Source organism: Engystomops pustulosus, chromosome 3 (assembly GCF_040894005.1).
Source record: "Engystomops pustulosus chromosome 3, aEngPut4.maternal, whole genome shotgun sequence".
NCBI lineage: Eukaryota > Metazoa > Chordata > Amphibia > Anura > Leptodactylidae > Engystomops > Engystomops pustulosus.
In genome coordinates, this window is record NC_092413.1 from 27,583,972 (window position 1) to 27,872,329 (window position 288,358).

The 288,358-nt window shown below is 43.4% G+C and overlaps 4 protein-coding genes across 7 annotated transcripts; 2 read left to right on the forward strand and 2 right to left on the reverse strand.

Annotated features, from left to right (window-relative positions):
• Positions 1-71,463: 71,463 nt before the first annotated feature.
• ASB3 (ankyrin repeat and SOCS box containing 3) lies at positions 71,464-158,666 on the reverse strand. 2 transcript variants are annotated; one of them, XM_072140355.1, is made up of 10 exons: positions 158,393-158,666; positions 154,511-154,712; positions 151,725-151,883; positions 126,149-126,261; positions 125,719-125,854; positions 108,953-109,130; positions 108,117-108,314; positions 100,143-100,388; positions 82,704-82,837; positions 71,464-71,915 (listed from the first exon to the last, which is right to left on the reverse strand). In XM_072140355.1, the coding sequence occupies exons 1-10, from the start codon at positions 158,462-158,464 to the stop codon at positions 71,698-71,700; spliced, it is 1,656 nt and encodes a 551-aa protein (XP_071996456.1). In that variant the 5' UTR covers positions 158,465-158,666; the 3' UTR covers positions 71,464-71,697. The 2 variants fall into 2 exon arrangements, with proteins under 2 accessions (XP_071996456.1, XP_071996457.1); XM_072140356.1 differs by having other exon boundaries at positions 158,334-158,478.
• Positions 158,667-158,687: 21 nt separating this feature from the next.
• On the forward strand, positions 158,688-168,817 carry CHAC2 (ChaC glutathione specific gamma-glutamylcyclotransferase 2). 2 transcript variants are annotated; one of them, XM_072140359.1, is made up of 3 exons: positions 158,688-158,945; positions 164,757-164,792; positions 168,402-168,817. In XM_072140359.1, exons 1-3 carry the CDS (start codon positions 158,697-158,699, stop codon positions 168,783-168,785), a joined length of 669 nt encoding a protein of 222 aa, XP_071996460.1. In that variant the 5' UTR covers positions 158,688-158,696; the 3' UTR covers positions 168,786-168,817. The 2 variants fall into 2 exon arrangements, with proteins under 2 accessions (XP_071996460.1, XP_071996461.1); XM_072140360.1 differs by lacking the exon at positions 164,757-164,792.
• A 5,171-nt stretch (positions 168,818-173,988) lies between these two features.
• On the reverse strand, positions 173,989-184,180 carry CCT4 (chaperonin containing TCP1 subunit 4). Its single transcript, XM_072140357.1, has 14 exons — positions 183,883-184,180; positions 181,902-181,954; positions 181,718-181,807; positions 180,840-180,948; positions 179,922-180,064; positions 178,992-179,113; positions 178,557-178,689; positions 178,288-178,427; positions 177,402-177,498; positions 177,201-177,311; positions 176,990-177,120; positions 175,240-175,474; positions 175,031-175,144; positions 173,989-174,114 (listed from the first exon to the last, which is right to left on the reverse strand). The coding sequence occupies exons 1-14, from the start codon at positions 184,025-184,027 to the stop codon at positions 174,100-174,102; spliced, it is 1,638 nt and encodes a 545-aa protein (XP_071996458.1). The 5' UTR covers positions 184,028-184,180; the 3' UTR covers positions 173,989-174,099.
• Positions 184,181-184,217: 37 nt separating this feature from the next.
• On the forward strand, positions 184,218-241,451 carry COMMD1 (copper metabolism domain containing 1). Of its 2 annotated transcripts, none has more exons than XM_072140362.1 (3): positions 184,218-184,339; positions 200,792-201,073; positions 241,266-241,451. In XM_072140362.1, the coding sequence occupies exons 2-3, from the start codon at positions 200,810-200,812 to the stop codon at positions 241,371-241,373; spliced, it is 372 nt and encodes a 123-aa protein (XP_071996463.1). In that variant the 5' UTR covers positions 184,218-184,339; positions 200,792-200,809; the 3' UTR covers positions 241,374-241,451. The 2 variants fall into 2 exon arrangements, with proteins under 2 accessions (XP_071996463.1, XP_071996462.1); XM_072140361.1 differs by lacking the exon at positions 184,218-184,339 and adding an exon at positions 186,863-187,133.
• Positions 241,452-288,358: the final 46,907 nt, after the last annotated feature.

The following is a 288,358-nucleotide window of genomic DNA, read 5'->3' on the forward strand; positions in this document are numbered from 1 at the left end:
ACTAGGGACATAGTAGCTATAGAGACGTCTAGGTACATTGTTGATACCCTTTCCTGACCTAGGATTCTCGGCTACAGCGAACCTACTGCCTCCACTACCTGTACCAACTCCTGCTACTTGAAGACAGGAGAGATCTACCCCTTTTTAAGTACTGTACTGGTTTATTGAGGCTCACTGCATACTGGCTTTGCCGCCTATGGATGTGACCAAATGGTCATGTCACCTGTTTCTCAACTGTTTTAATTTTGTACTTACTAAAATGTATAATTTATATGGCCTGTTTTCACCCTTTTGGTATGTGATTTTGACTGGTGAAATTTCTATGTCTTTATTTACAGGGAACTGGCACTGACTTCCTTACTATACCAGTCACGTATCTTTTTGGTTCTTAAAGAAAATCTACAACAAGGATCATGGATTGTAAAGCAAGCACACTTACATGCTGGTGTGTGCCCCTCTGAGCGAATCTGCTCTTCTTTTAGCTTCTAATTTCCTCGTTTTCACAATAAAAGGCTTTAAAAATTATGCAAATAAAAAACCATTTGCATAATAATAATTTTTAAGGCTTTTTTTCTGTAAAAACTAGGAAATAAGAAGCTAAAAGAAGACTGGATGATGCCAGAGGGGGCACACACCAGCATGTTAGTGTGCTTGGTTTAGATTAAGAGATGAGTGGACCCAAGGTTCCAGTTTGAGTTCAGGGTATGGGTTCGGCCGGGTAACCCTTACGTATTGCCAAATCTGCTAGTTGTTATTGGCATCTATTTGCTGGATTGGCAGGAAAACAGAAACCGGACCATAACCCCGAAAAGTCAGAAAGCTTGACTAAAAGGCAGTCGCGGGACCCCATGCAAATAAGCCCCATTGGTGGTAGAGACCCTTTTTTTAGACGGTGCAGAAAACTCCAATCCAAAAGCTCCTATTCAGAGGATCTAGTCCACGTATCAGACTTCAACTTGCATCCAAAAAGTTTGTGTTTTTAATTTTTGATTTTTTTTTCTGTTTTAATGAAATACAGTTATATCAATTTAATTTTTGAAACATTTTTTATCTTTATATGGTTAGACTATTGAATTAAAATAAATGAAATTCTATCAGAGAGATTTTTCCCAAGTGTATAACTCTCATGATTTTTATACAAAAACGATGCACATGTCTCGAAAGGTTTCTATGACTCCCTGCTCATATAAATTTCATACAAGTAGTGCCAAGACTATAATCATAAAGCTGAGCTGCACCTCCTGGGCACCGGCACCATGTATGTAACCCCTAGGGACATAGAGCCGACCTCCTGGGGTCATCGTATAACATAGGACGAGATGCTAAGTTTTAGATAAGAGATGATACCAGTGAGCCGTAGCACAGTCATTGTATATGACATAGATCATTACAGTGGCTTTTATATTCCAGCTATGCAGTTACAGAGCAGCTGTTCCTTCATCATTAGACCCTTCACATATCTTTCTAAGCACCTGATCTCAGGAGGTTATTTCGCAGATTGCTCACAACTATTGTGGGAGTAAAATCTCAGTGCAGTGATAACTTGGATTTATGTGCCAAGCAACAATGAAACTGCTTTATAGGCATGATAGGAGAAAGAGTATAATGAGGCCTAGGCTGGGTCTACATGGCTGGCATACAGAAGACAGTATGAAGTAATACTAACATGTAGATTACAATCATAATTAATTATCCGATGGCCTACGTGTGCTTTCTCAGGTCACAAACCACAGACCCATGGTCAGTTGCTTTTGGCCAAAGTGTCATCGACCTGTGAGGTTCAATGTCCAAGCCACAAACCTCAAAAACTCAAGCAGGAATAGGTCCAGCATTAAAATTTGCAGCTCAGGCAGTTGGCTTACATAGTGGACCTTAGAAACCAGAACATTGGGGCAGATTTACTTACCCGGTCCATTCACGATCCGGGGCGCGTAGTCTGATGTGGATTCTGGTCCTGACCGGATTCACTAAGGTCGTGCGCCCAATATCCACCAGGTGTCACTGCTGCGCCGAGGTCCGAGGTCACCATCTTCTTCCTGGTGCATGTAAGTGCTTGTCAAGCGACACAATGGGGCAAATTTACTTACCCGGTCCATTCGCGTTCCAGCGGCGGCTTCTCCGCTCTGGATTCGGGTCCGGACGGGATTTAATAAGGTAGTTCTTCCGCCGTCCACCAGGTGGCGCTGCTGCGCTGAAAGTAAACTCATCGCGCCGGAATGCACCGAGCTGGACCAGGTGAAGGTAAGCGGTCCTTATGCGACACATTTTCGGTTTTTAAATGCGGCGGTTTTTCCGAATACGTCGGGTTTTCGTTCGGCCACGCCCCCCGATTTCCGTCGCGCGCATGCCAGCGCCGATGCGCCACAATCCGATCGCGTGCGCCAAAATCCCGGGGCAATTTAAGTACAAGCGGCGCAAAACGGAAATATTCGGGTAACACGTCGGGAAAACGCGAATCGGGCCCTTAATAAATGACCCCCAATTTTTTAAAAAAATTCAGTGGTTTTTCCGAATCCGTCGGGTTTTCCGATGGCCACGCCCCCCTGATTTCCGTTGCATGCAAGCCGATCAGGTGCGCCAAAATCCCAGCGGAATTCAGCACAAAACGGAAAATTTCAGGAAACCCAACGAAAGTGCCGCCTCGGAGCCCTTAGTAAATGAGCCCCATTGTGTAAAAACCCATTGATATACCTGTGACCCGATCCAAAGCAACATTCGCTCCAGCACTGCTGCGCCTGAAGCATTTACCTCAGAGGCGTGTGGCGCAGCAAGTATTTCCAGCCCGCCAAATCCTCACTGGCGGGAACTCCAGAGTCGTCACTAGGCTCCGCCCCCTGCGCGTGTGGCGCGAAGTACCGTGGAGGAGGAGCTGGAGCGTGTGCGGCCGGCAACGAAGAGGGTTAATCGGCCATCTTGGATTTCGGCGCAGGCCGCGCCTGAAGCCTGCCAGCAGCATGCGCCTCATTCGGAGTTCCAGCACATGTGTCCTGCGACTGGAGAACACCGCTGAGCATCACCGAGCCCCTGCTGCCTGCCGGACATCGGGAACGCAGTCCTTCATGCACCGGAGCTGTCCTGTCACCGCGGCTGATCCTGAGTGAGTACCGCTGGGGAAGTTAAAGGGGGCTAGAGATTGTTTCCGACGCTAGGTTATTGGCTCACCTCCCAGGGAATAGTGACTGTGTCTTAAAGTGCCCACGTCTCATTCTAGCCATCGCCCATAGCAACGGACAGTGTGTAACCCTACAGACTTCCCTCAGCTAGGCCAGTCATGTCCGCCCAGGACGAAGATATGAGACTGGAGCAGGTCCCGTCCCCTGGTCCCTCCTCAGGGTACCGGAGCATGTTAAGCCCTCCAGAGAGTCCTTTCAGCCCTGCTACAGCTAGTGTCCCTGGGACCCCCACCATGATGCCTCTGACTATGCCCTACTATCTGGGGGCCCCCTGGTTACCCCACTATGAGGGAGAATCACACACTCTCCCTGAATTCAGAGACAAATTGTTAGCCACCTTCGCCCTGTACCCGTTCACAGAGAAACAGAAAGTGGGCATCCTAACCGGGCAGTTGAAAGGACCCGCTCTCCGGGAAGTCAAGTCTTGGCCCCGAGAACAGCGTCAGAATGTGGTCCAAATTCTTGATAGGCTGCGCAACACCTTTGACAAGTGTACTGCCTCAGAGTTGAAGCAGCAATTCTTTGGGAAAAGACAGAAGCCCCAAGAGTCCCTCCGAGACTTTGCCCTCTTCTTACAGGAGACATGGAAGGCCATAACCCATCTTGAGCCCAAAGGCGCTGAAACCTCTGACCAAACCCTGAGGGAACAATTCATTAATGGACTTGTTGATAGAAATCAAAGGTGTCAACTAAAGATTATCTCTTCTCAACATGCCCAGGCCTCCTTTCTTGAGTTTAAGGAAATTGCCATTGACATATTAGGGGACCGACCGCCTACTGGACCGCAGAAAGAGCCTGAATCCGTGGAAATGGAGGAATCTGCTCTAGCGTGCCATCCAACGCAGTCGACATCACCTACTCCTGCGGCTACGGAAGTTGCTGGCTTAGCAGGACAGGTTCCTAAATCTGGCGGACACCCTGCATAAAATTCTCGATCGGTTGACCCAGTTGGAAGTGACTGTCTCCGCTATGAGGAAGAAACCTTCAGAGAACTCTGTACGGTCAACTACCCCTCGTGACTCCCTGGCCAAACAGCGCCCAAGAGAAGCGAAGTCGTTAAGCACCTGGAGTCCGAAAAAAAAAACCCAGCGGTTCAGCTACTGCCATAAATATGGGCATGAAGAGGATGGATGTCGTCAGTTAAACGACAAACCCTTGGAGCTAAGGGACGACCTCCAAGGGAAGAACCTGTAAGTCCCCGAGATGCCAACTGGATGCCCAGGTTCGTGGGGACTCGCCCCATGGTTCATGTAACCATCAACGGAGTTACCCTACCGGCCTTAATTGATACCGGCTCTCAATGCCGAGGAGGAGCATCCTTAGTCCAGCCTCCCAAGGCTTACTTGAACATTATTGCTACGAACGGAAAACCCGTACCCATCCGCGGCTACTGGGAGCCCACGTTAACCATTGGAGACACTGAGTTAACCAGACAGGGCGTAGTGGTGACACGAGTGCCTGAAAATGGTAACTTCTCTCTGGTACTGGGTACCAATGTCCTCCGCAACTGCTACCCTGAAGTGCTGAAGGCTCTCCACAACTCCCTGCCAACAGTGCCCAACGGTTCCCGGAAGGTAATTCAGGAGACTATGCAGGTTCTAGCGGCGCAACAGAAGTTTGCTGGCCCTAATGGAGAAATCTGCAGAGCCCGGATCAAGGATCCCCAACCTGTCCGCCATCAACCTGGGACTGAGACGTTAGTATGGTGTCGAGCCTGCATGGGCGTCCAAGGTCAAGACTACCAGGCGATAGTAGAACCTCTACCAGCTGATGAAGACCTGCCCATTCTAGCCTCCAGGAGCCTAGTCACTGTATCCCGAGGACAAGTACCCATTCAACTACTAAATGTGGGAGACTCCCCAGTGGATCTGAGAAAGTACCAGGCCGTAGCCACTCTTCAGCGTCCATCCTGAAGACTTGGTGGAAACCTCTCTGTCTGCCTCCCAACAGTTGGAACTGAAGCAAAGTGCTGAAGGTGAGCCTGCCGAGCAATCCTGGTGGCTTGAGCTCAATATTGGAGACAACGATTTTACTCCTGCAGACCAAGTACAAGGTGTCCTGGATGTCGTTATGAAGCACCACCAGGCCTTCAGCAAACACCCACTGGATTTTGGGCAGACTACCCTGATCCAACATACCATCCCTACTGGCTCTGATCCCCCTATCAAGGAGCGATACCGGCCCATACCTCCAGCCCGCTGCCAAGAGGTGAAAAAGCTGGTACAAGAGATGAAGACAGCCAACGTTATCCGGGAGAGTCACAGCCCATGGGCTGCCCCGCTGGTCCTTGTGAAAAAGAAGGATGGAACCCTTAGATTCTGTGTTGACTTTAGGAAGATCAACAATATCACCCACAAGGATGCCTATCCTCTGCCTCGAATCGAGGAATCCCTCGTAGCCCTAGGGTCAGCTGCCTACTTCTCTACCCTGGACCTGACCAGTGGCTACTGGCAAGTGGCCATGGCGCCGGAAGACGGCTTTCACCACCCCAATGGGCCTGTTCGAGTTCAACAACATGCCGTTCGCGCTATGCAATGCCCCAGGCACAGTTCAACGGCTGATGGAGAGATGTTTGGGTCATCGCAACTTCGAGACCGTCCTGCTATATTTGGACGACATCATCATCTACTCCAAGACTTATGAAGACCACCTCCACCATCTGGCTGAAGTCTTCCAAATCCTGACCCAACATGGGTTGAAGGTCAAGCCATCCAAGTGCCACCTGCTACAACCTAGCGTCAAGTACCTGGGACATGTGGTGAGCGCATATGGAATTGAGCCAGATCCAGAGAAGATTGCAGCTGTTCACGACTGGCCTACCCATTCAACCATACGGGATATCAAAAGCTTCCTGGGATTTGCCAGTTATTACAGGCGTTTTATCCCGAAGTTTGCCCAGCTGGCGGCTCCCATGCAAGAACTCCTAAGGGGCCTGCCAAAATAGAGTCAACGTTCCCGAGTATCCATTGAGTGGACAGCCGAACGAGAAGCTGCCTTCCAGATGCTCAAGCAACGGTTGACTGAGCCTCCGGTGTTGGGATATCCAGACTACAATCTGCCTTTCACCCTATACACCGATGTCAGCAAGCAAGGCCTAGGGGCTGTACTATCCCAGCTCCAAAACGGCACTGAAAGGGTCATAGCCTACGCCAGCCATTCCCTCCGAGAACCGGAGCAAAAGGACCAGAACTACAGTTCCTTCAAGTTGGAGTTTCTGGCGTTAGTCTGGGCTGTGACCGAAAAGTTCAAGGACTACCTGGCTGCATCCTTCTTCACTGTCTTCACAGACAATAATCCCTTGGCACATCTGAACACCGCTCGTCTTGGAGCACTGGAACAACGGTGGGCCTCCAGACTTGCCAACTTCAACTTTATCATCAAGTACCGGGCTGGTAAGACCAATGACAACGCCGACGCTCTGTCCCGTCTCCCTGACCAGTGGGAGGGACCCTCCACGGATGCTCAGTGGGAAGATGTGGAGATGCCAGCGTTCTATGCCCGGTTTGTGCGTCAAGATGCCCAGAGAGTTTACTCCTTACCACCAGAGGCAGCGCCAGCTACTCCTCAAGAAGAGTCAGAGCCCCCTGCGGAAAAGGACCTCTGGATAAGTCTTCAGGCTGATAGCCGCGCCATAGGAGAAGTAATGGACTATCTCTCTAGTGGGCGAGTGCCTGAAAGAATCCGCCGGAGAAGAGCTGATGGAGAATTGTCTCAATTGTGGCGTCAGAGAAAGACTCTGAACATGCACCAGGGTCTGCTAAAGAGAAGAACTCTGGACCCTATCACTTATGACCGGCTGTAGCAGATTGTGATTCCCAGGAGGGACGCCAAGATAGTACTGGATATGTACCATGACCAGTCCGGACAATTTGGCACTCAGAAGACTGAAGCCACCCTCCGAAGGTGCTTCTACTGGGTCAACATAAAGCACGACATCGAAGCCTGGTGTCGGGAATGCCCAGCCTGCGCCATCGCTCGAGGAGAGCGACACAATCAAAGGACCCCTCTACATCCCATTGTGAGCCAACGGCCCTTAGAGATCCTGGCATTGGATCATGTGAAGTTGGAGCCCAGCAGATCCGGTCACAGTTATGCTCTCACGTAACCAACAAAAGAACAAAAGAGAGGATACGTATGATGGACTAAGGTAATATCAAAAAAACTTTATTAATACATAAACACAGTAACAACAAAACCACATAATAAAAACACTTAAAAAGTGCACCATGCAAGGTGTACTTGACCTCCCAGGACCAGTGTGTCCCAAGCCGACCAAGTCAAAACGACAAATGTGTGATGCAGGACAATGAGGGGAGTACTAAATACAGCTGAATAACATCAAATTGCAACAGGCAATATGTGCATACATAAAGTGACCGGTGCAAAAAATAAATCAACCCAACAGTCCTGTATATAGTAGCCTAAATGCCTGAAGTATACGGTACCTAATGTGGATCCATATGGTAAGGTGAGAGAGGCAGAAAGGCAAGGTCGGAGTGGGGAGGAGGAGAGAGGAGCGAACCCCATGCGCATCGTCACCTGCTCCGGTGACTTCCTCGGGGGTGTGTGGCTCAATACCGTCGTGGTCCTGTTTATATGGGGTCCCCCCGCCCATAGGAACAATCCCCGCCCCCACACAAAAAAAACCCTATTACCTGCTAATTTGGCAGCTGCAGATGGCATGTGGTGGAATGGATCACGCATATGCGGAAGTGATCTAGACCAGTCAGCTGCAGGAAGTGATCCAGATCATGTGACCAGTCAGCTGCAGGAAGTGATCTAGATCATGTGACCAGTCAGCTGCAGGAAGTGATCTAGATCATGTGACCAGTCACATGATCGGAGTTTACTCAGATGAAAACAAAGACGGATAAATGCGCCTGCGCTGAGAAATGGTGTAACTTGCATCGCCGATTCAAGATAAGTATATGATACAGTGAAGCAAGGATCATGTTTTTGCCACAAAGGACCAAGATGTGTGTGAGATTGTAATAATAGAGTACTTGACCAATCACATAGTAAGCGTTTGTTCAAATGAACACAAATACGAATAATACCACCTATATTGCAGATTCTAAATATGTATAAAGAATAATGGTGTAATAACAGAGAACAGAGAAAGTCAGAGTCCTAAAATACGGAAAGTACACTCTTTTTTACGGAAAGAATCGAAAGCGATCACCAGACACCGGTCACGTGATCGGGGTCTACTCAGATGAGAACAAGGACGGGTAAATGCGCCTGCGCTGAGAAATGATATCACCTGCATCGCCGATTCTAGGTGAGTATACAGTGAAACAAGGAAGGTCCTGGGAGGTCAAGTACACCTTGCATGGTGCACTTTTTAAGTGTTTTTATTATGTGGTTTTGTTGTTACTGTGTTTATGTATTAATAAAGTTTTTTTGATATTACCTTAGTCCATCATACGTATCCTCTCTTTTGTTCTTTTGTTGGTTACATGCTCTCCTAGGATACGTGGACTTATTTGTTATCTGTATACATTGGTAGTGCCTGTCCTATTCTTTGTTTAGTTATGCTCTCACGATCATCGACCACTATACCAAGTCTTGCAGGAGCTGTGCACTCTATATGGCTGCAAAAAGCTGAGGACCACAGCCTATCATCCCCAAGGCAACGGGCTTTGCGAAAAGATGAATCAGACTCTAATCAACATGCTGAGGACTCTGACCCCTGCAAAGAGGGCTGACTGGCCAAAACTGTTGCCCAAATTAGTGTACCTGTACAACAATACCACCCATTGCTCCACAGGATACACCCCGTATTATCTGATGTTCGGGAGACACTGCCATCTCCCTGTTAATATGACCTGGGACATGGAGTCCCCTGATTCCCAGTCTTTGTTCCCCCAGACTGACTGGGTTCACGAACACCAGAGGTGCCTGGCGGATGCCAGAGAAGTGGTGGATCTGCGGTTGGAAGAGGCCCGAGAGAAACAAAAAAGGGACTTCGATCGTAATGCCTGTGCTGAGCCTCTTGCCCCAGGAGATCGAGTGTGGCTGCGCAACAACCATCCCACTAGTAAGCTAGATGGGCGTTGGGAGCGTGAGCCATACCTAGTTAGGGACAGTCTCTCCCCTGAAGTCTACGAGATTTCAAGAGGAGACCGTCCACTACTCCGGGCACATAGGAACCGGCTGAAGAGATCTATTCGTCCTTTTGCCCCTATGTCCACACCTCTCACCTCGACCCCCAACTTACAGACCTCCTTGTGTTCACCTACCACCAGTTTCTTAGAACTTGTGACTGTGCCTCAACTCTGTTTTGTTGCTTCCACTCCAGTAAGAGGTACCCCGGAGAGTCCATCATCCCCACCGCAGTCTCCAATACTGCTGCCTGTGGAGGATGATCCAGCTCCAGAGTCTGCAGCCCCTGAGGCATCAGAGGCAGCTGAGACTCTGACTCCAGCGCCTGACTCAGAGGAGGACGATGAGGAGGTTGTTATCTTCTCCCAGCCGGAACTTCGGAGGTCTCAAAGGGAGACAAAAGGTAAAGCTCCTGCGTACCTGCAGGAGTATCAACTGGTGTCACACAGAAGGAGGAGGCAGGTACGCTTTTCTGACACCGAAGTACTTACCACCGAAGAAGATACTGATTAACCCCTGATGGGCTGAAAGCCTTACCAGGTACTGTGTATCTTGTAAATATTATTTCTGTTATCCCACTTGGGCTGAGCGCCCCTATCCCTATAGAGCCAGAGACTTTCCTGAGACTCTCACCCTTATTTATCTCAGTCAAGAGACTCTCCTTGAACTGCCTACTGTCATGTGCTATGGTAGCACCCCTTCCTCTGCCACCGCAGAGATTCCTACAAAGGACTCTGTCCCTCTACACATAGAGGAGACCTTTTGCATCTTTTATTGCACTTTTCCCCAAATCAAGGGCTGTACCCAGAAGATGGACTTTGTTATTAAAGACCTTTTGTGAGACTTTTGCCACATACTCCAAGGAAAAGTTGCTACCTCATTGACTTATTCTATTTCACTTAATGCCTTCCTTTTTAGATACGGACATTCTGCATGCACTACTATGCCTTTTCCTTTTTAGGTAAAGAGACATTTTATCCTGCTACCCTGAGTAGCCTACCTCAGTAACGTTTGTAACGTTCAAGATGTGTACCCATTGGGCTCCTAAGCCAATGTGAGTTTACAAAATGTTTGCACACTGTCAATATATGCCAGTAGTTTGCACTAACCTTTTATAGGCTTTTCAGATTGTAGTGTGGCTGTGTCGGACCGTCCAATATGTAAACCCTGACCGCTATCTTATGCCTCAAACCGAAGTTTGTAAGTGGGGGTAGTCCGTAAACTGCGGGTCCTAAGGGGACCGGGGGTGTTACAGAGATAGCACCTGGATGCCACTCATACAAGGGTAAGAATGTCAGTCGGCACGTACTTATACATTTGTATAATGTCTCATTGTGTCACATATGCCAATGTAATGCATATACACACACTATATATTTGTCGCTAGGGAAGAAGTGTTTATATAACAAATATACAGGCCCTGGTGCAAGGAGTGGATTACAGTACATGACACCACACCTTTCCTACTGTACAGTTTGGTTTAATGGCGTTAGCGACCAACTGTCATACTTTTACATGTCCTTGTCTTAGTCCGACACCAACCCAGGTGCCTGTCTCCAGGACCATGGGCGGTTTGTCCCTACAGATCCTGTAGCCTGCACTTCCCAGAAGTGCCCCTATCTACCTCTGCACCCCAATCAGTCTGTAGTCGAGCCGAGGGCGGCTCTTTCAATTGCCCCGGGGGTATGCAACACCCTCGCCGATGCAAGGCAGAGGAGTGGTTGCGAATACGTCCCACCATGTAGCTTGAAGCCTGTGTAGGGTCTGATCAGCCCCACAGCATGTCACTACATAACAATAGATAACACAGATGAGTATTGCAGTGGTAGATCCTGCCTGGTAAGGCAGGAGTTAATTGTTTCCTGTGATGTAATATGTGTCAGCCAATCACATGTGTTGCACTCTGTTTCTGTGAGCTGAGATGTAATTGGAGGAGTAGCCACCACCTGACCAGTGGGAGTAACAAAACCCCTGGTCAAGAAACTTCTAGAGTAGTTCCAGTCAGACCAAGGAGTCTGACACAGCTAAGGAAGTCAGTGCAGCTAGCACACCAGACGGGAGTGTAGTGAGTTAGACAGAGAGAGGAAAGGGATATCATCCTACCTTAAAGGGTGATACCTGAAGCACTCCAGGACAAGCTGAAGCATCCTTCTAGGACACAGCTATCTCCCAGCCTGCCCTTGCATCCAGGCCGATGATCTACATCCTGTGGCTCCCTCCAACTGCATCTCAGCAATCCACCATTCTGTTAAGGCACGTTGCTTCGGTTCCTGTCGGTTCCAATAAAGAACTGTAAGTTGTTCTTTGTTCAACGTCTGCCTCCGTCTGGTCCCTGCTACTACGGCTGTCACCATCACGGGCACCCTGTCCACCACACAGAGACTCATACTCCAGACACCAAAGGGTTGCCCCAGGGAGAACCGCTATAGCAGCCTCTCCCTCATCATTTCTTGCCAACACCACCCTGCTGGAGACCTGCAAGGCTGTAGGACAGCCCTCCGGTTCCCCATACGAAGCACCGTGACACTAGCGTGCCTAGGCCGCAACCGCCAACCACTCAGGTACTGCGGGCCCCGGCTGACTCCAGGCCCTGAGAAAAGGCTAGGCCCCAGTGGGGGATGTTGCACATGTAGCCTTGGATAGAGGTAAAATTTGAAGATATATGCATCCATTTATAGCAGGCTTTTCCATAAGTCAAGAAACATTAAGGGACACTTACTCATAGATCCAGACACCGTGAAGCTAAAAGAAGACTGGATGATGCCAGAGGGGGCACACACCAGCATGTTAGTGTGCTTGGTTTAGATTAAGAGATGAGGGGACCCAAGGTTCCAGTTTGAGTTCAGGGTATGGGTTCGGCCGGGTGACCCTTACGTATTGCCAATAATGCCTGATCCAGAATGTCCGCCGGAATGCACATCTGCCACGATTCATGAAGATCGTGCGCCCGATTTCCTGCATGTGTCGCTTCCCTGATCAGGTCCGCCGGAGTTCACCTTCTTCTTCCTGGTGCATGTAAGTGCATGGCTTGCAACACAAAATTTAATTGAAACTTTGAGGGACAATTACTCATAGATCCAGGCAACGTGACTGTGGTAATCTTCTCATATTTGTCATCCATGGTCTGTTTCTTTATTAACCGATTTCCTGATGCACGCCGTAATAGTACGGCGCACGTCAGGTGCAGGTACATGGAGAGGGGTCCCGCAATCGTATTATCCTGCCGATTGCCACCGGCAAAGCTGTGGCAGCCTCAAAAAGATGCCAGGTATTGTGGCTCCCCATTGTGGCTGTCTTATTTTAACCCATGCATTACAATGTGCTAATTGCACATTGTAATGAATGAGGAGGAAAATCCCCATATAATGTTAAAGTTAAAGTAACCTAGGGTCTGAAAAATAGAAAAAAAACAAAAAAAAAACCTAAAAATTCAAAAACAGTAAAAATCATAAACACATTGAGGCACATTTACTAAGGGTTCGAATCGCGTTTTTCTGGCGGATTTTCAAAATTTTACCGTTTTGCGCCGAATTGCCCCAGGTTTTTGGCGCACACGATTTCTTTCGCATTAGTGCTGGCTTGCATGCGACAAAAAACGTGGGGCGCTGCCTTCGGAAAACCCGACGGATTCAGAAAAACCGCAGAATTTTTTTAAAAAAGTGTTGCTTGAAACGCACTTACATGCACCAGGAAGAGGATGGTAAACTCCGGCGGACCTCGGCGGACCTTGGAGCAGCAGCGACACCTAGTGGATATCGGGTGCATGACCTTAGTGAATATCGGCAAGCTCCGAGTCCTCGTCGGAGAACGGGCCGATGGATCGCGACAGGACCGGGTAAGTAAATCTGCCCCATTAGGTATTGCCACATTTTGCATTTGGGCACCATAGAGCTTTTTAGGTTTCACCATTAAGCCTCCATGCACTTGCACTTAGATTTGCATCAAGAATTACCGTAGCCTTCTAGAGGTTCATAAAAGTTCATCTTTTTACAGCTTGTTTTTTTTGAGGAGCAATCAGATTAAATTTATTGAAAATGAATGAATTCTTCTTGACCTCATGACGGATCCTATTAAAACATGGCAGACCTGATGAGGGCCGATGCAAACTTTTGCTATAGCAATCAATAAAGATGACTACATACAATGTTCCATCCGTTCAATGTATTCCTACAGAAAAGTGCAGCTACAACACTTTGCTAATATGGAATTTATACGTAGATATTGTCCTCTAGGTTTTAGCAACACAAAGCTAAGTTCTGAAAACAGACTTTGCTGCCCATTCATCATTGTCACCGGCTGCCGGGTTTACCCCGACCAAGACACCCTTTATAAATAGATACAAAAAATACAAATACACTCAGAGCACAGGAGAGAGCAAAACCTGAAACGTCCATATACTGAACAAATAGGAAGTAGAACAGAAATGGTTCACAGTATACAAATTAAAAAGTAATTTCGGAGACTTAAGAAGAAAGATTCCAGGTCATCTGCAAAAAGTTTGTATGTTCTCTCCGTGTTTGCGTAGGTTTCCTCCAGGTCCTCCGGTTTCCTCCCACACTCCAAAACATACCGGTAGGTTGATTAGATTGTGAGCCCCTTTGGGGACAGGGACTGATTTAGCCAACTCTGTGCAGCGCTGCATAATCTGTGTGCGCTATATAAATAAAGAATTATTATTATTACTATTATTATTATTATTAAAGAAGCCTTTAAAATGAAAAAGAAAGAGCAACTTTGCAAAAATGTTTTCATTAGAAATATTCTGGCATTTTATGCCTACAGCTCTAATATAGATATGTTCCCATGGTAACAGACTGCAAACAAATCATGTGTAGTCAGATCCTGAAGTCAGGATATTTGGTTGTTTGCAGAATCAGTCTTTAGGCCTGGATACTGTTTGCATACACACAATAGTAGAAACATTATTATTAGAGATGAGCGAGCACTAAAATGCTCAAGTGCTCGTTATTCTATATTCAATCATTTTATTGAAGTAAAAGAACTTTAAGTTACAAGTCGGGGGTAAATAACAATCACATACAAGTTACTGTCATCATACATATTAGATACAATTACAAATATATATGCGTCCCTCCTTAGTTTTTATCAGTTCAATATTGGAGGTGGCCAGCTGTTAAGATCGTTGGCTTTAGCCTGGTCATATGTTGTGGGTCAACTGTGTTCTTTTGCAAGTCCTGCTTTCCCGGTTTCACTCTGATGTCATAAGGTTAGTATGTTTATGGGAGTACTCTGCCATTGATTTTCCAAATCAAGGGGTGTTCTCCATGGAAGTTTATCTTGGCATTGACTTATGGTCGGGATGATTTACTCTAGAACCCGGAATATGTGACCTCATTTATGGAGCCATGTGGTGAGACAATATAGAGGTACTCAGACAGTCACAAACAAACTATCCACACTGGGGAAGGGGGTTTTGGGTTATAAGTGCTCGTTATTCTAGACAAACTTTTGGTGATGCTCGAGTGCTCTTCTCGAATAACATTTTTCAATGTGTCATTTTATTGAGAAATAATGTCTTCTGATAAGTTAGCAGATGTACAGAAACATCTGCAATGTGTTCTTCACTGAATAACACATTGCAGATGTTTGCATACATCTGCTAACTTCAGAAGACAATTTTCATTGACTCGAGCTGGCGAAATACTCGTCCGAGCAAAGAGCCGTTTCGAGTACGCTAATAATCGAACGAGCATTGAGCTCAGACGAGTATACTCGCTCATCTCTAATTATTATTGAAATAACATATTGAACACAAAAATATTAAAAAAATATATTAGTAAAAATAGTGGGGCACATTTACTAAGAACAGTGCAGTGTGTACTAAGAGCAGTTTGCCTTGGTAGTGTGCAGGGGACGCCAGATTCAGAATTTCTGGCATCCGTTCACCATGAATCTGTCTCTCCCTGCACTGCTCCGACAGAGTACGCCACTTTTTTTGGTGCACCTTAAACTTGGGGTGTGCAACAGGTTTCTGTTTGACTTTGCATGTTAAATGTGGCGCAAGGTCCGACTGAGCACCAAAACGTCCCCTTCGGTGCAGAAATTTGTTTTGCATGACGTCTAGTGCAACCGCATCCCAAAACCTCTGCGTGCAACGCAAATGTGACGCAGACACTTCTTAAATAACTGCACAAGCAGTTTGCACCTAAAAGAATGTGCCGTGCACCTGTGTAACATCACATGAACAAGCATATAACCAGATGTGCACCTGTGTGACATCACATGAACAAGCATATAACCAGATGTGCACCTGTGTGACATCACATGAACAGGCATATAACGAGCCGTGCACCTGTGTAAGATCTCATAAACAAGCATATAACCAGATGTGCACCTGTGTAACATCACATGACCAGGGATATAACGAGCCGTGCACCTGTGTAACATCTCATGAACAAACATATAATGAGCTGTGCAATTTTGTGACATCACATGACCAGGGATATAACGAGCCTTGGAACCTGAGAAATTGATACTGAAAGTATATTGGAAAATTTAATTCAAAAAATCTAATTTCATGGTGAAAGTGGAAAACCCCTTTAAATTGAGTCACCAAAGACATTTTTTTCTTTATTGTAAGTGAAGCTTCACATAGGGATGAATCACCCCAAAAATCTACATTAAAAATGCCAGTTTGGTTATTTCGGAGGTACTAATGTGATTTTATGTCAGCTCTTGAAGAATATCATGACTCATAAATCAACAAGTATGAGTTTGAGACAGAGCAAAACCTAAATATTTAACGTCCATTAATATTGATGCAGAACAGTTCAGCTGAGTAATAAATACAAAGACAACAATCAATAAGAAGTAAACAAAGCTAAATCATTTCTGACGTCCCAACACAATATGACAGAAGCTGACAAAATGCTGTTTTGAGAAAATATGTATAAATTTTAAGCGGGTGAAAATCAATGGCAGAAACTTAAAGAATGCAGAAAAAAACAAATTATTAGGGAGGAGGTGCAGTTGCATTGTTTAAAATGTAAAAGAAGCAAAAATCGGCTCATTTGTCCAATCCAGTGAAAGATAACCAATCAAAAGTTTGTCACTGGAACTTACCAAGACAAAGCTAATTTGTTGCAAAACTTTTTGGGTTGTAAAGGGTAGTTGAGAAAATGACAGCTCTATTATACTGATGGATGTATAGGCTGCATTCAGATGACCATATGGGGGACGTATGTAGGGCCACAAGTTTGCGTCCGTGCATATGTCCCCCATAGACGGCAATGGACACAAGGAGTGATACGGTGCCACACACCATGCTCCATGCACAGGGAAAAGATAGGACATGCCCGTAGTACGCCATGCATTTCTGTGGAGAGGTGAGGGGTCACCCCTCCTCCTCTCCATGGCGCCACACGTATGCCCGCCTGGCTACGGCCTGGCAGGCATACGTTCGTGTAAGTGCAGCCATTAGCTGCCGATTGTGGACCTGCAGTGTCTTCCAAATGGTGTGTAGTGATGAGCGGACCTGAACCCCAATGCGTTTGGGCTCACCCGAAGAAGCTGGTTGATTAGTTGCTGAAACACTAATCAGCTTTTCACACCAAATACCAATTTGCCATTTTTAGGAGCACAAGGCACAGTTTTTCTTGTATAGGATGGCGCTGCGTCGTTCATTACAACAACTTCATATCTCTATAAGTCTCTAAGAAGGTTGGCTGCATAGGTCCCCGGTCCCTCCGAGTCACTCCCTGCAGGATGGGTTCATGGGAGAACACAGACGGCTCAGCCAGTACGGGGAGCGGGGGCACAGGCTGCGGATTCTGTCACTTTAAGACACCTTAGGTTAGGGTGACACCTTAGGGCAGTGGTGGCGAACCTATGGCACGGGTGCCAGAGGTGGCACTCAGAGCCCTCTATATGGGCACCTTTGCCATCACCCCAGGGTAGAGTTTACTAGACAGGACTCAAGGCCTCTTGCAGTCCCAGGCAGCCCAGGACCCTAGAAGGAAGCTACAATGATAATCCAAACTTCTTCTCCTTCTTTATACTGTATTGGTGTCTTCAGGTGCCTATACAATTTAAACCCGTGGAAGAGCAGGGAGTAATAAGTTTTAAACTATTAAAAACTGATTTTACTAAACTTGGGAAACCCTTTGAGGGTCTCATAGTAACTAAAACAAAATAGAGGTGAAATAAAGAATGAGCTATTTTTGTCAGTAATATGTACAGTTACACCTAAATTTGACAAAAATTCACAAAACATAAAAGGAGAAAACCCAATTTGTCCTGCAACGGGCGCACAGCACGGTGCAGAAATGGAAGGAGGGTCATGCAGCTGACAGTTTTACCCTACAGGATTTTGTGTTTTTTAGTTTCTTCAACGGTGCACTTTTGTGAGCTATAAAATATTTGGTTTTCCTTATGTCACAATGTGAAGGCTTATTTTTTATCGTATGATATGCATTTTCCAGTGATACTATTTTGGGGTGGCTATGCCCTATTGATGAAAATGTATTCACTTTTTATTGTGGGTTGGAGCAGAAATTCTGTAATTGACTTTTTAAATTTTGTTCATCGTATAGCCTAAATCAGTGATTTTCAACCAGTGTGCCGTGGCACACTAATGTGCCGCGACACATGGTCGGGTGTGCCGCGGGGAAAGTTCCCCAAACTATGGTGCCCCCTGTGTTTTGTTTCCGGGCAATGCGCAGCGATGCGCAGTCACGGCTTCTTACAATGTAGGAGATGTGTACAATAACACATGCGCAAGCTTTGATCCTCGCGCGACAAAATGACGTCACCAAGGTCGGCGCATCATCCTGAGAGCGGAGAGACTCTCGTATTTGCCCGCCGCCAAGGTAATGCCCACCAATAATGCTGACTATATGAGCTTTTGCTGAGTATATGAACTGTTGGCAGAATACTCAGCATATGAGCTGGTACTTGTAGTACTCCAGCAGTATACTGCATATAACAATGAGAAATACTATAGTCATGAGGCTGGAGTACTACAAGTACCAGCTCATATGCTGACTATATGAGCTGGCACTTGTACTCTGGCCTCATGGCCATAGTACTTCTCATTGTACCCCTTTATTTTGCAGTATATGAGCCACATAATAATCAGCACCATATACTAAAACCAGGGAGAAACTGAGAACTGTTGAGGAAGAGCTTTGTGTGTGTCTTTCCACCATTCCTGCCAGGATATCCCTTTTGTGTTTATCGAAACAGGACCAGGTTTCACACTGAGTGAGTAAAATAAATTTAGAATCTATATTATTAACTATATGTATAATATGACTGTTTTAGTGTCATTTTGTGCTATTTTGGTTGGTGGTGTGCCCCAGGATTTTCTAAGTATAAAAAGTGTGCCACGGCTTAAAAAAGGTTGAAAATCACTGGCCTAAGTAACATGTTATCCTTATTCTACTGACCAGTATCATTACCCAAATACCATATTTAGATATTGTTTGTTATGCTTTACTAAATCTATAGAATGTGGGGGAAAAAAATCTATAGTTTTTGCTTTACCCTCTTCCAGCTCACTCTGCGGGTGTTACATAGGGATTGTCCGTTACAATTGACATCTTGTGTTTCCTGATGCCGGTTTCTGCTTGTGTTTCCCAATGAACCAGCTTTGTACAAGTTGATGGGTATCTGTAATTTTTTTTTATAAATGTATTTTTTATTAAAATTTTTGATTTATCTTTCACAAAAGGAAAAAGGCAATGTGATAGAATAGACAGCATCTTTAGCAGACACTAGATAGGACACCGGATCATACAATTAGCTTACAAAGTATGCAATACATTCTCTCACTGTAGCATATAAAGAGATGAAGAAACAAATTACCAAACAGCCCTACAGAGGGCCACAGGAGGCAAGCATGTACTTCCCAGTTTTCAATTCTGGAATTTCAATCTGGATATTGTAGGCTTACTTACTTTGGTGGTCCCAAACTTCCGGTGCCTCCAAAGCAGAGAAAGTCCATTGATGTAGCCGACAAGTGAGTATTTTTTATTTTAGAATTTAGGTTTCTGTTCTATACATTCCAATGCTATCAGATGTAAAACATGTCCCAAAAAAAATTCTTGGCCTAGAATGTGTTAAACTATAAAAAAACATAGAGATTGACTTTCAATATTGTCAAAAATATATTCCGAAACTTACTCAAGTCATTATATGAGGAGCAATGATCTTTCAGCTAAGATTTAGATCTTCTCTCATTTCCGGCACATCTCATTTATACAGATCTACTTTATGTTAGACTTAAGCATATTCCAAGGCTGTAAAATAGAAAATCAAAATACAGCGAGAAGCAGCGGCGCAGCAATGTCTACAAATACTATCATCATGAAAATGCTTTTGTAGATGCCAATGTTTTACGTGATATACCAGAAAATAGATCGGCTTTGAAATACAGAAGAGAGAATGACTCATACAAAGTGGCAATGTTCATAAAGCTCATGTGATTGATTCCTGCAAGGAAATATTCTGTATATTCCACACTCACAACAACTTTTCATGTGAACAACCTTCTTGACCAGAGATCTCTCCGGCCACACAACAACATTAATAACTTACAAGTTAAACACAAAGAAATACACTATTCCCAGAAAATGAATATGAAAACCAACAAGCCCGAGATTTATCACATCATTACTAAAACATAACATAAGCCCAGAAGATCTGATCAGCACATTTGTACACAGTTATATTGTTCTTGCTCTCTGTCTAGGGGGTCTTTTCAATTATTCTAGAAGCAAATAGAAAATCTATTATTTTAGTTTTGGCCTTAAAGGGGCTCTCTTACCATGGCAATCTCATTAAATTCAAACATTTCAGGAGATTACTTTAGGTCAAGCCTTAAAAGCTCCTGGTAATCAGCTGTATCTATCTGTATTTCTTTTATCTTGTTTTATTATATACTAGAGAACATTCAGAAGTCATGAGATAACAGTCATATTGGGGCCCTGATGTCTGAGGGGTCAAGAGGCTTCTAAGTTTGATACCAATATTAAAATAGCACAAGGTCCTGTGTGTAAAGGATCATCAAATGGGAGTCAACCTGGTCCCAAATCACCTTAATAAACACTTTCTTGTCACACCATATATGGTAAACAAGAAAGGTAGGTTATCCAAGATGTTATCCAGGATTACAGTAGTTGTTAGTAGTGATGAGTGGACACAAATGGTTTTGTACCAAATTTTCCTGGTTCGAGTCCACCAGCAAAGTCGCCAGCAATTGTGTGCTGCACTTTTGGGGATGACCAATTCAAATGCCACCGGAGACTTTGCCAAGTGGTATTTAAACAGTTAACACAGGGGAATGACTAGAAGTGCCAGGAAACCATAGCAGACTTCTAAATGGGGCCCCCCTTACCACTTTGCATATACATTTATACACTCATGAGCACACATGTAGAACACATAACAGACACATAACAGACATATACACACATACAGTATATACATTCAGCATATACATCACATACAGTATGTTTTATACATACTATGCTGCACAATGTGTATAATGGTGCACATCCTCCATTCTTTAGTGTGTCAGGTCGGATGACACTGCGGGCCTCATAGTAGCTGCAAAGGCTGCTACCACTGTAGTTACGCCCCTGAGTGCATGGTGGTGGAATGGTTTTGGTCCGTATTCGATACTAGGCCCAAACAGGACTTTTAATTCTTGGCTGTAGGTTATAGGGACAATTGAAGGACATTGATGCCTGGTTACACTGGACCATCCATGTTGTGAACAGGAAGCAATGTGCAACTTGTCTAATGATATTCATGGTTTCGGCTACGTTTATTCACACGAACGTATGGGGGACGTATATATGGCCGACGTATATACTGTGTATATATGTCCCCCATACACTTCAATGGCCTCACGGCGCCGTACGGAAACGGTATGGTGCTGCACATGTGCGGCACTGTACCGTTCCATAGCCCGTTGATAGATAGGACATGTCCTATCTTTCTACGTAATACGGCACCGTGCGCCGTGTATTCCTATGGAGAGGGGCGGGGGTGAGCAGCGCTCTCCCCCTGCTCCTCTCCCCGGCGCCAATACTACGGTACGGCGGGCATACATCATGTGCATGTAGCCTTAGGATCCAGGGAAGACATCCTGTACGTTGGTGAAACAAAGCGCTGGCCCATAACTCCCACCACCGCACATATGTAGCTAGACAACTACGGTAACTGGGTCGTAGAAGGCAACAATACACTTCATGCCTCTACCCAGTGTCTAATTATTTCCCATTTTCTCATATTTCAATGAATGTAATATTTATATATACTGCAGAGGCGCCATTTTTCATTCAGCTCAGGTTTGCCATTACTATCTCGGAGAATACAGCCTTGATCCATGTGCTTAACATCAACCTTATCCTTAGTTAAAATTTGCTGCCAGTAAAATGACTATAAATATTTTAAAATAAATTAAGAGTCAACACATAAATAATTAACCCAATAAATATTCTCATTCACAATATACAATCCACCTTTATGGGTTATACACTGAGTTATGGCAAAGAGTCGGGTCATTAATTTGAGATGAAGAAAGAAGGAAAGAAAGATGGGAAACACGATGAGTTATAAGGCAAACAAATATTATTCTGTAAAATAAAGCCCATACTGATGTCAATGAGACGTAAAGTGCAGTAAATCGTTAACTGTTATTATTATTCACCTCTTCTCTGCCCTTTTGTTCTACTTAGAATATTCAACGCTGTCAACATGCATAAAAATGTCCTGTAAAATGTGTATCTTTGTATTACAATAAGTGTTATTAGTGTTATTATTGTTAGGGCTGGATTCTTAGTTTGGCCATTGATGGCTAATAAGTGATCAGTATATAAATTAAATGTTGTATGTCACCACTAAACACAGTTCTGTGCAAAAGTTTTAGGCAAGCGTGGAAAAAAACCCACAAATTTTTAATCAATTAAAGTGCAATGTGAATAAATGAAAGATAAGCCGACCTGATTTTATCTTATTTATTATTAATTCTATGAAGGTAGATCTGGTGGCAGGTTCCTCTAATAAATGCCATTCAACCCTTTTTAGGGCTAATCTTTCAGTGCCCAGGGTGGGTAATGCATTGGTCACAGTCTCCCACAGTAATGTAATGCCCAGAAGCCTCCCCTCACTAATAAGATGCCCTGCAGCCTCCCCTCACTAATAAAATGCCCAGCAGACTCCCTTCATTAATGAAATGCCCAGCAGCCTCCCCTCACTAATGAAATACCTAACAGCCTTCCCTCATTAATGAAATGCCCAGCAGTCTTACCTCAATGATAAAATGCCCAGCAGCCTCCACTCACTAATAAAATGTTATGAAGCCTCCCCTCACTAATGATATATCCACCAGTCTCCCCTCACAAATGAAATGCCCAGCAGCCTCCCCTCACTAATAAAATGCCCAGCAGCCTTTCCTCACTAAAAAATGCACCATGCAGCCTCCATCACAAATGAAATATCCATGTAGCAAACCCCCACTAATAAAAAGACCCATACAGCCCCTCAATTAAAAAAAAAAAAAAAACTTCTATACTCGCCCTCCGGCGCTACACAACGTCATCAGTGTGTGGGTGGGTTAGAGTTCATAGACCCGACCCATGCTGAACAGGAGGATGTGAAGCCTGTGGAATCAGGCCGTATCTTAGCTCGATCCCCTGGACAGCACACAGTGCAGTGGATGGGCGCCTATACATTATATAAAATTATATAACTGACGTTCTGTCTGCTGCGTCTGGACTGTAAGAGCATATAAGTTTATTTTTTTCCATTTACATGAGTATAAGCCGAGTGTACTGAAAAATTTGGCTTAAGATGAGTATATAAAGTAAATCAGATCAATATTTGGTGTGATCCTTTGCCTTCAAAACAAAATCCATTTTTTCTAAGGACATTTGTACAACAGCAGGTAGGTTGTTCCAAACATCTTTGATAACTGTTTAAATTTGTAAGCCGCGTGACATCAAAATAAATTATCCAGACATGTTAAAAATTAGGAAAACATAAAGCAGACATATGGGAAACTAGTAAAACGATGTGTTTGAAAACTAGATAATTTGTCTGAAAACGGTGAATATGTAAAAAAATTCCCTATTTTGTAATATTTTTTTTAGAAATTAATACAAAACTTACCCAAAAAAATTTATCAGTAACTTGAAGTACTACACGTGATGAAAAAACTATCTCAAAATCAGTTTGGTAAAAAGTATGTTCAAAAGTTATAACCATGCAAAGTGGAGCATATCAGATTACTAAAATTGGAGCTGAGCCTTAAGCTATAAACTATCCGTGTCCTAAAGTGGTTATGTAGCTTTCTGTACCAATTTTTATGATTGTTTTAAAAACTTTTTGTATGTCAGTTTTTATAATGGCTTAGCCTGATAAATGTGGCATATACAGCATTAATCTCTACATTTGATTTGAGACTTTGGGGGTTATTATTATTGGGACAATTCTATGTCTATTTTTGGAGCTTTGCTGCCCATCAGATTCATTAAAGTGAGTTTGTCCCTTTAATAAATGGTCTACTTTCTGTCTGGGGTTTTTTTTTTTTTCAAAAAGTCCCCAAAAAGTCTCAAAATGCATAAAATGTCCCAGCAGAGACACCAGCTGGGGACTGGAGTAACTATGAGAGTTTTATGGGACTTTTTGCATGAATCTGGGGTTGCACTAGCAAGTAGTTTACGTCAGATTAATGGAGAGGTGTAAATAGTCCTGTGAGACTTTTTAACAGTAAAAATTTCAACTTTTTGGGGATTTTTGTATGCCAAAAAAACCCAAAAACTCAATGATAAATAACAAATTTTTATTGAAATGTTGCAGGGAAAAAAATTGGTATTTTTTTGCACAACAAATTCTAAATATTTCCTAGTCCAAAACGGGACTGGAGTGAATATAAATCAAAATTTCACTTTATAAATCGGATCACAACATCTTGATTCGCTTGGTACATATGGTTTAGGTACTGTTTAATGCAACCTGGAGTAAGTTGGCTAATGCCCTAAAAAGTTAAATTTTTTTGTTCAAATCAGCAGTTGAGACGATTGTGAGACATTTGAATGCCAGAAAACAGACAAAACTACAATGATAAATTGTTACTTTTCAGAATTTATCAACACCCACCTCTGCATTTACAGGGTACTTATTGTTGTTTATATTTTGAAGTGTCTAAAGGATGTAGCATATAAGGGGCGCTAACAGTACGTAAAGGTCAGAGCATCATTCAACACATGTATGGCCCTTAAGGCCCCTTCCACACTTGCGAGTGTGATGCGCTGAATTCGCACCACTCTCCCAGCGTGTGCTACCTGAATCTCTCGGCCTGAACGCTGCAAACCGGAATGTAACTCATGTCAGTTCAGTTCTGGTTTGCAGTGATCGGGCCGGATGATCCAGGCAGCACACACTGGGAGTGTGGTGCGAGTTCAGCGCATCACACTCGCCAGTGTGGAAGGGGCCTAAGACTAGGTACCAGAAAGTAAAAGGGAAAATGACACATTGGAATACCCCAAGAGATGGGTGAGGGGGCTTATCTTAAATGGTTATGTCCAGAACATGGCAGCCATCTTGAAAGCTGCCATATTGGATCAGGGGAAAGTTCTTGGGAAAGTGGTCATGTGGTCAGGACATCCAGACGTTTCTCACAATTTTTTTCTTGACCTCTAGTTGTTTTGCGATTCACAAACCAAAGGGGAAGTACAAGATTAGGAAAAAGAAGTCTACTTTCCATCCAGCAACAGCGCCACTCTTCTCCATAGGATAAATCAGGTATTGCAGCTCAGTCACATTGTTATAAATATTTCATGAGCAAAAATCATTTAGTAGCTTTCCATTTTTCAAAATATGTTTTGGAGACTGATTTTCCCTTTGGATCATCATCCGTTCTGAACAATGCAATCATTTGTACACATACATATGGTTTCCTATCCAGCACTGACAAGTCGCTGTAAGAAAGCAGTTTTTCAATGATACGATTCTAAAATTTTAATTAAACGAAAGAGCGGATACAAAATTAGCTTGATTATGAAAATGCAATATGGTATAATAAGACAGCAAAAAATGTGCTACATAAAAGAGATACCCCCCTGGCATCAAGGGATCTTGGGGTGTAAAATTCATAAGTGTCTGAACACCATCTGCCAAGATATTAAAAATGCAGTTTCAGACATAAAAGGGAGCATAACAAATTAATGAACATTCTTAGCATGAATATTAGGAAACGTACTACCCAAAAAAAAAAATCAGAAATCACAAGATAGTTTTCATGATGTATAACCAATATTTTAAGTAAACGTCATAAAAAAACTAAAAGCTGATTTCTGAGCCGGCAGATCTTTAAAATTTTATTCTGCTACTTCACTTAACAGTATCAGGCCCCAGTGGTAACAAATATGTAGTAATCGGAGTTCTTACAATTGTAATAATCCCAGTCCTGCAAAACTCAAGGAAACCACTAACCAGATGGCACAATTCACGTACAGCTCCGCTCTTCTTCATTCCTTCGATTACATTCAAGGTACATTGATTCCCTGCATAATATTTAGCAGATGTGAACTCATGTTGGGGGGTAAAATTAAGGCCCTCATAGACGGCAATGGCCGGACGCAGCGAAACGGTGCAGCACCATACCGCTCTGTACACTGAAAATATAGGACTTCTCCTACCTTTCCCCATGTTACAGCCCGTACGCAATGCATATCAATGGAGAGGGGAGGGGTCACCCCTCCCCCTCTCCATCATGGCGGACGTGTGTCCACTCGGCCATAGTAGTGCAGGCCTATGTTCGTCTAAATGCAGCCTTATTGGTACAGTTTCGCCATCCTGGTGTGCTCATTTTTTTTTAATTATTCCCAAAATATGTGTTTTGCCACCTCTTCCCCTGAAAAAAAAAAAAAACACGGAGACTGGAACTTTTCCTGGAAATCTCCTGGTTCAACAGCTACTGGGACAGATCTGTGTAAGTGTATAAATGTACGGATAGTGTATAAATATATCAGTGCATAAACGTGTGTGCATAAGAGTATAAATGTGTATAAATTCTGAGGGAATAGGGGGGGCCCATTTAGAAGTCTGCTATGGGGCCCTGCCTCTCCCAGCCATTCCCCCGCTACAATTCATGGCCTCTGCATAAGACCTTATACTGTGAGGGGTTTGTGGAAGTTTCTGGCCTATCGGCACAGTCGCAACAGAAAAAATTTGACGCCTATAGTTATGTTACTGTGTATAATACTATGGTGTAAATAAAAGCAGAATCAGATGATCCTGGAGGTGGTCATATACTAATGACATAGGCCCGATATAGGTTCAGGATCTATCCTGTTTCCCCTAAAATAAGACATCCCCCGAAAATAAGACCTAGTACAATTTTGTTCAGGCTTAGAAATATAAGGCCTCCCCCCCCCCCCCCCCCACGCCATACATTAGTATTAGGAAATCTTTCAGATGCTGCAGAAGGTTGTGACATGGGGAAGAATTCATGGAAGTAAATCACTGACTGTTGTGCTGCAAATGTGATCCCAGCAGCTACCAGGATAAGAAGGGTCATTTATGGAAAGTGCTTTTACTAAACATGAGAGATTGGGGCCAATGATTCTAATAGAAATGGAGTCACAAGAAATACAGTTTGGAGAGTTATAAGGAAGTTAGAGAAGTTGTTTTTTGTTCAACGATAAATGTAAATTCTTGTTCATGGAAAAATAAGACATCCCCTGAAAATAAGACCTAGTGCCTCTTTAGGAGCAAAAATTAATATAAGACACTGGGGGTCATTTACTAAGGGCCCGATTCGCGTTTTCCCGACGTGTAACCCGAATATTTCCGATATGCGCTGATTCTCCCTGAATTGCCCGGGATTTTGGCGCACACGATCGGATTGTGGCGCATCTGCGCTGGCATGCACGCGACGGAAATGGGGGGGGCGTGGCCGAACGAAAACCCGACGGATTCAGAAAAACCGCCGCATTTAAAACAAAAAATCTGTCGCGGAGCTTGCACTTACCTTCACTCAGCCCGAGCCGGTGAACTCCAGTGCGTTCCGATGCTCTTCAGCGCAGCAGCGACACCTGGTGGACGGCGGAGGAACTACCTTAATAAATCCTGGCCGGACCCGAATCCAGCGCAGAGAACGCGCCGCTGGATCGCGAATGGACCGGGTAAGTAAATCTGCCCCACTGTCTTATTTTCGGGGAAACAGGGTATTTAACGTTAGGAGTCATCTTTACTCAACTTTAAAAATCCCTTTCTAATTGTTCCGTTTAGTACGCATCCTTTTCAGTCTCCTTTCAAGAGCATATTTTGTGCTCTTGTTGAGGTTTATCGAGTGTGGTAATATTCCTGATTCTAGTACAGTTCTCCATCAGGTCCGTCTGATGAGAAAAAGACATAGGTCTCTGGGGCTAATTTACTAAGGGTCCGTGGACCGCACAAACCTCGGATATTCCGACGATTACTGTTTTGCGCCGCAACAAAAAGCTGATTGTGGCACACGTGATTGTATTTTGGCGCAAACTTTCATGTGACAGAAATTGGGGGGTGGGCCGACTGACGATCCGACGGATTTGAACAAAACACTTACATGCACCGGGAAGAAGATGGTGAATTCCAGGAGGGCCTGAGCAGGGATGCGACACATGCAGGAAATTGGACGCACACAATCAGAGTGAATCGCGGCAGCTCCGAATACTCGTCAGACAACGCACCTTGCGGATTGCAACGGGGCAGGTAAGTAAATGTGCCCTTCTTTGTTTAAACTTGAAGAAGGTTTCCAATCAGGTCCACTATGTGTGGCAGATCATAGATTCTTGCATAGTTAATACGGTTGAAAAAAAAACTTATGTCGATCAACTTCAACCAACCCCACTCTCTTTTTCAGTCCGCAAACAGCTGAAACAGTCTTCTCTCCGGTCCGATATAGCTCGTGAAACACTGGTCTCCATTATGGTCCAACATAAACTTCGCCTTTGGGTCTGCCAGGGGTACTGACAAGAGTAAAGTTCCACATCAGGTCCGCCACAAAACATACTTGTTGGATGAGCTTTTAGGCTCCCCTTTAGGTTTGACATAGTGCTCTCTTTCTTGGTTTCTGATTGGTTGTTGAACAGTAAAAGACTGACATCTTTATTAGTAGCGTAAATGTGTTGTTTTATATAGAATGAATGTTTTCTTTATAGGAATGATGCAAATAGGATGTGAGGATATTTGAAAATATATTATAGATGTTTTCTATACTTCTGATGTATGTAAAATTTTAAATGTGGGTTTTTTATTAATTGAACTAAACACTTTTATGTAAGAGGGTATATAACCTCCTCTTTATGACATCAGTACTATGCCCTGGAGGAAGCTGAAATAGGCGAACCTGAATGCAGAGAATATGGAAATAAAATTATTTTAAAGGATAGGGATGGGGTGACCTGCACTATGAGTGAGGATAATCATACACTGGTGTACCGTGCAGCCCTGTCTCCTGCCACCTTACACCTCCTGATGTATCTGCCGGCTGTTCTGTGGTGGTGGCCAAAACTATGTCAAGTCAAATCTAGCAAAGTTTCGCATAAAAACCACCATGAAGAGGCCTTGATGTTCACAGGTTATCTGAAGTGTGCAGTCATGGAGCTGGTACACCCCATGTCGGTCCATTCCACAGCGGGCTGTACGCCCACATAGGAGGTGGAGTAGTCGCAAGAATAAGCAAAATTTCTTGCAGTTCTTCTACGCAGAAGCACTGATAATATATCCATCCTAAGTGTGTATGTTGACTCACATGACTTGAAAACCGCCAGAGAGGTTTAGTGTGAACGACGTTTGAGGAGCCTAGATGTGGAAAAGATGTAACTTTATCCCAAATGTGTTCTCTTGACCCTGCTGTGGTGAGATACAACTACTTGTTCTGCATTTTTCACACACGTAAAGGATTGTTGAGTGACTTTTTTTGTATTTACGTACAAACAACATTTTTAGGATGACTTGGTCAACGGGATCAGTAAACCATACTCTCTATACCACAAGACATCTTCGTCGTCAATTTGGAAGAGAATAGAGACAAAACTGGATCTCGGTCAGGTCAGAAAGTACAACAAACTCTGTTTCATGTAAATATAATTTATCAATGATGTAGAAATTCATTTTTAGTAAAACCAGGGTGGGATCCAGCATTGAGCATACCCAGTGATAGAGCATGGGCAGGCCCAAGTGATAGGGCGCAGAGCCGCTGGGGGGGCCCACATAAGGCTTTACATAAGAAATCCATGGGGGTGAGGTGGGATGTATCTACTGAATCCATAGGAGTTGAGGGAGCTTTATATAGCATAACCATGAGAGGGCTGTATATCAAATAACCATGGGGGGGCTGTATATCAAATAACCATGGGGGGGCTGTATATCAAATAACCATGAGGGGATGTTTGGGATGATAAACTAGGGAATATTTTAGGGAACAGGAGACTGTTTGTAGTTGTCTGAAGTTTTAATGCTGCCACGTGAGTTCACTGCAAAGGGGCCTACTGAGGCTCTGTCACCCAGGGGTCTACTGAAACCTGGAGCCGACCCTAAGTACAACCTTCATCATTTATGATAGCATTGTGGCTATCTCTATTATTATAGTACACAACTTGTGTTTATATATATAATTATAGTAAGCTATTTTGCTACATACAGAGGAACTTTATCCCCTTGCTTTTAATCAGGCAATTCCCTATAGGCCCATCCTTTTAGATTTCTGAGATTTCAATAGTGTTTCCTAGCATGGACGCTTTCCCATTAGAAGATCATCAATCATCCAGTTAAGAATCTTCTCTGCCATTGAAATGTCACTTACAGAATGATGGTTTGGGTGGTTCACGATTATCATTCCATACCATAAGCCGGATACTTGCTGCTTCTTGCATTTATATTGATAGTGGCTGCTTATAGTTATATATAGAGCTACTTGTCCGGGTGTTTTTTTTTGTGTTTTATGTTTTTTTTACTAAAAAAAAATAGGAATAGGTAAATGTGACTAAAAACAGATTAATCAATACAAACTAAATACAAATGCGGCACACCTAAGTGAAGATCTGTTCACTCTGTTTGTCCATTCCATTATTTGTTCAATTACTGCATCTACAGTAGATGCAAAAATGAAAATTTTTAAAGAAAAAAATTAAAAAAAAATAGGTTGATTAAGAGACAAAGTGGAATAGCTAAAAACATACAGCCTCCGATGTGCGAGTTCAGCTTTTGGCCTCTCGTTCATCTCATCTCGCCCATCACGGGCAGCATTACATGATCCACAGGCAACAAGGTTCATTGCTGGGGTCTGTACTTTGGGGATAATGCATCCACAGGACAAGGCGGCTTAGATACAGCAGCTCAGCAACATGTATGGTAAATACAGGGCCGGATTAAGGGTGGTGGGCCACAAACTGGTGGGGGCCCTTCCAACAATGTTTTTGGAAATATATAGCCTGCCAGCCTCCTGAAGTATACAGCCTGCCAGCCTCCTGAAGTATATAGCCTGCCAGACCGTGTAGTATGTAGCCTGCAGCCCCTTGTAGAATACAGCCACCAGCCGCCTGTAGTATTTAGCCGCCAGTCCCCTGTAGATAATAGCCACAAAATAATAAACTTCATACTTACCTCACCTTCCCTTTCATAATCCCACAACGCTGTGGACTTTTCCTCGTTCTTTGTGCAGCTGCCGACCACTGAAGACACAGCTGACATCCTGGGGGAAATCGCCGATGCACTGTTTTGGCAGCAGCATGTAGTGATCAGACGACGACAGTGTGATATTCGCCGCCAGCGTCCCATCACAACCTGCTGCCGCCAAAACAGTACATTGGCTCCCCCAGCGATGGCAGCTGTGTCTCACTGACACAGCTGACATCCTAGACCCCTATGTGCGATGCGGGCGGCCACGGGCTGAGTTGAGTCGCTGACTGTCGGAAACTAGTGGAGGCCCCTTAAAAAGTGAAGGTGGTGGGGGCCCCGAGGCTTGAGCCCCTGGAGCCCCTCCTTTAATCCGGCCCTGAGTAAATACATTCATAATATTTATTAGATAGCAGTTCTATACAGTGGAAATGATTGGGGTCCAGTTGTCTCGGGTGACATGGTGATCCTTTTAGTGGTGGACATGGAGTTAAATTTTCTTCTTCAGTGATGAAATGCAGGTACAAAACAATAAAAACAAAGCATAGGGCTGTTTCTTCTGTTTTCCTGCCTGGCAGAAAAAGGATTTCACACTGAGCACTGGGATAGCTATGTCTCTCTTTCTCCTTGTCTTATCTCCTTATTGTGGTCACTCAGGGAGTCTGACAGAGAATCCTCTTCCAAGCTCTGGTTCCTAACTGCAGGACACTAAGGACTATGACTGTTCTCTTTACATAGGTCCTACTGGGGAGGAGGGGGGTGGATACATTTCAGCACAATGACAAAATAATCTCCTATAGAGTTGCATTGAGTCCCCATAATATACATAGGCAGCAAGTTTCTAAAGAGGTAAACAAGTTTCCAAACAGCATCTGTGAGTCTGTTGGCTTTTGTAGTAAACAAATCTTTTTTGCCCGCCAAAGCAGTTTCTACTATTAGCTTTTCTTTAGTTAGAGATATGCAGTCAGCAATGTTTCTCAATGTTCAATAACCCTTTCTACAGGTCTATATAGACACTGTACTAATAGAATGAACTATAAACACAGAATGTATATTACAAAACACTATAGATTAATATGAAATAAAGTAATGGTAAATGTTTTCCACAAATGTCCAAAGTTCAATGCTCCCCTAGGGCATTACAATAGCTGAAGAGAAGGTAATGACCCCATGTACTTTAAGAAATTATTTTTGTTGTAGAATACTTTCTATCGTATATTACTTACCATAATACAGAAAATCCATTTAGATATTCATAAAATGCTGCAAACTATTGATACAACCAAGATTGGTCCCTTCATCCCAGCAGCTGTGTCGCATTTTGTGCACAGTGTGACACTTTAGAAGACGCAAAGAACAGATCGTGAAGCCTAAAAGGAACCCTGTAGCCAAAAAAGACTAGAACCTTTTGCAAAAAAATTGCATTCTACTGGAAAAAATGTTATGAAAGAACACGATAAAAAAGATTGGTATGACAAGTCGCTCACCCAAGACTTGTATACCACACATTGGGGTACATTTACTAAGCTCCATGCGTCAGTTTTCTGTCTGACTTTGTCTTGAATTGTGTTGCACGTCCTACGTTAAAGGTGCACCCAAAAAAGTTGGCGCACTCTGTCGGAGTAGTGCAGAGGGGAGCCAGATTCATGAAGATTCAGGATTTCTGGCGCACCCTGGACACTACAGTTTGCCCGGTTGTTAGTAGATGTGCCCCAATATTTTTTGGCGTGGGCCTTGCTGTCTACAGTGACTGGTGTAAAATAAATCTAAGGCTCGAATTTCCACTACAGGCAGTCCCCTACTTAAGAACATCCGACTTACAGATGACCCCTAGTTACAAAGAACCTCTGGATGTTGGTAATTTACTGTACTTTAGCCCTAGGCTACAATAATCATCTATAACAGTTATCACATGTGTCTGTAATGAAGCCTGGTTCTTATGACAACCCAACATTTTTTAAATCCAATTGTCACAGAGACCAAAAAAAATTCTGCCTACAGAATTACAATTATGAAATATACAGTTTCGACTTACATACAAATTCAACTTAAGAACAACCCTACAGAACCTATCTTGTACATAACTCGGGGACTGCCTGTATATCTGATATCTACTCACTGCCAACTGGGAAAAATTTTACATAAACTCAACTGACAATAGATAAATAGCCTCTAAATTCCACAGATAACTAATAGTTTCTTCTTCAATTGGAATAATCCATAGAATTTATTTTACAAGGTAAATTATTATCTAGAATTTAATAACCAGTAGATCAAATAAGTCGGCATTTATGAAGTGTGACAAGAGCCCGGGCAATCCACAGCGCCAAGGTTATTGTTATTTTTATATTATTACCACAAATACGGCTGACGTATTCCAGCTAAGCGATGAAGCATGGCTTTATTATATACCTTATAAAGAAAAATATTTGCAAATGGAGAAAATCTAAAGTGAAGAAAATTGATTCCATGCAGCCGACAATCAGACTCCAATTCTGAATAATTTTATGTTTTAAAAAGGTTCTGCTGATTTAAATGTAAAGTCCATTCTTGAAGTCTATTTGTCACTGTGTATAGATGTGACTACACTTATAGTAATTTACATCATACTGAAAAGGTTTATATTTAAAAACCATGACTTGCCATGACAACCGCTTTTTAGACCGCCATGGAACCGGCGCTTGCTTCCCAAGACAAATTGTCCGTGGTGGAAGCCAAGTCATAGCCAGAATTGTAAGGCAAGATCGTGGTCGGGGACAAGCAGCACAGGATCAGAGTCAGGGACATAGCAGCAGGTCAGGACAGGCAGCACGGAATTAGAGTCAACAACGGAATCGGGTTCACAACAGGAAATCCCAGACTAATCACAGGACATCAGAAATAAGCTTTCTTAATGGCTATAAAGCACAAAGATCCGGCGGGGTGTGCAGGGAGTGTTGGCTTATGAAGGATTCTGGGAATGAGCAGTACCAATCAATGGTGCGCAGGCCCTTTAAATTTTTAGGAGGCGGGAACGCGCATGCTCGACCTCCGGAGCGAAGACAGGATCGCGGAGAGGTAAAGAAGATGGCGTGGGGCCCGGACAACGGAGAGTGGCACAAGTGCACCTGCAACCGGGGACGTGGGTCGCAGGAGCACCCATGACATATTTCACATTAGCTGGCTCCCTGCAAGCAGCGTGTGGGGAGTCCCATAGAGAAGGAGGACAGCTGTAGTAGCCTGTGTGCCTGGTAGTGATGTGTGCACATATACAACCATGATTAAGGCCTGATTGGACTAAACACGTTGGTTTGTACCATAGTGACCGGGCGCTTGTATACTGTAATGGATTTTAATTTTTAAGCAAAAGAAAGAAAGAATAGAATTTTAATGTATCTTCCGTGGAAGTGCTGGAGTTCTTGACTGATACTGGAAGGCTTCTCAAGCGTTCTCCAAGTACGGAGGGCATATGGAGTGGTGATCTGGTGTCCATACTGTTTAGATTTTGCTAAAAATCTTATAGTTTTAGATACCCTCTTCTGCCCTTGACCTCCTATATTGCCTCTTTCATTGCTTTACATCATTAAAAATGTTGCAAGCTCACTAACCAGTTACCTTTATTATTCAAAAAATGTACTATGTTATCCATGTAGAAGTTGATTAGGCTGGGTTCACGTCGTTTTTGGAATACACTCAGCGTACACATTGACGTATACTGGCAGACGGAGGCATAGTTGTTGCCTTCATCTGACCAGTATACGACGCATCCGCTAAAAAAGACAGGATGGAAAGACGTAGCTTCATCCTGCAGAGCAACCTCTGCGCTCACTGGAGGCAATAGAAGTCTATGGGGAGCGGGTGCAGCCCCTCTGAGCGGATACGTCACTCAACAGGAGGGAGGATTCCGGTTATGTCACTGCCCACATATATAAGTATAAGCATACTGTGGGATGTGTAATATGTTGCAAGGACACATTGGCAATCCACCCAAGTGTCCTTCCAACGTATGGCAAATACAACGGGGCACGTTTACTTTCCCGTTTCTTGGAGTTCAAAGAAAGTGCATTTTCAGATGATAATGCACTTTGCCGCGACTCACAAAGATTGTGCGCCACGATAAGATTGTGTATGTGTCGCTTCCCTGCTCAGGTCTGCTGGAGTTCACCTTCTTCTTCCCGGTGCATGAATGTGCCAGATTCACGTTTTCCCGACGTGTTACCCGAATATTTGCGATTTGCGCCGATTTTCCCTGTATTGCCTCAGAGTTTTGGCGCACGTGATCGGATTGTGGCGCATCGGCGCTGGCATGCACGTCACGGCAACCAGGAACGTGGCCGAACTAAAACCCGACGGATTCGGAAAAAACGCCGCATTTAAAATAAAAAAAGTGTCGCTGGACTCGCGCTTACCTTCACCAGGTATAGGCTGGTGAACTTCAGTGCATTCCGGCAGGCCTCGGCGGACTTCAGCGCAGCAGCGACACCTGGTGGACATCGTAGGAACTACCTTAGTGAATCCCGCCCGGACCCGAATCCACCGCAGAGAACACACCGCTGGATTGCGAATGGACCGGGTAAGTAAATCTGCCCCATTGTCTTGCAACACGATTTGAATCTTAAATCCCGCACTCAGTCCGAATCAGTTAAATCGTCCGACAGCCCGCCCCCCAATTTCTGTTCCATGAAAGCCAGTGCAGCTGCGCCACAATCCAATTGTGTGCAGCACAATCCCAGTGCAGACCCCTGTTAAATACTTGTCAAAGCTGCAAAAATCCCGAAACTGGCAAACAGTCCAATGAAAGTGCGATCCGCAACCCCCAATGTGTGAGCCCAGCCTTAGGGTAGAGGACACCTAATTTTTAGAAGTTATTTTGCTTCTTAAACATCTTTTTATGTTTTTGGTTAATTATTGTTAAAGATTTAGAAAAAACCTTGAATATGTGAGATAAACCTATCAAGCAACATTCAATGGTGCAGAATGCGCCTTAGGCTACATACAGACGAGAGGAAAATGTGATAGGGAAAAGGGCATAGGAACAAGAAACATGCAAGATGCAATAACTCGATTGTACATGTTATTTTGTTACCTGTCGATGCTTGATGCCAATGATGCTTTGGGGCACATTTACTTATCCAGTTCTGTCGCGATCCCCGATCTGGACGGTCTGACGAAGATGAAGTCCGGCGCAATTCACCAAGATTGTGCGCCCGATATCCTGCATGTGTCGCTTCCCCGCTGAGGTCCGCTGGAGTTCACCATCTACTTCCCGGTGCATGTCAGTGCATTGTCTTTGACACAATTTAAATGTGAAATCCCACTCTCAGTCTGAATCCGTCGGATTGTCCTACGGCCCACCCCCCAATTTGTGTTGGGTTAAAATCCGATCGCGTGCGCTACAATCCCCTTTTAAATGCGGCGCAAAATGGTAATTGTCATAATATATCCAACGTTTATGCGGTCAGCGCACCCTTAGTAAATGAGCCCCATTATGTATGAACCTGCCTAAGTATCCCAATAAAATAGTTTGGAAAATAAAAGAAAACATCCTTTCGTATTGGGTCAGAAGGAGCAGATAATTTTGCAATTAACGCAATATTATACCGTATATACTCGAGTATAAGCCGACCCGAGTATAAGCCGAGGCCCCTAATTTTACCACAAAATACTGGGAAAACCTATTGACTCGAGTATAAGCCGAGGGTGGGAAATGCATTGGTCACAGCCACCCCAGTGTATATAGCCTGCCAGACCCTGCCCCAGTGTATATAGCCAGCCAGCCCCTGCCCCAGTGTATATAGCCTGCCAGACCCTGCCCCAGTGTATATAGCCTGCAAGACCCTGGCCCAGTGTATATAGCCTGCCAGACCCTGCCCCAGTGTATATAGCCTGCCAGACCCTGCCCCAGTGTATATAGCCAGCCAGCCCCTGCCCCAGTGTATATAGCCTGCCAGACCCTGCCCCAGTGTATATAGCCTGCCAGACCCTGCCCCAGTGTATATAGCCTGCCAGACCCTGCCCCAGTGTATATAGCCTGCCAGACCCTGCCCCAGTGTATATAGCCTGCCAGACCCTGCCCCAGTGTATATAGCCTGCCAGACCCTGCCCCAGTGTATATAGCCTGCCAGACCCTGCCCCAGTGTATATAGCCTGCCAGACCCTGCCCCAGTGTATATAGCCTGCCGCCACTGCCGGACAGATCGCACAGAAGATATACAGGGGTTGCCGGAAAGGTGAGTTTAGATATATTTATTTTTTTGACTCGAGTATAAGCCGAGTTTGGGTTTTTCAGCACATTTTTTGTGCTGAAAAACTAGGCTTATACTCGAGTATATAAGGTAATATGCAATTCCAGAATATTAGCAGACGGTTAGCAGACATGTTGGGGGTTAAAGGTCTCTGGTCCATGATGGCCTCAGAGTTGTTGTTTATCTGGGGTTAACAAATTCTCAAAGTAACGTTTCTAACCTTACAATTCGGTAACTGGCTCTTTGCTTCTTATTGTTCTGACGTTTGTTTACCTTTTATTTCTGAAAGCGCCGCGGGCCGAAATTGTTTAGTCTTTATCTTAGATGTATAATTTATGATGTTCAACTGGTTCACGCTAGGTTAAAAGAATAAGTGAAAAGATTGAGATAAAGAAAGACGTTTTCCCTCTCGGTGATGAATGGCTTCCAGTCTATGGCACTTTTTTCAAATTTTTCTTTCTAACAATTGGAACTAGAAAATTGTGTATTTAATAAAGGTGTCTTAGATTCATGACATACATATAAAATAATGACATTGTGGAAATGTACAATATCTGTTAGGATGGAATGCAATGAATTTATAATGAAAAGTATATTCCTGCGTTACACCATATCCATAGGATATTCCATAAATATAGTATAGCTACAGATCACCTGGGGACCCTCACCATTCTGGAAAACCTTTATACATTACCCCTACTCATCTGGGAAAAAATTTTAAAGGAAACCTACCACATGATATGGTAGGTGTAAGCTTCAAAAATGGAGCACCAGCTCAGGGTGAGCTGGTGCCGGAGCATATTTTCGTTACCCTCCTAAACCGCTGTATCGCGGTTTAAACACTTTAGTATCTTTTTATGTTAAGCCGGTTCGCTGCACCGTGGTACGCGCTCGGCACACCATGCGTGCGACCGTGCGCTGAGCGCCTAAATAGGTAATGCGGGAGAGCTGCACGCATGGTCGCACACATGGTGTGCCGAGCGCGTACCACGGTGCGGCAAACCGGCTTAACATATAAAGATACTAAAGTGTTTAAACTGCGATACAGCGGTTCAGGAGAATAACGAAAATATGCTCCGGCACCAGCTCACCCTGAGCTGGTGCTCGGTTTTTGAAGCTTACACCTACCATTTCATGTGGTAGGTTTCCTTTAAGGAGAGGTGGCATCATGTGGGTGGGACCTGCATCTGTGATATAGTACATGTCTATCTATGTTTTTATCGATATATATAATAGTAAACCCCCCATTAAAAGCCTACACCCATTGTTGAATTTATCTTTCGTTATAAGGCTGCTTTCACACAAAAACGTGCCTGGGCGTGCATACAGCCGCAAGCTGGAGGGAGGAGGGAGAAGTGCGGCTGTATGTATGGAGAAAGATAGAACATCTTTCCCCGATACGGTACAGTGAGCAATACGTCCATTGAAAAGTTCAGTATGCGTGAAAGAGGCCTAATGTTTCTAAAAATAAGCCAGTTCAATGCGCACCTGTGCTGGTTTCCATGTGACACAAATAAGGGGGCGTGCCGTCGGACGGTCCGACTGATTAACTTGCAAATTTACTTGCCGTATGTTAAGGATGACACTTTCTTTATTCTTTATATAGTAAAAAACACGAGGAACAGCACAGCTAAGCGTCACAGACCGACGCGTTTCGACACGTCTTTATCAAGGTCAGACCTTGATAAAGACATGATGTGTCGAAACGTGGACTACCATTAAGTTTCAAAATTTTTAATTACCCTACGTGAGTTCACTGCAAAGGGGCCCATTGAGGCTTTGCCCCCAGGGGCCTACTGATACCTACAGCTGCCCCTAACTACATGGATATGATCTCTCCAGAATATTCTTCTTTTTGGTCCCTTGGGGTAGAGTCGCGTGCCTATGGTTGATCTTTCAGGATGCCTAGTCCTAAGAGGCAAAGGTGACACGGAAGGGGGAGGCTGCTGTTATCTCTATTTATTAAGGGATACCTTACAGAATACACAATGGCACTGACATCTCTGATATAGCAGTTAGTAGTAGCTAGAGAAGGATTGCTGAGTGGCTTGGAAGCTCAAATACCCGAAATGTTGCTAATGGCATTAATTAAGAATTTATTAATTATTTATCAGATATGAACATTCATCATGTGCTTTTTTTTGTTTTTAGGTGGGGGGGAGAGCGGAAATGTGCTGAGGGTATAATATATAACATTATATATTGGGGCCTTCACTGATAAAGAGCAAAACCGATATTTTCTGGACTGTGGAAGTGATGAGCTGTAATTCTGTTTGACTAATTGTTAAGTAATGTAGCGCCCAGTTCATCACCTCCAGACACTCATTACATTTGTATACAGTGATTACCATTATTGATTTAAGTGGAACAGTAATGCTCCTTGATTTAAGGGAAGGAGGCCGGTGACTAGTGCGTGCCACTGCTCCCGCTCAATACTCGCCACCTGATTAGTGGCTTTCATCATCTTAATGATTTGGTTTTATTGCCTGTGAGATACACGTATGTAGGACGTGATAATGATATGTTTCCGGACCTAAATGAGCTCTCAACAAATTTAGAAGATACTGAAAGAATGTTGCATGCTAGGAAATAAAAAAAATTCCCTATTGCAAAACGTTTCCTGGGTGTTTTGGACAGACCCTTGTAGCCTGCCTCAGGCGCTGGTCACAGCAGGGAAAGCAAAAAGCTTCAAGAAGGGCATAGATGCCTTTATACATTGAAATAACATTGATGGGTATGTTATATAGAATTGTTTCCCATAAATCCTTTCCTCATCCAATCCCTTCCCTTCCCTGGTTGAACTTAATGGACATGTGTCTTTTTTCAACCATATCAACTACGTAGCTAAGCTAGCTAAGCTGGCCTCTATTCTGGGGTCAAAGTGGAGTAATGGAGAAGTAAGAGTGCTCTTAGGCTACGTTCACACCAGAGGCTTCATTCTGCTAAAAAATAATTGTGTGCAGGGCTAGTCCGGTAAAATATGGAAGACCCAGAGCCCATTAATGGGGTACTTTGAGCAAAGTTGGTGTCCAACTGCGTATTACACTGCGTAGGCTTCTGTTTTAGGAAATGTTCCTCTTTTGTAAATGAACAGAACAACTGAAGGCCCGGGGCTATTGTGAAATGTGTTCTTTACTGTAAAGGGAGTTGTAGACCTGTTAGATATAAATGTTCTAATATACTTAAAATTTCAGATGTGCAATATTCTGCTGCGACGTGATGTCCATAGCGGAGGTTTTACAGTCACCAAGTCACTAGAAAACCGCTTATCAGTTTGATTCTAAAAGGTGTAGCAGGTTTTATAGATCATCAAAATTAGTTTGGCCCACCCAGTCCAGTAACTCGGCACACACACCACATGGTGAACATAAAATTCTGTTTCTGGCCCAATGAGGAGTTGTAGTTCTGGTTCCAGAACAGCTGACAAGTACTGGGCGTTGGATCCAACCAATGTAATATTAATGGCCTATTCTAATCAAATTTCCAGCAAACTCTTTTAAATTGCCTTTGATGCCAATTTATAGCCTTTCAAAATATTAACGCTAAAGGGCCATGGCACTGAAATTTGGACCAGTCACTCAAGGTATATCTACAAGATTGGGGGGGGGGGCATTATTAACAAAAAGCTAGTTGGCAAGGCCCAGAGAGCATTTGAGAGCTAATTTGCATTCAGCTATGCTACCACTATTAACATCGAAAAACTGTAAGCATGTGCTGCTTCTCTTTGTCATCGACCCAGTGGTGTATTTGAAAAAAAAAAATGTAAAATGTATAAGTCAAAATTTCCCAAAAATTATACATGTAACCATGTAAAAGAAAAATACTTATTTCTCCACTTATCAGGCTTCTTTTTCTCTTTAAAGGAAACCTACCAAGAGATATCTACCATTAGAAGTTGACATGAAGGTAGATCTCCTTCTACGGGAGACATCAATGCATGGTCTGAAAACAGACTGAATACACAGACAGAGACAGTGGGCCCTAAGTCGAATCCCTTCCCCAGCTGTCTCTTTCTATTACCGACCCCCCTAGGCAGTGGGTAGATAATTAAAAGGCAATCCCTCCCTGCACCAAAGTGCAAAACACGGAGACAAAGATAAGACAGTACAAGCAGGTAAGAATAGTTGCCAGAGCCAGGTCACAACAAAAAAGGACAAACACAGAACCTCAAGTCTCTACTTATTATCAAGGAAAACTAAGGAGGAGCATGGGAAAACTTAGCAGTCAAGTAAAGGCCAAACTTTGAATGTTTTCCAAACAGTAAACTTTTCACAGCTTTTCAATAGCAAACTTTGAAACTTTCCCAAAAAGTTAGGCAAACTTTAAAGATGACCTGTCATCAGATTTTGTGACATTGACATCATTGCAGACCTCTCAGCCTTCTAACAATAGCAATCTGTACACTATGTATGTGATTACATGAGATCACAGCAGCCTCCATGGAGGATGGAGAGGAATATAAGTCCATGGAGGCTGCTGTGACTTCATGAGGTCAGATACATGCATGGGGTACAGTTTGCTATTGCTAAGAGGCTAAAGGACCTGAGATGATGTCACTCTGGTCACATGACATGAACTGTGACCAGTAAGGAGGAATAAGGCATGAGGAGGATTAGATGGGAGGGGCCAGACGAGCAGGACATGCCCCCTCTGATGCCAGGGAATATAAGGTAAAAGGTTTTATTTATATGGATGTAAGGGAAACAATTTTTAGCTAAAAGAAGGGTGTCAGTCAGCTAATAGAGCTCTATATGAACCTGTCACTGGCTATATATGTGCAAATGTGCTGACAGGTTCCCTTTAAATTTGGAATTTTACCTTTCATTAATACCGGACAAGAAGAAAGCTTTATTTTCAGAAGAAGTGAATGATGTACTAATGTTTCAGTTACACAATGTTACATGAATTCTAATAAGAGACAAAGAGAAAAATGATTCATTTATTAAAGTCTTATGACGAGCGATGGTTTCAGACACGTTTAATTTTACATGATAAGTATCTTGGCATTACTCATCATTCTAATTAGAGAGAGTAAAATGTACAAAGTGCAAATAAATGTCATTTTCCTGGTTCTAGAGCATGGAAATAAGTAGGCCGCATGAGATTGTACCACACGCTCCATGTACACAGAAGTACAGGCCAAACCTTTAACTCATGGGAGAATTTCAGAATCTAAAATTTATGCTAAACAATGAATTTAGATTGGGCCGTAATTATGAAAACAAATTCAGCACATGGCAGCAGGAGGAATGACGGGTGTCACTCAGAACCAGAGAGAACCTGCCGCCTCTCCGGACATATCTGCTGTAGGAAATACTTGTATTCCCCACAAAATTACTACTCTTTTTTATGTTTGAATTAACAACTGGGTGTTACCCGTTAACGGGTATGTTCCTATACAGTTATACACTGACCAATCAGCACTGACATTAAGAAAAAAATTGAGCCGAGCACCGATCTACACTCAATAAACAATATAGATATGTATAGCATAAAACATATTTAATAATACAACAGTAAGTTTAAAAGTGTACCATTACACAAGATATTGTAGTCATATGACACAATGGGGGTCATTTACTAAGGGCCCGATTTGCGGTTTCCCGACGTGTTACCCGAATATTTCCGATTTGCGCCGATTTCCCCTGAATTGCCCTGGGATTTTGCGCACGCGATAGGATTGTGGCGCATCAACACTGGCATGCATGCGACGGAAATCGGGGGGCGTGGCCGAACGAAAACCCGACGGATTCGGAAAAACCGCCGCATTTGAAAAACAAAAAGTGTACTTACCTTCACTAGGAATAGGCCGGTGTACTTGAGTGCATTTCAGCAGACTTCAGTGCAGCAGAGGAACTACCTTAGTGAATCCCGGCCGGACCCGAATCCACCGCAGAGAACGCGCCGCTGGATCGCAAATGGACCGGGTAAGTAAATCTGCCCCAATATATATAATAATATATGTTTCGATCTCAGGCTGGGCTAAAAGGGAGTTGGAGAGGCACTGAAGGGCCCAAGTGCACACTACTACCCAAAGATAAAAAATACAATAAAAAAAAATGATTGACCAATGGAGGTAAGTCCGTGGAGTACGCTAAAAATCCTAGATAGACAGTTGTGGATAGTTGTCCATGTAGTAAATATATATGTGAATCTTATCTGGACCAATGGCAGTCCGTGTGAATCCTGGAGCTGGTGACTGGCAAGCTTCGATTGCGTATAAAGTCAATAGGATATAGTGGTATTACACTTAGGTTTTGTGCAGGTTAGTGCTTTCTATCAAGAAGTAAACAGGAGGTATTGCACTCACGGTTTCACCACACTGGTTTTAGAGGGTTCGTGAAAACAGCCGTCACGGGCGTTAGATGTAGAAACGTTCGTCTTGACTCGGCGTTCTATCGGCCGTTGTGCAGATGCGTGAGGCCGCTGTGCCTGATAGGATCGTATCCTCTGTATTATAGAGAGGAATAACAGAAGAATGGCACAGTACAGTTTTAAAGGAAACCTGTCAGGTTGATTCGGGACACGAAAACACCCAAAGGTCTTTATGGACCTTTGGTTTAGTGTCGCGAATTGCCCTGTATGAGTTTAAAGGGATAATTCCACAAATGGTGGCGAAAACTTCAGATGTGAGGCCAATATGCCTCATCGGACTCATATCTAGGTAAGTATATAAGTTGAAAAAAGTGTAGGCAGCACTCCACAAATCTAAAATTCCAAAGGGTGAAGTTTATTGAAACAGTGGCGACGTTTCGGTGTGTGAAGGTGGTCGACTGAAATGTCGCCACTTTTTATAATAAACTTCACCCTTTGGAATTTTGGATTTTTGGAGTGCTGCCTACACTTTTTTCAACTTTAATACTGAAGGATCCTGCCAGGATCTATGGAGGCTCTGCACCCCCTCCATTGAGGTTTCCCTCCACTATGCGGACTTGGTTTTCTTTTTTATATAGGTAAGTATATATGTAAAGTTTTTTATATTGCCCCTACCCTGAGTGCTAAAACACAAGTCCACCTGGACCTGTAGTTGGTGACAGTCGTGGCACCCTTATGATGTAGGCGCATAGGTGCCCCTATTTTGATTTTGCTCCTTGCTCCCAAGACATCATTGTGTGGTGTGGATTAGTTGGTATGACAGCCCAGAGGCATAATGACATTTTTGTGGCTGTCATAATAGGATCTGAAATATACACTACCAGAGGTAATCAGTCCATCTAAAGTTCAGGGGGTCTAAACATAGGAAAATAAATAAAACAAAACCATAAAAGATAAATTCACTCCCATTGCCCTATGTAAAGCTTGTGAGAAAATGGAAAAACTGGTGACCATTGTAGCCTTTGCCAATTTAGGCCGCCTTGCAGGAGTGTGGAACCTTACAGCCATTGACACTCCACTGGGGGATACTGGGAAATATGCAAATACATTTCCCAGGATGGGATAAGGAAAACATTTCCTTGTAAGGCAGCCCTCTTAACATCAAGTATGACTTTTGAGAAGCCTAATAACATGATGTGGGATTAAAGCCAAACCAGTATATCTATTCCAGAAGGAACAGATTCCCAATCTGCCAAAAGAGGCAATGTTTTCCTTATCCCATCCTGGAAAACGTTTTTGCATATTTTCCAGTTTCCCAGGACATTTCATGGAATATTAAACACTGATAATAGGAAGTAAATTTAGTGCTGCAGATAAAAAGCCTGTGATCTCTACCTGTCCATGACCAATCTACCTTCCAGGACCTTAATATTCTATTTATGAATACTATCATAAGGTCCTGGAGTTAGGATCACATGACCCATTGGGGAACATATACTAAGGGTCCGCGGAGAGCAATTCTGTTGGGTTTCCTGAAAATTTCCTTTTTGCGCCGAATCACACGTGATCGGATTGTGGCGCATCGGCGCTGGCTTGCATGCGACACAAATCAGGGGTCGTGGCCATCGGACAACCAAACTGATTCGGACAAACCACAGAATTTAAAAACAAAATTGTGTTGCAAGATCAAGCACTTACATGCACCAGGAAGAACAAGGTGAACTCCGGCGGACCTCGGTGAGGAAGCAACAAATTCAGGAAATTGGACGCACGATCTTAGTGCATCGTGGCAGACCCGAATCCTCGTCGGACAACGCACAATGGGGATCGAGACAGGATGGGTAAGTAAATGTGCCCCTATATCTCTGGCCATTTAATGAACAGGAATGACTGGGTGATGAGGTAAAAGACATTTCGGAACCAAGGGCTTTGCTGTACATTACAAGGAATCCGTGCAGAACTTCTAATACATGTACATTGGTAAATTACCTAAATCCTACCCTACACACGTTACAAAAAATCATGAAGGCCAACCCCTTTAAGAATACAACAGAACATCCTTGTATGTAATGAAGACTTTCCACAGCCTGAGAAAGAACTAGATGTCAGCACTTCTTCATCTCGGACATCTCATGGTCCGGTAGATCTCACCTTGACAGGTGCTCTGCGGGATATCACATCATGAAGATCCCAGTGGCCTTAACAAAAGCCTCGGTTTTACTATAAAAGTCACAAAATGTTTTTTTGTTTATCCTATTTTGGCAAAATTATACTAAATATAGACCCCCCCCCCCAGTTATGTAGGATAGGTAGCCCCCCCCCCCCTTTATATAGTAAATCTATAACCTATTAATAAAACCTCCTCACATGACATGACTCCATTTCACATGGTTGAAGGTTAATTGAGCTCTAACTCCAGAACAGCCTCAAGAACCGGTTGCGTCTCTCGATTTTTCTCTCTTTTTTCGCCTTCTTATTTTTCCTAATTGCCTGAGCTGAAATGACCCGTACCGTCACATCCACCATCGTGAAAGATGGCAACGCATTGATAATCTACCAAAGCCACTCGCAGACAAACATTTGGACGGTAAATCATTTTTAACACTCCCGACGCCTCGTAAAAGTCACACAGCTGTGTCTGCGGAAGACGCGAACGGATCGGAGAAGGTAAATGTGTGATTTTACAGGATTGTGCCTAAGAAGGTGGAACGTGAGAGTAAATGCTTCCCGCTCAACGAGGACTAAATATCTATTAGAATTAATGGACGGTTATTTACCCTTAACCCCAAAATTCATCCTGGATATTGTGATTAATCTTTTCCGAGGTTTTCTTCGTATGAGTAGGGAAGAACATAGCGTTGCCCTTGAATACACTTATAGAGTGATGAAGAGCTCGGCGGTGACTTCAGACCTTTACTTAGACATTCATCAACTATATTTTACCAGTTAACAACCGGTTCTAAAATATAGTTCAATATTTCAGTGGTAAATATATATAAATTTATCTCGGACCTGAAAGTAAAAACAACAATCTTTTATTTTCGGTGGAATTAATCTGAAAATATAGTTCAGTAGTACCAGGATAAAAGGGAAATAGCACATACAGGGCCCCCCAATTATACTGCAAGGGCCCCCCTTCCACCAAAACATTACATTGATAACTATAAGCATTTATTATTCTTTTACTATGACATCACCTTGGGTGTATCCCTGTACTGTGACATCACTGTGTGCATTATCCCTGTACTGTGTAATCACTGTGTGCATTATCCCTGTACTGTGACATCACTGTGCATATTATCCCTGTACTGTGACATCACTGTGTGTATTATCCCTGTACTGTGACATCACTGTGTGTATTATCTCTGTACTGTGACATCACTGTGTGCATTATCCCTGTGCTGTGACATCACTGTGTGTATTATCCGTGTACTATGACATCACCTTGTGTGTATTATCTATGTACTGTGACATCACTGTGTGTATTATCCGTGTACTATGACATCACCTTGTGTGTATTATCCCTGTACTGTGACATCACTGTGTGCATTATCCCTGTGCTGTGACATCACTGTGTGTATTATCCGTGTACTATGACATCATCACCTTGTGTGTATCCCTGTACTATGTCATCACTGTGTGTATTATCCCTGTACTGTGACATCACTGTGTGTATTATCCCTGTACTGTGACATCACTGTATGTATTAACTCTGGACTGTGACATCACTGTGTGTATTATCCCTGTACTGTGACATCACTGTGTGTATTATTCCTGTACTGTGACATAACTCGGTACATTATTCCTGTACAGTGGCATCACTGTGTGTATTATCCCTGTACTGTGGCATCACTGTGTGTATTATATCTGTACTGTGACAACACTGTGTGTATTATTCCTGTACTGTGACATAACTCGGTACATTATTCCTGTACAGTGACATCACTGTGTATCATCCCTGTGCTGTGACATCACTGTGTGTATTACCCCTGTACTGTGACATCACTGTGTGTATTATCCCTGTACTGTGACATCACTGTGTGTATTACCCCTGTACTGTGACATCACTGTGTGTATTATCCCTGTACTGTGACATCACTGTGTGTATTATTCCTGTACTGTGACATCACTGTGTGTATTATCCCTGTACTGTGACATAACTCGGTACATTATTCCTGTACAGTGGCATCACTGTGTACATTATCCCTGTGACAGGTGGCGAAAATACAAGTCTTTGAATATCCCTTTAAGAGCAGATAATGAGTCTATACCACAAAGCATTTCCCTTTTCTGCCCATATTAAGGAATTCCAGCTACTAATAGAGTAATCACCTGCTTCACCATGTTAATGGGCAAATACATGAGGCCACTTATATGGATATTACATTATGGATAAAAAGTCATAGAAAACAGTTAATCGAAGAACGAGCGAAGAATTTCCATTAAATGTTTTTATTGCATGCAGTCCCGCGCCCCATAATGGGTTAAGTGGAGCCATATATTTCCTTTATGCTGCTCTCATCATAACCAGCAGATAATGAAGACCGCCGCACTATCTTCCAGATATATTACCGCCAGCGCTGCTATTGATTAGGCCGTTTCAGGAGTAATAATTAGCGTCATTCGTAATCATTAAACTTCCATTGACAAATATACAAATGAAATCCAACTTCTACATACACACAATACACACACACAGCTCCACACTACAGCTAATGCATTGTTGTAAAGGTTTCTGACTTCTATGGATTGGCACCAGGGATCCTGCCAGATGTACAACTTACCTGTCCAACCACTGGTGCTTATGAGTAGGGGCTCGGGACCCTCAATTAATAACTTAGGAGAGGGAGCCATGAAACGCTGCGGTCTCGTTGCTTTGGTTCCTTTACCTTTACGACTATGTGTAATTTGCAGGCAATGGGGCACATTTACTTTCCCGGTCCATTCGCGTTTAAGCGGCGGCTTCTCTAACGAGCGTTCGGGTCTTCCGGCGATTCATGAAGGTCCTGCGCCCGGAGTTCATCGTCTTCATCGTGGTGCATGTGAGTATGGCCCGTGCGACCTGTTTTTTTTTCTTAAATGCGGCAGTTTTTCCGAATCCGTCGGGTTACCGTTCGGCCACGCCCCCCCCCCCCCCATTTCCGTCGCGCACATGCCAGCGGCGATGCGCCACAAACCGATCGTGTGCACCAAAATCGCGGGGCAATTCAGGGAAAATCGGCGCAAATCGGAAATATTCGGGAAAACGCGAATTGGCGTCCAGCTGTGCCACGAATCGTAGGAGGGCGTGCAGTCATTCGTCCATAATAACCACTTGCACCCCCCTCCAACCATTGACATGAGTGGTGGTTATGATCTACCCTATTAAACTTTTTTTTAAAGTATCATGTGACCCACCAGCAGCCGCTTTCGGTACTTCCTGTGACATCCCATGTCCTGCAAACTTCCTGCGGGTCAGGGGGAGGTTCACTCAATACTGAATGCAGGTAGGTATTCTGTGCCTCAATGTCCCTCAACCATGGACGCTAAAGGTAGTCCCGAATGTAACTGCCAGCGGGTAACACGACTTGCTGCTCCATCGAGTAGTATGGGAAAGTTTATCAGGTTAAGTTCTATATAGATTACTCTATTAGGGTTCTGTACTAACCCCGGTTAACTTGCATATTCGTGCTCAACCCCTTTAAAGACAAGTGCATATATCCATCTATGATCCTGCATAATATATGTTCTATATGAGTCCAATGTCTGGTACTGAAAGTGGAGAGGAATGTTTTGCTTAAAGCAAACCTGTCACCAGGAATGTAATTTTTAGCTGGTGACAGGTTCCAATAGCCTATGCTACCCTGTATCTAAAAATGCCTTTTTCAGTATTCTGTATACTGCCAATACTTTATACAACTTTATTTCAATACACTGGGCTCCCTGCCAGCATCATGTGGTGAGTCCCGGGGGAAAGGGGCAGCAGCAGCCTGTGTGTTTGTGTCTCAGTCTCCTCATGCATTCTTCCTTTTCTCCACACACATACACCCCTATCTGTTTTCCTGTAATGTGCATTGAGCAGGCAGAGAAGAGGTGGAAGGGATGGGGGATGGTGTGGAGGAGCGGAAATATTTTGATCACTCCCAACCTCTCAGGATTAGTCACTTGCCCCTGGAAAGAAACTGGGTAAAGCTTTATAGAAAAAATGACTTTTTCCGGAACAAAGATAAATTGGATAAAGTTTACCTTTCTGTATGCAGAGCTGTGTCCTTAGTCCCATGGGAGTGGCTAGGGAGGAGGGCCCCCCACCCTTGAAAAACTAAGGGACTTAGATTGTCCCCTCCTTAAGCCATCACTGTTACTACTTATACCAAATTTCTCAATATCCTTAAGACTAAAAAGCAAAACAAAAAAATTTCAGCGATCCCCGGATCTAGCACAGATGGTGCACAGTAATCCGCTTTCATTCGCATTAATAAAAATGTAAAGTGCAATGAAACTGCACAGTATTAAGGCAAAGTTATGTAACCAATGCTATTAAAATCAACAAAATCTAAAGGGTCTCCAACTATATATCAAACAGCTAAAAATAATAATAATAAAAATAGTACAAAATAAACCTTCTCCGGCGGTAATTATTTTTTCATTACTCATTTAATTTTAGAGAAAGTCATGATTTATGTGCAGTGATAGTCACGGCGGAGCAGCATGGGGCCACTAATAAGGGAACGCTTCAGCGTACAGCGCCAATTATGTATATATATAAAGCCACACCAGTGGTCAGGTACAGCGATAATAATGAGCAACGCAAATAAAACACATGTACGGATTTTAATTACGTGCATTGTGCTTAGAACAAGAGGTCTGATTATTAGCCTCATACACAAGGCTGGGACTGGAGCGGAAGAAGAGGCTGAGGAACTCATTACTCTTCTGACCACGGATGAGATTTTTAGGAGACAATATTCATAACATAAAAGAAAAAAATATATAAAAATAATTCCTTTGACACTGATTTGATCACAAATATAATCTAACTTTTAACGATATTGCTAAAAATAATCTAAAAAACTAAATAAGACCTAGCACAATAACATCAGGTCATCAACAACCTATTCTGTATATAGTGAAGTGCTATGAAGGGTAGATCTTTCCAGAAGTTTACATTATGTTCCCATTGGACTGATGCACTAAGGGCTTTCTCCACCGCATATAACATGTAAATTCGTTACTGGAGAGATTGGCACAATTTCGTTGCAGTCAGAGACACTCCCTCTGCTATCGATTGTTCCATACAGGAGCAGGAAGGAAGCACTACAGACATACACAATGCATAGAGTACTTTGGGAAGTCGGTGGTCCTCATATATAAATAAGGAGGAGACCAGGAGAAGATAATCTGTGACATCATCTATGGTCAGTAGTGATGTAATGATGGGTTAGAATTATCTATATAGAGGTCATTGTACAGGGAGGAGGAGGAGAAAAGCTGTGACATCATCTATTGTCAGTAGTGATGTAATGATTGGTCAGTGTTATCTATATAGAGGATATTGTACAGGGAGGGGGAGGAGATAAGCTGTGACATCATCTATTGTCAGTAGTGATGCAATGATGGGTCAGTGTTATCTATATAGAGGTCATTGTACAGGGAGGGGGAGGAGATAAGCTGTGACATCATCTATTGTCAGTAGTGATGCAATGATGGGTCAGTGTTAACTATATAGAGGTCATTGTACAGGGAGGGGGAGGAGATAAGCTGTGACATCATCTATTGTCAGTAGTGATGTAATGATTGGTCAGTGTTATCTATATAGAGGTCATTGTACAGGGAGGGGGAGGAGATAAGCTGTGACATCATCTATTGTCATTAGTGATGTAATGATTGGTCAGTGTTATCTATATATAGGTCATTGTACAGGGAGGGGGAGGAGATAATCTGTGACATCATCTATGGTCAGTAGTGATGCAATGATGGGTCAGTGTTATCTATATAGAGGTCATTGTACAGGGAGGGGGAGGAGATAAGCTGTGACATCATCTATTGTCAGTAGTGATGTAATGATTGGTCAGTGTTATCTATATAGAGGTCATTGTACAGGGAGGGGGAGGAGATAAGCTGTGACATCATGTATTGTCAGTAGTGATGTAATGATGAGTCAGCGTTATCTATATAGAGGTCATTGAACAGGGAGGGGAGGAGATAAGCTGTGACATCATCTATGGTCAGTAGTGATGTAATGATGGGTCAGTGTTATCTATATAGAGGACATTGTACAGGGAGGGGAAGGAGATAAGCTGTGACATCATCTATTGTCAGTAGTGATGTAATGATGGGTCAGTGTTATCTATATAGAGGACATTGTACAGGGACGGGGAGGAGATAAGCTGTGACATCATCTATTGTCAGTAGTGATGTAATGATGGGTCAGTGTTATCTATATAGAGGTCATTGTACAGGGAGGGGGAGGAGATAAGCTGTGACATCATCTTTTGTCAGTAGTGATGTAATGATGGGTCAGTGTTATCTATATAGAGGACATTGTACAGGGACGGGGAGGAGATAAGCTGTGACATCATCTATTGTCAGTAGTGATGTAATGATGGGTCAGTGTTATCTATATAGAGGTCATTGTTCAGGGAGGAGGAGGAGATAAGCTGTGACATCATCTATTGTCAGTAGTGATGTAATGATGGGTCAGTGTTATCTATATAGAGGTCATTGTACAGGGAGGAGGAGGAGATAAGCTGTGACATCATATTTTGTCAGTAGTGATGTAATGATGGGTCAGTGTTATCTATATAGAGTTCATTGTACAGGGAGGGGGAGGAGATAAGCTGTGACATAATCTATTGTCAGTAGTGATGTAATGATGGGTCAGTGTTATCTATATGGAGGTCATTGTACAGGGAGGGGAGGAGAGAAGCTGTGACATCATCTATTGTCAGTAGTGATGTAATGATGGGTCAGTGTTATCTATATAGAGGTCATTGTACAGGGAGGGGGAGGAGATAAGCTGTGACATCATCTATTGTCAGTAGTGATGTAATGATGGGTTAGTGTTATCTATATAGAGGTCATTGTACAGGGAGGGGGAGGAGATAAGCTGTGACATCATCTATTGTCAGTAGTGATGTAATGATGGGTCAGTGTTATCTATATAGAGGTCATTGTACAGGGAGGGGGAGGGGATAAGCTGTGACATCATCTATGTTCAGTAGTGATGTAATGATGGGTCAGTGTTATCTATATGGAGGTCATTGTACAGGGAGGGGAGGAGAGAAGCTGTGACATCATCTATTGTCAGTAGTGATGTAATGATGGGTCAGTGTTATCTATATAGAGGTCATTGTACAGGGAGGGGGAGGAGATAAGCTGTGACATCATCTATTGTCAGTAGTGATGTAATGATGGGTTAGTGTTATCTATATAGAGGTCATTGTACAGGGAGGGGGAGGGGGAGGAGATAAGCTGTGACGTCATCTATGTTCAGTAGTGATGTAATGACTGGTCAGTGTTATCTATATAGAGGTCATTGTACAGGGAGGGGGAGGAGATAAGCTGTGACATCATCTATTGTCAGTAGTGATGCAATGATGGGTCAGTGTTATCTATATAGAGGTCATTGTACAGGGAGGGGGAGGAGATAAGCTGTGACATCATCTATTGTCAGTAGTGATGTAGTGATTGGTCAGCGTTATCTATATAGAGGTCATTGTACAGGGAGGGGGAGGAAATAAGCTGTGACATCATCTATTGTCAGTAGTGATGTAATGATGGGTCAGCGTTATCTATATAGAGGTCATTGTACAGGGAGGGGAGGAGACAAGCTGTGACATCATCTATGGTCAGTAGTGATGTAATGATGGGTCAGTGTTATCTATATAGAGGACATTGTACAGGGAGGGGAAGGAGATAAGCTGTGACATCATCTATTGTCAGTAGTGATGTAATGATGGGTCAGTGTTATCTATATAGAGGACATTGTACAGGGACGGGGAGGAAATAAGCTGTGACATCATCTATTGTCAGTAGTGATGTAATGATGGGTCAGTGTTATCTATATAGAGGTCATTGTACAGGGAGGAGGAGGAGATAAGCTGTGACATCATCTATTGTCAGTAGTGATGTAATAATAGGTCAGTGTTATCTATATAGAGGTCATTGTACAGGGAGGAGGAGGAGATAAGCTGTGACATCATCTATTGTCAGTAGTGATGTAATGATGGGTCAGTGTTATCTATATAGAGGTCATTGTACAGGGAGGGGGAGGAGATAAGCTGTGACATCATCTATGTTCAGTAGTGATGTAATGACTGGTCAGTGTTATCTATATAGAGGTCATTGTACAGGGAGGGGGAGGAGATAAGCTGTGACATCATCTATGTTCAGTAGTGATGTAATGACTGGTCAGTGTTATCTATATAGAGGTCATTGTACAGGGAGGGGAGAGAGAGGGAGAACATCATTAATATGACTGTTCCTGTATACTGGAAGCTTCCATCTCTTCCCTGACATGTGAAATCACTGGTATGTAATAGGGGTGGATACTTTCCCTCTAGTACTGCAGTATATGCATACGACCAACATACATGTATAAGTGACAGATAAAATATATCACTTTCTAAGTGGAGCCATAGAAAATAATTGTCGAATGTAACAAGTGGCAATTTCCATGTGCATTAATTACCTGCTTACGTTCCATGAAATTCCTTTGAAAGCCCATCCTGCATCTACATTAATGCCTCATTACTTCTTCATGACTAATGGTATTGTAATGAACAACAAATTAATTAGGCTTGTGTCCTATATTAAATTGGTACCTTTCTCTTCAATAAAACAAATTAACACTCAATTTCATGGGGAGAATTTTAATTAGTTCTATTTTGGATTTGCATGTTCACCACTGATACAAAATATCATATTTTAAAGAACATGAAGATGTGAAATTATACTTTGGGTAAATATTCAACAATTTTAGGATTTTGCTGGTGTTCACGCCGTAGTTTATTAGAGGATGGTGATGAGATATGGGAATGCTCCAAAACTGCAGGTAGTAATCAGTGACCTGTGTTCTCTGTACAGGTTTAAGAAGGCCATTTACATTCTACTTCAGACCAATGGGAAGCACCTTTTGTCTCCCACTTTTTAACTCCGAGCTTCTTTACTTCCGCTGTTCTAGTGATAAGCGGACCCATTAAAAGTTGGGTTAAGACAAATTTGTTCAGGTACCAAAATGAGACCCCAACCAGTAACTCCGTTAGTAACGATTGCAGGTGCGAACCACTGGAAAAGCCGCCAGGTGTATTTGTATCACAGCAGCTTCGCCTGTGGCTAACATCTCAATTTTAGGAGAGTCAATGCTCACAATGTCGTCACAGATTGAGGGTCCACTCAAACCTACTCTCTTCTACTCCATGGAACGTCTCCCCTCTTTTCTGCTTTATGTATTTCCTCTGCTTCTTGTTATTTCCTCTTCTCTCCTCCAATCCTTATTATGTCTCTCTTTCACTCCACTCAGTTTCTCTTCTCTGCTACTCTATATTTCTCTCCTCTGCTTCTCTTTATTGCCTCACTTCTACTCCATTAATAGTTTCTGCTCTTTTCCTGGTTATGTCTCTCCTCTACAACATTCATTTACTAACAACAGTGAATACTGCACTAAATGCAGTTTGCCTGTGTATAGTACAGGGGGCAACAGATTCAGGGTTTCTGGCACTCGTTCTTCATTAATCTGGCGCGCCCTGCACCGCTGCACCACTTTTTTTTTTGAGAGTATGACACAATTTTTTTTTTTACGACACAATTCTTTTGCACTGTCCGACTGAGCACCGGGATTCCAAATGTGGAACAGGCTCTTCTTAAATACATGTGCTGGCAGTTTGCACTGAAAAGAATGTGCAAAGTCAAACAGAAAACTGCGGCACAGCCCTTAGTAAATGTGTCCCAGTGTCTCTCCCCTACTTCTCTTTATGTATCTCCTCTGTTCTACTTTATTTCTCTCATTCACTCCACTTAATAGCTTTCATCTATTTTTTTTAGCCCCCTTCACTCCTCTTTATGTCTCTCCTCTACTGTATTCAATGGTTCTCATCTTCATGTTTCTCCTCTGCTCCTCTTTATTGTCTCTGCTCAACATCATTTAGTGTCTCTCCTCTACTCCAGTTAATGTGCATCCTCTTCTCCACTCAATTGTTCTCAACTCCACCTCTTAGTGTCTCTGCTCTACTCGGGTTAATGTCTCTCCTCTTCTCCACTCAATAGCTCTCAACTCCACTTTTTTGACTCCCACCTGCTTCTCTTTTTGTCTTTCCTCTACTCTATGGAGGGATGTATCAGTGCAGTTACATCAGTTTTCTGTCTTCAAAGTATCTCACAATTACATGTAACGATTTGCAACAAATTCATGACCAGCCCACTTTTTAATTCAGCCAACTCCACTTTTTACTTCAGGTTTATCCAGATTTGCTAAACATTGGGATTTTCAAGAAGTCATAAATTTGCCTCAATGTCTCTCCTTTATTCCTTTTGTGCTTTCCTCAGTGGCTCTCAATTCCTCTCTTCTCTTTTTTATGTCTCTCCTCCAGCCACCCCACTCCTTTTTATGTCTCTCTCCCACTACATTCAGTGTCTACCCTCTGCTCTATTTACAGTTTGCTTTGTGCAACATGGAAATAAGAAGATTTCAAAAGTCAACCCCTGCCGCGGCAGAGCAACATAGTTTTATTGGTCCAAAATTTCCCGTTCCCCACCTCCAATGCTGGAGGCACATACACTAACTCTAACTGGTAATATAATTGGGGAGGTCATTAAAGTGCTCAGTCTGGAAAAACCCTCCACTGCACTGTGTTTGAATTTGTCAATAACATGGCAAGTTATATATTTCAGTTTGACCCTTATAAATTTAGTAATATCTAATCCACATGACTTTTAATCTTTTAAAGGGTGAGGAAACATTGGTTTTAGTTGCGCAAATTGAATCCATTACAAACACTGGGAACACAATAACACTATTCCTTCTTTATAATGTTCCATGGTGTTCTAGAACGTGTGTAATAATGATATATAAGGCCGGCACATGCCGCACACCCCCGGGAAATTAATAGGGAGTAAGAACCATAAAGCATTTAGCACATAATATATTGGGAATTAATGATAAATGATTTTTTTTTTCTTTGAGAAATAGACTAAAGGAGACACTGACCCTCTTTACTAAGACCTGAAATGAACAAATTCCGCTCTCATTTTTCAAAAGTAACGTGACTATGACATCCAATCTTATGGCGGCAGTGACCCAGTATTGGAGCTCCTCTGTATGCAACCAGCCAGATATACAGCGGTCTCCCTCCATCAGATTTCTATTGTCTCTGATGGGAAGAATAGCGAAATAGCAATTATGGGTTTCCCTTTAATAAAATATAGGTTAGAAATAATATACAATAATCGTTCAACACAAGACGGACCCTTTAATGCAGATTTGCAGGCAATTACCTGATATTCTAAATATTTTTTTCGAGCTGATTAAAAAGTGATTTGTCATCATTTATTAAAAATACATAAATGATTAACATTAAAGTTTGGCTATTCAAATTGCTGCTTTCCTTATGAAGTACCAGTGGACAGCATGAATTGTATAGGTAGCCTATTGACTTAAAGGGTTTGTACGGAGTTTGCATGGTATCCCATCATTTAACAGAACAGTGTTAGGATCAGTGGATCCTCCGGACCACCGCGGGAGATGGAACTAGCCAACACCCGGAACCGGAGCCTAGCGGCACCTGGTATTCACCAGAGCCCGCCGCAAAGCCGGTTGGACTTGCTGCGGCAGGATACCACTAGGTCGTTCCCAGGTGTGACTAGCCCACGGTGGCAGCCGAGGTTGAGGTACCTTAGCGGATGACAGGTCCAGGCACAGGGTCAGGGCAGGCGGCAGAGATGCAACGTCAGGTCCAAGTCCAGGGTCAGCAACAGGAGGTCCAGGCAGGTGGGAACGGGAACACAGGCACACAGCAACACGGAGGAACTCAGGTAACACGGCAACACAGGACTCATGAGCGGGAACACACAGGAATACACAGGAACGCAGGAATACTCGCTTGGAAGCTTTCTCTAAGGCTATGAGGCACAAAGATCCGGCAAGGAACACAGGAAGAGGCAGGATTCTTAAAGGTGAGGTGTTCAGCCAGTGCACCAATTAGCGGTGCGCTGGCCCTTTAAATTTTCGGCAGGAGCCGCGCGCGCGCCCTAGGAGGCGGGGACGCGCGCACGTTAGTCCGGGGAAGCGCAGGAGCCGGGAGAGGTAAGTGAGACCGGGCAGCAGCGGGGGCACATGGAGGAGCACGGATGCGCTCGCGATCCGAGACAGGGATCGCGGGAGCACCCGTGACAAACAGATCACCAACAATCCTGAGAATGGGGGCTCTCACTTTCACTAATTCATGAAGCCACAGGTCGAGCATGTATCCTGTCTGTGGAGCTCCGCTGCCCATCAGATTCATTAAAGTGGATTTGGCCCTTTAATAAATATTCTTATGCTCTATTATATTTTGAGGACACAGATTGCATAAAAAGCACACACACCGGCAGGGGACTATGTGACTTTTTATCGGATCGGATAGTTTACGCGATGAAAAATGGGGGGCGTGGCCGTCGCAAAATCCGACGGATTCGGAAAGATCGTGTGATTTTTTTTAAAAAAGTGTCGCTTAACACACACTTACATGCACCAGTAATAGGAAGGTGAACTCCGGCGGACCTCGGCGTACCTTGGCCCAGCAGCGACACGTGGTGGACATCGGGCGCACGACCTTAGTTAATCGCCGGAAGACCCAAATCCTCGCTGGAGAACGTCCTGCTGGATCGCCACAGGACCGGGTAAGTAAATCTGCCCCATAGATGTGACTTTTTTACACAAAAAAAAGCCCAGCAAATGCTGAATAACCCTCATTGTGTGATAAATATTCACTAGTAATAGTAGATGTTGTAGTAGTCCTTTAGTAATTAAAACTAAAATTATTAGGATTTTACATTTAAATCCTAATTCTCATATTCCAAACATCGGAATAATCACCATTTGCTTCCCACTAAATAGGAATCCAAAATTTAAAAAAAGGCTCAAGATGCCAGAATTTTGTCTGGGAAATAAAATCTTGTACTGTACTTTTCTTAGTAAAAACAAAGGGTTAATTCACTGTCCAAGGGTCATGTAACATATAATTACAGTCTGGTGGAAAATGGAAAGGTGTGTTGTACAGAAAAATCCTTAAAGCGTACATGTAAAGTTACTGACAAAAAATAGTTTTAGCACAGTTGGAGAGAGCCTTTGACAACAATTCCAACGATACCTGTATCATGCTGCTGGCTTCTTCCTATCCTGAGATCCAGCCTGGTATATATATCATTTCTTCTCATAAATCATATTTCGCTATTCCTGAAGTAGGCAGGCACTTTCTGGTTCTGACATTAACTAAGGGCATTCATATGAATCAGGACAGCATGTTTGTAATTTGCCGACCTTAAGCATGTGATGAGTTGAATGCTTATGAAATCACTCAAGGTCCTTTGCCAGAATCAGGACAGCATATTTGTAATTGGCCGACCTGAAGAATGTAATGAGTCACATGATTGTGGCATCACTAAAGGTCCTCTTTTATTGCACTACTTTACTACTGCTCCTCCCAACAAGCCTCCTCTTGTCCTATATGGTTTCCTATGGTTACCAGAAAGCATGGCAAATGGAGAGCAGCCAGGGGGACAAGGTGAAGCCCCTGCTTGCACCCTTACCACCTGCAGATATCTAATTAGAGTAAATTAGAGAATTGCTTATTTTTACTTAGTGCAAAGTTAGTAAAATGTTTTTATACATTACAGTTGTACTTTAAAGGAAACCTACCACTTGTAGTGGCAGGTTTCTGATGGAAATACCGGGCACCAGCTCAGGGTGAGCTGGTGCCGGAGCTCATTTTCGTTAGTGTTTTAAACCGCGGTATCGCGGTTTAAAACACTTTTTAAACTTTATAGCCGGCGCAGGCAGGTACGCGCTCGGCGCTTACCATGCGCGCGGCTCTCATTCACTTCCTATGTAGCCGCGCGCACGGTAAGCGCCGAGCGCGTACCTGCCTGCGCCGGCTATAAAGTTTAAAAAGTGTTTTAAACCGAGATACCGCGGTTTAAAACACTAACGAAAATAAGCTCCGGCACCAGCTCACCCTGAGCTGGTGCCCGATATTTCCATCAGAAACCTGCTACTTCAAGTGGTAGGTTTCCTTTAAATTCATTGTATCAGCCTTTATGATTCCTCAAAGCTGCTAGAGATGCATGTAGGTAAGTGTAACCATAGCTGTTATCAAGGGCATGCATTCTGAGTGACAGAAGACTCAACAATCAAAACCATAAGTGACATATAGTGATGGATTCTTATCATTTCTACATCTTTCGCTAAAAAAAGAAGTTTCTTATTGGTTCATCAGTTTGCATTGGGTTGTAATTTTTTTTATAGCTGGTCCCAAATCCAATAAAACACAAAATGGGCGGCACGGTAGCTCAGTGGTTAGAACAACTGCCTTGCAGCGTTCCTGTCTGGGTTTGAGCCTCATCCAGGTCGACATCTGAAAAGAGCTTGTATGTTCTCTTCGTGTTTGCGTGGGTTTCCTCTGGGTCCTATGGTTTCCTCCCACACTCCAAACCATACTGGTAGGTTGATTAGACTGTGAGCACCATGGGGACAGGGACTGATTTGGCAAACTCTGTGCACCGCTGTGTAATCTGTGTGCGGTATATAAATAAATAAAAAAATATTATATATTAAAAGGCATTTTTTAATCGTGTGATCCAGAGATTCTCCACATGATGTCATCACCTGCCGGCTATACTACAACAGAGAGCAGAAGCAGAGTCACAGTGATGGTGCAGGGAGCTGCCGGCCCTTTGCATTATCACCATAATCAACTCTGATAGAGTGAGGTCCTTGCTCTTCAGATTTGTAGGCTGGGGGCTCTCTTTGTGCTGTCCAAAACTACAATTCCCAACATGCCCACTTTTCTCAGAGCAGTAGTTTTCTAAAAGCTGATACACCAGAGGTTGGAGACCAACATTTATAGGAGGTTGTATATATATTTGTTTTTACCTACTCAAGGTAACAATGTAATCTTGGACAGAAGAACCACTTGTGCCATCTCCTTTGAAGTCACATCCTACCTACCATGGGGCACTTCACATTTCGTTTGAAGCGGCCTCCATCTGTGATTCCTCGGGAGAGGCTTTTGTTTTCCAAATGAAAATGAATCTTAATCTCTTGTTTTCTTACTTGCGATGTTTAATCCTTAAAGTAGCCGGCAGTGTGAGCGCCACATCCATGTTCAGGGCTTATTGCTGTTCCTAGAGAAGAAAAGGAAGATTAACAGCCGTGTTAACAATCGCTGCATTATACACAGCAACATAACAAGTGAACAAAGCCAAGTACTCACCGTAGTGGAAGCACAATCCGAGCCGACAAAAGAAGATCTGACTCCTAGAAATATACATTATGTATGATGGGATTGGAAGACATAAAAAGAAACACAAATTAAACCCTATGTACTTTTATGGGAAGACTATTATTGGACTGTAATTCTGCTTCTATTATATAAGAGGTCAGGATCGCTACTTATAGCTCGCCCCATACTGCATATAGATTTGAGTACACAGACTGCCCATTCCTATAGGACAGTGATGGCAAACCTTTTAGAGGCCGAGTGCCCAAACTACAACAAAGACCCGCTTATTTATCGCAAAGTGCCAACACAAAAATTTAATTTGTGATTTATACTCCCTTCTCTGTCACAGTTTTCATTGATACCAGCACCTGAGGACATCAATAAAGCAGAAAATAGTCCCAGGTACAGCTGTCACTTTAAAATAGCTCTGTGCACAGCAAGTCCTGGGCTGTCTGGGACTGTAGGAAGATACCTGGAGTCCTCTCTGGTGATGGCCTGAGTGCCCACAGAAAGGGCTCCGAGTGCCACCTCTGGCACCAGTGCCATAGGTTAGCCATCACTGCTATAGGAAGTAGCTGTATAGATGTATTAAGGAGCAAATATTAAAAGGGTAATTCAAAAATCCTAAGGATTTAATCGCTTATCCTAAGGATAGGACATCAATATCAATAGTAGTGGTCTCATTCGTGGCACCCCCAGGAATCAGCTATTTAAAGGGAACCTACCACCACGAAACTACCTATAAAGGTAGATCGGGTGGTAGGTGGATCAATAGGACGTGAGGATAGCCCTTTTAAGGGCTAATCCTCACGTCCCCGCAATGTTTTGAAAACTTTTTTTGCCCCAATATTTAAAATTTTACTGGGGCATGGAGTAGCCGCATCTGAGGTTACACGAGGCGGCTACTCCACGCCCCGGTAGCCTCTTTTCTCCTCCTACCAAAAATCTTCGGCGCGCAGCTACGAGGAGCTGCGCGCCCTCGTCCGGCACATCTGCTGTCTGCGCATGTGCAGAACAGCAGGCCCGCGCCTGCGCGTTCACTGCTACGGAGTCTGAGCTGCACAGGCGCGGGCCTGCTGTTCTGCGCATGCGCAGACAGCAGATGTGCCGGACGAGGGCGCGCAGCTCCTCGTAGCTGCGCGCCGAAGATTTTTGGTAGGAGGAGAAAAGAGGCTACTGGGGCGTGGAGTAGCCGCCTCGTGTAACCTCAGATGCGGCTACTCCACGCCCCAGTAGCCGCATAAGAAAATTTTAATATTGGGGCAATAAAAGTTTGCAAATCATTGCGGGGACGTGAGGATTAGCCCTTAAAAGGGCTATCCTCACGTCCTATTGATCCACCTACCACCCGATCTACCTTTATAGGTAGATTTGTGGTGGTAGGTGCCCTTTAATGCAGGTCTGGGATGTTACATTCATCAGTCTCATGGTCACTTTGAAGTTCATTCTAAATGAACTGAGCTGAAATACCAAGCACTGCCACTATAAAATGAATGGCGCTGTGCTTGGTAGACTTTGAAGAAGCAAAAGAGCTCTTCCAAGCTCTTGCCGAGGTGACCGGCCACACCCACCTGTCCCTATTCCCAGTGCTGTATCATGGGGGGAGATCGCAGGTAAGTACACGTTTATTGTTTATCCTACCTGGCTCCCTTAATCCTGTGCTATGTCCCGGGGTGGGGAAGCACCTGTAATCCTAATGGTCACCTGCAGGTGGAGGGAGGAGAGAAATTGGCTGGTTTAAATAGGAGTGAGGAGAGATCCTGTATTAAGCAGATAAGAGATGGGATTGAGCAGATGATCCTCAGGGACTCAGCACAGGATTCTGACAGGGAGCTAGGTAAGATAAACTAAAGCACTGTAAAGAAGTAAAACGACTTAAAGGGAACCTGTCACCAGGGACCTAATTTCCACTAAAGACAGGTTGCAGAAGCCCATCACACCTGCAGTGCAAATATGTCTTTCTGCTTTCACTAAGCATTTGCATTACAATTCATTAAAAAAAATATATTGATGCATTTCAAAAAACAACATGTGACGTGTCTGTGCTGCAGACTCCTCAGCTCTCAGCCCCCACCTTTGTGCTCATGCAATATTTGCACTGCAGGTGTCATGGGCTTTTGCATCCTATCTTTAGCGAAAATGAGGTCCCTGGTGACAAGTTCCCTTTAAGGACTAACCTGAACATTATTTATATTGAGCATTACATGCCCTTTTGGAACTTGTCATCACTGAAAAATGCCCTTCATGATAACAGGTTCCCTTTAACCACAGAGTAAACCATAGAGTGAACATTCACCAAAGTTAAAGGACATCTATCATCATATTTACCTTTGGCAAATGTTCCAAACTTATTTGTTTGTCCTGGGGCCCACCGCTCCGCTGATGTCACGATCTGTGTTCATGGCACCTGGCTACACCCACTGATCGTGACATTAGTAGAGTGATGGGCGGGGCCTTGCGCCATGAACATAGAGGGTGGTGTGCATATATTAGGAGGAGTCAGAGCCGGGAGGCGCTCGGGTAACATACCCCTCCGGCTCATTTGAAAAAAAAAAAAAATCATTTTTAGAATTATGCTGGTGTCCCAGGACTTCATAGAAGTGTGATCATCCCCTGACAGACAAGCAAGAAAGTTTGGGACATCAGTAAACCTGAGGGTAGATGTCCTTTAAACTTAAAACTTTAATATTTGAGCCCAAACAAAATTCCAGACATAACTATGCGATACTGCAGACAAATCCAAATCTATCTAAAATCGTAGATACCGTAGAGTAACAGTATGAGCTGCGTCCTACAGAACTGTACGAAGCAAAGGATAAGAGACTCGGCAGATAAGAGATACAAGATATCAAAATAAAAGCGCGTTCGCTTGTTCAGTACATCTCACGAGATCCTTATTACTAAAGACGCAGCTGTGACCGCGTTGCGACACAACACACTTACAGGCTGCTGCCTGGCGAGACGCACAAAAAAATCCTTTGAACATCAATTGGACGTAACAAAAAATGTCATTAGCTTGTACCTGCCAGGAACATCACCCTGGTAAACATCATTTACTGAATATTATTAAAACAAAATCAATGCAGATGAAACCCGCCGCAGCCTCATTCCCGTCTGACTTTTTATATTCTGATTATTTTTTTGGCTTTTTTATAGGATTTTTTTTTTAAAGACTTTTTTTTGAAAAAAAAAAAAAATAAATAAAATATGGACGGCTTGTCTTGTTTAGTAAAACCCTCTTCTGATCCTGCATTTCCTGGGAGACAAAGCGTATTGTAAAACTGCTCTTGTGTAATTGTAAATTTCGGTTTGAGATGCAAATTACCTTTAGGGCTTTTGCAGATTAGGAACTGAGGACTGCACAAACAAAATAGCAGTGGATACTTATGAGGATCAATAACCATCCCTAGTGAGGTTGCTCAGTGGGAAATCAGACAGAGCAGTCTGTTTACCACTTTATGGGGGGGGAGGGGGGTATCGACAATGTGCATTCGGATTCCGGAATTCTGCATAATTCTATTGTTTCCTATTATTTATGTCGCCTTTGTGCTTTTTGCTTTGTTTTCTATTAACTCGTTTACGAGTTTATTTGGCTGCTTTCCTCGAGGTTCTGAAAACCTGCCACATTTATTCCATCTTATTTGGAGAGGAGTCGGAATTCTGATACGGATGTAAGTCTTGGTCGTTAAAAAGTAACAGTTCTAAACTAAGGAAAACTCTTCCAATCTTCACCGGTGGTGATTTGAGAGAAGCAGACGGAGGCGCGACTCTAAAAATCTTGCCGTAAACGTTATTTCAAACTCTTGCATATTAACCCTGGCAATTATATTTTACTACCTTGTGTTATCTCTGGTTACCAGATGGACCGTCTTTCTACCAAAACCATTCGGCTTCGAGTAAGGTGGTTTTAAACACCTCGTAATGACGGATAATAGACTTTGTCATCCGCACACAAAACCGGTGAATTAAATGTTATGATAATTATTAACCAGTCAGAGGGGCATAAACAGATGCTATTCACGTGTCTCATGTTCCCCGTTGCAATTAACACCTGTTACGGAGGCTTGTTATGAGGTACTGAACTGTATGTTAGCGAAACAGAAGCAGGACAAAAAAAAAAACGAAACAAAAGTAAAAAACCTGAAACTCCGATTTTTTTTTTTACGTTTCGCCAGGAAAAAACGAGAATGTTGTAGTTCATTATGTTTTTAAGAAGTTCTTGTCTTCAGTAACTTCTTTCCTACTCATTCCTTCTGCATGACGTATAACACTTCCAAAAATGTTACCAATATATATATTTTTTGTTTTTATATTATGTGTCTTAAAAGGAAATCTACCTCCAGGATGAAGAATTGTAAACTAAGCACACTTACATGTTGGTGTGTGCCCCCTCTAGCAGTATCTGCTCTTCATTTAGCTTCTTATGCCAATTTTTTAAAGGCTTTTGAATTATGCAAATTAGCCCCAGGGGCTCCGGCCCCCATGGGTGCTAATGGCGCCTAGAGCCCTTCGGGCTCATTTGCATAATTTTTAAACTGATTTTTTTTTTATTAAACACAAAGGCATAGGACACTTGACGAAGAATGGATCCTGTAAGAGGGGGCGCACACTAGTATGTCAATGTGCTTGGTTACCCAGTGGTAGATGTCCTTTAAAAGGGTTGTGCAGGATTAGGGGTTCTATATGTATACATCCCAAATGAGTATAAAAATAAAAAGCACACTGCACTCACCCCTCATGGCGCCATCCATCACTGCTAATACTGTTTTTTATACAGAGGCCCAGTGGTGATGCCACATTGACAGCTTTGCAGTTGCTACAGCAGCAGTTGCAGCCTGTAGCAGGTGCATTTGAGGTCAACCGGACGTCACTGCTGAAACAGATGCCAGGGGTTGTAGGCGGCTAGGTGTTGAACCAGAGAACCACAGAGAGGTGAGTATTTTGAATTTGTCATTTTTATACCCCCAAGGAAAGTGGGGGTGAACCTATGGCACTCTGAGCCATCACCACAGGACAAGCACAACAGCAAGATAGGTTAAGTGACTCAAGACATTGTCCTGCTGTTATGTGTATCCCAGGATGTGGTCATTCAGCATGTTCAGACTTAAAACATCCTGGGCTTCCTGGGACTGCAAGAGGAACGCAGAGATGTGGACAAAGCTAGATTATCAATGTAGCTTCTGCCCCACAATTCTTCTGGTTCAAGTTGACCCCGCCCGGAGGGAAGCTAGAATTAATATTTAAATTTCGACCCTTTTTCCAAAGGTATTGGTGTCCTAAAGACACTGATATGATTGAAAGTTGTAGCAGAGCAGAGAGCAATTAGTTGCTGCTTAAATCGCTGTGTCCCCGCTTTGTTATGAATAGGTTGTTTTTTGGCTGTAGTTTGGGCACTTGGCCTCTAAAAGGTTCACCATCACTGCCCTAGGACCTACTCTATACTCGAGTATTAGCTGTTTTTCAGCACAAAAAATGTGCTGAAAAACCTTAACTTGGCTTACACTCGAGTCAAGGAAAGCAAAACAAAAAGTGCACTCACCTTCCGCAACCCCCCGAGCAGGTCCTCTTCTATCCATCGCGGCCCCAGCATGCGACCCTGTGCGGCTGATGTCATGGTGTCTGCAACGGACCGCGTGGGCACACGGAGCCGATATCGCGGCCGCGACCCAAAATCTCTATGTTTTGTTCCCTGAGCCACTTAGTTATCACCTTTGCTTTATGTCGGTGTGTAACCCTTTCTACAGCTTTCAAATGACATCTCTATGATAACAGGGATTCCAAATTTATACAAGTTTTAATAGATTTGAAAAAAAAAATTAAAACCATTTGTACAAATTTATTATAACTTTCTCATACTTTAATTTTTTCGTACAGAGCTGCCTAAAGGGACAATTTTTCTGACTTTTTGATTAGTGTCCAATTTTCAGGAGGTGCAAAATGGCAAAAAAGTGTTGATTCGGATATTGGGGTCTACTTTCCCATAGATCTGAACATGTTTAGGATTTTTTAATGTTTATTTTAATATTACTTCTAGCTGGGAGGAACTTTTTTTTTTTTCTGTACAGGCGGTCCCCGACTTAAGATCAGCCGACTTACAGACGGACCTCTCTGCCCACTGTGACCTCTGGTTAAGCTTTCTGAATGCTTTACTTTAGTCCCAGACTGCAATGATAAGCAGTTAGGTGTCTGTAATAAAGATTTATTGATAATCTTTGTTCCCATGACAGCACAAAAATTGGAAAATCCAATTGTCAAAGGGTCAAAAAAAAATGTGTCTGGAGCTACAATTATAAAATATACCACTTCCGACTTGCATACAAATTCAACTTAATAACAAACCGAAAGAAACTATCTTATATGTAACCCAGGGACTGCCTGTATTTGTGGACCCCCCAAGGGTATTTTAACCCTAGGGGGTCCGATTGCTCCTCACATATACTGCAATGCTACTGTATTGCACCGGTCACACTGGCACACTGTTACAGATCTTCAGAAATTACAAGTCCTGAAGTCTCATATAGACTACAGGCTGTCATTGCAATGGATCGTCACTCCCTGATGATGTCAAGGCGGTCCCTACGCCTGTGGCCATATAGTAGGTAAATACTACTCATGGCTCAGCCATGAGCCTTCTTCTAACAATCTTAAGGGCAACATTATATACTATTACATCACCTGTTATTAAGGGGTTATTGGTAGCTGATCCGTAACTTCTGCAAGGAATCGGAAGTCACATCATTAGAAAAAATATTGTGGCTGTTTATCAAACCTACACAAATCACAAGCCATGAATAAGGAAGGTATTCCGAAACGCGTAGGCTGAAATCTCCGTTAAAAGTCATCTGTTTAACTCAAGACCAACTATCCTCGAGCTGGACATTTCTCCTATTATTATATACTTTGCTTCTGAACCGAAAACGCTCCATGCTTGGACTTTGTATTCTACGACGGGTGAGTGAGCCGTTTTTAACATTCTATATTTTGAGTACACAAATTACAACAGTTTGACAGAATGGGGCTCATTTACTAAAGGTTCGAACGCCGCACTTTCGTCGGGTTTCCCGAATATTTCCATTTTGCGACGAATTGCCCTGGGATTTTGGCGCACGCAATCGGATTGTGCCGCATCGGCGCCGGCTTTCGTAACAGAAATCAGGGGTCGTGGCCGTCGGACAACTCTACGGATTTGGAAAAACCCCGGAATTTAAAAAACGATTTGTGTCGCAAGATCAAGCACTTACATGCACCGAGAAGAAGAAGGTGAACTCATGTGGACCTCGGCGCAGCAGCGACACCTACTAGATATCAGGCGCATGACCTTAGTGAATCCCGGCAGACCCAAATCAGCGTCGGCCAACGCACCGCGGGATGGCGAATTGACCAGGTAAGTAAATGTGCCCCAATGTGTTAAAACTGTACTAAAAAAACTTGTATAAAAATACCAAAAAAATTTTATTGAAATCTCTATGGAATGGTATGAAGTTATATTGCTGCATTAGGGTTATGGCAGCTCAGAGTCCTCCAATTATCCTAGTAACGCCGGTGGTGATTTGCTGGTTTGGAGGAACATCTCCGCTATTATCTTCGGTGTTTGAACTGTGAACTGGAGGCTGATGTTGTACAAAATACTATTTTAATTTGCCGCAGCGTCGTCTCTACATTACATTATGTAAAACAAATTTTAATTACATTCAGTAAGTGATTTTTCTAATGAAAGCTCTATGGGGCATATTCCCAGATCATTTACACACAATTACATTCACAGTCCAAATGGGATTTCCATATATAGCTCGGCAAGAGAACGTCACCGTTTTCTCCACTGTTTAAAGTGGTCACATGACCCACATTCCTAAATAATCACAAGAGTCCAATAAAGCCAATGTGACCTCACCAAAAGATTCTATAAACCCAAACACAGAATTACGTGGAAATGTATCTTACCGGCACTGGATCCGTGGATTTACTAATGAACCTAAAGAAGAAGAGAGAGAACAACGCTCCAGCCTAAAATCAATGATGCATCCATCATGGTTCTAGGTCCTGTGTCTTGTTGTTTGTCTTAACCTGGTTACTAGTGATAGTCCGTTGGGATTTGACCATCTCCAATTTTGGATTGAAAATCATGGGTCTGGAGATGAGTGGACCCCACATTCATGTTCGGCCTTGTCCCTCTGGCTAATCACAGCCGTGGCTTGTTGCTAGTGGCATCAATTTGCCAGATAGGCTGTTCTTTGGGTCGTTTCATCTCTACCTGTGTCCCAAACTGTGTTCCTTGGTATCTGCCCAGGGTTTCCCAAGAATAAAAGGTCACTTTATCCTATGAAGTGAATGAATTCTACTTGTAAATGCTTAGGCAACAGATGAGCCCAACACTTCTGGAAAAAAATTAGCTAGGGACCTTTTTCCGACCTTGGAAATCTAAGTTCTGTGAAATCTGCCGATTTTATTTTACACGCAGATTCAGAATGCAAATTTTGAAAAACCCAGGAAAGCTTTAGAGAATCGAATCTTGAATGATTTGCTTGTCTCATACATAGAACAGGTCATCACTATCAGATCACTGGTTGTCAACAGCAAATGGCAACTGTTTGAAGACAGTGGGGCTCATTTACTCACCTGTCCTGACGGTGTCCCCGAAAGTGCATTGTCTGACCGGAATGCACTGTGCCGCGATTCACTAAGATCGTGCGCCCGATATCGTGGATGTGTCACTTCCCCGCTCCGGTCCGCCGGAGTTCACCTTCTTGTTCCTGGTGCACGTAAGTGCTTGATCTTGCGTCACAATTTGAAAGTTAAATCCCGCGCTCAGTCTGAATCAGTTGGATCATCCGACGGCACCCCCCCCCCCCCCGATTTCCGCAGCATGAAAGTCAACGCAGCTGCACCAAAAAACGATCGCGTGCGACACAATCCCCAGTTAAATACCTGCCACAGCGGCGCAAGTCCCGAAAACGTCGGAAAACCCGACGAAAGTGCAGCTGCAGTCCCTTAGTAGATAAGCCCCATTGAATTGTTATGGGCTCCATTGTTGTGAAAATAAAGCTAGTGATAGTTAATAGGACTCTAAATGAACCTGGCTCCCTTTTTTTTAGATAAAATATGTTTCCCTCAGATCCCCAGAAATCATAATTTCCCCCTAAATTTTACCTGGTATCCAGGGATATTTATAGCAATTCGAGGGGGGCCAGGTCTCCTTGGACTGAATCCAGCAACTCCTCCCATTCCTTCTCAGCATTCAGAATTAATGTCATGTGACCAGGATGACATCATCCCAGGTCCTTTAGCGTACTCCATGCATATATCTGATCACATGAAATAACAGCAGCCCCAATGGACTTCTACTCCTCTCCATGCTTACATGGAAACTGCAGTGATTTCATGTGATTAGATATATGTATGGGGTATAGTTTGCTAATGTTAGGAGGCTAAAGGACCTGAGGCAATGTCACAATAGTCACATGACATTACTGTTGCATGCTGAAAAAAGCATGGGGAGGAGCTTCTGGATTCAGCCTGAGGAGGCCACGTCCCCCTTGACTCACTATAGATATCCCTGGATTCCAGGTAAAATTATGGGGATACGAATGATTTATGGGTATATGAGGGAAACAATTTTTAGCTAGAAGAAGGGTGTCAGTTAGTTAATAGAACTCTATAGGAACCTATCACTGGCTGTATTTTTGAAAAATGTGGTGACAGGTTTCCCTTTAATAAAACTGATATGCAAAAAGGCCAAGGAGATTATTTCAGGGCTAATACTCGTTTTTTTGGTGTAGAAGGCCTTATAAATTTTCATTATACTTCCTGTATCAATTTATCATGGTGTTCTAGATCTCTGCTTGCTGAAAGCTTCACAACTTTCTTCCCTTGGACAGGAATCTGTCCATGGTCATGTGATGTGCCATAGATGCACGGTTGTTAGTATCACACGGCTCCAAATACTCTCTGTGATACGGTTCGTGCACCTGTGTGACATCGTATGACCGTGGACAGATTTCTATCCACTGGAAATAAACTGTGAAGCTCCCGATAGACTGACAGCAAGCAGAGATCCAGAAATCTGTGAGGAATTGATACAAAAATATATTGGAAAAAACTTAGTAACTCTTCATTACACAAACAATATCAATTATTTGCTGAAAGTGGACAACCCCTTTAAATAAAGCCCTAAACGAGCAAATACATCTGTATGTGAGCAAAATATTATAATTTAATTTAATTATTTGATTTAATTTTAATGCTGGATTATGAAGGAATTGACAACTGGGTGTTACTATGCCACTTGTCAAATAGGCGTGTCTTTACACAGGTGGACATCCCCTTTAAATTTCACTGGAAAATAAGCCGGTTAAAGGCCACTACATTCCAGGGGGCACATCCCTGTACATAGAAATAGAAGACCCTTTATAAGATATGATCTACTGTTAGAGTAATTCTCCGTGGCACATTTCTGATATTTGTTTCTGTCTACACAGGCAGACGACGTCCCATCTACAATGACAGATATATTAAAACATAAACAAGTCAAACATCTTTCATATCAGGAGAGAACTTAACACAAGATGCATCTCGAAAATTGTTTTATGTTTCTGCAGTTTGTGAAAATTTAAAGACAAAAAAATTGGCAAAAAATAAAAAAATTTTACATAGTATTTACAAACATATTTCCTGTCCCTAACATCTCAGATTCACATTTTCAGTCTGGAATGCATCAACAATATTTACAAGGTGTTCAGTATTAAAATTCAGCCGGGAGCCGTGTATTAATGTCCAGTCGAGGTGATATAGGGATTTCCATCAATCACTCGCTTGAGAGATGTTTTCCAGGTTATCCTCATGAGAATCATCTTTTCTGGCAATACCATAGTGATGTAGCACATCCGAATACTGCAGATAATCTTGAAGGCAGACAGGAAGAGGCAGCTGAGATATGTATTTATTAGACCGTAAATGTTCACTTTTCAAGAGGGAGCGGATTTTAAGCCGACAGAGATGCGTCAATGATGGGAGGGATGCTGGGTGTGGGGGGACAAAAGAGACAAACACATTTTGAGAAATAAACAAATATACAAGTTGGCCAAGTTAAGGCATGTTGTTAACTTTTTTCACGGCGCTAGAAAGTTTGGTTGGTCATCCCAAAGACTGTTTGTTGAAGTATGGCATTTTAGGAGCCACCATTCTTCCAAAACAGACTTCCATTAGTGTCCTCTCTTACTAAAAATCCAGTCTTGGACATAGAGGAAGGGGGGGAGGGGTACTTCAGCATACAGTAAAGTTACCACGCGTCACTCAGAAGTGTCACTTACATTGCCAACCTTGCCCCCCTTAGGAATGAGGGAGTAGAGGGAAGCTGGCTGTGTGTCACTAGCAGAAGAAAATTCCTGGTGGAGGGGTAAATGAGAGTCTTGAGCGAGATGTTGGCTGTACGCGTATCTGAAGAGAAATCAGATCCCTCATTTTCCCATCCCTCTCTTAAAGGAAACCTACCACTTGCAAATTGTACTTCTAAGCATCATATACCGTGCACCAGCTGGTGCCACAGGATATCTTCGTTACTTTCATAAACCACTGTAATGCTTTTAAACACTTTTGTAATCTTTATATTCGAAGCAGCTTTGGCGCACGGTGGTACGCGCTTGGCACACCATGTGCGCGACGTCACCGGCTCTCCGGCACCTCCTATTCAGGGGCCTAAACTGCTTCGAATATAAAGATTACAAAGGTGTTTAAAAGCATTACAGCGGTTTATGAACATAACGGAGATATGCTCTGGCACCAGCTCACCCTGAGCTGGTGCACGGTATGTGATGCTTAGAAGTGCAATTTGCAAGTGGTAGGTTTCCTTTAAGCGAGTCACACACAGCCAATGTCTGTCTGAACTTCCTCATTCCTGAAGGGGAACAGTTAGCAATGTTCCCATCAGCTTAAATATGGCAGAGCTTCCTCCGCTTCCATGAATAGATCTTTAGTAAAAGAGGGCATCAATAAAAGTATTTTTAGGAAGAAAGGTGGCTTTAATCCCCAGTGAAACATGTATAAAGACATCTAAAGGTACGGTGAATGGTTTGTTGGGAGGAGGCTCACTGATGACAGGTTCCCTTTAAGAAGTAATTCTCTTGCAGAAGAAATGACTGCAAGACTGAAAAATCAGATGGCGGGTGGCATGACATTTTATTATTATTTTCCCTTCAATTGAACTCCATATGCTCCATACTTACTTACCTTTGTCACTCACGTTACTTTGTTGCCCCTTACCTGTATAAACAAAAAATGAGCAGCTAACAGGAGATGAATGTTAGCTCTGCCATAGGAGTGGGACTAACATCGGCATCTCCAGATCTGTGGAGGGCAATGAGCTGATGAATGCGTTCTCACTTCCGACGCTAGCTCCAACTCCGGTCTGCCATTAGCTCCGCTTCGGTGGCAGAGCTCATCATTATTCTATAACTCTTCTAAGGGCTTATTCACATGGCCGTCTGTGGAGACGTACATGCAGTCGCACGTACGTCCCCAAAGACGGCAATAGTGGCAGGGCGGGGATATACACATGTGTGGCACCGATCCGGGACGCACACCGCAAAAAGATAGAACTTGCTCTATCTTGCTCTCCAGCACACGACGGGCATACCGCTTGTGAATGAACCCTAAAAATGGGTGGATGAAAATGTGCAAAAATGAGCCGCAAGTAGGGTAATGTTTGCCGCCCACTTCAGCCGGGTGGAGATGGTAGAGGTGAGCACCGCAATGCGGGTAGTACAATGGAATTCAATGGCCGCCGCAAGCTCACTGCAGTTTGTGCACCTAGCTCATGTTCGTCATTTACGGTCGCCTGCATGAGACCTAAATCTTAGTAATATAATGAAATGAGAAACCCTACGATGTTCCAATATATCAACTTTGCTACGTCAAATTTTTCATACCTGTGATTGCTAGAACTTTTCCGACACGTTAGGCCTAAAATCCGGATGTGGAAGAAATTGTTTACCACTTTGGCAGAGAAGCTATTACCTCTTGGCTCTGGCTTTATATACTCTGCCTTTGTCCAATTGATAATTTGGGGATTTAACTAAATCTATTAACATTTTTATTGTAAAAGCCTTGAATGCCAAGTTCTGTATCCTGCTACTTTCAATTATCCTCTACGTCTGTGGTTGAGAAAGCACCAGTGCCACTCTCCGCATTCACCTCTATCCTTGCATGACACCGCGAGCTGAGTAGACATCAAAAGAATTTCAAAGCCTCTCGCTTCATCCATCACCTCCTCAATAGATATTTTACATAAGGATTATATTTCTTTTTCCATCTTCATTTTTTTTTCCCCCACAGGATTACAGTGTGAATACATTTATAAAGTTTGGGCTCAATGTTTGCAAGTCTTAGCCGGCCTTAAACTGCGCGGTTACAGTGTGTTCCGGTAGGAGCCAGGAGGTTTACGATTGTCAGGCTTGTTATACAAGCTCCAGCTCCTCGCTAACTTTATGTGCTGACAGGAAACACTGGAAATCATCATTTATAAAAATCTGTCAGTGCAGGACTGTAAAATAGAATAAAAAAATACAATAAAATTTTTCTCCCACTCCTATTTTTAGTTGCGGAAGTTCTGAAACTTTTACGACACTTGTCAGAAGTTTATAAATTTAAAGAGCACCAGTCACCTCCACAGAGAGAGAGAGAGCGGATAACCAATTTGTGAACTAGACCATAACAGCCGAGCATGACGATTCTCTTGGAGGTCTTGGAGTCTGCTTATATCGGCAGGCTGGAGGGTTTACCATGGCTGAATATCTTGTGAGACGTTTAGAGATTATGGAAGGCAGGTAACCTTTTGGTTTGTGTCTTTCTCGCTCCATTTGCACAAAATTGTTGGAACACCCTGAAGGGTCTACCAAGGTTGTGCGCATAACCTACAACAAGTTGTGTTGACACAGTTGCTGTTTCGGGGAAGTGGGTATTAGAACTGGCACCCACAGCACTGGCCTTGATTAGCGATGAGCAGATCCATAGCTATGCAGGTATGTCCAAACCCAGGTTAGAAATACCTGCACCGATCATGGGTGTTAACCCTCTAAATGGGTCCACTCAACCACCGGTAACACCAGCGAGCTTGTTGTTCCTCATGGGGAGCACACCACCATACTGGTTGGGATCATCGCTCTCAGTGTCGTCTGGGGAAGCAAAAAGATTGCTGGCAATGGAAGGCAAAGCTGCCCACGGCATGTCAAGAATAGCACCACCGATCCCAGTTGTGATTGGTGACCCGAACTGAGACCTCTGACGTCTGAATTCGTTTTCTGCAGACCCGAACCTGCAATGTTCGGTATGAATCTGAATATTGTGGTTCAGGTTCACTAATCACTACTCTTAATACATGTCCTTCTATGTCTCTCATCTCATTGATTATTTGTAAAGCAAATCCACGCTGACCACAACTAACCATCAGCAGTGGTAAAGTTCAAGTGCTGTATTGATTCTGAGTGATTTGTGGCAGCAATAAGTATAGACAAACAGGAGCGGCTGTCAAAGAGATCAATAAAGCGGACTCAGGAGAGGTTTAGGCTGGTAATATTTCCAACAGTGCATCCAAAGTGACGTTAAGTCCCTTCACCTGATTTTGGGATTGAACTGTGAAGACCATGATGAAGATCATGACAAAAACTGACCATCTGCAAGCTACACAAAGAAGATGCACCAAATGGCCGGGCTTGGGTAAGAAATGAAGAAGGGAAAGGTAACTAATGGTTCTAAAAACAGAACCACACATGTCCTACTAACTTTAGGGAACGGACCATTGTCATGCGTTTTGATGCCCTCTTGATGCACAATGTGTGGCTTACAGTAGGGTTATCAGATCTCAACCACGTTCCATGGTTACTATAAGTCTACAACATGATAAACCTTGCCGTTAGCCTCACAAATGTCATCAGGGCTCTTCGGGACACAAAAATATCACTTGCTGGGATCCAAACAACCATTCACTCCATGTCATGGTCAATAACTTGTAGCATGCAGAATGTACCATGATTTCTTTATGCTGAGCAATTTGAACAGAAAAGTTCAAAATTATAGCCCTGGAGTTGTTTTAACATAATTTACTTCAACAGCGGGTGCTCCACTAAGTCTAGAGGCCACTGTAAATATATTTCGGAAAATGTGCTAAATAGAATAAGGCTGCGTTCGCATCACATTTTATCCCATACATTATGAGGACACGTCAGGAGGATTCAGAGGTGTCCTTACAACATATGGCACAGACATATCCCACTGTATGCTCATAGAGGAGGATGTGAGGTCTCAAAGGTGGACGCGAGGCATGATAATTGGAGGTTACAGAAATTAGGCTTTTTCAGTGTATAAAATGACTCCCTAGAGCAGTGATGGCGAACCTATGGCACGGGTGCCAGAGGTGGCACTCAAAGCCTTTTCTATGGGCACCCCAGGACAGAGTTCACCAAACACTGAATCTTCCTGCAGTCCCAGGCAAATTAAGAGATGCTGCTCCCAGTGCTATTCGACACTTCGTTGGCTGTTTGGAACTGCATGAAAAGTTAGAAGGTTTTGACAGAACTGCATTATCTTTAGAGGTCTGGACCCGAACGTTCTTCCTTTACAGAGAGACCCTGGAGAGAAGCTACAATGATAATCTGAATTTGCCCTCCTTCTTTGAAGTGGTGGCCTCAGACCGCTGATACAATTGAAAGATGTGAAAGAACAGGTAGCAATAAGTTACTGTTTAAAATTTCATGTTGGCACTTCACGGTAAATAAGTGGATTTCGGTTGTAGTTTGGGCACTCTGTCTCCAAAGGGTTTGCCATCACTGCCCTAGAGGCTCCCTATTTACATGATATATGTGTGGACGAGCCCATGATTTATTCTTTCCTACATCTGTACAAGAAGTCAAATGGGTGGATGAAAAGTGACTTGAATGGAAAGGAGGAAAGGGTCCAACTATTAAATGCTTTACCTAAAGAGGTTATAATTGCAAAAGTGTTTGTCAGAATCCAAATAACCCTGAATCGGCAAGGGGTGTTGCCTGCCGCAGATTTTGGATTGTTATCGTGGAATAAAGAGAATTTTAGTTTCTTTCACTACAATAAACTACTATTCCCCTCACGTAGGGTATGAAAATGTCCTTTCTACAATTCCCTCTTTTATGTTAAATTAGTTACTGTATATACTCGTGTATAAGCCGGGTTTTTCAGCACAAAAAAATGTGCTGAAAAACCTCATCTGAGGAAGCCAGTTGGGTGGCGATAGGAGTGGGGTCTCCTACCCCTCATCACGCACCATCTACGCCATTCCAGAACCTTCTGCAGCTCAGATTGGGCTTTTATTGGTTCTTTGACCACATTATTTTACCACTGATATCCTCATATTTGGCTGCATTGTTCTTATTCTGCGCTATATTTGCTGCTTTGTACTTCGATATGCACATTGTCATGAGGGTTTATTGTCAGTAGGGAGGAGCTGGTGTGTTCAGGACAACCAGCGCTATCATATGCTAGGTCCTCCTGTATGGGGGTATCTGTGCGATTTGTTCACACTTTTAGATGTTTTTATGTTTTTTTTTTGCTGTGTTGTGGTATATTTTCATATTAATAAAGTATTTAGTCGTGGTCATATAGCAAATGTCTGTATCTTTGTTTCTATGTCTAGTTAGTCTCATATGGCTTTGACCTGGACAATATTTATTCTAGTAGTGCTGGTCGTTCGTCCTTATTACAGAAAAACCTCCCCTCGGATTATACACGATTCAATAAAAAGATAACTTTACATACTCACCTTTTGGCGCCCCTGATACTCGGTGCGGCTCCCCGATGCTCACTTGGCTCCTCTTATGTCTTCTCCGCGATGCTCCCGTCACCGCGCCTCCTCTTTTTTCTGCTGTAACAGCCAGCATAGCCGCGGCCATACTAATGACGCCATTGTATGCACTGGCTGGCAGAGCGCATGGCCGTGTCTCTGCCGGCAGAAGAGGGGCCCGCCGGAAACGGGAGCATCGGGAAGCCGCGCTGAGCATCGGGACCGCCCGAAGGCGAGTATGTAAGTTTTTTAAGTGCTGGGGAAACTGGGTGCTGACTATATACACTAAAGGGTGCTGGCTGGCTACTAAAAAGGGCTGGCTGTATACTAAAGGGGGCTGGCTGGCTACTAAAAGGGGCTGGCTGGCTGTATACTACAGGGCGATGGCTGCATACTACTGGGGGCTGTGTCCAATGCATTTCCCACCCTCGGCTTATACTTGAGTCAATAGGTTTTCCCAGTTTTTGGTGGTAAAACTAGGGGCCTCGGCTTATACTGGGGTCGGCTTATACAGTATTTTTTTTTTTTATGATATTTTAAAAAAATACTGCCCCCCAGTATATGGCCATCCAACCCTCTAGTAAATAGCCATCCTGCCAGCCCCGAGTATACAGCCAGCACCTGCCCCTGTATATAACCTCCTATACAACCTTCCTCCTGCTCCAGTATACAGACGGTCCCCTACTTAAGAACACCTGACTTACATACAACCCCTAGTTACAAACGGACCTCTGCATGTTGGTAATTTACTGTACTTAAGTCCCAGGCTACAATAATCAGCTATAACAGTTATCACAGGTGCCTGTCATTAAGATGTATTGTTAATCCTGGTTCTTATGACAACAAAACATTTTTAAAATCCAACTGTCACAGAGACCAAAAAAATTTTGACCGGGGTTACAATAATAAAATATACAGTTCCGACTTACATACAAACTCAACTTAAGAACAAACCTACAGAACCTATCTTGTATGTAACCCGGGGACTGCCTGTATAACCTTTAGAATTAGGAGTCAGAATGGCTCTCGAGGTGTTACCAGAGCCCCTCCATAATGCAGATTCACAAGCTGTTACAGTTTCCCTCTCCCCCCTCTGCTCCGTCACCCCTTACCCCTGATGTCATCTCACAGCAGCTGAGAGAGTTTCAGCGCACAGTGCAAGGGGGAAAATGTTCCTTAACAGGGTAACAGTCTGTTAATCGATCGCACGTAGGAGCTCGGCTGAGACCACCAGGGGCCCGTTAGAATCATTAGAATAATGCTAAAAGTAGATTTTAGAAGGAAGGAGGCCATGGATAACAAAAATAAGAAGTTAACCACAGTCACGGTGCCTTGATCTTTGAGTAAGTGCCCCTGGATTATCATGATGGTAGATTTCCTTTCAAGGAAATCTACCATTTGTTTTTATGTATTGTGAACTAAACATACCTTGAAAATGCTGTAGCTACACTGAGGCAGAAACATATCTTGTTTAACCCCTGAACCAAGTGGTTTAGCTCAAAAAACAATTATAAAATTCAGGACCTTGGGAAAGCTGGGTGTAGACTGATAAACATATTACACAGCGCTTCCTGAACTGTCCAGACAGTAGCTGTGAGATTGATTGCAGCAATTGATTCCTTCTGCCTTTTAGGCACAACACCGTGATGACGTATTCTCCGCTTATGCTGGGCAGGACAAGGCCGTAGCAGGCCATAACTAGGGTAAGAGGATAAGCGCTGGGGCAGCCACAGGAGCGACAGAGCCTCATTATCATAATTTTATAACTGTTTTATCAGCAAAAGGACTCGTTCAGGGATTTAACAAGATATGTTTCTGCATCAGTGTCGCAACAGCATTCTCAAGGTGAGTTTGGTTCATAATGCATGAAATCAAATGGTAGATTTCCTTTAAAGAAACTCTCAAACAATAAACTGCTGATAAATCTAGTGAGAGTTTGTGTTTTAATTAGCAGTGATATTTCTGGTAAAGGTTAAAGATGTAAGCAAGTGACCCGACTCTATACAATGGCAGAAACTCTTCTATATACATTCATTTCTTAAGAGTCAACTATAAAAGGTCTTCTAATTAAGCCTCTCTGAATACGTAGCACATCCACAACGCCGATTGTGAATAAAGCCTCATTTAGGGGTTTCGTCAAATGTAGAGTGCAAAGGTTTTCGATATATATGTGGAAGCAAAAAAAAAAAAATTAAAAAATAAAAGTCCAATAGGACAATGACCCCAAACATACAGCCAGTGTTAACATCTATCTTCAGTATGAAGAAGAACAAGAAGCCCTGGGAGTGATGATGAGTCCCTCAAAAAAATAAATAAATAAATAACTACCATATATACTCGAGTATAAGCCTAGTTTTTCAGCACAAAAAAATGTGCTGAAAACCCAAACCCGGCTTATACTCAAGTAAAAAAAATATAGGTTTCACCAGGTTTTTGTGGTAAAATTAGGGGACTCTGCTTATACTTGGGTCGGCTTATACTCAAGTATATACGGTAAATAAAAATAGTGATCTAGAGAGATCTAGAAGAATAATATTTTGTTTTAGGTTTTTTTTTTTTTTTTTTTTAAGGAAAATGGTGATCTCACCAAATATTGTTTTCAGTATTGGACTTGGGGCATTCAAATTGGAGGCCCAGCTACTGCTACATGGAAGTATTACGTGTACATGGCCTTGTTGACATAATTCATTTGCATTTAGTTTTGAAATGCACTACAAACGCATCGGGTAAAACGCCACATTGTTAAGTATGGTGTAAATGCAGATTTGTTTTTAAGTCGCTTTTTTCCTGATGTGTTTGCAATGTGTTTTTATAACACAATGCAAACACATTGGGGCTCATTTACTAAGGGACCTGGGGGCTGCACTTTCGTCGGACATCCCGACGATTTCCATTTTGCACCGCTGGGACAGGGATTTAAAGGGGGTTTTTGGCACACGTGATCGGATTTTGGCGCAATCGCACCGGCTTTCATGCGGCACAAATCGGGGGCGGGCCGTCGCACGATGGAGCTGGCTGTATACTACAGGAGGCAGGCTGCCAGTATACTACAGGGGGCTGGCAGGCTATATACTACATGGGGCTGGCAGGCTATATACTACATGGGGGCTGGCTATATACTACATGGGGGCTGGCAGGCTGTATACTACAGGGGGCTGGCAGGCTGTATACTACAGGGGGCTGGCAGGCTGTATACTACAGGGGGCTGGCAGGCTATATAAGACAGGGGGCTGGCAGGCTATATACTACATGGGGCTGGCTATATACTACATGGGGGCTGGCAGGCTAAATACTACAAGGGGCTGGCAGGCTATATACTACATGGGCTGGCAGGCTATATACTACATGGGGATGGCAGGCTATATACTACATGGGGCTGGCAGGCTATATACTACAGGGGGCTGGCAGGCTATATTCTATTGGGGGCTGGCAGGCAGGCTGTATACTACATGGGGCTGGCTGGCTGTATACTACAGGGGCAGGTTGGCTGTATACTACATGGGTCTGGCTGGCTGTATACTACATAGGGCTGGCTGGCTGTATACTACATGGGGGCTGGCAGGCTGTATATTACATGGGGCTGGTTGGCTGTATACTACATGGGGCTGGCTGGCTGTATACTACATGGGACTGGCTATATACTACATGGGGGCTGGCAGGCTATATACTACAAGGGGCTGGCAGGCTATATACTACATGGGCTGGCAGGCTATATAAGACAGGGGGCTGGCAGGCTATATACTACATGGGGCTGGCTATATACATGGGGGCTGGCAGGCTATATACTACATGGGGATGGCAGGCTATATACTACATGGGCTGGCAGGCTATATAAGACAGGGGGCTGGCAGGCTATATACTACATGGGGCTGGCTATATACATGGGGGCTGGCAGGCTATATACTACATGGGGATGGCAGGCTATATACTACATGGGCTGGCAGGCTATATACTACATGGGGATGGCAGGCTATATACTACATGGGCTGGCAGGCTATATACTACATGGGGATGGCAGGCTATATACTACATGGGGCTGGCAGGCTATATACTACATGGGGCTGGCAGGCTATATACTACATGGGGCTGGCAGGCTATATACTACATGGGGCTGGAAGGCTGTACACTACAGGGGGCTGGCAGGCTATATACTATTGGGGGCTGGCAGGCAGGCTGTATACTACATGGGGCTGGCTGGCTGTATACTACATGGAGCTGGATGTCTGTATACTACAGGGGCAGGTTGGCTGTATACTACATGGGTCTGGCTGGCTGTATACTACATGGGGCTGGCTGACTGTATACTACATGGGGGCTGGCAGGCTGTATATTACATGAGGCTGGCTGGCTGTATACTACATGGGGCTGGCTGGCTGTATACTACATGGGGCTGGCTGGCTGTATACTACATGGGACTGGCTGGCTGTATACTACATGGGGCTGGCTGGCTGTATACTACATGGGGTCAGGCAGTCTATTCTACAGGGGCAGGCTGGCTGTATACTTCTGGGAGCTGGCTGGCTATTTACTACAGGGGGCTTGCTGGCTATATACTGGGAGAGGGGGAGCTGTGACCAATGCATTTCAGACCCTCGGCTTATACTCTAGTCAATAGGTTTTCCCAGGTTTTGATGGTAAAATTAGGGGCCTTGGTTTATACTCGAGTATAAATGGTAGATATATTTCTTTCCCCATTCATTGTAACTGATCAAAAATAAACCAATTCACACTTTTTCACACCTGCCTAATACTTACGCACAGTATTGTATAAATCTCCATACACAAACCAGTACTGTTCATCCTTTACTTTTCCCTGCAGTCAAATAATGTCTATATTTGCTTGCAAGAATAAAATCTATTATTTAGCCAAAAAAATATTTCCAGACACATCTCACCTCGTCCTCTGCTGTTGTAGTTCTCAGTAAATGCCCTGAAGAGCTTTTCCCTCTCTAATCACTATATACCAAGGCACAGAGAACTCAGCTGACAGTTGTTTGCTTACCGAAACGCTTGTGTGAAATCCAGGTGAAGTGTTCTGCGTGGGTGGACAGAAGCATCTCGACATCCACAGAAAGCCTTTTCCAATTAGTGAACTCCAGAGTAAAATTAACAAGGTCGTTATTATCAGAACGGATCCTGCGCAACAACAACAAAAAAAATTATCAGAAAAAGATGTAATGCAGGTTCTCCGAGTGCACACTTGAATAGATTATCTCAATGGCTTGCTAAAAATCACTAATTGCCGAAAATTTTCCAAGCTCGCACCCCAAAAATGTATCCATACGTTGCAAATTTCGCAAAAATTGGCGCAATCTCGGGTCGGCATAGAAAGTGGAGTAACATATAAGGATAGAAGTGATGACTATTCAACAAACTCTGCATATATGAAAAGTACAAGTGAACAGAAAATATATTATCGGAGCAGATTACATATAAACTCTATGGAAATAGTGGGGGAGCTGAGAGTCACAGCAGCTAGGGATTCTAGTTACCCATGGCCACCAATCAGAGCACAGCTCTCATTTTATAGACAGCAGTGGAGAAAATCAAAGCTGAGTTCTGATTGGTTAAGCTCTGCTTAAAGGGCTTGCACGGGGTTAAAGATTTTTTTTTTTAATACACAGCTGGGGAGACTTTAAAAATAATAAAGAACATAGACTGAACTCCTCCGACGCTCCCATTCTCTTGCGGTACCTCCCGTCACTGGAGGGCCTTTGTTGGCATACAAAGGTCGACAGTGACTAACTATTTTCATCTGTCTGCTATAGCATAAAACTAATGAGTGATAGTTGGGATGGCACTGCCAGCCTATGTATACAAACGTGGGAGAATAGGAGTCCTGCAGGAGGTGAGTATATACACGTATATATAAAAAAATCTTTAAACCTGGGCAAACCCTTTAAAAAGGGGAGGGGCTGCTGATCCCTGCTCACTCTGGAGGAAGGGGGAGGTCACATGTTGCTGTTCTGTGTTGCTCTTTGGATGCACAAGTCATCTGGAAAGAACAGTGAGGTGGAAGGGCTCCCTTGCTTCCTATAAGTCCCTCCATCCCAGTCTGTGATTCTGCAGAACATACTCTCTTTCTGTAGCTCAAGCTATGTCATACACTCCTCTGTATCATCCTCCCACCAGCTCCTGCTCTAAGGACACTATCTACACAGCAGTGAAGCTGTTAACCGTTCTACACAGCAGTGAAGCTGTTAACCGTTCTACACAGCACAGACTACACTTCATGTAACCATTTCACCACTGGTTTATACTGATTCCAATGCTCCTCCGTGTGATGAATGCTGCCAAACGAGTCAAGGTATATTTCCTGTATGTACAGAATACACAGATCTCAGTAGATTGAATTGTTGAAATTTCACTGGATTTGCTGCTAAATTAATTTATGAGAGAACACAATCATCATGGGAACTATGGGTAATTCTTATTATTAACCTCAGATTTAGGGTAGGTAAGATAGGTAGAGGTAAGAATCCGCCCACAACCTTACTACTGAGAAAGATTTCCAAAAAGTAGCTTCAAAACAACAAAATGGAATAACAATTTTGATAAATATGGCAATGTAGACTCCAGGACGGCCCCTTACACCCCCCCCCCCCTTTATGTCTCCACTGAATGGGCAGAAAAATGTATGGGTAAAATATAAAAATAGAAGAAATGGAATGGGGTCATAAATAATAAACTTGTGATCTGTATTCTTTCCTGAAGTATCTGGTATGAATTAGTTGGATATAATGCCAAAATACTTGGAAGACCTTAAAGAATGTGAAATCACAAGGAGAGGTTCAGCTTTCATGAATAAATACATGGTGACCTTTTACCACTATATATCTTAGAGTCTTTTGGGGCTGATGTCTACGAGCTTTGCACACTAACTAGAAGTGACATCTGTCCTTTCTTTTAGGCAATTGTCTTTTATTCCGAGATTTCTTATACACTGTCGGAGGACCACAATTGTCACGTAACCATCTACAGTAGTTGAATAGAGAATACCGACTAGACCCCTCGAGAAATTCGCTTTCATTTAGTCTTTCATAATGGTTTGGAGAAGTCTGGGATCATAGACCTGGAGAAATGTTAGATATTTAGCTTTCATCTAGATTTCCTTTAGCACAATACGGCTGATAACAAACTTCTCAAGACGCGCAACTTTAATGGTAATAGACCTGGTAATGCCAATTGTTTTCCAATATTGTAGGAAAAAGTCTCATCCAAGAAGACATGTGGCCAAATCCTATAGATATGTAACATGTTACTTTGTGTGCATAAGGCTACATGCACACTGCCGTTGCCCACCATACCATAGCACGGCGGGCACACAGCAGCACGCGGGGAGAGGAGGAGGAGGTGAGCGCTACTCACCCCCGCCCCTCTCCATAAGAACATATGGCGCATAGTGGGTTCACACTTTGGGTTCTGTGTGTCCCCTGTTTGTCAATGAACATAATGTTACCCATCAGCCTTAATTAAACTTCCCTTTACAAGTAAAATGAACTGTAGACCACTTCTCCTCTATCCACACAACATTCTCCTGGGGAAATAGGAGTCTAGCCTTTTGAATCTTCCTGCTTATGAGGGATCTGGTCAGTGTAAGAGTTGTCTTTCAGTCCAAATACTCTTAAACATTGTGACACTGTATGCTTACTCTGTTCAGAGCATAAATGGTGAGCAATTCCAGCTGCATTGTTTACCCATGGAGATTATCTGCATTATCTTGTCCTCTTTTTCATTTTTCTATTGGGGGGGGGGCCTTCTCGGTGGACTTGAATACGTTTCTGATGTTGTAAAAATGCTATATTCTAGAAATCAAATCAAGTCTTGGAATGACCACCTTCTCTTACTATGGCTGATAGGGTGGCCTTAATCAGAACAACCTGTTCCTGGAGGGTTTCAGTTACACCATTTTTGCAAAGTCAGTGAAAACTGGAGAGTTAGACATCGGTTAAACATGGTTTGTCAAAAAATTAAGGAAATTAGCTTTGGCAAGGTCCCAGAGTAACACCAATAACTTGCAGGTATTACCATCCTTCAGGTCAATGAGGCAAGTCCCAACAGTCTGGCACTCAGCACCGATTGGACTATGTAAGAGTGTTTTGTGACACACCCCATTAATAGGAATGGGTCACAAAAAATGATGTATTCGTTTTTTTATAAAAAATTCTAGTAAATTAAAATACAATATATTGTGTTTATATATATTTGTTATTATAAATGACATATTATTGTTAAACTGTACTTTACACACTGAAATAAAGTGTCACTGTCTCTAAAAGTGACTATTTTCTACAATTCTTTACCCAAGAGAGTCCGGTGTGGAGAGAGTCGTGACGTGCACCAGGGTGTTTAGCCGCTCAGAGCAGCTTTTTATGAACTAGAAAGTGATATCTTAGGCCCTGGGGAGTCTGTGCTCCAGATGATGCCGGGGCTGGTAATTCTTTATGCTTTCTGAAGCTTGTTCAACTTTATACAACACATCTCCCATCTCTTACCAGCTCCACCACAAGCGATGAGACTGTAAGTGTATCTGCCCGTATGCTCGCACTGAATATGCATATTTATTTCATGAAGACATAATTACTTCTGTGTTGCTTCGATAAAGATTACATTACACAGAGAAACTATGTTATAGGGGATTGCAGAAACGACTGCCACTGGGAGAAAAAGAATAGCGACGTCATGTCAGGTCGTATTATCTTGGTAATTTATTTGGTAAATTATGTAGTGCCTCTTATATTTGGTCATGTAAAATGGACCATATCGGCTCCGGGTGTATGCGGAGGGCTCACAGGCTGAGCTCTCTCCGTGGGTTTTTGTTGCATATTACAGCAAACACCCACCGGTAACCCCCACAATCGTAGATGTCTACCCTTTGATCGACACTGCCGCCTGGGAATTTGGGATTTTATTTTCCCTGTACAAGGCATGGAATATTAAAATACCGTCAACTGTGTAGTACAATTTGTTATAGAGAAAACAGGCCCTCACACAGCTCTTTACATGGAAAAATTTGATGCGGGGAGTGAAAACGCTAAATCAAGGTTCTGGAAACACCCTATTCTAGTAATTGTTTGAGGACAGGGCTGTGGTCCTTCTCCTCTGTGCACCTGTCTATTTACAGGGGTGCACAGGGAGCTTCTGGCCGGCCGGAAGCTCCCATCCGACACCATCTCCCAGCGCTTACAACGCTGAGAGATAGGGACGGATGGGAGGATCCAGCCTCATCGCGGACCGGAAGTTCCCTGTGCGCAGATTCTGTGCCCCTGTAAACAAACAGGGGCACGGATCAAATGGGCGGCGGCGCTGGACGAGGTAAGTACATGTTTATTATTTTTTAAATAGCCGGCTCCAGCCTGGCCCTAAGTAATTTTTTATAACCGGATAACCCATTTAAAGTTGACCCTTTGATGGTCCAGTATGGTAATATGGCCCTTGGACCAATACATGTTGCTCACCTCTGGCCTAAATTCTCAGGAATAGAACAGAAATTTTGAAATTTTTGTGCGGTCGTAGTCAGTCTATTTATTCACTCCACCAAAATTATCTCTGAGACCGGCTCCATTGCCCTGGTTGAGCAGTCAACAATTGGACTATTCTATAGCAAGGTGATACATTACAGAAATTAATTTAAGAAAATAAAATAACAAATAAAAAAAAAAGGTCTAAACAAGCAAGGTATGTCTTTAAGGTGGACCTGTCACCAGGAATATCATTTTAAGCAGGTGGCAGATTCCAATAGCCTATGCTATGCTATACCATTCATTTCAGTACGTTATAAAACTTTATTTTACATTACCTGGCTCCCTGGAAGAAGCATGTGGTGAGTCGCCGTAGGAAGGCAGCTGTAGCAGCCTGTATTTGCCTGTGTCTCAGTTCTTCCTCTACTTCACACCATTCATCTCAATGCACATGACAGGAAGTGGGGAGGAAGCTGGAAGAGTGTGGAGAAGACAGACACAGGCACACACAGGCTGCAGCTGCTCTTCCCCCGAGGACTCACAACAAGCTGCTGTCAGGATCGCTAGGGAGATTGCTGGGACTTCTGGTGGTACCAGCGGCGTTCTCCGAACCCCGGCGCGTATCCGCGCAAACTCCACCTCTCGTCCTGGGCAGCGGCTGCTAAGATCTCGCGCTGTCTAGGAGTGGCTGGGACTTTGAACCTCTGCTTGGTGCCTGGTTGTTTCTGCACCATGAGGGGTTAATTCCCAGATTCTGTCCAGCTCCTATCAGGTTCTGGAGGTGGAGTTCTGGCTGCATAAATTGCAGCTTCACTAGTCACCTGTGCCAGTGTTTGAAAATCCCTTTCTCCACTCGCTGCTCTAGGTTGTATTGCTCAGTATCTTTATCTGTATTGTTGTGACCTCGGCTAGTTTTTGACTTTGACTCTTTGCTTACTGATTTTGCTATTGACGTACCCTCTCGTTGTGATTCCGGCTTGTTTACGATTCTTTTGTGTTTTATGTTGTCAGTCGGTTTGTGTTTTCCTTCCCACACTTATTCCAGTGTATCTCGAAGTCTTCAAGTAGTCGCCCCACGGTTTAGCGTGGGGGGCTATAGGAAGGGACAGAGGTTGGGGCAAGCTCAGGGCTCACTATCCCCTGTCTTTTGTGTACCAATCTTAACAGAAACACTGGCCACACATAGGTCTGCATCCTGTATCCGACCTGCTACATTCTCTCCTCCCATGGAGCCTTTGTCAGCTGTGGTCACTCAGGTCCAGACCCTAACTCAGATTGTTCAGGATCTAGCCTCCCGTCTCCAAATTCAGGAATCTATGCAGGTTCCGCGGCAGACATCACCGCAGGATCCACTGCCACCCACACCTGAACCTAAGGTTCCTCTCCCTGACGTGTTTTTTGGTGACCGTAAGAAATTTTTTTCATTTCGGGAGGGCTGTAAACTTTATTTTTCCTTACGTCCTCGTTCATCGGGCACAGAGATTCAAAGGGTGGGCGTGGTAATTTCCCTGCTGCGTGGGGATCCGCAAAATTGGGCCTTTTCTCTCCCACCTGACTCCCCATCCCGTTCTTCTCTTGACGCTTTTTTTTCTGCTTTAGGCCAGATTTATGACGAACCTGACCGCCGAGCACTTGCAGTTTCCCACCTTAGATCTCTGTGTCAGGGAAAACGGACAGCAGAAGATTATTGTGCCCAGTTCAGACAGTATGTGACTGACTCGCAATGGAATGACTGCGCCCTAAAAGACCAATTTATGTCCGGACTGTCAGACCGAGTACAGGACTTAGTCTTAGCTTATGCCGAGCCTCAGACATTAGATGATGCTATGACTCTGGTCATCCGAGTTGATCGTCGCCTAAGATCCAGGCGATCACCTCGGGTGTCCTCTGACTGTCAGCCAGCGGCCAGTCTGTCTCCAGGTAGTCCAGAATTGGAATCCATGGAGCTGGATAGCATCTCTCCTGCACAGCGGAAGCAACATCGACTGAGACGTCATCTTTGTTTCTACTGTGGAAGTCCTGATCATCTGGTCAACACCTGTTCCAAGAGGCAGCAGCAGGAAAACTTCCGCTCCTAAGCAGTAGTCGGGGGGACTGCTTAGGAGCTCAGGTACTCCCAATTGTGTCTAGAATGTATTTACCTTGTACTATTAAGTTTCAGTCTGTTTCCTGCACTGGTCGCGCCTTTTTGGATTCAGGTGCTGCGTCTAATTTAATCGATTATAAGTTTGTCTCTCAGTTTTGCATGTCATTGATTCCATTGTCCACTCCTATCCAGATGTCGGGTGCGGATTTGACCCCTCTACAGGCAGGGTTGATCAAATTCCGAACCCCGCAGATAAAGCTTATGGTAGGAGCTATGCATGAAGAGTGGTGTTCTTTCCTAGTTATGGAAAACTTGTCTGAAAATGTCATCCTTGGTCTACCCTGGCTCCGGATCCATAATCCGGTAATTAATTGGGAAACTCTGGAGCTGGTTCATTGGGGTCCTCACTGTAAGGATCACCTGTCCAAAGTTTCATTATGTACAGTAGTAGCGGAAGATCAGAGTCTTCCAGGTTTTCTCTCTGATTACTCAGATGTGTTTTCAAAACCCTTGTCCCAAGTCCTTCCTCCTCACAGGGAGTTTGATTGTAAAATTGACCTTCTTCCTGATGCTAGATTGCCAAAGGGTCGTATATATAACCTGTCAGTACCAGAACGGGAGTCACTGAAGAGTTATATTGATGAGAGTTTGGCAATCGGACATATCCGTCCCTCTGAGTCGCCCACTGGGGCCGGGTTCTTTTTTGTTGAGAAAAAAGATGGTGGTTTACGGCCGTGCATTGATTATCGAGAATTAAATAAGATAACGGTAAAAAACTCAGGTCCTCTCCCCTTGATCCCGGATCTCTTAAATCAGGTTTCTGGGGCCCAAGTTTTCTCTAAATTAGATCTCAGAGGGGCTTATAACCTGATTCGGATCCGAGAAGGGGATGAGTGGAAAACCGCATTTAATACACCTTTGGGGCACTTTGAATACCTGGTTATGCCTTTTGGTTTGAGTAATGCCCCAGCGGTTTTTCAAGGGTTTATGAACTCCATCTTTCATGATTACATTGGTGTGTTTATGGTGGTATATCTAGACGATATTTTGATTTTCTCTCCTGATATGGTTTCTCACCAGCAACATCTCCGCCAAGTACTTACCAGGTTGCGCAAAAACCACCTCTTCGCTAAGCTGGAAAAGTGTGTTTTTTGCGTCCAGAAGGTTTCCTTCTTAGGTTATGTTGTGACTCCCTCTGATGTACAGATGGATCCGAGTAAGGTTCAGGCGCTCACGGACTGGGTTTGGCCTACCAATCTCAAGGCCCTACAACGTTTTTTAGGTTTCGCTAACTATTATCGGAACTTTATAAAGAGCTTTTTCGTGATCGCCAAACCCCTCACGGATCTGACACGTAAGGGTGCTGATCCGAACAATTGGTCCCCTGCCGCTTACTCAGCGTTTGAAACTCTAAAAGCGGCATTCTCGTCAGCCCCGGTTTTGGTTCAACCTGACCTCTCTCTACCGTTTGTTGTGGAGGTTGATGCCTCCGAGGTAGGAGTAGGTGCAGTGTTGTCTCAGGGGTCTTCCACTCTCACCAGACTTAGGCCCTGTGCATATTTCTCTAGAAAATTTTCTTCTTGTGAGAGGAATTATGATATTGGTAATCGAGAGCTCCTTGCCATTAAGTGGGCATTTGAAGTCTGGCGACACTTTTTGGAGGGAGCTCTTCATCCGATAACTGTGCTCACGGATCATAAGAACTTAGTATATTTGGATACTGCTAAGCGCTTGAACTCACGTCAGGCTAGGTGGGCCTTGTTTTTCTCTCGCTTTAATTTTGTGGTCACCTACCGACCTGGGTCAAAAAATGTGAAGGCTGATGCCTTGTCCCGTAGCTTCGGGACTCCTGAGCTTCCAGAGGCTGCTGACAGTAATATTTTGTCTCCAGGGGTTGTGCTGGCAGCTGTCTCCTCCCACCTCTCCTCTCAAATTTTAGCAGAACAAAGATCTGCACCTAAAGACCTTCCGGAAGGCAAATTATTTGTTCCTCCTTCTTGTCGTTTGAGAGTGTTGGAGGAGACGCATTGCTCGGTATTGGCTGGTCATCCGGGAATGCGGAGTACTTTGGATCTCTTAAAGAGAAGTTACTGGTGGCCTCACATGACTAAGGATGTGCACGCATTTGTCCAAGCCTGTCAGGTCTGTGCGCGAGGAAAGACTCCCAGGAGACGTCCTGAGGGGCCTCTTCTTCCGCTTCCAGTTCCCACCAGGCCATGGTCTAAAGTGTCTATGGACTTCGTCACTGATCTGCCAGCATCTCAAGGCTGTTCAGTGGTTTGGGTGGTAGTGGACCGTTTCTCTAAAATGGGACACTTTGTTCCATTAAAAAAGTTGCCTTCAGCTGAAGAATTAGCTGAATTGTTTATACAGAATATTGTACGCCTCCATGGTATACCAGATGATATTGTGTCAGATAGGGGCGTACAATTTGTTTCCAAATTTTGGCGAGCATTTTGTTCTAGACTGGAAGTTAATCTGTCGTTCTCGTCGGCGTTTCACCCTGAGTCTAATGGTCAGTCTGAGAGAATGAATCAGGAGATGATTCAATATCTGCGACTCTTTGTCTCGGACAGTCAGGACTAGTGGGTGAAATTCCTTCCGTTGGCAGAATTTGCTATTAATAACCACTGTAGTTCGTCCACACAGGTATCTCCGTTTTTCTGCAATTATGGTTTTCATCCACGTTTCTCTTTTTCATCTGTGCCTGTCCCTAATATTCCTCGAGCAGAAGCTATTACATCCAAGTTGCGCTCGCTCTGGTCACAAGTTTGGGAGAATATTCAGAGGGCACAAAATTCTATGGTCCAACAAACTGAAAGAAGGCGCACTAAATCCGATACGTTTGTGGTGGGGGATAAAGTGTGGTTATCAACAAAAAACCTTAAATTGAAGGTCCCCTCTTTGAAGTTTGCGCCCAGGTTTGTAGGTCCGTTTGTTGTTACTCATATTGTTAACCCGGTTTCCTTCAAGATTACTCTTCCAGCAGGGTGGCGGGTCCATAACACCTTCCATAAGAGTCTTCTGAAGCGCTATGTTGAGCCTGTTTTGCCTCTTTCTGACCCTCCTTCTCCATCTATTGTGGAGGGGAATCTGGAATTTGAGGTGGAAAAGGTGGTGAATTCCAGATGGGTAGGTAACTCCCTGCAGTACCTGGTCCATTGGAAAGGTTTTGGTCCTGAGGATAGGTCTTGGGTTCCGGCTAGAGATGTTCATGCTCCACGGTTACTCAGGTTATTTCATCAGACCTACCCTCAGAAGCCATCTTTAAGATCTAGGGGTCCGAAGGCCCCCCGTCAGGGGGGGGGGTACTGTCAGGTTCGCTAGGGAGATTGCTGGGACTTCTGGTGGTACCAGCGGCGTTCTCCGAACCCCGGCGCGTATCCGCGCAAACTCCACCTCTCGTCCTGGGCAGCGGCTGCTAAGATCTCGCGCTGTCTAGGAGTGGCTGGGACTTTGAACCTCTGCTTGGTGCCTGGTTGTTTCTGCACCATGAGGGGTTAATTCCCAGATTCTGTCCAGCTCCTATCAGGTTCTGGAGGTGGAGTTCTGGCTGCATAAATTGCAGCTTCACTAGTCACCTGTGCCAGTGTTTGAAAATCCCTTTCTCCACTCGCTGCTCTAGGTTGTATTGCTCAGTATCTTTATCTGTATTGTTGTGACCTCGGCTAGTTTTTGACTTTGACTCTTTGCTTACTGATTTTGCTATTGACGTACCCTCTCGTTGTGATTCCGGCTTGTTTACGATTCTTTTGTGTTTTATGTTGTCAGTCGGTTTGTGTTTTCCTTCCCACACTTATTCCAGTGTATCTCGAAGTCTTCAAGTAGTCGCCCCACGGTTTAGCGTGGGGGGCTATAGGAAGGGACAGAGGTTGGGGCAAGCTCAGGGCTCACTATCCCCTGTCTTTTGTGTACCAATCTTAACAGCTGCTAGCAGAGAGCCAGGTAATGTGAAAAGGTTTATACAGTACTAAAATGATTCAGAATGCGTACAAAGCATTTTACTAGCATAAGCTAAATTATCACCAGCTAAAAATCACATTCCTGGTGACAGGTTCCCTTTAATAAAACTTCACAAACCTATCCTTTATTTTTCAGAAAATGACAGTAATCTTCCTCTCTAGTACCACCTACCTGGCTAATTTCTTGTTTCAACATCTATTGTAAATATAAGGTCCTTAGGTCCCTTTTGCTTCCAAGAGACCCAGAATAAGTCAAATAAAATCTTTTTTTTTTGTTTTTTTTTTTTAACTCTGGATTTTTTGTTTTTTTTTAAATCCCTGTTGGGTAAGCGGAGGGTTATAATTATCCGCATTCACACCACTGTCGAGCTGTCTTTTTGTCCACATGACATGTGAAAGGTACTGTGTGATTTGTCAGAACCACAGTGTTTCGCTCGGTAAAAACCTCATTGTTAGTAGTCGTGTCCTTCAATTATACCGTAGGGAAAACTGCTGTACACACCAGATATTTAACTCTCATATAAATCATAAGTGATAGCTTTCCAAAGCAATACTGTATCACAGCCGAGTGACGACTCCGAGGAAAGTTTAATTAGTAAACATTTCTTATTCCTTTCCGAAACGCTTTTAATTTGTTGCGGGATTTTTTTAATTTTTTTTTTTTTCCCACTTGCCAGTATTTTATATATCGCGGCTGTCTTAAGCCTTTTCAGAATATCCAATTTGCAGACTGTATTGTGACAGGCAATTATTTCAGCGAGTAAATCTTTCTAACTTCAAACTCTCTAATTTTTTCCGTGTGTATATTTTGTCACGCTTGAAAATAATGAGAACAATCAAAAAGTAAATGCCACGTCTGCCGTCGGTTGATGAGGTGTCATTTTTTTTTTTATTATTGTTGTTGAGCCGTGTTTATAAATTGAGGAAACTTAAAGTATTGCAGTGTTAAAGGGTTTATTACAGTTTACGATTAGTAGGCCGGCTCTGGGTCGAAATATTTAAAAAATAAGTAAAAAAAATTTTTTTTAAAGAAAATCTACCACTTGGGTGCAGTGCTTTTTAACAAACACAGGTTGGTACTGTGCCTCCTGAAACACAATCCATTCTTCTTTTAGCTTCTTATTTAAAAAAAAAAAAAAATAATAATTTTAAAATTATGCAAATGAGCCTCAGGGGCCCCCGGCTACATTACAGAATAGCCTTGTATCATCTGCTAATTATTCACGATTCCATTCTACATATTTGCCAATCTCCCTCCCCAGCCAAAGAGCAGAATGGAGGAATGAATAATTAGCAGATTACCGGAGCCAGAAGCCCCTGAGGCTCATTTGCATAATTTTGAAAGGCAGTTTTCTGAAAAAACTAAGCTATAAGAAGCAAAAAGAAGAACGGATCCTGTTTCAGATCCGCATCCAGCATGCTACTGTACAGGCAGTTCCCTACTTAAGGAAATCTGACTTACTGATGGACTGCTCTGACCACTGTGACATCTGATGAAGCTCCCTGGACCCTACTTTAATCCCAGGCTGCAATGATTAGCTGTAAGGTGTCTGTATGAGGTTAAAATATAGGTTTTATACAATGTGTGGTGTTAATTATATAATTAACCCTACAGACAATAGTATAAGAGAAATTCACATATCCCTTGTTGTTTGTTTGATAGATTTATACAGAAGATTTTTTGTAATTAAAGGCTCCAGGCAAATAAAGAACAAAATTTACCTGTCGTCAGGGAGAGCTGTGTACTCATACATTTTTTTGTGTTGTTAGTAGCAGCAGGACTGTGAAAAATACATTCATATTCCAAGATTGTAGCAGGACTTGGAGCACTGTGGTGCACCGGTGTGCGAGATCTCTACAGTGAACACTCTGTTCTGAGACACTGCTGTAGCAGGCTTCTGTTTGAATACTATTACTCAAGGGGTGGCCTCATCATGCCATGAATATGGTGTAAGTAATGTATTACTGCCATTATGGATCCCATTACTCAAGTAGTGATGCCCATAATAAGGCACATCACTCCTATGGGCACTGATTGGCAGACACAAGCTGTCTGTCTGTACACAACCACAGAGAAGATAGCAGCAGCGTAATTCCTGGATTGCAGGAGGAAATTTTTGGTGTTCCATTCTGTTCTTTAAATGGTGGGGCAATCCCTTTAACAAAATACAGCATTAAAGTGAACTTGTCACCAGGAATGTCATTTTTAGCAGGTGACTGGTTCCAGTAGCCTTTGCTTTGCCGATTTTAAAAACACCTTTATCAGCATTCTGATACTACTTTATAAAACTTTCTTTCACATTACCTGTCTCTCTGCCAGCCGTGTTTGGCGAGTCCCATGGGATCAGGGGGCCTACAAAATGTTTTCTCTCCTCCACACCATACCCCTCTTACCCCTATCTGTTCAATGTACATGAGAGGAAGAGGGGAGTGGGAGAGGGAGCTGCATGAGTGTGAAGGAAAGAATGAAGAGACTCAGGCACACAGTCAGCTGCAGCTAAAAATGACATTCCTGCTGACAGGTTCTCTTTAAGTATAACGCATTACATAATTTTTTTTATCATAATATACATCATTAAAAGCTACAATCGATACAGAAGTAGTAATTTTGTCCCACCAAAAATAGGCATAGCCTGTGTCCTTTGGCCTGAGGTTTCTCCTGCTCATTACTTGAGTGATCTAGAGCGATCAGCCAATTATCAATTACTCGGAACGTGTTATATGTAAATCCGCTAATTATGTAGTATGGAAAGTGCGTTCCTTAAATCTGTATTAACAGCTTCTCCTGCACGAGGTCAGGGAGCGCTGTTAATAAGTAATGTGGCAGCTTATGCTGTTTGCGATGTTGGTGAGGGAGAGAAAGACAATTTCTAAGTGTTCATTAAGAAACGGCTCCATTTTACACTTCTCAGGGAATGAAATATCCGGGTTTATGCTTGGAGAACCCGACTTCGTCTGATTCCTACTTATACTTCTGAAATATCGGCAACACTGACAGTAAGGAGACCTCAACGCTTGTACCAGACCTTCCCATGGACTGGACAAAGAGTATCAGTGCTGGATGCACTTGTTAAGATAACTTCATTCTAAGCAACAAAAAAATGACTCTTCTCTGCTCATATTCATGCAACTTAGAAAACTATATTTTTTTTATAGGTAAATGGTCTGGATTTCACATCTAGTCTAGTCTGGTGATGTGTCGCTCGGGAACGAGCCGGCTCTTGTTCGTGAACGACGGGATCCGGCTCCCCTCAGTAAGCCGATGTCTCACTTAACCCCCGGCCCTAACCGGCTCACCACGCTCCCTTTAACTCGATATAATCAGGTTAAAAGTGTAGTAGTGTGGGGTGACTGACTGTCCTGCGGCTCCCTATTATATATTTAATAGGGAGTCGTTCAGGAGCCAGAAGAGCCGGCTCTAATTAGTGAGCGGAGCCTAATGAGCCAGCTCACTAAGAAGAGACAGAATTCCCATCACTACTTTACTCTCTCTATAGTTAAATCTTGTATATATTGACAGCAAGAGGGAAGAGATTTAAAGAGAACCTGTCATGCCAGTTTACACACCCAAAATAAAGACTTCATTAAAGAAAATCTACCATTTGATTTCATGCATTATAAACCAAACATACCAGGAGAATGCTATGGCTACACTGATGCAGAAACATATCTTGTTTAGTCCCTGAGCTGAGTGGGTTTTGCTGAAAAAAAAACTATTATAAAATTCAGGATAATGAGGCTCTGTGCTTGGCTCAGCGCTTCTCCTCTTACACTGCTCAGGAGAATGATGTAATCACTGACAGGCAGAAGTAATCAATCGCTGCACCATCCCCCAGCTGCTGTGTATGAGTGATCCAGGTTAATTAGTCCTGTCTGGAACAGTGCAGACAGGTTGTGTAATGTGTTTATATACTGCATGAAGCATGCAATTCAGCTTTCCCAAGGTCCTGAATGTCATAATAACCACTCAACTCAGGTATTACACATGATATGCTGCTGCATCAGTGTAGCGACAGTATTCTGAAGGTAGGTTTGCTTCATAATGTATGAAATCAAACGGTAGGTTTCCTTTAAAAACTTTCTTAAAAAGCATTGCGATGTTACAAAAATCAGTTTGTACACTTATATGCAATTCACCTGTCATTAACACTAATTGGGGGACATGTATTATAGTTTTTTTCTTTGGTGTATATTTGAGACTTTTGGCAGGTATTTTTTGCACCATATGTATGATCATGTCTTTTTACTTGTGATACATGTTCAGTTTTTCCTATCCTGGCAGGCGCAACGTTTGGCTTTTTTTTAAAGACTTTTTGTTGCAAATGTCTCAAATCCACATGGACACAAACCACGAGAGGGGGTTATATGCAGGAGCGGACATTACTGTAAATTTAGATTTGAGACCGTGTCCAGCATTTTTAAGCACTGTACTCACACCCCAGGTAGAGGACGACAAATGAGGCTGTGGTCACACCTGGTGTTAATACACGCGTTTTCAAATGAGAAGAGGAGATTTGGCTAATTAAAAGCCGTCAACATGGCGTTTACAAAATATGTGTTAACAAGATGTTAACAGATATGCTAACATATTAACAAATGTGTGTTATAAACACCATGTTAACAGCATGTAATTAGGCAAATATGCCCTAATGTGTTTTGATGCATATGAAAGTGCATGTGTTAACACCACGCCCTTAGAAGTAACCAAAAAAAAATGTCAAAAATGTAAATGCCAAAATTTATGAATTTAAAAAAACACAGCCCAAACTTTCCAACGTGCAAAATTTTAAACATTTAAAGCTCGTGAAATAATTCCAATTTACATGTTAATACAGGGTCCATGAAAAAAAATCCTTCCTTAGAACCTGCCTTTAACTAGGTGCAGATTACCGCCTAAAAATATGCAAAAATAAGCAAAAAATGTGACACATAAGTGAAAAGTCACATGGAACATCTGGAAAATAAAGATACATAAGGCACTGCACAAGGTGCAGACCAAGGTGTACTTTATAAAACGACAGCAAAAGTCGCAGTGAAAAGTCGCAAAAATGAGACAATTTAACTAGCAGAAAAAAAGGTACATGTCCTGCATTGAGTCTTGCATATTAAAATTTACTTACTTACACTGTTCTGCCTCCTTGTTCCTTAATGACATTTCTCAGACTATGCTATTTTGCTGTATGGAACATGAAGAGAGAGCTCATTTGGCACATAAAGTCATGTGAACAGGAAAATCTAAGGTCCTGCGACATCTCCCCATGTATGTATCTGATCACATGAAATCACAGCAGCCTCTATGGAGAATAGGGAGGAGTACAAGTTCATGGAGGCTGCTGTGATTTCATGTGATCAGATATATGCATGGTGTATAGTTTGCTAATGTTAATAGGCTAAAGGACTCTTACCCTGGTTACATGACATGCTAAGAAGAGGCATGGGACATGGGGAGGAGTAGATGGGGAGGGGCCAGTCAAGCAGCACACGCCTTCTCTGATGCCAGAAAATATAATATAAACGTTAAACAGTGTTTAGCTAAAAGAAAGGTGTCAGTTAGTTAATAGGACTCTATAGGAACCTACAGTACACTAGCTGTATAAGTGAAAATGTGGTGGCAGGTTCTCTTCAAGTGTGAAGCTCATTTTATCAGTAAGGGAGCAATAGAAGAGACAAGTAAGTGGAGAAAAAAGAATTTTCCTGTGAAAAGATATATTACCAAGTTTCTAATTCATTGATGAGTGAAAAGTTACATACAGTAATTGTATACATTGTTACATTCTATACATTTCTTCAAAACATACTACTTCAAAAATATACCCGTGTGAAGATACTTTTCCATAAATGGTGCCATTTTATCCCTTAGAAATTAGATAGGTGCCCATAGATATGAAAACGGAGCAGAAGGGATTGTACAAAGAATCAAATAGCTTTTCTACCACAGCCTGTGGTAATGAACACTGAATCCAGGTGGTAAGACACGCATGTATGGCCACAACTGCCAGGGTGCGGGGTGGTCATATCCAAGGACATCTCGTTTCTATGGGACAACATGGCTACATTTATGGGAAAGTATATTCCTACAGGTACATTTTTTTAAATAACATTCAATTAAAGAAATGTATATACATGGCAGATGAATTAGATTAAATGCGAATACATAGATGGGAAAATTCCTTTAAGGCTAAGGGTGAGTTTACACTATATAGCGCTCATTTTGTACAAGTACTGGAAGGGCTCTCTATGCACAAATAAAATGTGCCCATTGGGTTCTACTGACCCGAGAGGAATCAATAGTATAACTGTGTCATCTGTATACAGGCGGTCCCCTACTTAAGAACACTCGACTTACATACGACCCCTAGTTACAAACGGACCTCTGGATGTTGGTAATTTATTGTACTTTAGTCCTAGGCTACAATGATCAGCTGTAACAGTTATCACAGGTGTCTGTAATGAAGCTTTAGTGTTAATATTGATTCTTATGACAGCCCAACATTTTTAAAATCCAATTGTCACAGAGACCAAAAAAGTTCTGGCTGGGATTACAATGATAAAATATACAGGTCCGACTTACATACAAACTCAACTTAAGAACAAACCTACAGACCCTATCTTGTATCTAACCCGGGGACTGCCTATATACTCCTCCATGTATGCAACATCATGTTCATTTCCCTTGTTGATGGATTTCCTCTGGACACTGCATCCCAAAGCCGAGCATCATGGGAATTTATAGATGGGGAGTATGCAGATACACATGGGATATCTTAAAGAACTGAATAAACTCCAATATGGCAAAAAAAATTATAATTTAGAAAGAATATATCTATTTTTTTAGCCCAACATAAATCATAATCATAATCAACTGAAATGACAAGAAAGCAATATACATAAGAACTACATAAAATTCCAAAAAAACACAAAAAAAATCTCACCATGTAGCATCCAGCAGAGGTGCGGGATCGAGTCCGGCCAGTAGTAAATAGGGTAGCCATTCTTTGTAATGGTTTTTAGATAACTGTTGTTTAAATGCATTAAGTTCTTCCCCAGAAGGCAATGGACAGTACTGGCGGAGAAAGTACCGAAATAAAGGAAAATTGTTGTATTCCAAACAACTCTGTAAATAAAAGCTGGACAGCTGGAATCCATATTTAAGGAGAAGCGGGGCCATAACCGAGTGCCTGAAACACACAGGAACAGCACGATGAGACCTTTGATTAGTTATTACACAGATATTACTGATTATTTGGTTTTAATTGGCTTTTAATCCACAAATATCCCATGTGTTCCAGTATTCTGTCACCTGTCTATCTGTATATATAACCTTGCAATGGATTCTCAACAGCATGGTGACTCGCTTACTATACTTACATCCGCGTAGTTGTTTGGGGGCCCAACCTGGTGCAGAATTCACCCGAGCCCCCACAGTGAGAGTCCTCATTACTGCACCCACACACAGTATATTGTCAGTTAGAGCCCAGATTACTCCGCCCACACACAGCAATTGACAGTGAGAGTCCTGATTACCCAGCCCACTCAGTGATTTACAGTGAGAGTCCTGATTACCCAGCCCACTCAGTGATTTACAGTGAGAGTCCTGATTACCCCGCCCACTCAGTGATGGACAGTGAGAGTCTTGATTACTGCGCCCATACACAGTAAATTGTCAGATAGAGCCCAGATTACTCTGCCCACACACAGTGATTTACAGCGAGAGTCCTGATTACCCCGCCCACACAGTGATGGACAGTGAGAGTCTTTAATACCCCGCCCACACAGTGATGGACAGTGAGAGTCTTTAATACCCCGCCCACACAGTGATGGACAGTGAGAGTCTTTAATACCCCGCCCACACAGTGATGGACAGTGAGAGTCTTTAATACCCCGCCCACACAGTGATGGACAGTGAGAGTCTTTAATACCCCGCCCACACAGTGATGGACAGTAAGAGTCTTTAATACCCCGCCCACACAGTGATGGACAGTGAGAGTCTTGATTACTGCGCCCATACACGGCGATTGACAGTGAGAGTCCTGATTACTCCGCCCACACACAGTGATTTACAGTGATTCCTGATTACCCCACCCACACAGTGATGGACAGTGAGAGTCCTGATTACTTCGCCCACACACAGCGATTGACAGTGAGAGTCCTGATTACTCCGCCCACATACAGTGATTTACAGTGAGAGTCCTGATTACCCTGCCGACATACAGTAAGAGTTCTGATGACACTACCCAAATACAGTAATTGTCAGTAAGAGTCCAGACTACTTTACCCACACTCAACGTTTGATAGTAATAGTCTGGATTACTCCACCTACACACAGTGATTGACAGTGAGAGTCCTGATTACCCCGCCCACGCACAGCTATTAAGATTCCCCCAATAACAGTGATTGACAGCCTTCTGTGTACAAAGACGAATACAAGGAAAATGTCAATCATCCAGTGCGATTGGCTTAATGCATCTTCAGTAAAAGCCTACAAAAGGATTATTTAATGTATTTTTATTTTAAAAACACACCAATCCATCACACAGACACTTCTAAATGAACGATTTTCTGATGTCTACTGTACATTTAAATAACCTAAAAACCCATTACATTAAAAAAAAAGGCTTGACCCAAATGTGGCCTCAAAACTACATTAAAAGTTACAACAAGCCATTAAGATTTACTCTACCAAAATTAGTCACTAGCAATGGATTTCAGTTAAAAGCCGTCTCGAGGAACTCACGTAGAATCACAATAAATTCTAACTCCAGAGTCTACGGTGTTTGTTATTCAGTTCACACTCCGCTCTGCCCTAAATAACAAAACTCGGTGAAGAAAACCGGCCACTAGCAGTCAATAGATTTCAGCAATCATATACCTAATGGCGGAAAAAAAACAAACAAGAACAATGATACCGGGTGACAAGTGCTCAACAAATGAGACCTGAACTAATTTGATTTTCTCCGGTTTCGAATCATTTCGAGAAGATATGAGTTATCAATACGCGCTCTTTTTATTAAGCAGGGACGGGTAAAAAGGACTCGGTGATGACTTGACAGCTTAGCCTCGGGAAAACGGGGCCAAAAATTAGCACAACTACGTAGTTTATGCCGCCAACTATAAAAAGCACAAAAGACAACAATAACACCGGGGCTAGCCTACTTATCTATTTGTATTAAGTCATTTGCCGTAGACTAAACAAAAACGCGCTAATGATGTGCCGGGATTTTGGAAGACATGCTCCAGTTGATACACTGTAAAACGCTATACAATAAACCTTAAGCAGTGCTTCATTGCAAAACCTCATGCATAATTTATGAGGGACCTGCCGGAGAATACGCTGGCTATTATCCAGGCGTACGTGTTCACATGTGCAACCAAGGACTTGGATGAGTTCCTGCCTCGAGCAATTTCAAATCATCCACAGTCTGACCACAGAAACATTAACTATAATAGGTTAGCTATAATGCAAATGCTTTCATTAGAGAGGGGGCGATCGCACTCCTGCGCTCGCGCCCTTTTTTTTTGGAGGTAGAGCGGATGTGCTCTGTGTAAAACGAATCTGACAATTTTTTTTCCTCGATGTTGAAAATGGAATAAGATAGCTCAATGCAGTCTTCGGGAAAAAGAAGGCAAGATGTAGCAGGGATGACTCGGTCACTTGATGTACTCGATGGTTTATTTATTGTTTCCCCGTTTTCAAGTTTCTGTTTCTTGCTCCCCTCTTTCCAAAAGCCAGAACTTTTTAAAAATAATTTTCTAAGTAACAGAGGTGTATGAGGGCTTGTTTTATTCGTAACAATTTGTACTTCCTGGTGGCCCCATTTAATATTCCTTGGAAAAAATACAAAAAGGAGTGAAAATCAAAAAACCTGCATTTACGGTTTTCCTTAAAGGAAACCTACCACCACGAATCTACCTATTAAGGTAGATCCGGTGGCAGGTTCCTCTCAAATAGAGTCGTTTAGTCCTTTTTAGGCCTAATTCTTTCATGGCCCATAACTTTTATAAATTTTAATTCCCCCAAATATTAAAATTTCCTAAAGTAGCTACTGGGGGCGTGGAGTAGCCAGAGCTGAGGCTACACGGCGCGGCTACTCCACGCCCCAGTGGCCTTTTGCGTTCTGCCTACCAATGCATCTTCAGCGCACACAGCTCCTGGTAGCTGCGCCTTTTGTCTGCGGAGCTGTGTTCTGCGCATGCGCAGTAGCTCTGGCTTCAGAGCCAAGACTGTGCAACCGGCAGCCTGTGTCCTGCACTTGTGCAGAACCCAGCTTCGCAGACGAGTGCACGCAGCTACCAGGAGCTGAAGATGCATTGGTAGGTGGAACGCAAGAGGCTACTGGGGCGTGGAGAAGCAGCGCCATGTAGCTTGAGCTCCAACTTGTCCCAGTAGCCGCTTTAGGAAATTTATAAAAGTTATGGGCCACAAAAGAATTAGCCCTAAAAATGGCTATACTACTCTATATTAGAGGAACCTGCCACCGGATCTACCTTAATATGATAATATGCAATAATATTACGGCGCTCATCTTAACAGGACTTTCCAGCTGCATAATATTGTGACCTATCACTTTCCATGGACATTAATATCAAATCAGTACAGCTCCAACACCTGCAAACCCCAAGTCAGCTGATTCCAGAAGACACTAGCGCGGGAATCTACATAGAGAAAAGAGTCATAAGTACAACCCAGTTCTTTGTGTAGTGACTTAGTTGCCAGAGAGCGGAGCTGTACATCCAGCTTTTTGTTTTTCACAGTTTTTGGAGGCATACACAATCTGCTAATTGGTAGGGGCCCCAAGTGGTGCGCCCTCAAATTATGACTTTTTCAATGGATAGGTAATCAATTTCATGAAGGTCACTTTCATAAAAGGCTGAATAACTTAGTACATATTCAGAACCAAAGCAAAAAGAACATCAAAGCACATCCAAATTTTAGAACATGTTGTCAGTAGTCAGATTTGAACCCCAAGAATGGCAAAGAGTACGTAATACTGAGCTATTGACCATGTGGTAACTGACTGCTCAATTATAATGGACACCAGACCCTGCTCCGGTGTTATGTGTCCCAGGTCCCATATCTATACGGTTGCTCGCCAAACTAAATCGAAGGGCCGATGCCAATGACGGTTGGAAAAATGGACAGCCCTCGTCCTTCTTTCATTGACAGCAAACATTGATTGGAGAGAAGAGCACGTTGTGAAAAACGGAAGACCACGTGAAAAAAAGTTGTGAGAAACCGAAGAGAACGTCTAATTTTCAAAGGCACAAACTCAGGCACAAGCTCAGTCGCTGGCATTTAGTTCTTCTCTGATACATGACATCGGATTTCCTGCTCCTGTAGGTCATCACTGTTGGATTGACTGATGGCAATATTAGAAGGTTCCTCGACAGCAGACCACCATCAGGCAATTCAGGTACATTCTACGTAGCACAGTTCTTGAGAATGTATTTTTCTATTTAACCATTGATTATGACCTCAACTTTTCTACCCTGATGTTTCAACTCCATCCCTGGTCCTTCTAGCTATACTCCAGGCACTTATTCGAAGTTGTGTTTAGACAAGGTTCATTTTTCATCTTTTGGCTTATCGCATCTTGACTGCTCTCCCTGTAATGACCTCCAACTCCATTCCTGACCATGGCCCTGCTCTACCAATGCTACAGACACCAACACTCTTTGCAGGGAGGCCATATATCAGTCTATCCTGGGCTATTCAAATTCACATTAAACATTCGAGAATCCGTAATCTTGTTTGTGTCTACTAACACAATGCATCCTGAAGGACAAAAAAAAAAAAAGATTACTTCTACATCAGTAAACCCACAATACAAATGACAAAACCAGTCTCTGATGTCACCTCTATTTCCTCCAAACGTGCCTATATCCTGACGCTGTCCAAATTTATAACGGTGAAAAGAAAGGAAACGCGTCAAGTCGCTGTCACACCATCAAATACAAAGTGAAAACCTTCTCGAAAGAAAGCAAGAAAAATATCCGCCTAGGTAGCTTAGACGAGCAACTCCAACTTCTTAATTCATGCCGAGACACAGACAATCTGGTGCGGCAGGGATAAAAAAAAAAGTGTCAATTTAGCATTGGCTTCATTCAATTACAGCATCATGTCAACTTCCAAAGACAGGGAGAGTTGATAACCGCTATTGGAAAGAGTCAACTTGAATGCAATTATGTTTTACAACTCTGCTCACCAGCCAAGCTTCCCCCAGGAATATTTACGTAGATCATTTATCACTTTTGAGACTCGGAGAATGTATTGATGATTGTCGGAACTGAGAATAATACATTCTTGTTTACTTTTTAAAGTCTACAATCTTCGGGAACTTTGAAGCCGAGGATCCTTTTAAGTAGAGACTTTGGTCGATGGCAGAACATTTTTATGCGTTCCATCCCAGTGGACACAAATTGTCTGGCCCAGTCTACTCCCTATAATCAAATCCTCCATAAGCTGTGCTCCCCTCCAGCACACTCCTGGGTGCAAAATGCATGATGGGAAAAAAAATAGAGTAATGGAATATTGTAAGGATAAGTCAACACTTTGGGGGATATTTATCAGCACTTGCGGTTATTTTACCCTATTCACCACCTTCAGCAGGACAGGTAGTGGGCCGGCATTTGCTGTCCCTGCACTCACTGCAGCCAGCGGAGCAGCGGTGGAGCTATCACATGCCGGCGCACATCCTCTATGAAACTTATGGGATCAGAAGAATGAAGAGGCTGCACTTCCCTATTCAAGTTCTTGGGGCTTGGGTAGTGGTTCGTATTACACCAGGTGGGCATGAGAGCTATTGTGCAGAGAAATCTTACAGGAGTTGTACCAGTTTATTCCCTATAAAACTATTACAAGCTGATCTGTGAGCTCATAACCAATCATAAGAACGGACCTATTAATCCAGAGAATGGGGGGTCCCCACAGTGGGACAAGTGGCAGGTTAGGCATGTGATCCTGCGGTTTCTTCCAACAATATGAGGATAATGGAAATTGCAGAGAACGGTGCTCAGCTCCAACACTCTCATTCACTATCTATGAGGGTGCCGGAAACAGCTAAATACAGTCATGGCCATAAGTTTTGAGAATGACACAAATATTATATTTTCACATGATCTGTTGCCCTCTGGTTTGTCAGATGTGTTTATCACATACAGAAATACAAGTGCAATCATATTATGAGTAACAAAAGCTTTTATTGGCAGTGAGGAGGAGTTACTGCAGCGAGTCAGTATTTGCAGTGTTGCCCCTTCTTCTTCAGGACCTCTGCGATTCTCCCTGGCAGCTCTCAATCAACTTCTGGACCAAATCCTGACTGATAGCTGTCCATTCCTGCACAATCACTGCTGCATTTTGTCAGAATTTGTTAGTTTTTGTTTGTCCACCCGTCTCTTTAGGATTGACCACAAGTTCCCAATGGGATTAAGATCTGGGGAGTTTCCAGGCCATGGACCCAAAGTCTTCATGTTTTGTCCCCTGAGCCATTTAGTGATCACCTTTGCTTTATGGCAAGGTGCTCCATCATGCTGGAAAAGGCATTGTTCATCACCAAACTGCTCCTGGACGGTTGGGAGAAGTTGCTCTTGGAGGACATTCTGGTCACATTCTTTATTCATGGATGTGTTTTTAGGCAAGACTGTGAGAGCCGATTCCCTTGGCTGAGAAGCCGCCCCACACATGAATGGTTGCTGGAGTAAATGCAAATTGCCATTATAAAACCTGATGCAGTAGACTTTGTAAAAATTAACATTTGTATCATTCTCAAAACTTATGGCCATGACTGTACACTCCCATACAATTAAATGGAGTGTCTGCACGCATGTCGCTCCACCTATTAGTAATAACAGGACCTCTGTTCACCAAATTCCTGGGGGTATCCACAGCCAAACCCTCACTAATCCACTTGTTACCCCTTTCCTGTGGATAGGGGATTATTTAAAAACCAGGTAAAACCCCTTTAACGTGGAAGACACCACTTTACTCTTGGGAACAATAGGAGTCTGGACCTTCTGCCCTATAGGGTACATGCGCACATCCGCTGACAGAGATGTGTTCTGTGAGCCGCAAGATGGGAAGAGAGGGGAAGGGTAAGTGCTGCTCCCCCTCCCCTCTCCTTAGCTACATGAGCGGACACAAATCATGGCAAGAATAGGACCTTCCCTATCTTTTGAGGAGCGGCAGAACGTCTCGGACAAAGTGCTCACCACACTGTGTCTGTGCTTAGTGCACATCTATTGTGGCTGTGAGCTAGCCACTGTATTTGCAGCTAGCCATCTCACGGCTCAGTGTGTGCCTCATAGGTATGTCCTCCTAGCTGGTTAGGAACACTCATTCAAGTTGACATGGTGACAAGAATTAGCCTAAATGAGTGTTTAAGATTAGGAGATAACAGAGTTATCTCAATGCCTGAACATGTTACTTTAATGAACACTTCAAAATTTTTAGGAAAATCTATTTTAAAAATTATTTTTGGTCCATTATAGATGAGATAATACAAAACTGACTCCAATATGTTTAAGTGTGCAAGTATTTTAAAGACTATGTAGAGGTGAAGGAAGCATACAGAAGAAGTGGATGGAAATGGGTGTCCTTTATTGTATGGAGAACAGTGGGTATATGGATCAGCTACTATGGCGGTACGCCTCCACCTTTCCAGTGATACAAATATGACCACTCCTGTGTATACCATCTCTGATAACATCCCCTCCTTATGTGATTATGGCACAATGAGCCAAAATGGTAATGTGTTACACCCCATGGTCTTCAGTGAATGCATTGGTATTATGATCGAGGGTGTACATTGAGCTATTTTCTTGATATCTAAAGGCAACTTCTGTTTTACAGAATTTTGAAAACTCACACAAAAAACAAAACAATAAAATGTAATACTAAAGCACACACTTACCCCCTCTGGATCACCATACACATTGGGGTTTTACATTCGAAGAGTGGACACTCTTGAGCTTCTGGGCTGTAGTCTCCGGACAATAACATGTCCAGGCACTGAACGTGGCCTCCATAAACTGCAGAATATACTGGACTCACTTGATCCCTCCCAGTATTGTGCACACGTTCTGTGACAGACATAAGCATTTCCAGAACCCTATGGAGATCATAAGGGTACAAATATATTCCAGTGGTCAGTATAGTCAGTGGAGTACAAAGCACTTGAGGCTAATGGATCACTGTTGGATATATAATACACTACCCACTTTCCAAATATGTTAGCTAAAACGGCATTGCAATTGTATATAATTTCTACATATGTCTATAAAGTATGTCATATGAATGTGATCTCATGAAACATAGAGCCCCCTCCCCTCTGACTACGACAACTTCAATGAGTTCTGTAACATTCTAATTATCTATGTAAACCTACAAAATCCGTTCCAAACAGAAACAAAGATAATACTGAGTATTTCCTACATCACATTACTAAAAGGTAGCTCTCGTTTAGCCTGGTGTTTACATTTCTCCGGTTTTATTAGCTCATCTGCATAACCCAAACGCATTTTGTATATCTTGCCAAAAAATTAAAATCGAATCCTTCCATCATTAAATACCTATTAGCGTCTTACAACACATGCGCCCGTTACTGCACCCCGAATGATTCCGATCTATTAAAAGATATTTAGTCGGAACGTAGCCGAAATTACAATTTTACAAGAAACAATCAAATTTTCTAATTACCTTATGTGATTACTAAACTCTTTAATTAAACCCAAATATTAGACAACTTACTTGCTCTGGCCCATTTGTGCAGCTGCGTGTATGGGCAACTGCCAGCCATCATCATTGCAGTAAAGATTTGGATCGGCTCCCGTAGACAGTAACAGCTCTGCACATTTCTCGTGGCCTTCCTGAGCCGCGATGAATAATGGAGTCGCCTTGTCCTTGGCTTGGCAGTTGACATCAGCACCTGACACATTATACGGCGGTTAATAGAAAGGCATTTGGAAATCTTTCGCGAGCAAAAAAATTAGCTTGATGAACAAATATTGCTGTTTTAATGAAGCCGCCATGCTCAGCATATGGCCACATCAATTTTATTTTCACTTAAAGCAGATTTACTTTATTTACTGAACTGCAATATACTCGGGAAGTAAAGACAAGCGCAATAACCAAGTAATGGATGCTACACGCATCTACAATGTGTCCTGAAGGAACCGTGCCGGGGGTTTTGTTGATTTTGAACATTTACAATACTAGAATATTTTATACCCATAAACATATAGTCAAATTAAAAAGTTGACCCTTTACCGTTTCTCACATTCCAAAAGCTGTACATTTTTCTTTAAAACAGAGGGCTTACTTTTTGCGGGACAAATTATACTTTCTAGTGGCACCAATTCATAGATGAAGCATTTTCGTGCAGGCTTTGTTTTTATGGCTGTCACACTGAGGTCTAAATGAGATATGCTGTTTATTCTTTTGTTCAATACAATACCAAATTTAGATTAAGATTAATTAGATTAGAATAAAAATACTAAAAAGAAATCTACCATCAGGCATGATAACCCACACTCATAAATCCCGGCACCGTGACTGTGGTAATCTTAGATTTCTCATCTCATGGCCTCCTTCTTAAAATCAACTTTTAAATTTATGCTAATGAGTCAGAAGGGCTCTGAGGGCGTTACCAGAACCCTTCTGTGCTCTAGTTTCATAGGCTATTACACTGTAGGAGATTACTGCAGGCAGAGGGAGGAGGGAAGTGCTGACAGAGGAGGGCAAGACCTGCTCCTGCACAGTGTAACAGCCTGTGACGCTGCAGCATGGAGGAGATCTGGTAACACTTCCAGAGCCCTTCTGGCTCATTAGCATAACATTAAAGATTGATTTTGGAAGGAAGTAGACCCATGGATAACAAACATAAGAAGATTACCACAGTCACGGTGCCTAGATCTATGAGTAAGTGTCCCTGGTTTATTAGGATGGATTTTGAATGTAAATTTTCTGTAATTTATGTAAGGCGCATATTTTCATGGGACTAGCTGACTTTTCAGTCTTATCCTTTTGAGAGGTGTGAGGCCCTTTGATAATTGTTTTCATTTAAAGTTTATCAAGGTAATGAAAAAGAAGAGGCATTTTGGAATAGTCAGTGGCCCACACTTACTAAAAACAGTGCAGTGTGTACTATGTGCAGTGCCCTTTGTATAGTGCAGGGGCACCAGATTTAGGAATTGTGACACACGTTCTTCATGAATTTGGCGCCCCGTGCACTGCTCCTACAGAGGGCACCAACTTTCTTTTTGGTGCACCTTTAACATGGGGTGTGTGACACATTTCTGTCAAACTTTGCATGATAAATGTGGCGCACAGTCCGACTGAGCACCAGAATGCCAATTCAAGTGACCAAATTTGTGTTGTGTGAAGAATTGTGCAGCCGAAATACAAAAGGGTCGCGAACGACACATATGTGGGACGGACACTTCTTAAACACATGTGCAAACAGTATGCACTGAAAAGAATGTGCAAAGTTTGACAGTAAACTAGTTCAAGGACCTCCATAAATGTGCCCCAATGGGGCAGATTTACTTACCCGGTCCATTCACGATCCAGTGGCGCGTTCTCTGCAGTGGATTCGAGTCTTCCGGCAATTCACTAAGGCAGTTCCTCCGACGTCCACCAGGTGTCTCTGCTGCGCTGAAGTCCGCAGAGGTCCGCCGGAGTTCACGATCTGTTGCTGGGTGCAGGTAAGCGCGTGTCCAGCGACCCTTTTTTTTTTAAAAAATGCGGCAGTTTTTCCAAATCTGTCGGGTTTTCGTTCGGCCACGCCCCTGATTTCCATCGGGTGCACGCCGGCGCCGATGCGCCACAACCCGATCACGTGTGCCAAAAACCCGGGGCAATTCTTAGATGAAAATAAACCCTGGAACACAACCCATTTTGCTTAAACTCTACAAGTAATCGGACATCATAAAATTCAGAATCCTCATCTTTTAGGCAGTATTGAGGGCAATAACAAAGGTCATATACTCCCCTCGAGCTCCTGCCCCGGTTTACACAGACAACCCATTTATTTAAATAGGCAATGTGTAATACCTCATTTCTCCTGTGGAGGAGCTACAGGTAAATTGAACACTTACTGCCAAGCTTTCCCTATAAATAGGCTATCTTTAGGGTTTTTAAAGCGACACTTGTTAATTAGGGTAGGGATTACCCGCAGGGTTAAAAGGCTTTGCCTATGAAAGAAAGTTCTCAAATTTTAATCCCCTAGTGATGTTTACACAATAAAGATCATTTTTAACCCCTTACTTTACAATGTGACTCAGTTTTATTGCGGTTTTTGCTCCTATCACTCAGTGGCGGGGACTCTGTAATCGGATGCTTCACGATTCCTCTGTGCTATGAGATGTTGTGTGCTGACAATGTGCTTAGATTATCAGGGTACAGGATTTAACTAAACTTTCTTTTAGCTTCTGAACATTCAACTAGTATCTGACACATAGAAAAAGAGATGAGACAGATTAGAGATGAGACATATCAGTCATGAGATGAATAGAAGACACAATGACACACTCAGCTCTATTACCTCACCTAATCAATAAAACACAGCCAACACTGCTATGTTCCCCCCTCGCCTCAGATCAAGAGCTTATCTTGTCTGTAGAGTTGCTGCTGTCTCCTTTGCACACTGCTAATGGATGGGAAGTGCCTCTGTCTCTAGCGATTTCTGCCTCCTACCCTCCCCCGGCTCCTGCAATACAAGATAAGCAAGAGGAATCTGCCCCGCCATAGTCATGAATTTATGGTCGTATCCAGGGACAACGAAAATATAAACACCAGGACTGATAGAGACTGATAGAGACATGTTGCTGTACTTGTTAATAACATTGTATTAGAGAATGTGTTATTTTGTTATCCTGAATCTTGTTTTCGTGAGAATACCCCTTTAAGGTCCTGTTATGACTTATATTAGTTGCAAAAAACATCACATAAAGTTTGTCTTTATTATGTGGTATATGGTAAAAATGACATCCAGTTGTTAATTGATTCATAGATTTCTAGAAGGACTTTCCAATTAAGAGTCCATGAAGGACATTGATCATATTCCGGCACTTCATGGACTGGTGTATGATGTAAGCCCCACCCACAATGTAAGCTCCAGCCTTCTGCGCTATTACCTGCGACCATTCAGACCTGACCGATCACGAGTGTACAGGCACAGGGCAAGAACACTATGTGCCGGTCTTCTCCATCACCATGACCATGACATATTTTTATTTGCTTTAGCAGCAGCTGCCTGGCTCCGGCCACTAAAATTTTACCATCCACCAATACCTTCAAGTCCTTTTCAGCTCCAGTTTTTCCAAGTAATTGACTGTTTAGAACATAATTATACTTTTTGTTTCCAAGTGCGTATCATTACATTTATCTATTTTAAACCTGCCTAAGGGCAGAACTATGTCTTTATCATGAGAATCTATTCCTCTCGATACATCCCATTATTTTATTTGCTTTAGCAGCAGCCGCCTGGCTCTGGTCACTAAAATTAAGTTTACCATCCACCAATACGCCCGAGTCCTTTTCAGCTCCAGTTTTACTAAGTAATTGACCGTTTAGAACATAATTATACTTTTTGTTTCCATGGCCCAAGTGCATAACTTTATATTTATCTACATTAAACCTCATCAACCATTTCTCTGCCCACTCCTCAAGCTTCCACAATTCCCTTTGTAATGCTAAACTATCGACCTCAGTATTTATTACTTTACACAGCTTAGTATCATCTGCAAATATTGAAACTTGACTGTGTAAACCCACCACAAGGTCATTAATAAAAATATTAAAAAGTAGTGGCCCCAACCCTGACCCCTGTGGCCTCCACTGGTAACATCAACTCAGTCTGAGATTTGCAATACTAGGGTATATACAACAAGAGATGAGCAAATCTATTTGTCCTTTCTGTGCAAATCTAGCTCTTTTCAGGCACAGAATAAAATCTGAATATTTTTTTAATTTGTTTCGGACAAATCTGTAAATGGAAATCCAATAGATCCGTTAACATTTATTTCAATGGACTTTTGATGGTTTCTGTTAGGCTCCAACCACACATTCATTTACGGCGGCCGTGAGCCAGCCACACTGCATTTTCTCCAAACACGATGTGGTGAGAAGACTATGGGGCAGATTTACTTACCCGGTCCATTGGCGATCCAGCGGCGCATTCTCTGCGGTGGATCTGGGTCAGGCCGGGATTCACTAAGGCAGTTCCTCCGACGTCCACTAGATGTCGCTGATGTTCACCGTCCTATCGTGGGTGAAGGTAAGCGCGTGTCAAGCGACATTTTTTTTAAAAAAAATGCGGCGGTTTTTCCGAATCCGTCAGGTTTTTTTTACTGCCACGCCCCCCGATTTCCGTCTCGTGCATGCCGGCGCCGATGCGCCACAATCCGATCGCGTGCGCCAAAATTCCGGGGCAATTCAGGAAAATTCGGCGCAAATCGGAAATATTCGGGTAACACGTTGGGAGAACGCGAATCGGGCCTATTCCTGCGCCGATTTGCGGCCACATATTTCTCTATGGAGAGGGAAGGGGTGAGGAGCACTCACCTTAACCCTCTCCATTCAGCTTGCGGCTCACGACTCCTGTTTGTTCACATGGAAGTGTGAGTGGAGCCTTACTGTCCGTTTGCGCCACGTCAGTTAGGCTTCCGTTATTAACGCTGTATTGAAAAATTCAAATTAAAAAATTTGTTTAAAAAAAAAAAAAAAAACCCGGAAAGGACCTTTTTATAAAAAAAATCGTGCTCAAGATAACCAATTGTATACCAATTTACAAGACAGTTTGGAACCGAAAAAAAGATTCAAACCCAAATTGAATATTATGAAAAATTGGGGGAAGCAGATCTTGAATTATTCACTCATCTCTATCCACAACCTATGAATAATAGATGTCACCATTATCAGATCATTTCAGCTCTGCTACATCAGTGATTTATGTGGTGATTAGTGACAAAATAAGAGCAGAAATCCACTTCTTTATTTCCAGAGCTTCTTGGAAACATGACATTGCCGAGCTCCAGCTGCGGTTATGGTTCATGCTTGCCGAAAAATCTAATATAGAGGAAAATGTCCCATGGGCATATGATCCACCACATACTGGGTTCTCCGAGTAGTCTGCAGCGCTGTATGGGGTTTGGTGCCATCAGTACGATTACCGGCGTGTGAAAGGATTTCTCCTTTAATATCAATGACGTCCTTCTTATTTCTACATATATAGAAGGAGCAGAAGTTTAGGAACATCGGGATCCGGCACAAAGCGGCGCGTGCACAGCAGCATTTTAATGTGATGGTGGAATCAGCTCTTTTTAATCTTCTGATAAATGATGGATGATGTGGAGCGGAGCCGGAAAGTGCAGCATATGTGGAGGGGAGGGGGGGGGCTGCTAGTATGATTGAAAAGACTTTCCGCAGCAGCTCTGCATCTGGAGGAGCTAATGCAGAGCCTACAGAAATGATGCTGCCTGCATTCAGATAAGAGATGATGCATTATACAGGGATCTCCGGGAGGCCGTGCCGAGGATTTCAGCGTGTATGTCGCTATGGGGCTCATTTACTAAGGGCCCCGCGGACCGCACTTTCGTCAGACATCCCGTCGTTTTCCGGTTTGCGGCGCTGGGACAGGGATTTAAAAGGGTTTTTTTTCCGCGCACGTGATCGGATTTTGGCACAATCACGCCGATTTTCATGCGACACAAATCGGGCTGTCGGATGATCCAACGGATTCGGACAAAGCGTGGGATTTAAATTAAAAATGGCGTCGCAACCCATGCACTTACATGCACCGGGAAGAAGAAGGTGAACTCCGGTGGACCTGAGCGGGGAAGCGACACATGCAGGATATTGGGCGCACGATCTTCATGAATCGCGGCAAAGTTCATCCTCGTCGGACAGTCCGGATCGGGCAGGGACCGGGTAAGTAAATGTGCCCCTATATGTCCATTACTATTCCTGGAAATGGGAATACGTGCAAAACCAAGCAATACAATGACAAGAAATGCAGCATGGAGTCTGTATAAGGAGGTTTATATACAAGTGTATGACAAAGGCAGGGCTCCCCTTCATGACATAAGGGACAAGGACTCTGGGGACAAAAAAATTTTTAGGAACTATTACAGATCAACTATTAAAAGGAATCTGCCATCAAAATCCATCATGATAAACCATGGACACTTCCTCATAGATCCAGGCACCGTGACTGTGAAATATCACTGATCACATCAATCCCGGGATTTCCCCATCTTCAGTTAGTAACCAGCACATTTTGGCACTCGCTGATCAATGTAACCAGCTTTTAAGACTTCAAAATATCTGGAACCCACACAGATCACAACAATGTCCAGTCAAAATCATGATAAACCAGAGGCATTTACTCATTGATCCAGGCACTGTGACTGTAGGAATCTTCTTATATTTGTTATCCATGGCCTCCTTTCTTCTAAAATCAACTTTTATAATTAATGTCAATGATCCAGAGCTCCTCTGTGCTTCAGCTTCACAGGCTGCTACAATGTGCAAAAAGCACTACTCCCTCTGTGTGCCAAAACTTCCTCTGCTGTAGTGACATTACATCAGGCAGCGGCAGGAGGCAATTTTTGAGAGAGCAGGTGGAAGACAGTGTAACAGTTTGTGAAGTTACAGCACAGAAGGGGGACTGGTAAAGCCCCCAGAGCCCTTCTGGCTCATAAGTATAATTAAAAAATTGATTTTAGAAGGAAGGAGGAGGTGCATAATAAATATTAGAAGATTACCACAGTCACTGCGCCTAGGTGAGTATCATGCTCAATTTTTGTGGTAGATTTACTTTATTAAGACTTTTCTGTGTTAAACATATTGGTAACATATCCATAGAATAGGTATCAATTTTTATCCAGAATGGGGGATCAATGTCTGATCAATCTCTGATTGCCAGGACAACTCCCCCCCCCCCCTTCTGCAAGTGTGTATTGATCCTGAGTTTTAGCTTTGGCTGTGCCAAAAATCCCATTGAAGTCAATAGAGCACAACTGACTGCTAGAAGACCCCCAGTGCAGCGCAGGTTACACCCCTGCGAGTAGAGGCACCTCTATGCATTCTACCCGCACACACGCCATGACGTAATTTGGGGGAGATGGCGTGCGTCATTGGGGCAGATTTATCAAGCAGTCTGAAAGTCAGAATATTTCCAATTGCCCATGGCAACCAATCACAGCTCCCCTTTAAAATATTCATGAGCACTGGTGAAATGAAAGCTGAGCTGTGATTGGTTGCCATGGGCAACTGGAAATATTCTGACTTTCAGACTGCTTGATAAATCTGCCCCATTGTGTGTGCAGGCATAAAGCATAGACGTGCCTCTGCCCGCACTGCCATGAAGCCGGAGATGCATGGAGTAGAAGAGGATGCTGGGGGTGAGTGCCAAAAGGTAGGTATATAAATTCATTTTTTTTATACACTTGACTTAAAGCCGAGTTATGTTTTTTCAACACATTTTCTGTGATGAAAAGCTCTTATACTTGAGTTCATACAATATAAAAATGATTGAATAAAAGAGGTTTAAAAAAAAAAAAAAAGAAAGTCCAGCTACAATCCTAGACTATAAATACATTTTCACATTCCTGCTACTAGCAACAACACACAGGAAAGTTACACAGATCTCCAGGGGGAATACCTAACACAAGCTGCAGACTTGTATGGTCAAAACTACTGGCAGACCCCCTCTCAAAACATTTCCCCCCATTCAACTATAAAACAATTGTTCACATTTTACATAATTTTTTTTTTAAATTTTACATAGGAAGGATAGTAGATAGGATTCCAATTGAAACCTGTATTAAAAGAAATTAGCAAACTACAGGCGGTCCACTACTTAAGAACACCCGACTTACATACGACCCCTAGTTACAAACGGACCTCTGGATATTGGTAATTTACTGTACTTTAGCCCGAGGCTACAATAATCATCTATAACAGATATCACAGGTGTCTGTAATGAAGCTTTAGTGTTACTCCTGGTTCTTATGACAACCCAACATTTTTCAAATCCAATTGTCACAGAGACCAAAAAAAATTCTGGCTGGGATTACAATGATAAAATATACAGTTCCGACTTACATACAAACTCAACTTAAGAACAAACCTATTAACCCTATCTTGTACGTAACCCGGGGACTGCCTGTACTGCAATAAATTCTATCAATACCGTTCCGGCACGCGTACCCCGGAGCCCATTCTAGGAGTTTATTAATATACAGCCCATAAACTAGGTGAAGAATAGAAAGAGATTCCGTGTCTAGAAAATCGGAACATCTTCCCCTCCTTCCCGCACACAACGTACATTCCGGCTTTTTATTTTCCAGAGGCTTCATAAACTTTACACACGGAAATCAGCAGTCGCCCGCCGCCCGCGTACATCGCATTTGGTGACATATTAAGCGACTTTTAAAAGAAGCCGCTAACAGCCGGTGATTTCCGCTTTCTATCATCGTAAATATTACAGGGAGAAGCCGTAACGTAGTTTCCGTACGGGGAGGTGGGGGGGGATGTAAATGACATAATCAATTTGTATGCAAATATAACAGTTATCAAATAAAGCCGCTTAATCTCTGGACTCGCCTCCAGTCGATGTCAAACACTTAGCGTTATCTTTGTTTGCTTTCGGGCCTGGAATAATGGCGCGGTGGCGGCGGTGCACCGGGAAGGAGGCCAGGTAGTCTCAGCAATGCCGATCAATAAAATACATAGCAATTTCTTGTGTCAACAGAATACGACCGGGGATGTGCAGTCGTGCGCAAATTGCCTAAGAGATTTTCTACAGTACGAGAGGTTTTCGTGTGTCCTCCGTGGTGCTGGGCCAACTGGGCAATTACATGGGCCGACTGGTTCCGAAAAAAACGGGATGGCGTCCCAGTCGTGGCAGAAACATGGGCACTGCGTACAATAGAAAACCTAATTCAGCTTCTCTATAGCTACCGATATTAAGGGGATTAATAAACATAAGGATCTGTACATTAAAAAAAAAAAATTAAAACTTTATTTTAAAAAATTTACAAAAAAAACAAAATCTGACATCAAAATTCGTCATGATAAACCTGGGACACTTACTCATAGATCCAGGCACCGTGACTATTAATCTTCTAATATTTGTTTTAAATGGCCTCCTTCCTTCTAAAATCAAAATGTAAAATTATGCTAAAGAGTCAGAAGGGCTCAGGGGGGTGTTACCAGAGTCCCTACAGGCTGTAAAATTGTGCAGGGAGGATCCCTTGCACTGTGTGCTAAAACTCACTGCTGTCGTGAGATTACAGCTGACAGAGGGAGGGGAAAGTGCTAAGGGACCTGGGGGGGGGGGGGGGATTGATACTTGCTCCTGCCCAGTGTAACAGTTTGTGAAGCTACAGCATGGAGGGGCTCTAGAAATGCCCCCTGACTCTGGTAAGGAGAATATAGATAAAATAATAAAATAATGGTACACTCCCAGCTAGCAGAGATGGTTCAGTTCCTTGAGGGTCATGTGATGCAGTGCTGAAGCATCATGGGATGATAAAAAGAGCACATTAATAGATTGCCGAGCCTAACTTTACGCATAAGATGGGTCAGACGGTGCCAGGCAAATGTGTTAAAATAGCATCTTAGTTCTCACCTCCAGCTCCGGCTACTCCACACCCCAGTAGCCTCTTTAGAAAATTAGCATATTACCCTGATTAAAGTTTAGCGGGGAGTAAAGGATTAGCCCTAAAAATGGCTATCCTTACATACATTAGATGCACCTACCACCGGATCTACCATATTGGGGCACATTTACTTACCCGGTCCATTCGCGATCCAGCGGCGCGTTCTGTGTGGAGGATTCGGGTCTTCCGGAGATTCACCAAGGTAGTTCCTCCGACGTCCACCAGGTGTCGCTGCTGCGCTGAAGTTCATCGGAATGCACTAAAGTTCACCAAGCCGGACCTGGTGCAGGTAAGGGCGTGTCCAGCGACACTATTTTTTTTTAAACGCGGCGGTTTCTCCGAATCTGTCGGGTACAGCCACGCCCCACCCATTTCCATCGCGTGCATGCCGGTGCACCACATTCCGATCGCGTGCGCCAAATACCCGGGGCAATTCAGGGAAAAACGTAAAGATTCGGGTAAATCACCGTAAAAACGTGATTCGGGCCCTTAGTAAATGACCCCCAATAGGTAGATCCTTAGTGGTAGGTTACCTTTAAAATAAGAGCATATACTCACCTATCTTAGGCGTTCCACTTCTGTGCAGCAACACCGGTCACAGCTGACTGTTGTTATACAGAGGTGCAGCATTGAGGTCAGGCACCCGTTACAGCCGGTATCTGCCCCTGTAGTGGGTGCGCGGCTGTCACCACTGAGCCCGTATTACCGGAGCACCGGAGAGACAGGTGTGTATATGCTCTTTATTATTTTAATACCCCTTTCCCCGAGGACCTATATAAAAAAAAAAAAAAAACAACCCTAATCTTGGACAACCCCTTTAAGTACTTTACGTACAATGAATAATTTAGCGGAGAATTTTTTCTATCTATAAAACCTGCTACAAACCGAACCTCAAACCTTCCAGGCTCCTTGTCGCGAATGTGAAAAAATTGCTCCTGCCTTCCAGACCTTGGGTCAAGTGATATTATAAAGGAGATTCATCCTCCAGACGGGCGGCGTGTGAGAATCGCGTGAGCTCGGGACGCGGCAGCAATCGCTTTACTAACCTTTGCTACCAATCACATTTACTATTTGTTCCAGAAAACATTTTTACATTGCGCGTCCTACTTCTCCGACTTTTTATACAGAGATCCGTCTCCTCGCCCCAACATTTTTTATCAATTGTCTTGGTTATTAGAACATTAGGAGAAAAGCACAAGAACCGAGCCCCTATGATGTGGAGGAAGCGCAAGTTATGCAATTTTTAAATTTTTTTTTAAAAAACTTTAAAGAAAATTTACAATCAAAAAGATTGTACTCACCGATCCAGGAACTAGGACTCTTCTTTTATTTGTTCTAAAAATCAACTAGAAGGGCTCCTGGGGGTAGCACCAGAGTGCTGCAGCTTCACGGGCTGTTACACTTTCTCAAGCTCCTTCTCCGCTCTTCCACCCTCCCTCTGCCTTATGTGATCTCACTGCAGTAGAGGAATTTAAGCACACAGTGGCAAGGAAGGGAAGTGTTCATCACAGTGTAACAGCCCATGATGCTAGAACACCCAGGTCTCATTTTAAAAGTTGATTTTAGAAGGAAATAAGCCATGGATAGCAAATATAAGATTACCACAGTCATGTTGCCTGGATCTATGAGTAGGTGTTCCAGATATCCTTCAAGAAAAAGACAATGGGGGCTTGTAACATCAGCGTTTCAGCTGATTTTTAACTGTTTGCACACCACACGCCATTTTGGAGCTGAACGGTTGGCAGAAGGGAGCGTGGCGAATTTACTAAAGTCTCCGCCAGAAAATGGCGAGGACTTCTGAATTGCAGGTAGGTTTGACTTGGTCTAAACATTTTATAAACAGCTGTGAAAAAATGAAAGCCGAGCTCTGATTGGTTGCTTTTGGCAACTAGAACAGTTCAGCTCTCAGACACTTCTGATAAATCTCCCCTATCATGTCAAAATGGCTTATCCTGCTTCAGCTCTTGAGTCGACCTTGTACCCTTTCCCAATCCTCAACGAGAATTGGGGACAGTTTTTTCTCCATCAAAGCCATGTGGTTTTTTTTTAAAATAAAAAACCCATTTAAAAAAATATCTACAAGCAGGACTTGTGCCCCATCTGGATGCAGGTAACTAGCTCGTAGCAGGAGGATCCCCACCAGTTTACAGGCTTCTCCCACTTTGGTGTGTAGGGTTGTCCACCAGGTCTAAACTTGGCCGGAGCCGTCTAGACTTTCAACACTGGCATTCCACCAAAATTGTAGTCCCAAATTTGGTGGTAGCCAGCAGCTGTCTGGTGTGGGTGAATATGGTCAGAATATGGATGACCTTTCTTGAGAACAGGTTCATCAAAAAGATCGCAAAACTGCAAAAAACTTTAACATAGTATGCAGCAAGCTCAGAAGCTCCCCCTAGTGGTAGCCCCGGATAACCAGAATGCTGTTGTTTAAATTTACGTCTGATGAATTTTCCATCAATGAGGGTTCTTCACCATCTAGCAATGGATGGTGGGTCCCGCTATTCCATGATTTGTCACCCATCCGATAGAAATACCTTGCACCTCGGCATTTGATTAAATCTTCTGCTTTACAAGCAAAATTCCATTGAATATTTTCATGCTGCTTGTAATAAATGACACATGATTATCTTACAGTCCTTGCACTGGGTAGAGGGGACGCTCTGACACACGAGTCTACTCCATCCGTCACAATTTTCCATCTCAGGGAAAGTCTGAGACAACTATTAACCTTCTTATCACGGATGGCATCCTGGCATTTCCCAGCGGCTTGATATGATTTCAGCCCTCCTCATTTTACCTTTCATTCTCCATTCTCCTGTTATTACATCTCTGTCTCTTCCCTCTCACACATGAATTGCCTGCCAGCTCTGTCTCATGGATGGTCTCGGCTATACACTTTGTGTTAGTTAAAAAAAAAAAAAAACATCAAAAGTGACAAAAAAAAAAAAAAAATCAGTGTCCTGTGATATCACTGCTTGGGCGACTTCATGGAAATCTCTCAAAGGAAACCGAATCAGCTGCATGGGAAGTACCAGTACAGGCAGTCCCCAGGTTACTGCAAGATAGGGTCCGTAGGTTTGTTCTTAAGTTGAATTTGTATGTAAGTTGAAACTGTATACTTCATCATTTTTTTTTGTCAATTGGAGTTTCAAATTTTTTTGCTGTAATGGGACCAAGGACCATTAATAAAGCTTCATTACAGACGCCTTACAGCTGATTACTGCAGCCTGGGACTATAGTAAACATCCAGAGGTCATATGGAGCAGAAGGGTCCGTCTTTAACTAGGGGTTGTCTGTAAGTCGGGTGTCCTTAAGTAGGGGACCACCTGTGATGGCCCAAATCCATAATGGCTGAGTACATACTGACGCTAGCACATTGGCTATTATCTTCCATCAATAAAATGATAATAATAATAATAATAATAGAAGTCTAACTGTTCTTTTAAGGAAAGGAAATCTACCATCAAAATCCATCATGATAAACCAGGGACACTCACTCAAAAAAACCAGGCACCGTGACTGTGGTAATCTTCTTGTATTTGTTATCCATGGCCTCTTTTCTTCTAAAATCAACTTTTACAATTATGCTTATGAGCTGAAAGGGCTCTGGATGGTGTTCCCAGAGCCCCTCTGTGTTACAGATGCATTAACTATAAAAGTGTGCTCTGGGGGTGTTACACTGTCTCCCACCTCAGCACTTCCTCCACCCCTCAGCCTTATGTAATTTCACACAGCAGGGCGGGGGAAGTGTTCCTGCATAGTGTAACAGTCTGTGAAGCTGCAGTGCGAGGGGCTCTAGCAGCACCCCCAGATTACCTCAGTCACAGTGCCTAAATCTATGAGTAAGTGCCCCTGGATTAACATGCTTGATTTTTATTTCCTTAATATGCATTGATTTCAATGGCTTCCGTTAGTGTCCAGAGGTGGTCATATCTAAGGACAACGCAATCTGATTTCTAAGAGACAGCATGACTACATTTATGGTAAATTATCTTCACACAGGGAAATTTAAAAAATAATCCAAATGAAGACATGTATGTATATATGGCAGATTATACAATTAAATGCCAATGGCCAGACAAAAATACCCCTTTACTATTTGTGTCAAACTGCAGACAGGCCACAGCAGGGAGGGTCCTGCTCCAGCCAGTTGTCATACAGTTAGACATTGGTGAGTGAGAAGGAGAATTCATTTAAAGGAATTTCCTGTCTTACATATACACTAGCTGTATGGCCTTGCAGGTGAGGTGTGCTAAATCATGAGATTGACTTTTCTGTGGTCAGAAAATGCAGCAAAAATCATTAATTTCATTTTTATGCAAATGATAGTATAATGTAGTATACAGCCAGCCTGCCCCCTGTAGTATACAGCCAGCCTGCCCCCTGTAGTATACAGCCAGCCTGCCCCCTGTAGTATACAGCCAGCCTGCCCCCTGTAGTATACAGCCAGCCTGCCCCCTGTAGTATACAGCCAGCCTGCCCCCTGTAGTATACAGCCAGCCAGCCCCCTGTAGTATACAGCCAGCCAGCCCCCTGTAGTATACAGCCAGCCTGCCCCCTGTTGTATAAAGCCAGCCTGCCCACTGTTGTATACAGCCAGCCTGCCCCCTGTAGTATACAGCCAGCCTGCCCCTGTAGTATACAGCCAGCTTGCCCCCTGTAGTATACAGCCAGCCTGCCCCCTGTAGTATAAAGCCAGCCTGCCCCCTGTAGTATACAGCTAGCCTGCCCCCTGTAGTATACAGCTAGCCTGCCCCCTGTAGTATAAAGCCAGCCTGCCCCCTGTAGTATAAAGCCAGCCTGCCCCCTGTAGTATAAAGCCAGCCTGCCCCCTGTAGTATACAGCCAGCCTGCCCCCTGTAGTATACAGCCAGCCTGCCCCCTGTAGTATACAGCCAGCCTGCCCCCTGTAGTATACAGCCAGCCTGCCCCCTGTAGTATACAGCCAGCCCAGCCCCCTGTAGTATACGGCCAGCCAAACCAGCCCCCTGTAGTATACGGCCAGCCAAACCAGCCCCCTGTAGTATACAGCCAGCCAAGCCAGCCCCCTGTAGTATACAGCCAGCCAAGCCAGCCCCCTGTAGTATACAGCCAGCCCAGCCAGCCCCCTGTAGTATACAGCCAGCCCAGTCAGCCCCCTGTAGTATACAGCCAGCCCAGCCAGCCCCCTGTAGTATACAGCCAGTCCCCTGTAGTATACAGTCCCCCCCCTGTAGTATGCATAGAGAGGAGTAGAAGTCCATGGAGGCTGCTATGATTTCATGTGAACAGATAAGCATGGGGTACAGTTTGCTAATCACTATAAATATTGCTGGATACCAGGTAAAATTATAAAGTTGATTTTATGGGGATCTGAGGGAAACAATTTCTAGCTAATAGAAGGATTTCAGTTAGTCAATAGGGCTCTTTGGGAACCTGCATTTGTGAAAAATGCTTCCCTTGAAGATTTAGGTTTTCCTTTTAACACCATTGCAACAAAAAAAAAAAAAAAGTTTCAATATAAGTGGAATACTCCTTTAATTGGTTCAGCCATGCTTTCTACAATCACAGACACAATGGCATTAAATAGCAGGATCGGGGAATGAGTGATGACCTGTCTAGCCACAGAAGCCCAATGCATTTTTTATGAACGTAGAAGAAAAAAAAAAAAACTAAAAAAACTAAACGAATACGTCCGCTTCAGATATGATGCCTAGTGTGGCAACTCTATGTATTTAATGTAAGCCATAAAATATAAATGGCAGCAAGTAGCTGGCAGCTGTGAAAACACGCAGGCCATTTGTGTGGAAGAGGAGGCAAATTAATGATGCATGGTAGAGCCTGAAATATTCATACTGGGGGGGGTGTTACTTTAAGAATTACGACCGGCTACAAAAACTTCCGAGGAATGGCCATTCCTTCTCCATTATACATCTTTATCAATAGGAGATAGGCACCGCTTTACATTACAGCCTCCCGAGGAGCTTCTCACATAGGGCCCTGTAAGGAAGGTATACGGGCATTTCGTTAACGGTTTTAGAAATCATCATTGAGTCGTTTAATGCGGCCACAATAAATGGAAAAGACGAAACGGCTCTGAGCTACATCAAAAACCACACAGAAGCCTAAAAATAATGGAGAAAGACATTGCATGAACTGAAGGAACACTTAAGTACAACTGCTTGGGAACGGGTGTAATACGTAGGAATAGAGCACTTTATTTTATGGCAAAAGTCAAGAATAAGGATCACTAGATCAGCAATTTTAGGATTACCATACTTTTACTCATTGTAGCCAAGTTTTACTTACGAGACATTGGGTTCTTCCTTTAAGACAGGAGTTCTACCCACGAGACTTTGGGCTCATCCCTCCAGACGCCGGGGGCTCATCCCACCAGACGCCGGGGGCTCATCCCACCAGATGCCGGGGGCTCATCCCACCAGGCGCCGGGGGCTAATCCCACCAGACGCTGGGGGCTCATCCCACCAGACGCAGGGGGCTCATCCCACCAGAAGCTGGGCTCATGCCATGAGACACTGGAATCTACCCACAAATCTTTGGGTTCATCCCAAGAAAAACTTGGTTCTTCCCATGTGACTTTGGGGTCTTTCCATGAGGCCTTCTCACAAGACATTTGGGGCCTTTCCACCAAAGAAGGGTTCTTCTAATTTAATGAGGGTCCTTCCCATGAGACAAAAGATCTTCTGATTGAATAAGGCTTATTCCCCTAAGACAAAGCCTTAAAAGCTATATATCTCTCTCTATATATATATATAATTAATAATAAATGCCTAATAACAAGGATAATACTCACAGTCTAACAGGACTGAATGGTAATTATCCAAAGGCCACACTTGATGATCTACTCACCCTGAGACAACAGTAATTCTAAGCTTCCATATTTGCCGTACTGTGCCGCAATAAACAAAGGTGTAATGCCAAAGTCATCTCTGCTCTCCTTATCCACTCCATTCTCCAGAAGCAGCTGCATTAGGTCAGTGCGTTCCTAGAAATACAGAGGCATTAAATGAGATCAAACATAGCAATGTATAAAATCACAGGGTCTAAAAGTAATATAAAAGGAACATAGGCAGGAAAGCCGCCTGATTCATACAGTAGCGGCTTATGATTTATACTCTAAGAAATGTGTCAAACCTTATGCACGTATTGTATTTCAGTTATTAGACAGTTTCTTGTATTTTATATAATATTCTGCCTGTATATTAAAACTATTCCCCTTTCACAATTAAACACCACGTATAACGTCTCCAAATAGAATGTATAATATTTTGCAGCTTACCATAAGTGAAGCCTGATGAAGAGGATTCCACCCCGAACAAGACTGGGGCCCATTAACATTCGCCTTATATCTCAGCAGCAGCTTGACCACGGCATCACATCCGCTCTCCACAGCTGTGTATATAAAAGAGACATGGTCACCTATTCATTTGCTAGAATTTACATCTTTATGCCTTATACAGGCAGTCCCCGGGTTACGTACAAGAGGTTTGTTCTTAAGCTGAATTTGTATGCAAGTCGAAACTGTATATTTTATAATTGTAGATCCGGACAAAAAAAAAAATTTGACATTTGGAGTGTAAACATTTTTTGCTGTAATGGGACCAAGGATTAGCAATAAACCTTCATTACAGATACTTTACAGCTGATCATTGCAGTCTGAGACTATAGTAAAGCATTCAGAGAGCATCACCAGAGGTCAGAGGGGCCTGTCTGTAACTATGGGTTGTCTGTAAGTCGGGTGTCCTTAAGTAGGGGACCGCCTGTACCTTATTCTCATCCAATAAATTAACTCATAGCAAAAGTTCATCTATCATGGAAATGATTATAAAAAGGGAAAGTGACATAAGGTTACATGGTCCAACAAACTGTAAAGGGAACCTGCCAGGAGGTTATTCCATGCTCAATAAAACCTCACATGTGCAGTAAAATGAATGGCCCTCACCATGCGTTCTCTGACCGGCATATGAAAGTTAACAACATTAATTAGTTATAGGGACTGGGCCTCCACACTGACTCCCAATATTCCCAGACAAAGGAGCAAGGTTAGGGTTAAGGTGTACACGCTTTTGGTGGCTACAAATAAAATCCAACAGGTGCTATAGGCACGATGTCATATACACACAACCTATGGAGTTCACATTCCCATGAGGATAGAGTAATCTGGGGAAGAGTTCCTTGGTCATAAAGGTAACTGTCTGACATGGTCAAGATTGAGTTTCTGTAAGTCTATCTATGGATAAGGTTCTTCTTTTTTTTTTATAATTGTATTTTTATTATCATTTTTTCCAAAGAAATTTAACAACAAGGCTAACATGTACATATTTTACAATAAAGTATTTCAAATAACAGTACAACCGAAATACAAGCTTTGTTCCAAAAAAAAAAAAAAAAAAAAAACATTAACAGCCTATATCATCCGTTTGTGTATCAGGACACTAGGCCTGACCATACAGTGTTTTCTTGTGTTTACACCCTTGCCAAGTATGGCCTTACGCCTTATCGGTTGAGGTGGGTTTGGGGGAGGGGGAGGTATCAACAAAAGACAGTCATACAGACTCACCATGACGATAGGTAACAAATGGGTAAGAACAAAAGGGGAGGACCACATCACTCTTCACCTCCCGCTCGTTCCTCTAACCAGTAACGGTCCCACCGTTCCCAGGTCTTGTCGAATAGTGGGATACGATTGTTCAAAGAGGCAGTCAGATACTCCATACTACGCGTTTCCCTCACCCTAGAGAGGAGGTCCATTCGGGAGGGGGGGGCCTGTCTTTTCCAGAATTGCGCTATCAAGCACCTTGCGGCTGTAAGTATATGCAGACACAACTTCGTAGCCATCTTAGCCATGGGTTGGGGGGAGACGTTCAGCAGGTAGTACAGTGGAGAGAGTGGAATGTCCACTGCTACGACCTCCCCGAGGAGAGACTTTACCTCCTGCCAAAAGGGCTGCAACAATGGGCATGTCCAATAGATGTGTTGAAGAGAGCCTCCAATCGAGCCACATCGCCAGCATGTGTCCGGCGTATCAGGAAAGAGCCTGTGTAGCACGGATGGGGTATGATACCACTGCAACATCAATTTGTACTGATTCTCCTTGTGTGTAGCACACAAGGAGGTCTTAGCCGCTCTGTTCCAGATTAGTTGCCATGTATCCTGAGAAATTGGGCTCCCCACTATGCTCTCCCATTTGGCCATGTATGGGTGTGTAATAGGTTCAGCTGCGTTCGGATGTAGTAGGATCATGTAGATGTCGGATATGAGACCCGAAGTGTGGGTGGCGGTTTTGCAGATGTGTTCAAATGTAGTGGGTGTCGAAACCGTTTCAGTGCTGTTCAAAGCCTGTAGAAGGTGCCTAATTCGTATGTAATGAAAGTTTGCTGTTTGCGGGAGATGGAATTTATCCTGCAATGCCGCAAAAGGCAAAATCTTCCTATCTCGATAGTCCACAATGTCTGCAAACCTAAACAACCCCTTCTCGTGCCAGGGTTTAGTTTCCTGCCCTACCCCTGCCTGCTGCATAAGGGGGGTGTGTAAGAAAGATTGCATGGGAGAGCATTTAGAAACCAATGGGAACCTGGCCAGACAAGCTCTCCACAGTTTAATCGTGAAGGAGATGGGGCCTAATTGGGAGTCAGGTAACGCAGGTGCTTCTTTAGGCCAGAGGTAAGAGTTGGGATGGAAAGGGGCCAACCACAGTTTCTCTATCTCCATCCATTTGGAGAATGCTAGCAAAGTGGACCATGCTGGAATGCGCCGCAAATGTGTTGCCCAGTAGTATCTGGTGATATCTGGTACCGATAGGCCCCCCTTCGACTTGTGGGCGACTAGAACAGTCCTAGAGATTCTATGTCTTTTTTTTGCCCAGATAAAGTGCACTATGGATGCTTGCAGAGCCCTCAGAACACCCAGCGGGACAGGGACTGGTAGGGTTTCAAAGAGATAAAGCAGCTTGGGCAGGATGGTCATTTTGACCGCCGCTATTCTACCAAAAAGGGAGAGGGGGAGGCTATTCCAATTGTCGAGCAGAGTCCTTATTTCCCGAAAACTACCGGGAAAGTTCTGCGCATAGAGTGTATTATAAGAGGGGGTCAGTAGTATCCCCAGATATTTTATAGCATCTGCTTTCCAGTTATATCTAAACGCGGTCTTCAGTTGGTCTACCAAGGGTTGGTCAAGGTTAAGGGGCAATGCCTCTGTTTTTGAAGTATTTACTTTATAACCGGAAAGGCGGCCATACTGCTGCAGTCGTGCCTGTAAGTTGGGTAGAGAGATTAAAGGTTGAGTTATCGTTAATAGGATATCATCCGCAAATAAAGACAGTTTGAATTCCTTGTCTCTGACCATAATACCATGGATATTAGGGTCTTGTCGGATGATGGATGCCAAGGGCTCAATACAAAGTATGAACAGGAGAGGAGAAAGCGGACAACCCTGACGGGTACCGTTCCTTATCTGCAGAGGTGGGGAGGACGCATGTGGCAGCTTAATTTCAGCTGTGGGGTTTGAATATAGTCCCCTCAAGGCCTGTAGGAAGGGACCCCTTATTCCCACGTGCTCAAGTACTTGGAACATAAAGGGCCAACTAAGGCGATCAAACGCCTTCTCAGCGTCTAAGCTAAGGATCAGAGCTTGGTCTTTTTGTTTATTGACCACATCTATGAGGTCAATTGTTCTCCTCGTGTTGTCACCACCTTGCCGTCCCGGTACAAAGCCTACCTGATCTTTATGGATTACTTGAGGGATCCACTGTATCAAACGATTGGCCAGCAGTTTTGTAAAAAATTTTAAATCTGCGTTCAGTAATGCAATCGGCCTGTAATTGGCACAATCAGTTGCATCTTTCCCGGGTTTGGGAATAAGAGTAATGTAAGAATGAGTAAAAGTTGTAGGCATAGGTGCACCTTGCAGGAACGCATTAAACACCTTCGTCATACGTGGCAACAACACAGGGGAGAAGGTTTGATAATAAAGATACGTAAGTCCATCTGGACCCGGGGATTTTCCATTGGGCATTCCCTTAATGACCTCCTCAATCTCTTCCGATGTGAACTCTGAGCCGAGTGTCTCTATAGCCTCCGAGGGGATTCCAGGAAGGGGGCAAGAATTCAAAAAATCTACTAGTGACTTTTTCCTAAGGGTCTCGTCCAGGGGCAGGGTGTTTGGCAGGGAATATAATTTTGAGTAGAATTCTTGGAAGCAAGAGGCGATCGCTCTCGGGTCATGTAGTAAATTCCCCCCAGAATCTCGTATAATATGGGGGGTTTGGTGTTCCCTCTTCTCCCTTAGTTGTTTTGCCAGAAGAGAGTGGTGTTTGTTTGCTTGCTCGTAATATCTTTGCCTAGTGAACACCAACAATTTCTCTACCGCTTGCGTCTGGACCTCTCGTAACTGTTCCCTAACCTCAATTAACTGTTGGAGTCTCCTCCTGGTCGGATTAGCTAACAAAGCTGCCTCTTGTTTGGCTATCTGTTTTCTTAACTCCTTTTCTAGATGGGCCCTATTTCTTTTTAGTCTAGCTCCCTGCTCTATACAATGACCGCGGAAGACCGCCTTGTGTGCCTCCCACATCATAGGGATAGAAGGGATGGAATCTTCATTAAACTGGAAATATTCCCTCAATGCTCCAGTCAACTCCTCCTGGATCAGGGGTTTTTTAAGAAGGGACTCATTCAGGCGCCAGTGACATACCCTAGTTGTAGATAAGCCTTCATTAAGTCGTAAAGAAACTGGTGCATGATCTGACCACGATATGTCTCCCACCTCTGCAGTATGCATCATTCACAAGAATTGTATATCTCCAAACCAGTAGTCTATACGGGTATGGGTGCCATGTGGGGCAGAATAGAAGGTAAAAGAACGGTCCCCTGGGTTGCCCACTCTCCATAAATCAAACAGAGCAAATCTCCTGATGACTCTGCGAAAGGCCGCTGAAGTAGTGCTTTGCGATCTGTTGGCGGGAGAGAGGTTGACTGCCAGCCGGTCCATGTTTTCTGAGAAAATAACATTAAAGTCCCCTCCTATCAGTAAAGGTGCCGTTGGGAGTTTAGCTATTTTATTCAGGACTTTGGTGATGAAACGGACCTGCGATGAGTTAGGGGCATATATTTTGCTTAAGAGCACCGGCGAACCGAACATTTTACCCTGCACAATAATAAAGCGACCCATGGGATCTGATGTCACAATGTCAGGCACTATGGGACATGAAGCTGAAAATAAAATCGCCACTCCCGCTTTTTTATTCTCGGTGGACGCCATATAGGATACCGGGTAAAGATGCTTAGCAAAGTTAAAATTCCCCGTCATATCATAGTGCGTCTCCTGCAAAAACACTACATCTGCCCTACTTCTCTTAAGCTCGTTGAGTGTAAGTCGGCGCTTCCGGGCAGAGTTGAGCCCTTTTACATTCAGTGTCAAGAGCTGGACCATGTTGAATGAACCAGCCTAGGTTCCTGATCAAAGTGTCTGGTGCGCTTCTATGTAATATGCAGTAAAACAGGTCCTGGGGGGGGGGGAGGGGGTTGTACGAGTTATGTGTAGCTTACACAATAAGACTCTGGTATGGGAGTGGAGGGGAGTACCAGTGTATATAGGCCTAATGTGTCAGTAGGGGGGGAGAGGACAAGGGGGTTCGACAATGGGGAGACAAAACTTACACACCACAAGACAAACAATTAAAACGAAGAAGAACAAGTCAAAAAGTAATAAGAAAGTAATAGGAAAACAAGGATAAACTCCTAGTTCTATAACCAGGGAGAGGAGAAACCTCCTGACCCTGGTGTAGGTCTACTCAGCCGGTCTACCCCTAAGTCGGGGGAGTATAGTCGGCTGATCTGGAATCACCACCTCCTGTATCAACCCTTGGATAGGGCCAGAGGGCGAGATCCAGCAAGGACCCACCAGTTAGGGGATAACGTGGCGATGGAACCCTTTTGAAGGGTGAGAAATACGTCAGTAATATTTTTTACATTTTCAAATTTTGTGTGATATTATAATTATCTATCCAGAGCTTAACCCCGGTGCCTTAATGCCCATTACTACCTATATAACTAAGGAGGGGATAAATACCCCTAACATATGCAAACATAGGTTAACATAAGCAAACTTAAGCTAACATAAGACCCTCATCAAACCCTCAGATGCGAGAACCACAAAGGATATGTATTCAGCAAGCATTCTCTTCTATTCATAAGAGTCCTGAGACAGGGCTCCGGTTCGTGGTCGTTTTCTCTTTTGTTGCGGTTGGTTCTTGTTTTGCGGTTGGCGCAGTTGAGGGGGGAGACTCCCCCAATCTTCCAGCCGTGGAGTCGGGATGTTCCAAATGGCGCAGAATTCCTGCAGTTCCTCCATTACTGAAAGCGTTGCCGTTATTCCATCTTTGGTGGCAGACAGGGCAAAAGGGAAATTCCAACGGTAGGATATGTCGTTCTCGCGCAGGATATCTAATAATGGCCATAAAATCCGCCTCTTTTGAAGGGTGATCCCAGAAAGATCCTGGTAGAGCTGTATAGCATCCCCATTGAAGACAAAGTTCTTCTTGAATGTGTTGCCGGACCTCCGCCTGACACGTGGTCCTGCTCCGGAGGTGTCCGCGGAGCGGAGAAGGAACCGGGTGAGCGGTGTTTCACCCACTCTTTTTTCTTTGTGGGGTCCTGGTGGCTTCTTTCCCCTTCTGGGGAGCTTTTTGCGCCTAGTGGCCAGGGTAGAACCCCTCCTTTGGGGTTGAATTGGCACCGGGGCTGTGGAGCTCTCTTAATGTGCGGCCATCTCGGTCAGGCTCCAGCCACGCCCCCCCGGATAAGGTTCTTCTTGAGGTTGAAGTTAAAGTAGGTCCGGGAAGAAGCAGGTGAAATCCGGCGGACCTCGGCGCAGCAGCAACACCTGGTGGACATTGGGCGTACCAACTTTAGTGAATGCCGGCAGACCCGAATCCTCGTCGGAGAACGCGCCGCTGGATCGCGACTGGACCGGGTAAGTAAATGTGCCCCATAGTTCTAAGCGGTCACTGGATAGTTGCTTAAAGTCCGGCTTATCGGGAAGAGAGTCACGAGGCTCCTGCCTTTTACTCATTAATGGATCCTGAGTGACAACTTATTATCTGCCTTTATCGCTGTCTGATTGGATCAATAACCTACAAAAGGATTTGGCTTCATACACAAAAACAGCAGAATATCTGTTGTAAATATGTAGAGTTGTAGCTTCTATTTTCCCCAATTTTGGTCTGCTTAAGAAGGGAACGTTTCTGGAGCTAAATGCCTAATCCACTAATACACAACAATAGCCCATATTATTATAATGCAGAACGGAGGTAACCGGGGCCATTTATTACGAGGGTTTGCTAGCATTCAAACTAGCAGAACAACGGGGCCACTTGTCCTAATCGCTGCCATAAATATACAGGAGAGAGGCCATTTACTACACGCCGAAAAGTCACAGCATGCGGGATCCTGGGTAAATAAAGAGCAGGACCGGACGAGGAGAAAAGTAATGCAAGGAAATATCAGGTGCCCCGGTAGAAAACAAAAGTTATCATTTCTGATGCGAGAGCCGTAATCACACAGAATATTTATGTTTTTTCTTATTTAATTTTGTTCCTTTGCAATAAAGCTCTTAAAGTGTAACACAGTCCAAAATATTAAAAGTTACATAGTTAGCGCGGTTGAAAAAAAAAGACCATCAAGTTCAACCAAGGGAGGAAAGGGAAGAGATGTAAAGGAACACAATTCTATATTATAATATAACCACCAATGTTATTTTGATGTAAACAGGCATCTAGACCCTTCTTGAAGCTCTCCGCTGTCCCTGCTGTGACCAGCGCCTGAGGCAGGCTATTCCACAGATTGTCAGTTCTCATAGTAAAAAGCCTTGTCGCCTCTGGAGATCCATTCTTGTTTTCTCCAGATGGAGACCGTGCCCCCATATCTTTTGATTTGATTTAAGCAGGAACAAATTTCCACCTTACTTTAAATAAATGAATCACGCCCACTCTTCTTTTAACATTTCCTCATATCTGAGAAAAAGCACAGCTCCGAATAAATATAGATTTCTAATCACGCTGCTTTGATCTATCTGAAAGAAACGGACCAAGTGATACCATCAGGGTGACATTCTTTGATTTTTCAAGAGCATTTAACACCATTGACCCAGCGCTAACGGGAGATAAAATCACAAATCTAAATGACCCCAGAGTAACAAAGTGGATTCTCGGCTACCTGAGAATTGAGCCACAGTTCGTCCAGAAAGGAGAGACATGATCAAACACAGTGGTCAGTACACAAGGAGCACCCCAGGGAACCATTGTTCTCCATTCCTTTTCACCATATGCACCACTGACTCCTTTGTAGAGCCCTCCCAGCACCACCGTGTTCCAGAGCGGGTTCATCTTACTTCTGCGGTTGTACATGACCCGGGTGAGCCGGGACGGCTTTAAGACTGTAGTTGTGTCCGTCTCCCACCAGCTCCTGGTCAAGCACCTGATTATGGGCCTCGATAAGGACTTACAAAGCGGCGACAGAAATCCTCCAACCACGATGATTGTTGGATGTATCAGGGAGGGCAACAACAAACATTACAAGGAGGCAATTTAGAAGAGTGAGGGAGTAAAATGGAGTGAGGGCAACAGTCTCATTCCTTATGTGGACAAAACAAAGGAGATGGTCACAGATTTACGTAGGAACAAACTGGTCTGTAATCCTATCAATATCAAGGGCCAGGATACTGCACAGGTGAGCACCTACCTGGGTGTAATGACAACAAACTATAGTGAGTGATAAACAGTGAAAAAATATACAAAGAGGCACGGTCACGCATGTACTTTCTCAGGAAACTCAGATTCTTCTACATCTTTATCAAGCCCCAGGGAATGTTCTACGAGTCCAGAATTATATCCTAAGCCATTGTCTTCTGGGGAGGTAGGATAAAACGAAAGAGACAAAAACAAATTGTTCAACATCATCAAAAAGATACATGGCACTATTGTGGAGCCACCGCGCCCATTTGACACAGCATGGGAAGAAAGACGCTGCGCAACTTGGAGGTGATCTCACTGAACAAACACCACCCCCTGTCCTGGACAATTCTCCAGCAACAGAGTTAGATTAGCAACCGGTGTTGGCAGTAATGTTGTCACAATACCAGATTCCATAACTCCTTTATCCCTAAATCAATTGAACTATTCAACAGAGCGCTGGGCTCTAGGACCAAGTGCTTCAATAGCCCCAGCACAAGTTCTCCCCCAGGATGTTGAATGTCAATTGATCATGTATATTTGCTGTGTCTTTTCTATTGTTCACTATGCCAGGACCATTGTTACAAGACAATCTCCCCGGAAAAAAGGATAAAAAAATTACTTTATATATCAGTTGTTCATTAAAGCCCTGAAAAAAACCTTTGTCCAAGAGCAAGATAAAAATATGGGGGGCTGCAGATAAAGAGAAACTTGTACTTGTCCGGCACTCCTGGTGCCTGGTCCCTCCGTGCAGTGCCCCTTTTTGCATGCGTGCAGTGCATGCGGGACACTGGGAACAATGGACAAGGTAAATACAAGTTTATTTTTTTGTGCCAACTCACAATTTTTTTTCTTACCATCTGATAACCCCTTTCAGAACCTCCAACTGTTGCACTTGCTAATTTAATATTTTATCCAATTACCGTATATACTTGAGTATACGCCGACCCAAGTATAAGCCGAGGCCCCTAATTTCACCACAAAAACCCGGGAAAACATATTGGGGCAGATTTATCAAGCAGTCTGAAAGTCAGAATATTTCCAGTTGCCCATGGCAACCAATCACAGCTCAGCTTTCATTTCACCAGTGCTCATGAATATTTTAAAGGGGAGCTGTGATTGGTTGCCATGGGCAATTGGAAATATTCTGACTTTCAGGCTGCTTGATAAATCTGCCCCATTGACTCGAGTATAAGCCGAGGGTGGGAAATGCATTGGTCACAGCCTCCCCAGTATATAGCCTGCCGGACCCTGCCCCATAGTATATAGCCAGCACCTGCCCCCCACTATATACTCTGCCAGCCCATATCCACCAGTATATAGCAACCAGTGGGGGAAGCCAGAAAGGTGAGTTTTGATATTTTTTTAACTCGAGTATAAGCAGAGTTTGGCTTTTCAGCACGTTTTTTGTGCTGAAAAACTAGGCTTATACTCAAGTATATATGGTATTTTTTTAAAACAATATCGAACCTGCAAGTGTTTTTCTAAAAAATACTAATACTAAAAAATGTAACACTATCCACACTTGCATGATGTAATAAATGAGTGTCAACTCACATTAAAATCGTCGCACAGCTTTCTAAAATCTCCCCTCCAAGCCGCCCTCCCGTACACTGCAATGCAATAAACTCCTGTGCAATCACTGTGCCCACCCCCAGCGTCCAATCTATTTCCCCTTAACCAAATGCAAACAAACTTATTAGAAAACACAAAGATTCCCATTACCGAGACTCAATTTTATTTACATTAATTTCCATTAAATTTCCATTGCTTTTATATTTCATCCTTCTTATGAGGCTTATCGTGGCTGCTCCGCAGTCATGTCCGCCGCCATCACTCACTTGTAGTGGAAAGCTCAGTAATTAGCCGGCAGATAAGAAGCGTCCCCCTGTAGTACATGCCTCTAAGTACACTGTAAACCTGTAATGCTTGTAAAATAAATAGACTGATAGAAGGAAGCCGAGCATTCACCGCCTTTAAGCAAATGCAAACTATTTATTAATAAACATCCATCAAGAAACCCAAGACACTGTAAAGAGGTACGGAGGGAACGCAAAAAAACTCATTTAAAAGGAGAAATAGACATGAAAAATAATTACATTTCTATTATGACTACACATCGGAGAGACGTCTCGTGACGGCTTCTGAGATAGACATTCGTCGGAACTCTGCGTGATGAGATTCGCCGCGGGAAAGCAACAGAATCATTGGATTAAAGACTGGAGGAAACATCCATATTATACATAAAACTCATAATAGAAGTAACACTGATGAGAAGAATCATCACATCTCCGTTACTCCGGGTAAACATATAAAGGATTCTTTAAACTGCCTATTATGGGTGACAGGTTGGGCATCCACTGTCTGACTTTGGAAGTTGTCCAAGTGACCAATTTGATTTTCGCCCTTTAACTTCTATACTGGTATCTGGGCTTCATTGTGATGGGATCATCAAGCCTCTATTTCTCAGAGGAGCTTTGTTGTAAGTAGAGAATTGTCAAGGAGTTCTAGACAAATTCAAGGTCCAGGAGGCACAAAAACCAAAGCCTAAGATCAAGAATCAAGAGAACATGAAGACTGAATGACTCCATCTCTGATCAAAGTGCCTGCAAATAAAGAATGGTCAACATAGGCAACAGGAAAGTGGACCAGAGAGGGACCGTTCAAAGTGCCTATAAATTAGAAGATGTTCAAGAACTGGTACAGTTCAGACAAAAGTCGAGATACAGGAGGCACAAAAACAAAGAATAGCCAGGATTGTCACAATCAAGAGCACAAGAACATTGACCACAGATGGAGTCATTCAAAGCACAACAGACACCCACGTAGAATGGTAATGCTCAGGAAACTACCCGAGAAGAATTTAGCAGCAGAACCGCCTGAGATTTCCTTGAAGCACTTGAATCACATGTACATACTGTGAAATGGTGGGAAGATGTACCCAATTCATGATCAGGATCTACAGACCGTAGTATTTCGTGGCACAGCTAATACTCTAACACACCCATAGTTTATGAATGGGATAGGTGGTCAAGTATCCACATATTTTGGCCATTTAGTGTATTCCATCCTCTCCCTTGCCTCTGTACTACATTGAGTGGGATTCTTGTATTCTAGGAAATACACAATTCATGTTAATGGTAACCAGTCACTAGACGTGAGGCCAATAAACCACCAGGGTGACCATATGAAGTTCAGGTAAAGCTTTCTAAACATATCCTTGTCAAAAAGACCCAAGGCATACCAAAAACTAAGCGGAAGGTCACCACCAGGAAAGTAGTTAGGATATGAGAGGGTCAAAATCAGGGTTGGAAAATGTATGAACTTCAGCAGGAAGGGACACCACGATTGTCTCCCCATCTTTAACACCCCGATTCTACCTATAAAGGTAGAAGGGGTGGTAGGTGGATGGATGGGACGTGAGGATAGCCCTTTTTTGGGCTAATCCTCACGTCCCAGGTGTCTTTTACAAAACTTTATTACATGTATATTACATGTATACATGCAGCTACCTCGTCCGAGTCCCCCGGCTACTGCGCGTGTGCAGTAGTTCCGGCCCTGAGCTGCGCCCTGAAGATTCCCTGGTAGGCGGAGTAACGCGGCTACTGGGGCGTGGAGTAGTCGAGACTAGTAGCCTCATGTCCGGCTACTCCACGCACCAGTAGCCGCATAAAAAAATTTGCATATACATGTAATAAAGTTTTGTAAAAGACACCTGGGACGTGAGGATTAGCCCAAAAAAGGGCTATCCTCACGTCCCATCCATCCACCTACCACCCCTTCTACCTTTATAAGTAGAATCGGGGTGGCAGGTTCCCTTTAAGGTGTATATCCAAATGTCAGTTTTGGACACTGGAGACTTCTTCAATGCAAAGAAATGAAGACACAGAATTTAGGAGCATTATTCCCATATTTGCTGGGAGACAAATCATGCATTGTGCGTTGTGGAATAGTTCTGAAAGTTGACGTTGTGACGGAGGAGACCGCTGTGAAGATTACTGAGGACTTAGGCTGATGAACAATAACATTTATTTATATGGTTATAAACACAATGGGCTTCATTTAAAATTCTATAAAACACATTATGTCTCAGGACTCATTGCCTATTCAGCAGATAATCAAAATTCATGGAGTTAAGGAGATTGTATAATCCAGAATTCAGCCGTCTAATAGCTATAAGCATAGAATATCCAGAATTAGAAATAAGGGTTTGGCTGCTCAGACAACGTGGCCATCATTTGTGGAGATTAAAATGGTGCAAGACCACTGTGGTGTTCTCCTAAACTAAGCTGACAATCCAATGTTACTCTGAGACAAAGGGTCGCATCATATCATTAAATGGGTTGGCAATAAGTTGCAAATGTGCCTTTACTGCCTTAACGATATTCCCTAAATGCTCATAGAGTGATCCAGCGTCATGATTACCAGGGCTATGGAGTTGGTAAGACTCCCAAACGTCAACTCCAACATCAGCTCCACCGAAAAGGTCCCAACTCCGACTCCACAGTCCTGTTTTCCTGGTCACTCTAGAAGTGTTTGGTATAAATGCGGTTATGCCAGCCCAGTGCCTTATTCTTATGATCTATAGCAGAGAAGCTTCACTCCTGAGCATGTACATAAAGTGCAGCCACATTCATCTCATCTAAATGGGAGATCAGAGGTGCACATGCCACGCCATGTCAAGCCATGACCCTACCGACTGTCAGAGTAGAATAATAACTTCCATAACTGATGTAACATAACTGAGGGAAGAGCTCACTGCCGGAGGCCGGGTTGCAGAGAGTACAGCTAAGTTCTCACTGTTCCCAGGTCATGACCGAGAGCACAGCTTGATGTCCTGATGACGTCGAATACAACCAGCATGGGACACAGCAGAACGGCACATGGAGGAGAAAACAAGCTGCAGTGCGGTGCTATTGTTTTCTATGGGGTCTCCAGTATTGTTAGTCTGCTGTGGGGGTCTCTAGTATGACCTGTTTCCCTGAAAATAAGACACCCCTGGTGTTGTGGTGCAGATACGCTATGAGCAGCTACCTGAAAGTTCACAGAAAGTGCATTGTCCGCTGATAATGAACTGTGCCGCGATTCACAAAGATTGTGCACCTGATATCCTGCATGTGTCGCTTCCCCGCACAGGTCCGTCAGAGTTCACCTTCTTCTTACCGGTGCATGTAAGTGCATTGTCTTGCGACAATTTTAAAGTTAAATCCCGCGCTTAGTCTTAATCAGTCAGATCGTCCAAAGGGCACCAACCCCCAATTTCTGTTGCATGGAAGCCAGTGCAGCCGCACCACAAAACCGATCGTGTGCGACACAATCCCAGCGCAGACCCCTGTTAAATACCTGTCACAGCTGTGCAAAATCCGAAGACATTGGCAAATCAGACAAAAGTGTGAACCCCGAACCCTTAGTAAATAAGCCTCAATGTCTTATTTTCCGGGAAACACAGTATTAATGTCTGCTCTGGGGTCTGCACTTTTATTATTTGATCTGAATGCAGTATTTGGTTGCTGGAGTAGTATTTATAACTGTACTGTGGCATTTATCATTTCAAGGCTGGCATTTTGTGCTGTACTAGGGTGTGCATCTAGGGCAGTGATGGGAAACCTTTTAGAGACCGAGTGCCCAAACTACAACTAAAACCCACTTATTTTCCCTGATGTGCCAATGTGCCATTTTAAGCAGTAACTTATTGCTACCTGTTCTTCCACTTCTTTAATTGTATCGGTTGCCCGAGGACACCAATACAGTTGAAACAAGGTGGGCAAATTCAGACTATCATTGTAGCTGCTCTCCAGGGTCTCACTGTTTAGAAAGAATGGTGAGTCCAGCAGGAGGACCTCCAGAGATAATGCAGTTCTGTCAGCACACCACCTCACTTTTCAAGCAGTTCCAAACAGTCAATGAAGTGCTGTAAAATAGCGCTGAGAGCAGCATCTCATAAGTTGCCTGGGACTGCCGGAAGATTTAATGGATTTGTTCCTATATGGTGAACTCTGTCCTGGGCTGATGGCCTGAGTGCCCACAGAAAGGGCTCTGAGTGCCACCTCTGGCACCCGTGCCATAGGTTCGCCATCACTGATCTAGGGTGCTGGTTGTCACTGATGCTCCTGCAACCCTCCTCTCGGGTTGAAATCGCACCCTTGTGCCACTCAGCTGTGCAGCAAGCTCACTCACCTGTCCGCGATCCGACGTGCACATCACCAACTCCTAGGGAGCGCATGCGCCGGCTTCTTGAGCTTTAAAGGTCCAGCACACTGCTAATTGGCGCTGGCCACCTTGCAATCTAATAAATAGTCAGCCTCTTCCCTTATGCCCCGCCCGATCTTTGTGCCCTGTGCCATTGAGAAAGCTTGTTCCCGTATGCTCCTTGTTTGTTTTGTGACCCTGGTTCCATTCCTGACTACGTTCTCCTGCAGCCTGCCCTGACCTCCTGCTCTGCCTCTGACCTTGATCCTGTGCTGCCTGTCTCGACCTCCTTCTGCCTCAAGACTCTGGACCTAGTCTTGGCCACCACCGAGGACAAAGTCTCACCTATGGAGCGACGTGGTGGTTCCATGCCACAGCAAGTCCAACCTGCTTTGCGGCAGTATTTTTCACACCTGTCCTAAATCCTTAGATCAGAAATAGAACATTTAAAGAGAATTTTTATAATTTGATAATTTAGTATAGGTTTGTGGAGACGATCCATTTTATCACAACTCCACCAAAATTGTCATGGACTCCAACTCCACAGCCCTAATGATGACATCCATGGGACAGTGTTCGGTCCATGAACACACATATCCGTGGTTCCCAAGACCCCATGTGTTAGCCGAAAAATAAAAATTACTATGGCCGGGCAGGGCAGATTCTTCACACAAATAGCTTCTCCTGCCCGCACACCGAAGTGCTTCTGCCACCAGACCCTCCCTCCTCCATTACAAGACCAGCTCCCTATTAAATATATACATATACATCAATCCCCCACTTCACACCACTTTTAACTTGAATTTATCGGGTTAAAGGGGGTCTGGTGAGCCGATTAGGGGCAAAGCAAAGTGAGCCATTGGCTCATTGACAGGAGTAAACTCCCTTTATTCACCTGCCCAGCACAACCTGCCTGCCCGCACACAGCACAACCTGCCTGCCCGCACACAGCACAACCTGCCTGCCCGCACACAGCACAACCTGCCTGCCCGGACACAGAACAACCTGCCTGCCCGGACACAGAACAACCTGCCTGCCCGGACACAGAACAACCTGCCTGCCCGGACACAGAACAACCTGCCTGCCAGGACACAGAACAACCTGCCTGCCAGGACACAGAACAACCTGCCTGCCAGGACACAGAACAACCTGCCTGCCCGCACACAGCACAACCTACCTGCCCGCACACAGCACAACCTGCCTGCATACAAGATAAAATTGTGTCTCCGGTTCATTTCCTTAGACCAGCAGCCGCTCGGATCTACATCTTATCTGTCAGAGAACCTTTAGAATCAGAACACGAGAAGCTAAATGTCACTCCATGCTTCACCCTAAGGACAAGTCACTGCGGCTCAGTCATTAGCTAAAATGCCCTTTGTAGAAATCTTCTGTATATTGTATGCAGGGAACGACAATAACACACACATAAAACTGTGTGCTATACATTACATGAACAATCCGGCACATACATGGCATCTCCAAAGTTTCATCCTCTGATGTACAGGAGGAGGTCCTATAGGTCAGTGATGGCTAACCTATGGCACTGGTGCCAGAGGTGGCACTCAGAGCCCTTTTTGCGGGCACTCAGGCCATCACCAGAGATGAGTCCAGGTATCTTCCTGCAGTCCCAGACAGCCCAGGACTTGCTGTGCACAGAGCTATTTTAAAGTGACAGCTGTACCTGGGACTATTTCCTGCTTTATTGGTGTACTCAGGGGCTGATATGAATGAAAGCTGTGACAGAGAAGGGAGTATAAATCACAAATTAAATTTCTGTGTTGGCACTTTGTGATAAATAAGCGGGTCTATGTTGTAGTTTGGGCACTCGGTCTCTAAAAGGTTTGCCATCACTGCTATAGGTGATCAATGCTCCTCATACACACGGTATTGATCTCATCAGATACGAGCGCCGATGAGTTTATTCATTATGTGACAAAACACAAATAAGTCATCGCTCTTCTGTATCTGCAGATCCCGACTAGTGACTGAACATTAGCCATTCCATATACACACAGACACACACACACACACACACACACACACACACACACATATACACAAGCACAGCTGACGCTTAGTTGCAGTGCCCCCCGGTGGTGCCAAGATGAATCGCAATCTATCAGAAATTGGTAATGATTGGTACCCACAATAACATAATTGATATAAACAGTCTATAGCGATGAGATGAATAAACTGGAGATGGAGCTGAATACATTTACACGGCGCGCGCTGCTTTGGCATGCACAAGAGGAAGGAAGAACTCGGAGGCGGAAAGAAATGTCAAAATGCAGAAATCCATTAGCAAATGTGAACACGACGAGTACAAAAATGAAATGAAATTAGGCTCTATTTACATCCCCCCCCCCCCACCATCCCATTTATTATTCTCCCCTTTGAAGCGCTCAGTTTTGGATCATTTGATTATAAAATGGTGTTAGAGGGGTTTCTGTCTCCACGCCGGCTCAGCCTCTTGGTTAGAGTGACCCCGAGTGGTGAGAGCGCCGCAGTGTAATGTCTTGTCACAGCACAAGTGGCCACTTTCCTCCGGCAATTATTCCGGCACTCGTCCGACGTCTCCCACACACTTAAAATGACATTAAGACATAATTCATACAAGAATGGAAATGCAAACAAAGGATTATGCTGTTAAGGGGATCGTTCAAGCAGAATCTGGGATTTCGGTCAAGAAATATTAGGACTTTTCAGAGAAAAGCAGGTCTCATGTCTCGATGGGGGAAAATATTGAATTTTTTTTTATAAACTGATCCGCTATAAAATAAAAACCCACAGCGGATATATAGTATAGCCCAGGGGTGGGGTAAGTAGGAATATTGTCCCTATGAATATTGTCCCTACAAGTCTGGAGTCACTTCCTACATCTGGTACTAGAATTATCTTCTTGGGGAATGGAGGATGTGTCTTTCAATCTGAGGTTTCAGGACCGTCAAAGGTCCTGAAACGGCTCTTATGTACATTTCTGTTCAGAGCTGGAACACATGTATGAAGATTTCATGGGTGAAGGTCCTCCTCAGTATAAAATATGGTAGGTGACCATGGACACCGGGCTACTGCCCAAACCGCCTGAATTATAAACCACTACAGGTATAGGCCCCCGGATCACCGAAAAAGCTGTGACCAATAGAGACCTGGATCTTACAAGTGCTGTGATATCATACTGCATGACAAAGATAGCAGAAGATCCTTTAAAAGGAAGCGGTAATCATGTTTTACCCTACTAAAACTTCTAACCCCCTTTAGGTAGGTTATGAAATGTACTTTCTACAATCCCCTCCTTTTTGTGAAATCTTGCACTTTTACCTATAAAAAAATTTCCTCCCAAATCACATGAAAATAAGCAGCTACGGTGGAGTGTTACTTCAGACCCCCATAACATTGGTCCTATAGCATCTAGAAAACGGTCTTTGGTGTCGTATTAAAGATAGGAATCTCATCTTTCAGAACGCATCAGGCTTGTGGTTTTGTAATCTACAGAACCGGATATACAGGCAGTTAACATAGTTAGAAATGTGAGATGTAGATAAAAAAAAAAAATGCAAAAATCTGATTTTTAAGTGTCTGTATCTCCGATTCTGTAGCTCACACAAGCTTGGTGTGATCTGAAAGATGAGAGTTCTATCTTTGAAACACCAAAAGCATATTTCTAGGTACAAAAGCCAGAGCATCAGACGGGACACTCCCCTGCTGCCTCTAAACTTCACTTTTCTTTGCTCATTTCCACCGGACTAAAGAGGAATTTTTTTTAATAGGTGAGTAGCCACGATTTCATATAAAAGAGGGAATACTAGAAGGGGCATTGCATACCCTTTCTGAGGGGTGTGGAGGGTTTAAAGTAGTTTAAAGGACATCTACCATCACCTCACAATCCCGTGATCATCTGCTGTAATCTTCTTTTAGTATGTTTTAGAACGTTCGCATTTAGTAAAAAAAATGTAGTTTTTTAAAATTATGTAAATGAGCCTGAGGTACTCTTGCTCCGACGCTAATTTATTCATGCCCCCGGTCCGAATGACTCCGCCTACACAGTATTCAGAGGCGGTGATGTCAGCGGCTCCTATTCTGAAATTTTTTTAGCTATGCACGATCATAGCTGCCTGTTGGTGAGCGTGAGGATTTCAGCGAGGGAGTACTGTGATCAACATAGCGCAATAATTGCAGAGGGAGAGCCGGTGATGTCACCAACTCTCACTGCGTGATGTCACCAACACCAACACTGTGTAAGCGGAGTCAATCCGGACAGGGGGGGAAATGAATAAATTACTTAGCGGTGGAGCCAAGAGGTGCTCTGCAGAGAATTTGCATATTTTAAAAAGCTTTTTTTTTCTACTGAATGCCGACGTTCTAAAAAAAAATACTAAAAAGAAGATTACAGCAGATGGGCACAGGACTGGCTGATGAGTAGTAAGCATCTGCCATCAGGTAATCTGATGATAGATGGGGTGAAATCGGATGACTGTGTCCCTTGGACCAAGATTTAGCATGCCGATCAATGTATTTTCATTGCCCTGAGAATAGGGGTCCTGTTTTCTTAAATAAATGGCGGGATGCGCCCTGGTGCTTCTTTCCTTCTCTATGGCACTTTTTGGATATAGCCGAGCTATTTCTGTGTACCAAAGACATCCCTCTAACCAATGATATGGAAGTGGTCATCACGGATGACTGCGCATCCTCCTCCATCCTCTTAACTAGCACGACACAGGTAGTCACCGGACGTCCTAAGTCCTGCATCATGTCATGGTACTTGCGGTCCCTGATAGCAAACATGAAATGTTATCAGGCCTAGTATAATGTGGGTGACCCTATCATGGTCTAATATTTCCCCCATTAAAGTTTTCTATAGTGGCCAACTCCTTTAAAGTGGTTATCTGATATTGATATAAACCTCCTGGTGGGGGGGCAGTGCTGGAAATTTAAAAAAAAAACCTTTACTTACCTTCTCCAGCGCTCCAGGTGTCCTGCAACGCCGTCCTTGACAGCTCCTTTTTGTTTACAGGGGCAAAGCACATTGACGCCAATAACTTCCATTCGCGTGACGAGACCAGCGCCTGGTACAGGGAACGAGTGGACATAGCAGGCAATCAGAAGATGTTGGCGCAAAGTTGCCGTGCCCAGGAGCACAGCACTGAGGGACGGTGGCGCAGGAGACATCGGTAACGCCGGAGGAGTAAGTAAAGGTTTAGTATTTTGTCCAGCAGGACCACCACAACATTTTTTATCTAAACTTGGACAACCCCTTTAACACGCACCTATCTATCTTCATTCAGAGGAGTAAAAAGCAGATAAGGAAAGAAGAGCCAAAATTCACTTTGCTCCGATAGTACCATGAAACTTTGTGTCAGGTCTTATCAGTTTTCTGCCAAATTAGTAGAAAAGTTACTGACCATCTATTCTATGTAATAAGGTGCAATCAACAAAGCAGTAAGAATGCAACAAAAGTTGAGAAAAGTTTTGGAGCTGCAGTGCCCCCCTGACAATTAGGAAGAGGGGAGATATTTACAATTGCATAACGTGGGTAGTCACTTAGCAACCTCTCCGGGCTCCAGCAAATACAATTCAATTAATGACACAAATGTTAAGGTAATGTATCTGAAATAACAGGCTTTCGTTAGATGTTCATTTAGGAAGAACAATGCTGTGCGGCGTGCGGCAGGCACCTGGCACAATCTGGGAGATGGAACCTTTTAATGATAACGGAGAACGCACCGCGCCGCTCACTTTGTGAAGGTAGTGACTTCTCAAAAGAACACATCACCCACGGAGAAGACTGGAAATTACCATTAAGCTGCTGCTAGATAAACTGTGGAGGTGTACTAAACGCACAGTCGGCATTTTATGCATGAAAGATGAGCAATCTCTATAATTTAATACTGAATGCTAAACTAAAACCTCAGACAGCTTATCACAGGGGTAAAAGCAGCACCCACACAAATCATCTGTCAGGGTGTCAACTACTAGTTTGAGTTTAAAGGCCGTGGTCGAAGTTCTCGGAGATTTCTGTCAATTATATTATCAATAGACGGTTTTAAAGAATTATCCTTAAACTGATGAGTAAGTGGATAAATATCAGGAATAACTAGAAAGTCTAAGTGTGGTAAACCATCCTAAATGATCTCCCCTGATGGACCGAAGAGAATTCCTGTCAGAAATGTGTAACAATGGTCTGATTATCACCACATTATAATTCAATCATTGGTAAAGTCATTGCGGACATCATGGGGGGAGATTTATCATTAAGTTTCTGAGGTAAAACTGTTCTAGTTGCCCATGGAAACCAATCAGAGCTCAGCTTTAATTTTATAAATCGCTGTAGGAAAATGAAATCTGAACTCTTATTGGTTTCCATGGGCAACAAGAACAGTTCTGCTGTGAGAGACTGATGATAAATCTCCCCAAATCTATTTTAGATTGCTGATCAGCATGAATTTGGTTTGTTGGAGGAAATTTTAAAGGTATTCCCATTTCAGCAAATTAATGTTATTGTTTTACATTATACTTTCTGTACAAATTCCAACATACTTCTTTTATAAAAGAGAAGAATCTCTTCTTTCAAATTAATCTAAAATAGTGTTTCTAGGTGACAGGAGCTATTCACTTTTTCAAATAGAAATATGTTTCTAGGTGCCAAAGAGTCGATGTTATAGCCCACATATGTCCTTGGTTATACATATGCCACTCTGTGAGGGTGTATGAGATACGCCCTTGGCAGGAAAGGATTAAAAAAGGAGAATCTTCCCTTTAATATGATATTTGGATTGGGTATGGTGAACAGAACCAGTAATATTCACCCTTAAAGTGAGTTGTACAAAAAGATTTGTAGTTTTCTATGTCTGATTGTAACTCCGATTATGTTAGGCATCCATATAGAATCCTTAAATCACATTAAAAGGGGGGAATATGAGAATTGTGTTTCTAGGTGGCAGGGTTCAGGAGAACCTGTCAGCTGAAGGCAGAAGGTAGTAGAAGCTGCAGGAAAGACTTTCACTTTGCAGAAGTACATGCACCCTCTGCATCTATAGCTGAACCTGGGAAAGGGTGATGGAATGATGGATGTGCATATTTAGAACGTACCGTATTTTGGTAAAAGTTACCACTTTTTTCTTCTAAGGTTTTTTTAAAATAAGGACAAAAAAGCTCATTTTTTAACATTTGTAGCAAATTATATAAAGATAAAAACAGAAGCAGAACATCAAAAAATTTACTTGGACATTCAGGCACCAATGACCATTGGTCACAAAAGGGTTAAAGGGAATCTGTCAACATGATTTACCTAACCAAGTAACTGCTAGGTTATGTAGGGCTATGCCCAAACATGGCAAAGGTAGTTTTTTAATGTCTAGCTGCCCCTTCTATGCAAAAACTTCACCTTAGAAATATGCAAATTAGGGTGAAGTGCTATGGAGGAGCACCTCAGGGCTCAGACTCCACATCTCGCTGAACCCAGACATAGATGAAGAGGATTGGATGATAAAAGCCACTGTGTGATGGCAATGCCACAGAAGGTGTTGGTATTGCTGTGGAGCTAGAGCCTTAAGGTTCTGTTAACGCCAAAGTAAAGTTCACTTTTGGCCTGGAAGGAGCTGCTGGAAAATAAAAACAAGGGCGCAGGTGGCAAATGTGGTCATAGCCCTACATAACATTACAGTTGGTTTGGGTAGGTAAATTGTGGTGATGGATACCCTTTAAGTGGGATCTGACTACATTTGATTTGTTTGTAGTCTGTAGCCATGACAACACATAGGTGTGCTGTAAAGTCAAGACTATTTGAAAATAAAAATATAATGTTACAGTGTAGCGACTGCTGAGATTCAAGCACTAGTATAATTTTTCAGACACAGATACTTGTTGTGAAACTGAATTTATCCCTAATGATTTGTGTTACATAAGGGGCAATAGCTCTGCTACATCAAACCACTGCGGGAAAAAAATCATCATCATCGTTCTAGGTGGCGGCCACTCGTTCTCTCGCTGGAACGTAACCATCCTCGCTGTGTTCCTGGATGAACCACGTCTGTTATTCTTGACAGCAAATTTACCGCTACAGCGTCTCGTGTTAAAAGTACAAATCGGGCAGTAATTGAAAGACATTACTAGTATTGGAGTCCGTTCTGTTAATATGTAGCGGCGCCGCTTTTACTAGCAGCGACTCACTGGAAAAAGGACATGGCGGCCAAGAGCCACATTAATAACGTAGATTTGTGTTCTTTGAACCGGCGCAACTTTGCAAAACCGTTAAAGGTCACATACTTTTTAAAGCAGCGCGTTGTTTACCAGGTCATTGATCCAAAAATTGTAACATAAATTCTTATGCCAGGACCGCAATCTGGGCAAACCTGCAGTACATCTTTGTGGCATTAGCGGAGTAGTGCGGCTGTCATTGGGTATGAAAAGTAAAACACAGAAAATAAGAAAAAATCCTGCCCTACGTCATGCCTTCGGTCCAATTTGTTTCACATTAAAATTACTGTATATACTCAAGTATAACCCTAATTTTAACACCAAAAACTGGGAAGACCTATTGACTCGGATATATGCCTAGGGTGGGAAAGCATTGCTTACAGCCTCCACCCAGTATATAGCTATTCAGCACCTTTCCCCTAGTATATAGCTAGACAGCAGCCTGCCCCCAGTATATAGCCATCACCCTAGTATATAGCCAGCACATGCCCCCAGTATATAACCAGCCGCCCATGCCACCAGTATAAAGCCAGCCAGCCCCCTGCCCCCATCCCCCTAGTATATAGCCAGTCAGCCCATGCCCTACAGTATATAGCCAGCCAGCCCATGCCCTACAGTATATAGTCAACCAGCCCCTGCCCCACAGTATAGACAGCCAGACCCCTCCCTTCAGTATATTACCAGCCAACCCCCTGCCCCCCAGTATATAGCCCGCCAGCCCCCTGCTCCACAGTATATAGTCAGCCAGCCCCCTAGTATATACCTAGCCAGCCACTTGTCCCCTAGTAGACAAGACCATATAGACAACCAGCCCATGCCCCAAGGATATATATAGCCATCCAGCCCATGCCCCAGGTATATACAGGCAGCCAGCCCACACCACCTAGTATATATAGCCAACCCATTCCCCAAGTATATATAGCCAGCCCATGCCACCTAGTATATAGCCAGCCAGCCAATGCCACCTACTATATAAACAGCGAGCCCCTGCCACCTAGTATATAGCCAGCCAGCCCCTGCCACCTAGTATATAAACAGCGAGCCCCTGCCACCTAGTATATAGCCAGCCAGCCCCTGCCACCTAGTATATAAACAGCGAGCCCCTGCCACCTAGTATATAAACAGCGAGCCCCTGCCACCTAGTATATAGCAGGCCAGCCCATGCCCCTAGTATATAGCCAGCCAGCCCAATGCCCCTAGTATACATAGCCAGCCAGCCCCTGCCACCTTTATGACCCAAGTGCATCGCCTAAGCAACCAAATGCGACTGGGTCACACAAAGGACGGAGGCAGTGGTAACGTTGCTGCCCGCGTCAAATGAGCAGCGCTGTGTGCGTCTTAGACTTCCACAATCTCACTGCTTTTACAGTAAAGAATCCAAGTCTATGAGCAGCCAATTCTGCTACAGGGCAGGGGCTGGTTTGGAGCTGGTGAGGGGCACATCCACAGACTAGAATCAATTTTAACCACATCTCTAATTTGTTGTATTGTATACATGTCAATCTGTTCTAGAAGGAAGGCACTGTGTATTTTTACTTGTGCTGTATTCCGGTAAGGAGCCTGTTTCTGGTGCTGTATTTCGGTAAGGAGCCTGGTTATGGTACTGCATTTCTGTAAGGTGCACGGTTCTGGTATTATATATATTCTAGTGCTGTTGTTATATACTGAGCTACTACAATTGTGTACATGAGACCCTGTAAATTATCTGTATATGAGTATGGTAAAACCATCAGTGATAGATAGCCCTACCACTCCATCATGAGGCGGAGTGAGAAACTGCACCCATACCAATTTGTTGCCTCTTGTATTAAGCCTATTGCCATGATTTTTCAGTCCTAGGCTGCATTCACACAACCCTTGGGAGGACATATATACGGCTGCTAGCTTGTGGCCGTATATACGCCCCCCCCCCCATAAGCCGGCAAAAGGCGCCCGGGGCGGTACTGTGCGGCACTGTACACGGGGAAAAAGATAGGACATGCCCTATCTTTCCCGGCGGACATACGTTCATGTGAGTGCGCCCTTATCTTGTTTTCTGGACCCCAAGGGCTTAACTCCACATCTATCAAGATCTGTATTTAGTTTATCCTTTGAGTCTGTCTGGAGCTGCTGCAGATCCTTGCAGGAGAAAACAGAAAAAGAAGACATTTGATAATGAGGAACTTGCCCTAAGAGATCAGCAGAACCTCACACGTTACAGATACATTACAGAGAACTAGGAAGAAGAAAGAAATTATTACTATGATCATAGCTCAAAGTAATATTAAATGGAATATATAGTATGGAGTTAGTAAGCGAATTATCCAATGTTATGGATGGAGACATATAGCATCTAAGCAGTGAGGGAAGGAGGAACATTACATGGAAATCAGTGAAATCCTTTACTAGCATTAAATAGTTATAATTGTGTAAAACCATCATTAAATTCCCGAATTTTCTTATTACTGATCACTAATCAGATTAATATTAATCAGAATGGTGTAGGTTCCCTATCAATCATATGGTGTCATTAGAAAACACAACTCCTCCCCCCAAAAATCAAGCCCTCATATGGGTACATCAAAGGGAGATGCCTCTTAAAAAACAGAAATAATACAAAATCTAAATAAAAACAATATGGAAAGTTTCTGCAACTAGTAAACATGCCTACACTGCCTATGTACATGGCTGGTGGGTTTTGGAATTGCAAGGTCTAGGATGTTGAGGACATTCATGAATGAACACACAACAGAAATGAGTTGTAACCTACCTAGGAAGAGCGGTGTTGTCACATCATTGGTGAGGTCATTGGGATCGGCACCGCTTCGTAGCAGGATCTCAGTGCATCGAACACTCCCGCCTTTTGCTGCAAGATGGAGAGCGGATTCTCCTTCAAAGGTTTTTGATTTTACATACGATCGGGATTTTGCTGTAAAAGCAGAATCATATTTTATCAGTAAACTGAATGCAATTTCTACTCACAGGTTTATTAGGACACTGGGGCAGATTTACTTATCCGGCCCATTCGCGATCCAGCGGCGCGTTCTCTGCGGTGGATTCGGGTCCGGCCGGGATTCACTAAGGCAGTTCCTCCGTCGTCCACCAGGTGGCGCTGCTGCGCTGAAGAGCATCGGAACGCACTGGAATACACCGAGCCGGGCTGAGTGAAGGTAAGTGCAATTTTCGCTACACATTTTTTTTTTTTTTTTTTTTAAATGTGGCGTTTTTTCCGAATACGTCGGGTTTTCGCTCAGCCACGCCCCCTGATTTCCGTCGCGTGCATGCCAGCGCCGATGCGCCACAATCCGATCGCGTGCGCCAAAATCCCGGGGCAATGCAGGGAAAAATCGGCGCAAATCGGAAATATTCGGGTAACACGTCGGGAAAACGTGAATCGGGCCCTTAGTAAATGACCCCCATCGTGTATATACCCGAGGATCGCAAAAAACGCTCAGACAGGGCGGAGAAATGTCTGCGAAGAAAAAGCGGATTGGTCGTGTAAGATGATGAATCACTATGTAATTAATTTTTCAGGAATTATCTTTAGCCAAGGTCAAAAAAACGCTCCAGTCACAGCTAGTTCATTGGATAATCATGGTGCAGGGCCTGAAGGGAGGAGCAGGACTCATATTCATTGTATCCCTAGAACTTAGAGTCCTGCTCCACCCTGCACCAGGTGTAATCCAATAAATACAATAGCTGTGACTGGAGAGTTCCTTTAACCAAAACTATATCATGTGTACTAGTGGCATTATGGACAGGGAAGTGACCAAAGGGGGTGCATCCGGGACCTTTTAAGGTGTCTCTCCTCCATACAAAGACCAGTCCTATTAAAAAAACTCAACCTGCAAATTAAAGTCTAAATAATCAATTTTGTAAGATAAAAACTTCAATGTGGTCTTTTTTTTTTTTTTGCTGCTCCTTTCTTCTCCTGTAGTGAGCAGTGTTTCTGAAAGCCTTCACCATTTCATGAACAGCACATACTGGAGTCTAAATATTAAAGGGATTTCTCAAGTTCAGTAGTTGATCATGGAGAGTCTGACTGGTGGGATCCCAACTAGAGATGAGTGGACCCGACATTCAGATTCAGGTTCCCCCGCATGACCCGGACATACTGCTGCCAATCTGGAAAATTGACGTCCCAACTAAGTAGCCATGGCTACGATTGCTGAGTTGTCCCCCTGGCAAATGATAGCCATGGCTAGTTGGTAAGGGCCTTGGTTGGTGTTTGACTGCCAATACACCAATGTATCCGGGCCATGCGGCCGAACCCGAACGTTGAGTCAGCTCATCTCTAATCCTGACCAATAATTTGAATGGGACCCCCTCGATCTGGAGAACAGAGATGGGAATTCTAGAGATAGCCAAGCACTTTGCAGGACTAACTCCGCTACCCATATAGTCAGTGAATGGAGTGGCGGGGCACATGCCAGGCACATGCTTATTAGTTAGAACAGAACTCCCATGATTAGGGGGGTTCCAGCAGTCGGACCCTCACCAATCAGCTAGCTTTCTTCTTATCCTCTTAACTCTTTCCATACCTAGAGAATATTTCACATGATAATTCAGCTCTGAAAGGAAATTAGATTATCCAGTGACTGTCTGTAAGGAGTCATTACTTTAATTGCTTCTCCTTCTCTATCAGATCTCAATGGGAGTAGGGTAAGGAAAGCTGAATTAGTTACAAACTGCTAAGCATAAAGAAAGGAGGAAAAAAACAAAACAAAGAAAAAATGTATCATAAATAAACTTTTTTACAAAGTTTATTATTATAAACTGATCTATGCAATTTAGTAAAAATGTTTAGTTATGTTTTAAGGGGAACAATCAGGAAGTAGGAGATTACAGCAGCTCCTCCAATTACAATGGTCTCAGGACAAATTGTGGCAAAGTTATCTTTATCTTTGCACCAATATACTGTCAAAAAGGGCCATGATTTATACAAAATGAAGAATTCACAATCAGTTTTGACCATAATAAACTGCAGACAGTGCTAGGTATAGGCCCCGGAGAGGGTAACCATACCTTTGTGTGTGTAGAAAGTAGCAGTTGGACTGTGAAAAGTTAACTTTGAATCCAGGTTTGCAGCTCCTGCAAGTGCTCTGGGCAGGTCTTTCAGGCTCTTTGCAATAAACTGCTCCAAAGCCCCTCCCCTCTGCTGTAAGTATCCAACCAAAATCCTGATACAGCTCCGACTCCTAGCAGAGAGTGCAGAGTGCAGGAGGCTCTTCAGGTTTATTGACCCGCCCAGAGCCCTTGCAAAAGCTGCATAGCTAGATTCTAACTTCACTTTTCACAGCCCTGCTGCTACTTCATACACAGAGATATGGTTACACAGCTCTCCATGGCTACTAACCAACACTGGATACAACTTTTAATGGCCAAAACTGCTTATAGATTCCCCTTAAAAAATAAAAGTGAACCATGAAAATGAGCTGAATATATGAATAGGAGACAATGAGGTCTAATCAGAATACGCTCATAAAGGGAAGACTAAGCCGGGTGTTAGAAGTGCGGGTAACAAGCAAATCGCGTCGCCTGTAATAACTCCTCTACCTGAATTAATTAACAGCTGTAAACACGGAGCGGCATCCGAAAACGCGGCTTCATGAATTGGCATCCATCCTCTGTTATCAGGCACATCCACGCTGCTTCCTTTCTTAATTAGTTTCCTCAAGGATTTTATATCACCTCCGCGAGCTGCGTGTCCGACAGTAGAACATCTATCAGTATACGCCTCGGAGAAATCCATTTCCACCTGTACACAAGACAGAAGTTCAATAACCAAAATGGTAAAGCGGGAGAAGCCGGTTAACTTTTCCTAACAATAACGTGCCGCGGCTAGAAGAGCGGGAGACGTGAGGGATTTGACAGTCGGCGCCGTCTTGATGAAGTAGGGAACTTCTTTGTATGGCGCGGTACGGTCTGCAGACAGTAGTAATTACCCGCTGACAGACGGATGGATCGGTGGAGTCAGGAAAACGAGCCGATGCCATTTACCAATTGCAGATTTATGACAGGTGACGGCTAGGTGATCCGTATGGAGCCGATTGGTTTTCTTAGAAATATTAAGAAATATGGGAAATTTAGGGGGAAACTAATCAACAGATTGATTTAGGTTACATTCACATTGTAAACGCCAGGAAAGATCCCATATACTGGCAGGTGGGGGCAACCTTTTTGCCTCCGTCTGAAAAGCATTGGATGGAAAGACGCAGCAAGCTACATCTTTGTCACCTACTCCCTCCTGCTGAGCAACGCATAAGTTCAGTGGAGGCCATAACAGCCCATGGGGGATGGATGCAAAGTACTGCATCCGTCCCCGGCTTCCGCTAAGTGTACGCTCAGGGCGGTCTCCAGTGAGGTAACGTTCACATTAAAATTTTTAATTGCAGCCAATCTATTGTTCCCAGGAAATTTGTGTAGTCATACCTTTGTGTAGCAGCAGGACTGTGAAAAATGCATTTATATTATAGGATTGTAGCTGGACTTGGTGCACTCCTCAGTGAGATGTCACAGCACAGACCCTCCTCTCTGCTCTGAGTAAGAGCAGTAAGCTTCTGGTGAGATATTACAGCAGAAGGAATGGGCTTGGGAGCAGTTTGAATGCATTTCATAGTGTGTTAGGCTTGTTGTTCCCTGAGCTATCGTATTGGAGATACAGACAGTTAAAGAAATAGTTGGAAATGTGATCTGTAGATTAAGATTCAGTTCTTGCCTGTTTATTTAACTGTCTGTATCTCTGGTTCTGAAGGCCACAGAACCACAAGCCGGATGTATATAGTCTGATACCAAAAGCTTCTAGGTACTATGGAACTGAAGATAACGGAGTCTGAAGTGACATTCCCTCTGCAGTCTGTGAAATTGACTCATCTCCGGCAAATAAGACCCTTCTCTGCTCATTGTCATGTGATTTTGGATGAGATTACCGTATATGGGTAAAAGTTCACTTAAAATAACGAATTAATGAGGGTGCTAGTAGTTTATTGGGATAATATCCGGTGAAAGTGTCATTTAAAAACCCTTTAAAAGCTTCTATGTCATTTATTGCAGTCAACTAGCAGAACAGGCTCTGAATCCGACCAAGGACACATACGGACCACACCCGACGGAAATTTCAATGAAATTTACAATAAAACCTTTATGTATTTTATATGAATTTCTGGGAACATGACGTGTATTTTCCGGAATATAAATCCCTGGCTAGACATAGCTTAAAGGAAATCTACCACTCACAAAAACTTTACAAAACCTACAGATACTCACCTCTGCTCCACATTATCCTGGTGCTTGTCTTGGCTAATCTTCACATGCCAGGGGATCACCTACAAAAAGACTTATAAAAATCAGGCCGGAGCAAGGGAATGGGATGTCTGGTGCTCCGGGCTACTTATTATGCACGCCTCCTGCATGGGGCAATGAATAATTAGCAGCCCAGATCGCCGAACAGCTCGTCTCCAGGCTCTGGCCTGATATTCATCTCTGTTTTCTAGGTGATCCCGGTGTGTCAGGCCGGTTTCCCACGTGTCGTTTTCGTTGTGTTTTTAAACGCCTCCGAAATTCAAGTGGGAGGGTGTTTCGCCAAAACGCATATGCGTTTGCAATGCTACGCATGCGTTTATTTGGAAATGCATGCGTTTCAGACAAACCCCCCTCCCACTTGCATTTTGGAAAACGCAACAAAAACACCACGTGAGAAACCGGCCACAAGATTAGCTAATGCACGCGCCGGGATAAAGAGGAGCAGAAGAGAGTATCTGTATTTTTTTTTTTTACTTTTTGTGAGTCCTTTAAGAGGGTGTTCACACCAGAGGGGATTCAGGTAAGTGAACAATTACTGAAACTAGGTCAGGAACCCAGATATTGATTATATACAATTAAAGAGGACCTGTCACCTATAAAAACGGCACTAGGAGCTGCTTATTAAAGTAAGCAGCTCCTAGTGCTAAAACAGACGCAGCAGTGTGACATAATGCTAACAAACACTGCCGCGCTGTACACTAGAAACACCTGTGTCCAAGGAAGAGGCACTGGAAGCGGTCCGGCGTATTCATGAGGGGGCGGTCCGAGGCGCTGCCTCTTCCCCGGACAGCCCCTCACACTCCATAGGCCAAAGGTGACTGCCGCGGGTCATAGGGCAGTCACCGTCCCTAAAGCCGCCCCCCTCATGAATACGCTGGACCGCTATCAGCGCGGTCCACATTTCTAGTGTACAGCGCAGCAGTGTCTGCTAGCATTATCAGAGGTTTTCGATAACGCGAGCAGTGTAACACTGCTACAACTGTGGTAGCATTAGGAGCTGCTTACTTTAATAAGCATTTCCTAGTGTCGTTTTTACAGGCGACAGGTCCTCTTTAAAGGAGATGTAATTTGCCCCATGCAAATATAAAAAACGGACAGACCAACACAAGCCACAAGATGCAGTGGGTACGCATTGTCAGCGTGATGCCACAGCTGAGCCCCTGAATAGCACAAAGGCCGATAGTGACGGGTGGTGCCACGCTATGCACTGAAGAGAAAAAAGAAGTGTACTACTATGGACCCAAAAAATAATAATGCAATACAATTTTAGGTGGTGCCACGCTGGGAGCAAGCATTAGTTCATTTCTAGATCATGGACATCCCCTTTTACAATCTTTCCTATCTATATACTGTTATGAAAGTATTTAGTTATGGGTCACAACTTTCTTAAACATATATTACAATCAGGTATTCAAAGTGATAAACATACTGCTGAGCAGCGAATTGGAATAGTTTCTTGCCCTGCTTGTCAGGAAAGGAGCAGAGCCTCAACAGCATATGGCGGCAACTCTGAAAGCTTCTTTGCAGTAATAAGAGTAAGGGTGATGGCACACGTGGCGTTTCGAACTCATTTTTGGCCCGTTTTTAAGCATGCGTTTTTGACAGGTTTGACCAATTATCTTAATTCGAACTGGTGAAAAACGCATGCGTTTTTTGACGGACAGCTTAATAATGGCCCAAAAACGCGTTCAAAACGCCACGTGTGCCATCACCCTAAGTAGAGTAATAGTGTATGTATGTATATATATATATATATATATACACACACATATTTCCATACATTACAGCTGCCATAAAGCGCCCCCTTCCTGCTGCAATGTCTATACAGAGACTAAGGTGAGTTTGTATCCAATATGGCCACCCACAAGCTCTTAAAAAATAATTGCTAAATCTCTACACTGAAAAAAATCTAAATATTATTATTTTTTTCTGTACAATGACCTCAATGATATCAAACTAAAAAAAATTTGCTTTTAATTAATCAGAATACACAAGAATAGATGTAGCATCATAATGTAGTGACATTACAATCAGGGCACTGCTACATTTGACCTAGCCAGGAAAATAACCAGCAAACCTGTGACCCGACTACACCGGGGAGCGACCACACTACGGCCTATGACGTCCCCCGTGTACCTGCAGCCGCGGATCATTCCCTCTCCCGCGCTGTGTTTTGCCTCTCACACAGCTCGTTACATCAGGTGACATAACAAACCCCGCCCACTCATCAAGTCATCAAAGCTTATAACCAATTAAAACGCCTATCCCTCGTCAGTGCTAATATTTGTCACTAAACCCAGATATAATATTAGGTGGTTGAGGTTTTTTTTTTTTCTGTTAAAAATCTTTACGCGCTTTTGTCACGAAGCAATAAAGCTCGTTCAAATAAATTGACGTCGGACTACATTTCCCGAAAGGCGTTGCGGTGAGTCGTCATTGGATGGACAGGCGAATGGGTGGGGCTTTGGTGACAGCTGAACGGTTAGGCCCCGCCCACATTGGCCGCTGCCGGCCGGCACTGTACATCGCGGTGGGACTTGTCGCCGGTCACATCATGTGGGTGTTCGGTTACGGTTCCCTGATCTGGAAGGTGGACTTCCCGTACGAGGAGAAGCTGGTGGGCTACATCACGTGTTACAGCAGGAGGTTCTGGCAGGGCAGCACCGACCACCGAGGGGTCCCGGGCAAGGTAGGAGCAAGGGCTAGAGCTGTGAGTCCTCCCTAGTCAGCAGGGTCACAGGGGCCATTGTCACAGTGACCCTGCCTGCTCCGTGCTGTGCCATACATAGGGGGAACACATCACGTGATGCATCCATTGTCTCAAAATGTTTGTGCATTTTTATATATAAATTTGCAGAACATGTACATAGTGAATATGATACATGATAAAAAAAATACAATATAAAATACAATACAATATAAAAATAATGGGAACCCAAGTACAAAAACATATCATAAATCCCTTTATACCATTTATTTCCCACCATGAACTGTCCCAGGTACCATAAATAAGGACTAAGAGGTACCTAAAGGACTGATCAGTCCAGTTACCTGCCTGCTATACATGTGTATTGAAAGGGGTTGCTGCAAATTTGGTTATTATTCCCTGATCGGTTGTGGTTCAACTGCAGGGACCCCCCATCAGTTTAAAAACGGGGATCCTGTTCTCACTAATGGAAGGAGCAGCAGGTGAAGCACCCGTCCTACCGCTCCATTCAATACTATGGGATTGTGGTAAGTGAAAGCACTCATCCTATTCATTGTCTATGTCACTGGGGGAGATACCTGAGCGCTTTTCTCAGCAATTTCTGACACCTTCACAACATTGAATGGAACCGCAGGATCCAATTTCTTCAGCTAGTGAGAACAGGACCCAATCTAAAAATCAGGTCTGATCCCTACCAATCAGATTTTTATCCCGCATATACTGCCATTGAAGATAACAAGCTAAGGCAGCGTTCAGACGCACAGTTTGTGTTGCATTTTTTTTAAACAATGCAAGATACATTGGGGGGTGGGGGAGGCAGTTATCATACTTTAAAATTTTTCTTTTGCGACTTTCTGGCGTAATTGCATCAAAATCTGTGACATTTTCTTTCGTTTTGCAAAGTTTGTCGCAACAGATCTTAATAATCCAGACGTGGATGTCTGAAAAAGTTGACAATATTTGTGCAAATAAACTCCAGTCCTGAGCAGGCGTATTCGAGGGGTTGCTTAAACATTTGGACAGAAAAAAAAACACTCTCATGCCTCATTTATCAACCACTAACATACAACTAAATGAAGCAAGCCAAAAACCAAAACTAGACAACCATTTACAAACTTAAAGGGGTTGGCCACTTTACCTCATGTTTTTGTAATGTGTGGGGGGCAGGATATTAGATAATTTACCAATATACATCTATGACTTAATATCCCGCCTTTCACACTTACCTCATGTTTTTTGTAACGTGTGTAAAGTGGCCAACCCCTTTAAGATAAATGTCCCTGGCCCCTCACTCGGAGCACTTGTGTCACGTTTGAAACCGCAAAATATACGCAGCCTCATTGAGTGGGATTTCCACTTCCTGGGACCCCCCGCTGATCATGCTGGACCTGGCACTTCATTCAATTACTGAGAAGGGGACCCAGTTGTCCGGATTGCTGAAGGTCCGTTCTCATGGTCATGGGGGGTCCCAGCAGCTAGACCCTCACTGATCAGATTATTATCATCCTAACATGTGAATAAGGGCTAAAACATGGTACTACCCTTTAAGAGAGAAACCCTCCATCCGTTCTCCATGAAGGGGTGGAGTTCATTGATGACCTTTACATTGCACCAATGTGACGTAATCATTGCGGGTGTGTCACTGGAATGTCCCCAGACATAAAGGGAACCTGTCATCAGGATTTGACCTATAAACCTAATGACATTCTCTGTGTTTTGCTCGGTTTGGCAAAATATCCACCTCGACCTTGCTGTGAGTCAGCAGAGGATCCGTGTCATGTGGCTGTTTCTCACAGATCCTTCTCAGTCACTTCATCGCAAAACCCTCCTCTGCGGCCATGTTTGAAATGCCTGACATATGTTTATGACATGTTAACGAGAGGGGCGTCTACATCAAAGAAATTGATTCCATAGGACGGGTTGTCACAATTACTCGGCACCCACCACCATCGACTATTAGAATTTGTCACAGGAAGTAACCTGCTATGTGATCTGCAGTGCTACAGATTGGCCACTAGGCATGGAACAGCGCTGTGCATCTAGCTGCCAAAGGCAGCATCAATCGGCTGATGAGTGAGGGCTCTTCCACAAGTTGCTTTTGACCTGCGTTTTCATTGCGTTTGAAACGCATATACAACAGCTGAGGAGAGGTGATTTGCCTAATTATATCACACTTAGCATTTCCGTTTACAAAACGCATTGTAAACGCAATGTTAACATATGCACTTTGTTAACGCATGCGTTAACATTGCGTTAACAAACGTAAACGGTAATGTAATTAGGAAAATTACCTCTCATCAGCTGTTGTAATGCGTTTCAAACGCAATGAAAACGCGACCAAAACGCAACGTGTGAACGCAACCTGAGGGTCCTTGTGTTGCACGTCCTACAGATCAGTTCTATGTTTCACCAACTTGAAATACTCCTTTTAAAGGAAATCTAGCATCAAAATCCATCGTAAGGGACACTTACTCATAGATCCAGGCACCAGGACTGTGGTAATCATCTTATATATGCTTTCCATGGCATCCTTTCTTCTAAAATAAACTTTTACAATTATGCTAACGAGTCATTCTGAGCCCCTCTGTGCTGTAGCTTCACAGGCTATTAAACTGTACAGGAGCACTTGCCTCCTACAGGCAGAAGGTTGGGGGGAAGTGCCGAGGGGACGGGTTAGACAGTGTAACATCCAATGAATCTGCAGCACTGAAGGCTTGTGGCTCATTAACAGAATCATAAAAGTTGATTTTAGAAGGAAGGAGGCCATGGATAACAAATATAAGATGATTACTGCAGTCACGGTGCCTGGATCTATAACAATAACATGTCCCATACATTCGATATTTGGGGTCTATCTGCTGGGAAGATGTGGCAGGTCACACAGTGCGAGTCTTTGGTACTTTCATGTTACCTCCTCCTATAGCGTTTTGCTGTATAAGCATTAGACGTCTCGCCCCATTGTGTGATTCATATCAGTAAAATCTGAATTTTGTGTTTTCTAAGGATACGCTGTTACTATTCCTGCAAACTTAGGATGATTCAGCACAAAGTGTTTGGAGAGGTAGATCCATGTAGAATATATTACGAGGCAGGAGGGATCTATATAATGATATGATATCCCATTAAAGGGGTTGTCCAGAGTCTGCAAAAGATGGCAGCTTTGTTTCAAAAACAGCACCACACCTGACCATGGTTAGTGCCGGTATTGCAGCTCAGCTGTATTGAGAAGAAAAGGGCTTGACTGCAATACCCTGCACTGCCCATGGTCAGGCGTGGCGCTGTTTTTTGAAAAACATGGCTGCTTTCTTCTATCTATGGACAACATTATTTTCTTTAAAGACTTTAAAATATGGCACAGGGCGTTCTGATTATTTTGCCTCTGTTCCTGTAGTGCCCCATCTATAATGTCCCCTTTTTCTGGTAGGTTTCAGACCCACCCTCCTAATTTCCTTTTTAGACTTCATTTACATGACACCATGTTCTTACATATTCTTATACAGTGGAATAAGACCTCCTGCTCCTCCCCTTCCCCTGAATGTGGGGGGAGAAGGAGTGATTGGCTGCTGCCGATGTTCAGGGTGCCATCACACATAACACTAGCGTTGGCGTAAACGGGTGGGCTTCGGCCTGATCGCTAGCGGTACGTGTGACCGCACCCTCAGAGGGTTTCCTTAGTGATGTCACTGTCCTTATATGAACAGTGACATCACCGGGGACCTCCCTTCCTGCTGAGCCATATACTGTATATGCTCAGCAGAGGCCAGGGGTGGATGCAATACAGTGGCATCTGTCCCCAATACCACCAATGGCCTCAGCTGAGTGTATATATTGCTGAGCAGGTGGGAACAGGATGGAAAGATTAATCCTGTGTTCTGCACATTGTACGATGTTTACTGAGCAGACAGAGGTAAACTACAATGGTGTGCATGAGGCCCAAGGCTGGGATCACATCACATTGTATTTACAAGTTTAGCATGTACTCCAGGAAAACTCCCGGCATACACGCTGAGAATATCCATAGACACATAGGGGGAGATTTATCAGGGCTTGTATGTCAGGCGTATAAGCTAAAAAATTACTAGTGAACCACCAGTGATTGCACTCATGTATATGCCAGCGCAGGATAAATTCCCCCATACTGCCAGTACACGTCGCATCCAGCAGGAAACAAAAATGCAGAATGCCGCGCTATATTATCCTGTTTTCTGATGGAAGCAGCAGTTTACTCTCACATAAAGACAAAATATTCACGAAGGACGGATGCAATTGTATGACATCTATCCCTGGCCTCCTCTGAGCACACGCTGTGGCTGTTTCCCCAGTGCCTTTATATGGAAATGACAGACACCCGAATCAATGGCTGCTACCAACGTTCACTCCTCCTCCCACTTTCAGGAGGGAGGAGCTGAACTGTAGGAGCACATAGTTTCATAGTTTATACGGTTGAAAAAAGACACAGGTCCATCAAGTTCAACCAAGGGAGGGAAGGATGAAGAAGGGATTTAGGGGAAACAATTCTATAGAACATAACCATCAATGTTATTTAGATGTAAAAAGGCATCTAGACCCTTCTTGAAGCTCTCTGCTGTCCCTGCTGCGACCAGCGCCTGAGGCAGGCTATTCCACAGATTCACAGTAAGGAAGCTCTGTCGCCTCTGGTAATTAAACCTCGTTTTCTACGCCTCGTCTTGTGTAAGGGTTAGTTGACCATCCAGACCACCATTTTTAGAGAGCTAAAAATGTGTTGTGAATCTAACCTGATTGGAGCAGACCTCCCCATTCCACCAGTAGACTAGTCACATCAATCACAACAACCCCCTTTAATTTATGGTTACTTACCCTCTTAGGCTGATGCCACACATGGTGTTTTGAATCCGTTTTTGGTCTGTTTTTTAGCAGTCCGTTAAACGCATGCGTTAAACACATCAGTTTTTTGAAAACGCATCCATTTTTTACTATTTTTAATTAAGATTATTGTTAAAATCTGATGCGTTTTTTAACGGACTGCTTAAAAACGGACCAAAAACGGGTTCAAAACACTATGTGTGGCATCGCCCTTAGTCAGTAGTCACAGCAGCCCCTGATGCGCTTCCAGCCGTCACCCTGGGCCCTGATTTCAATAAATTTATCATAAACTTGCAGCAAAGTTCCCCATCCGATGTGTTGATGTGTACGTGGGCGGCCCAGTTCATTAACCCAACAGAAGTGAATGGGACAGAGCTACAAGACCCGATCCAGAATACACATAATATACACTCACCGGCCACTTTATTAGGTACACCATGCTAGTAACGGGTTGGACCCCCTTTTGCCTTCAGAACTGCCTCAATTCTTCGTGGCATAGATTCAACAAGGTGCTGGAAGCTCCTCAGAGATTTTGGTCCATATTGACATGATGGCATCACACAAGGCATTTCCGCCCACAGAACTGCCGCTCACTGGATGTTTTTTCTTTTTCGGACCATTCTCTGTAAACCCTAGAGATGGTTGTGCGTGAAAATCCCAGTAGATCAGCAGTTTCTGAAATACTCAGACCAGCCCTTCTGGCACCAACAACCATGCCACGTTCAAAGGCCTCAAATCACCTTTCTTCCCCATACTGATGCTCGGTTTGAACTGCAGGAGATTGTCTTGACCATGTCATGTTGTCGCCATGTGATTGGCTGATTAGAAATTAAGTGTTAACGAGCAGTTGGACAGGTGTGCCTAATAAAGTGGCCGGTGAGTGTATATATTACTTGTTACTGGGGAAAATATCCAAATAACACGTGTTTCTGTTTCACCTCGTTGCAGCCTGGAAGAGTGGTGACACTTGTGGAAGATCCTGAGGTAATTCCCTTCATATGTGACACGTGTTCATTGTATTGTTCTTGAAACCGTTGTTTAGCAGAAATCGGTAGTCAAGAGTGCAGACATGAGGAGGAAAGCTTGTGGTAATCAATATTTTTTGGGTGGAGACTGTTCCCCCTCCCCTCTCCATAAGCTGCTATGTAATCTGACACGTCAGGGAACTAAGTCCTCAGGGATTTCAGCAAATGAGAGAGGATAAGAGTGAAAGCAACTGGAGAAATATACAAAATATATAACGTGTCCATGTCCAATCTATCTTTCAGGACGTTGATCTTATATTCATGAATACTATAATAAGGTCCTGGCAGGGCGATTGCTCATGGACAAATAGAGATCACATGACCCTCCATCTGCGGCCATTTTATGGTCAGAAATCTCTAGCTGATGGGGTAAAAGACAGGAGGCCTCACTTTACATATCAAGAAAGCGGAGCAGAGCTATTACTAGATGGATATTGGTAAATTACCTCATATCATGTCCCGCCTCCCACACCTACACACACACCTACACACACACACACCTACACACACACTACAAGAAACTTAACATAAAGAATCCAGCCCCTTTAAAAGGGAATCTGCCATCAACATCCTTCATGATAAACCAGGGACACTTACTCATAGATCCAGGCACCGTGACTGTGGTAATCTTCTATTTGTTATCCATGGCCTCCTCCCTTATAAAATCAATTTTTAAAATTATCCTAATGAGCCAGAAAGGCTATGGGCATTGACTTTACAGACTGTTACACTGTGTTCCCCTCCATCTGCCTGATGTGCAGCAGAGGAAAATTCAGCTAACAGTTGAAAGCAGGGAAGTGCTTCTGCTTAGGGAGCAGGGGACAGTGTAACAGCACGTGAAGCTACAGCATGGAGGGGCTCTGGTAACAAACCCCAGAGTATTTCTGGCTCATAAGAATTATTTTAGAAGGAAGGAGGACATGGGTAACAAATATACCGTATTTTCCGGGCCATTAGGCGCACCGGAATATAAGGCGCATCAGTCCGATGCGCCTTATATATGGAATAATTCCATATATAAGGCGCATCGGACTATAAGGCGCAGGGTCCGGGGGCGTGGCGGAGGTCCGGGGCGGAGCGGAGACGAATCGAGGTGAGCGGAGACCGGAGAGGTGAGTGGGGAAGGGGAGGTGGAGGAGGAGATGGAGGATGGCAGCGGACCCTACTTACATAGGTCCCCGCTACCGGAGACAGCAGATCTCCAGCGGGAACTGCAGACCGACGCGGCAGAAGTTGTTCGTGCCGCGTGGTCTGCAGTTCCCGCTGGAGATCTGCTGTCTCCGGTAGCGGGGACCTATGTAAGTAGGGTCCGCTGCCCTCCTATAGGGCGCACCGGACTATAAGGCGCACTTTGGATTTCGAAGGAAATCCTAGGCTTTTATGTGCGCCTTATAGTCCGGAAAATACGGTAAGCAGATTACTACAATCACAATCTATGAGTAAGTGTCCCTGGTTTATCTTGATGGATTTTGATGGTAGATTTTTAAAATACAATTGGTGAATAATATAGAGCACTAGATCACATCATTGATACGTGGTCATTGCGGCTTCTAAATGTTCTAATGCAGCCAAGTACACGGGCCCCAACTGTGCAGGTTTACAGCTGCTCCGTCATGTAGTATGTCGCCAGTGGCCGGGATAATAGCTGGAATGTAATCGTGTCATGATGTGCCCACTACTAGATAAACACATCCACACGCAGCCCCCGGTTAATTGTTTTTTTTCGGCTGGTTGTTCTGTCACTTTCTGTGTGCTTTACACATCATTAAAAGTTGTCCTTATCACACATTATCCCTCCGCTATGTCCAGTGTGGGGTCAGGGATTGTTTATTCAGGTATTAAGCCTCGATTGTCATGAAAGACGGCCATGACCTTCCTCTAATTAAGTATTTATTTTTGTTTGCTTTTTAATATATCCTTTTTTTAATTTTTTTTTCCGCTGTGTTGGATTATTGGATGGGTATAAGGTAACTAGTATGAGTTGCTAAAAAACTCCAATCTACCATCAAAATCCACCATGATAAACCAGGGACACTTACTCATAGATCCAGGCACCGTGACTGTGGTAATCTTCTTATATTTGTTATCCATGACCTCCTTCCTTCTAAAATCAACTTTTAAAATTATACTAATGAGTTTTACAGGCTATTAAACTGTGCAAGCATTTCCCTTCCACTGTTTTTCTCTACTGAGATCACAACAGTAAGAGGGAGTGGGGAAGTGCTGAGGGAGAAGAGGGATGATGAGACAGTATAACAGCCAATGAATCTGCAGCATGGCAAGGCTCTGGTAAAGCATGCCAGAGCCCTACTGCCTCATTAGCATAATTGTAAAAGTTGATTTTAGAAGGAAGGAGGCCATGGATAACAAATATAAGAAGAAGATTTCACAGTCGCAGTGCCTGGATCTATGAGTAAGTGTCCCTGGTTTACCATGCTTGCTGTTGATACACAGGGTGAGCCATTTATATATGGATATAAAATGGGAATGGTTGGTGATATCCACTTCCTGTTTGTGGTACAATAGTATATAGGAGGAGGGAAACTTTTCAAGATGGGTTTTGACCATTTACATTTCCTTTAAAGGGGTTGTCCTCTCTAGAATTTTCTCTTTCAGGTGAAATATCACCCAATTACATTTATATCCAAAGTATTGTGAAAATATACAGAGAAAAGTTAAATTTTCCTGACATTAGTCAGATCTTTGCTTCTATGGTACCTAGAATGTTGCTGGTGTCATCTTAAAGAATCACAAGCCTGATACCTTCATCTTTCAGATCACACTTGTGATTCTTGTGTGCCACAGATTCGGAGATACTGGCATTTAAAGACATGCAGATACAAGGAGCTTTAAGGAGATTTTGCATAAAGGAAACCCGTCTCCAGAGACCTCATTTTCACTAAAGACAGGTTGCAGAAGTCCATCACCCCTGCAGTGCAAATATACCTCTCTGCCTTTCTAAGCATTTGCATTACAATATAATTGTGTGTTATAACTTACTCTTGCATCCTGACAAAATCCTGTGGGTAATCAAAGGGGTTGGGCTTTGGTTTGGATGCATTTCAAAAAACATGTGACTCATCTGTGTTACTAACTCCTTAGATCTCAGCCCCCACCTTTGTGCTCCTGTGCAGCTCCTCCTACCTGCTCCTTCTCAGAGGTCGCAGCCTGGTGAGTTGACATCAGTGGGGGAGGGAGGAGCTGTATAGTAGCACAAAGGTGGGGGCTGAAATCTAAGGAGTGAGCAACACAGACAAGTCACATGTTGTTTTTTTAAATGCATCCAAACCAAAGCCCAACCCCTGTGACTACCCCAGGATTTTGTCAGGGTGCAAGGTAAGTTAAAACACACAATTATATTGTAATGCAGATGCTTAGAAAAGGCAGAGAGGTATATTTGCACTGCAGGGGTGATGGACTTCTGCAACCTGTCTTTAGTGAAAATGAGGTCCCTGGAGACGGGTTTCCTTTAATGGGGGAAAAAAAAATGTGTAACGTAAGTGGGTGTGAACTTATCCTACCTTTGTGCCCACTGATGATGACTAATGGCCTGCCTCCATGTTACCAGGGCTGTGTATGGGGCGTTGCCTACAGACTCCCAGAGGGAAAGGAAGAAGAAGTAAAGGCGTACCTAGACTTCCGAGAGAAAGGAGGCTACCGGACTACGACTGTTGTCTTTTACCCAAAGGATCCTTCAATAAAACCCTTCAATGTTCTCCTGTATATCGGAACCTGTGACAACCCCAACTACCTCGGACCTGCTCCCCTTGAAGACATCGCAGAACAGATATTCAATGCTGTCGGGCCTAGTGGGAAGAACACGGAATACCTGTTTGAACTTGCAAATTCACTCAGGGACCTGGTACCAGAAGAGGCAGACGAGCACCTTTTTTCCTTAGAGAAGTTAGTGAGGGACCTTCTGGAGAGACACCAAAATATAAAGTGTATATAAATTTTATCCCTGTACATCCATAGGAATGGAGACATGTACCGAGTCCTGGTTTTATTTATGCATTGCTAACCATTCATGGGGATATTGCTCTTTTATATGCAGTTGTTTTAGTGCTTTCTCTTAACTTAGGACCTTTTACAAAGTATTTATTAAGGAGGACCTTTCACCACCTCTGGAATTTTTTTCTCTAGCCCCTTCTGTTCCTGAGCAATCCGTGCCGTTAGTTTGGCATCCGTTATGTTGAGTCAGTTCTCTACCGTCAGGTGGGAGGTGCCAGTATGTGTGTGTTTCAGTCCAGGACCACCCATCTGACAGTAGAGAGCCTTATTAGCATATTGGATGACTTAAAGGATATCTACCACCAGGATGAAATACTCTATGCAAATTAGCATGAGGGGCCCAAGACCCCATAAGTGTTAATGGAGCCCCTCGGGTAACATTTGCATACAGAGGTGCTCCAGACTCCATAAGTGTTAATGAAGCCTCTCCGAGTCATTTGCATACATAGGGACTCCAGCCTCCATATGCGTTAATGGAGCCCCTCTGGCTCACTTGCATACACAGGGGCTCCAGACTCCATAGTTAATGGAGCCCCTCAGGCTCCTGGTGGTAGATGCCCTTTAATAAACAGTACTAATTGTTGAGGAATGGTTGGAGCCAGAGAAAAATTCCACCTGTGCAGGACATCTATTAACAGATGGAGAAAAAATTATGGAATTGGTTTGAGCAATAAAATGTCCACGTTAAGGTCAAATTTTAGAAGTTAGCATACATGCTGGTAACAGCGTTAATTTATGTTTTTCTCATTAAGTAAAGAACAATAACAATGTCACATTCTGTTCACATATTACTGTTTAAAGGAGACCTCCAGCTAGTGGTCTTTGCAAAGGGGGAGATTTATTAGGAGTGGAAGTAGTCCAGTTGTCCATGGCAACCAATCAGAGCTCAGCTTTCACTTTAACACAGCTGTTTATAAAATGAAAGCTGAGCTCTGATTGGTTGCCATGGGCAACTAGAAAAGTTTTACCTCAGACACTCCTGATAAATCTCCCCCACTGGTGTATATAAGGCTGCATTCATACCTCATTTTGTACATTGGGAGGATTTGGGGCGTGACCTTACAACCTCTGGCCCAGCCCCTTGTAGACTTCAAAGGCCTCCGTTGAACATACACGACTAGCAGGATAGATTTAGATTGCTCCGGTTTTCCATCCGGCTTTTTGCACAGTATGCAACATATAACGGGCAGACAAAAACTTAAAAAAACGTATGGCGGGAACTTTCCTGTTGTCTACATCAAACATGGTGTGAACATAGCCCGAGGCCTCGTCTATCAAACCATAGTCATAACATAATTCCCTCACCTTACACTCTTCATGGTGGAGGCCAGCAGACATGTTCTCTTAGGAAACGGAGTAGGTGATAATTCCTAAGAACACTCCATCAGATCAACCATGTAATGTTCACCTCATGGGTATGGCCTCTATCTACCATACGACTCTGTCAGACATCCTCCAGGTATAGGTCATCTCTAGAATCCAATTCTATAAATCAAAAGGCACACACTAGCAAATGTTTCCATCACTCCATCTTATCACTGGGCTATATGTAACCAATCTTGTGATGCCTCAGCACAACATCACATAGGCAGCTAGATCCTGTACCATCTGTAAGGAGAGTAGAAAAATATTTTACGCTATATCCTAAAATCTTGGAGATTAGGTTAGTAATGATAAGCCATCATCTCTTCCATTATAACTAGAGCCTGTGATCCACCCTCCCCCTTTTGGAGAATGTGTGTGGTGCAATCCATGGAGTATGGAGTCGGTGGCCATCTTGATCAAAGAGAAAGGCATAAATTTCTCAGGAAGTCACCGGGCTACCACATGATCCGAGAAGAAGGATCCTAGGAATTAATTTTTATTATATAAAAAGATACCAATAAATAAAGTAATACTGGATTTTATACAAAGAACAAAAAATGTGTTGTGTCAAGAGTTCAACATCAGCAATCGCCCTCACATTCAGACACAGCCCAGAATGAGTTCAGAGAAGGAGATTTTAACTGTGTACTGAATAATGACAATAAGGCAACAACAATCCCTGAAAACTTCTAAACTTTAGGACAACCTCTTAAAAGGGAATCTACAATACAAAATCCATCATGATAAACCAGGGACACTTACTCATAGATCCAGACACCGTGACTGTGGTAATCTTCTTATATCTGTTATACATGCTCTCCTTCCTTCTAATATCAACTTAAAATTCTGCTCTGCCATCACCGGTTGTTAAATTGTACAAGATTACATCTCCCCCTCCCACTGTGTGAGATACCATTAGGCGGGATGGCAAGACATGCTCCTGCACAGCGTACCAGCCAGTGAAGCTGCAGCACAGAAAAGTTATCTCAGCATCGGGGAGATTCTGAAGATGCAATTTATCCTTCATTATTCTATGTTAAAAACCCCTATTTTTGGTTTTCAGACTTAAAAGTCCAGATATATCGCAGTCTCCACAGCTTGAGCTAATTGCGATGTACAAGGTCCTATGGAAAACACTAGAGTTAGAAACAGGCAGACAAGCCAGCCGACCCTCCCACATGCTGAGACAAGCAGCTACATTTCCTCAAAAAGCACAATTGGGCAATTAAAGGGAACTTGTCCCCAGGGACCACAATTTCACTAAAGACCGGTTGTAGAAGCCCATCACACCTGCAGTGCAAATATATTGTAATGCAAATGCTTAGAGAAAGCAGAAAGATAACTGTGTTATAACTTACCTTGCACCCTAAGGCTCGTTCCACACTTTCGAGTGTGATGTGCTAAACTCACACCACACTCCTTACGTGTGCAACCTCACTGCCTGCATCTCCCAGCTTGACACTGCGAACCAGAATTGAACTCGGCATGTCAGTTCAGTTCCGGTTTGCAGCGTGCTGGCCGGGAGATGCAGGCAGCACTCAATGAGAGTGTGATGTGAGTTCATTGCATCACACTCACAAGTGTGAAATAGGCCTAACAGAATACTCTGTGCAGTCCCACGGGTTGGGCTTTACTTTGGATGCGACTTGTCTTTGCTGCTCACTTCTCAGCCCCCACCTTTGTGCTCATGTTCAGCTCCTCTCTCACAGATGTCAGCTCACCAGGCTGTGACCTTTGAGAAGGAGGAGCTGTACAGCAGCACAACGGTGGGGGCTGAAAGCTGAGCAGTCTGCAGCACAGACAAGTCACTTGTTTTTTGTTTTTTTTATTAAATGCATCAAAACCAAAGCCCAACCCCTGGGACTACAGAGAGGATTCTGTCAGGGTGCAAGTTAAGTTATAACACACAATTATATTGTAATGCAAATACAATGGAGAACGCAGAAAGGCAGATGTGCACTGCATCCCTGATGGGCTTATGTAACCTGTCTTTAGTGAAAATGAGGTCCCTGGTGACTATTCACATATCTTTATCTACAAGAATTGCATTTTTGTGCAACCTCCAAAACAATCAGAATTGAAAACTCCTGTAGGTAAGAAACAACGGAATAGGATTTATAATTAATTACCGTTACAGAAAATGTTTACAGATGAATGTACTTTGTTACCAAATCAGGTTTCATACCTCAATATTAAAGCTAAAAAGACATGAGCGGGGTCAATGTGTAAATCACCGTGCCGTCTCAGACCGACCACACTGCTGGGGTCGGAACTTCATGTATCATAGCAATAAATGATGCAAGGAGTGCCCTTTCCCCACCAATTATATATCACTATGATGCACAGTGTCCCCATCCACAGGCTGTGAAACAGGACATAGCACAATGCGCAATTCATGGACCAACCATTGTTGTGTGCTTTCACCCTTAAGGGGACACGACAGCTCCTAGGAATCTTCCATTTCCGTAAGATTCTCTCTTCCACATTCCCGTCAAGTCTGTTATAAAAGGAAATTTTACACCCACCGGGTCGACACTTACCTCAGACCTCGTCCTTGGCAGAGCTGATATCACCTGGACTGTCTGTATATCACAACTTATATTTGTTCGCCAGCAAATGGATAAGCAGATTGTTACGGAGCATGGGAGCGATTTACATCTCAAAAGAACATGTGCAGAAAAATATGCATCATTTTTGCTTTATTATCTCTACAAAAAGAGATTCAAATCATTGCAATAACTTTCGTTCTAGAATGTCTATTATTCTAAAATCTATTAAACAAATGTTATCGAGCGATCTGCATTTTTACATTCATTACCTGGTGGCAGCAGATGACTGCTCTGTTTTTGATGCATCTCCATAAACTTGCACTAGCGCTTTTCACATGTCTGACAAAACTCATTGATTACAATGGGTCAGTGTTCATAACAAGTCCTGCACCTCAGAAACCCAAGCAGAGAACGTTGCTAAAAAAGCGCTTGTGCAAAAAGGACTTAAAGATCCAGGACTTGAGCCCACACGAAATTAGTCTGTTTTAGTAATGAATTTTATTACTGATTGTGAACATCCATCCTATAATATGCCAAAACACATCTAGAAATGGTAATTTTTGTTTTTGTGCTACCATTTTTAACTCCCCACCTTTAAAAATCTATAATTTTTTATTTTTCCATGTACAGAGCTGTATGACGACTTGTTTTCTGCGTAACAAATTGCACTTCATAGTGACGGGAATTAACTATTGCATCCCGTGCACTGGAAAGCATGAAAAAAAAAAAAAAAAATCCAAATACAATGAAATTGGTGAAAAAACGCATTTAAGCCGTATTCTTATGGGCTTGGATTTTTTACGGCTTTCACTGTGCGCCCCAAATTACACATCTACTTTATTCTATGGGTTGGTGCGATCACGTGGATAACAAATTTATATAGCTTTTATAATGATTTCATACAGTTACAAAAAAAATAAAATAATAATAATTTGCCATTTTCTGGCACTAATAACTTTTTCATACTTTGGTGTATGGAGCTCTGGGTGGTGTCGTTTTTTGCAACTTTTGCTGACTTTTTCAATGCTTCTATTTTTAGGACTGTACAGCCTTTTTGAGCAATTTATTTACTGCCCCCCTGCGATCACATATATGAAGTTACAACACCTTTCAGGGAGTGAATATGAAATTTTTGTATTGGTAGAGTTTTCCCTTTAGCGACAAAGTTACACGCAGAAAGCATATTACAGTCAAATACAGTAAAAAAAAAAAACATAAGAAGACAGTATCTATAACATCATGTAACAATTTTATTAAATTAAGTGCCGACACACATATAAACGTTTACTGCCCGGTCAGCAGACGTGCCACTGTGTTTACGTCGTCCAAAAACTGCAAAGTTTATCGGGTGTTTACCTGGAGAAACACAAGAAGTATAAGAAATTAGTGACAAATTTATAAAAGTTTAAAATTCAATTCTCAGTGATAGGTTATGGCTTCACTACAATAGTTCAAAAATGCCAATAGAAAGTACAAGTTGTGAAAAAAAATGGCTGCCTTTTTCCAAAACAGCACAACTCCTGACCATGGGGGTAGTATGTGGTATTGCAACCAAACATTTCTGAATAGGCGAGATGCAGTAGCCACACTACCCAAAGTGACCTTGGTGTGAGTGTGCGCATGCAAAGGTGTGTGCGTGTGTGTCTGTGTCCCCGACAACAAGCATCTCCTCCCCAGCACTACAACATAAAACGGCACATAGAACATGGCGTGATATTGCGAGATCGTGCTGTGTTCTATGTACCTAACATAGCGGCTGCAGAGTGGTCTTGCTAGCTGTGGCACAGCGAGACCACCCCGCAAGCTCACATTGCCTAAGGAAGATCTAATCTGACACCGTCCACCTATGATTGGATGGTGTCGGAGATGATTAGCATATACACCCACCCCCACCCATGCTGCAGCACCTCCTCTCTGACGATTAGGTACATCGAATGGTCAGAGAACGGTGCTCATATCTCTAACAGTGGGGGCTAGGAATACAAATCAAAGTGCCCGCAAATCCGTGAGCAAGCACCGACATTCTTATATGTTAAAATTAATAAGTTTGAGGTGGTGAAAGGTCCTCTTTAACTGGAATACTATGACATTGCAGCTAGAAGAAGTTTATATCGGGTGTGGGTGGTGGTAATAAGAGAGACAGAACCCCCCCCCCCTCCCAGGCAGCTTATCTATCAGAGAGCCAGGAGTTGCAAGAATCAAAATCCCAGAACAGAAAACCCCTTTAAAAAGCCACATTCATATTAAAATACTCAGTGACTTTCATACTGACCACATCATCGATCTTCAGGATACTGCGGACAGTTTCTGTAGCTAGGGTCAGGGAGCTGATGGACACCAGGAGTGGTTGAATAACTAGTTCCTCCAAAATATTAGAAATTCCTCCCTTTAAAAAAAAAAAATTAAAACCATTTAAATTATATTGGATTTAAATAAACAAGGCCAAAATTGATAAAAGCTGGAAAGATGTGAATAACCCACCTTCCTGACGTTGATGCCGGCGGTCTTCTCCCCCTGTGCGTGTCTATTTCTCAGCTCTGTTACGGTGGATATTGGGTTGAGTCCGGCGTTCTCGGCCAGTGTGTAGGGGATGACCTCCAGAGCGTCTGCGAACGCTCGGAGGCAGTAGGACTCCATGCCGCTGAGGGTGCGGGCATATTCATTCAGACGGAGGGAGAGTTCGATCTCCGGGGCACCGCCTCCAGCGATCAGAGCCCTAGAAAAGAGGAACGTTTCACATTGATAATCTCCTACTTAATGAGCATGAATCACAGAGCTTCCTGTTACTTTATTCCCATTCCATATTCAAGTGGATTTTGTGTCACATGATCATTAACCAATGGTCAATATAATATGGGGCACTAGGCACAGTTAATAACCTTTGTATCATAAGAAAGTCAGGTTTTGTCAGCTGGTACTTAGGTTCGAGGGTCCTACAAGTTCTGTGATGGAAATCATTATATTAAAGAGCCCCACCTACAAGGAGAAACTACTTCATCCCTAGAAGCCCAAGTTAACATTCTCTTACCAGTCAACCAAAGAATCCTGCACTTTAGTAAAGGGGCAAGTTTTTTTTTGACTGGTGAGGCCACAGGACCGATTTATAACTGACAGAGACTATACTGTGCGGATATCTTTCCTGGCGCCATAGAGGAATAGAACAGCAGGGCGCATGCGCGACTATCGACTCTATTTATACGGCAAGGGCTTACTTGTTGTCACTGGGCAACCCTTCTAATTGCCTGCATTCCCAATGAACAGACAACCCCCCCACTGCACAGCGCATATTGTCAGACTACATTTGTATCTTGAATTGCACAAGTCTCATTTCCAAAAACAAGAAAAATCTGTAAATCTTTGATACCTACTTCAGACACTATATAGCATCACATGTCCAAATTGCAGAGTTCGGATCATCCATATCTATGCCATCAGTTAGGGAGAAGATACTTTTCTAGTGGAAAACCAAATACAAGGTACAGTCAGATCTATTCAATCTGTACATTGGCTCTGCACCTTGTATCTGGGTGTCCACTGCAAAAGGTATCCCCTTCTTCCACGGACGGCATAGATAAAGGATTAACTCTGCCATTTGGATAGGTAATGTTATATAGCAGTGATGGCAAAAGCTTTTAGATACCAAGTACCCAAACTACAACCAAAACCCACTCACAAGGTGCCAACATGGCAATTTACGCATTGTTCCCTGCTCTGTCACAACCTTCAATCATATCAGCTTCCTGAAGACACCAATAGAGTAGAAAGTGGATAAACATTTATTATTGTGGCTTCCATAAAGGCTTCTCTGAACAGGAAGAATTGCAGGGCCCGCAGCAAAAGCTCCAGTGAAAATCCAGCTCTGTCCACAACTTCTCGCTCCTCCAGTAGTCCCAGGCAGCCACAAACTGAGCATGACACGTCCTTGGTTGCCGCGGCCTGCAGGGGGAGGCATTGAGTCCTGTCTGGTGAACTCTGTGCTAAGGTACAGCCCGACTGTCCTGAGAGAAGGCTCTGAGTGCCAGCTCCGGCACCCGTGCCACCACTGTTTTACAGTAATAGGTACCAAAAAAGTAGCTTTTCTGATATTCTATGCACTGGAATATTGGAGATTGTACAAATACTGTATAGATAATTTGTACAATCTCCAAAATGGTCCCACATCTGCACACCAGCACCTTATAAGAGTCTTATAAGTCCCTGTAGATTGCAGAATGAATAGGCACCCGCATACCTTTTCTTAACTAGGCAGCGGATGACGCACAGGGCATCATGTATGGAGCGTTCAGCCTCTTCAATCACCAGCTTATTAGACCCACGGACAACAATGGTAACCGTTTTGCCAGGATTGGCACATCCAGTGATCTACAGAAGAAATGCATAACATTAACAGCCGCCCCACATTACAAGGGACAGAAACAGAGAAAACCCAGTTACCCACTTACCTTTACAAGCTTCCCGGAGCCATTAAGACTAACTTCTTCAGCGAGCTCAGCAGATGCCAACATGTCTGCTGTAAACTGGTCGATGTGTGCCACTGGCTTGGTTCCAATTGTCTGAAAAAAAAGTCTTGAATGTAAATGGAAGCAAGAACATGAAACATGAAACATACAGAGGTGCCAGGAGTCACTACTGAGGACACTGACCTTACAGATGAACTCAATGTCTTCACGCTCAATGTCCTTTACAACCATGATTTTCATTTTATTTAGGAAGTGCAAGGCAAGATCACTGAGAGCATCCCTAAAAATATGATAAAAACAGGCTGAATGTACTGGTTTCATTACGAATTTACTTATAGTTTATTAGCCAATCACTGAACGTGCAAAAAAAAAAAAAAATTAAAATTATTTATATTCCAGGATAGTAGCCAAACTTGGATTATTCTGCTACACTGGTGTGTATCTCCTTGCGTCTAACCATTGCAAGATTTCTTTCCCTTCAAAGGAAATTTACCATCAAAATCCTGCATCACAGATCCAGGCACTGTGACTTTAAGTAACTTTTATATTCATATCCATAGCCTACTTCGTTCTAAAATCAACATTATGCTAATGTGCCAGTAGGGCTCTGGGGGGTGTTACCAGTGCACCTCTGTGCTGTACCTTTATAAGCATTACATTCTGAAGGAGCACTCCCCCCTTCCCACCGTGTGCGGATTACAGGAAGTGCAGGGGAGGGGGAAGTGTTACTGCACAGTGTAACTGCCTGTGAAGCCAGAGCACAAAGGGCTTCTGTAACACCTCAAGAGCCCTACTGGCTCATTAGTATAATTATAATTATATTGATTTTTGATGGAAGGAAGTCAAGGATAACAAATATAAGAAGACTGGATGTATGAGTAAGTGTCCCTGGTTTATCACGATAAGATTTCCTTTAAAGGGCATCTACCATCAGAATGAAGGACTGTATGCAAATGAACCTGTGGGGCTTCATAGGTGTTAATGGAGCCCCTCAGGTTCATTTGCATAGAGTTTCATCCTGGTTGTAGATGACCATTAATATAAATTCCATCCACACCTCCTGCTCTACCTTAAAATAGACTTCTGGATAAGCAGAACGTTGCAGCCGGCCTTCTTAATTTGCTTCACAAGGTTGAGGATGTAGCTTCTTTCTTCTCTTAAAACTCTGTCCATCTGTGCGTAATCTGACACCACAATCTGATTATCCATCTGGAATGCAAGTCGCACATTGTGGTCAGTAAACAGCGTATTGGTATCATACAACCTGTACAAGCAGTATAATCAGGTAGGGGTCTGCTTTTTCAGGTGTGCAGATCGTTCAGCTGTTCTGATACTTACATCTGTTTTTGGTGCGGATAAGCAGAACTGAATAAGACCAATCTTTGCTTTCTCCACTCTGGTTACTCCGGTGTTTGCCACCTTCTGTGTGAGGACAAGGCCTTCAACAAGTTCGCAATCATCAATGGTTCCACTAGATAGAAGAGAGGACAGTCCATTAGACTCATCAATAATGCAGGACATACAAGATGGCCATGAACCAATTTCAAAGTGCCAGCACTTTCTATAGTGGGAATAACCTTTATATTGTTTGCTCTAGGGAATTACCATTATGTGCTACTCTATAAGATTGATACCCGCCCTCCACAGGACACAGCTGCAGTACCATCAATAGCGAATATAAACAGAAGGAGGACCGATCCACTGCCCTATAACCAAATCTGATATTGGCAATCTTCCATCAAAACAGCCTTAACCATGCAAAATATTTCTTACCCAAGTTTCTTGACGATTTTGATGTCACGAAGATCAACACTGTTTGCGGTTAATGGGTCGATTACTCTCATCACAGCGTCTACGCTCATTGGAGCAAGGAGGCTGGAATACTGGGACACCACCTGGGAGAAATAAGAAGGAAAGATGCAGTGGATGACCAATACCCAAGTAAATCTACATCAGAAGAGGATTAACCACTTATCTACCTTTTCTCATTCTAAAGCCAGTAACTTTTCTCTTATTCTTGAATTGATATAACTGGTTGAAGTCCATGTAAAACCCCAGGGGCTACGGGCCAATCAAAAATAACTAAATAGTACCAACACTGTCACGTCTCCTGTACTTATGGCAGGAGGTACAGGACCTGGTGTTGCCAATGTAACTTGTCCCCAAAAACTGCAGGCTACACTGTCCCCTGCTTCTCCCACCCTCCATTTGCCTGATGTAATCTCACTGCAGCAGAGGAAGTTTCAGCACATAGTGAGTGGGAAGGAAGGGGGGACTGCTCCTACACAGTGTAAAAGACTGAATCTGCAGCACATATGGGCTCTGGGAACATCCACAGTAGCCCTTTAGGCGCAATAGCATAATTTTAAAAGTTTATTACAGAAAAAAGGATTCCACAGATAACAGATATAAGAAGATTACCAGTGTCACGGTGCCTGGATCTATGAGTAAGTCCCTGGTTTATCATGATGGATTTTGACAGATTTCCTTCAAAGGAGTTTCCAGTGGTTGAAAAAACATGGCTGCTTTCCAACAAAAACCTGCCTCACTCCAGACCATAGGATAGGGAGGAGCTGCATCACAATTGTCAGGATTGTTTTATGGGAAGAAAGAAGACATGCTTTGCAACCTCCAGGCAAACTCCTGGTTGGTTATTTTGTACATTATTATTCTGTGCTGCACACGACTTTTCGATGCACCTACCTTTGAGTTCAGTGATGTGGTTGCACTGTTCAATAAAGTTTCTCGGTCACTTAACTCCATGGGTTGGGCCATACCGCTTAGAATTTCAATCCCTCTGTCGACGGCAAGCTGGAATGACTCCGAAATAGTGGTGGGATGTATACCTACATGGGAGGAATAGAGGAAAACCCAAGATATTACAAAGACGCAGGGCATGGAACAAACACAGACAACACACGCAACCACTAGTGGATGAACAGATGATCGTACAGGCAGTCCCCGGGTTACGTACAGGATAGGTTCTGGAGGTTTGTTCTTAAGTTGAATTTGTATACAAGTCGGAACTGTATATTCTATAATAGTAACTCCTGGCAAATTGTTTCTGGTCTCTGTGACAATTGGATTTTAAAACTGTTGGATTGTCATCAGAACCAGGATTAACAATAAATCTTAAATGCAGACACATTTGATAACTGTTATAGCTGATTATTGTAGCCTAAGGCTAATGTACAGTACATTATCAACATCCAGAGGAGGTCCGTTTGTAAATAGGGGTCCTCCAAGTCTAGTGTTCTTAAGTAGGGGACCGCCTGTATTGGAGAATTTTTCACTAATCTGCTAATGATGTCATATTCAAAAGAATAACGTATTACTATAATTATCCCCAAAAAAACAAAAATCACTTGTTGACTAAGCCTCATTAGTCATTGCAGATGGTAGACTGCCACTGCAGAATTCTCCAATGAGAAGACAAAGGTATTCATTATCATAAGATCACTCCTGATCGCTGCAGGTAGAGCAATTCATTCAAGCCCAGGGATCGTGCAAGGAGACCAGCTTTGCAGTGGCAGATGGCAAACAATAGTTAATTGTTTGGGGGCACAATGTGTAATGTAAAAACAACTGAAATAAAGTGACACCATTATAGTACTACTAGACCTTTAAGCAGCAGCTTAGAACAAGAGTCCAGGAGAGCTCCAGCAATAACCACAACAGATGTGGTGCCATCTCCAGCTTCAATATCCTGAGCCTTGGAAAGTTCCACCAACTAGAGAGAAAACACATTAAAAATGAAAAATCGGGATGAAACACACAGGGTATCACTGATCTCATAAGATGCTGCCACAGAACAACCACTTACTAGTTATTGTAATACACATTACATGGTTATTCCAGTCCCAACACGTTAACAGCCTATATAGATAGAATAAATCATTCATAGGAGATCAGCTGAGATGTTAATGTCAGACACCACTGCGATCAGCTCAAGCATTACTACGACTATGCAGACACCTCTGTCTATTTGTGTGGTGGCTATGAAGGCCGATTCCAGGCTCTGCAATAAGAGCCTATCAACAGAATAGGTAATAGGTTAAGGTCTGACTGCTGAATCTCCCACTGATCATGAGAACGTCACCCCCCCCCCCCCACACACACACACACACACACACACATGAATTGAAGAATAGGGGTCCCATTCTCACTAATGGGTAGAGCAGTAGGTTGAGCATGTGATCTATTGGTTCTAGGTAGAGATGAGCGGACCCGATGGTTGTGTTTGGCCATCAGACCAGGACATTATCGCAGGTTGCTGGCCGCACAGCCAATCTAGCCATGGCTATGATTTCCCAGGGGGTCAGGTAGCCAAAACGGACCATAGCGTCTGATTATCTCTAGTCCCTTGGGGACCACAGCCCTAAAGGGTAACATTAAATCCTGGAACAAATCCTTTTAAACATTTCCTTCACTGACCTCAAAACAATCATCAAAATGTTGAAGAAAGGAAGCACAAATGTTCCATCTACATGGAGACTTACCATGCGTGCTGCCGGGTGCAGGACCTGCATCTGCTTCAGGATGGTGGCTCCGTCATTAGTAATGGTCACATCTCCCTTCCCATCTTGAATCTGCAGTGAATGAAAACAATAAAAAAATATCAGTAATGAGCAACACAACAGCAACAAGCAAGAGTTCTCCTTACCCAAGCGGCCATCAGCTTACCATTTTATCCATGCCCTTTGGTCCAAGACTTGTACGGACGGCGTCAGCAACGGCTGCGAGAATAAGGACAGCGTCAGAATTATGTCTACGTTTATGGGCAACGGTGACATTAAAGCATAGTTACACCGCGCCATAGTAGCAGGAAATACACAGCAGCCAATCTGAGCAGGCAGAGCTGCAGGATAAAGCATGGGGGAGGGGGTGGGGGTAAAGTATAACACAGGGAGATTTATAATGACAGGTGCTGGCATCTGCACCCAAGACTTGTGCACGCTGTGGTCTAATAACCTGCCTAGAACTGTGGGCTGGTACTGGAGCCAGTGATGAATAAATGGGCCAGGCTGGTGAAGTGGAGGCTGCCCCATACCCCTTCAAGACATGTTATAAGCCAAACCCCAGCTCAGCGAGAGCTTGTCCTACTATGGCTTCATGTACCCTTCCCAAATATCCTGACTAATAATATTTCCACAATATCCTAACAGAGGCTGCTCGTTGCCAGAGCTATAATCCAGGAATTCTACCCGGGGTGGATTGGACCATTCCCCAGTGAATGAAGGGTAATGGGGTAAATAATTCCAGGGGAAGACGGCGTTGCTGGTGGGCGGAGATTTCTTCATATGTCTGCGCAGGATAAATCTCCCACATAGTGTTTTTTTGCTGAAACGTAAATCTACCATAAAAATCCATCATGATAAACCAGGGACACTTACCCATAGAACCAGGCACCTGGACTGTGGTAATCATCTTATGTGTTATCCATGGCCTTCTTCCTTCTAAAAACAGCCCCTCTGTGCTCTGTCTTCACAAGCCGTTACACTGTCTTACCCTCCTCCTGCACCATCAGCACTTGTGCAGTTATTGTAAAAGCGCTTGTGAAGACAGATCATAGAAGGGAGAGGGTAGATCGTATGGCTTCATTTAAAAAATTGATATTAGAAGGCTGGAGGCCAAGGATAACAAATATAAGAAGACTACCACTGTCACGGAGCCTGGATCTAGGAGTAAGAGTAGATTTCCTTTAAGGGTCACATTTTATAATTTCCTGATTATTGGGCGTATAACAAGGGTTTCCCCTAATGAATCGAGGAAAGGGTTGAGAATGGTGTATTCAGTGTAAGTGACTGCTGAGGATCACCAAGGACAGCGCCACAGAGAATGAATGGAGCCAAAACTTTACTTGTCACTTGCGTTATGAGAATGTCCCTAATGATCAGCAGATCATCCCATACATTGTTGGAGTTGGGGTGTGGAACACTAAAACCTTGGGCAACCCCTTTAAAATTGGTTGTTCGTGAATGGTGGGGTTCACATGACTCCCATCATCCACTGAATAACCCAAGTCACTTCCACTATCATCCCTTGGCCAGTCTTTGAATGAATAGAACATCTGGTCGGGCACAGGGCATCAGGATTAAGAGCGGGGTAATTAAGTGGGGGGTCATCATCAATCCCATCAAGCCTACACACCGTCATGGTGCGACGAATGTAAAGGAGTTTTCGGGGTTAAATAATATTAAGTTGACAAGGAAGTGACAAAACCCTCTTCTTCCTACTGTATTAGAGCACTACACCCCGGCCATGCTGCGCCACACAAGGGGAGCCTCCCATGGTAACACATGTATGCTGGACCGTGTCTGGTCCTGCCCCTCTGCTGCAGCCAACTCCAAATTAGGGCAGAGCACAACATTGTGAGGCCCCAAGCCCAGCAGGACATACAGGGGCCCTATACAATGAGCTGCAGCACAGTCTGGGGGCCCCATGTATAAGGCCAAGCCCCACCTAATGTCCTGTGACAGGAGGCAGCACATCCCTGAGCAGTACAGTCACAGCAATGCTCCACTACGGCTCCAAACTACAATTCCCAGCATGCCTTAGCTGGCCGCAGGTGACAGGGCATGCTGGGACTTGTAGTTCCTCAGCAGACAGCTAGTTACATGCGGCTCCTGGCACTGCACAATGCGCGCCGCAGCCTCCGCCTCACCTTTCCCCGCGGAGATGTTACTGAAGCGGATCTGGGAGGGCTTGTCCCGGTCCTGGTAGGCTCCTTTCTTCCTGCCGGCGCCTCCATTGCCTCCTCCTGATCCTGCCGGCGCCGCCATGACTTTAGGAGCGGAGTTGTCCGGCATGGTGGATGGTGCCCGGCGGGTGTGCTGCGAGGATACGGGTCACTGGGCGGAGGATGACAATGGATTGTACAGTAACCCCGGAGGATGAAGCTTCCAGAACAAAACGCCGGTTGGAGGCGGAGCCGAGAGGACGTAAAGGAGGCTGCAGTGCGTGATGACGTCAGGAGGGCGCCCTGTAGCGCGGCAGGACGTGTTACTACTGGCAACAGAGAGTAAACTGTGGTCCTGTGCTCTGCTGAGACTTGTAGTGCTGCACAATAGATACTGCTCATTAGTAACATCTAAGGGGGAGATGTATCACAAGTGTCTGAGGTATAACTGCTCTAGCTGCCCATTATATGTCATTTTAACCCCTTAACCACCAGGCCCTTTTTTTTTGTTTCTCTTCCATTTTTCACTCCCCACCTTCAAAAATCTATAACTTTTTTATTTTTCCACATAAAGAGCTGTGTTATAGCTTATTTTCTGCGTAACAAATTGCACTTCATAGTGACGGTATTTAATATTCCATTCCGTGTACTGGGAAGCTGGAAAAAATTCCAAATGCAGTGAAAATGGTGAAGAAACACATTTGCGTTGTTTTCTTGTGGGCTTGGATTTTACGGATTTCACTGTGCACCCCAGATTACATGTCTACTTTATTCTTTGGGTTGGTGTGATTGTGGAGATACCAAATATGTATAGTTTTTTATAATGTTTTCATACATTTACAAATATTAAAACGCTAATAACTTTTTCATACTGTGGTGTACGGAGCTGTGGGTGGTGTCATTTTTTGCGACTTTTGATGACATTTTCATTGCTATAATTTTTAGGCCTGTACAACCTTTTGATCACTTTTTATTGATTTTTTTTAGATTTTTCCAAATTGGCAAAAAGTGCCATTTTCGACTTTGGGCGCTATTTTCCTTTTCGGGGTTAAACACGGTAATATTGATAGATCGGGCATTTTCGGACGCGGCGGTACCTAATGTGTTTATGATTTTTACAGTTTATTGATATTTATATCAGTTCTAAGGAAAGAGGGGTGATTTGAATTTTTAGGGTTTTTTTATTATAAATTTTTTATTTTACCTTTTTTTTATTTTTACTTTTACTATTTACTTTTTCTGACTCCCTAGGGTACATTAACCCTAGGTTGTCTGATTGATCCTATCATATACTGCCATACTACAGTATGTCAGTATATGGGGATTTTCCTTCTCATTCATTACAATGTGCAATTAGCACATGGCAATGGGTGCTAATGGATTAAAACGAGACAGCCTCGTCCCAGGCAAATTAAGAGATGCTGCTCTCAGTGCTTTTCGACACTTTGTTGGCTGTTTGGAACTGCAGGAAAAGTGAGAAGGTTTTGACAGAACTGCATTATCTTTGGAGGTCTTCCTGCTGGACCCGACCATTGTTCCTGTACAGAGAGACCCTGGAAAGAAGCTACAATGATTATCTGAATTTTCCCTCCTTCTTTTAATTGGTGGCCTTAGACCGCCAATTCAATTGAAAGATGTAAAAAAACAGGTAGCAATAAGTTACTGCTGAAAATTTCATGTTGGCACTTCACAGTAAATAAGTGGATTTCGGTTGTAGTTTGGGCACTTAGTCTCTGAAAGGTTCGCCATCACTGGCGATGGCGAACCTTTTAGCGGCCGAGTGCCCAAAAAGACACCCTCCTTATTTATCGCGAGGTGCCAACCAAAAGTTAAAGCAGTTAAGCAGTTAAAGTTCTTCAACATTCATATTGGCCTCCTGAAGACAGCAACACAGTAGAAAGATGGAAAATTTGCATCATTTTAGCTTCTTTCCAGTGTCCCTCTGTAGACCTGAAGGGGCCAGCAGGAGGTCCTCCAAAGATAATTCAGCCCTGTCTACTCATTCTCCCTCTTCCTACAGTCCCAAGTAGCGAAGTAAGTATCAAAATATGACTGAAAGCAGCATCTTTTCAGTTGCTTGGAACTGCAGGAAGATTCTTACTGTCCTGTCTGGGGCGATGGCCCGGGTGCCCACAGAAAGGGCTCTGAGTGCCACCTCTGGCACCCGTGCCATAGGTTCGCCGCCACCTAGGGGGTCTGACAGCTTATACGATATACTGCAATAATAATGTATTGCAGGATATTGTTAATATACGCATCCAGCATTCTCACTAACAGATGGAGCAGCGTGCTGACCATGTGCCTGCCATCCACTAACTGATTGTGTGTCCTGGTGATAACCGAGCGCAGTGCTAGGCAATCTTTAGTACTCCATAGAATTGAGTGGCAAGTCACATGCCTGTCCTGTCTCCCCATCAACTAGAGATAATGGGATTGTCCAGATAGCAGGGGCCTTATTCTCATGATCATGGGGATCCCAGTGACTGGCATCCTCGGTCCCATCAAATTGTGACCAATGGTGGAGCATGCGTCAAAATTCACAGTGTGAACGCGGCCTTGGTGTTCTTTAGTTTTTCTGACCCAGTTCCCCTAGGGGTTTTCCTTACATTCATGGATATCCGGATGGAAAACTATGAATGCCTATATACATATACTGTGTACCGTAATTGTTATATAATTAGCAGTAATCTAGAGATCTCCGCCATTGTGGCATCTGGATTTCATCCTTAGCTATAACTTTGGTTAATCATGATGAGCTGCACATAGACCTTTACCACACTGCTGTGCCATGGTCTTACTCCATCATCAGATCTGACTGGTAGCTATGAACATCCCTCTCTGTCGTGTTTCTGCCCTCAGTGTGATGTATGAAGCTCCCGGATGTGCAGAAACACAAGTTTATCATCACCAAGAAGGTAGTGAGTGAATGACACATTCTGGGGACGGATAGTGGCATTTGCCAGCCAACACATGGCCGCCACTCACTTCCGCCAACCCTCAGCCTGGAAGGGGGTCACGTGACTTGGCCTCCCCGCCGCCGGTCACGTGCCGGCGCCGCTGTCATGGCTGATGCGGAGGGCAGTAAGGCGCTTAGCGGGCTGCTGAACGGCATCGCGCAGGGCAGATACTATGGGAACACGGAGATAACGGAGGAGCTGCTCAAGACTGAGCTGTACCCGGAGCTGCCGCAGGACGAGTTCAGAGCCGTGCACGACAAGATGCTGGGCATCATCAAGGTACCGGGAGCGACCATTATCAGGGAGGGGGGATATGGAGTAACCATTATCAGGGAGGGGGGATGTGGAGCGACCATTATCAGGGAGGGGGTGGACATGTATTAACGAGGTTTACAAGGGGGTGGAAGCATTCTACACTAGGACACAAAGATCCGCCCCCTTCGCTAAGCCCCACCCCCTGTGTAGAGGGTGTATGTATATTATGTGTATATATATATATATATATATATATTTCCTAGAGCTTCTGCATAACAGATTTCCTTCCTCTTCTTTTAGCTACATTACTTTCTACCGAACAAGTGGCTGACAAACGGATATTCCTCTTAGCTCCCCTCGCACATGCACTCTCGGCATGCAGCCTCTAGATCAGTGATGGCAATTCTTTCAGTGACCAAGTGCCCAAACTGTAACCAAAATCAAAGTATTTATTGCAAAATACCAACACGACAATTTAAAGGGGATGTCCGACTGTTTTTAAAATTCTCAGACGGGTTGGGAAGGGATATAAAAAAAAACCAAAACAAAGTTTTACTCACTTTCTCTGCCGGTGTCCGTGGCGCTGCCGTCTCTCCGGGCTGTGCTCCTGTTTCAGGTGCTGAGATATGGGGACGGGTGGGCATGGCGGGCCGACTGGAAGCTGAGCTCAGCTTCCGTGCCCCTGTAAACAAATGGGTTTGGCACGGGACACCGGGAGCGACGGAGGGTGTGAGTACATCTTTGTTTTTTAAAACGAATTTACAAAAAAAAATTAAAAATCCCTTCCCAAACCCACCTGTAGAATTTTAAAACCAGTCGGCCAACCCCTTTGAGCAGTAACATAATACTCCCCTGTCACGACTTCCAATCGTATTGGTGTCCTGAGTAAACCAATACAGTAAAGGCTAAGAAATTCCGGATTATAATTGTAGTTTCCCCTCATTAGGAAGAATTGCTTGGCCCAGACCAGGAGGTCCATGGATAAGCCTGGTCCGTCCTTACCTTTAGGGTGGTGGCACACGTGGTGTTTTGAACCCGTTTTTAAGCAGTCCGTTAAAAAAAATGTCAGTTTTTCCCCAATTATAATTGTTATTTGGGAAAACTGAAAAAAACGATGCGTTTTCAAAACATTTTTAAAGGACTGCTTAAAAACGGGTTCAAAACGCCATTTAAGGCCTGTAAGTGCCTTATGAATGCACCAGTGTGTATGCCAGAACTTCAGTCCTGGCTCTCTACTGTCAGGTGGTTGTACTAAGGCATATAAGCAGGAAAAACCAGCTCACCTCCTGTTCAGGACATGCCGAGCGAGGCACGGGCCTCCCCTCTGCCAGGGTAGAACATCCAGATAGACAAAATAACGGCTCAGCCAGGCTCCAGGCAATGCGTTTAGCGTCCTTTAATTGATCATTGACAGTACAATATCCACAATGTGGGGAAACAGCAACAGCTGACGCGTTTCGGGCAGGGTTAACCGTCCTTAGTCATGACTGGAGCCTGGCTGAGCCGTTATTTTGTCTATCTGGTTGTACTAAGGCACCTGCTTCAGCCAAGGACAACCCATCTTCCATTGTCCATTATCATAGAGCCTAATTATTATAGTTTCAGGACCTTGTATGCTAATTAGGCTCTCTATTGGTTCTCTACAGGTGGGTGGTCCTGGGCTGGAGCAAATGTTGAAAAATCACCACATAATTTTATTAAAGGAGTTGTACAGGATTACATATTTTTTATGAAAAAAGCAAACGGCATATACTCTCCTGTGCTCCGCTGCTGAATGGCGCCATCAACACTGTCAGTTTCTATACATAGGTTCACCACTCACATTGTGGGATATTTACATAAGTGTCATTGTCTGCACTGGCTTTGTTACCGACATGCTCTCGGAAAGAAGATGCACATTTAATTTTGTGGAACTGTGCAGATACATTTCTGACGCCAAGACCATTTTCTGTCCCTGGGACCAAAATCTGTCCTGAGCACCAGAAATGTGTCCAACAGTCGAAGAACAACACCACTGTTTTGTGTCCCTGCTAGACCAAATTTCTTTTGGTCTACTTTTTGCCAGTTTACAGCACCCAAAAATGGCTGCGACACATATTAATTGTCTGAGTTTCCACTCCGCCAAAGCCACGCCCCTTGTGGAAGCAGGCGGAAAAAGTCTTTTTTTTTTTTTCTGGTAACGCTAGCTAATAAATAGGTCAGAGAGCAGAACATGCGCCGAGAGCTCCATAGTAAATGTCCCCCATTGTGTCAACAGTGGTCTTGTTCACTACAGTCAGCACACCATTGCTGAGCCACTGTACACAGGCGGCGTCGTTTGTATATGCTGTTTGTTATTTTCCGAAAATCCGGGGACCAAAAAGTTAGAGAAATTTTATGTGATCCTGGAAGAAACTGTCAGAATCGATTTAAAGGCAGGAAAGTTGGTTAAAAAAAAATCCACTTTAATCAACTCCAACTATTCTGTCAGTGGTTGTTCTGGGTTGCAAACACTAGTTTCTTGTAGATTCTGTACTTTCTTGTAGGTCTGATGGGTTTAGATGGTGCTGGGGGTAGGATTTTTAATGATTTTACCTCAGAAAAGTTGGTGTTCCAAGAAGCTTATTCAATAGTGACAACCAATATGGCCGCCACAAATAGAAAGATACCAATGTCTTCACTTTAGTCATGACTTTTCTGTGTAAAATGTTGATTAAAATGGTGATATCTGAATAGATTTCTGAAGTCTTACCATGTCCTAAGATTTTTGATAAAGTTTTTACATCATCTGGTGTCTAAAACTTTTCAATAATCTCATAACGGAGAGCTGTGACTTGGCACGAGTAATGTTAACAAACCCAAATGTAATGAACCTGCCGGCAATGTCTTAGGATATTAAATTAAACAAGTAACATTTGTCTTTATGATGAAGTTCGGAGTAAAATTTTAATGCCTCTGCTAGAAAACGGCAGGATTTACCCAAGTAGATGTATTAGATGCACCTCTAGCTCGGCAGGACATTTCTGATGGATGCGAGGCGGGGACCAGACACATTAAATATTCAGCCTGTCTCTGTCACTTTCTAAGAGCTGAGATACACGAGCCCTGGCTGTAGATATGAAATTTTTATTAGGTTGTGAAACCCACTGTGGACAGGGGATGCTTCCCAATGATTGTAAGCTGTGTATAAGACTGCAGAATGTATTACTTGGGGGGCTACACCGAAATCTAGGTCCCATACAGGTCCATATGATATTTGTAGTAGATAGACCATACAAACCTTCGGACAGTGTGAAATATATCACCCTGGAGATCTGTGTGTTTTTAGTAGCAGAAGGACTGTGAAAAATACATTTATAATCCAGGATTGTAGCTGGACTTGGATCTCTCTGGTGCACTGAGAGATCTTGTCAATGCACTGCTGCACAGCCCCTCCCCCTGATTAACTATAATAGGATGCAAACAGAATCTGCTACAGCAGAGGGGAGGGGCTGTGCAGCAGTGCAGTAAAGAGATCTTACACCCCCAGTGCACCAAAGTGCTCCAAGTCCAGCTACAATTTTTTAAACCAATTCACAATTTAAATTTTCTTATTTTTCCAGATAATTTTTCCAGATAATTTAATCCTAGCCAATTATTTAGTATTAGGGGGGCATTAATTTCTTTGTTGCTCACCACTTACCTCTCTATGGTGCTCCAGTGTATAATTTAACCCTGCCCCCTCTGCTGTACCGGCGTACTAGCTTTGATACGTATCCCGCCTTGCTCCTTTGTTGCCCCCCTACAGTTTCTCTCCCTCTCTCTCTGTGTTGCTTCCACCAGCCTCTTCATACATTCTCGTCACTCTGTGATGACGTTTTGTGAACCCAATAATCGTCCAATCCTATTCTTCAGATAGGCTTTGTATTTTTGGGGGGATGATTTGTATTTTTTTATTCACATCATTTTAAATGCTAATCCTTTTTTTTTTTTTTTTTGCCAAAAGCATCAATTTTGCAGCAATATAAAATCTTTTTTGTTCTTGTGAGCTCTGCGATTGTTGCTGAAAAGTAATTTGGGAATACCACTTTACGGCTTCATGCATTGCAGCTCCATTACACAATTTGTGGGTGAGGAAGCTTTATTAGTAGACCTGCTACATTTTCGTTTTAACCATTTAAAGGGGTTTTGTCGATTCCCATGTTTCTCTGGTGCTTCCATTTTTTTAGTCCTGTCTCCAGTAGCAAGAACTTATGGGTGAAGTCCCGATGTGACGTATAAGGTGGAGCTTGGCAAGTATAACTTTTCCATGGCCTCCTAGAGATTTCCCCAATTCATGTAAAAACCTCTTCAATAAATGTTGTTTATTGAAAAAAACATATATATTTTTTTAAATAATCCTTAAAGGGAACCTGTCAGCAGAAATTGACCTAATAAACCACTACCAGTATGTTTCCAGGCAGCTGAACACCTTGCAGATTTTGTTTCTTTAATTGCCCAGAAAATCAGTTTTGAAGTGAAATGTAAATTGGTTGTATAAAGTCAAGGGGGTGGAGATTTTAACACTGAAGTCAAGCTCTCTCTTCCTCAGAAAGCCCCCATTAATTGTAATTTATGGTCCTGCATCCAGATACATCACCAACCAGATCTCCTGAAGTCTGATGCACAATGTCAATCACAGAGGAGGAGGCGTTCAGAGCTCCCCACCCTGACTTCAGTATTAAACTCTCCGCCTCCTTGACTTTATACAACCAATTTACATCTTCACACAGGATCATGAAAGAAGCAAAAACTAGAAGTTGTTACCCCGCTTGACAATATACCAGTAGTGGTTTATTCGGCCAATTGCTGATGACAGGTTCCCTATAAGTTTGAAATCTTTTCTTGTGTAAGAATCCAGATGGCCGACAATTCTGGCGCTTTAGCCCGTCACGTGTGGCGTGTAGGTTGTTTTGGCTGCTGCACAGGTTGTTTGCTTTTGTCTCGATGGATATATTTGTATTCAACACGAATAAAAGATTTGGGAGGGTGGCAGACAAATCTGAGCGGATACCTGCAGTTATTTTATACCTAAACATTAACAATGTAACATATCAAGTTTTTTTTCACTGCTCATTTTTTTTTTTTTTTTTTTTAAACGTAGGTGCAGTTCGCTTGCAAATATTTTTTTAAAAAATGATACATTAATAAATAAGTTATATTAATGGATTTTAAATTTATTGAGTGTGAATTGAAGAAAATCTACCGTCAAATCCATCATGATAAACCAGAGACACTTACTCATAGATCCAGGCACCGTGACTGTGGTGATCTGCTTATATGTGTTATCCACAGACTCCTTCCTTCTAAAATCACCTATTAAAATTATGCTAATTAGCCAGAAGGGCTCTGGGGGCATTAATACAGCCCCTCCTTGCTGTAGCTTCACAGCCTGTTACACTGACCCCTCCCATTTTGTGCTAATGTTTTCCTTCTAAAATCTACTTTTAAAATTTCATAGGAGGTCCATGGAGAAGGGAGGGGGATCCATGTGTCACCGCAGCTAGATCTACAGTAACCGCATAGAGAGAGAGACTACTGTACAGAGGGATTGAGACTGCAGAAAGTAAAACTACTGGAAAATGAAGATTGTACATAAATCACATTATTACTAGTCATTAAGGGACTTGCAGACTCTGGATTACTGCACTGGTTTGCTGAAAGGTTTAGGGTATTTATTTACCCATGTTTAAATCTACGATCACATTCACACGTGACTAATTCTGCATGTAAAACAGACAGATTTGGTTTAGGATTTTGGAGCTCAGTTTATTCTCCGACTAAAATGATGATTTGCTGCGGGTTGTAGAAAAAAACTGCAGCGTTTATTGAAAATCCCATTCAGCCCTCATTTATACAAGAGTTATATAGTGAGTTTTTTTATTTATTTTTTTTTGTTTTTGTGACACATTCATTTCAATGGCCCCATGCACACAGGTGTATTTTTCAAGGATCCGTGTGGAGGCTGTAGAAAACTAAGAGCAGGTCCTGTTCCTGCCTAGACTTGCGTCTCCTAGACGTCTAAGGGAACATGAAAAATCCGTATGACACATGGTCGCACTTACGTTTTTCCAGAAGGGTAATAATACACCCTTCTACTATTTTTGAGAAGTATTCGTTGCCAAGGAGGAGTATGAAATTTCCAGTAATACAAATATATATATATAGCCGTATATAACGTTGATGGACGCCATTTATGCGAGAAAATATCTCGCATAAATCTGTCACTATCTTCTGTGTTTAACCCCTTAACGACCTGGCCCTTTTTAGTTTTTTCACTTCCATTTTTGCTGTCATGGCGACGGATCGTCGCTCCCCGATTGACGTCAACGGCATCGCCATCAGGAAACCGCCCGCGATCGTTGTTACCGGTGAGCCCTCTCCATGCACCAGGACCCGACGTAAGGGGTTAAATAGCAAATTGAGGCAGTTACATGCGGTCCCCTACTTAAGGACACCCAACTTACAGCCGGCCCCTAGTTAAAGACGGACCCCTCTTCCTATTGTGACCACTGGGGAAGCTCTCCGGATTCTTTACTATAGTCCCAAGTGTCTGTAATGAAGCTTTATTTATAATTCTTCTGACCATTACAGCAAAAAAATGCATGCAGCTATCCCTCAGGCAGTGAAGAGTTGTCCCTCCTCTCCCTCCCCGTTTCAGCATTTGACTTTCACCTTATAATTAAGAAATTAATGGAAGCTAATGTTACGTTGTCACCAGATCCTGGCTGCCTTTCTTTATAGTTTCACTAGATGGCAGCAGTGGGTCATAAAATACAGTTGAGCAAGCACATGCCGAAAACTCTACTTTTTTAACTACATCGCAGTGATATATATATATTAGTTGCACTGTTGCCATAATGCTAGTATATTAAAGTGTAATGGATTTTTTTTTATTTTTATAAAACTATATCAAAAATGATTTTTCAGAATTGTCCTATAGTTGTATGCAGGATCAGTGGTATAGAACTATTCTAGCAATACCTGTCTTATACAGGTCATACTCGAAGGTCTGGGTTGGTTCAAATGCATTAGGACAAGATGATCGTGTATGGGGTTTTCCAAACTCTTCTGATGGTGGTGGAGGATTGGTAGATGGATTTCAGCCGCCATTTGTTCTCTGAGAGGTAAGTCCCTGTCACCATCCACAAACCTTGCACCCTGAGCGATCCCTGCATGCGCATGCATGTGATTGGCTGACCACTATTCCCTAACTTTGATCCCTTATCCACAAGGTCTGACTGCATGGACCCCTACTGATCCCAAGAACAGGATCCCTTTCTCAATAACTAGTGGTGTGTTAAGTTATTTTTATGTCCTGCTGCTCTATTTAATACTAAGGGAGCGTCGGAAATTGCTGAGCACAGCGCTTGGTTATCCCAGCGCTCTCATTCAATCATTGTAAAAGATGCTGCACATACCATAGAGCTGTGCTGATCTGGTGAATGGCCAAAACCCCAGGAATCAGATCATCTTTGAAGGAAATCTACTATAAAAATCAAGCATTAAGAAAAGAACACAGATTAGATCCAGGCACCGTGACTGTGGTAATCTTCTTATATTTATTATCCATGGCCTCCTCCCTTCTAATATCAACTTTTATAGTTCTGCTAAAGGGCTATGGGGGAGGTTACCAGAGCCCCTCTGTGCTGTAGCTTTAAAGGCTGTTACACTGTTCCCTCCCCTGCTCTCTGAGTACTTCCCATTTCCTCTGCCTCATGTAACATCTGTGCAACAGTGGAAGTTTTATCACAAAGTGGGAGAGGTCAGTAACAGACTGTGAAGCTACATCATGGAGGGGCTGTGATAACGCCCCCAGAGCCCTTATGGCTCATTAGCATAATAGGTGATTTTAGAAGGAAGGAGGCCATAGATAACAACTTTAAGAAGATGACCACCGTCACGGTTCCTGGATCTATGAGTAAGTGTATCATGATGAATTTTGATGGTAGATTTCCTTTAGTGGATGACCTTTGGACAACCCTGTAATTTGCATGGGTCGGTCAGGAAGGATGGTGGTCAGCCACTTGGCCATTCAGCCGGCCGTTATCTGATGTGTATGGCAGCCTTGTACGATTCTTGGGGAATGTTCACACATTGCGTTTTGGTTGCGTTTTCTTAGCACTTTGAAACGAACTGCAACAGCCAAGGAGATGTGATTTGCCTAATTACATAACTGTTTGTTAACACACATGTTAACAAAATGTATATGTTAACACATTGGTAACACATGAGTAACATTGCGTTTACGATGCATTTTGTAAATGCAAACGTTACCACTAATATAATTGGGCAAATCCCCTCTCCTCAGCTGTTTGTAATCGGTTTGAAAACGCAACGTGTGAACGCGGGCTTGCACGACCTGTTGATAGGAGTGAGGTTTATTACTTTTTTAGAGGGTTTGTAAGGTTACATGTTTATGTCTGTTCCCCTTATCCCCTCTCCTCTCGTGCGCCATAGACCGGACAGCGTACGCCCCCCTGTGGACCCGGGCCCCGCTGCCTCAGCATTATGCAGGCCATTCTATATCTCTTGTACTAGAGGCGGGTGACTGTTCCTATGTGTATCCTGTATTATACTAAGAACACGCCTGGGTAATCCCTCCTCTCCTTATAAGGTGAAAATATTCTGGGATCTGCCTTACGTTCCCTCTAGGATCCTGTTCTCCGGGCTTCTTCGTTCCGTCCTTACAGTAAAACCTTATCTTGTCACATTTCTCGGGAATGACTTGAACATTCCCTGATGAGTGGAATGGAAGCAAAACGCTTAGGAACTTTTTTGTTTCGTTTTTTGGAGGTTTTTTCTAATGTAATCACGTTTTTAGTATTTTTATAGTCCATACTAGATACATCCCTGATCCACTGAGTACCAGGTATAGATTCCCCTGAATAAGTAAAGTCGGAGGGGGGGGGGGGTCTGGGACATACGTGGCTAATGTATTTCTGCTGTCAGTAAATTGGGGCTGTGTCTAAAATGGGTAGTAAATGTAGAGTAGGGTGTGATTTGTAGCTTTCCATAGGACTAGCATGTGTTTCTGCTTCTACATTGGGACGTATCCAGGGAAAACAATTGGTATTTTATAATGACATATTGGGGGGGATTTATCATAAGTCTTTTAGGGCAGACCTGTTCTAGTTGCTCATGGCAACCAATCAGAGCTCAGCTTTCATTTTCCCACAGCTGTTTATAAAATAAAATCTGAGCTCTGATTGGTTTCCATGGGCAACTTGAACAGTTTTACCTCAGACACTTGATGATAAATCTCCCCCATTGACTTTATAGAGGTCAGGGGTCTACGGGGTCGCTTCAGAACCCCTGTCTCTGACACAGAGCAGAGAGAAACACTGTACCGACAGACCCAATTCTAGTGGACTCCAGATGTCTTTGTATAAAAGAGGATTTTGAAGTTTTTACTCTGTTCCTACATTTCTAGGAGGATTCACAGAGCAATGCCCCAGTGTGTTGCTATTCAAAAAAAGGGGTTTAAAGTGAATATTTTGGGAAAGCTTTTACTGAAGTTTAAGGCAGTTTCGATGCTTTAAAAAAAAGCTAGGGGTGTTAAAGGGAACCTGTCAGCAGTTTTGACCATACAAAGCTACCGACAGTGTCAGGCATTGGCCCTGGAGATCTGTGTAATCATACCTTTTGTGTGTGTTGTTTGTAGCAGCAGGACTGTGAAATATGGAGAATTAGGAAAAATAAGGTAGGAAAAAGCTCACCCATGCAATGTATAGATTCAACAGTACTGAGAGTAGTAGCCCCTTGAATCTCCAGGGTTATCAAATTGCAGAAAATATGGAAACCCGCCACTCTTGAAAACAAATTCTTTTTTATTATTGCAGTTTTAAATGACTTATCCATGCGGTGCTTAAAGGGAACCTGTCAGGGCAATTTTGTGACGCTAAACCAACCACAGGTCCTTATGGATCAGGGGTTTAGTGTCCCAAATCTCCCTTTAGCAAGTCAATTTGTGTGCGTTATAAGACAAAACCTTTACACTTGCCTAGAGATGCGTCAGATGAGGCGCCTCGGACCCAACTCTGGTGCCCCCCGCACCTGCACAGTAATGCAATGAAGCCGGAGCGGTACAACTTGGCTTCGTTGCACAAGCGCCGTACCCATGGCGCATGCAGAGCTGCTGGGTTGTAGTACGCCGGCTTCACTGTGCGACCAAGCTCTGAATGAGGTAAGTATAAAGGTTTTTTGTTTTAAAAGTGCACATTTATGGACTTGCCAAAGGGGGATTTGGGACACTAAACCACTGTCATAAGTATGTTATACTGCTATGCTATGACTAAGGGCGTAAGCTGACTTATGTACTACATGAATATGTGATTTTAAACTGCAATAATAAAGGATCATTTGTTTTCAGGAGTGCCAGGTTTTCTTATTTCCTGCAACTGTGAAATAGGGAGTTATGTACCAGGATTGTAGCTGGACTTGGAACACTCTACCGCACTGGTGTGTGAGATCTTTTCAATGTACTTCTGCATCCCCTCCCCCTGATGCAGAATCTTCAATTTGAATCTTAGGACAGTTACTTAGAGGGGAGGAGCTGTGCAGTACTTTATTGAGGAGATCTCACACATCAGTGCTTCAGGTCCAGCTACAATCCAGGAATATAAATGAATTTTTCACAGTCCTGCTGCAACTAACGCGCACAAAGATTACAAAGATCTCCAGGGACAATACCTAACACGGTCAGCAGCTTTGTATGATCAATACTGATAGGAGACTCCCTTTAAAAATATATTCTGCAGCGGAGTAACAAGCACTAACATACAGGCAATGTCATTAGGACCTATAAAGAATAGAAAGATCCTACCATTGAATGTGTCTGAGATTACTGGAAGAGATCGAAAGATGTGAGCAAACCTACAGTATAGCAGTAAATGATTTGTAGTTCAAGATGTTTGGAACAACCTCCCCGCAGATTTCCTTCATAAACCGCAAGTGCACATAAAGGAACTGAAAAAAATTCTTGCCTCCTGCCTAAAACCTTTGCACAATGCGGCACCGACCTATAGATGTGGGGATGGGTGACAGATCCTCTGTAGAGCTCATACACAACGCACGAGGCTTCGCTTACACGAGATTATAAACTACTGATCTGTTGACTGGAGAGAATTCTCATTGTCGTTGCTTTCGTTGGGAATGTAATTGGATTTCATTGATGGAAGGAAATATTTGGCAGACGCACAGAAAATACTAAAGATAATCCCGGCCGCTCTGGCATAGAACAGCTTGGTACATTTCCACCACGGAGCACGACAAAAGGTGACAGGCTGAGGCTAGAAGGGGGGCTGCTGTATTATTATACTACACATAGGGTTTGTATTGTAGTCTCCTTCCTTGTTCCCTGGGGTCAGCGGAGGTGAAGAGAAGGATTGTGGCTGGAGTGTCTCCTTAACAGATACTTGACCTGAAAGCAATGTGCGGAGGGGCAGGAGGATTGGCAGCACTCCCACCTATTCATACAGCGCAGCAGCACCCCGCACACAAGGCATCTCCTACTAGTTCTATCTCTGTGCTCTGATCCCAATATATATATATATTTTTCATTCCAGACTGACGCTTGGACCATAGGCAGCTAGTACAGATGCATAGACGTCATGACTGTGGAAAACTTCAAAGGATATGTGTTCTGAAACATGACACCAAGAAACACAGTTTTGGTGTCATTTTAAAGAGTATGTTGTGTTTTTTTTTAGATGCCACAAAAACGGATATATCCTCTGTTATATTTGCAGTAAAAAAAAAGTTGAAACCAGTTGACACACATAAAAAGACAGAAGTCAATTAGGTTGACTAAAATTCTAATTGTTACACCAGTTACACCAGGGCCCAAATTCCTATTGTGAGAAGCGTGTGGAAGGAGATCCAAAACGTTTCAGCCAAGTCACATAGTGTAAGGGTGCGATATTACCAGATACTAACTAAAATGTAAGTGAATTATTATTTTTTTTTTTAATTTTTTTTTTAAATCTCTCTTTCTCAATATTCTGGAATTTGGTAAATTATAAATAATTTTGGTAATTCTAATTGACCTAAAATGGGAAAGTATATTCTGATTTCATGTCAGATAGTAAAAAATAAATGTCATGTGTCTTTTATATAGTGCAAGTAAACGCCTGGTTTGTAGATACAATTCTGCATTTTCAACTTTAAATGTAACAGTGGATATCTTTGGTTCTGTGGCACCTAGAAACACAATCCTGATACAACATTAAAGTGGAGATTGTTCACTTTAATATGACACTTGACACATTGGGGCAGATTTACTTACCCTGTCCATTCGCAATCCAGCGGCGCGTTCTCTGTGGTGGATTCAGGTCTTCCGGCGATTCACTAAGACAGTTCCTCCAACGTCCACCAGGTGTCGCTGCTGCGCTGAGGTCCGCCGGAGTTCACGATCCCTTGCTAGGTGCAGGTAAGCGCGTGTCCAGCGACACTTTTTTTTTTTTTTTAAATGCGGTGGTTTCTCCGAATCCGTCAGGTTTTCATTCTGCCACGCCCCCCCCCCCCCTGATTTTCGTCGCGTGCACGCCGGCGCCGATGCGCCACAATCCGTTTGCGTGCGCCAAAAACCTGGGGCAATTCAGGGAAAATCGGCGCAAATCGGAAATATTCGGGTAACCCGCCGTAAAAACGTGATTTGGGCCCTTAGTAAATGGCTCCCATTGTTTTTAGTTTCAAAAAATGTAGGCATCATGGAGAAGGAGCTGGCATCAAGTAGCATGCAATGCACAGTTCCGTGAATAGGAGCAGCAGGGCCGCCTTCGCTCTTAAAAAATATATACACATTTGTATATTTACACATGTGAGTTACAATCACACACTTTTATACACACACTTAAATATATACACATACAACATATGCAACCCATATACACACATACAGTATATATTTATCATATATGCAGCACATACATACAGTTCTATATACACCCATGCAGCATATACACATCACCATATCTAGACATACAGCATATACACACCACACACACAAACATACACACATCCAGCATATACCCAATACCCCGGATTCCGGGGCCCACTGACACTGCGGGCCCCATAGCAACTGCTATGGCTGCTACCCCTGTAGTTACTCCCCTGTTTTTTGGGGGTTTTTTTTGTTCTTTTAATGAATCGCATGTCAGTTTCATTGAAGAGTGTCACATGTCCTAGTCTGAGCCATTTTCACTGACCATTTGTCTATTGAGGCTGAATTTCTTGTTACCGTTGCTAGTTTTCTCGTTATAGTTACTATTTTCCTGGCTTATCAGTCGATTTGCCAACCTACTTATCTGTTAATCTCTTCATATTATCCCCAGATTAGAAAATGCAAGTCAAATACAAGACTTGCGACTTGTTAAAAAGTAGCACACTTTTTGCAAAAATCCACCGTGGGAACCGGTTGTGCAAACTCACTGCGAACCAGAGCACCTCATATGCCAGATTTATCAAGCCTTCTTAGCCGATATGATAACTTGACGTGTACATGAGCTCCTAAAAATTTAGCAAGATGCCTGCCTAATGATAAATCCCCTCAATGATAATGATAAAACTCGGACAATTCCTTTTAAGTGGATATAGTAGATATTATCCATAATTTAGAAATTTTGAATTTCTATTTTGTGATCAGATGATACCGTACATCTCTTATTCTGTCTGTTCTCTTGCAGTCAATCGTATCTGCAGACATGGATTTAAACCAGATTGAAGCCTTCCTGACGGCTCAGACTAAAAAACAAGGAGGCATCACCGCAGAACAATCTCTGGTGATTGCTAAATTTTGGAAGAATCACAAGAAGAAAATCCGGGAAAGTGTCATCAACCAGAGCAAATGGGAGAACACCCTTAAGGGCCTGAAGTGGAGGATAGATGTCAAGTCACAATCCCGGCACGTGGACCAAGTAAACAGCGCGGCGGCCATTGTAGAGATGGAGATCGGAACAAAAGACAAGGTAAGTAACGCGAGGCCTTATCAGCGCTGAGCACGCAATAGGCAGGTGTGCGGAGTCATTCTGTATGGCACATGCAGATATCATCATCCATCACCGGCTGATAGACTTGTTTCAGATTACTGTGTAATGTGCTCACCGCTGTTTACCAGCCAGACGCTTTCTCTTTTTATAGTGTCCGTGTTTGCTTTGTGCTGTTTATACGGTTACTTTACAATGTGGCGCTCTGCATGACTGACACTTCCATCTCTAGGTGGTTTTTCCTTGAGTCCGCTGTCGTTTTCTCCTCTAAAGTCTTATCCACAGAGATGAGAGGAGATGGCATCTATAACCTTGCGTCAAATGTGGATGACCATCGTAAAATACATCCCCTTTAATAGCATCTTAAAGGGTTTAATCGGGGAGATAATTAACTCGGTGTATTCACTGTCACTAATTTGGTTGCTACTTTTGTGCTGCTGTTTAAATAATCGATCCCAGAGATCAAGAGATTTTAGTTCGAGCCATGACGCCCCAACTCTGACTCGTTAGATTTTCCTCCTGGGAGTCTGCACTTAAAGGGGTTGTCAGGTGGTAACAAGTTAACCCCTATCCTGTGGATAGGACCTAACTTACTGATAGTTTGGGGTCTCAGTGATGGGACCGCCATGAGAACGGGGACTGTTGTATACCAGATGAAAAGGGTACAACCCCTTTAATTGCTTCATGTGATCGGGTATTGTATTAAAGGGGCCACCCGAGAGTTTTAAAAAAAATCCTATTGGTGGCCCGGAGGGGGCTAGTTATAAAAAGTAAAGATTTACTCCCGGCATCCCATGCTGCCATCCATCTAGCCTCACTGCGTTCAGATTCGGGGTGGCCGTGACTTCTGTTTGTTTACATGGGGCACAGAGCAGAGAGATGGCAGCGCGGGACCGCAGAGGTAGGTTTAATTTTTAAACAGCCCCCTCCTGTTTTTTTTGTTTTTTTTTCACGCTCTCAGACAACCCCTTAAATGCTAGCACTGAAGAGATTCAGACCCTCAGTCACAGCGGATGCCATTATGTTAACATATGTTAACATTTTGTGAACACGATGTTAACAGCTATGTAATAGGGGAAATCTCCTCTACTCGGCTGTTCTCATGTGCTTGAAAACACATGCATTACTGCCACGTGGGGTTGTGCCATTAAAGGAATTTGTTCGCAGTATAAGGAATAACCCTGATTGCTGGGGGTCCAGGATGTAGTTATCCCAGTAGTCAGACACTTATCATAGCCGGATGAGAGGGGATGACCACGGATAATCACAATTTATCACGTAAATTTAGCGCAGCGGCTACATGTAACTCTTATCAAAGACCGTTATAGCTAAGAATGGAAATCTGATCAGCAGGAAGTTGTTAACGACTGTAAACTCTTCCTGTGCTCAATGCAAGGAAGTCATCCACGCCTGTCACACGAAAAATATTTTTGGAAGGGGATTTACGTGGTGTGTAGTGAAACCTGCATCATCATTTCATAACCAAGATGAAACCATTCTTGGGCTACACTCACACTACCTTATGCTCGCCCGGCTATAGCTGAGCGAGGATACAGCAGGAGCGCTGGGGAGGAGGAGCTGCACAACGATGCAGGGCCGTACGTATCTATTGCCATCTATGGGGACGTATATACGACAGCAAGTTTGCAGCAGTATATACGTCCCAACAACGTCAGTGTGACTGGGGCCTTAAAGCGAGTCTGTCAACAGTGGTGATAGATGGGTCATAACTTCCTTGGGTGCACATCCCCTTTAATAGGTAGTGAACTCTAAAACCAAGAGAGGTGTAAAATAATTATCACTAAACACTTCCAATGATTTCATAAAATTCTATAGAAGTTAGTTAAAGGGGTTTTTCCATGAAAGAAGGTTCTCAAATTTTAACCCCCCTAGTGATGTTTACACAATACAGACAATTTTTAACCCTTTACTTTGCAATTTTACTCAGTTTTATTCCTTTTTTAGTTCCTGTCACTCAGTGATGGTCAGTGTAAGATTCCACTGTGTGAGCGGGGACTTTCTAAGCAGACACTTCATGATTCCTCTAGTGCTATGAGATGCTGTGTGCTGACAATGTTCTTAGCTTATCAGGGTACAGGATTATATACACTTTCATTTAGCTTCTGAACAATGTACTAGTATATAACACATAGAATGAGAGATGAGACAGATGAGAGATGAGATGATTAGATGAATAAGATGGATATAAAACACAATGACACTCTGCGAACTTAGCTATAGCACCAGTGTCAGCTCTGTTATAAAGACCTTATCCTGTCTGTAGCTTGTAGAGTAAGTCTCTGCACACTGCTGTTTGCCGGCAGAAAGTGCCTGAGCTGGTCTTTTAATGCAGGGGGGAGGGGCAGGAGGCAGAGAGCACTGCAGTGTGCAGACAAGAGAAGCTTTTCATGAGAAGAATCTGACCATAGTCAGAAGATTTATGGTTCTATCCGGTTGTAAACACCGTGACTGCTAGAGATAGGTTGGAATTATATCTGTGAAATGCTATAGAATTAGAGATTTTTTGTTTTTATTTTGTTATGCTGAGTATATTTAAGGATCTTGTCTTTGTGGGAATGCCCCTTTAATGTGTCGGTTATTAAAGCGGTTGTATGTTTTATGTTTAAAGCACCAAAAAGACTAAGCACCACAAATATAAAAATATTCTATCTATTACTCTCCATCTTCTTATTTTTCTCTGGTCCTATTTTGTCTGATGTTAAAGGGATTTGCCCATGAAAGAAAGTTCTTAAATCTTACTGTTTGGGACCGTAAGTCATCAGCTCCGCGATAGCCGCTTCACGTGGGACGCCTACCTAATATAATGGACACAATACATCACCACAGCACCCCTGAGGAAGCCAGTTGGGTGGCGATACACGTGGGGTTTTTGCCCCCGCTTCCCCCTACCTCTTCTTTGTCTGGATCTCCATCAGTACAGGTAGATACCCTTTTGACCCATCATTGTGTTTCTTTTCACAGACAGCATCATGGTAGGATTATTTCTGGGTACACTAACACATAGTTTTTTGTTTGGGTCATTTTGCTTTGGTTCTACCTTATTTTATTATTTCAGTATTTCTATCTGCAGTACTTTTTTGTTATTTATGTGGTCAGGAGAGGCTATGTACAGTAGGGGGAGCTGGTGTTTGCCAGGTTGACCAGCTTTATTGTATGCTAGGTCTTCATGTTGGGCTATATTTGTGTGTTGTTCACACTTTTAAATGTTTTTATATGTGTGTTTGTGTTGTGGTGTACTATGGTACAAATTTGCTTTATATTTTACTTTTTGGGTCTTATAGCATACGTCTTTTTCTTCTTTGAACCAAAAAAATATAACAACCGGACTGATAGACGGGTTGCAATTATCAGCTGGAGATTAACCCAAGGACATGCAGAAAATTCTGCAAACTGACCTACAGTGGGGGCAATTATTTTTCTTGTTTGCCGTACCGTGAATACAGGTGGTCCCCTACTTAAGAACACTCGACTTACATACGACCCCTAGTTACAAACGGACCTCTGGATATTGGTAATTTCTGTACTTTAGTCCTGGGCTACAATAATCAGCTGTAACAGTTACTAAAGGCGTCTGTAATGAAGATTTATTGTTAATCCTGATTCTAATGACAACCCAACATTTTTTAAATCCAATTGTCACAGAGACCAAAAACGTTCTGGCTGGGATTGCAATGATAAAATATACAGGTCCGACTTACATACAAATTCAACTTAAGAACAAACCTACAGACCCTATCTTGTAAGTAACCCGGGAACTGCCTGTATTTATGTTTCCTGTTCCTTTGAAGAGTAACTGTAAAGGTTTTTTTCACAAATCAATAGCTCTTTGGATGTAAAACGACTTTGCCTATTATCTTTGTTACCTATAGATTACCTCAGGGCTGCAATAGCTGCTTCCTCTCCCTCTTCTGATAAGCCCTGGAGTCCATAGTATAAACATCAGATAAACACCCCTACAGATTCCTGGGAGGGGCTGCTACTCAAAGGGAAGGAGTACATGTGACAGAGCTTTCTGTGCATGCTGCAGAGCTGGATGTGTAAATGCAGATGTCTCCTGCACAGAAAAGTGTGGTACAAGATCTCCCCTGTTCCCTATCAGTCCCTCCATCCTAATCTAATCCTAACCTAGTTCTACAGAACCTTCTCTGTCTTTCTCTTCACCTCATGCTGCTCCCCTACCTTGTACTTAAAGAGAACCCGTCATGCAAAATAACCCCCCTAAACTAAATATATTTTCATAAACTGCCATTAGAGGGCATTGCCTCTATCCCTTCATTGTCCCTCTACATGCCTGTAAACCTAAGCAATGAGGTCCTAAAGCTGTATGCAAAGGACCTGTGAAATGTCCAATGAAGCATTAGCATATTCAAGCTGTCCACCTTATTCATGAGTGGGAGGCACAGCCACACCCCCAGTGCATGACTGACAGCCTGTATAATGGTGTGAGGCTGTATAATGATGTGCTTCCTGGTGCTGGTGGCCACGCCCCCTGCAGCCTGTGTGTGTATGTGTGTGTGTGTATAGGAGAGATACAGCAGCTCCAGGCAGCCATGTTACAGCAGAACATGTCAGATTCATGTGTAGCTGATGTCTGTGTCTCTCACCTGTATATTAGGAGGATGCAGCATGTCAGCAGATGCAGCACACACACTAGCCATGCTTTATTATACATTACACACAGACATGAGCAGGGGTAGGAGAGGGGAGGGGTAACAGCGGTGACATCACTGCCTCTGACCATGTGACCAGCCTCATTTACATAATAAAGAATAAATGATTTTACAATGATTAATGTATGAAATAACTAGATAAAGGCTGGGATGGATCCTTGTGAGCTGCTCCAACAGGTAGAGGTGACAGGACTAGTGACACAGACCTGATGACAGGTGTCCTTTAAAGAGGACCTGTCACCCACTTTATCGGCACTAGGAGCCGCTTTCAAAGCTGTCCGACGTATTCATGAGGGGACGTGGGTTGGGGCAGTCACTGCCGCCTAGCGCGCGGCAGTCACTGCCGGTCTATGGAGCGAGCGGGGCGGTCCGGGGAAGAGGCAGCGCCTCGGACCGCCCCCTCATGAATACATCGGACAGCTTTGCGAGCTGTCCGATGATTACATTGTACTCCGCCACAGATTTCCGGTAACGCTATCGTGGTAACACTGCGGTCCTTGTTCAAACACTAGGAACTTCTTACTTTAGTAAGCAGCTCCTGGTGCCGAAAATTGAGGTGACAGGTCCTCTTTAAGCTCCGTGCAGGGAAGCTATTAACCCTTACACAGCACAGGCTATAGACTTCATGTAACTGGTATACTTGGATTTCCTCCACATATTACATGTTCCCTGCTCCTCCATGCAATGGAAGCTGCCAGGCTGGTCACTATATACATCCTGTATGTGCACTGTGCGGGGTTCATTGGATTTACTTGTAGGAAACTAAATGGATTTAATACTAAATTACTTTGAGAGAGAACACAGGGCATCATGAGATATGTGGGCAAGCTAACTGGCCTCAGCTTGAGGACATAGACTGACAGACAGTCATTAGTTTCCGACCACCTCTAGTGAGAGAGATTTTTGTCAACCTTTGGAAAGAAAAGCATGAGCAGCACAAAGTAGGCAGCATTCTGTTTGTTTTCAAAGGGGAATCACATATAATTTGGTAAAATCAATATCACTCTACAGTTACGCTTTAAGAGTTGGAGTAGAGTCAGTTAGTCACAAGGTATGAACGTTCTTCATGTTTTTGTCTTCTGAAAGGGGGGGGTGGGGCAATTTTTACACTGCAGTGTTAGGATGTCACCAAGATGGTGTTTTAGTAAATTACAGAAACAAGACAGGATGTATATGAAATGTAACAAATCCTTTATTGAATCAAAAAAATATATACATAAAAACACTTAAAAGGCACTAAGTGTGCTGTGGTCCAGCAACCAACCCTGATCTCAATGCAAAATGAGAAGTGAATATGATGTACATATCAGGCCATGAAACCTGGTTTGGCACAAGACTAACAACAGTCAAAAATAACCTAAATAAATGTGCAGACAAATGAATATAAATATAAGTAGCTTGGCCATGAAGAGAATAGTAAGAATATTTACCTAAAGTGCATAGTGCAGTCAGGGAGGGTGCTGGAGGAAAGATGCCCCACGCGTATCGCCTGTGCAGGCAGGCTTCCTCAGGGGTAAATGTGGACAATGCATAGGAAGATATATATAGGGGAAGGACCCACCTCCAAATTAAGCCCTCATACCGCGCGCCTCCCAATTCTGCTGTCGGCGTGCGTTCCAAGTACCGGAAGTGACATAGCCGGTGACCGGAATTAGCAGGGCGCTCATGCGCATAGAGTAAAGATTGAATGCGCGTGCGCCAAAAATTAGACGTGTGCGCCAAAAATGGACGCAGATGTGTATCTGTGGCTCAGGCTTTTTCATAGCCTGATATGTACATCATATTCACTTCTCATTTTGCATTGAGATCAGGGTTGGTTGCTGGACCACAGCACACTTAGTGCCTTTTAAGTGTTTTTATGTATATATTTTTTTGATTCAATAAAGGATTTGTTACATTTCATATACATCCTGTCTTGTTTCTGTAATTTACTGTCTGAATTTGGGATGTTTTTGCTCGGGCCTTCTTTGCCCAGCTTTACTTTTTTAGACCCTTTTTTTGTCAAGATGGTGTTTTAGTTGCACACAATTGTGACTTGAACCCTTATGAAGATTCCTGGAAATTTGTGACATGGTACCACACTGGTATACAACATTGTACTGGTATAACGCTGGGGCTTGTCCCTGCATTAGTTTGGGTTAGGAAAGTGCGATTAGGATTCGATCCCTCAGAGCCTTAGTGATTTCCATATGCTCTACCACTGCTTAGCTTTTCTCTTCCAAAGGCAAATCGCTGTATAGCATCCAGTTATCTTTATTCTTAGAAACAAGGGTTAAGGGAGCAAATTTTTGGGGGGGGTTGGATTTATAACTGTCCAAATTCACCTACTAAACCACTACCAGTATGTAATCAAGTACTTCGACACCTTCCAGATCACGTTTCTTTTATGACCCAGTGTGGTGGCATCACCCAGAAAATCAACTTTGAAGTGAGTTGGAGATTTGTTGTATAAAGTCAAGTAGGCGGAGAGTTTAGCAGTGAAGTCAAGCTCTCCCTGATTCATAATGTCACCTTTGGCCCTAGATCCAGGGACATCACTAATTGGCTCTACTAAAGTCTTGTGTATAATCACTATCACAGCAGAGGGGATTTTCTGAGGCAGGGAGAGCTTGACTTCAGTTCTGAACTCTTCATCTCCGTGGGTGAGGTTTCTCAACGCTTCTATGCCAGTTTGTGGCGTAGAGGCGCTGAAATAATCACAATTTCTTGCGCACTGCAAGAAATTGTGATTATATTTGAGACCACTCCACTCCAGGCACAGGGCGTGTTGGGGTTGGCATATCCATATCATACGACGACGCACAAGCTCAGGTGTATGATAAATCTCCCCCACTCCCCCTCCCATTCTATTACACAACAAATTTACATTTGATTTTGTGGATGAAGCCAACAAACTGGGACTGTTTTTCTTAGGTCAATCTCTGCTGACAGGTTCCCTTTAAATCATTACCGAGGGTGCTGGGATCACAGGACTTTAAAGAGGACTTTTTACCACCATAAACACATGGAGATGAACTTGGGCTGCTAAACAGATTCAGGGGCACTTTTATTTTTTTTTCTATCTCAGACAGTTGCTGAAATATCACTCCCAGTATCTGACCATATATTCCTCTCCATTGTCTGAGAGGAGGTGCCTGGAGCATAGGAGGAGCCATGTTACACTGAGAAGATTATCGTAAAAGCCCCTCCTCCAGTCCAGTACCTCCTCTCTGGCAGTGGAGAGGATTACTATGGTCAGATACAGGGACTGATATCTCTACAACTGTGGGGTATAGAAACAAAATTTAAAGTTCCCCTGAGTCTGTGTAGCAGCCTTTACAGAATGATACATTCTTCATCACATTTGAGCGGTGAAGAAAGGTTCTCTTAAACCTAAAATTTCTTGGTTCTCTCCGCACACAGACCCCTTTTCATTTGCTGTAGTCAGATTATTGCTTTTTCTCTTTCTATATTGGATCGCCCCTGTCTCCCTCCTTCTGAACCGTTCCCCCTGCTATGAATGAGTCACATTCATTTTTAAGGGATTTAATTTTAGCTGTGCCGCCTAAGGGAGGCGTACATAGTAAAATAAATTGTTTACTGTTTCCATTTATGGCACTTAAGGCTCTTTGGGGGAAAATAAATCTCATAGTTCCCTGGAGAGCAAAGAAGCGGAGTGTATCCTTGGGAACATAAGTCGGAATATGACCCCTGGGGTAGGACTCTCCATGGAAAATTCATTCTAGAATGTTCTCCTGTAAAAGAACACTATGTAACATTTATCGAATTGCAGAAAAGATTTTTCCATCTTTAAAAGATTGTAAACTGTGTTATCCTGCAAACTATCAAACTTTTCCAAATGTGGGACTCTTCTTATTACTGTAGTACTGGCCGAAAGGGACATAATCAGCAGAAAGTTTATTTTAAAGGGCTGTTCTATTCCACTTAAATGGGGATAGGCAACATTTGTGTTTCATCTCCCATTGTAAATCATAATTTATACCCATAGGCTCCTTTAGAGGTGATGTCACTTCCCCCAACGATTTATTATAATTAAAGGGATGGTCTGACTTAATTTCTTAAAGGGGTTGTCCGAGTTCTTGAAAAAAAGCTAAAAGTGGCCGGGACAGGGCTGCTTAAAAAAAATAAAGCTGTACTTACCTTCCGGTGCCCTCCGCTGAACTCAGTTCCGGCCGGACCCGACAACCTTCCTGTGTACAATGCTGTGTATAGGGACGGATAGGCGTGCCCGGCCACGGCCGGCCGGAAGCTGAATCCAGCGCTGCTCCGGCGGCCATGTTTGTTTACATGGCGCCCGGACCGGAGCGACAGCAGCGCTGGATACCGGAGGACACCGGAAGGTAAGTACAGCTTTATTTTTTTTAAGCAGCCCTGTCCCGGCCACTTTTAGCTTTTTTTCAAGAACTCGGACAACCCCTTTAATTTTGAATGGCCACTTTTTGATTCCTGTTGGGGTAAAAACTTTATTTTTTAAAAAGCTTATGCTAATGAGCCTGAAGGGCTCTGGGGGGTGTTACTAGAGTCCCATTGGGCTGTAGCTTCACAGGTTGTTACACTGTACAGGAGCACTTCCTCCCTCTCCCTTCCACAATGAGGCTCTGGTAACTCCCCCAGAGCCCTTCAGGCTCACTAGCATGAGTTTAAAAATACTGTGGGGAGCAGGGGGGAGGGTGAGACAATGTAACAACTTGTAAAGCCTGATCACAGAGGGACTAGGCTAGCCATACTCGCTCATTTGCATAATTATAAAAGTTAGTTTTAGAAGGAAGTAGGCCATAGATAACAAATATAAGCAGATTCCCACAGTCCTGGTGCCTGGATCTATGAGTAACTGTCCCTGGTTTATCATGATGGATTTGGGGGGTAGATTTCATAATACCTTCAATAAGTTGTAGTTTTAGGAAACAAATCTTTAGGATTATAGATAGTAGATGAGATTCCCATAAGTGGTTTACACTCCTAGCCAGGAAAAGGTAAAATTATACAGGGAAACAAATTCCCGTCTCTTTGGATACCTTTTGCAAAGTGATTTGCAAAGCTTTTCAATGCAAATAAAGAAAGTCTGTGATTACAAATCCTCTCTCCGCAGCTTTTAGGATTTCACTACCTATAAACTCGTACACTATGGGGGAGATGCATCAGTAAGCGCTTTACAGCAGAACTGTTCTGGTTCCCCATGGAGACCAATGGGGCCTGGGACAGGGGTGTCAAAATAAAAAAATAAACGTGTACAAGAGGTCCACAAATTGGAGACCACCTTTAGATACAGATGGACCTCTCTGCCCTGTGTGACCTCTGGTGAAGCTCTCTGGATGTTACTCTCAGCTGTAAGGTGTCTATATTGAAGCTTTATTGATAATCCTTGTTCCAATGACAGCACAAAATTTACAAAATCCAATTGTTACAGGGGCATAAACATTTTTTTCTGGAGCTAGAATTATAAAATGCTTACATACAAAATTCAACTTAAGTACAAACCTAAAGCACCTATCTTGTACGAAACCCAGAGACTGCACCCAGGTTCCCACATCACTTCCTCGGATGTCACAAGTGACTTCCTTCGGTCCGAGGAGGCTGCAATTTGGCTGAAGTGGGATCCGTGACCCTACAGAATATTAGGTCAGGCAGCCGAAAACATTATTCACAAATTACCTTTGTAAATAGGGAGCAGGGTCAGGGATATTTTTTGGGGGCAGCAGACTGGGCATTTGCCTATGGCCTCCTGTCCTATAGGGGCCCCTGCATGTGGGCCTTGTGGGAAGAGGATGTATTGCACCTCTTATAGTTGATTGTCCGGGTGAAGACCATCTGTCCGTCTAGTTATCATCTCCTATAATTTGTCTATGTCCTATCTATATATCTGTCTATCTAACCATTTATCTATCTATTTATACATCTTCTATTTATCTATTATCTTTCCATCTATCAATCGATCTTCTATCCCTCTCCTCTATCTATCTTCTATCAATCGATCGATACATTATATTTCTGCATCTATAAATCTATCATCTATCTATAAATCTTTATCATCTTTCATATTCATCTTCTATCATCCATCTCTCTATCACCTGTCTCTCTCCTATGACATTCTCCTACAGCCCCATATTACAGATACTTACCTACTACTGTGTGTAACTACAAAGTGTTATTATTGTGCAGGACTTATGGAGCCTCTTACTGACTGGGACTGTTCATAAAATAGTTTCATTTTGGGGCCCCATTTTTAGTTTTGCCCACGGCCCCACTTTGTCTAAAACCGGCCCTGAGCAAGGTAACTACACTTTGAGAGTGATTTGTCAGGGCTTGTGCCCCAGTATTCTGGCGTCCTGAAATAGGCGGAATGGCCAGGGATTGCACCCACTTCCCACCTTACGCCACCTCCACACCCAAGTGGGCATGGAAGGACATGAAAGAGCTGTGCTCAACCATTCCAGCCTCACACCTGCGCACTACCTATAGCCGGCGCTGTAGCACAATTCTACACCAGGCCGGACTTGGTGTAGAACTGCCCGCAGGTGCAACACCCAACCAGAGGGCAGGGTTCACACCATACACTGTCTCACCGTGACATAAACGCTCCCCCCTTTATTTGGAGGAGGGGGTCGCCACCTCTTTCCTGAGACCAAAGAGTTTTCCAGAATTCCTGGAAAACCCCCTTTAAAGGGGTCTTCCCACATAGGCAATCCATGGGATATGGCCTAACTTGCTGATCAGTTGGGGTCTCGCGGCGGATTGCGAGAACGAGGGGTCCGACCGACACCTCGTCGCTCCTCAGACTAATGGAACAGACGGCCGCGCATGACCGTTCTGCTCCATTAATCTCTATGGAGCTGACGGCGAACGGTGAGCGCAGCGCTCAGCAATTTCCGAGAGATGAACCCCCAAAGAACAGGTGTATGAGCTACTGCACTTATACATTTCTGTGGGCCATATTCTGAATGAGAGGACATTGTTTGAAGCCTTGTTTCTTCATCCGTGGCCCCTTCGCTGATAATAATCATGTGAATTTCAATACAAAAAAAAATGTCGAAAGAAAATCACACCAGTTAAAAAGCTGGAGCCAGGGAGCCCTCAACCTCCACATATGTCCGGAAATATTCAGAAATGTACAATTTCTCTGGTCATCTGTTACATTGTTCTGTACTATATGATATCATATTTTTTTTCACTTAAAAAAAAAAACTAACTTAAAAACCTGATAAAAAGTAGCAACTTATGAAATATTAATAGGCCTAGATAAAATTACAGGACTGTGAAAAACTCATTAATGGCTTTCTAGTGTAATGGCCGTCATCTAGCTAATGTATTACTCAATGTTTAATGACAGAGATGCCTGACTGTGAGAAAAGAAAATGTATTGTTCAACGTGAACATAATATGGTGTAGAAAAAAAAACCTAGTAGTATCTAATAGCGGGAATCTGAAGGCAGAAGTGGTATTTAAATTTATGGCACGTCTGCCTTGTGGATTTCATATGAAGTGTGTATGAAGGGGTCTAAAACTAATAGGAGGTAAAGAAATGCAAAAATCTTAAGACTACTGTATTTTTCGGACTATAAGGCGCACCGGATTATAAGGCGCACCATCAAAAAAAGCCTGCTAAAACGTCTAGGTTCATATATAAGGCGTACCGGATTATAAAGCGCACCTGATTATAATTGATGAATGACCAGCAGGTGGCAGACCTGTGCACAGGACAAGGCAGCTGTTGTCTGTAAGTACGGTTCATATATAAGGCGCACTGGACTATAAGGCGCATCTTTGATTTCTGAGAAAATCAAATGATTTTTTTGTGCTCCTTATAGTCCGAAAAATACTGTTAATCCTATAATACAGCTCCAGAGTACACTCTCTTCTGGCAAAAAATGGTTGAACAAAGGATCCCCTATTTGTGCAATGCTCAATTTGGGGGGACCCATTTTGCTGCTGCTTTTCTTACCTCCCCCTGACTGGTTATATAATGTAGATTAAATACGGACAACCCGTCTATGACGCCCGTGAGCTAGCTGCCATCTTTGTGGCTAGCTCAAGGCCGCTACTTCCGGATGTACCCTACGTTTCTTCTAATGGGGAGATTTTCCTGGAAAAAAAAAACTTTTTTAATATTTCCATTTATAGAGTTCTTCATGTGGTGACGGTAATGAGTACTTACAGTACCTGTACATCTCTTGCAGTTTGGGGCAACACGTTAGCAAGGGCAACTATCCAAGTGCTTAATGTAATAAACATCATGTGCCTTTTACTATAACAATTCACTTTCGGGACCCATGACCAGAGGAGGACGCACCCCATACAAAAATAATCAAGTCCCACTCATAGTTGAAAGCTCCAAGATAAGAGCTCGGGTACGTGATGACTAGACAGAAGAACAGAATGACATTTTATATAGGACTGAAGAGTGACTTAAGTAGTGAGACTTGCACTTTTCACATTGGCCAGTAGGTGTCAGCGGTTAAACATTGTGTCTCCATTTACAGCCTGCAGCAAAACCGCACTAACCGGGCTGAAACGTTGTTAAAGACTAAACAAATTTTGATCTTGTCCCTTTAACTGCGTTTAGAAGAAAGATTGATGTGATCAATATGTAACAATTTGGTTAAAGAAGGGCGAATGGCGCTATAAAGCAAGCAGGGTTTTGGCCTAGTTCTGCCACCTACGCATCACATGGCTGACAGTGGCCTGGAAACCACCTGGGCTTTACCTTTCCGCTTTTCTTAGTTAATAAGGTCACGTAGACTTTCATGTTCACTGGGGTTCCTATGCCATGAAGAGAGAATCCCTAAATAAAAGGAATGTAAGTGTTTCCCCTCTCCTAGGGAGGGAGTCTACTGCAATCTGAGTCATCGTGGAATTATTTTTCTACATTACGCCTGAACTGGCATAAACAGAGGTCTCATCATGAACGGCCTCGCCTGTGTAGTAAAAGTGCACGCGATTTTCCAGAAAAACAACTTGGGATTTAAAGAGAAGCTTGTGCCTCGTCTCCGCATGCAAAACATGCAGCTAAATCATGTCACTCTTCACATGGAGAGATCCGTCAGCGTGGCTATACACAGGCAGTCCCCGGGTTACATACAAGATAGGTTCTGTAGGTTTGTTCTTAAGTTGAATTTGTATGTAAGTGGGAACTGTATATTTTATAATTGTAACCCCCAGCCAAATATTTTTAGGTCTCTGTGACAATTCGGATTTTAAAACCAGGATTAACAATAAAACTTAATCGCAAACACCTAAATTGATAACTGTGATAGATGTTTATTGTAGTCTAAGGTTAAATTACAGTAAATTACCAACATCCAGAGGCCTGTTTGTAACTAAGGGCTCGTCTGTAAGTCGGGTGTTCTTAAGAAGGTGGGAGCCTCTACTTTGCTTCATTAATCCCGGCAAGTAAAAGTGGAATAAAAAGTTTTGAAAAATTGCAACACACATCAGTTGCACAGGAATATAGAAACTTTTTGCAGCACCTGGTTTATCAGTAGGGGTTATGGTTTACAGCTTTTGCCGAGAAATGCTTATTAGCATGGAGATGATAAATCCAAATTAACAAACGTGGAATATTTCCAAAAAGAGGAAGCAAATTGTACCAGTTCGTAGTCCTATATATTATTTGCAAAATTCCTTCATCCTTTATTAACCAAATTTAGACTGGCAATGAGCATGTGTGTGTGTGTGTATATATATATATGAGATAATCTAAGTGTAGGTTGCTGATGCCCCCTGATAAAACACTGCAGGAGACGTTTGACGTCGCTTAGCCCCAGACCTGTGTATTTTCTTGTGCTCCTGTACTGCTAGAGAGCGGGTCTGAAAGGGTTAAACTGATCACGCAATAAAGGGATTGCAGCCATGTGTCCTGGTGATGCACCCTACCCTTTAAAATGCTAATTCTGTACTTCTAGTCCCCTCCTGGAACAGCATTTAAAACGTATAATACCACTTTATTTAAAGGGAACCTGTCACCAGGAGACCCATTTTTAGCACTCCCCCAGTCCCCACAGAGCATAGTACATACACTGCCAAGGTGTTTTTGTATAAAAAAATTGGTTTTACAGAAAAAAAGATGTTATATTGTACCTTTCATTAGCATCTGCTGTGTGACTAGGCAGTTGCCAATTGGGAAGGGTCTGGAAAGGAGCAGCCCCCACCCCCACCCTTGGGGAACAGCTCCTCCATGTGACCTTTTCAAATATATGAAATATATGAAAACACCCATCACTGGGCTTAGTGACGCCCCCTGCTCCTCTACAGCCAATCCAGAGTGTGGGGAGTTATTCATATATTTGAAAAGGTCACATGTTTCCCAAGGGTGGGGGGGAACTGCTCCTTTCCAGCCCCTCCCAATTGGCAACTGCCTAGTCACACAGCAGATGCTAATGAAAGGTACATTATAACATATCATTTTTTCTGTAAAACCTATTTTTTATACAAAAACACTTTGGCAGTGTATGTACTATGCTCTGTGGGGACTGGGGAGTGCTAAAAATGGGTCTCCTGGTTCCCTTTAATGTATTTTATTATAATGAAAGGTGAAACATTTACTAAAATTCTCTCATTTTTGGTATCTGTGTGTTCAAATCGCCACAATCTATAAATATAGTTCCCTACAAATTTGGTAAAAATGCTGTATTTGTTTCATAGGGTTGCAAAAACTGATAAAGTTCTTCCATAGTTCATGAAATGGCAGTATCTGTCGGTTATCTGATTTTGTTTAATTTTTAGACTATTGACCCAAGCTGGGCTCAAAAGTTAATGAAGAACTTATAGATACTCGCCCTATATACTTTTTGGCACAAAAAAAAGTGCTGAAAAACCTCACCGTGGCTCATACTTGAGTCAAGAAAAAATAAACTGTGTAATCCTCTTCCGACGCAGGCTATACACTACAGGGGACTGGCAGGCTATACACTACAGGGGACTGGCAGGCTATACACTACAGGGGACTGGCAGGCTATACACTACAGGGGACTGGCAGGCTATACACTACAGGGGACTGGCTGGCTATACACTACAGGGGACTGGCTGGCTGTATACTACATGGGGCTGGCAGGCTATACACTACAGGGGACTGGCAGGCTATACACTAAAGGGGACTGGCAGGCTATACACTACAGGGGACTGGCAGGCTGGCTATACACTACAGGGGACTGGCAGGCTGGCTATACACTACAGGGGACTGGCAGGCTGGCTATACACTACAGGGGACTGGCAGGCTGGCTATACACTACAGGGGACTGGCAGGCTGGCTATACACTACAGGGGACTGGCAGGCTGGCTATACACTACAGGGGACTGGCAGGCTGGCTATACACTACAGGGGACTGGCAGGCTGGCTATACACTACAGGGGACTGGCAGGCTGGCTATACACTACAGGGGGCTGGCAGGCTGGCTATACACTACAGGGGGCTGGCAGGCTAGCTATACACTACAGGGGGCTGGCAGGCTAGCTATACACTACAGGGGGCTGGCAGGCTAGCTATACACTACAGGGGGCTGGCAGGCTGGCTATACACTACAGGGGGCTGGCTGGCTATACACTACAGGGGGCTGGCAGGCTGGCTATACACTACAGGGGACTGGCAGGCTGGCTATACACTACAGGGGGCTGGCTGGCTATACACTACAGGGGGCTGGCAGGCTGGCTATACACTACAGGGGGCTGGCAGGCTGGCTATATACCGCAGAGGCTGTGACCAATGCATTTCCCACCCTCGGCTTTTACCCGAGTCAATAGGTTTTTGTGTTAAAATTAGGGGTCTCGGCTTATGCTCGAGTATATATTGTAATTCCGTGTCTTTAGTTCAATGCGGCACCTCCTGTCTCCTCCGTATGCAGAGGGTCAGCCATAACGTCACATTGACAAGACTCCTGCTTCAGCCTCTGGCTGCAGTCTGTAGAAGACCCCAAAGGGCTTGTTCTGTGGATTTGACATGACCACTGAGCAGAGGCAAGTACAACTTTTTTTTATTTTTAGACCACCTAATACAAAAATGTACACAGTCCATTCTCAATACAGCCACAGTGTTGGCCATACAGCATATGTCAGTAGGTTGTCCCACAAAAGAAAGTGATGCCCTATATAAGATTGCTGCAGGTCTGACCTATGGACTCCTCTGCTATTGGCAGAACAGAACTATTGTCCCCTATACTCCTCCATATCACCTTATCTTTCTATAGACACATGTAATACTTCTATTTCCGTGAGTGTTCAATCTCCTGGGGAGACCAAGATAGATTTAAAGGGGCTGTCCGGGTTTAATCTCAAACCTATAACTTGCCAGGGGAAGTTCGAAAAGGAAAAAAAGAGCTTATACTTACCTTTGCCGGTGCTCCCGTTGCCTTGCGCCATCTCCAGTCAGTGCCGTGCCTCTGTTTGTTTACAGAGAGTGGGGACGCTGACCCGACAACTTCCACTCACCGGCTACAGCATTGAATCTAGTCCTATGGTTGGGTCGGTGTGCCCTGCCTCTCTAAACAAACACAGCATTAACTGGAGATGGCTCCGGACAATGGAAGTACCCATGGAGGATAGTATACGTTTTTTTATTTCCTTTCTTACCTCCTCCTAACTCCAATTGGTTATACACTGTAGATTAAACACGGACAACCCCTTTAATAGTTAATGTCATTTTTTGGGGAGAAGGAAAAGGTCCTGATAGATGGAGAATTAATTTTTTTTTTTTAATTTGTATATTATAAACTTTGTTATCTTCACATATACTGTGTATGATGTGTATGAAAAGGTCAGTGGCCCTTGGAGATATCGAGTAGCACTTTTCGATGCTGTAGTCAGAGATCTCTTCAGTATTTCCCGACATTTCCAGCTGTGTGCCGATTATCAGACGACAGCCGTATGAGCAGAGTTTTACATTCCCGTTTTTCAATCGTCTGATCTTCGGCAGGTCTCTTCCTCACAGCTCGATGAGTCTCTTTATCAACAGCCGTCATGTGTCGGCCCTTTTGAATGGGCTGCGGAGAAGTCGGGAGCCTGTAAAAGGATTACTAAGAGATGTGAAACGAATGAGTGTGACAGGTTCACAAAGGCCTCTGTGAGGCGGGATATAAATAACTAAAGACGGCAGGTCCGGAATGAACTTCCTTTTCTTAGTAAATTCAAGCTTTATTCGCAAGAAGATGCTTCGGGGATTCTGTTACTTAGGGTAACAAAATAATTAATAGGAACATTCTCGGCGGTAAGCGACCACCAGGATGTCTTCTTCACAAAGATGTATCCAAGAACCTGGAACTGTGGATCCTAGAGAAGTCCTTAAGATGTCTCTCTAGCTGTCAATATTTCCGCACTATCTCTAGTTTCTGAAAAAGCATCGGGAGACCCAACATCAACTATTTCTTACCATAAAGCTTTCTTACAAATATGGTCACTTGGTCCAACTTCTGGGACCTCCTGCTATCAGCGCAACAGGGAGCTGAATGTCCTCCTTGGGTAAGTTCACTCCAGCACATAAGGGGTTCTGTTGAAGTCTATCGGGAACCCAATTCACACCTGTTTCGGAGAAAGACATGACATTTTCCTGACTTAGGCCTTAGCTATGACACTGAATTAGGACATCCTCTCGTCCTGTGACGGAAGTCCCATTGAAGTCCATAGAGCACAGAACGAGTTTTAGTTCTGCGTTCCATAGACTGTTGTGGAACAGGCCAATGTTGGAAGTCTGTATCATAGGGCAGCTGAGGACCAGTTTGAAGTCCCCATCTTTTCAGTCATAGAAAGTCTAGGAAGTTGGACCTCCCTTGCTGAGTCTTTTACCCCCTTCTTGTGGGAGAAAAAAACCCTGTAATCGTCACTTTTCATAACTTTTTAGTAAATTTTACTCAAACCGTGCAGGCAAATATAAGTAGTTATGTAATATTCAGGGGCGTTGCTAGGGTGGTAAAAGATCCGGGGCACGGGCCCCAATGCATGTGTATTGCACTTTCAGTAAAGCCCCCTCCTGTACATAACCCCCTCACATGTGGCTGTGCCAATAACATGGTTACTTCTGGTATATACAGCTACAGAGAACAAAGGAGAAATCCCCATCACCACATCTTATGTTCCTCATTGTCCCTACATCTTTGTTCCCAGGCAGTGTTATCCTGCTGCCGCCCCTAACAATCTCCCCAAATACTATAAGGCTGCGCTCACACCTTTGTCTTGCATTTAAACAAAACCAGGTGCGTGTTACCCATCACATGTGTATTACTGGAAAATATATGTGATAAAACCGAGGCCTGTCCTAGTGCCATGTGTGAACACGCTCCAAGAAATGTCCCCCACACAGCCCCCCCAGTAAGTAATGTCCTCACACACAGCCCCCCCATAAGTAATGTGCCTCACACACAGCCCCCCAGTAAGTAATGTGACCACACAGCCCCCCAGTAAGTAATGTGCCCACACAGCCCCCCAGTAAGTAATGTGCCTCACACAGACCCCCAGTAAGTAATGTGCCTCACACAGACCCCCAGTAAGTAATGTGCCTCACACAGTCCCTCCAGTAAGTAATGTGCCCCACACAGCCCCCCAGTAATCTCCCCCATGCAGCCCCCCAGTAAGTAATGTGCCTCACACAGCCCCCCAGTAAGTAATGTGCCTCACACAGTCCCCCCCAGTAAGTAATGTACCCACACAGCCCCCCAGTAATCTCCCCCATGCAGCCCCCCAGTAAGTAATGTGCCTCACACAGCCCCCCAGTAAGTAATGTGCCTCACACAGTCCCCCCAGTAAATAATGTGCCCCACACAGCCCCCCAGTAAATAATGTGCCTCACACAGTCCCCCCAGTAAATAATGTGCCTCACACAGCCCCCCAGTAAATAATGTGCCTCACACAGCCCCCCAGTAAGTAATGTGCCTCACACAGCCCCCCAGTAAGTAATGTCCTCACATACAGCCCCCCAGTAAGTAATGTGCCCCACACACAGCCCCCCAGTAAGTAATGTGCCTCACACAGACCCCCAGTAAATAATGTGCCTCACACAGCCCCCCAGGAAATAATGTGCCCCACACAGCCCCCCAGGAAATAATGTGCCTCACACACCCCCCAAGGAAATAATGTGCCTCACACAGCCCCCCAGGAAATAATGTGCCTCACACACCCCCCAAGGAAATAATGTGCCTCACACAGCCCCCCCAGTAAATAATGTGCCTCACACAGCCCCCCAGTAAGTAATGTGCCTCACACAGCCCCCCAGTAAGTAATGTCCTCACATACAGCCCCCCAGTAAGTAATGTGCCCCACACACAGCCCCCCAGTAAGTAATGTGCCTCACACAGACCCCCAGTAAATAATGTGCCTCACACAGCCCCCCAGGAAATAATGTGCCCCACACAGCCCCCCAGGAAATAATGTGCCTCACACACCCCCCAAGGAAATAATGTGCCTCACACACAGCCCCCCAGTAAGTAATGTGCCTCACACACCCCCCAAGGAAATAATGTGCCTCACAATGTTTTCCCCCTTCCCTAGTCCCTATCATGTTTCTCACCTCACAGATGCAGCTCTCTCTCTTTCTGTGCGCTGCTTTCCCCTGCAGGTCATGTGATCATTACATCATCACAGGTCCTTGAGCCTCTGGAACTCCCGGAGGTAAGGTCCTTGCAGGGGAAAGCAGCGCCTGCACTCGTTCTCATCACAATCTGAGGACACAGATCGTGATGAGAACGAGAGGGAAGGAATCTCCCGGGCAGCGGGGCAGATGATCTGCTGACCCGAGGAGATTCGGGGCACTGGCCAAAAGATCCGGGGCACGAGCCCCGGATCTTTTGACCTAGCGACGCCCCTGGTAATATTACAAAGTTCTCTGAATTCTCAAGTTCCACACTTCATTCAGTGTAAGCCGTTCTCTCTCACTAATTCAGACATCACTATCGTTTAGAATAGTTGCTGTCTGTGAGAGACACAGATAAGGCAGCAGCTACACAAAGTACCTGACCTAACTTCCCCTGTCTATACTACTATTTCTCTTCCCCTATACCAGTGATGGTGAACCTTTGAGGCCGAGTGCCCAAACTGCAACCCAAAACCCTGCTTATTTATCGCGAGGTGCCAACCAAAAATGAAAGCAGTAACTTATTGCTCCCTGTTCATATTGTCCTCCTGAGGACTGCAACACAGTAGAAAGATGGAAAATTTTCATAATTTTAGCTTCTTTCCAGTGTCCCTCTGTACACAGAGAATCGTGGGGCCAGTAGGAGGTCCTCCAAAAATAATTCGACCCTGTCTAATTCTCCCTCTTCCTACAGTCCCAGTTAGCGAAGTGAGTATCAAAATATGACTGAAAGCCGCATCTTTTAAGCTGCTTGGAACTGCAGGAAGATTCTTTGAGTCTTGTCTGGTGTGCTGTGGCGATGGCCCGGGTGCCCACAAAAAGGGATTTGAGTGCCGCCTCTGGCACCCGTGCCATAGGTTTGCCACCACTGCCCTATACACTCCTCCTGTAACTGCTGGCAGCTGTATCTCTTCTTCTGTCACTGCTACACAGTTCTGTGAGGAGGTCGGAGCTGAGGTTGGGGTGCCAGTGAAGTCCTGCTCTTCTCAGCACAGAGATCACAGAGCAGTTAGCAGTAGCTGCACAGCTCTGCATGTGGGATGATTATATAAGCTGGCAATCAAGGACTAGGAGGCGTGGCTGTACAGGAGACTCATGAATAAGCCCGTCTTCGCTTTAGGGAAAACACTGATCGGACTCTCCTCATTTGGATATAACTTTCAGAACAGTTTAAGTTAACAGGCATGGAGGGGGACAATGTAGAGATAGGGGCAATGCTTTCTGTCAGTTTATGAAATCTATTTAGTTTTGGGGGGTTAATTTCACTGACAGGTTCCCTTTAAGTCTTTACTGAATGTTTCTACTGAAGTATCATTTACCTATTGGAGTCTATAGAGAGTTAATGGATGTTTAGCAAGTGACTGAGAAATAAGAGCTGCATAGAGATGGTGTCGCAGTTTATAGTAAGTTTTCTATATTACTGTAAGTGCTTTATTCACATCACTACTTACATGTCATGTCCAATATGCTACTGCTTTGTCGAAGTGATTAAGGTAAAGTGAGCCGGCAGTCTAGTTTCTTCGTGTGATAACCATTGAGATCTTTTCAAGGATTGACTTCCAGTTTTTCTGCCCCACTTCGAAGACAGGCCGAGTCTCATGTCGTGTATGTGTGTACAAGCCTTTACTGTAAGGTTATGAAATTGCTCCAAAACCAAGTATATTCATCTGAAATCGGGTTTACTTAAAGTTGTGTAGTTACAGATAGAAGAGCTTTAAGGGAAGCCAGAAATAATATAAACCTCAGAGACACAGATGCACAATGACCCTCTTATTATATCAGCCAGCTATTGATGCTGACCCAGAGGTTGCCTCAGTTCAGCCAAAAATCTCTGCAGTCCACCATGGATTGCTTAAGCTTTGATGTCCTCTACAAGCGATTAATACCACCCATGATCTGGCACATGTCCCAGGGTCCGGAATTCTCAAATCCAACACCTCCCCTGAGCGAGAAAATATCTGTAATCCTGAAGAGGCAAAGGACCAGAGCTAGAATTCAGCATCAAGATCTTTTGAATCTGTCATCTAGATCTACAGTGGGTACAGAAAGCTTTCAGACCCTTATAAATATTTCAGTCTGTTTCATTGCAGCCAATTGGAAAGATCAAAAAAGGGTTTTTGTTTTTTTGCCCATTAATATAAACTCTGCCCCCATCTTAGGTATTTTTGCTTATTTATTAAAGGGGTTATCCGGGTTTAAAAATTTTTTTATGGCCGGGCTGGGGAGGGATAGTTAAACATAATAAACATGGACTTACCTCCTCTGGCGCCGCCGATGTCCCGCGCCGCGGTCACTTCGATCCGTGCCCCTGTAAACAAACAGGGGCACGGAAGCCGCGCACAGGGAGCTTCCGGTCCGCGTTGTGGACGGCTCCTCCCATCCGTCCCTATCTCTCAGCGTTGTAAGCGCTGGGAGATGGTGCGCATGGGAGCATCCGGCCGGCCGGAAGCTCCCTGTGCGCCCTTGTACTGAAACCGGCGCACGGAGAAGACGGGCCGCGGCGCGGGACATCGGCAGCACCGGAGGAGGTAAGTACATGTTTATTATGTTTAAATAGCCCTCCCCAACCCGGCCATAAAAAAAAATTTAAACTCGGATAACCCCTTTAAACAAGAAAAATTTAAATATCACACATGTCATAAGTATTCAGACTTTTTCGTGTGACACTCATATTTAACTTACACGCTGTCCATTTCCTTCCAATCCTCCTAGAGATGGTTCTACATTATTAGAGTTAAGCTGTGTTTAATTTAAACTGATTGGACTTGATTGGGAAAGGCACACATCTGTCTACATAAGACCCCAGTGCATGTCAGAGCACATGGAGAATCGTGATGTCTTAGGAACTTCCCAAGACAGAATATATACAAGGCACAGGTTACAAAAGAATTTCTGCAGCACTCAAGGTTCCTAAAAGCACAGTGGTCTCCATGATACTTAAATGGAAGAAGTTTGGGATGACCACAAATCTTACTCAACCTGGCCGCCCAGCCAAACTAAGCAATTGTGGTGAGAGCGGTAAAGAAGAACTCCAAATCACTGTGGCTGAGCTCTAGAGATGTAGTCGGGAGATGGGAGAAGTCTCCTATCACTGCAGCCCCCACCAGTCGGGGCTTTATGGCAGAGTCTGCTGAGGGAAGTCCCTCCCTAGTACAAGACATGAAATCCGCATGTAGTGTGCAAAACACATATGAAGGACTCCCAGACTATGAGAAATATGATTCTCTAGTCTGATGAGGCGAAGATTGAACTTTTTGGTGGCTCATCACCTGCCACATACAATCCCCACAGTGAGAGAGTCCTGGCTGTACTAGCTCAAAAGCTGCTTCTACTCAATACTGAGGAAAGGGTCGGAATACTTGACCATGTGATGTTTCATTTTTTTGTACTTCAATAAATTGGCAAAAATATCTACATTTCAGGATTTTTTTCCATCAAGATCGGGCAGAGTGTAAAGTAATAACCTAAAAAAAGATGAACTTTTTTGATCCTTCTAATTGGCTGCAATGAAACAGAGTGTAAAATTTAAGGGAGTCTAAATACTTTCTGTCCCCACTGTAATAATAATCATGTAATTTGAACTCTATTGAATATGTAATTTGTACCGACGAATGTGTAAATGGGGGTACCTGTAACATTAAAGATAGTTGTGCTATCTTCAGGCAGTAGGGTATAGAGAAGGAGTAGTTGACCAGATTGTACACAATGGTGGAAAAGGCATGTAATAAGTCCCATCTCCGAAAGTATTTAGGCTTTTATGCCCGTATGCCAGATTGGGCGTGACGGGACAGAATCTTGGGGGACAGGAGGCCATATTTTCTGTAGCTGGAAAACCACCGTAGACTGTAGCTACGATCTCGGCCAAGTCAGACCTGGTCAAAACAGGTCTACGCTGCTGGAGATGGTTTACTAAAAGGCCAGGGCTGGTGCAAAATGCTGGTTTTAATAAGTTCCCACATATGTCTCATCTGCAGGCAGAATGATATAGAGCAGGAGGAACAGAGCAGATTGTATACGGTGTCCTATCTACAGGCAGCACATTATACAGCAGGAGGAACAGAGCATATTATACATGGTGTCCTATCTGCAGGCAGCATGTTATATAACAGGAGGAGCTGAATAGATTGTACATAGTGTCCTATCTGCAGGTAGCACATTATAAAGCAGGAGGAGCTGAGCAGATAGTGCATAGTGTCCTATCTACAGGCAGCATTTTGTATAGCATGAATAGATTATTCATATGTGGTTTGAGGCAAAATATTCTGTACAAACTTATCATTTATTTGGTCGAAATAAATCTATATTTAGGTAGCACCATTGTATTCTACAGCGCTGCACAGATCATATGGTACAAAGCAAATAAGACATGGAAATACTATGTCAGATGGAACGAAAGGAGCGAGGACCCTGATCACATGTTAGAGCGGAATTTAGCCGCCGTCTTTCAATCTCTGACCATTTTTCTTTCCACTTCTCTTATTTGCGAACGCCCGTAGGTCCGATCTGGAACCATTGGAATAATAGAGGAGTTAATATTTATTTAACCTGTGATTTTTGACCTTGAGAGTCTTGTTCTCGGGTCCCGGGTAATACAGAACAGCACAGTGTTACTTTGTGAATACGTATAACCTGAGGCTCAAAGTGTTCTGTGGGACCTCATTGTGTCGCGGCGCGGCCGACGACTTCCTGGATATCTGTGTTGGCCGTCTTACAGGGTAGACTGACGTCAGTGATGAAACATGTTCTTTAAGAAACTTAAGAGCCTCAGTTGTTGGGGTTTTTTTTTTTTAAAGCCCCTTTGTGGTCTTCTTGTACAGATTGTTCCACTGCCAAAAAATAAGTAAAACTTGTGTAATATGCAAATGTTAAGTTGTCGCTTGCTACTTGTTTATAACCAAGACAAGATCATTTTTAGCTCTCTAGTAATAAGTAAATGTCTAAAAAAAAATTTCCCAAAAATATTCAGGGGATGTCATGGAAAGAGGTTTTAATCAGTGGCGGTCCGGTTGCTGGGGACCCTCATTATTCACTAACACTAAAGGGAACCAGGTTTTGCGCCACTATAATAACAGCCCTGTCAGGTAGGGTATAAAATGTCCTTTCTAAAATTCTCTCTTTTATGTGGAATCTCATTTGTCTAACTATTCGAAAAATCTTCCCCAAAGTCGGACCAAATTTTTTTCTTTTCAACACATTTTTACATGAAATTTAGTGGTTGGGGGGGGGGGGGAGGGGGGGTGTCACTTCAGATGTCTTTAACTTTGGTTCTGTAGAAACATTTTTGTGTCATATTAAAGATCAGAAACTCTTAACCGGCTCCAGTCACAGTATTATTCCAGTTGTATTTCATGTACCGTATTTTTTTTAGTATAAGGCGCACCGGAGTATAAGGCGCACCATCAATAAATGCCTGCTAAAATGTCTAGCTTCATATATAAGGCGCACCTGATTATAAGGATGAATGACCAGCAGGTGGCAGACCTGTGTACAGTGCAAGGCAGCTGTTGTCTGTAAGTACGGTTCATATATAAGGCGTACTGGACTATAAGGCGCACCTTTGATTTCTGAGAAAATCTAAGGATTTTTTTTGTGCGCCTTATAGTCCAAAAAATACGGTATATATAAACTTGTGTGACTGTAACAAATCCTCTGTACACCTCCTTGAATGTAAAGTGATGCAAACTGGTGGAGCGGATGAAGCGCCCTCCTAGGGGTTCTCCGTCATTTAATGTTCTTTGTGATGTCGTCTACTCTCTCGACGCCAAGTCTAATATATAGAGTAGGCATCTTCTTGGTGCATTACTTAATACGGGTAGGTAATTTTCAGGTTTCTGTGCAGTCAGTACATCGCGGCAGATGTCTAAGTCAGCCTTCTGTATTAATGACCGGCTTTTCATTTACAGATGGACATTTTGGCTTTAGGCCTGTTGCTGGAATGTAAAGAAAATCCTCGAAATAATTTACATGTTAATTTAGTAAACAGAGAATCCAGATAGTTTTTTTGAAATCCCCTCCAATCCCATAAATAAAGACATTAAGAAGACCAGACCACTGGGACCTCCAGAGGACGGGAGTGTAGAACCCCTTGAATTTACTTGGGGATCAAGTTGAGTCCCTACATCCCAATTGCTGGTGTCCAACTAAACTTCTTGAACTCCTATGGTTGTCCGAAGTCTATCTATTATTTGATACAATGGGGGTCATTTACTAAGGGCCCGATTCGCGTTTTCCCGACGTGTTACCCGAATATTTCAGATTTGCGCCGATTTTCCATGAATTGCCCCGGGATTTTGGCGCATTGAACAAAAAACCGACGGATTCGTAAAAACCGCCGCATTTTTAAAAAAAAGTGTCGCGAAAATTGCACTTACCTTCACTCAGCCCGGCTCGGTGTATTCCAGTGCGTTCCGATGCTCTTCAGCGCAGCAGCGCCACCTGGTTGACATCGGAGGAACTACCTTAATAAATCCCGGCCGGACCCAAATCCACCGCTGAGAACGCGCCACTGGATCGCGAATGGGCCGGGTAAGTAAATCTGCCCCAATGTCTTCTCTTGGCAAAATCCTGCGGACGCAACGGCGTTGCAAAAGATGGGGCTTCACTTAAAGGGGTTTTCACACAAACCAAGTTAGGCCCTAAACACAGGATAGGGCCTAACTTGCTGATCAGTGGGGGTCTCAGGGTCTCACAAGAAAAAGGGGACCAATGGAGTCCCAGGTAACTCGGTCGGACCCCTTGTCGATTAATAGAGCAGACTGCTGCGCATGACTCTTCTGCTCCATATATCTCTATGGAGCTGATGGAGATCGCCAAGAGTGATTGTGCCTTTCCCTTGCCAAATAGTTTTTACCCCTTCTGGAGTCTCCGTAAATGCCAAGTCCATCCATTTTATGTTACAAGCTATAAATAGTTTCCATGCAGCTCACTAAATCAATGCAATGTTTTTATGTATCCAGACCTCTCGGAGATTGGTGCCAGTTTTCTTCATTTCTGTTTGGCAGAGAACGGTACCGGCAGAACCTTGCGCTTTGTATCACTGAGCTTCCATGTACTGGGGTGTCTTTTGTACCCACATTTTGTATTTTAGAGGCAATGCTTCAAGGGGGAACATATCAATGTATACCAAGCCCATTTTGGCATCCCAGAAACCCCTAGCGAGGGAGACTCTTCCTTGCCAACTATTTTTACAAAGAAACTCCTGCCCGAGGTGGACACTTTTTCTGCCCTAGGATAAGTTCATTAATCAAAACCCCAATTAAACCATTAATTTTGGACCCAGCAATGGTACTAAATACAGGCAGTCCATGACTTGAGGACACCTGACTTACAGATGACCCCTAGTTACAGACGGACCCCTCTGCCCACTGTGACATCTGCTGAAGCTCTCTGGATGCTTTACTATAGTCCCAGGCTGCAATGATCGACAGTAAGGTGTCTTTAAGCTTTATTGATGATCCTTGGACCCATTACAGCAAATTTTGAAAATCCAATTGTTGCTGGAACAACTTATAAAATATACCTGTTCTGATTTACTTACAAATTCAACTGAAGTACAAACCTAAAGAACCTGTCTTGTGCATAACCAGGGGACTGCCTGTAGTTTCTGAGGCTGCGTTCACACGTTCCGTCGGGATTGCATTTAAAAACCCAATCCAGATGGAGTGGGCGGGGCTTACGCATGCGATCGGTAATGAGCGCCTGTTTTTCTGTATTGCAGGCTCTCACTCGCAATTGTTTAGATCCGAACATATGTGATCGGGTGAAGCTCCTCCCCACTTTGCTTTCAATTTGAACATAACATCAAAGTTCCAGAACAGAACCAGATTTTGTTTGATAAATCCGTTTCTCCTGGTACGTTCCTTTTGGAGCTTTGTATCGGCGCAGGATTTTGAAGCCATCAAGATGGAACTGAAAAAAAAATCGTTACGAGCAATCATTCGCTCTCCAGAAACAAAAATAGGTCATAAAAAAATATGAATAATCCCTCGCTATTGCTCGATTGTATAAGAGAGGTTAGAGCTACCAGATTAGATAATTCTGCCCTTCAGCTGCTGCAGCCGCCCCGGATCTGACAGATTACGTCTCATCAGTGAGATGTTATAATTGGTAGCGTTTTGGCTCGTAAAGCCGCGTGTGAAGTCTCCATCAGTAGATTGCATGTTTGGAGATGATCTCAGCAAAGCTCTCCCCTTGTACATTAGTAAATCGATACCCATATGTCTGCATAATGCTACGATGAATAAAGATGCTGCAGAGATTTGTTTCTTGCACAGTTCTGTTTACGCCGCCCCAAAGCCACACCATAAATTCTGGTCAGCTGCAAGGAAAGAGTCCTGGAAGACACATTGGGGCAGAATGACTGATTCTTTCTATAAGCTAGATAGTGTAATGTTAGACTAGTCAGACTAGGGTTACGTCCTCATTTTCGCCATCCATTGTACAGATACGTTTGGCGCCCTTACAACGGAGGGTTGGAACGTTTGCCATTGTATACGCATACAGTTGGATACGTCTTCCTGTTCCACCCGTCCAATACTGAAGCGTGGGAGGAGGATTGAATGTCGGTAGCAGGCAGTGATTGGCTGATTCAAATTTTTAGGGTGTTTCCCCTGTCATGTAACTGTCCTTAGTAATATAATTAGTAGTGATGGAACTGCCCTTAATAATCACTAGGGACCTCCCAGAGTGCACGCTCAGCAGAGGTCAGGGATAGATGCAATACTGTTGCATCCGCTCCCCATAGGCTATTATGGCCTCCTTTGGCCAGAGGAATCAGGATGAAAAGATGTAGTTTGCTGTGTTTTTTTTTTTCATTCTGGTGTTTTCTGCAAGATGAGTAAACTTACTGTGCGAATGGAGGCAAAAAGGAAGCGTATATACTGGGAGCTTTCCTGGCGTGCATACTGAACGTATCCATAAAACATGATATGAATGTAGCCTGATTCTCTCTTGTCCAATATATTTCCTGTTTGTTGGTTTAGTGTTTGCCAGAAAATCATGCCACGCAAATTGGCAAATTTGGCCAATCTAGTCTTTGATAAAACCGTCCCTTTTCCCATTAAACCACAAACCATACATGTTGTAAAAGTGTCTGAAGCTTGTGATAAATCTGACACCAAGCCCGTGAGAGACCTTCCTTCCATGAGTCCTGAACAAAGTCATCAAGGGAATATGCACTGGATAGGGAAAGTTAATCTTCAAGGGGTTTTCCCAAAAACAAAAGTTAGGCCCTATCCAGGGGATAGAGCCTAACTTGCTGATCAGTGGGGGCTCAGCACTCAGCATATCACGAAAACGAGGGACCATTAGTCTGGCGGAGCAACGAGGGGTCCAACGGAGGTACGTGGCACCCCATCGGACCTCTCATTTTCGTGATCTGTGGGGGTATCACCACTGAGACCCCCACTGATCAGCAAGTTGGGCCCTATCCTGTGGATAGGTTCGTGGGAAAACCCTTTTAAGCCTCCTTTATTTTCTTTATGCTGTGTACTGGCCTTTAGAAACACTGCTCACTACAAGAGAAAGAAGGAGCAGAAAAATGCACAGAGAAGCTGCTTTACTTAATGAAGTATATTAAAAAGACAAATTATCTCCTTCAAAGCAAAACCGTCCAGGGTTCTGGGATTAAAGCAGTTGAGAACCCCTACAAAAGCCAGACATCGCCTCTAAATACCAGTCATGGCCAAGACTTACTAGTAACTGGGGCTTCCTACCAGGCACTTAAGCATCATCTTCCCACAGTGAATCTTTGTCTTAATATATTAGGCAAAGAATGATTTAATCATTTATAAAGCAAATCTGAAGTTTTCCAAAATTTAACCTTAAAAATTATCTAATTTGTCAAGGAGAAAATATACCTGAGCCTTTAGGCTAAATCTTCAATATGTCTCTACCCGGACAGCAGGAGACGACGTAGAAGAATTGTGTCCTGTCTCTGCTCATAGCCGGTGCACCACATCAGGCTTGTCGCTCCTGGCGCGGCCCCAGGCACCGGCTGCCATTGTTTCCTCTGCGAGACTACAAGTATTCCAGCGAGATAACCTCAAGTCATCCCCCCGCACCATGTACATGCTATTTTGGAAGTCTGGAATAATAGATTGTAAGCTTCGGAGATGTTTACCAGGACTTGGGCAAAGTCTTGTAAGTTGCTGTATCCGCACCTCCTGGAGACAGTCATAGGCCCGGAAAATTAAAACAAATATTTAATCACAACATAATGTAACACGAATAGTCATCAACATATTTAGCACTGTAGATTTATAGGAAATCTACTACCAGCACACTTATATACTGGTCTGTGCCCCCTCTTACAGGATCTGCTCTTTTTTTAGCTTCTTATGCCCTTGATTTGGCAAAAAAGTTTATGCCAAAAATTATGCAAATGAGCCTGATTTTATTATAGTAATCGCACCATGTCCAGGATTGTTCTGTGGTTTCATACATTTAAAGGGGATGTTTCCAGGATAGGCAATCAATCAATGAATGTGAAGGGTCCGCCCCCCTCACCCCACTTTTGCAGTCAGAAGCAGAGGATTTTTTTTTTTTGTACACTTCCCAGGAAAATCTTGAAATTTAATTGTTGGCAAAAAATTCTCCCAGACCCACCCCACAAAGTTGGTTCCATTATGGCAGGGTTGTCAATCTCAAAACGGCCTCATAAATGCCATAAAATGGCATAATGTCATTTTATTACAGTATAAATGAATCTACTTGAGCTGTTTAGTAGTTACATGTATACAGCATTACCATTACAATCAGCCATTTGAGGTCAATCATAAAGCCGAACATATTAAATAACCAGAGACCCTGGAATGGGGCAGTATGTTTCCCTGCAATAGCCAATAGTCACAGTGTCCCTCACAGTAGCCAATAGTCACAGTGTCCCCCCACTGTAGCCAATAGTCACAGTGTCCCCCCACTGTAGCCAATAGTCACAGTGTCCCCCCACAGTAGCCAATAGTCACAGTGTCCCCCCACAGTAGCCAATAGTCAGTGTTCCTCACAGTAGCCAATAGTCACAGTGTCCCCCCACTGTAGCCAATAGTCACAGTGTCCCTCACAGTAGCCAATAGTCACAGTGTCCCTCACAGTAGCCAATAGTCACAGTGTCCCTCACAGTAGCCAATAGTCACAGTGTCCCTCACAGTAGCCAATAGTCACAGTGTCCCCCCACTGTAGCCAATAGTCACAGTGTCCGCCCACAGTAGCCAATAGTCACAGTGTCCCCCCACAGTAGCCAATAGTCACAGTGTCCCCCCACAGTAGCCAATAGTCACAGTGTCCCCCCACAGTAGCCAATAGTCAGTGTTCCTCACAGTAGCCAATAGTCACAGTGTCCCTCACAGTAGCCAATTGTCACAGTGTCCCTCACAGTAGCCAATTGTCACATTGTCCCTCACAGTAGCCAATTGTCACAGTGTCCCTCACAGTAGCCAATTGTCACAGTGTCCCTCACAGTAGCCAATTGTCACAGTGTCCCTCACAGTAGCCAATAGTCAGTGTCCCTCACAGTAGCCAATAGTCACAGTGTCCCTCACAGTAGCCAATAGTCACAGTGTCCCTCACAGTAGCCAATAGTCACAGTGTCCCTCACAGTAGCCAATAGTCACAGTGTCCCTCACAGTAGCCAATAGTCACAGTGTCCCTCACAGTAGCCAATAGTCACAGTGTCCCTCACAGTAGCCAATAGTCACAGTGTCCCTCACAGTAGCCAATAGTCACAGTGTCCCTCACAGTAGCCAATAGTCACAGTGTCCCTCACAGTAGCCAATAGTCACAGTGTCCCTCACAGTAGCCAATAGTCACAGTGTCCCTCACAGTAGCCAATAGTCACAGTGTCCCTCACAGTAGCCAATAGTCACAGTGTCCCTCACAGTAGCCAATAGTCACAGTGTCCCTCACAGTAGCCAATAGTCACAGTGTCCCCCCACAGTAGCCAATAGTCACAGTGTCCCCCCACAGTAGCCAATAGTCACAGTGTCCCCCCACAGTAGCCAATAGTCACAGTGTCCCCCCACAGTAGCCAATAGTCACAGTGCCCCCCAGAGTAGCCAATAGTCACAGTGCCCCCCAGAGTAGCCAATAGTCACAGTGCCCACCAGAGTAGCCAATAGTCACAGTGGCTGACTCCACCCACTTGACAGTAAATTGCTAACATAATATATTGGGTACTAAATCTAATGGCTATTACAAACACCTCTTAAGGAAAGCAAGGCAGAGCTGCCAAATGATCATGAAGATTAAATATTTATTTTAATATTGGTCCCAGATGGTGTAAAAATAATAAAGAACTAATACGAACTTTGGTCTTGGCCTCTGGTCTAGTGAAACGTCCCCCACCACTGCTGCCCTCTATTGGTATCCTGAGGCTCAGCATTGACGTTGCGTTGACCGCACGCTCCCGATTATTCTGGCGCCAGTATCTTGCGAATATGATCTCACCGCTGCACCTATAGTGATAATTTTATGTAAATAGGGTAAAGCTACGAGAAACCTTGTTTATAACATTAGTTGGGTTTTATATGGGACTTTTATTATAGTGTCCATGGCCTCGCGTGTTGTTTTTTCCTATAACCTTTGGATGCAGTTGACATCACATGAAAACATTTACTCTGTGAGTGACATGGGTGATCTGCGGGGGAACATGTTTATGGTTTTATGCTTCACGGTCGCCATGTGGTGGAAATTCACAAACAAGACTCCTCTGTGCCGGCCACAAAGGGGTTTTCTTTTGGGATATCTGATGGAATGACATCCTCTCTGAATCGGCCTGATTGTGTAATGTTCATGAACTTGTGTTGGAACTTCTCTCCGCTTACAGTTTATATGGTCTTTGACTTGTTTTTATGACGTTCTTGCGCTAAAATCCGGTTATAAACAAAAATTTTGCCTTCGCACGTCGTAGAGGAGTCTCCATCATCCAGTCTCCGAGTCGTGGTCCACCCAGGAAACCTGTATTTAAAATAATTTTCCACAATGAAGATCCTAAGAGATCTACAGCGGCCATTCTCTGTAATACTCAGGATGGCGTTACTTTCATAAAAGACTGCGCAATTTTACAATAATATGGGTAGCGACCAGGGAAAAATATAGATGAACTATTTTTTATCCGGGTAGTGAGATGGCAAATTCGTGGGTTACGTCACATAACATGGGGCATCGACTAAGTGCTCTACTTTTAAAGGGCTTTTCCAGGATACTGATCAATTACATTATAGATATAGATATATAGATAAAAAAATATAGATATAAAGATATATATATATATATATATATATATATATGGTCAATCAAATAAACATCAAATTAGATAGAGGCCTTGCTATTCAGCTGATTCTGACAGCCGAGAACGGAATTGGAAGTTTAGCTCCGCCCTCTCTGAAGTGGCCAGCATGGGGAACTGCAGCTAAACTTCACTTCCATTCAATTAAATCCAGTGTTATTCTTTCATTTTAAACCCCATATTCACATTTCCAACATTGTTGTATTATTATTTATTATTATAATAATATTTATACATTAATACCCCCACCCCTCTCCATAGCCTAACATAGAGACGGGTGCGGGCTATGTGTGCGGCACCGTACCGCTCCCATTGGGCGCCGTGCACCCATTGCAGTCTATGGGGGACGTATATCTGCCATATATACATACCCCATACGGCAGTGTGAATGTAGCCTTAAAAATTAAAAAAAAAAAAAAAATCAGAATTCAAAGGAAATCTGCCTTCAGAATAAAGCATGGGACACTTATTCATAGATCCAGGCATCGTGACTGTGGTAGTCCTTATTGTATTTGTTTCCATGGCATCCTTCCTTCTAGAATCAACTGTTAAAAGTATGCTGATGAGCCACAAGGGCTCTGGGGGACGTTACCAGAACCCCTCTGTGCTGCAGATTCACAGGCTGTCTCACTGTACAGGAGCATTTCCTCCCTACCACTGTGTGAGATTACAGCAGGAAAAGTGGTACTGCGGGTGAGATAGTGTAGTGTAACAACATGTGAATCTGCAGCACAGAGGGGCTCTGGTAACAACGACCACACGCCCAGTGCCTTTCTGGCTCATTAGCATTATTTAAAAGTCAATTTTAGAAGCAAGGAGGTCATGGATTAAATACGAAGATTACCACAGTCAAGTTGCCTGGTTTTATGAGTTCATGTCCCTGGTTTATCATGATGGTTTTTGATGCACATGGAAAAAGATAATTGCAAAATATTAATGTAATAAATTTGAATAATTCTAAATGTATTTATGTAAAAAACATAATAGTTGAGGCTCATCTGCTGACCTAGTTAAGGTTCTGTGTCCACAATGGGCATTGAGCAACAATTTCCAGCATCCAAGGGTTAATGACTAAAACTATAATAAAAGAAAACAAAAAACCTATTGTGTAAAATTGGGCAATAAAATCCTTTTCATTTGGCAGCACAGGACAGGATAGCGTCTCGTATGCTTTGTTGCTCTTATGGCTTGAGGACACTTTATGCTTCAGTTGTATCGGTTCATATTGGGAGTTGCCAAGGTTTTGTGCTTTACTTCTTAAAGGGATCACAGAGGATTGGGGATGTTATTTAAATATAGTTTTTGGGGTTTTTTTTTACTTTACTGCAAATTATTTCATAGATTTTACGTTCTGACAATACAGAGGAAGTGAAAGCTCAAATACTCGCACCGATAACTTAATTTGTGAGGCTGCCATAAAGCAAAATTTTAAACTGCTGTAAACGGAACATCCTCCCTAGGCAAGATGGCTGCCCCGCTAAAGGGAACCTGTCAGCAGAAAGTGACCTAATAAACCAAGCAGCTGAACACCTTCCAGATTGTGTTTCTTTTATGACCCAGTGTGGTGGCATCGTCCAGAAAACAAACTTTGAAGTTATATGTAAATTGGTTGCTTAAAGTCTAGAAGGCGGAGATTTTAACACTGAAGTCAAGCTCTCTATCCTTCTTAGAAAGTTTCCTTCACTGTTATTGATGGAACTTTATCGAGAGACATCACTAAGCAGATCTCCTGAAGTCTGATGCGTGATGTCCATGACAAAGAAGGAGGCGTTTAGAGCTCCCCACCTTGACTTCAGTGTTAAACTCTCCACCTCCTTGACTTTATACAACCAATTGACATCTGACTTCAAAGTTGATTGTCTGGATGATGCCACCACACGGGACCTTGAAATAAACAAAATCTAGAAGGTGTTTTATAATTATCTAGTAGTGATTTATTAGGCCAGTTGCTGATGACAGGTTCCCTTTAAAATACTGGCCAATGGTTCTGGGAGTGTTGCAAATTTTCTTAAACATTCCTGATAAATTCAGTCCAAAAAAGGACAGAATTTATGCACTTACCCCCCACAATAGGGGCTGACATGCCAGGCCGACCGCTGTTCAGTCCATACGTCTTTTACATTGTATTTCTCGTATGACATGTGTATGGCGTGAACTCGGGGAGTTTGCCGTTCTCCGTATTCTCTGCTATTACTTGTGTTCTATAGGGAACGGCTGTCACAATGTCAGCTATGTCATACATTGCACCAAAGCTGCATGTCAGTGCATCACCCGCAGGTAGCCGACCTTTGACCGGCGCAGACGAGGGGCTGTTAAATATTAATAACTTCTGTGAATCACTACTAGACATGAGCAGTTTTCTGTAAAAGTGGCAATATACAGATATATACGGTATGCAGAATAGTTTCCATTGTGATCGGCCAATTATCTAAGGCGTATGTGACCTTCCCAGCTTTGCCCTGTCAGATGATGTTGGGAGAAAGAAGGGTGAGATTCATTGGATTTAATATGCTCGGTCGTATAGTTCTTAAAGGGGTTGTACAAATGTTCGATCTTTATCCCCCCTATCCACAGAATGCATCGTGGGGGTCCCATTCTCTCTAATTGATGGAGCGGCCGGTTGAAAAAGTGTCTTGCTGTTATAGTCTACGCATTGGGGGCATCAGGAATTGCTAGGGTATCTCTGGCACTCTGATAAATGGTGATTGGCAGCGGCGCTGTTCTCAGCAATTTCCACCACTCCCATCGTATTGAATAGAACACCAGGATTCTCAACCTAATAATAACAATAATTCTTTATTTAGCGCACACAGATTACGCAGCGCTGCACAGAACTTGTCATATCAGTCCCTGTCCCCAATGGGGCTCACACTCTAATCAACCTACCTGTATGCTTTGGAGTGTGGGAGGAAACCGGAGGACCCAGAGGAAACCCACGCAAACACAGAGAGAACATACAAACTCTTTGGGACTTGAACCCCTGCGCTGCAAGGCTGTAATGCTAACCACTGCTGCCCTGTCGCTTTATCAGAACGGAATTCTCATGATCATCAGGGTTGTTATATCCCTGATCCCGGAACCTTTAGAGATACCTCATATGTGCCAGATGAGAGTGTCACTTGTATACTCACATCTCACTGCTGTCGCTAAAATAGAGGCAATCTGTCCCATCAGAAAGTCCAATATTCCGACCCAGTATGGGACACAGATTTTCTTTGCCAGATACCACTGAGTGTATATACTTCTATTGTCTTCATGCATATAGCAATCCATCAGTATATAAGTGACTACCTGCTATGGGAAGATTGACACTGTTTGTTTGTTTATTTCTTTTTTTCCCCATGGGTTTTGTTTTTGTTTTTTTTACCCATTTGTTCCAATCAGGTGATCGCACATGCTAGGTTTTCGGATCCCCCGCCGTAGGGACTTGTGAATTTTGCATACCCGACTTTTCTGAGCCCGACTAAGTCTATCTACACCCATGAAGGTATAGCTTAATGTCCCCTATCTTTGCTTAGTAAGAACAAGGCGTCAGACGTTATATGTGTCCTATATGAGGAGAATTACACATATTACTGCCGCGTCTTATTATAGTCCAGCCCTGGATAGAGACTGTCGCCAGCTAAGAAATCACTAGAACCGAGGATGAGATAATGGTGAAGCAAGAAGCAAACGATTAAAGCAATAAACTAGTAATATGACTTGATGACTTGTCGCACAGAAGCTAAAACACCATAAACTGCCCATAAAACATAATCCGTTTCTGGACTTCATGGAGTACGTGACAGGGCAATAAAATAAGACTGTTCTACTGCCAATGTCTCAAAACTAAGTAGTAGTGATCCGGCTCAGACTGATGACAGAGGAGAGGGAGAAGCCCCTGAGCCTATTTGTCGCTCAGTTCCATTGAAGTAAATGGGGGATGAGCTGCAATACTAAACACAGCCACTATGCAGTGTATGGCGCTGTACTTAGTAGGTTGTGAAGAAGCGAAGCACTCGTCTGAATACTGCATTCAAACAGCTGATCAGTGGAGGTTATGTTACACTGCCGAGGATCCTGAGGATAGCGATCAACAGAGGCGTAACTACAGTGGTAGCAGCCAAGGCAGCTGCTATGGGGCCTACAGTTTCAGGGGGCCCCATCATTCGACCTGACACACTAAAGAATGGTAGATGTGTACCATTATATTCACATATTATACTGCACATTGCACAGCATAATATTTATCGTGCATGTGATGTGTGTATTGTGTGTATCTACAGTATGTGTGTATATATGCTGTACATTGGTATATGGCACTGTATGTGTGTATATGCTCTATATAATAATTCCTTTATATATATTAAAGAAATATAGAGATTATAGAGTGCATAGATTACGCAGCGCTGCACAGAGCTTGCCAAATCAGTCCCTGTCCCCAATGGTGCTCACTATATAATCTACCTAACAGTATGTTTTTGGAGTGTGGGAGGGAACAGGAGGACCCGGAGGAAACCCACGCAAACATGGAGAGAACATACAAACTCTTTGCAGGTGTTGACCCTGGGACTTGAACCCAGAACCCCATCGCTGCAAGGCTGTATTGCTAACCACTACACCACTGTGCTGCCATATATGTTTGCGCATAAGAACTGTATGTGTGTATATAAGTATATATATATATATACAAGTGTATAAATGTGTGTGATTGTAACTCATGTGTGAGTATACAAATATGTATATTATTTAAGTAGAGGGGGGGGGGCCCATTCGGAAGCTGCTAATAGGCCCAGCCTTTCCTACTTACGCCTCTGGCAATCAATTGATTATTCTGGATTAGCCTTTTTATTTCTGAGAATTTCTTTGTCAAACCTTTTGCTGTGTAATGTAGGACAGTAAATCCATTGTGTAAGAAAGAGCGAGTAGTCAGACATGTTTAGCCAGATTTCTTGTACAGATTTGTTACGGTTTCGTCCTGCCTGGTCTAAGTGTAGGTCGGTATCAGTACGTCTTCCTTATGTTTCGGGGATAGTGACGTGGCTGGTTTGGCTTTGCCGGATGTTGGCATTTGAGAGTCTCTGTGATTGCCCAACCTACTTGTTTTTCAGTATAATTATTCTCCGGTAAGATGTGGAGCAATTTAAAGGGGTTGGACCAGGATTACACGTTACCAGTTATCCAAGAGATGGGTCATCATCCGCTGATCGGTTTCATCTGAGCAATAATAACGATAGGAGTCCCATCTTCCCTGTATAAATGGCCTTTTGTGGCGGTCCCAAAGGGACAGAAATTTGCACCCACCATTCCATTTTTCCAGGGAGGACCACCGTTCATGAATCCTAGAAGTCAGACACTGAACACCATGTTATCACCTAATCCATCGTTACCAATATGTAGAATCCTGCCCATAGCGCCAATATTGGTCTTATGCTACACCTCTGGCTGGGCGGCCAACCAGTGGCCCTCACACATGGCTCCATTGGAGTAGTCATGTGCCGTTGCTGCATCTCCGCTTCAGTTGAAGTGATTGGGAGTCAAGTTATGGTGCAGGGCCCTTTTATAGAGTCATCTTCTTCCATCTCCATGCCAAGTGTTGAACTTGATGACAAGTTTTCCATTAAAAAAAAAAAAAAATCATGGACGACCCATTGACGCAGGTTCTTCAATAGCTAAGGACATTCCAAGTAGTTTTCCCCCTATAGAGGGAAGTGGGTAGGATGATGTCTAGGCCTAGAATAACATGGACATCAGTGGATAAATGGCGATACTATACACAGTTGAAGAGTGGCACCGTTTCAGGTTGAAGACGGTAGTTCGGAATATTGGTTTTCCAGGTATAAGATAGTAAATGTTATTCTATAATGGCACAAGAGATCAGGACGTGATGAGATGCAATACCACTATGAGGGTAACCCGTTAGTGTGGGGTCAGTAGTCGCCATCTCCATTCATCATTATACGTCAAAGAGGGTCTGCTCCAGGTTTCAGGAGGCTCCTGGGTGATGGAGCCTCAGTGGGCCCCTTTGCAGTGAACTTGCGTGTCGGCATTAAAAATTCAGAAACTAAAACCGTCTCCTGTTCCCTAAAATATTCCCTAGTTTATTATACCAAACAGCCGCCCTCACACTCTTATGGATTCATTAGATACAACCCCCCTTGCCCCCATTGATTCCTTATGTACAGCCTTATGTGCGATCCCCCTAGCAGCCCCCAGGTATGCCCAGTGCTGGTGCCGGCCCTGATGTCATAACTGCTGATTGGTAAAAAGGGAGTAGTAGGGATTGCCAGGAGAGGATGGTGAGGACTGGTATAAAGAAGTACAACACAAAAATCACTAACTTTTAAGTTTGGTTGATGACTTAATGAAAAACACTAAACCTCAAAATTAAAGATGATAAAAAAAAAAAACAACCAAAAAGTAGCCTTCGTCTTTGTCTGGTCACAACATAATGGTAGATACCCTAATTAGCATATTCCATTCTAAAACTAATTCATGGTAAGGAGGGTCCTGCTCTGGCCAGTTGTCTTACAACAGAACAATGAGTAAGAGAACATGGCTGACCTCCTGCAACCTATAAAACGAGTATTTGTGTTTTTCTCAGTTTTCTTAGTAATGTAAGATCTGATATTACACATCTTATTTTAGTAACTCCTCTTTTCTTTTCTTTCCTAGGATTCTGAGTTTCTCTGTATAGAACTCAATGAAACAAAGATGAATGAAGTCCTCAAGAAATTGTCAGAGGTGGAGGAGGGCCTTGCGGCACTAACCCAGACCGGCTAACGGGCGCCAAGCACAACATTCGCTATATTTTTTTTTCCAAGTTTTTTTTTAATTAAAATAAATGTTTCACAAAAAAAAGTTAGTTTGATTTATTTGATATTTTTAGTGCGTGCACTATATGTCACAATAATACATGTCACCTTGATCTCAGGTACTGCTGTGTCTTCCTGTGACCAATCTGCTCTATAATCCGACTTTCTACCCAGATCACTGGCGTTGCCCTTGATACCAGAGGTCATGATGTTCCCAGGTTATGAATTTTTGAGGATCACAATCTCATTACCAAAAAAAAAAAAAAAAAAAAACCAGTGCTGTTCATTGTACAGTGGTTGTGCTGGACATTGCAGTTCCATAGTTCCAATTACAGGCAGTCCCCGGGTTACGTACAAGATAGGGTCCGGAGGTTTGTTCTTAAATTGATTTTGTATGTAAGTCGAAACTGTATATTTTCTAATTGTATATCCAGACAAAAAAAATTTCGGCCCCAGTGACAATTGGAGTTTAAACATTTTTTGCTGTAATGGGACCAAGGATTATCAATAAAGCTTCATTACAGACACCTTACAGCTGATCATTGCAGTCTGGGACTATAGTAACATCCAGAGAGCTTCACCAGAGGTCCGAGGGGTTTGTCTGTAACTATGAGTTGTCTGTAAGTCGGGTGTCCTTAAGTAGGGGACCACCTGTACTTCAATGGGATTAAGCTGCAGATAGTTCCATTGCCACACGCACACAATATTGGTCCTAGGACAGTGATCCTTTGGGGTTGCCAATTGCAGGTTGACCTGATATTGATCACCTAGTCTAAGGATTGATGACCAGTAAAAAAAAAAAAAAACAGAATGCCAATGTAACAGGAATCTGTCAGCAGGTTTTGTCCATACAAAGCTGCAGATAGTGTTTGGTATTGTCCCTGGAGACCCGTGTAACCATACCTTTTGTGTATTTTTTTGTAGTTGCTGTAGGACTGTGAAAAGTGAAGTAAATAATCCAGCTCTTCAGCACTTGTAAGGGCTCTGGGAAGGTCTATTAGCCTGAAGAGCTTTCTGCTCTCTGCACTGTGCTTCTCCACATCCCATTCCCTCTGCTATGAGCAGGAGCTGTATCAGGATTTTGGTTGGATGCTTATGGCACTCACTCAGAGCGGAGGGGAGGGGCTGTGGAACAGTTCATTGCAAAGAGCGGGAAGCTCTTCAGGCTGAAAGATCCCCATAGAGCCCTTGCAGGATCTGTAGACATGGATCAAAATTCACTTTTTACATTCTTTCTGCTACCTAGTACACACACAAGGTTTTGGTGACCTCAAGGGCCTTTATATAATGTGTGATGACACCAATCTCAAGGGCTTCTAACTACCAGGAGCGTAACTTTAGGGGGTGCAGAGGTTGCGATCGCACCTGGGACCAAGAGGTTTAGGGGGCCCTTATGGTGTCACTTTCCCAGATGAGAAGACTAGCACTATGAACCATACATTATAGTCGGGGGCCTGGCACAGACTTTGCACTGGGGCCCATCAGCTTCTAGTTACTGCTGACTAGCACTGGCTGCAGTTTATTATGGTCAAAATTGATGATTGATTGCTTTTTAAGTGTATGAAGGAAGGCCCAAAGGCAAAGGAAATACTATGGGGGAGATTTATCAGAGGTGCCTAGAAGCAAAACTGTTCTATTTACTAATGGCAACAAATCAGAGCTCAGATTTCATTTTCGAAACTGCTGTGGGAAAATGAAAGCTGAGCTCTCATTGGTTGCCACAAGCAACTAGAATAGGTCTGTTCTGAGGCACTTCTTGAGAAATAGACAGATATGGGGAGATTTTTCAGGAGTTTTCCCTCTATATTTATGGCAGTAAACTTGCATGTTTACAAGGTTTGTTAACTTAATAATAATCATCTTTTCAACCAATGTGGCTCCTTTTTAAAAAACCCTAGGGAGGTTGTTTCCACCAAGTTTAGTCCACACTCTTCATGTAGACTCCTCATGATTGTCTCTTCTTGGCCATCTTCTCATAGTTTTTCTTAGTAAAATGAAAGTAGAACAAAATTCCGGAGGTCCTTGGCGCTGTAGGTCCGGAAACAATCCAGAGAACCAGTTGAGATGCCTTTTTCTCTTTCGGGTCATGATGCTTTCCAGGAACAGTGAAGGTTCTCGTTAATCCTGATGAAGGCATCAGCTTGATGTTGGATTCTTAAAGGAGTTTTTCCATGAAGCAAGTCCTGTGGATAGGGCCTGTCTGGTCTTACAGCAGCTGCAGGGTTAATAGTCTCTTTGTATTCATAGACCCAGTCGAGGTAATTCTATATCGGCCTAGAGATGACTCTTCGTGGCCACGTCCGGTTTTGCATATAAACATCACGTGCGTGAAAATAAGTCGGGTACAATGTTTGTTTTTCTGTCTATGCACAGTTCAGTGTCCATCTAAAATCCTGAAATTCCTGCTACCGTTCTGCTAAATTACTGTTTATATCCGACTTTTCCCACAAGATGAACATATAATCCCAGGAGAACAGAACACAAATAGAGATCTCGGATATAAAATGGAGATCTGGAATTCTTTAAAAAGTGATTCACTCTGTTTAGCCGAATGTCTAATGGAGAGTTCCTACGAGCAACAGGACTTTGAAAAATGGTTATATGTTTTATGATTGTGGCTTCTCCTAGTGCGGCGGTGACAATCCTATGGCACGGGTGACAGAGGTGGTACTTTTTATTGAATGAATAAGTGGCTTTTGCTGAGACTGGGCACTCAAGTTCACCATCAATGTCCTATTGCAATGAGTGTGTGCCTCACACTGCTGTGCTCTGAGCTCTCTGCAATGAGCTGCTACACAGTTCCTCCCTTTTGCACTAAGGGACTGTTGTATTTAAAGGACATCTACCACCAGACTGGTGGTGGTAGTGTCCTAATTAGGCTGCTCATTCCATCTAGGGCAGTGATGGCAAACCTTTTAGAGATAGAGTGCCCAAACTACAACCAAAACCCACTTTTATGTCGCACAGTGCCAACATGACAATTTGAGCAGTAACCTATTGATCTCTGCTGTATCACAAGTTTCAGTCATATCATCCTGAGGACGCCAATACAATAGAATGCAGGAGACATTTGGTTTATAGCTTCCCTCCAAGGTCCCAGGAAGAGGAAGAATCAGAGGACCCAAAACAGGAGCTCCAACCATAACCCATCTCTGTCCACACCTTCTCCCTCGTCTTGTAGTCCTGGCAGCCAAGTAGGTGTCACTTTAAAATAGCGCTGAGCATGGTACGTCCTGGGCTGTCTTGGACTGCAGGAGGAAGCCTTGAGTCCTATCTGGTAAATTCTGTGCTGGGTGCCCACAGAAAGGGCTCAGAGTGCCACCTCTGGCATCCGTGCCATAGGTTCGCCACCACTGATCTAGGGGATGGGGGGACTGTTTTTAACAGGTTTTCTTGCATCTTTAATATCCAAATATTAGCTTTGTAATAGTGCCTCTCGGCTTCCCCGCTTCTAATTTATGCATGCTCCTTGGCTGGGAGCAGGAGGAGGCTTGTAGCAGGGGGCGTGCATAAATTAAAAGCTGGGGAAGCCGAGAGGGGTTTGGGTGCCGTCAGCCTGAGCGCCTTTGGCTGTTTTACAAATTTAATATTTTATGCAGCCCCCCCCATCCCCAAGATGGAGCATGCAGCCTAATTAGGAAACTCTACCGCCTGTAATCTGGTGATAGGTGTCCTTTGATCAAAAGATTTTTTTCAAAACTGTAGGGAGGGGTTGTGAAGTAGTTCAATGCAGAGAAGTGAAAGCACAGCAGTGTTAGGACTTGCTCCTGGAGAAGCTAGAATCCTGTAATATGCCACCTCTACACTCTCTATAACTACAAGCTTGGTGACAATGGCACTAGACTAATATTCAGTAGAATTTGCCTTGTTTTTTATATAAATCCACTCTATCACTAAAACATCTTCATGTCTCCAGACAGCTACACTAATTCTCTGGAAAAACCTCCAAGAAGCAGTGGCTGGAGCATTTGCTTATCTTGGTATAGCCTCCCCCATTGTTTAGGATAGGGTAACCCTTCTATCCTTTTGCTTCTCAGTGGATACTGCAATATATCGATAACAAGCCACGAAGACAAATATATTAGGGTTACTTTGTAGATTGTGAAATACATAAAGGTCCCTATAACAGCAGAATTAAGGGGAAAATTAAAATTGGGCATTTCCAATTACCATACTTATTTAAGGGGGGGGGGGGTGATTGGGCTTAACATTTTCCATCCCCATAGAAAAAACAACATGTGTGAGTTTTGGAGATAACAGGGCTACTGGACAGAAAAGCATGATTAAGGGTACGGCATAACCTCAGTCTCATTAATGCTGTGTTCCAATTATAGTAACGTGGCTGATCGTGGCCGGAGTTACACATTCATCAGGGATCAATAGTTGTCTTCAACACCCAAATTCCCATTCATAAACTATATCCACTGTATATGCCCACAGCAGCCCACATTAACACTTTACAGTTACTAGTTACCACATATACTCGAGAATAAGCCGTCACGAGTATAAGACGAGGCACCTCATTTTACCACAAAAACTAGGAAAACCTATTGACTCTCATACATATTACATATTACTTTCTAATAAAATGTCCAGTATCCTCAGCTCATTAATAAAATGTCCTTAGCAGCACACCCCCTTAAAAAAATAGTTCCAGTGCTCGTCTCCGGCGTCATCTCTCCACAGCAAGTTTTTGGCTTCCTGATAGCACACGTCTATGCAATCTGCCCACCCACACGCCATGATGTCACCAGGCGGCGACATTACTGCGTCAGCAAGCTGAAGACTTGCCGCAGGGGGAAGAGGCAGTAGGAGGTTAAAGCTTCCAAACTTGGCAAATCCGGAGGCCATGATGAGGCCCCCAGCTGCCATATAAACCCGATGGCATCTGGCGATTGCATTCCGGGGGGGGTCCATAGGAGCAAAAGAAGGCAATCCCCTTCTGTTTGGCTTCTACAATCAAAATTAAATGCAAAAGTTAAGGGGATAAATTGCCCCAAACAAAGCTGTGACGGGTATGCTCATCACCATTATTAAGGATGAGTATGCTCGTCCTTCGTTGTTAATGTTTTTGTGTCAATAAGAAGCTGTAAAGCAGCAGATTCAAAATAATCAAATTCTAAAATTGATGTTTGATCTAGACACCTTTCTATACATATTTTTTATTCAAGGTCGCTGCGTCGAGAATCGATATTCCGCTACACTTCAGCCAGATGTCACCTGGCCGCATAATTGTAAGAGAAATGTTCTGCATAGTCAATAGGTTGAGCTATAGACACAGGCAGGTTGGGAGGACACATGCAGAATAATTATAGCCGATGTGATGTGACAGCTCCTCCGGCCCTGTCTTTGCTGTGACATTATGATGAATTCTGGGCTTTAGTGTCATAATGTGTTGGGACATGTGTCACTTATTTCATGATTACTCATTGGGTTTTGATCATTTAAATTGATGAAATATTCCTGTATCATTATACACCCTGCCCTAAAGGTGCTTCCAGCCAGAACACAATAACTTAATACTTCAACTGTGTATCTAGTAATAATATATTAAATTATGAGCATGCACATGTCGCCAGCTAAGATTAACACAATCCTGTGTAGATAAAATATTCTTGGTAAAAATGCCCCTGAGAAGTGATCAGACATGATGGTAAATCTATGGACAACTTGTGCAACGGCCCCACCAGGGCCCAACAGCGTATGCAGATGTAAACAAGGAGATGAGTGTCTGGCTTGGTTGTGGCCTAGTCATAGATGTCATGGTAACACAGTCCTAGTTTAGGTGACGCAAAAGGGGAAGGTCATATGCTACCTAGGTTCCTGCATGTAACGAGGTCCCGGATGATATTACAGGGAGGCCAGTGATGGTAGGGGGTTTAGCCAGGGCCCCACACTTAAAGAATTACAGTTCCTTTATTGAACTATAGAGCTTTCGAACAGGTCTACAGCAGTGACCGGCTGTGCAACTTTCCACACTGATGCTGTCCATTGGCAGATAAACTTACCTTGTGCTTCAGGGGTAGGAACTAATCACCAGCTTTGCAGCTGTGGTCTGCAGGGTGGGGCAAATCTTCAGGACCCGTATCAGATAAGGCTCTCTCCTTCATTAGTATCTCAAGATGTAGACTAAGACCCAGAACCCAGGGATGAGCCAATAGGGGCACATTTACTTACCCGGCCCTGTCACGATCCCCGATCAGGACTGTCCGATGAGGATGAAGTCCGGCGCGATTCACCAAGATCGTGCACCCGATATCCTGCATGTGTCGCTTCCCCGCTCAGGTCCGCTGGAGTTCACCTTCTTCCCGTGTATGTAAGTGCATTGTCTTGCGACACAATTTGAATTTTAAATCCCACGCTCAGTCCGAATCCATCGGATCGTACAACGGCCCGCCCCCCCGATTTGAGACGCATGAAAGTCAGCCCAATTGCGCTAAAATACGATCAGGTGATCCTGCATTTTCACCAGGAAACTTAAAATGTAAACATTAGAATGTATAATTAATACATGCACTCAATATACTGCATCAGTGCCAATTTGGATTACTACGCTGTGCCATTGCTACCTAATGGTTCATCCTAAATAGGACCAAACAAAGAAAGCTTCTGAAAGTTGTAATTCATAGTTACAGATACCAGTACCAATACCAGTTGATCATTCCTACTGGGTCCATTCTAGTGAGATTACTAGACAAAGAATTTAGTAATGACCCCAACTCTGGGACATTATACTTGTTGAGCTGGTTTAAAGTTGGCAAAATCACTTTCGCGGTTTTACAAACTTATGGTGGCATATCCTCTCCTGCAGCATGGAGGGGGAGGAAATAAGCTGTGACATCATCTATTGTCAGTAGTGATGTAATGATGGGTCAGCGTTATCTATATAGAGGTCATTGTACAGGGAGGGGGAGGGGATAAGCTATGACATCATTTATTGTCAGTAGTGATGTAATGATGGGTCAGTGTTATCTATATAGAGGTCATTGTACAGGGAGGGGGAGGAGCTAAGCTGTGACATCATCTATTGTCAGTAGTGATGTAATGATGGGTCAGTGTTATCTATATAGAGGTCATTGTACAGGGAGGAGGAGGGGATAAGCTATGACATTATCTATTGTCAGTAGTGATGTAATGATGGGTCAGTGTTATCTATATAGAGGTCATTGTACAGGGAGGGGATAAGCTGTGACATCATCTATTGTCAGTAGCGATGTAATGATGGGTCAGTGTTATCTATATAGAGGTCATTGTACAGGGAGGGGGAGGAGATAAGCTGTGACATCATCTATTGTCAATAGTGATGTAATGATGGGTCAGTATTATCTATATAGAGGTCATTGTACAGGGAGGAGGAGATAAGCTGTGACATCATCTATTGTCAGTAGTGATGTAATGATGGGTCAGTGTTATCTATATAGATGTCATTGTACAGGGAGGGGGAGGAGATAAGCTGTGACATCATCTATTGTCAGTAGTGATGTAATGATGGGTCAGTGTTATCTATATAGGGGTCATTGTGTAGGGAGTAGGAGACACTATAGTACATCATCTATTGTCAGGAGAAGCTGCTGCCAGACAGATAAGCATATGGTTGGCAGCTGTCTACAGTATATGAGCAGCTATGGGCAGGATATCCATTTCCAGGTATACAATGGTTTTGCTAAAGAAGCTGTTTAATTTACCAAACCACTGAGTGAGTACACAAGTTTCCTTATCCCCACGACAAAAGCAGATTATGTGATCTTCCTCCCTACAGAGCACCAACAGTACGAGCGATTGTAAGTTATTCAGGTTTATATCCAAGTCAATATTGACTGTTGGTTTTGTAGGGAGCACATCAATGGCGGAGGCTCTGGAGGACTTCAGTGACCATTGCTCTGTAATTACAATGTCAACTTCTCCTTTCTGTTGTTTGTAAATGCACAATAGACTTATTAATATCTCCTTAGGTTTATTGTTTACAACCCTTACTAGGAATTAGAGGGACATTGAGAACATGTATTCAGGAACATTACATATGGCTTCCAATATACCATGATACAAAAAAACTACAAAAAGTTGATATAATTGCCATCTATATAGGGTGCACCACCTGTCACTACTGAATCCTGGGTTCGAATGCCAACCAGGTCAACATCTGCAAAGAGTTTGTATGTTCTCTCTGTGTTTGAGTGGGTTTCCTCCGGGTCGTCCTCCGGTTTCCTCCCACACTCCACATACTGGTAGGTTGATTAGATTGTGAGCTCCATGGGGACAGGGACCAATTTACCATGCATTGTGCAGTGCTGCCTAATCTGTGTGCGCTATAGAAAGAAAGAATTATTATTTATTATGGGCTGACACTATCCTAGATAAAATAGGCCATCCAATGCCAATACCCTTCATCTAAAACTTGGTGCCTTACAGCCACTACAGAAAAGGCAGCATATTTCCGGCCTGATTTCTGTACCCAAAACGGTCTAAAGGCTCTGGTATACCGATTTTTTTTAAATCGTCTAAATCTGCCTCTTTCAGAATTAAAGGGTTACACATGTTTAATATTCACAACATTTCCACAGGAGGGGTCCTAAAACATGATAGATGTGGGTGTCCCCTCTAGGAATGGGAGGCCCTCTGACCCCGGTACCATGGCCGGGTGAGCTGATGGTCTTCTGTAAATGTGCGGCCATTCTTCATTCAAGTTCATCATGTCCAGCCTCAGGAAACGTGTCAGGTGACCACTGCTCTCGAGATTGGTGCAGGTCATGTAATTATAACCTATCTTATATATAAGTCATAAATACTGAACTTGAGAATACCCCTTGAGTTTTTACTTCTGGAGTTCCGGTTGCGTTCCATTTTTTAAATGCAATTTAACCGGAACGGGGAGGGGCTTGAGCAGATTGTATGTGCTTTTTTAATTAAACACGTGATAGGTAACGAGCACCACGTGTTTTATGATGCTTGTTACCAATCGCATGTATTTCAGAGGAAATGCAGATGCTATCGCCAGAAGCCCCTTCCCGTGCATATGATCACAACCAGAGTGATAATCACTGGCAGGAGACTAGCAGAGTCTCTCTACTTTCGTTAAAGTTGCACTTTACGCCAAAGGAGTCGGTATAGATGTCTGTGCCAAATAATAGTTTTTTAGATCTTGTTAAATTTGGCGCAGTTTGCATGTCTCACATTTACCAATTGAAGTCACTTTCCCAACTATTATTACAAAAGGAACGTGGCCACAAAAAGGAGCATACCCCAAATTGTTGCTGTAAACTAAATAAACTATTAGGAGTATTAGTGGATTATGATAGAGGCAGTTTGGGCGGTAGCCTGGGGCCCATGACCATCCAAACCACCCTCCAAATTTTATACTCACAAGAACCCTCAACCATGAAATTCTTGTACAACATTCCTGTTCTCAATACACATGTACACAAGACCCATTTCAGGACCTTTGAAGGTCCTGAAACCACAGGCAAAAGCAGGCAGAAGAGATGCATCTTCCACGTCCCTAAGAAGATTCTTGTACAATTGGGCACATTTACTAAGGGATTTGCGCCGCACTTTTGTCGGACTTTACAGGTTTTTGTAGTGGAAGATGGCTTGCCCGGGTATTTAAGAAGTGTCTGCGCCGCTACTGTCGCACGAGACCCTCCATGCGACACAAATTAGGGGGCGTGCCGGCCGATGGTCCGACTGATTCGGACCGAGTGGCGTTTTTTAACATGCAAATTGTGTCACACGCCCTATGTGGAGGGTGCACCACAAAAAAGTTGGTGAACTATGTTGGGCCAGTGCAGGGAAGCGACAAATTCATGATTTGTGGCGCACAATCTAAATGAATCGGTTCCGACTTTCTAAGTAAATGTGCCCCAATATGTAGGAAGTGATTCCAGAGATGTAAAGACTTGTCATATATTACAACAGATTTATCACCCTGCCCCATACACATTGATAAATCCGGTGCAGCAAAGTGTTACCTTGATAAACCTATCCCTAATCAAATTAAATTAACATTTTTTATTTTTAATTAGGAAATATTTGCCTCATAGTTGTGAGATCATGCTACAAGTAGGTTCTCCTCCCGCCTCGGTGACATCAGCTTTCAGTAAGCCCTGGGGTGTTTGCTCTACTACATATGGACCATCCATGACTTGCTGACTCTTGTTTTTCTGCCATCTGTCCCTTTCCACTTCCTAGCAACCATCGCGCATCTTCAGTTACCGCCATTGGTCGTAGGATCTCTAGAGAAACCTGGCAAAATATGTTGTGTGTCTGTGTTGCTCTCATCCTGTGTGCGGTCAGGCAGGATTGTCTGGGTAATAAGTCCCTAATGGAGGCTTTACACCTGACACCTTCTCTCCACTAGAGAATCATTAACATCATTTAATGCCCTTACGTCTCCCTTACCCCACCAGACATCGTATAATAGTGTAATACTACATATATAGCAGTATATGTATGTGGCCGGTACAAGAGGTTTGTCCTGTATATATTATATCTCTTATATTACCAACAACATTAGACTCCCTCACTATGGGACATTTGAGTAGCTCCCGGTATCCTAGGGACTTACACAACTCATTAGGCAGCTTTCTGTCTCCAGGCAATGGTAAAGCTCAGGTTTACCAATTACCGTCATATAGTACACGACTCGACAAACAACATAATGCATCCGGATAGAAAGAACGTCAGCCATCATGGCCTCTGTTTGCATTGGTGTTGTGAAGAAGAAACCTGCTTTTCTACGGGGCCATATTGTATTTAGCAACATGTCCAGGTTGAGTTTGGGATCAACAATGCTTGGGTTGGAGGATGGAGAATTTGTGGTGGCCGCTTCAATCCTGTCTTTGCTATGAGTTTCACATTGAACCAAATACATATATTATAATCTGAGGATTTGTCACATACGACGGTCAGTCAACCCTAGTTATGAGGGACACTAGCCACCATGCCATACGGGCAGCACATGCCACGGCAGGGCTTCGACCTCACCCAAGGCAAGAGTTTCCCAGTGATGTCTCCACCATATTGCAACACAACCTTAGCCGGCCCGGTTACCAGATTTATCACCAATCCAACATTTATAGGATGTCAAATTCAGCAACCGGCAAGTGTGCACCTTCTACAAACCCTAATGTAACATCTGTGGGTAAACGTGCTGCTGAATAATATACAGAAGCTGGATACTCATTCTACAGATTCCCCAATAAACGTATCCAGATATTGTGATCACTTACACATATCATCATTACATTCAGATACAAAATGCTACATTTAATATTAACAACATAGTTCCTTAGTTCTTATTTTCTCCTCTTTGGAGCGTTGTTTGGGTTATTTTGGTAACTGAGTATATATCATATATACTATCATTTTGCAAATACAGGTGGTCCCCTACTTAAGGACACACGACTTACAGACGACCTCCCACTGTGACCTCTGGGGAAGCTCTTTGGATGCTTTTCTTTAGTCCCAAGCGTCTGTAGTGAAGCTTTATTTATATATTCTTCTTCGCATAAAAGCAAAAAAATTTTAAATGTTGTTGACAAAGGGACAGAAATTTTTTCTGTCTGTAGCTATAATTATAAAATGTACAGTTCCGACTTACATACAAATTCAACCTAAAGAACCAACCTAAAGATCTTGTATGTAACCCGGGACTGCTTGTACCTTGAATTTTTCTCTACACTTTTACTTAGGTTAAAGAAGACCTAGGAATTGTACGGCACACAGTCCACATCCGGCCTTCTAACTGTCACTAACCGGCTCATGTGAGCTCCACTGCCGGACCACCCACCTTTGCACCCGAATGCTGAGACATTGTGGGTAAGAGACTGTGACCAGGCCCACAGAGAGAGTGGGGCCCGATGTTGTCACCATGGCAGAGCAGGGACCAATACAGTCCCTGTTCTGCCACTATGCACAGCATCGCAGCGCTGTCATCAGAAGACAGACGCCACCTGAGATATTAGAGGAAAGGTGAGTACTGTTTATTTTTGTTTTTATAAAAACCTGCACTGTTATAAAAGGGTAGGGCATAGTGGAATAATGAGAAGAGGCATTGTGAATGGGGGCATAATGAGAGGACTATTGGGTAGAAATTAGTTAAGTATATTAGTCTGGCCCTCTAAAACCATTCCAATTTCTCATTTGGCCCCATGGAAAAATCAATTGCCAACCCCTGGGTTACAAGATAATTCACTTACACTCTAAGTATCTAGGTTTTAGATCTGAACTCCTCCTGCATTCTCTACTAGTTCAGCGCCTTTAAGGGCCATTCCTGGAACAACCATAATATGCTGATCAGTTGGGGTCCCAGCAATGGGATTAAAATGTAATAAAAATCATATAAATTTGGTATCTCCATGATTGTACTGACCCAGAGAATAAAGCGGATGTGTCATTTGGATGCACAGTGAAGCACTGTAACAGCACAGCGTCTACGTAAATGGTGCACATTTGCAATTGTTTCCGGCTTCCCAGTATACAGAATATATGAAAGTCAAATTTGTAGCCCTCTTTTGCAACAAAGGAATCTAAAATAAAGAAACTTTGTATGTAGTCATAATAAAATGTAGCCTACTGCTATCTTTTTACCACCCAAGCAGACCTATGTGTCTCCATAGCAGCAGACTACAAACAAACATTGTGTAGTCAGAGTTACTTTCATCTGTTGTTCCACATATTTTTGTATGTTACATTTGGTTAGTGACGTAGAAGGCAGGTTTAAGAAGTAGAAGCAGGATAACATTTTGTTTTACTTTTATATTCCAGGGACCCTAAACTGTCGGAAATGTTTTGCACAGTTGCCCCATACAGGTGTGTATCAGAATAATATGAAACATTGGTCAATTGGACTTTTCCATATTCATAGCCAGTGGGGCACATTTACTTACCCGGTCCTGTCGCGATCCCCGAGGTGCGTTGTCTGAAGAAGATGAAGTCCTGCGTGATTCACTAACATTGTGCGCCCGATATCCTGCATGTGTCGCTTCCCCGCTGAGGTCTGCCGGAGTTCACCTTCTTCCTCCTGGTGCATGTGAGTGCATGTCTTGCGACACAATTTGCGATGTTAAATCCCGCGTGTTGTCGGAATCTGTCGGATCGTTCGATGGCCCACCCCCCCGATTTGTGGCGCGTGAAAGTGGGCACCGATGTGCCACAATCCGTTCGCGTGCACCAAAATTCCCTGTTAAATGCACATCGGAAATCATCAGGAAACCCAACGAAAATGCAGTCCGTGGACCCTTAGTAAATGAGCCCCAGTGTGTTCTACATTAGGGGTGTATTTTTGAAAAATGTGTTTCTTGGAAGCACTTTTTGGTAAACCTGCCCCGCTAAGTTTTCACAATTGTGTAAAGTTACCTGGGCATAAACTAAATAAGTTTGGGGAGTTGTGTAGAAACTGATGGCTTTGAGCAGAGATTAGTACAGTAACCCTGCATTACCCAGAATGTGCCCCAGGCCGTGATGCACTTTGGCCTCTAGAGTGAAGAATTAGGGGAAGGGCAAGTATTTCATTTACATACCAAAAAAAAACCCCAGACAGCTTTGACAGGTATTTAACAGGTGTCTGCTCTGGGATTAAGTCTCACGCGATTGTTTTTTTGCACAGCTTTTATGCAACAGAAATCGGGGGTGTGGATCACAAATGGATCACATGGAGCACGGGATTTAACTTTCAAATTGTGTCACAAAACAATTCACTTACATGCACCAGGAAGAAGAAGGTGAACTCTGTCGGACCTGAGCGGGGAAGCGACACATGCAGGATATTGGGCGCACGATCTTAGTGAATCGCGGTGGACAGGTAAGTAAATGTGCCCCAATATCCTAGTTGGACAAGTGGACTTTTTGAAGAATACTTTAGACCTAGCAGGAACCACTGAAAGGAAGGGCATCTTCAATTACAAAACTTTGAAGATCAAGATTGGGGAAGGGGGGAGGGGTTCTGACAGAATTTCGGAATGACTAAACCATGTGATGGTCTGTTTCTGGTGGTCTCTTAGAGACTATATGCGGTAGCGTACTTGCCTTACCTATCTATTAATTATGGGGAAGTGGAACCTTATCCCTTTTATAATTGGGGGTTAGGAGACACCTGTTAAACAAGGGGCAACTCCTTTTTGTTGTTGGAAAGAATCAGGTTCGCCTTACAGACTCCTCAAAGCTAATTTGTATTCTTGGCCAACGCGTTGTTACAAGTCAAATGTAGGGTAGAGGTGACGAGACTGCGCAGAGGGGAAGCTCAGGATTCCAGGGAGTTTAGCCTCACATTTTCCTAGGAGTAATTTACCTAGTTTGACCATTGTTTCTAAGAAACGACAGGGACAAGTAATAACCAAAGACAGAGAACAACCCTGCTCTATGGTGTTTGCTGATTTTTTTCATTCATTTTTGCATTTTCAGATCATCAGATGAAAAATCTATGATTTTACCTGTATAATTTATAGTTTTCATGTAGTGGTATTACTGTTTTATATACGTGTTTGTTCCTCACCGTTACTAAGGAGAAACTTGCACATTTTAAGCCAATGTTGGGTGGAAAATAAGTAGTGTACGTTATATAAAGCCACAGAAAACTGATAAATGAGTCACATTCCTTGCAATATGAAACCATCCCCCTCGTCTGGTTTGGTTGGCTTCAACTGAATGGTATGGTTTTGTATTGGATTTTTTTTTAATTGGTTTAAATTTTTCAGTCACATGTAAACAGGTAGCCTAGCATGCAGGCGACCAGAGCCAGATGATAGGGTGGGCTCCAGGGACCCCAACCATTTTACTCATTAGAAGCAGTGGCACTGGCTTGGCGACTAGCACTAGTGGTCAGTACTACCACCACCACTGTGCCAACCAGGCCAGTAGCTAGGCTAACATGTAAGTACAAGAAAGTTAAGAATATTAATGATAATTTAGAATATTTAGACCACTCTGGCCTATATTTTGTGGGGGTCCTCACCAGCTGTTGCGCCCAGGGGCCTTCACCTACCTTAATCTGGCCCTGAGTCCCTAGAGGTAAGTATGAGCACCCAGAATTGGCCACAGACCTCTGGCCATGGACTCTCCTTCTGAGAGAGGTGGTTCCCAAACCTCCTGCATGTGTCGCTTCCCCGCTCATTTCAGACAGAGTTTATCTACTTCCTGGTGCATGTAAGTGCTTGATCTTGCGAGACAATCTGAAAGTTAAACACCGCACTCAGTCTGCATCAGTCGCATCGGCTGATGGCACGCCCCCGATTTGTGTCGCATGGAAGCCTGCGCAGCTGCGCCAAATATCAATTGCGTGCGCCAAAATCCCACCGCAGACCCTTGCTAAATACCTGTCCAAGCCGTGCAATCTCTGAACAGTACGACAAAAGTGCGCTCCAGGACCCTTAGTAAATGAGCCCCATTGTCTATTTTCTGACTTCCCCTTTAAAGGGAACCTGTCACCAGGAACCTCATTTTCACTAAGGACAGGTTGCAGAAGCCCATCACCCCTGCAGTGCAAAGATGTCTTTCTGCCTTTTCTGACCATTTGCATAACAATATAATTGTGTGTTTTAACTTGCCTTGCACCCTGAAAAATTCCTTTTTGGAGTCCTGGGTTTGTTTCGATTTGAAAGCATTTAAAAAAGTGACTTGTCTGCTGCTCAATCACTCCTCAGCTCTCAGCCCCCACCTTGTGCTCCTGTACAACTCCCCCACTAATGTCAGCTCACGCTGCCATGAGCTCTGTCACTGTGTGAGTGAAGGAGGAGGAGGGAGGAGCAGTACAGGAGCACAAAGGTGGGGGCTGAGAGCTAAGAAGTGATTGAGCAGCACAAACAAGTCATATGTTTTTTGTTTTTTTTTAAATCCATCCAAACCAAACCTGGCACTCAGAACAGGATTCTGTCAGGGTGCAAGGTAAGTTATAACACTCAATTACATTGTACATCTTTGCACTGCAGTTGTAATGGGCTTCTGCAACCTGTCTTATGTGAAAATGAGACCCCTAGTGACAGGTTCCCTTTAAGCCTCTAAAACACATGATCTGCATAGAGCTAATTTCATTGGGTTGGGTTTTTAATTAGATTTTGATAATGACATTTAGATAATGAAATCATGAAAATATCAGCAGCTGGGATGATTCTGGGAATGGCTGGGGCTGCTCGGAACATCCACATTATAACAGACCCTTCAGCCCTAACCCTATTACATAGAAATCTCCTGAGCTGAAAGGAAGCCTGGGGTGATTCTGGGATCTTTAGATGTTCTTTTGTTCTACAATCTGATTTTTGTTAATTAAAGGAATACGAGCAGGAGCAATGCTGTCTAGCAGGATGGCCGGGTCCTGCTAGTTAGTCTGGTCATTGTCTATGTGTCCACTCCATATCGCTACAAAGTTTCTATTTCTACCATTGAGATTTACCAATTGCTTTACCTCTTCCATTTTCTACAAGAATAGATTTAAAATTGCCATATTTTCTTTGTGTTGAAAGGTTTTCCCATTAAGCCCCAATAACTGCAACTTTGTCCTAAAGTGACGTTAGACACTCTCCTATTACATCACTGGGAACGTCGGACCCAAATTTTATGTGGTCCTTTCATCCCTAATCAGGAGTGGTGACAAAACTGCTTTAAAATTACAAATTGTTGGGTGTCTGCAGAGATTATGTAGATCTATGTACAGTAAATGGACTGATCCACTATGACGTAGTATTGGGATATCTTGTGTAGGTCCCGCCTCCTTTTGCTGCCAAAATAATCTACTAATTATTCAGAATTCCTAGACAGAGTTTTTTTTAGTATCACTTGGTTACATAGGTCTTCATAAATGCAATAGACGCTATATGGAAATGTCTCAGGACGATAGGTCCGATTAGACAACGGGTCTTAAAGCAATACAGTATAACCAGATGTCCTACAAATAGGTTCTTGGGGCTACTTTTGGGTAGTGTACCTCTGGAAAGGAGATCGTTGACTGCTGGAGATGCCTATTACGGTCATCTATAAAAAATGTTCTACAAAAAGGTTCTCAGGGGTTACTTTTGGGTAGTGTACCTCTAGAAGAGAGATCGTTGACTGCTGGAGATGCCTATTAATGCCATCTACAAAAGATGTTGTAACGTCCGTGCCTATGTCGCTCTATCCGCAGTTAGCGGAATACATGTCGTTTATTTGTGAACTGTGGCTTAATTCTTGTGTTTGGATTAACTGAGCCACACGTGGCTCCTTGCATTTCTGTCCTGCCCAGCAAGGGTTACTAGCCTGAAGGACAGTTCCCCCAGTGTGCGGCCTTTTATACCTGCCCATTCCCATCTTATCTTGCTGGTTACTTTGAGTCTTGTCTTCCCTGTGTTTCTAGTTCAGTTTTACCTGTCTCTGTTTGTCTGCCTGTATCTGTACCTGATCTGTATATTACCCGCTTGATTTTGATCTTGACCTGACCTGTATATAACCCGTTTGATCTTGACCTGACCTGTGTACCTGTACCTGTATCTGACCTGTGATTATCTGCTTGAAGACCTGTCTATATCTGTTGTTTTGTCCCTGTCTTAGTCCTGTGTTTGTATTCTGCGCACCAGTGTGAACACTGGTCTATTCCTGTATTCCGGTTTCCTGTTCAGTCCTGCGTTTGTATTCTGTGTACCAGTGTGAACACTGGTCTATTCCTGCATTCCCGTTACCTGTCTCAGTCCTGTGTTGGTTTCTGTGCGCCAGTGTGAACACTGGTCTATTCCTTTATTCCCCTTACCTGTCCGCTCCACCATCCAGCAGCTGCCAGACGAAGTAAGTTTTCCCTGTCATGTTGTAGGGTCGCTCAGGGACCGTCAGTTAGGTTCCTGATAGTGGGTTCGCCCTTATCAGGGCGGTTTATCTGCTTTAGGCAGGGCCTTAGGCCGCAGGGACGTCGCAGGGTGAGTTCGCCACCACTTACCTAGTCTGACAGCTAGCGCCAAGCCTGGTTGTTGTTGCGCGTTTGCTGGACAGGTGCTGACAGATGTCCTGCAAAAAGGTTCTTGGGGTTACTTTTGGGTAGTGTATCTCTGGAAGGAAGATAGTTGACTGCTAGAGATGCCCATTGACGCCTGTTACAAAAGATGTTCTACAAAAAAGTTCTCGGGGGCTACTTTTGGGTAGTGTACCTATGGAAGAGAAATAGTTGACTGCTAGAGATGCCTATTAATGCCATCTACAACACTTGGGCTGCTATAGACTGGGACTGTATAATTAGAACGAATCAGATAGAATCATCTAGAATATCTAGAATCATCTAGAAGAGTAATCTAAAGTACGGAAGCCACATGGTGAGACTTTCAATCCTGAATTTGCTCTTGAAGTGGAACCTACAGGATCCTTAGGCCCACTTCCAACATATGTGGGTAAATGTGTGACAGGACCCCATATGGAACCCATATGCCTCCATGTCCAACTGTATCCTGGCTGGTGGCACCAAGGGGGTCCTAGAACCTCCTCTTACCACGGCATAGTTCTCCACAATAAACGTAACCCTTTTGCTGTAATCTTGTAATCATTTACATCTGTCACCATTAGATTCACACGTAGAAAGTTTTGTTAGGCTCTGACGACTTTTGCTTATTTTAGTAGAATTATACATTTCTGTGCTTTCACAATTTACTCCACAAGTTCTATAATTAAAGCCAATGCCTCTGTTTATTTATGCATCACCATAGTGAATATGAAGCTGCCGGAGAGCTCCGCCGCTAAAAATAGATCAGTCAGAGCACGACTACCAGGATATTGCAGACAGGATGACTTTCACTTTTTTTCTACCGAGACTGCAATGTTTTCTCCAGGCAGAAATCATTTATATCCACTGCAGAAGAAACTCACATTATCCTGTAAATTAACTCAATGCATAATCCACAAGCTGCGGCATCAATTATAACTGCAGCATGACTATGTAATATTCATCTTCTCACCTTCAGCACCAATTGACTTGACTGCTGCAAACTATCACTGGCCTCAGCTGAGCACCACTGAGGCCAGTGATACTTTGCAGCAGTCAAGTCAATATTAACTGACAATTAGAGATGAACTGAGAGCCATTGGTAGGTGCTGGGGCGTCAACTTGTCGGATTGGCTGTTCGGCCACCGATCCGGCCAAACTCGGTTATTAGGTCTGATTATATCTACTGACAATGTGACATCACTACTGCAGCTCATGTAGACCAAAAAAAGGAGGTGGGAGGTCCATGAGAGGTTGTTTTAAAAATCCTAACAGCGAATGTATCTGCTCTGGTGGCAGCTATAGGCTCCATTTATTAAAAAGAGCTTCTTCTAAATTGGGACTTATGTAGGGATACGGGTCAGTTCACATTAGGTCTTCAGTTATTTTCATCAGTTATTTTGAGCCAAAACTAGGTGAGGTGTCTGCAAATAGGTAAGTTATAATGGAAAGACTTGCACCTGTTTTGGCTCACAATTAGAGATGAGTGGACCGGATGGTCGTATTCACTGTTCAATGTCTTCCCTAGCCAGTCACAACCATGGCAATTTGCTGGACGCCAATCCGGCAATATGTTCAGGACAGGCGGATGAACCCAGAACATCTGGTCCTCTCATCTCTACTTACATTAATGATGCATGTAAACCTGAGCATGTTCGTCAGTGCTCCATTTAATATAATGTGCTTTTATTCTGCTATTTGACCGGGGTTCCATTTGTGAGACCCCCTATAATCTCACACTCATCCCCATCCTTTGTCTTTAAAGCTACAATCTACATATCTCCATAGTACGTCACCTACTGCTACCATTGTTTGATTTGTTATATCATTGTAACCTAACGCCCTGTTCATAGCTTGCAATCAGTTTAGTTAAAGGAAACCTGTCAGCAAGGACCTCATTTTCACTAAAGACAGGTTGCAGGAGCCCATTACAGCTGCATTGTATAGATGCCTTTCTGCTTTTTTTTACATTACAATATAATTGCGTGTTATAACTTAGCTTGCTTCCTGACAGAATCCTCTGTATAGTCCCAGGGGTTGGGCTTTGGTTTGGATGCATTTCAAAAAACATGTGACTTGTCACTGCTCAGCTCTTGGCCCCCACCTCTGTGCTCCTGTACAGCTCCTCCCTCTACCACTGATGTCATCTCACCAGTCTATGAGCTCTGTGAAGGAGCAGGAGGAATGAGCTGTACAGGAGCACAGAGGTGGGGGCTGAGAGCTGAGGAGTGAGCAGCACAGACAAGTCACATGTTTTGTTTTTTTTTAAATGCATCCAAACCAAAGCCCAATCTCCTAGTACTGCACAGACGATAGGGGTAAGTTATAACACACAATTATATTGTAATGCAAATGCTTAGAGAAGGCATATGTGCAATGCAGCAGTGATGGGCTTCTGCAACCTGTCTTCAGTGAAAATGAGATCCTTGGTGACAGGTTCCCTTTAAATCTGCCATCAGGTTTTACCCCCAGATATAGTATGAAATATCCTTTATAAATTCCCCTTTTAATATGAGACGTCACCCGGCCATCTATAGAAAAAATTCCCCCCAAAGGCAGGAAAAGAAAAATCTTCTGACCCAATTTTTTCAGGATCAGCCAAGTTAAGTGGTGTCACATCAGAAGCCCTTGTCTTTGGTTCCATAGCAACCTATAAACATGATTTTTGGGACATATTTAAGACATGAATCTCATTTTTCAGATCAGAGTTTTGGTTCTGTGAGCTACAGAACGGGACATACTATCAGATAAAAAATAGGTTCGAACCGGAGCTTTATCTGCAGCCAACAACTACATTGGTACTACACAACAAAAGACAGGGGCTTCTGAATTAACACTCCCCCTGAACCACAAAACTTGACTCATCTCATGTGAAAATGAGGTGAGAAGAGTCATATTTGCTTGTCTCTGGAGGAGATTTTGTTTTAAGTAAACAGGTGAAATTTCACATAAAAGAGGGAATTATTGAAAGAACATTTGGCGAGGGAGCTAGTATTTTAGTGGGTTAAAACCTAAGGACAGGTATTTTTTGTATTTTAGAGAGGAAATGTTCTTTATGCACTGAAAAACATCTTCATAAAAATGTTAGAAGGCGTCTGCCAGTAGCTTTCCCCCTGTCTGGCTGGCATTGGGTAATATGTGCTTTTCACACTGTCCTGTTTATATTGCATTATCATCCCACTTACTATTTACCTACAAGCCGGGCAGAGAGGATCTGGGACGTCTTATAGATTCACTTTCCTCCTTTTAACCACAATATGAATTACCCGATTTTTCGGACTATAAGGCGCACAAAATATCCTTTGATTTTCTCAGAAATCAAAGGTGCGCCTTATAGTTCAGTGCAACTTATATATGAACCCTACTTACAGACAACAGCTGCCTTGTACTGTGCACAGGTCTGCCACCTGCTGCTCATTCATCCTTATAATCAGGTGCGCCTTATATATGAACCTAGATGATTTAACAGGCATTTATTGATGGTGCGCCTTATAATCCGGTGCGCCTTATATATAAACCTAGAAATTTAAGCAGGCATTTATTGATGGTGCGACTTATAATCCGGTGTGCCTTATAGTCAGAAAAAAACTGTAGTCCGGCTAAGGCTGAAAAATACCAAAATTTCGATAATCTTGGAAATCTTGCTGGATGACTTAAATCCATAAATAATAGATGTTTCTATGGGCTTTGCTTTACCGTAGTCACATTTCATCTTTTCATTTATCCGGATCTATCTATATAATAAAAGGCAGCACCAGAAGGATTTACAGTGCAGCAAGTGGAAAACACTTCAAGCATGAGTGATCATGGAAGCGAGAGCCGAGGAGAGAGGCCTGAGGACACAAGAGACAGACATAGAGGAGACGTGGAGAGAGAATCACTGGGTGTAAGAGGCGAGGGAGAAGCTGAGGCCTGACAGATGGATTGTCACCCAGCGCGCCAGTGAATAAAACAATCCTGGGCTTATGGGAGGTCATATGAGGCTAAACATCACGTACTTGTCATATTTAAAGGGGTATGAAACCTGCGCTGTTTAACCCAATTTTAGGTATAATATCTCCTATCTATAACATATTTGCTTGTTTTATTATAGATCCGGAGGTATACGAGGTAAGGTAGTCAGTGTGGGGTTCGACATTGTTCTGGACTCTCTGTCAATATATACTAAACACTACAATTAGGGGTATGTGTGTGAACTGTAACATAACTGAGCAGCAGGTATTCCTGCTTTAATATATCGGAAATGGGTCATATAGAAGAGCATGGGAGCAATGGAACTACTTATCCACTGGGATATGTGGGACTACCTATCCATTGGGGGGATGTGATGGGGCTACCTATCCACTGGGGATCATGTGCTGGAGCCACCTGTTCATTGGGGGGGAAGGGCAAATGCAGGGGCTACCTATCCATTGGGGGGAATGTGTTGGTGCTACCTATCCACTGGGGGCATATGCTGGGACTACCTATCCGATGTGAGCATGTGCTGTGGCCACCTATCCATTGGGGGGCATAAGCTGGGGCTACCTATCTATTGGGGATCAGGTCCTCGGACTACCTGTGCACTGGGGGCATATGCTGTTGCTACCTATCCACTGGGGGTAATGTGCTGGGGCCACCTGTTCATTGGGGGAGGGGGCATATGCAGGGGCTTCCGATCCACTGGGGGTCATGTGCTGGGACTACCTATCCACTGGGAGCATGTGCTGGGGCCACCTATCCATTGGGGGCATATGCTAAGGCTACCTATTTTTGAGGGTCATGTGCTGGGACTACCTATGCACTGGGGGCATTTGCTGGGGCTACCTATCCACTGGGGTTGATGTGCTGGGACTACCTATGCACTGAGGACATGTGCTGGGGCCAACTATCCATTAGGGGCATATGCTGGGACTACCTATGCACTGGGGGCATTTGCTGGGGCTACCTATCCACTGGGGTTGATTTGCTGGGACTACCTATGCACTGAGGACATGTGCTGGGGCCAACTATCCATTAGGGGGCATATGTTGGGGCTACCTATCCACTGGGGGTCATGTGCTGTGGCTACCTATCCACTAGTGAAACTATAAATAAAATTTAAAATGTAACTAAAACCCCTTTCCCTAGAACTGATATAAAAAATAAACAAAATAATAAACATGTTACAATGTTAGGTATTACAGTGTCCCAAAAGTCCAAATCTAACAAAATATAAAAATTGCTTTTCCTCACGTTGAACCCTGTAATAGAAATAAGCACCCAAATGTCCGAAACATAATTTTTTTCCCCATTTTGCTCCGTAACCAAAGTATGAAAAAGTTATTAGTGTCAGAAATGGCAAAATGAAGAAATTCTTTTTCGTACAAATGTATGAAAACACAATAAAACCTGTAGAAATGTGATGTCCCCATGATCGTACCGACCCAAAGATGTAGATTTGTCATTTAGAGCAGAACAGTAAAAAAAACAATCCTACAATAAAATGGCGCAAAAAAGTTTTTCACTGATTTCACCACATTTGGAATTATTTCCCCACTTTTCAGTACAGGGCGTGGAATTTTAAATATCACCAAAGTACAATTTGTTCTGCGGCTCTTAAGGCTCTGTACATGAAAAAATAGAAAAGATATGGATTTATAAAGGAGAGGAGCAAAGGATGGAAACACAAAACCGAAAAAGGGCATCGCCAGGAAGGGGTTAACTTAAAAGTTCATTAAACTTTCCTATTTCCACTGTGAGGTGCGCACAGACAAACTGCATTTCAGGTTGTTATTTATTCAGCGAGCAGTCATTGTTTCCAGGATATTCAGGACGCCAACACAAATACTTTCCACCTATCATTCATTTTGACTATTTGTAACCTGGTTATTTTGGAGGGGAACAGCCCCATCAATCCAGCCACAGTGACACGCTTAATGGAACGCGCAGATGTATCTTCTGAAACAACATTGTGTGCGGAGACAATAGGAAATTGTCACAAATATGCAAGTGATTCCAGGATAAGGATGCTGAAACTTGGGTATAATAGGGTAACATTCCTTTGAGAAATACCAAATTAATTAAAAGGAGAAGCAGAAGAGCCATGTTTATACGTTAACTCGTTATGTGTACAGCCCAAACGCTGACAACTGAAACTCAACTGACATGCTAAGTTCAGTTCCGGTTGTCAGATTTCGGGCTGCCCACAAAAGTCCACATGCAGGGGGACGCTTTAGGACAGGGGGCCCTGGGCAATTGCCCAGTTTGCCGCCCCCTCACGCCCTGCCCACATCTGCCCATATATACAATACAGACCAAAAGTTTGAACACACCTTCTCATTCAAAGAGTTTTCTGTATTTTCATAACTATAAAAATTGGAGATTTACACTGAAGGCATCAAAACTATGAATTACCACATGTGGAATTATATACTTAACAAAACAGTGGGAAACAACTGAAAATATGTCTTATATTCTAGGTTCTTCAAAGTAGCCGCCTTTTGCTTTCATTACTGCTTTGCAGACTCTTGGAAATCTCTTGATGAGCTTCAAGAGGTAGTCACCTGAAATGGTCTTCCAACAGTCTTGAACAAGTTCCCAGAAATGCTTAGCACTTGTTGGCCCTTTTGCCTTCACTCTGAGGACCAGCTCACCCCAAACCAGCTCGACTGGGTTCAGGTCTGGTGACTGTGGAGGCCAAGTCATCTGGGGTAGCCCCCATCACTCTCCTTCTTGGTCAAATAGCCCTTACACAGCCTGGAAGTGTGGGGGCATTGTTCTGTTGGTGGTAAATGATGATTCAACTAAACTCAAATCAGATGGAATAGCAGCCGCTGCAAGATGCTGTGGTAACCAAGCTGGTTCAGTATACCTTCAATAAATCCCCAACTGTGTCACCAGCAAAGCCCCTTACACCATCACACCTCCTCCTCCAAGCTTTATGGTGGGAACCAGGCATGTAGAGTCCATTCATTCACCTTTTCTGCATCACAAAGACACTGTGGTTGGAAGATCTCAGATTTGGACTCATCAGACCAAAGCTTTCCACTGCTCTAATGTCCATTCCTTTTGTTCTTTAGTCCAAACAGGTCTCTTCTGCTTGTTGCCTGTCCTTAGCAGTGGTTTCCTAGCAGCTATTTACTATGAAGGCTGCTGCACACAGTCTCCTCTTACCAGTTGTTGTAGAGTTGTCTGCTGCTAGACCTCTGTGCGGCAGTGACCTGGTCTCTAATCTGAGCTGCTGTTACCCTGCGATTTCTGAGGCCGGTGACTCGGATGAACTTATCCTCCGCAGCAGAGGTGACGCTTGGTCTTCCTTTCCTGGGGCGGTCCTCATGTTAGCCAGTTTCTTTTTAGCACTTGATGGTTTTTGCCACTCCACTTGGGGACACTTTCAAAGTTTTCCCAATTTTTCGGACTGAGTGACCTTCATTTCTTAGAGTAATGATGGCCACTTGTTTTCTTTACTTAGCTGCTTTTTTCTAGCCATAATACAAATTCTAAGTCTATTCAGTAGGACTATCAGCCGTGTATCCACTTCTGCACAACACAACTGATGGTCCCAACCCCATTTATAATGCAAGAAATCTCACTTATTAAACCTGACAGGGCACCTGTAATGGTGACTACCTCTTGAAGATCATCAAGAGAAACCAATAGTGTGCAAAGCAGTGATAACAGCAAAAGGAGGCTGCTTTGAAGAACCTTTGACAATAGATGATGTCACAGCTTATCCCCCCCCCTCCCTGTACAATGACCACTATATAGATAACACTGACCCATCATTACATCACTACTGACAATAGATGATGTCACAGCTTATCTCCTCCCCCCTCCCTGTACAATGACCTCTATATAGATAACACTGATCCATCATTACAACACTACTGACAATAGATGATGTCACAGCTTATCTCCTCCCCTCCCTGTACAATGACCTCTATATAGATAACACTGACCCATCATTACATCACTACTGACAATAGATGATGTCACAGCTTATCCCCTCCTCCTCCCTGTATAATGACCTCTATATAGATAACACTGACCCATCATTACATCACTACTGACAATAGATGATGTCACAGCTTATCTCCTCCCCCTCCCTGTACAACGACCTCTATATAGATAACACTGACCCATCATTACATCAATACTGACAATAGATGATGTCACAGCTTATCTCCTCCCCCTCCCTGTACAATGACCTCTGTATAGATAACACTGACCCATCATTACATCACTACTGACAATAGATGATGTCACAGCTTATCTCCTCCTCCTCCCTGTATAATGACCTCTATATAGATAACACTGACCCATCATTACATCACTACTGACAATAGATGATGTCACAGCTTATCCCCTCCTCCTCCCTGTATAATGACCTCTATATAGATAACACTGACCCATCATTACATCACTACTGACAATAGATGATGTCACAGCTTATCTCCTCCCCCTCCCTGTACAACGACCTCTATATAGATAACACTGACCCATCATTACATCAATACTGACAATAGATGATGTCACAGCTTATCTCCTCCCCCTCCCTGTACAATGACCTCTGTATAGATAACACTGACCCATCATTACATCACTACTGACAATAGATGATGTCACAGCTTATCTCCTCCTCCTCCCTGCACAATGACCTCTATATAGATAACACTGACCCATCATTACATCACTACTGACAATAGATGATGTCACATCTTATCTCCTCCCCCTCCCTGTACAATGTCCTCTATATAGATAACACTGACCCATCATTATATCACTACTGACAATAGATGATGTCACAGCTTATCTCCTCCTCCTCCCTGCACAATGACTTCTGTATAGATAACACTGACCCATCATTACATCACTACTGAAAATAGATGATGTCACAGCTTATCTCCTCCCCCTCCCTGCAAAATGACCTCTATATAGATAACACTGACCCATCATTACATCACTACTGACAATAGATGATGTCACAGCTTATCCCCTCCTCCTCCCTGTATAATGACCTCTATATAGATAACACTGACCCATCATTACATCACTACTGACAATAGATGATGTCACATCTTATCTCCTCCCCCTCCCTGTACAATGTCCTCTATATAGATAACACTGACCCATCATTACATCACTACTGACAATAGATGATGTCACCGCTTATCTCCTCCCCCTCCGTGTACAATGACATCTATATAGATAACACTGATCCATCATTACATCACTACTGACAATAGATGATGTCACAGCTTATTCCTCCCCCTCCCTGTACAATGACCTCTATATAGATAACACTGACACATCATTACATCACTACTGAAAATAGATGACGTCACAGATCATCTCCTCCCCCTCCCTGTACAATGACCTCTATATAGATAACACTGACCCATCATTACATCACTACTGACATTAGATGATGTCACAGCTTATCCCCTCCTCCTCCCTGTATAATGACCTCTATATAGATAACACTGACCCATCATTACATCACTACTGACAATAGATGATGTCACAGCTTATCTCCTCCCCCTCCCTGTACAATGACCTCTACATAGATAACACTGACCCATCATTACATCACTACTGACAATAGATGATGTCACAGCTTATCTCCTCCCCCTCCCTGTACAATGACCTCTGTATAGATAACACTGACCCATCATTACATCACTACTGACAATAGATGATGTCACAGCTTATCTCCTCCTCCTCCCTGCACAATGACCTCTATATAGATAACACTGACCCATCATTACATCACTACTGACAATAGATGATGTCACAGCTTATCTCCTCCCCCTCCCTGTACAATGACCTCTATATAGATAACACTGACCCATCATTACATCACTACTGACAATAGATGATGTCACAGCTTATCTCCTCCCCCTCCCTGTACAATGACCTCCATATAGATAACACTGACCCATCATTACATCACTACTGACATTAGATGATGTCACAGCTTATCCCCTCCTCCTCCCTGTATAATGACCTCTATATAGATAACACTGACCCATCATTACATCACTACTGACAATAGATGATGTCACAGCTTATCTCCTCCCCCTCCCTGTACAATGACCTCTATATAGATAACACTGACCCATCATTACATCACTACTGACAATAGATGATGTCACAGCTTATTCCTCCCCCTCCCTGTACAATGACCTCTATATAGATAACACTGACACATCATTACATCACTACTGACAATAGAAGATGTCACAGCTTAGCTCCTCCCCCTCCCTGTACAATGACCTCTATATAGATAACACTGACCCATCATTACTTACTAGTGACAATAGATGATGTCACAGCTTATCTCCTCCCCCTCCCTGTACAGTGGCCTCTATATAGATTACACTGACCCATCATTACATCACTACTGACAATAGATGATGTCACAGCTTATCTCCTCCCCCTCCCTGTACAATGTCCTCTATATAGATAACACTGACCCATCATTACATCACTACTGACAATAGATGATGTCACAGCTTATGTCCTCCTCCTCCCTGCACAATGACCTCTGTATAGATAACACTGACCCATCATTACATCACTACTGACAATAGATGATGTCACAGCTTATCTCCTCCCCCTCCCTGCACAATGACCTCTATATAGATAACACTGACCCCTCATTACATCACTACTGACAATAGATGATGTCACAGCTTATCTCCTCCTCCTCCCTGTATAATGACCTCTATATAGATAACACTGACCCATCATTACATCACTACTGACAATAGATGATGTCACAGCTTATCTCCTCCATCTCCCTGTACAATGACCTCTATATAGATAACACTGACCCATCATTACATCACTACTGACAATAGATGATGTCACAGCTTATCTCCTCCCCCTCCCTGTACAATGACCTCTGTATAGATAACACTGACCCATCATTACATCACTACTGACAATAGATGATGTCACAGCTTATCTCCTCCTCCTCCCTGCACAATGACCTCTATATAGATAACACTGACCCATCATTACATCACTACTGACAATAGATGATGTCACATCTTATCTCCTCCCCCTCCCTGTACAATGTCCTCTATATAGATAACACTGACCCATCATTACATCACTACTGACAATAGATGATGTCACAGCTTATCTCCTCCTCCTCCCTGCACAATGACCTCTGTATAGATAACACTGACCCATCATTACATCACTACTGACAATAGATGATGTCACAGCTTATCTCCTCCTCCTCCCTGCACAATGACCTCTATATAGATAACACTGACCCATCATTACATCACTACTGACAATAGATGATGTCACAGCTTATCTCCTCCCCCTCCCTGTACAATGTCCTCTGTATAGATAACACTGACCCATCATTACATCACTACTGACAATAGATGATGTCACAGCTTATCTCCTCCTCCTCCCTGCACAATGACCTCTATATAGATAACACTGACCCATCATTACATCACTACTGACAATAGATGATGTCATATCTTATCTCCTCCCCCTCCCTGTACAATGTCCTCTATATAGATAACACTGACCCATCATTACATCACTACTGACAATAGATGATGTCACAGCTTATCTCCTCCTCCTCCCTGCACAATGACATCTATATAGATAACACTGACCCATCATTACATCACTACTGACAATAGATGATGTCACATCTTATCTCCTCCTCCTCCCTGTACAATGTCCTCTATATAGATAACACTGACCCATCATTACATCACTACTGACAATAGATGATGTCACAGCTTATCTCCTCCCCCTCACTGTACAATGACCTCAATATAGATGACACTGACCCATCATTACATCACTACTGACAATAGATGATGTCACAGCTTATCTCCTCCCCTCCCTGTACAATAACCTCTATATAGATAACACTGACCCATCATTACATCACTACTGACAATAGATGATGTCACAGTTTATCTCCTCGCCCTCCCTGTACAATGACCTCTATATAGATAACACTGACCCATCATTACATCACTAATGACAATAGATGAGGTCACCGCTTATCTCCTCCCCCTCCCTGTACAATGTCCTCTATATAGATAACACTGACCCATCATTACATCACTACTGACAATAGATGAGGTCACCGCTTATCTCCTCCCCCTCCCTGTACAATGTCCTCTACATAGATAACACTGACCCATCATTACATCACTACTGACAATAGATGATGTCACAGCTTATCTCCTCCCCCTCCCAGTAGAATGATCTTTCTCTCTCTCTCTCTCTCTCTCTCTCTCTCTCTCTCTCTCTCTCTCTATATATATATATATATATATATATATATATATATATATATGACACCAGAGAAATTTTCTAGCAACAAATAAATGATGGAAAGCATACTGGATGAACAAATGAATGATGGAAAGACTTGGATGCCATAATATGGGTTCTATGCAAGTCAAAATTTGGCATTTACATGAGACCATTCTCTAGACAACTACATTAAAACTGTTCTAGAATTTTCAAAATGAACTTACATTGTTTCATGTGACCAGACGCTACTTACAGTCATAAATCTGCCATATACATGAATAATGTTTTGTTCCCTGTTGTTTTTCCGGTGAGTACTCCAGCATTACAGAGCAGTCTCCAAAAAGTTCTCAGTGAGAGACGTTTATGATGGGCAAAACTATTGTAGGCAATAAATACATCAAAAAACCTTCAGGGATGGAGAGAACAAACAGTCTGAGAAGATGAATTAATTCTGCTACTGCGCTCCTGGAGGATGTGCCGGCTCCGTCTGAGCAGCAGGCCACTGGAGGACAGCCAACCAAGATTTACAGAGGTTGCTTTTTTGCAAATTGTATCTAAATATAGTGTGCTTTAAAAGAGCCAGGCTCTAACAACTTCATGTAATACCCATAATGCAACTCATGCAGTAGCAGACTATAATATAGGCAGTTTGGGCGGTAGCCCGGGGCCAAAGTCTTCTAGGGGGCCCATGGCCACCCAAAACACTCGCCAAATTTTATACTCAAAAGGACCTTCACTCAAGAAATCCTCATAGATCTATACCTGCTCTTAATACACATGTACACAGGAGCCATTTCAGGACCTTTGAAGGTCCTGAAACTGCAGATTGAAAGCAGGAAGAGAGGATTCATCCTCCATTCCTCAAGAAGCTTGATTCTAGTACCATATGTAGGGGCTATATTAATATTCATACAGCCCAGGGCACACAGTAATCTTAATCCACCCCTGGACCCTTGCTATGATTTATAGGTCCTGGAAATCAGTTGGGTCCCACACAATTCTAGAGGACAGAAGAAAAGAGTGGTCACGGCACTACCAAACTATTTATGGAAAGCACGATATATGTGTATGGCACGTTCACAGGAACAGGAGTCTGAACAGATACTGTGAGTTCCAAAGAAGTAGTGGTGCTCAAAATCCTAGTAGTATGTATTAACATCAGAAACAGGTAAAGACCAAGTAGAACGGATGGCACTCACCCACGTCCAGTTTGCAAGGATGGTTCTTCTTTATTAGGTAAATAGTGATACTCACATAATGTAGGACAGGCAAGGGAGGGAGTGAGGAGTGATGCTACAGAAAGGCAACGGCCGTTTCGCGCAGGTTGCGCTTCTTCCGGCCTCCGTGCATAGTGACTATACATACGTGAAGGGTATAAATGCTATATCAAACAACCAATACATTAGAAACACCTGTAACCCAGTAGGCGTAAACATTCCACGCATTACGTGTTCCACCAATGGAGTATATAGAAAGGCTAAAACTCACCCTGGTGAGCGGACGCTCAGCCAATCCTGAGACGCAGGCACTCCGGTGCAGCGGCGCGATCGGCAGGGCCTCCCATGCCTCCATCCGGAAGCCGGGATGCCGTACCGCCCACAACACGCTCTGTTACCAGGGGTGCGCCACGTGACTCCCATCCCGCTTGCTGCGCCTCCCGATCACATGACGCGTTACCATAGTAACAGGTGTAGCGTCATCACATCTAGGGAATTGCGGCAGAAGTACAGGGGGGGGGAGGAAGGCGAGCAGATACCTCAAACCAGTAGGGTGATATGAAGCCTGTATAACAATCTCTCTTTCATATTGGTGAAAATATGGGAATTATCTACCTAAGGTCGTTTGTTGCATATACCACATAATGATTAAAAACTGATCAGTGGTGGACAGTAATCGTTCTTACACCTGAATCAGCCACTAAAATCACACAGTGTATTTTTTCGTCTTACTCGTTATTTTGTCTGGATGCATAACATATTACAATAAGGTTATAGGAAAATTCCAAAGTCGATTTTGTCATTAAGACCCACCGGCCCCATGGCATTCGAGCGCAGAATCCACCTGCTTTCAGCTTGCAGTAATAGGCGCTGTCTATCCCCTCCTTTTACCGGGTGTTTTATGACCTCTATGCCTGCAAATCTTAGAGCCCTACTATCCCCTCCATGTTCTTCTCTGATATGTTGTACAAGGCGTGGGGCCCCTACTCCAGTTTCTATTGACCTAAGGTGCTCTTTTATTCTCAAGTACAGGTTCCTGATCGTTTTACCGATATAGTATCTTTGGCAGGTGCATTTTATGACATATACCACAAAGGTGGTTTTGCAATTTATAAAATCTTTCACTCCAACCTTCAAACCTCCGAAAAGTACTGTTTTTTCTCCTGAATTTTACGGGCAACACTTACATCTACCACACCTGAAGTTTCCAACCACTGTGCTCCTCTCGAGCCAGGGGTCTGGTCGGTATGTTGATCGGTAGGCACTGCTAACAAGTTCTGATCTAACTGTTTTCCCACACAATTCTAGGCTACAGCCAATTCACTGAGACTACAGTCATTGTTAAAGAACAGCCATTTTGATGAACCAGAGAGCAGGGGATGCTGAGCCTCTGTGGGAGGCATTCTCTATTTATGGTGCTGTTTTTTTGCCCCCCGATTTTAGCAGTGAATTGCACTGTGATACTCTATTAGGCTGTTCGGCCTTAATGTATTTGCTGCACCATAAGAAGGATAAATAAGCAATCAGAAATGTCAAACCACATTCATGAAGGGGTTTAGAAGTTGGTAGTCCTGTTTTTTGCTGGTCTAATTATGCGCCAAAAAAGGTGTCGTAAACTAGAAGTGCCGGAAAAGTGTCTGGAATGAAGAGCTGCATCACAAAAATGGAGCGAAAAAAAAAAAGCTGTGAGTGCTGAAAAAGAAGCTAAATTGTGGTGCCAGAACATCGTAAATCCACTAAACCACTAAAGAAAAATCATGTAAGGCAAAAAAAATGGTGTAAAGCCAATAATGAATGACCCCTTCGTGTACTGTACTGGACCATGTAGGTCACCAATGGAAGAGCAGGGAGCAATAGAATTCCCGCTCTGCCATCTGGAGGGGAGCAGTGCACAAGGAGGGCCCCAGCTCTGTCTCTGCATAAAATAATATTAATACATTGTCATATATAAAAATACATACAGTATTTTGTGGGATATAGTCGATTTAAAATATTGGTTTCAGAGGTACAAAGATTTGCACTTTCACAAACATTCGCAAAATTGGAGCCACTCATGAACCTGCTTGTCCTCAATGCACAATTTCATATTTGCCTATATATTTATCTTGAAGAACGTAATGGGGCTTATTTACTAACACTTGTGGTTCGCACTTTTGTCATACGGTTTGCCGTTTTCAGGATTTGCGCAGCCTGGACAGGTATCTAACAGGTGTCTGCGCTGGGATTGTGTCGCACATGATCGGTTTTTGGTGAAGCTGTGCTGGCTTTCATACGACAGATACTGAGGGGCGTTGATTCGGACTGAGCAGCGGATTTAACTTTCAAATTGTGCTGCAAGACAATGCACTTACATGCACCAGGAAGAAGAAGCTGGATATCGGGCGCACAATCTTAGTGAATTGCGGCACAGTTTATTGCGGCTAGGATTGTAGATGGACCCAGAGAACTTTGAGACCTTTTACATTTTTATATACCATGGCCTCTCCATTCTGCTCTGAGTCACTACTGTAGAAGGCTTCTGTTTGTGTGTGTTGTTAGCAGAACTGTGAAACTAGATTCATATTTTAGGATTGTAGGTATATTTGAAGCACTCTCGTTCACTGGTGTGTAAAAAATCTTTTCACGGTACATAACATAATCTCTCCTCTCCACTCTGTAATATATATCTTTGGCAATCTTTTCTCATATGATCATTGGAAGAAATATTGAAACTTTGTAATTGAAGTCAGGAAGATGAGTGAAGTCTCATGTGCACTAGCCAGTTTGGCTCTAGGGAGGTGCTTCATCTAAGGCAGTGATGGCGAACCTTTTAGCGGCCGAGTGCCCAAACTGCAACCCAAACCCCCGTTTATTTATTGCGAGGTGCCAACCAAAAAGTAAAGCAGTAACTTTCTGTTCCTAAATGACGTTCGATCATATTGGCCTCCTGAGGACAAGATGGAAAATTTGCAGTGTCCTTCTGTACTCAGTGAATCGTGGGGCCAACAGAAGGTCCTCCAGAGATAAGAAAGTATCACTTTAATATATGACTGAAAGCAGCATCTTTTAGGTTGCTTGGAACTGCAGGAAGATTCTTTGAGTCCTGTCTGGTGTCCTGGGGTGATGGCCAGAGTGCCCACAAAAAGGGCTCTGAGTGCCGCCTCTGGCACCCGTGCCATAGGTTCGCCATCACTGATCTAAGGGATGCTCAGGCTCTTATCCTTAGATTTTTGGGAAGATTTTAATGAGGTAGTCAATGAAGTTTCACCGATTATGATGCTCCCCCGCCCCCTTCTATTGTCTTCTTACTGGTCACTCTTGACGCACTAGAAATACCTGACCTGTCACTGCTCACAGTGAGACCACACCATAGATTTTATTAGGACATTGTCAGGTATAATTCTGGAGGGAGAAGGCAAGAGCAAGGTAAGGAGAGCTGCACACACTTTATCACCTTACTACATAGAGATACCGCAATCAGCCAGGAAACACCAGTTATGGTTCAGGAAATAACAGAAATTGTGGTTCCACGTGAAATCCTTTGCCTTCGGGTGATGTGGTACAGCAGTTTGTGATGTAATGAAATGTCTGGTTCTACGTTCTAATCTGAGGTTATTTCTGTAATCTTTCAGAGACATGTGTAAGTTTTCTCTTGCTACAAAAAGTTGCAAAATTGTGTTCTGCAACTTTTTAAACTCTGCACAAAACAGGTTTTTTTTTTGTTAACGGCTAACGCCCCCATGGTGCGGTGCAGGAGTAGGAGAGGAAGAGTAGTCTAGATAAATATCCACCGCAGAGGTTTGGTGTATTTGAGCCCTGCCATCTGTAGGGGCTTAGCCGGAGGGGACGTGCCCTCACATGACCTGATAAATTTGCTAAAATTTCTGCTAAAAACTTCCATCTCACAAAGATAATATATACAGTCTCTAAATAATTTAAACAAGACTTGATTGGATCAAAACTAGCACAAGAAGCACCTGTCTTGGTAAATCTTGCCCACTGCTTTGGTCTGCAGCTGTTTTTGTAGCCTTTTTTTGACAATGACTGAATATTTTTTAGCTATACGTGACAAGTTTTGGGTGTGAAATTTTTTGTAGCTTTTTTTTTTACAAATATGATATTTATACACTAGCAAAATATACATGTATCTTTTCTACACCAAGACTCAAAGGGGCACATTTATTAAGAACAGTACGGTCTGTACTAGGTGCAGTTTACCTGTGTAGTGTGCAGGGGGCACCAGATTGAGGATTTCTGGCCGGCCCCTTCCCTGCTTCGACATTGTGCACCACTTTTTTTTGGTGCACCTTTAACATGGGGCGTGCGACACAATTCTGTCATACTTTGCATGATAAATCTGCCGCATGGTCCAACTGAGCACCGGATCGCCCCTTCAGTGCAGAAATTTGTGTGGCATAAAGAATAGTGCAGCTGCGACACAAAAGGATCAAGTGTGAAACAAATGTGGCGCAGACACTTCTTAAATACCTGTGCAAGTAGTTTGCAAAGTCCGACGGAAAACTGGCACAAGGACCTTAGTAAATGTGCCCCAAAGTTGGCCCTTTAGCTACAGTTACAAAGGGGTTACACAGGGGTTATATAGGAGTGAATATACAAGGGATAGGGGGTAGTTATGATCGACTTTCGAACGGAAAAGTGGCAGAATTTTCCTCTTGCTGCGCCACTTGCACCTTATTTATAATGTGTCGGCGCCACAATTTAAGTGGTTTTCCGACACTTACAACTTGTTCTCACAAAATTGTGGTTGAAAATTCCAGTCCTTCTAATTTTCTTGTTTGTGGCGCACAGTTACAGTCACCTTCATGAATGGGGAGACAGTTCTTAACCATTTTGTTTGTGCGCCAAATCATTAATCCCTTGCGCCACAATCTTATATCCCACTGAAAATTCTAGCACATTTCTTGCTCCACCCTGCGTTACAATTGATATATGCCTGCCAATACGTCTTAAAAAAAAGTGGGAGCAACAGGGTCTGCAATATGTTAAAGTGGGGGGCAAAGGGGTCATTAATCAATAGAATTGAGGATAGATGTGGAAATAGTCTTTTGGAGTGGAGTTTATCTATTACAATTGCAATCACTTTATTTCCTTTGGTAACACAGATTGCATATCAATATAATTACTAGTAAATTATCTAATCTTTAGGATTGAGCCTATAATGGAGGGTGGGGGGGGGGCAGCCATGGCACCCCAAGCTGTAAATAGGATCCACATTGGAGGTCGCGGCTAATGTTCAGAATGTTCAGAATTTTCGGAGATTGCCTTGAATCAATCTTGATTTATGCAACTGAAGTGCACCTGCTTGTATTGTATTTACAGACACATCTGGGGTTACGAATAAATTGAGGTCTAGCGCATTTTTGCTAGGATCCAGATTTTCATTGTGTTCTGTCTCTGATGTCTTCACTATTTCGCTTTTCTGCTAACCACCATAGTATTATTACTGGCTATGGAGAACGTCTAGGATCCTATTACTAGAAGCAGATCTTCAACCTCACCTGATTACACAGACACCTTGTGGTTTTTGTGGTTGTTATTATTCTCTCTGAATATCATTTGTCACCATGGCTAATAATGATCTCCACCGACACTGCTCCTCAGCTATGAAGAAACCACACACCTATATTATATCATAAAAATAAACATATATGTGACATTTCATAAAAAATATTACTCATACTAGATATTATTAGGTGCACAGAATGTAAACATCGGAGCAGATTATACATAGCTGAGCAGATGGTATATAGATTCCTATATGCAAGGAGCATGTTATATAGAAAGAGGAGCTGAGCAGATTGTATATAGTGTCCTATCTACAAGTAGCTTGTTATAGAGCAGGAGGAGCTGAGCAGATTCTATATAGATTCCTATATGCAAGAAGCATGTTATATAGAAAGAGGAGCTGAGCAGATTGTATATAGTGTCCTATCTACAAGTAGCTTGTTATAGAGCAGGAGGAGCTGAGCAGATTCTATATAGATTCCTATATGCAAGAAGCATGTTATATAGCGAGAGGAGCTGAGCAGATTGTACATAGAATCCTATCGGCAGGCAGCATGTTATAGAGCAGGAGGAGCTGAGCAGCTTGTACATAGTGTCCTGTCTACAGGCAGCATATTATAGAGCAGGAGGCGCAGAGCAAATTGTATTAAGATTCCTATATGCAGGGAACATGTTATACAGCAGACGGAGCTGAACAGATTGTACACGGTGTACTATCTGCAGGAAGCATGTTGTAGAGCAGGAGGAGCTGAGGAGATTGTACATAGTGTCCTATCTGCAGGTAACATGTTATAGAGCAGGAGGGGCTGAGAAGATTGTACATAGTGTCCTATCTGCAGGCAGCATGCTATAGAGCAGGCGGAGCTGAGGAGATTGTACATAGTGTCCTATCTGCAGGAAACATGTTATAGTGCAAGAGGAGCTGATAATACTACACATATTTGTTTTTGTCTATGTCTTCTCTTTTTTGATGCATGAGCACTTTTACAACTATTTTTTGCACCTAAGGCCCTGTGCACATGAACATTTATGGCAGCCATGAGCATGCCGTATGGATGGCGGCTAGCATTTAGCTGGCATAGATGGCGTGGTACGATGAGCTATACACATGTCACTGTACTGTGCCATCGCTGGAGAAAACATGTATTCATGAACACATATATTCATGTAGCAGGATGTGAGCACAGCTTAGAAGGTGAGGCCATTCAGCTACCAGTGTCACTGATGATTGTACAGCAATCTCTGCTAAAAACAAGTTAGGTGAATGGGTTAATTTGGTGCATTATGTAACATTTACTTAACATATTTGCCCGCAAATGTGATAGGCCCCTGTTATTGTTCTACTAAGCCAGAAAATGTTGACATACAACCTGGTGCATGGAAAAATAATCCCTTTAAATCTCGGTTGAGCCTCATATTTCCAACCACGCCCTTCTGCACTGAAGACAATATTCATGCGTTGGCTAAGATTGTTACTTCTTGTAGCAAGAAGGACTCACTATAATGCGAGTGTAAGGTCGGTTGTACACCTGAAAGTTGGTTACAACAAATTTGCAACTTTTGTTTGTTGGATTTACTGGCCCATACTTCAGAACTGCTGAACTGAATGGACTATATTTCACATTACATGGCTCCCTACTAGCAGCATGTAGTAAGTCCCAGGGGGAGGGAGGCAGCTGCAGCAGCCTGTGTGTGTCTTTTTCCTGTCCTCCACTTTCCTCCATGTGTCCTCCAGTTTCCTCCTACACTCCAAAACATACTGGTAGGTGGATTAGATTGTGAGCCACATTGAGGACAGGGTTGAATTTGGCAAAACTCTGTGCAGAACTGCATTATCTGGAGGCGCTATATAAATAAAGAATTATCATTATTATTTTATTATATTAGCTAGTCAGTCAGTTGCACTGGAAACTTCCGGCCCTCTCAGGTAGGGTATAAAATGTCTTTTCTAAATTTTGTCCTATGACCTATAAAAAAAATTGACTTCAAAGTGATTCGCAAATAAGCATAAAAGAGTCATATTTTGCTTAGGATAAGTCTTTTTTAGAGTCACTAAGATGCTCATAGCCTTGGCTTATGCTAAAGATCTCATCTTGTGGTTTTTCTACAAAGACAGTTAAAGAAATGGATCATTATCTGCTCTTCGCATTTCCTCTGAGCTACAAGTCTGATTTAAAGGGAACCTGTCATCAGGAGACCTTTTTCTGGTTGCTCTATGACCCCATAGAGAATAGTGTACATATTGCCAAAGAGTTTTTATAGTAAAACTGTCTTTTTCAGAAAAAAATTTCCCCAATATCTCCATCCTTCCCCCTTTCCCTCGTTGTCCCCCCCCCCTCATGACGTCATACATGTCTGCCCACTCCGCACTGGCCACTCCCATGGGACTAGGGACACAGCTCTGCATACAGAAAGGAAAACTTCAAACTAACTTATTTTATTGGAAAAATCCAGTTTTATAATAAAAACTCTTTGGCAATGTGTACACTATTCTCTATGAGGACACAGGGGAGACAGTAAAGGGCTCCTGATGACGAGTTCCCCTTTAAAATATTTGATTATTACCTTTAATATGACACCAAAAGCACGTTTCAAGGTACTACTGTATATAACCAGAGATAGGAGCATCTAAATTGACCTCTTCACTTGACTCATCTCAGGCGAAATATGACTCTTCTCTGATCATTTTTACATGACTTGAGAGGAGATTTTCTATTGGTAAATGAGTTAGATTTCACATAAAATAGGGAATTCTAGAAGGGATGTATTATACCCTACCTGAAGGGGCTGTTAGTTTATTGGGGTAAAATCTGATGACAGGTTCCCTTTAATCTTTCCATTAGAGCAGTGGTTCTCAACCTTTCTAATGCTGTGACCCCGCAATACAGTTCCTCATGCTGTGGTGACCCCAAACCATGCAACTTGCAGTAAAAACACAGTAAAATTGTGGCTCCGATGGCTTTAGGCGACCCCCAGTTTTTGTCGTTTGACCCCCACTGGGGTCCCGACCCACAGGTTGAGAACCACTGCATTAGAGTCTTATAAAGAGGCACACATACTGCTATATGGCTCTGTACTGTGCTATCATTATACCTTAATATATATGTCATACAAAGTGCATAATTAGCGCCTGTGTACAGGTATTGCCAACCACCCTCCGAATTTTTTTTAACATTTTTTAATTATTTTAAAATACAGATTATGATCCGTCATTACATAAGAATACTGTTGTGTACCCAACCAAAGGCAAATTTCCAAATCACACAGCTCCACCTATGAGATAATATCAGCTCCTCACCTTCAGACACCGCTCACGTCGCCTCCTTATGCTCTCAAATGTATTTGCTTTACAAAAATTGAGCGCAAACACGTCAATGTCTGGAGGATAGGCAGCTCGGCTCCATTCTGAGAACACAAACCGCACTCATCTGCATTTCCTATAGCAATGGGTTGGACTCATTTCTTTTCCTTGTCTTTCTATGGTGAAATCCGCTGCATCCAACCACAAACTTTTTCAACTATGTTTTTAGTAACCGGGGCACAAAGTATTTGGAAAGTTAATTTTTTACTTACTTTTCCTGCTGCTGTCAGGTCCGGAGATTACACTGGTTCACTTCCAAAACCACAAGATTCCTCTAAACTCTGATGACACAGTGACAGGCGATTGTTAGAGCATGAACCTGAGCTACAGGTCTGGTCTAATACTTACCTGGGAGTATTATAACTGGTGATATGTCAGGGGATATAAAGAATCTGCTTATTGTGCACATTGAGAAGGATCTAATCCTGATCCAGTTTGTTTCTGGTTTATTGTCCTTGGGTAAAAAAGCCTTCATGTGTAGGCACTTAATTGTGTGTTTTTGCATTTACAGGGGTTGGCCACTTCAATATAAATATGAACAATGGCGAAAGGGCAGCCTAAGCGCTCTTATATATTGGCGTTGATATTCAGCTTCAGTTGTGCATCCATTGTGCTTTGTTTCTAGTTGTGTCTTTGTTTTTTTTTATCGAATTGTCTCCGTGTCAGCAAAAAAAATTAAGTGTAACATTGCTTTAAAAATATCTCCAACATCTCCCACCGGGGCCTAGTCTTTCCTTTCGGCTTGGAGGCATCTGGGGCCCAGAATACCGGAGTGGCTGGCGGTTGCGTCCTGGGCACACTGTGGTCACGGTGCTTGGTATGGGGACCGGAGGTGTGTCCTACGGCCTGGCAGGTCCCCAGTAGGTGATGTGTGCAAGAAATATGAAGGAAGAGGCTGATGTACTTGTTTCTCCCTGGGGCAACCCCTGAGTGTCTGGAAGATAAGTCCCTGGGTAATGAATGGGGAAGCCCGTGGTGGTAAAAGCCGTATCCAGGGATCAGACGGAGGCAACGTTGTGCAAATCAACTTACAGTTCTTTATTGAACAGCAGGCAATGGCCAAACTATAGCAGTAGATTTAGCAAGCTAGTGAGCTGATGGGAGATAGCTGGTCCACAGGAAGGTTACTCTCAGCCTGGTGGTAACTACAGTCCAGATGGTGGGACCTCAGTTCTGAGGCTTAAGTCTCCTGACTTGCTCCAAGGTATCAGGCAGCGGCCTGGATGTGGGTCTGGAGAGCATCTCTGCAGGGAGCTGCACACTGGACCTGCTTTTCTTTGTACTGACTGGATTCCAAGACCATGTGCTCTTGACTGGAAACACATATGTGATCGGGCCAAGCCGCGCCCCATTGTGTTTGTTTAAAAATGATGGAAGCACAACGTATGAACATTGCCTAAAGTTGCATCAATGTAGCGTCTACATTGTGTCAACGTGATGTTAACGCAATGTACATGCAATGTTAACATCATAAACTTGACAATAAAGAAAACAGACAAGGTCAAAGCAGAAAGCTCTTAAATGGGTTGTCCAGCTTTGATTGTTATGCACAAGATCGGTGGTGGTACCGGGACCCTTGTGATCACAAGAACGGGACCCGTTCTTACTATTTAATGGAGTGATAGGTCAAGTATGTGCCATGCCACTTCACAATGCGAGTGTCAGAGATCAAATCAAAGCAAAGATCTCAGGTATCTCCAAAAGTCTCAACGTTAGGGCGCTTCCACACGTTGCGTTTAGGTTGCGTTTTGTAAATGTAAAGCTGTTGTAATGCGTTTTAAACACAATGAAAACGGAGGCTAAAACGCAACGTGTGAATGACCCCTTTAGAGAATGGGAGTAAGGGAGATACCAGAGCGCTGTGCTCAGCAATTTCCAACAATCCCAAAGTATTAAATGGAGCAGCAGGACGCTTCATCGATTAGTGAGTACTGGACCCCAGCAGGTGGATCCTCAGTGATCAAATTATTCCCTAAACTTGGTAACCAGGACAGGTCATATATTAGCCCAAAACAACCAAAAGCTGCAGAACTCACCAATGTATTTGTACAAGACCTGTAATAAATCAATCCCGTAATCTTTTGTGAAGCCCCCATAACATCATGACCTCTGTCCCTACTACAGGTAAGCAGGGATGGGATTACCGTACCTTATTTTGGAATTACCGTATGTTACACATTTTTGGGCAGTGTACTGCATGGTTACAAGTAATGATTTCAAAATAAGGAAATAGGGTGTGCAAGTGACTGTGGTTGCACCACTAGTTTCCAGTTAAAGCAATGGTTACAGCCTGGCAATTAGTGTTAATTAGATGTGGTCATTAATTGTTGCACTACACCTGTTCTCGCTGTTATCTTATATGGAAGGTCCATCCTATTAGACGTTAGCCAAAAAGGCTTAATATCACACAGAAAACTGGATTATAATATAGGAGGTTTGGGCGGCCGTCCGAGGCCCAAGGCTTCTAGGGGGACCATGACTATCTGAACCAATCGCCAAGTTTGATACTGTCCTGTAGAGATTATAAAGAGAATGACCTCCAGCCATGAATCCTCAACACATATGTATATAAAGGTCCCTGGATTTTGAAGGTCCTCCAAAGATCCTCAATCTACATAAATAAAAGTGGACAGAAGGGACCCCCCTCCTTTCCCAAGTAGCTTGATTCAAGTACCATATAAAGGAAGTAAATACCATTAAATAATTAGACTCGTAAAGGGCCACATTTTTATACAGCCTAGGACCCTAGATCTTAATCCACCACAAAGTATTTAAAGGGAACCTGTCATCAGGTGCCATTTTTCAGGCACATTGCCAAAGTAATAACACTGGCTTTTTTGGATAAAAAGAAAAGTTAGATGAAAGTTTAACTTTCTCTCTGCAGAGCCGTGTCCCGTATCCCATGGGAGTGGCCAATGAGAATCGGTTTCACCCCACCCACCCTCTGGAAACTGGTCCGGCATGCGTTTAATTCAAATAGGATGGAAATGGTCGATTTTTAAAATTTGAAATAGACGCTTGATGGAGCGGTTTCCCGAGGGTGGGGTGAAAACCGATTCTCACTGGCCACTCCCATGGGACACAGGACACAGCTCTGCAGAGAGGAAGGTAAACTTTCATCTTTTCTTTTTATCGGAAAAAGCCAGTGTTATTATAAAAACACTTGCAGTGTGCACACTATTCTCTATGGAGACATGCTCCTGATGCTCCTGATGACAGGTTCCCTTTAAAGTGAGTTTGGTAAATTTATTGGCCACTGCTGGTAAAATGTATCTGTTTCCTATAGATTGTGTAACAGTCATTAGTGTTACAAGGTAAAAGTGACAGGATTATGGCTCTTAAAAGTTTTACTGTAGTGTATGCTGACATTATATAGATACACATCATATATCAACCTGTCTGGCGGTTTATTGAGTTGTGTTTGAGTGTAGGAGAGTAAATAATAAAGTACATCACAAAAAAAACAACATCCTGTAGTGAATGTGATTGCAGTATCATATAACATAATGTACTTCCACAATGGAAGAAAGAGATGAATATTATTATTTATTTTACATCGCCATTTCTCTGTGATGCAAGGACTCCCTTCTACTGCACGGTGCTGAGTCCATGAGATCTGACCAGCACATGGATCCGTTTCCATGGACCGAGCATGGAAGTGGAGCACTGTGCGGGGGGGCTCAATCACTGCGCCCAAACATGATAGGCATATGTAATGTTAGGAGTCCCTGTTTCCCTGCAGGAAAACCGTGCTGTAGTGAGAACATGATGTTCTGTGGGAGAAGCAGGGAATCCTTACTGTATCCAACTATGATGCTTGGAGTACCGTCCCCAGTGTTCAGTCTGTGAAATCGGGCCACCACAGGAAACACGGACCAAGCACATTTTATCGCTTCTGCTGCATTCATAATAATACCCTTGTTTCTATAGCGCACACAGATTACGCAGCGCTGCACAGAACTTGCCAAATCAGTCCCTGTCCCTAATGGGGCTCACAATCTAATCAACCTACCAGTATGTTTTGGAGTGTGGGAGGAAACCGGAGTACCTGGAGGAAACCCATGCAAACACGGAGGAAACATTCAAACTCTTTGCAGATGTTGACCTAGATGGGACTTGAAGCCAGGACCCCAGCGCTGCAAGGCTGTAGTGCTAACCACTGAGCCACTTATCTGCCCCCATTAACAGCCATGTGTTCTGTATTAAAAAATTACTGTAACTAAAAGACCTAGTGAATAGTTCATTTTAAAGGAAATTTCTATTCGGTTTTGATTCCTGTATATGTGTGGCTTGTATGATGGTATCCCGAGGTATTGAGGAATTAGAGCCTCAGAGTCAGACATTACTTCATTACTTTGCATTTCGTTTTGTCTTTTATGAACTAGGGTCAATTGTAATGATAGTAGTTTTGCATGTAGACAGTGATGAATGGCAACTTCCTTTTTTAAAGAGGAAACATAACTAGACTGTAGAACCATGACTAGATTTCTACATGATAAAAATTAATTCTGTGATCTCCCTAAGGGCGCGTTTACATAGACACATATTTTGCATGTAGCATTCCTAGTCCATTGCAATAGATTAATAGAGGAGGGTTAGAACCAGCCATTAATAATTTCACACCGGTCATGGTTCACATCCAGTCTCGGACTGGGGTTCCTTTGCCCATACCCTCAATAAAAATGACCCTTAAGGTCACCATCCAGCAGTCCCTAGGAAATAGACCCTAGTAGCCTCTGAATTGGGTTGTCTTCTACTGCACCTCTGTGGCCCAGTATTAGGTTAGAGCCTGGACCCATCGGAGGATCCTCTGGTCACCTGATGGGCCAGTCCAACACTTTCTCCACCTGCATCCAAAAACCTGGAGGTTCACTCTAACAAATACTTCTTCAGGCCAAATTCACATGACCGGGGTGATCATGGCCACCATGGAGGTCTTTGGCATCCGGTCACGATGCGTGAGCACTCTTTGCCTCACTGTATCGCGACCGAGCCAGGGGCCACGCTGCAAAATATAGGACATGTCCTATACGTGGGCAGATAAGAAGTGCAGCCTATGGTCTTAATATGGAGATGGGAGGGGTGGAGAGTAGAATTGAGAGGAATGGTCGTTCTATTGGGTGTTCGGGTCTGGCCATGTGACCCGGACATATTGTCGTATTGCCGGGCGAACAGCTAATACGGCAAATTGATACCCATAGCTACTACCCCTGGAAAATCTTAGCCATGGCTATTTGCTATGGGCTGTTCGGCCACCAATCCAGCAATACCTAAAAGGGTATGGCAGGTCTGCTCATCTCTAGTGAGAAGCACTTACTCCCCCTTTCTTCCCCACCCGGCCCTGTGCTCCCCCAGGATGTGGTTGGGTAAGTACACAGCCGTGTAAATGGAGCTACCAAATCACCCAACAAGTTAAAGCAACATTGTATAGGACACTGTATAAGCCTTCTAGACACATCTTTCCGGGTACCCAGTAATCTGTCATTTTAGATAAAATTCTGTTTTCACCTTTATGCAAATTACCTTCTTGTGTCCCATTTGCCGTAGTAGGCAGAGTAGAAAGAAAAAAACAGTTTCCCAAGCAGAACCTCAATTGCAGAAACTAGTCAAAACAGCTCTGCCTACAGTTGGGAGTCTGTTCCTTCTGGAATAGATACACTGGTTTGGTGTTGATCCTGCATCATGTCATTAGGCTTCTTGTAGGTCATGCTTGATGTCAAGGGAGCTGGCTTACAAGGTAGCTAAAATAGGCGTGGTTTTCCTTATCCCATCCTGGAAAACGTATTTGCATATTTTCTTAGAATCCCCAAGTGGAGCGTCCATGGCTATAAGTCCCCATACGCCTACAAGGCAGCCTTAATTGGCAAAGTCTCCGTAAGAAGAACTCTTACTTCCCGACCCTAGAAAAATGACAATGGAGAATTTATATAAAAGTAATGTTGACCTAACCTGAAAAAAAGTCACAGTAGGAGTTGACTTTAGGCAAATAGGACCAGACACAGTTGCTACTTCATCAGTACTGTGAGCCCAGAAAGTGAGGAGGAAGCGCTCACTGATGTGATCCATATCTTCCCATGTTGTTCCAGATGGTTGACCCCCATGGATGTCCTTCTGGCTATTCTGATGGGAGCTTTGCAGGTGTTACAGGATACACAGAATGCCTATAGCATAAAACACAATCAACAAAAGCCTTCAGCCTCATCTGAAATGTATTCTATATATATTGTATGTAACATCCTGACTGTACATCCTCTCTACCACTCATGCATTCGGATCTCTGTATTATTACAATAGACCATATTCTAGATATAATGGGGGACATTTACTTTAAGTGTCGGTGTCTGCATTGGCTTTGTTACCGACCTGCTCTGGGAAAGAAGATACACATTTAATATTGTAGAGCTGTGCAGAGACATTTCTGGCGCCAAGACCATTTTCTGTCCCTGGGACCAAAATCTGTCCCGAGCACCAGAAATGTGTCCAACAGTCCCTGCTAGACCAGTTTTCTTTTGGTCTACTTTCCGCCAGTTTACAGCGCCCAAAAATGGCTGTGACACATATTAATTGTGTCTGAGTTTCCACTCCGCCAAAGCCACGCCCCTTTTCGGAGAAGAGTCGGAGCAGACGGAAAAAGTCATTTTTTCTGGCGCCGCCAGCTAATAAATAGGTCTGAGAGCAGAACA

Coding starts and splice junctions, on each gene's coding strand:
- ASB3 (XM_072140355.1), bottom strand. CDS start 158,464: ATGTCACCTGATGTAACGAGCTGTGTGAGAGGCAAAACACAGCGCGGG. Junction 126,262..151,724: donor GACAACACCGCTCTTCCTAG/GTAGGTTACAAC, acceptor TTATATACACAG/CTGTGGAGAGCGGATGTGAT. Junction 71,916..82,703: donor GATTTCACACAAGCGTTTCG/GTAAGCAAACAA, acceptor CCCCACACCCAG/CATCCCTCCCATCATTGACG.
- CCT4 (XM_072140357.1), bottom strand. CDS start 184,027: ATGCCGGACAACTCCGCTCCTAAAGTCATGGCGGCGCCGGCAGGATCA. Junction 181,955..183,882: donor TAACATCTCCGCGGGGAAAG/GTGAGGCGGAGG, acceptor TTATTCTCGCAG/CCGTTGCTGACGCCGTCCGT. Junction 181,808..181,901: donor CAAAGGGCATGGATAAAATG/GTAAGCTGATGG, acceptor CATTCACTGCAG/ATTCAAGATGGGAAGGGAGA.
- COMMD1 (XM_072140361.1), top strand. CDS start 186,960: ATGGCTGATGCGGAGGGCAGTAAGGCGCTTAGCGGGCTGCTGAACGGC. Junction 187,134..200,791: donor AGATGCTGGGCATCATCAAG/GTACCGGGAGCG, acceptor GTTCTCTTGCAG/TCAATCGTATCTGCAGACAT. Junction 201,074..241,265: donor AGATCGGAACAAAAGACAAG/GTAAGTAACGCG, acceptor TTTCTTTCCTAG/GATTCTGAGTTTCTCTGTAT.
- CHAC2 (XM_072140359.1), top strand. CDS start 158,697: ATGGACAGGCGAATGGGTGGGGCTTTGGTGACAGCTGAACGGTTAGGC. Junction 158,946..164,756: donor ACCGAGGGGTCCCGGGCAAG/GTAGGAGCAAGG, acceptor ACCTCGTTGCAG/CCTGGAAGAGTGGTGACACT. Junction 164,793..168,401: donor CACTTGTGGAAGATCCTGAG/GTAATTCCCTTC, acceptor CCATGTTACCAG/GGCTGTGTATGGGGCGTTGC.